Source organism: Xenopus laevis, chromosome 9_10S (genome assembly GCF_017654675.1).
Source record: "Xenopus laevis strain J_2021 chromosome 9_10S, Xenopus_laevis_v10.1, whole genome shotgun sequence".
In the NCBI taxonomy this organism is placed as follows: Eukaryota; Metazoa; Chordata; class Amphibia; order Anura; family Pipidae; genus Xenopus; species Xenopus laevis.
The window spans coordinates 100018508-100306865 of record NC_054388.1 but is presented as its reverse complement, the minus strand read 5'-3'; the positions used below and the strand labels follow the sequence as shown (position 1 = coordinate 100306865).

Genomic DNA, 288358 nt, shown 5'->3' with positions numbered 1-288358 from the left:
ATGAAATAAGCCAAATGTTTAGAAGCAGGAGGGCCCACTGACACCTGGGCCCACCGGGAGTTTTCCTGGTATCCCGGTGGGCCAGTCCGACACTGAATCCTGGAATTAGCCTGTTACTCCAACACACTGCCACTATAATCACATTATCCTGAGCCCATATGGTTGCAGATAGACATAAGAGGATGAGGTTAATAATCCCTATACATTAGGGCAGGGGCACACAAAGCTACTGGGGGAGATTAGTCACCTAGCGACAAATTGCTTCTTCGGCAACTAATCTCCCCGAACTGCCTTCCGGCTGACTAGAATCTAAATCGCCGGCGGGATGGCACTCGGTTCACTTCTGCTTTCCGTAGTCGCCCGAAGTTTCCAGGCAACCTTGCGCGACGTCATAAAATGAATCGCTCCGAGCACCATCCTGCTGGCGATTTAGATTCTAACCGGCGGGGAGGCAGTTTAATATATTTTTTAAATGTAAAAAAAAAAAAATCGCCCAGCCTCTTCCACGCCTTTCTGTAGGAAATCCATTGAAACAGCTAGAGGGGTAGGGGGCCGGCTGGTTAGCGGAAGTGAGATCATACGTGGCGCGTAGAGGGGGCGTGTTTAGGGACGATGCCTAGTCCTGCTCACAGCACAATCCTGTCCTGTTCATTCTACTGCTTCTCAACATAAGGCAAAGGAATAACCCATTAAAAGGGGCATTTTGTACAGTTTTTAAATGATTTGCCTCTTTCTTCTTCTCTTTCCAGTTATCTAATGGGATGGAGGTCACTGACCCCATCTAGAAAACAAATGCTCTGTAAGGCTACAAATGTATCATTATTGCTACTTTTTAATACTCATCTTTCTATTTCAGCCTCTCCTATTCATATTCCAGTCTCTTATTCAGATCAGTGTGTGGTTGCTAGGGGAATTTGTACGCTAGCAACCAGATTGCTGAAATTGCAACAGGCTATACCATACCTCCCAACTGTGTTTTTCGCGGGACAGTCACGATTTTGACGGCTCAGCCCGCAGTCCTGGGTTTGTTACTAAAATGTCCCAGTGATCTCCTGCACTGAACAGCCAGAAAAAGATACAAAGTTTTTAACTTGATTGGCTTTTGGCAGAGCACCCAGAAAAGATCCTTTAAGATAAACAATTTAAAATAAGCAGGTCTCTTGGGAGAACTTAGACTCACAGTTCAAAGGGCAATTCACCTTCATTAGCAAAACTTTAATGACACATGTCATATACCGGCAGATACTGCTCTTAAGAGGATTAATATCAGGCAAATATCTCCATTACTTGCAGACAGAGCCACGAATCTAAAAGACTGGTGACGTTGGTTAAAAACTGCGTGCGCGCTCCCGCTGCTTCCCGCGGGCTCGCTCCCCGCCCTTTCTCTCCGCTCTCACCATGATCTGTCTGGTGCTCACCATCTTCGCGCACATCTTCCCGTCAGGTGGGATAATCCATTGTGGCCGTGGGGGGGGAGCTGATCGATAGCACCGTCCGGGGAACCCCCCCCCCCATATACTTGGGAAAGCCTTGGCTGTTATAGTGTGACACGTGGGAGGCTGAATGGAAACAAAGCGATCGCTCTTTAGTCCCTGCTGGTTATTGCAGCGGAGGTGGAACTACAGTTCCCAGAATGCCCTGCCAGCAGTAGGTTGAAGATCGCTGTCATGGAGATGGAGTAGACAAGGGGTACATCAGTGTATTTTGTATTTAGAATGGAATAAATGGAACATCATGGCTCCAGATAGGACATTGCAATTATAGGAATGTAACCTAGTGATGAGCATCAGTCTGTTTTACTTTACTGGGTAATGGGTTGAACTATTTACACTTGTAGTTGTTCTGCCACTCTCCTGTTGCCATTTAAACAGGTTGCTACGGGTAGATTAACCTAGCAACCGGTAATGTTTTATTTTAACTCCCTCTCGGGATATGTTCATGGAAACGCATGCCCTTGGGGTCAATCTGTATAGTGTCAGAGGCTTGGCTGGAAACGTTGCACTGCATTCATTAAAATTGCAAGGGCTTGCCCTGCTTAACTAAACTCCTGTGTGCCGGTGATCCTTCTATGTACCTTGACTGGGTGGCTGCCGATTCCCCCATCACTGAGCACCAGGAAACTCTGCTGGGGTATGTGAGGTGTGCGTTTTTTTCCAATTTGGCTCAGAGGCTTGGCTGTGCCAACACAATGAATAATCAGAATATCTATTGGGCACTGGCCAGGCCTGGACTGGCAAACTGTGGGTTCTGGCCAGAGGGGCTGCCATAAGATGCCAGTCACTATTCAGTGGGCTGGTGAGGTGCTGATTGGGCCTCTGTGTATTGGAATGCCAGGGCTTATTTTGACTCCCAGTCTGGACCTGGCACTAGCCGTGCTCTGCTGCTTGGCCACACTGTAAAAGACAAATACAATGGCCAACTGGGCAGCATCAATCTCATGAACCCCCTGTGATCAGCACCAGTCTCCCCCTAGTGGTTGGGGTCTCAGCCTGCAGGCAAATTATGGTGAAACTTGGGAAGCATTATTACAATATTAATACACAAGAGCCATGAATATCTTGTAAATTATATCCTTATAAACGGTGAGTTCTGATGTTATCAGTTATAAATGGTGACTAGTGATGTCATCAGTTATAAACGGTGACTAGTGATCACATGTCACATGACTCACTAAAACTTGTGTTTTATAATAAATAAAGTACCCCTTGTTGGGAAATATGAGGATTTTAGAAGTAAACTCAGCTTTCGGCCTCTTGGTTTTATATGGTCATTGAACTCCTCGGTGACTTATAATATCCTTATATTTTACAACAGGGAGTACTTTATTCACTATATACCCTGGAGCCCCAGTTTAGCGGCCAGTTATGGGGACATTTGGGCTGAACCTTTATATGCTGCCCTGGAAGTCTTTAGAAGTGAATCTGAGTAGGAGTAAATATAACCTTGTTATAGACTGAGGGGGCTCAGACCAAATGTTAGACCTTAGGTAGAGGGGGATTAAAGCATAAAAAAAAAAGTCTAAAAAAACCATCTAGGAGGCCATATCAATAGCCAGAGCAATGTAGGCATAATGGAGCGCCATCTATTGGTTACTATAGGGCATTGCAGCTAAAAGTATCTCCATTATTTGATGCAATTTCCTTGCTTGTTCTTTCTGCAGCCTGGACTGGAATCAATGAGCGCACTTTCCTGGCAATCAAACCTGATGGCTACCAACGGCGACTGGTGGGCGAGATCATCCGCCGCTTTGAGAAAAAGGGATTCTGTCTTGTGGCCTTGAAGATAATGCAGGTGATCTTGTAGCAAAAAGCTTTTCTTCTTGTGATTGACAGAAATGTAGAACCCCAACATAAATTATGCCTCATTATGCTTTATTATGCCTTATGAACAAGTTACCGGGGGCAATAAAAAAAAGACACATATTGTAACTTTAAAAGCTGAATTTCGTTTTTTTTTTAAACCATAAATTTTAGCTCTTCTAGTGCAATCGAATACAATTGCGCTCTCTGCACCAGCGATGTTGCCCCCCCCCCGTTCCTCTCTGGCATAGGATCGGTAAGAGCTGGGGGTGTCATGAATGGCTCCTGCAATAGAAACGGTGCTGGTTGTACTGACCTGGATTATAGGGTCAGACTGGGGGGCCCGTGGCCCACCGGGACTGCTGTCCAGGGACCCCTGGCCCCCTATTGTGATGCGCCGGCTCAACAAGGGAGCCGCTCAGTGCGCATGCGAAACAGCGTCGCTCAGGCGGCAATGCGCAGCCCTGGAAAAATTTGTGTTTTTTTTCAAATCTGAATATCTGGAGAGGGGTTCTGGCCCGGCGGGGGACCATGAGGGTCGGAGCCCACTGTGTTTTTTCCCGGTGTCCAGCCGGGCCAGTCCAACACTGGTCAATGGAGTAACTATAGAGGAAGCAGACCCCGCAATTGTAGGGGAACAGGGGGGCCCAGACTGTGCAATGTGCTTTCTCCATAGCTAATGAAAAAACCCTCCTCCCCAGCCTCTCTCTCTTACCTGCAGCGTGGAAGGAGGGCACAAGTGGGCCGGAGGATGGGGATCGGAGTGCACGGGGCCCCTCTGAAGATTTTTTTGCAGGGGGGCCCTGACCACTCTATTTACACCAGGGGTCCCCAACCGCCGGGCCGCTAACTTAACTGAACTGGGCAGACGCGCCGAATGTGACGCAGCACGCCTGAATTTAACACGCAATTGACGCCCCCCCGGGCCTTGCAAAAAATGTGGCCTTTACACTGATCCCTGGGGCAAAAAAGGTTGGGGACCACTGATTTCCGCCACTGGTCAGTGTCCTAACTAGGAACAACCATGTAGTTGTGCACCACACACACACCTGTCCTTACCTTTCACACAAAATAGTTACGTGGGGTTTAACCCTCTTAGTGCCACACAGCATCGATTTTATGGCATGAAAACACTCCAGCGTTATAACGATCTGTGTTTCTGGATGCAGGCCTCGGAGAAACTGCTCAGGCAGCATTACATTGCTCTGCAGGACAAGCCCTTCTATGACCGGCTCGTAAAGTACATGGGTTCTGGCCCAGTGGTTGCCATGGTAAGCATCACCAGGTTTCGTTATTACTTTACTATACACTCCTTTCACTTCTGTAGTCTCACATTTTGCTACTGTCCCCTTGTGCACTCTATCCCCTATATGTAATAAAAGGCACTACGTTTTCCCAGGAGCAATAACTCGTAGCAACCAATAGGATGTTTGCTTTAAAACAGGTGACCAGTAAACGCTACCTGCTGATTGGTTGCAATGGGTTACTGCACCTGGGCAAACTTAGTGCCTTATATTACATAACCCCCCTATGTATGTAGGTATGTACTCCTCGATGACTATAATATAACAATAGGGGGTACTTTATTCAATATATATATATATATATATATATATATATATATATATATATCAGTCCATCAAGTGCCAGGGTGCACAGTCAAAAATTCCATATATTAAAAATGATGATCCCTGGACCAGCACTATTTATATTACACACACACACACACCCATTTCTTGCTATTAGATATTGCCCTGCCTCTCTAACTGTTTCCTCGTCTTTTATAGGTGTGGCAGGGCTTAGATGTGGTGAAGACTGCACGTCTCATGATTGGAGAGACAAACCCAGCTCACTCTTTACCAGGCACAATCCGAGGAGATTTCTGCATTGATGTTGGCAGGTGAGTTCACTGAGTTAGGTGCCTGTTCGGGTCTTTCTCTAATTTGGATCTTCATACCTTAAAGGAAAACTATACCCCCAAAATGAACACTTAAGCAACAGATAGTTTATATCATATTAAGTGGCATATTAAAGAATCTTACCAAACTGGAATATATATTTAAGTAAATATTGCCCTTTTACATCTCTTGCCTTGAACCACCATTTCGTGATGGTCTGTGTGCTGTCTCAGAGATCACCTGACCAGATATACTGCAGCTCTAACTGTAACAGGAAGATGTGTGGAAGCAAAAGACACAACTCTGTCTGTTAATTGGCTCATGTGACCTAACATATATGGTTTGTTGGTATGTTTGTGAGTACAGTGAATCCTACGATCCCAGGGGACGGCCCTTATTTTTTAAAATGGCAATTTTCTATTTATGATTACCCAATGGCACATACTACTAGAAAAGTATATTATTATGAAAATGGTTTATTTACATGAAGCAGGATTTTACATATAAGCTGTTTTATGCAATATCTTTTTATAGAGACCTACATTGTTTGGGGGGTATAGTTTTCCTTTAAGTCTACTAGAAAACCATGTGAACATTAAATAAACTCAATAGGCTGGTTTTTGCTTCCATTAATATTATGGGGCACATTTACTCAGTTCGAGTGAAGGAATAGAATAAAAAAAACTTCGAATTTCGAATGTTTTTTTTTTTGGCTACTTTGACCATCAACTGGGACTTCGAATCGAGCGATTCGAACTAAAAATCATTCGATAGTCGAAGTACTGTCTCTTTAAAAAATACTTCAACCCCCTACTTCGCCATCTAAAACCTACCGAACCTCAATGTTAGCCTATGGGGAAGGTCCCCATAGGCTTTGCAAGCTTTTTTTGGTCGAAGAAAAATTGTTCGATCGATGGATTAAAATCCTTAGAATCGACCGATTAGATTCGGTAAATCCTTCGACTTCGATATTCGAAGTCGAAGGATTTACCTTCGGCAGTCGAATATCGAGGGTTAATTAACCCTCGATATTCGACCATATGTAAATATGCCCCTATGTGTATTAGTTAGGATCAAGTACAAGGTACTGTTTTATTATTACAGAGAAAAAGGAAATCATTTATAAATATTTGGATAAAATGGAGTCTATGGGAGACAGCCTTACTGTAATTCTGGATAATGGAATTTCCAGGTAACGGATCCAATACCTGTAGTAGCCTAATTTAGCCTAATTTACTAATACATTTAAATATGGTGCCATCTCTCATCTCTTTGCTGCCATGTAGTAATTATCTGTATTAATTACTAATCAGCCTTATATTGTGCCATTTCTATTCTATGTGTACTGTATATTGTGAGTGGGTCCCTAAGCTCAGTAAGTGACAGCAGCACAGAGCATGTGCAGTGAATCAGCAGAAAAGAAGATGGGGAGCTACTGGGGCATCTTTGGAGACACAGATCTTTACTGCTAAAGGGCTGTGGTTGTCTTGGGCTGATACAGAAGCTCAAAACATAATGTACAACATTTCTAGCTACTTCGTTAGTTACGCTTTAATTCTCCTTTAAGCGCCAGCCAACACCACTGTGCTACTCTTCTCTGCTTTTTCGGATTCAGTACATCCCTCTTTATGTTCCAACATGCTCATGGTGTTCCCTTTGTTTATCCTGTAGGAATGTTATACACGGCAGTGACTCGAGGGAGAGCGCCCAGCGAGAGATCGCTCTTTGGTTTCAGCCCGATGAGCTTGTTTGCTGGCAGGACAGTGCTGAGAGATGGATATATGAATAATTAGCCTTATATATGAATAATTAGCCGGCCTACAATGTTCTAATGCAGTGACTTGGGGCATTAAGGCTGTGCCTGGCTAGCACTACATGCTGCACTTGGGAGCATTAAGGGACTTCTACAGGAGATTGACATCCAGGAATTTGTCCAGCAGAGTAGTGTTAGTGGAGAATGCGGTTTTACTCTGCCTCTCGCACTACAGCAAATAGGCACTTTCACAGATTTTACATGCACTAACTCTTTCTTTTCTAAAATTGAGTTTTTTCACTTTTTCTGCTTGAATATAGAATTTTTTTTTAAATAAAAGCAAAAAAAGGGCCTCTTGTTTCTTGAGTAAAGTAAGAGGAGGTTATACAAACCTGGTGTGATGCGGGGAAGCTACTAAACTATTACTTGTAAAATATAAAGGGCATATTTATCCATTTTTGTTAGCCAGGCACATATCCTTACAATGTTCCTCTGGTATTAGGGTACGTTGACCCAATTTAAAGATAACTGGGACATATGAACGGATTTGTTTCCTGCAATGACAAAGGGCACAATAACCCACTTTTACGATTAATCCAGCTCTGAAATATTGTGATATTGCGTAGTTTTAAATTCAATTCAGAGTAGATCATTGGTTCAGATTACATAATATTGTGAGCATAATAGGGGGGAATTTGTCTTTTCTTTGCTTCCTTTTTCTGTTATTTCTCTGTTTAATCTACAAAATTCACAAACGAGTTGGAGACACAGATCTTTACTGCTAACGGGCTGTGGTTGCCTGGGGCTGGTACTGAAGGTAAGGGGGGCCTGGTCACACCGCACTTTCTTGATTAGCTGGGCCCCCGGCTTTCTCAGAGCTGCTGACTTCCCCTTATTGGTCACTGAGTTTAAGTCCCGGGTGAGCTGCTCAGGGATTGGATAGCTGAGGTTTGAACTTCTCCTCCAGCTCATCTAATCACCGTGCAGCGTTACCAGGACTTGAAATTCTGTGACCAATAAGGGAAGAAGATGCAGCCACCTGTGCTCCCCTCCTCCCTTCTGAAGTTGGCAGCTCACTGACAGCAGGTGGGCCACACTAATGAAGTAAGTGTAACATGGCAGGGCCCCCCTAAAGTTAACTCTTTGTGGTCCCTGTTGTGTGGTGGGGCCCTGGGCACCATTTTTTTTTTAAAACTTCTCGGGGGGGGGGGGCAGGTTTTTTTACATGGACATTTAAGGGGGGCCCTGTCCACCAATTTTCTTATAATGTGGGGGGGGGGCTGGCCACAAATTTTTTTTAAATGGGGGGGGCCCTGACCAGCAATATTTTTTATTAACATGTGGGAACCATAGCCACCAATGTTTTTTTTTTTTGTTAATGTGTGGTGGGGGGTGGACCTGTGGGGTGGGGAGGGCAGGCTTGTGGTGGGTGCAGGCCAGGGGGCCCAGGAAATTTTTTCGTATGGGGCCCTGCGATTTCTGATGGTGGCCCTGATTAGTGGATTCGGTGCATCCCTAGAAATCAACATGCTGAAATAAGTAGGCCAAAAACCACTCTTATGTGGGCAATAGCCTCCTCTTCTGTTCTCGTAAGGAACTCGGCTGATTTTGATGCGAAAATACAAAATGTTGCGTTTCTTCACCGATTACGACAGAGCCGACAACATTTCTTTGTGGGAAAAGAATGGAGGCTACTGCCAGTGTAGGAGCTGATTTTTGGCCTGTGCAGGTTGATTTCAGCCCCTTTGTGGCACTAGACAACCCCTTTCTTTATAAACAGGTACATTTGTTTAGAACTCCCTATCTACTTTTGGACAAACAAACCCCTCCTTTTTGTAAGAAGCCGCGCTTGTTATTAGGGGCTTCTTAGTGGACTGGTAATTCCTTTTATCACCTGTTTTCAGGATCAGGAAGTGCTAAGTAAAACTGGCTTCATATTCTTCTTTAGTACCAGATAAAAGAGAAACCATAGTTACACAATAATAGGCAAACTATATGTTCAGCACAAGCCCTATTTATTTATTGAGCTCATATTGAAAAGGGGTGTATATTCTCTCTTCATGCAGGAGTGTAAATGTAACAGTTATGGATTATGGCAGGGGTCTTCAGTTTGAGAAAACAAGTGTTACATCTTGGATATGAAACCTGCTGATAAACTATGCCTCCCAGCATCTGAGTCCAAGAGATACTGAGAATTACAGTTCATGTGTTCAAAGACACACACAGACACATGGGTCCGTTTCTTTGCAAGTTATAATTTAATTTCCAAAGGGCACAGTGCTAACATTCACTAAACTTGTCCTAATGATCTCTCACCCCCCAGCTAATTAGTAAAGCTGGCCATAGATGTTGAGATTTTTAAAAGATCAGATCCTCATCGTGAGACCAAGATTTTCTTGGAACGATCGTACGAATTTACCATTAACTAAAAAGACCAATTTGCCAGGAAAACAAAGGGGAGCTGCCTGCTTGGCCCTGCAAACATAGATAGATTGCACTGGGAACGACAAAGATTTTTTGACCTGGCCGATCAATTTCCTGACAGATGTCGGCCGAAAAATCGTAAGATGTACGATCGTTCGAATCCCACTAACCACACGATAATTTCGAAGGATTGGTCGGACTTCCTTAAAATCGGTCGTTCGGCAAGAAGAATAGTAGCGTCTATGGGGAGCTTAAGACCAGAGAAAAGACTTATCAGTGGGAACTGAAAAGAATTTTGTGAAGCATTCTTAAAGGGAAATTATCATAAAAATTTAATAAGCTCGTGGTACACAAAAAGAACAATAGTATTACAATCGTTCACACTAAGGGGGAAATTTGCTAAAGGGCGAAGTGGCTAAAGCTGGTGTAATTTCGGCAAGGAGATAGACTCTGGTACAACTTTGCACTCTTATGCCATGGGAATTTTCAGTCTGGCGAAAGAGCGTTACTAGGCAAATTCACGCAAAGTTTTTGATTTTACTGACCGTTACCTCTATCACCAGGTTTGCCTTCGCCACCTCAGACCAGGCGAAAGTGCAATAGAGTAGATAGGAGTTCCTCAAAAAAAAGTTGAAATGTTTCTAAGTCCCAAAAAACGCTGGCGTTTTTTCCTATTTAAAGGGTGATAGACTGAAAAAGATCATAATTTTTTTTGGGGGTATCCTCCTTCCCCCCCTACATTTGATAACATATGGCACCTAAACTATACTGTGGGCACATGTGTAGGGCATTATAACAACTCTATATAATTTTATTAAGTTCCCTGTCCTTGTGTAGTGTAATGTATTTGCTGCAGCATATACGGCCATTGTACTTTAACTGCACGCTGTATGCTAATTAGCCAACGCTATCGTAACTTCGAACTGCTGAGCGTAATTTCGCCAGCGTTCGGTACCCTGTGCGCAACTTCGGATCTTCGTGAATCCGTTGTAGTATTCAGATCGGGTCGGGGCAGGCAGAGAATAAACGTAGTCAGGCAGTCAAGGGTCAAACCAGGAAGTCAATCAGAAGGTTTAAGCATAATTGAAGTCAGTAATCAGGCAAGGGTCAGGATTGTCCAGGCAAATTTATTATTATTGAATTTACCCCTAAGTATTATTGGGAAAGAAAGGAGAAGGCTCTAGACATGCATAATGCATATTATATGAAAAAATATATTGCTCCATAGTAGACATGTACTTCCTTCTCCATACTTTTAAATGTTTGTAATAAATAAACTGTACATCAATATGACATGTATGCACAGAGGTTAACCAAAGTGAACTGTAAAAATACTGTACTTCTAACTTCATGCCTGAGATATGTATTATTGTCTGTTCATCAATATAAAAAAAGATGTTTTTAAAAAAAATGTAATCAGCTTCATCCTACTGAAGTAAGAAACCTTCTATATACAATCAATTAAAAATTCTGTACTGTTTCTGTTGTCTTCACTCTCCCCCTCTCAGCATCTGTTTCTCATTATTCTCTCTCTTCATGCAGGAGTTGGTTGTGAGATTTCCATTAACAGTTCATTAGAGCTTGCTCAAATAACTGACTCCAGCACAATGAAAATCTAACTAAATAACTGACTCCAGCACAAATTCTGCATGCAGAGAGACATGATGTCTGGTGACTTTAATAGAGTGAGCTCTAATACATCTTCTAGGCAAAAGGAGCCCCCTATAAGATATATTGGATCTAACTGTCAATGAATATCTGACACCCAACTCCTGCATGAAGAGAGACATATTCTGAGAGAGGGATAATGAAAATTAACTGGATTATTTGAGAAAAGGTCAGAATTTTTAACTAATTATATTTAGAAAATGTCTTATTTCAGTATGACAAAGCTTATATTATATTATTTTCACAATATTTCCTCTTTTATAAACGTCAGCAGCACCATCTAATGCAGAGCCAGACCAGGCTGGTTATGCGCATCCACAAACTGCCTCTCGTGCGCATGTGTGAAATGCTGCTCATGGCGCGCATGTGTGAATCAACTTGCTCGCATGCGCAAATGCATGGGCAAACTAAACAGACAGTCAAAGAGAGGGGACCGGAAATGGGGTAGACGACAGAGGAGGTACATGGCTGCCGCCCCCCAGCTTTTGCACCCTAGGTATGTGCCTACTCTGCCTACCCCTAGTTTCGGTCCTGATCTAATGGTCTGAACAGATTCCGCATTTCTACCGATTTCTACCGATATCAATGCAGACTACCCAGTGTCGGGCCAAGTCGGCCAGGCGCCCAAGGCAACCCGACCTACTACATCACCCCCCTTCAGTAGTGTGCGCATGCACAGGCGCGCGCGCACAAGGGCGATCAAGCGCACAAGCCGATCGTGCGCACGTCTAGGAAGAGTGTGTGTCTGTGCGCGCCTAGGAAGATGGCGATTGCTGCTACAGGTGGGGAAAGAAGCGGCCGAACTAGGGGCAAGGCGCATAAGAGGTACGATGCCTGGCGCCCCTCCACATTTGCGCCCTAGGTACGTGCCTCTTCTGCCTACCCCTAGTTCCGGCCCTGAGACTACATATAAAGATATAGGCAATATGGCAGCTCCCTTGGACTTTTATTAATGCAACCAGTGGTTGAACTACTGGGAGTGCCGGGATGAGATCGCACCAGGGCCCAGCGAATGCTTTTGCAGACGGGAATCCGGCGCCAACATTTCTTTCAGGGATGGGGGGCTCCGCCTGCACCCAAACCCCGAGTTCTCTAGTTACATTACTGAATGCAACTACAGTTCTGGGCACACAATAAGCAGTAACCCATAGACAATTGCTGGCAAATTTTCTGTAACTATTTTAAGACAAATCATCAAAGTATGAAATGACATTCAAACCTCAAAGGCGCTTTGTTAAACTTGACAAAGGAGCCTGTGAGGCCTGAAATACTTTATGTATCTGTTCCCCAATCAACAAATAATTAACTGTCTAGATACGGAAAAAACAGCAGAGAAACATCCGTTTTATTTTTCTCTTTTGCTCTGTGCCTCACTGGGGAAGGGAAAAACCACACAGTTATAGATGTTTCCTATTCAGGTCTCATATTATTTTCTAGCTATGAATAAATAATTATTATTTTATTAAACCCCTGGCCACCAATGTATTGTTTTAATACTATATAGGCCCCTGGCCACTAATGTTTTATGGGGTGCTTCTGGCTTAGGCTATATGGATTAGTCCAGTCACATGACAGGAGAAAACAAATATATTATTATTTTCTATGCTTTTTTTCACTCTGCTTTTTCCATTGAAGCAGAGAATAGAAAAGTAGCCAGAACACTGAACAAGATTTGATTTAAATACCCTTTTATACAAACATAAGGACATATTGAAGCTTTGCTTCCCAAAACAAATTATTAGATGCCTTATTATTCTTCATTTTATTGATGTCATCTTCCAAAGCCTGAGGGTAGAGACACACGCAAAGATTCGGGGAGATTAAGTCGCCCGGCAACAAATCGCCTCTTCTTCGGGCGACTAATCTACGCGAACTGTCTTCCCGCCAGCTAGAATCTAAATTGCCAGCAGGATGGCACTCGGAGTGATTCGTTTTCCGAAGTTTCTTCGTGAGGCAACTTCGAGCGACATCGGAAAATTAAGTGATCCGAGTGCCATCCCGACGGCAATTTAGATTCTAGCTGGCGGGAAGGCAGTTCAGGTAGATGAGTCATATGAAGGTCAACATAGGGTGGTTCAGCTTTAATTTAACTTTTAGTATGTTATAGAGAATAGCTAATTCTAAGCATCTTTTCAATTGGCCTTAATTTTTTTATTTTTTATAGTTTTTGAATGATTTGCCTTGTTCTTCTGACTCTTTCCAGCTTTCAAATGGGGGTCACTGACCCCATCTATTAAATATATGCTCTGTAAGGCTACAAATGTATTGGTTTTGCTACTTTTTATTACTCATCTTTCTATTTAGACCTCTCTTATTTATATTCCAGTATCGTATTAAAATCATTGCATGTTTGCTAGGATAATTTGGAACCTAGCAACCAGATTGCTGAAAATGCGAACTGGAGAGCTGCTGAATAAAAAGCTAAATAACTCAAAAACCACAAATAATAAAAAATGAAACCCAATTGCAAATGATCTCAGAATAGCTCTTTCTGCATCACACTAAAAGTTAATTTAAGGGCGAACCACCCCTTTAAGCTAACAAACACTCATTTTACTAGAACTTTTGTCCCATAACTATCTAGTACATAATGTTGATACTATTGTCTGTCTGTCTGTCTGTCTATTGTACAGTGCTGCTGAATAAATTGTACTTTATAAATGCTGGCTAATACTACTAATAATTCATCAATGTGTTAAATATTTTATAAATAAATGCATATGAAAGTCAATAAAAAAACTATTTGTAGACCATTAAATATTAGAATAGGTTATTCTGCACAGATTAATCTGAACATTTATATAAATATGGGCAGCCATTTTTGCTCCCATGAGTAAACTCTTTGCAAAGTCTCTCTACACGCTACATTTCTATGAACCATAGGCAAATGCCTGAAAGTCTTTTTACCAAGCCATAACTCGTGAGCAAATTCTCAGGTATTGAACTAATTAAGCAAAGTCCTTGAAGTCATAAACAGTCTTTCTAAATCCATATGGGCTCAGTGTAATATACTCTTCTTGGACTTTCACATAGCAGGTCTCACTCTCAGGAAGCCACTTTGTCATTGGTGTTGTATTTCATGATAAGGGAAATAAGCACTGACATAATAGGGTAAACAAAGGAAAGGGAGTAGCTTTCTAAAAATGTGTCTGACACTTCTGTATATGTCTTGTATTACAACAGTGCTTTAATATAAAGTTTGAATTTAAGGCAGGGTCAGAGTGGCCTGCAAGAGTACCACAGGGGCCTCCGTTTTGGATAAATCCCATCAACCCTTTCTTATTTCTGCCTTTAAGCCTATATAAACGCTATACATTTTGCCACTGTCTTCATTTGACACTGTCATCTAGTTGCTGCGGATGTCAGGTTCTCTGATTGGCCAAGTCCAACATTGATTAAAGGAGAACTAAAGCCTAACTAAAGAAGTAGGTTAGAAATGTTGAACATTATGTTTTGTGCTTCTCTACCAGCCCAAGGCAACCACAGCCCTTTAGCAGTAATGATCTGTGTCTCCAAAGATGCCCCAGTAGCTCCCCATCTTCTTTTCTGCTGATTCACTGCACATGCTCTGTGCTGCTGTCACTTACTGAGCTTAGGGACCCACTCACAATATACAGTACACATAGAATAGAAATGTCACAATATAAGGCTGATTAGTAATTAATACAGATAATTACTACATGGCAGCACAGAAACCAGTGCAATTAGCATCAGAATTTAATAATCAGCCCTGTAGCATCAGCTACAAACCACATTTTCTGCTGGATAATTAGTGACGACCCCTAAGCTTAGCTTCTCAACAGCCAATCAGAGCCCACTGAGCATGTGAGTGTCACAGACACTTTCCAAGATGGTGACCCCCTGGATCATTGCTGTCATTGACAAGCTGAAACTTTAGGCTGGTGCAATAAGTTCAGTATATACAATATGGCATTTTTAGCCATATCCATTTTTAGGGTTTATTTCTCCTTTAAAGGTTTGGGGTAACATCATACTACTGTTTTGACTGCTGCTGTCATCCAGTGCAAAAAAGTGATGGATAAGGCACCCGTACTAGGACCAATCTGGACATAAGCTCTGTCCATTATTCTGTAGTGAGTGGCTTACAAGAGGAGTGATGAATTGTGGTTCCCAATGGCCTATAAGTGAATGGCGTAGTTGTTGCTCCTAGAAATAAAAACTGCTTACCAACATTCCAAACTGTATTGGCAGTATAGCTACTCCTGTTCTGCCTCTCTCAAGCCCTTGACACCCCTGGAATGGCCCATATTTCCTAGACAAACCTTGGCTATATCCAACCTCTTGGTCTTCACACATATTCAAGCCATATTTTCCCAAACTGCTTCACTGTACAGACAGAGAAGAGACAAGCCATATGTTATTTATAGTTATATGTTATTGGTCATCTGACAGATCAATGAAGAAACTGCAAACACAGAATCTATGGTGCTGGCAGTCAGATATTTGGCAGTCATCACCATAAAACATATACGTAAAAGATGAGCGCAGATGATTAAACATTATTAGACAAGTCCTGTAAGCTCTTCCTCTGCATCTGCATCTGTTTTTGTAATATATACAGGTATGGGACCTGTTATCCAGAATGCTCTGGGATTTTCCAGATAACCGATCTTTCCGTAATTTGGATCTTCATACCTTAAGTCTACTAGAAAATCATGTCAATATTAAATAAGCCCAATAGGCTGGTTTTAACTCCAGTAAGGATTAATTATATCTTAGTTTGGATCAAGTACAAGGTATTGCTTTATTATTACAGAGAAAAAAGAAATCCTTTTTAGAAATGTGGATTATTTGATTATAATACACAAAAGCCATGAATATCTTGTAAATTATATCCTTATAAACGGTGAGTAGTGATGTCATCAGTTATAAAAGGTGAGTTCTGATGTCATTTCTGTCACATGACTCACTGAAATTTGTGTATTATAATAAATAAAGTACCCCCAGTTGTAAAATATGAGGATATTAGAAGTTACCTCGGAGTTCCATGACCTGTATAAAAACACTCGGCCTTCGGCCTCGTGTATATATATGGTCATGAAACTCCTCGGTGAGTTATAATATCCTTATATTTTACAAGAGGGGCTACTTTATTCACTATATAATGGAGTCTATGGGAGACTGCCATCCCATAATTTGTAGTTTTCTAGATTACGGGTTTCCGGATAACGGAAAGATTCGATTATGTTTTTTTTTTTTGCAAACAGGTCCACTGATGAGTGTTACAAGGCTTATATGTATTGTATTTTATGTTGTGAATATATTGATCCTCTGATGGCTCCTCAAGTTTCACAAATAGAAAACTCAAGGTCACGCTCCTCCACCCTCAGGAATAGAATGAATGCAGTCAAGCAAGGGTGATACAAGCCGGGAGAAAAGGATCTTGTGACCCCTGAATCTTGGCTCAGCAGAGTATTTATTAATTTTTTTGGGGATGTTTAAAGGACAAAGCTGTGTGTGTTTATGAATGTAAACAGAAGGCTTCACATGCTGCACAAGCCCCTCTAAACACGAGAACACGTACACACAGGCTCTTCCCATCAGTAAACACCTTCCTCTTTCCCAGCATAATGTGTTCAGAGGATTTCCTGTTCTAATCAAGGGTGCCTGCCCTACTAAGATACAGGGCACCGGCAAAAAATGGGTTGTCTCATGAGGAACAGACATGGAGAAGGATGGCTGGATGATCGCCAACAAGCGCTAGTGAAGAAACCAAGAGAAATTAACAGTAGACTGATTACAAGATAAAATCTATAGGATAGAAAGGAAGTTATAAAGAGAATAAGGAGGAGAATGGAAGTACAGTATATAGAATGAACAGAATAAACTAAACACAGAAAATGGAAGTGCAAGTGAGATGTTAGAGGAACTGAAATGATTATTAATGAAACTGTATTTTGTGCTTAATTCTAGATGGCCACTCACAGACACACAGCAGCAATAAAACAGTTTTATCAGCGGTGCCTGCACTGTGTAGTATACAGTAGATTCCCCTATGCAGGGTCAAAATGGAAAGGGCTCTGGGCAAAGCTGTCCTGGATCTGCCCCCCACCCCAACTCCCAGCGTGGTACAGGACCAGACTCTCTCACCCATGAGTTTAGGGTGTTATTTATCAAAGTCTGAATTAATCTCAATATTTTCTGCTACAAACTCCGATCATATCTGCTCAGGTTTTTTGAGCTTATTTATTATTACATTTTTGCAAAAATTTGCTTTGCGGGAATAAATCAGATTTTCATCATTTTTTTTGGATTTTTTTGAATTTTTTATACAATTTTTTTGCCTTTTCACCCGAAAAGTCAGATTTTTGCCCGAAAATTTCTGGGTACTGCACAAAACCAAGCGGACATCAAAAAATGATTGGTACTTCTCCCATTGACTTATAGGCAACCTCGACAGGTCTGAGATGCCAGATTTTCAGATTCTGACTATTCCATCCTTGGGGTTTAAAAAGTCAGATTTTATTTTAAAAAATCCCAAATTTTCGAAATCACTGAATTTTAAATATATAGTGAATAAAGTACCCCCTCTTGTAAGATATAAGGATATTATAAATTACCGAGGAGTTTCATGACCATATAAAAACACGAGGCCGAAGGCTTTTTATACAGGTCATGGAACTCCGAGGTAACTTCTAATATCCTCATATTTTGCAACAGGGGGTACTTTATTTATTATAATACACACGTTTCAGTGAGTCATGTGACTGAAATGACATCAGAACTCACCGTTTATAACTGATGACATCAGAACTCACCGTTTATAAGGATATAATTTACAAGATATTCATGGCTTTTGTGTATTATAGACAAATATAGACCTGCAGAGCATTGCTCCTTCAATTAATACTCTACAGTTCTTAAGCATTGCTCCTTCAATTAATACTCTACAGTTCTTAATCAGGCCTTTCCATTGCAGGGCTTTGCAGAGAGGATAAGGTGTGTTCCACAGACCTTCCTCTGTACAGTCACCACATTGGCTGCTGCTGTAAAAAGACAGACCTTGATAACTCTTTTCCTGCCATCAGTATGACGCAGTCAGAAGGTGGGGACCATCTCTGCTGGAGTGAGCGACATGCCATTCGGGGGAGTGAGAAATGCAAAACTGAACCTTTGCACGTTATAATTTTATTCTCAGTTTATAATGAGAAAAATATTAAAGGGCAAAACTGTTCTAAAAGTAACCTTTGATTCATTTCATTTTGCCAAACTGCCAGTTTCTTGCATAGAAAGGGTACTAGCATAGATTTTGTCAGACTTGGTCTGTTTTCAATCCAATAGGATAGCAGGACCTCCCAAAACAGAGCTACAGGATCCAATACATGCCCACATGTATTGTACAGGAAGGTCATCTCCCATAGAATGCATGGCAATCAAATAATTCAAAATTTAAAATATATTTCCTTTTTCTCTGTAAAAATACCTTGTGCTTGATCGTAGCTAAGATAGATTAAACTCCTGCACAGAACTTACCTTGTACCATTACGTCTTCATAAGATCTTCCCATCTTGTGATCCATACTGCTTCAGAGGTTGCCAAGAAAATGGTTCAATGCTTCATGTATGGTGGAATTGCAGTATAGTCTCGAAATTCTGGGACCAACAGAGTCTACAATCCGGCCCATAGGTTGTCACAACATATCCTCACAGCCGCAAGACTGATCATCGCATGCAACTGGAAAAAGGCTACTATTCCTTTATCTATGTTGAAAGCAAAAATAGCAGCTAATGAGAGAATGACATATATGTTACAAAATGATATGGAAGCTTATGATAAGATCTGGTTGCCTTGGCTGGCTTACGAAAATGATCCCTTGCTTTTCTCAGCACTGCATGTATAACTAGTCAACATTGTTGGTAGGTGAAATGACTACTCTTAATCCTGAAACTAGCTACACTACATGTATATACCTGTTTTAGTACTTTTGTTCTCCTTTAAGGCTACAAATTAAGGGGCAGATTTACTAAGCTCGAGTGAATGGTTTGAATTGCAAAAAATTCTAATTTCGAAGTAGATTTTTGGGTACTTCGACCATCGAATAGGCTATATTCGACCATTCCACTTCGATTCAAACGATTCAAACTAAAAATTGTTCGACTATTCGATAATCGAAGTACTGCCTCTTTAACAAAAGCTTCGACTTCATACTTTGCCAAATTAAAGCTACAGAAGTGCAATGTTAGCCTATGGGGACCTTCCAGAGCACTTTTCTAAGTTTTTTTTGGGTCGAATAGAAATCCTTCGAACCGCTAAAAATCGTTTGAATTGTTCGATTCAAACGATTTAATCATTCGGTCGAACAGTTTATATTCGATCGTTCGATTGATTGAATACGGTAAAAATCCCTCGACTTCGATATTCAAAGTCGAGGGATTTCAATTCGAGGGTCGAATTTCGAAGTTTTTTTAACTTAGAAATTCGACCCTTAGTAAATCTGCCCCTTATTGCTATTGCTAATTTTTATTACTCATCTTCCTATTCAGGCCTCTCCTGTTCATATTCTAGTCTCTTATTCAAATCAGTTCATGGTTGCCAGGGTAATTTAAATCCTAGCAACCAGATTGTTGAAAACTGGAAAACTGCTGAATAAAAAATGAAAACCATTTGCAAAGTGTCTCAGAAAATCACTTTCTACATCATACTACAAAAAAGATGTCTGAAGTAGGGCTTCTTCTTTTAGATTGTAAGCTCTTTTGGACAGGACACTCTTCAGTTACTGATTGTGTTTAAGCTCTATGATCAATGTATATACCCAGAGCCGGGCCAGGCTGGTCAGGTGCCCTAGGCAACCTGGGTCAGTAACGACACTCGCTCGCATACACTAAACAAAGAGCGCATGCGTGGAAGCGCTAATCAACGGAAAACCGTGGGGGGAGAGGGGACCGGACATGTGGTAGGCGACAAAGGAGGTACGTGCCTTGCGCCCCCCAGCTTTGTGCCCTAGGCACACATACATTCATTCATTAATAATCATTTCAGTTCCCCTAACATCTCACTTGCACTTGCACGAATCCTTCATGAAAGATTTGGCTGAATACCAAACCGAATCGAATCATAATTTGCATAAGCTTTGGTAGGAATGCACCGAATCCAGGATTCGGTTCGGACTCAGTCAAGATTCTGCCTTTTTCAGCAGGATTCAAATTCAAGCAAATCCTTCTGCCAGGCCGAATCCTTGATGAAAGATTTGGCCGAATAGCAAACCGAATCTGAATCCTAATTTGCATATGCTTTGGTATTAGGGATGCACCGAATCCAGGATTCGGTTCAGACTCGGCCAAGATTCTACCTTTTTCAGCAGGATTCAAATCCAGCCAAATCCTTCTGCCCGGCCGAACCTGAAAAATTAGGGGTGGGAAGGGGAAAACATGTTTTACTTCCTTGTTTTGTGACAAAAGTCACGCGATTTCCCTCCCCACCCTAATTTGCATATGCAAATTAGAATTTGTATTGGGTTCGGCCGAATCCGAATCCTGCTGAAAAAAGGCCAAATCCTGGCCGAAACCCGAACCGAATCCTGGATTCAGTGCATCTCTAATACCAAAACATGGAGGCCCTGCTAAAGCTATAAACCTAATTAGATCCCATGGGTTCATACTTTACAGTCTTGGAGATGATAAATATAAAGGACCTACAATCGGCAGGTCAAGTATTCATATATACAATATATTTCCCTTCATAGTTCAAATATTTGGCTCAGAACCCTGAGAACTTCCTTTCTGTTATTGTGAGTCTTTGCGTGTGAATCTAAAACTGTTTGCTTGGAGTATTATGATTCATGAAATCCAAGGTCTACCAGGATCTCTCTAAATAGCCTTTTTATTAATGTGTATTATTATTAGCATTAGTATTTTTACAGTGTGACATACATATTCCACAGTGAACATATTCCGCAGCACTGTAAAATAAACTGGTTTCTACAAAGAACATATAGAATTGAACAGTAAGCGATATAAAAGGTGAAGAGGGCCCTTTGCAGAAGAGCTTACATTTTGTCCCTCTGCAAGAACTCAGAATGTCCCATATAAAAAAGTAGGTTCTGCAGCTTTGGCACTATGGGATTTTATGGAGAGCTTCTGCAGCAGCTTATGGTATAGGGTAAATGAAAAAAAAGTGTTAGGCCACAGAGCAGATATATAGTACAGGTATGGGATCCGTTACCCTGAAACCCATTATTCAGAAAGTTCTGAATTACAAAAAGGTTGTCTCCATAGACTCCATTATAATCAAATAATCCAATATTTTTTTTTAAATTATTTCATTTTTCTCTGTAATAATAAATCAGTAGCTTGTACTTGATCCAAACTAACATATCATTAATCCTTATTGGAAGCAAAACCAGCCTATTGGGTTTAATTAATATTTGCATGATTTTCTAGTAGATTTAAGGTATGAAGATCCAAATTACACTGTTATTATACTGTTCCTTTAAGAGCATCTTAAAGGGGAACTATCGCGAAAATGAAAATACAATATAAGGTTCATCATACTGAAATAAGAAACTTTCTAAATACAGTACAGTCAATTAAATATTCTGTACCGTTTCTGAAATAATCAAGTTTATCTTCACTATTCCTCTCTCAGCATCTGTTTCTCTTCATTCTGTCTTCATGCAGCAGTTGGGTGTCAGATAATCATTGATAGTTAGATCCAATATATTTTATAGGGGGCTCCTTTTGCCTAGAAGATGTATTAGAGCTCACTCTATTAAAATCACCAGACATCATGTCTCTCTACATGCAGAATTTTTGCAAAAGGCAGTTATTTTGTTTGTACTGGAATCAGTTATTTGAGTGAGCTCTAATACATCTGCTAGGAAAGGAAGCCCCCCTATAAGATATATTGGATCTAACTGTCAATGATTATCTGACACCCAATTGCTGCATGAAGAGAGAATGAAGAGAAACAGATGCTGAGAGAGGAATAGTAAATATAAACTTGATTATTTCAGAAACAACGCAGAATATTTAATTGGTTATATTTAGAAAGTTTCTTATTTCAGTATCATGAAGCTTATATTAAATTCTCATTTTCATGATAGTTCCCCTTTAATGAATCTGAATAAGAATCTGAATGTCTGCCCTAAGTTATAACACTATAGTGTACGGCCCCATTCCATTTCTCTATTAGTCAGAATTGGTAAGAATCTTTTGTATATGCTGGTTTTGCAACCACTGAGAAATATGCGGAAGTTTTATAAAAAGAATACAATATTCAGGACTTCAGATAAGATTGCTCCTTTATGTCTGATATCTTGAGACCACTATACTACAAGCCGTAGATGGTCAGCCTAGGACCTTTCTTTGGGGCATATTTACTAATGGGCGAAGTGACTAACGTGTGCGAAAATTCACCAGCTTCGCTAGAGAAGGAGATAGACTCTAGCTTTACTTCGCACCCTAACGCCTGGCGAATTTTCGCTCTGGCGAATGGACATAACTACGCAAATTCACTAAGATGCGGATGTTACTGAACGTTACCTCCTGCGCCAGACTTGCCTTTGCCACCTCAGACCAGGCGAAGTGCAATAGAGTAGATATGAGTTCCTAAAAAAATATTTGAAAATTTTTCTAAGTCCCAAAAAACGCTGGCGTCTTTTCCTTTTTCAGGGTGATAGGCTGAAAAAGAGCGTAAAATGTTTTTGGGGTAACCGGCTTCCCCCCTACATTTCCTAACATATGGCACATATGGGGGAATGTAATAAAAATCGCTAACGGAAAAAATATTCGCAATGCGAAAAGTTATGCCTTTGCGCGAACAAATTTTGCTTTGTGCGAATTTAATATAGCTTTTGCGAGCCTGGAAACTTTTTAGCGACCACTTCCGACAGTGAAAGACCGTTTGCGAATTTTATAGTTTGCGCCAATGCGCAGTCAATGTAATAAAACTTCTTACTGAAAAAGTCGTTACGTTTGCTCTAAAAGATTACGACACCTTCAAGCACTTCTTATGAGTGCGCAATTAAAATTCGCAATGCGCAATTAAAATTCGCAATGCAATAACAGTTTAAGGAACAATGTTACATTACGAGAGGTGGATTTTTAGTCTTATTGGTGCGAATTGTTTTGCTCTTTGCGACTTTTATTACATTCCCCTGATAAACTATACACCGGGCTCATGTGTAGGGCCTTATAAAAACTCTATTTTCTTTTATTAAGGTTTCCCGGGCTTGTGTAGTGCAATGTATTTGCTGCAACAATACGTCCATTCAACTTTAACTTCCCACCGTATGCAAATTAGGCAACGCTAGCACAACTGCACTTCGCTTAGCACAGTAACGCTAGCGCAACTTCGCCAGCATTCGGCGCCCTGGACGCAACTTCGGATTTTAGTGAATTAATGTTGTCCTGGCAAATCTACGCCTGGGGAAGTGTTGTGCTGTGAGCGAATCCGTCCCTGGCGAATTTTCGTAGGTTAGTAAATTTGCTCCTTTGTGTGCATTAAGGAGCAGATTTATCAAGGGTCGAATTGAAAATTCCAAAGTATTTTTGTGTACTTTGATCGAATAGGCCAAAATTCGATTCGAATTTGAAAAAAATTTGACTACTCGAATATCTAAATTTCTCATGTACTTTGACCATTCGCCATCTAAAACCTGCTGAATTGCTGTTTAAGCCTATGGGGGACGACCTAGACCCTATTTGGAGTCATTTGGTAGACTTTGACAGATCAAAGTTTTTTGGGGCAAATCTTTTGATACGATTTTGATCGAATGCTCTAAAACATCGATTCGAACACAGCCTATTCAACCGCAGTTAAAAACTTAGATTTTAAAATATATTTCGATTGGTCTTTTTTTTATTCGAATTTCGAAGTTATAGGAGTTCAAAAAAAACTCCCATTATTTCGAAATTCAACCCTGGATAAATCTGCCCCTAAGCGAAATATGTAATGGAATCTCTTGCTTTTGTCCTGACTTTAGCTGGTGACCCTGACCCTCCTCCTTCAGCTGTGCTTTTATTTTGAGGAGGGATGAATAAGGGCTATGAGTTGGGGGGGAGGGAAAAATGAGGCTGTGAAAGGGGACTTTGCCTTTCAGGAAACGCATCCTGCTTTAAATTTCTGTTTGGAGCTTCTATCTATGCCCCACGTTTGACTGAATAAGGGGGGAGTTAAAAAAAAAAGGGGGTGGGAAATCCAGCAATAGAAAAACATCCATTTCCTCCTTTCTGAGAGACACATAGAGAGGAAACAAATTAACAGAATACCATGCCAAAAATATATATATCCGTGCAGAAAGAAAAAAATGTTTCCTATTTGCTGTTGCCTTCCCAATCGCTTGCACAGACAAGCTGAAGCTACTCAGAAGCCTGCTTTTCATTCTGTACAGTCTGCAGCGGGGTGGCCTCTTCTCTTTGTTCCCCAGTCTGTGCCAATTACAAAGCTTTGCAGGGAGAGTTCTGTTCCATCTGGAAAGTGTAAATACCTTGGTTGCTTTTCTGACCTGCAAAGATACACCGGCTTAGGATTGAAGCTGACTGACAAGAAGCCACATCTGGAACACATCTGTTTCTTTTGGAGAGTGGGAAAGAGAGAGAGAGAGAGAGAGAGAGAGTCCAATTTCAGCTGTTTTCTGGGGGCTCCTAGATTGGAGGGGTCCACACGGGAATGCTGTTGCATCTCCGAGTAGAGGAGGTGGAAGTTGACTTACAGGAGTGTGGATAAAGTTAAAACGATTGCTGGATTCTTACTTTTCCATCGCCCTTTCATGGGACTTCGAAGCCAGCCGACCCAGCTTTTTTACTCCTGGGGGGCTGTTGAGTATCAGAATGAGTGGGGATGTCCTCTAGCCTCTCCTGACCCCGTGCAGTGCGGCAGGGGAGTTCCCATTTGAGGGGCTAAAAGTCCAAAGGAACAGGCATGGGCATGCAAAAATTGGTGGCCGTGGCTGTGGTCGTTGCTTTGGTGTCACTCGTTCTCAACAACGTGGCCGCATTCACACCAAACTGGGTGTACCAAACATTGGAAGAGGGACGCAAGCGCAGTGTGGGGCTGTGGAAGATGTGCTTCACCAGCAAAGATCTACTGGTTGGCAACAATCTCCTGGTTCAAGGGGACGAAAGAGAGTGCCATTCACTTGGCTGGGGGTCAGAGCCATCTGGCTTACAGGAATCTCGCAACACAGTCAAGTGTAAGTATCTACACAGCAGCCTTATACTTCCCTCACTTCTACAATTATTTTGTGGTGACTGTAAACTCGTAGGGACAATAAAGCAAAACAAATCGAATTTATAATTTTTGTTTGTAGTATTCGAAGCTAGAATACTTTCTTCTGAATAAGCAAAGCTACGGCTTCAGATATTTCTCCAAGTTCATTCTTGAGAAATTACCGGTAAGTCAAGAAATACAATACACATAAGACAAGAGGTCGCTGCACTCAACCCATTATCAGTATATTCAAGGGATTGTTCACCTTTGAGTTAACTTTCAGTATGATGTAGAGAGTGATATTCTGAGACAATTTGCAATTGGTTTTCATTTTTTATTATTTGTAGTTTTTGAGTTATTTAGCTTTTTTCAGCAGATCTCCAGTTTGCAACTTCAGCAGTCTGGTTGCTAGGGTCCAAATTACCCAAGCAACCATGCATTGATTTGAATGAGACTGGGATATGAAAAGAAGGGGGTCTGAATAGAAAGATGAGTAATAAAAAGTAGCCATAGCAATACATGTGTAGCCTTACAGACCATTTGTTTTCTAAATGGAGCCAATGAAGCCCATTTGAAAGTTCGAAAGAGTCAGAAGTAAAAAGCAAATAATTCAAAAACTAAAAAGAATAAATAATGAAGACTAATTTAAGAGGCAGATTTATCAAGGGTCGAAGTGAATTAGAAGGAATTTTCGAAGTAAAAAAATTCGAAATTCAAAGTAAATTTTTGGACACTTCGACCATCGAATAGGATACTACGACTTTGAATTCGATTAAAAGTAAAAATAGTTAGAATATTCAACCATTTGATAATCGAAGTACTGGCTCTTTAAAAAAAACTTTGACTTCAATACTTCGCCAAATTAAACCTGCCGAAGTGCTATGTTAGCCTATGGGGACCTTCTACAACCATTTTCGAAGTCTTTACACATCAAAGTAAAATCATTTGATCATGCGCTAAAATCGTTCGAATCGTTCGATTTTACTTTGATCGTTCGATAGCCAAATTCGGTGAAAAATACTTCGACTTCGATATTCGAAGTATTTTAATTCGATGGTCGAATTTCGAAGTATTTTACACTTCGAAATTCGACCCTTGATAAATCTGCCCCTAAAAGTTGTTTACAATTGGCCATTCTATAACTTACTAAAACTTAATTTAAAGGCAAACCTGTTAAGGATATTGAGACATTTTTTCCATTAAGCTACGTTAATATGTCTTGGATTGTTTGTATATTGCGATATATCGAGCCTTTTCGTCCTCGATTTAAATAGAGAGGACGAGTTCCCATTTCTAATAATTGGTTTAACCAGCCATTTAGAGCATGGCTGGCTGAAGATAATAGGAAATGCAGTTCAGCAGCAGTTGTATACCCAAATTATGCTTCTCTGATTTAGTGAGTCCAAACACATATACACAAAACCTTTCATCATTCTAGCTAGGAATAATGTAAATTCCAAATCCTAATCAAGCGTCTCTTCATATTGTAAGTTATGTTTCGCAAGTCTCAATTTGGATTGTATAAACATAAAGTGATGTTCAGACAGAGAATCAGTGATATTATGTCATCTCTAAAATTGTACTTTTAAATGATGGAGAATGTTCCCATTGTTGAAAATATATTGGCACTTGGATTCTCCAATTCCCACACTCGTTATTATCCATTCTTATACGTATACTGATCACTTTCTTAAAGGGGATCTAAATAGAATCACTGCACTTTACTCAATTGTTGCTGATAACATATTATTATCAAGGGTAAAGGTATGCTGGGAGCTGTAGTGCAGCAACATCAGGGTTTTATTCTTAAAGCAGTATTGCTCAATGTAAAATTATCTCAGCTCTCCAGGTCATATGCTGCATTAAAATGCAAAATAGTCTTCCTATGAGAATCCCATCGCGTTATTCTGAATCCATGTTCTTTGTACCAGCATCTGAAGTTGGAAGAATTAAGCACATTTTTCCCACCACTAAACAAGTCTGTCTCTCCCCCCCCCCCCATGTCTGATTACAGTTTAATATAATCAAGCCAAAATTACTCAGGGTATTATTTAGGTGTGACAGCCCTGATTTGTGGATTTGCCCAGAAAGTAGAAAGGAGTATGACTATTGTGAGATTTCAGGTAGCAGGAATCTTGACCATGGCACTTTTGTAGCACAGAATCAACACACAGAGCCTTAGTTCAGTCCAATTCAGCCTGGGCTGCTTTATTTGAAGCCATTCACACAGACAGCATAAACAGAAGGTTTCAGCAGGTTGAAATAAAGCAAATAAAATGTATCACAGTCCAGCACTTACTGATTCAGCTCAGTTTCCTCAGTGTCTGGTGTGCAAAGCAATGGCTCCAGGCTTGTAGTTTTAAACAGGAAAATCTGTAATGATCTCTCTGTGTCACTCTCAGCTTGAGTTCACAGCAGGCTCCTCAGCCCCTCACACACACTGAAATTAGACACCTGATTAATTTATGAGCAGGTAACTAACACCACACCCAGGTCAGTCTGGAGTGGAATGGAAGGCCCGCCCAGATCCTTCCCTCCATTCCAGCCCTGGATACCCTAAAGAAGAATAACAATGCAGTTTCTTAACTGCCATATCCTTCATCCAGGGCCCTTAACCCCTGAACTAACATGCATTTTCCTTTTACCATATCACACTATATACTGTAAAAAGCATTGGAGAAATGTTGGAGTCATTTTTTTAATTCCAATGTATAAGTTATGCTATAACCAAATCCCTCAGAAAGGGAACCCTGAGAATTAACAGAAGCTACAACCCAAGGATTGTAGACCACAACATACACAGAACCACCAAGGTCATTATTATTATACATTATCCACCATGGTGTATTCAATAAGATGAGCAAAGTGTCCAACAGAAGGCATATACTACAGTCATCCCTGGTCTGACCTGTCCTACACTCACTTGATTCATTAAGAATTCTACTACGTCATTATAAATTTTACACAGGGACTAACCAATTAGTTATTTTCTTTTGTTTTCTAACTTAAGGTGGCCATAGATGTAACAATTACGATCTTTCTTAGAAAAGATGTTTCCAAGAAAGATCGTTCGTTTCAATACACACGTGTAGAGCTGAATCGTCGGATATACAGATAGAAACAATCAAATTCTACCTGTATCTGACGATTCAGCACTAACAAACGCACCCAATCGAAATTTTCCGTCCAGCCCGATCGACGAGCCGACCGATATCCAAGTCTTCTGCTGATATCGGTCGGCTCTTTTTCCACCATACACGCACCGAATATTGTATGAATGAATATTTGTACGATATAACCTGTGCGTCTATCTATGGCCACCTATATAGTTGGCTGTTTAAATCTAATTGCTGATTGGTTGCAATGGGCAACAGCTCCAGAAATCTCTCCAGATATTTTTCTCCAATGCTAGTTTTGCCTGCAACATTCTTGCTTTCAAGGTTACAACTCTCAAATGGTTGCCCTTTTTATTGGCCACTGTGACAGTTTGCTGTTTAGACTGAAACACTGGCACTGTATTGCCTACAAGGATGCAGGGGGACTGCTGTGTATAAGTACTCTAAGTACTCTGTACTCATCCTGTTACTCAAATCTACATTACTGATAGAAGAGCTATGGGAATGATGTACTGTATATATTGGGTCAAAGGAGCCTAAAACTCTGTTTAGGTCCATTTCAGCACCAAGTCCCCTTTGTTATGTTTATTAAACTCCATGAATAACTGCAATGCATAAGTAGAATTTTCCCAGCATAAGATGCTGTAATAATCCTTACAACCAAAAAAATATATAGTTGTAGGAGTTGTAAAGGAAAGCCAATATAATGTACTGTACTGTGTAGCCATGGGGGCAGCCATTCAAGCACAGGATACACAGTAGATAACAGATAAGTACTACTATAGTTTATATAAACAAGCTGCTGTATAGCCATGGGGGCAGCCATTCAAGCACAGGATACACAGTAGATAACAGATAAGTACTACTATAGTTTATATAAACAAGCTGCTGTGTAGCCATGGGGGCAGCCATTCAAGCACAGGATACACAGTAGATAACAGATAGGTACTACTATAGTTTATATAAACAAGCTGCTGTGTAGCCATGGGGGCAACCATTCAAGCACAGGATACACAGTAGATAACAGATAAGTACTGAAGAATCCCATTGTATACTACAGAGCTTATCTGTTATCTGCTGTGTATCCTGTGCCTTTTCTCCCTTTTCAGCTTTGAATGGCTGCCCCCATGGCTACACAGCAGCTTGTTTATATAAACTATAGTAGTACTTATCTGTTATCTACTGTGTATCCTGTGATTGAATGGCTGTCCCCATGGCTACACAGCAGCTTGTTTATATAAACTATAGTAGTACTTATCTGTTATCTACTGTGTATCCTGTGCTTGAATGGCTGCCCCCATGGCTACACAGCAATTTGTTTATATAAACTATAGTAAACTATAGTATAGTAGAGTTTCTGAATGCAGCACTCCAGTTTTATCAGTGTGGCACAACAGTACATTATAGTTTCATTACTTTAGGACACTTTAATTTTTTGGTGGTACTGAAACAAACCCTTATTTAAAAAAAACCCTCCCCCCGCTTCCCTCCCCCCCCAGCCTAGCTGCCCCCCCAGGCAAATGCCCCTAACTCTTTATTCACCCCTCTGTGCAGACTCTGATCACTGGTGCCATCTTCTTCTTCTATTCGTTTACCTTCGGAATGGGACCAGCAAAGTGGCGCATGTGCAGTTGGAGCAATTTTCTGTTTCTGCGCATGCAGCGAAACTAGCGAAAATTGGCGCTTCGCCAGTTTGATTCCGAAGATTACCAAACTCTGCTGGACAGAATCTGCATGGAGGGGTAAATAAAGAGTTAGGGGCATTTGCCCAGGGGGGCAGCTAGGCTGGGGGGGAGGGGTCTATGTAGGGTAGAGTTTTTTTCTAATTTTCTTTCTCCTTTAAGGAGAATTTGCATTAGGTCACTAGCAATAAAACATTCACAGTTCATTTTCCTTCCCACTGCTCTACTAATCCAAAGGTCATATACCACGTGTGGAAAAAAGAGTTTTAAACAGTTTTTTTTTTTGTTTTGCAAAAGGCATTTCATACTGGGTGTCCAAAAGAATAGGGATGATCGATGGAACAGAAACAAAAATTTGGCCTTGCACTAATTACTGAACTTTCACTCTGCCCAAGTGCAAACAGTTGTACTGATAAAGGTCCTTAAACAATGGCAGGCAAAACTGTTGATAACCAAGGCCTCAGATGTGGCCCCTGCTGCTCCCCAAATGGGTTACACAATTGTTAAAGGGCATGTCTATGTATCTGGATAAAAGTCCTGCCTGTGGCTGCGATTCCTTTCCATTATATCCATCAGTTACTCACAGCAAGTCCTGGTGTTGAGTTTCAAGACACCACTTTTTCTAAGATGTAAGAATTATTTAAACTTTTTGTAAATGACAAGATGTGAAAAAAAGGGGTTTTTTTTGCATCAAAGCCCCATAGACTTGCATTGCATTAAAATTAGTTCAAGCTGGGCCAGAAACAGGGTTGTGAGCAGTTGTGCAAAACTTAAAGTAAGTCCATTTAAACAACTGGATTTGACTGGGAAAGATGGAGAAAACATTTTCCCAAAATGTCAGCTTTTAATAAGTTTTAATACATGAGCAAAACTGGTAAAAAAATACAAAATGTCAGGGAAAGGTAATTAGACAAACTGAAAATATCAAAAATCCCAATGGGACCTTTGGTAAATCTCACCCCTATTTCTTTAATCCTAGTACAGGTAAGGGATCCGTTATCCAGAAAGCTCAGAATTACGGAAAGGCCATCTCCCTATTTTATCCAAATAATGTACGTTTTTAAAGAAAACGAAGCACCGCGAGTGCCATCACGCTGTCGATTTTTCATTCTAGTCGGCGGAAAGGTAGGGGAAGGAAGTTCGGGGAGATTGACGACCTGAGGAAGAGGAGATTTGTCACTGGGGCGACTAATCTCCCCGAATCTGCCCATGTGCCCTTACCCTAAAGGAGCACCAAACCCTTAATTATAAAAACCCCTACCCCACTACCTAAATAGACCCCCCCCCCCAGCCTAGGTGTAAGCATTGGTAAATGCCCCTAACGCTTTACTTACGTCTCTTTGCAGATTCAGAGCAGCGGAGCTCACGGGAACCATCTTCTTATCTTCGGTCTTCTTCGGGAAGTAAGTGCCGTATGGGCGCATGCGCAGTTGGAGCAGTCTTCGGGCTTTTGACAACTGTGCATCTGCAGAAATTAAAGGAAATTGGCGACCTGAAGATTACTGAAGAGCCAGAAGATGGCCCCCGTGAGCTCCACTATGCTGAATCTGCAAAGAGAGGTAAGTAAAGAGTTAGGGGCATTTACCGAAGGTAAAATTATAATTAAGGGTTTGGTTCTCCTTTAAGGTATGAAGATCCACATTACGGAAAGATCCATTATCTGGAAAACTCCAGGTCCTGAGCATTCTGGATAACAGGTCCCATAACTGTACAGTAAAATGTAAATATGGTGGAAATTAAGTCAGAGAACCTGTGTTATTTGGCTATTTGTATTATTCTACCAAAGAGCAGAAGGTTGGTTCAATCCACTCTGTTCTAAAAAGGAGTATTTACTTCACATCCTACAACAATATAAGCCAAAAATGTTTTACATGGTTAATGCAAAAAAAATCACCTGAATATACAATAAATAAACACAGCAGCTTAATATCTGACTCTACTGCTTCTTCATGGGTCGGGTGTGAGTCCTGGGGGGATTTCAAGCAGAGAATTCTTACAGGAGAATAAAAAGGGAATCTTTAAAGCAGGACCAGACAAATCCTAGGAGCAAAGTAACTTCCAAGAGCTGCCCCCTGGTTAATAACATATGGGGAGATGGCACATGGGGAGATTAGTCGCCTGTAAATCTGCTCTACTGCAAATGCTTTCCCACTGGCAATATTGGTCCATTGCAGCATTAACAGTCAATTCTCTTGACATAAGTCAGTTGAGTGTGGAATTACCAGCAGCACAAGGCAGGTGCTCATTCCAGGGTTCCCTTGAGTCCATTGTGCCCTATACTTTGCATATGCATGCAATTCATTTGAGCTGGCTCAAAAGGTGCACTAGCATTTTGGGGCCAAAATCTGCCACGTGACAGATGGAATGCAATTTAAGTGAATGTCAGGAGGAAGTGCAGTCAGTGGCATCTCTCTGTTAGCAGAAACATGACAGTGGAGGATTTGCCACCTTTGACTTTAGCCTAAGGAATCATTCATGTTGTAAACTCTGAACTGAAGTCTTTCAACACTTGCTTTTATGGGACAATTAGAAGCTGTTACTTAAAAAAAACCATGTGAAAACATGCTTGGAGTTTGCCAAAAGGCATATATATATATATATATATATATATATATATATATATATATATATATATATATATATATATATATATATATATATATATATATATATATACTCTCTCTCTAGAGAGAGAGAGAGAGAGAGAGAGAGAGAGAGAGAGAGAGTACTGCACACTTCAAAAAACGCTGTTTATACAGTAAAGTATTGTGGTGTCAGCTCCTCTAGCTGTCTAGATGATAATGCTCTCCTATATCTATTGCACTGTAGCTTCTATTGCTACTTCATATGTCTTAAATTACCCCTTGATATAGCTTATTTGGTCCAGTAGCTATGCTACCTCATCTGTTTCAAGGGGTAGGCCCAAAACTCTATAGCATAATGGGCAATACCTTCCTGCACTAGGTAAATGTTGCAAAATAACTTTAAGATGCTGTAATGCTCCTTGCTTTGTTATTAATAGCATACTGAGATCCTAATTTGCATTGCTGGCCACAAACCTTTGCATGTATGTTTGCCTATGGCCTATAACACCAAGGGGGTTATTTACTAAACTCTGAATGCAAAAAATTTGTGATTTTTTTAATTTAAAAATCATGGATTTTCGGAATTTATTAAACCCTGAGGATGGAACAGTCCGAATCTGAAAATCCGGCATCTCAGACTTGTCGACGTTGCATATAAGTCAATGGGAGAATTCCCAATGATTTTTTGATGTGCGCTGGGTTTCGTGCAATACCCCAAAGTTTTCAAGCAAAAAGCATAAGAAATCTGAGATTACGGGTGAAAATTCAGGAAAAATTGTGAAAATCAGATGAAAAATCCGAAAAAAATCTGATTTTTTCCCGCAAAGCAAATTTTCGGGAAAATGTAATAATAAATAAGCGTTAAAAACCAGAGCGGATTTGATTGGAGTTTGAAGCAGAACATATTGAGATAAATTCGGACTTTGATAAATAACCCCCCAAGTCCTGCATGGATGCCAATATGATATACTGACATGCAATGCCTATACCACTAAAACCCAATATAGGCTGCCCATCTTAGAGCATAAGTTAAAGTGATATTGACTTAAAAAAACTACTTTTTAAAACATGAATGAAAATATTACCTATAGTTCATGTTGATCATTTTTTGCCGAGAGGTCTGTTTTTGTAAGTAATTGTAAGTTGAAGTTCCTAAACCTGACTGTTTTACCAACCTGTCTGTCCCATCTCAGCCTGTCAGTCAAAGTTTGGGCCTGTCCCAACCTAATTAGGGTTGCCACCTGGCCGGTATTTTACTGGCCTGGCCAGGAAAAATGATGGTTGATCCCAATGATATTAATAGGAAAAAAAGATAAATATATAGGAAGGACTCCTGCTGCACAAATATGGCAGCCTCCTCATGGAGGAACACCGAGAGTCAAAAAGGTAATGTAAAAGCTTTGAGCAAATACTTTATGGCAAAATTATAACTAGCAAACAAAGCCAGTAGTATGATAGATGTAAAAATGGTTTAATTTCTGGTGTTGGTATCTCTTTAAAGTCATATTAGGCAACTCTGCCCCCTAACTGACCAAGGCCTATGTCATTTTGTGCTACTTGCAATCATAAGACATATTGAAAAAATAGATTTTTCAGGATACATGTTCAGAAATGCAAGGAGATCCAGACAACACCATTCACAAGTGTCATGGCTGACTGTCAGTTTGTTCTATTGGGAACAGTTTGTCATCCTTAGATGACTTCAACACCATTAGTATGATATGTGTTTTAGTTTGCCTACTTTTGTTTTCTAAGCTGTCCTGGTTTACAGTAACTATGTCAGCACCAACATTTTATCATCCACCCCAAAATAAGCTCTTCTGCACTCATCCATAGAGAGGGTAACTAGGAACTAGAAGAGAATAATTGCTAGACTATCTGTGTCCTTATAAAGGCTGCAACTTTCTTGTTGATTCCAAGAACATGTAGCCAAAATTGTACTGAAGCAAAGAAAGTTATAGCTTTTACTGGATTTTACAAAAATTTTTATTGGTCCCCTGAAAAATGTAAAATGGGGGTTCTACTGTATATACAAAGCTGCTGCCAAGCTGCATGTTTGGGTTAAATATACCAGCAAATAAAGAAAAGGGAATATTTTCTAAATAACACAGGCAAAAGGGAATATTCTCTAAATAACACAGGCTTGTGACCGGGGACATAACTACAGACTGTGCGGTTGGAGGGGGGCCCAGGAGGTACAGGGGCCCCATAAAGCCCTAATTCATATATCATTTCAATAAATATTGGTAAAACTGGTCAACCTCGAGACATTTTGGGGGCTTGAAAAATAATTTGCTGTGGGGACTACTATCTAGTTATACCAGTGCAAGTGACATCACTCTTTATGCAAATGCCATGCCAGTGTAGCTGACTTTCCAAGTTAGAAGTGCGAGTTGGCTATGACTATAGTGTTATTTGTATGCGTGTTAGTGCACTGTATGAGATGGCTTGCAGTATTTAACTGGTATGCAATATTATGTAATTTCTATTTCTGCTTTCCTTTCCAGTGCAATTTGACATGATGAGGGCCTGTAACTTGATTGCCACCGTTGCCCTAACTGCTGGTCAACTCATCTTCCTGATGGGACTCGTTGAGCTGCCCATAGTTTCTCAGGATTCCGAGTGGTGGGAAGAAGCAATAGCTGCTGTATTCCAGCTGGCTAGTAAGTGTGGCTAACAGTAAAGCAGAATATTATCATATTGCTACAATGACATCAGTGACCATTGTTTGAAAGGGAAGTGATTACAGCTGAACTCTACTGAAAACTGTCAGTGCCTTCAAATTTGAATACTCTGTGTTAACACTCATAAAACTATAAATGTGAAGGCTCTCAGAGTAGACAATGATTGGGCCTGTCCCAACCTAATTAGATTTGCCTCCTGGCTGGTATTTTACCGGCCTGGCTGGGAAAAATGATGGTTGATCCCAATGATATTAATAGGAAAAAAAGATAAATATATAGGACGGCCGGTATTTTTTTCCAGAAAAAGTGGCAACCCTAAACCTAATCCATCACCTAACACAGTAATCTCCAGCTAGTGGCTTGCAGTGGCCTCAAAGCAGGAGCGTATTTTTCAATTCGAGGTTTAGAGGCAACTTTGGTTGTATGAAAAAAAACAGTTGTATTTCCAAACAGAACCTCATTAGGCTGCCTGTCTTTATACAGCCAATCACAGCCCTTATATGGCACTCCAAGGACTTTTCCATGCTTGTGTTGCTCTCCGACTCTTTTTACATTTGAATGTGGCTCACTAGTAAAAAAAAAAAAAAGTTGGCAACCCCTGATCTAACATAACAGACTCACCAACCCTAAGGCTTGGATCCTAGTGCTACTGTACTGTCTGCATTGTCCATAGTTCAGGTCTCAGCCCACAGCAATGATTCTCAACCTGCAACGATCCAACTATCCTCAACATATTAAGGGGCAGATTTATCAAAGGTCGAAGTGAAAATTCTAATTTAAAAAAAATTCTAATTTCAAGCTAATTTTTGAGTACTTCGACTAGGGAATAGTCCAAGTTTAATTCGAATTGGAAAAAAATTTGAAAATTCGAAATTTATTATGTACTGTCTCTTTAAAAATCCGACTTCGAACCATTCACCATCTAAAACCTGCCAAATTGCTGTTTTACTTTGAAAAGTCAAAGTTTTTTTGGGGGGGAAAAACTTAGAGTGGTACGATTTGAATGAGCGATTACTCCGATTGGTACAATTTATATTTGATCGAAAACGGACCTATTCGGCTAAAAAAAACCCCATTAATTTAATGTCGGTTGGTCTTTTTGAATTCGAATTTCGAAGTTTTTCAAATTTGATATTCGACCCTTTATGAATCTGCCCCTAACTATTGGAAGATTAACAGCAGATGGAGACTTGCAGGTTGAAGATCACAGCCCTATATATGTGTGATGCACAAAATATATGATATACACATAGATAAGCTGTTAAAAAACATAACCTTACTTAAAGGGGTGGTTCACCCTTAAGTTAACTTATGGGTGTAGATTTATCAAGGGTCGAAGTGAAAATTCAAATTTTTAAGCTCTTTTTAAGTGGAATTCGACTAGGGAATAGTTTAAATTCGATTCGACTTTTTAAAAAAATTCAAATACTATTTTATAAACTTATTATGTACTGGCCCTTTATGAATTCAAATTCGACTATTCGCCACCTTTAACCTGCTGAATTGCTGTTTAAGCCTATAGGGGGCGTCCTAGGGATCATTTCGGAGTTGTATGCAGCCTTCCTAAAAATCAGAAAATTCAGAAAAAAACTCGAATTGAAGCTGATTCAAATTCAATTTGAGTTTGTGGGTCGCTCCCATTCACCCGAGTTTGAAAAATTCTAATCTTTTGATAAATTTCGAAATGGTTGTATTTTGTTAGAATTTTGAGTTCATGGGAGTTTATGGGAGTTTTTACACACTCCAATGAACTCTGAATTCGACCCTTTATAAATCTGCCCTTAGTATGTTATAGTATGGCCAATTCTAAGCAACTTTTGAATTGGTCTTCACTATTTATTTTCATTAGCTTTTGAATTATTTGCCTTTTTCTTTTCACTTTTTTCACCTTACAAATGGGGGTCACTGACCCCATCTCAAAAAACAAAAGCTCTGTAAAGCTACAATTATACTGTTATTGCTACTTTTTATTACTCATGTTTCTATTCATCCTCTCCGATTCGTACTCCAGTCTCTTATTCAAATCAATGCATGGTTGCTAGGGTTATTCGGACCCTAGCAACCACATTGCTGAAATTGCAAACTGGAGAGCTGCTTAATTAAAAAACCAAATAACTCAAAAACCACAATTAAAAATTGACGCGGGCGTTGAAATTGGCACTCATTAAAATTATTTTGATGCCCATTGACTTCAATGCGCTTCGCAAATTTTTTGGCGTTTCGCAGGAAATTCGCAAATTTTACGGCAAAGCCGTAATTATCTACTCCCGAGCCAGGGCAGTGAGTTGATAATTCATCGGTGAAAGATGAACATATTGCTTCCATTCACACATTTTTTCCCCTTAGAGGAAAACTATACCTCAAAAATGAACACTTAAGCAACAGATAGTTAATATCATATTAAGTGGCATATGAAAGAATCTTACCGAACTGGAATATACATTTAAGTAAATATTGCCCTTTTACATCTCTTGCCTTGAACCACCATTTTGTGACCTGACCAGAAGTACTTACTAAGCTCTGAATACCCGTAATTCCCCGAAATCTGAAAAATTTGTGTTTTTTTTATAAAATCGGACTTTTAAAAAAATCAGGAATTTTTCGGACTTTATTAAACCCCGAGGGCTAAAAAGCCCGTATATAAAACCACGGCATCTCAAACCTGTAGAGGTTGCATAAAAGTCAATGGAACAATCCCATTGATTTTTGGTTGTGTCGGGCAATTTCACAATGTTTTCAGAGCTTTCGGAGGAAAACTCATGAAAAAATCGTGAAATTCTGAGCTTTTCCCGCAAAGGTAATTTTCGAGAAAATGTAATAATAAATAAGCGTGGAAAACCCGATTCGGACCTTGATAAATAACCCCGTAACTGTAACAGGAAGGAGTGTGGAAGCAAAAGCACAACTCCGCCTGTTAATTGGCTCATGTGACCTAACATGTTTGGTTTGTTTGTGTGCACCGTGAATCGTATGATCCCAGGGGGCAACACACACACACACACAGTAGTAACAGGCATTTCCTCGTCCTGTGTGGGGACATCCTGGCGCCCTCCAGTCTCTGTCCCTGGGCCTGACTACACAGAAGACTGCAGCACAAAAAGAGGAAACTAGGGGCAGACTAAATTTAGGCGCATATGTTGCTGTGTGCCAGGGAGAGACAAAATAACAACACAGAGAATTTCCTTCCTATGCAAAACAGATAGATATGAATACAGTGGCCAAACAGTGGCATAAGACAGTAATGTCGATTTAATACATTATAACAATTGTTGGATTCAATTTGCTGCATCTTAAAAAACTTTGTGAGATGCAGCAAGCTGACCCTGGCCTTTAAGTACAGTATCCAGAATGCTCGGGATCTGGGGCTTTCCGGATAAGGGATCTTTCCATAATTTGGATCTTCATACCTTAAAGGGGAACTGTTGCAAACATGAAAAATTAATCTAAGTTCAGAAGATTATTCTAGAATAATCAAGTTGATCTTCACTATTCCTCTCTCAGCATCTGTTTCTCTTCATTCAGGAGTTGGGTGTCAGATAATTATTGACAGTTAAGGTGGCCATACACAGGAAGATCCACTCGTTTAGCGATGTCACCAAACGAGCAGATCTCTCCCCAATATGCCCACATTGAGGTGGGCGATATCGGGCTGATCCGATCCTGGGCCTTAGGCCACAACGATCGGATCAGAATAGAGGCAATATGGCCGGTCGGATAGAGGGACCACGTCAACAAACAGGTGCGGCAAAGATCCAACGGGATTTTTTACCCTGCCTGATCCAGATCTGGCCGACTTTTGACCAGATATCTATTGGGGACGCCCGTCGGATGGCCCCACACAAGGGCCAATAAACTGCCGATCGGCCTGCCAGCAGTTTTTATTGGCCCGTGTATGGGAGGCCTTTAGATCCAATATATCCTTTTACCTAGAAGATATATTAAAGCTCACTCTATTAAAATCACCAGACAACATGTCTCTCTACATGCAGGATTTGTGCAAAAGGCAGTTATTTTGTTAGATTTTGTTTGCACTGGAATCAGTTATTTGACTGAGCTCTAATACATCTGCTAGGAAAGGGAGCCCCTTCTCTAAGATATATTGGATCTACCTGTCAATGACTATATGACACCCAACTGGTGCAAGAAGATCGAATGAAGAGAAACAGATGCTGAGAGAGGGATAGTGAAGATAAAATTGATTATTTCAGAAATTATTCAGAATATTAAATTTATTGTATTTAGAAAGTTTATTTTTTTCAGCATGATAAAGCTTATATTACATTTTCATTTTTGCGATAGTTCCCCATTAAGTCTACTAGAAAATCATGTAAACATTAAATAAACCCAATGGGCTGGTTTTGCCTGCAATAAGGATTAATTATATCGTAGTTTGGATCAAGTACAAGCTACTGTTTTATTTTTCCAGAGAAAAAGGAAAACATTTGGATTATTTCGATAAAATGAAGTCTATGGGAGACTGCATTTATGTAATCTGGAGCTTTCTGGATAGCGGAATTCCGGATAATGGATCCCATACCTGTAACATTTAAGCATGTTGGGCATAATTCAATTAAATGTCTGTGGCTAACGAGCTGCTTTGAGGTGCATGCCTTTTCCAGAAATCTCAACCCAAATGACCTTAAGAGTAGGCTTTAAGAGCTTTCTAGAATAGTGTTTCCTAACCTTTGTAGAATGGGACCCAAATGAAATCAGCTATTCGCTGTCATAATCCAACAGCTGGTAATGAAGTAACTGAATTAGAGAAAGAAATGGTGCTGTAGTAATGGGGTTGTTCACCTTTAAATTAACATTTAGTATGATGCAATATTGTTGATATTCTGAGACAATCTGCAATTGGTCTCCTTTTTTTTTGGTTTTCAGTTATTTCCAGCTCTCCAGATTGGTATTGCATCAGCTATCTGGCTGCTAGGGTCTTATTTACCCTAGCAACCTGGCAGTGGTGTTAATGAGAAATATTAATAGGAAGACAAGTAATTAAAAATTAGTAACAATTTTGGCCTCATAAAGAAATAGTTTTTTGGCTGCTTGGTTCAGCAATCCCCATCTGAATGCTGGAAAGGGTCAAAAGACAACTTCAAAAACTATATTAAAAAAATAAAGACCAACTGCAAAGTTGCTAGGAACAGGACATTCTATTACATACTAAAAGTTAACCTAAAGGGGTTGTTTGCTTTTAAATGAACTTTTAGTATGATGTAGAAAGTAATATTTTAAGACACTTTGCAACTGGTTTTCTTTTTTTTTTATTATTACTAAAAGTTAATTTAAAGGTGAACCATCCCTTTAATTATTCAGTGGATTCACCAAAGTGTTACAATACTAATCTGTGTGTGCCTTGAACCATAGAAAATCTATGCACAGATTTTTTGTGTGTGTTTTAAAGTGCTATAATGATTTCTACAAGGTGCTATCTCCAAAATAAAATTATAATTATTATTATAATTAAATTATAATATTCCATCTAAAACCTGTAGAAATCATGTTGATGTCAATGGCAGATGTTTTTAACGTTTAGGATTCTTGATAGGTTTAGGGCTGCTTGCGTTGGTTTTCTTTTGATAATCCAATAAATTCGACTTCTTGCGGTGACAATTCGATAAAGTTGAGTTTTCGGAGCGACAATCTGAAAAAGTCTCACAATTCAAATTGATGCTCGATTTTGACGCACCGATTTTTTTCAAGAAGTTTTATTGGTAAATTAAGGGGATTCAGGTTTGGGAGTTTGGTCGAACTTTTTTTTTTTTAATAAAGTGAGAAATAGTTGAGTTTTAGTAAATAACCCCGTTGAGGTATGAACTGTTGTATGTCATTAACTATCATCAAAGCCCATGTGCATTTATGCCAGCAACAACATGGCTAAAAGACTAACCAATGACTGCTTGTTGGCTAAGTAGGTCACACAGGAGTCTAATGAACTGGCAAGCCCACACACTCAAAGGCCAATTGGGTATGCGCCATATGTTGTGACAATGAAAAGAGATCAATGTGTAACATAAGTTGTTTCTGATTATTTAACAGGTTTTGTACTTGTCATCGGACTGGTGACCTTTTATCGCATTGGACCCTACACCCACTTATCCTGGTCCTGCTATCTGGACATTGTTGCCTGCCTTTTGGCTACCTTGGCAGCTGCTATCCTCATCTGGAACATTCTCCATCGCCGAGAAGACTGCATGGCTCCACGTGTCATTGTCATCAGTCGATCCCTAACTGCCCGCTTTCGTAGAGGCCTTGACAATGACTATGTGGAGTCGCCGTGCTGATGGTGGCACATACGCAAATAAGTATTGCTTTGCCACATAAACAGCAAGGAAAAATAAAGAAAGTGTCCATGGGACAAGGAGACAGATCGCATGACCATAATTATTAAATGCACATATATGTATTAAGCCATTCGTTATTGTGCACAAGTAAATATTTCACTTAAGTCTTCAGGCTGATGGAAAGTGATGGGAAGTTTGTACTAAGAGCTGACTTGAGGGACTCAAGCTGCCTCTGTCTGCCAATACAAGAATAGTAGGCGAAGATATAAATTACTGAATGTTATGAAATGATGGAACATCTCTGCACCTTCCCAGTTCATATTTGGTACCAGCAGAACGGCTGTGAATCACGGTCCTTATGTGATAATCTGGCCTTATGGGAACACTTGTCAATGAAGAGGAGCTGCATGGTATCAGCAAGGACAAAGTTACCGGCTCGATTTGATGTCCTTCCAGCACTTCATACAGGGAGCTTGTTTTCAAGGCTACAAATTTAGCTCCTTTTTACAAAATGCCTTATAGCTAGGCAATAATAAGTAGGTAGCATGATCTTGAAAAATATAGAACCCACTGTTTCTAAGCAGCCTGATTCAATAAGAGATTATTCAGGTAAATGAATGATGAGAGGTGACACATGGCACTAAATATGTTTAGCTATGTCACTTAGATTTCATGCGAGGAAACACTCACATACCCTCCACCAATCATCTATTGTACATGAAATACTTAATAAAATAATTTTTTTTTGTATTATTTATCACCTGGTTTTGGAAAGTGTAAATGAATAAATAAGTAAAATGTATATCAAACCTATTGAATCTATGCGCTACTTTATTATACTATGTAAGAGCATAAGCCTAAATTGGAAAGCAAATTAGGCCTGACCACTATGGAAGCAGCGGGGTTGCAAAGTTTACATTGCAATAAAATAAAAAGTACATTATCTTGCTGATAGCCAAAACACAGGTGAATTCGTAAGAATACAATTTGGTTGTTTAGACCAAAGTGATAGTATAAACCAATAACATTGCATTCTATCTAGAATAATGTGATTGTTAAGCCTAGGAACAGGGCTGAGATGTATTCAACTGTCCAGGCCATTCTACACCATGAATACATAGCTCTTCAGGGTTTCCAAAGTGATCTACATAATGGTACGGCTGAATTGCAAAGGGTCATACCAGTACAACATCAAATGTTTTTACATTAATTTACAGAACTGGACAAATGTCAGTTACTGGTACAGGCTAATAATATAAATGAAGCAAGAGTCACTGCACTCTTCTGGAAAAGTGGGGGGAGTAATGAAAGTAAAGCACATGCTAATATATTTAAGAAATATAGACTATATGCACTGAAGGACTATAGCAACTGGATGCATAATATGGCAAAAATGCTATTTGCCACTTTTTCTCATCAAACATTTGGGGGCAGATTTATTAAGGTTTAAATAGTAAATTCAAATTCGAATTTTGGAGTTGGATTTTTGGTCAAAACTCACAAATTCAAGTTTGGAATAATACAAACTCTAATTTAAATTCAAATTCGAGATTTATCATACCTGGACCCTGGGAACAACTCTAATTCGACTATTTGCCACCTACCGAGTTCATGTAGCAGTCAATTGAAGAGGTAAAATGACCCATTTGACGATGTTAATAGCCTTCCTGAGAAAAAATTAGTTTCGAGTTTAGTCGAATTCGATTTGTGTTTCGGGTCGCTAATATTCATTCTAGTTTTAGATGTTCTGTTTTTTTCTTAAATAAGATAATATTTGAGTTATGAGGTAATTCGAGTTCATTTGACGTTAAAAAAAAACTCTATGGGAGTTATTTACTGAACTCGGAATGCAAAAATCACGAAAAATTCATGATTTTTTTTAATAAAAGCGGACTTTTAAAGAAAAAAAATCTATTTTTTGTCCCTTTTTTTATTTCCAAAATATTGGGAGGTATGCATAGTGAATATTTATAAGTATGGACTTGCTGGACCTGTCTCATTTAAGTTATTATATATTATATGTGGACATGAAAAGAAAACTGGGTTGCAATTTATATGGTACATCTGTATAAATCAAGCTTCCGTCCAAAAGTGACTGGATATGCTTTATCTGTTTCTGCATGGCCACATTCCCCATAGTCTTATACAAGTGCTTCCCAAAGCAAACTGCTGACAGAGTGCATATTAATGAAGTGAGGAAGAATATTAAGGAAAGGTTTGCTCGCTTTGAAGAAGGATATATACAAAATTGCCTATTTCTAATTGCTATTATAATATTAAAATTGGTTTCCAGTAACGTAACTAGAGGGGGGCGGGCCCTATTGCTGGACGCGCAGCCGGGCCCCCCGATCCCCTCCGTACGCGATTTTCGGCCCGGATTTCAGTGGCGTGCGAGCTGCCGGGGGGCCCTGAGGGGGTGCGGTCCCTGGCCTTCTCGCACCCCCTGCTCCCCCGGTAGTTCCGCCACTGTTGGTTTCTCAAAAGTACTATTATATGTTATTAAAATTACTTTTAGATAAGATAAAATGCTTCATGTAGTTGACTGAAGGGAAGGAAAGTCTCTATAAAAATGTAGGTAAGCATGCATACAGAGCTACAGTGTTGGACTGGGACACCAGGGGCTCATCCAAAAACCTTAGACCAGGGGCCCACACTCAGTACTATTATTCTTTTATTCTCTTAGTCTCTATTCTTTACATAATATAATCTTTTATTCCATCTATTTAGCCTCTTTGTTCTCAAAGAAATGGCCATGACACCTGGGCCCACTGGGAGTTTTCCTGGTAGCCCGGTGGGCCAGTCCGACACTGCAGTGTTACAAATGCTAAAAATATATTTTTTACTGACAGTTTATGCTGCGATCAAATATCACCCAGGGGTTAAATCTCTGTGCTTAGATCAATAAAAGCAGCAGCACTCGGTATTATTTGTAAAAAGTGAAAAATTGTACTTAAAGTTTCGGGCTACTATGGCCCTTTGTCAAAACAGGTAAAATGGGGAAAGAGATAGGAAGATAGTAGAGCTTACCAGTGCCGGGCCTCGCCAGCCAGGTGCCCTAGGCAACCTGGCCGGCAGCTGCATGTAGATGCGCGTACGCACCAGCGCCAAAAGACGCGCATGCGCACTACCGCAAGTAGACGTGCGTGTGCACCAAGGTGGATAAACGTGCATGGGCACCAACGTCGATAGATGACTGTGCACACCAGCGCAGATAGATGCACATGAAGACCAGCGCAAATGGAAGTGCTCACAGTCGGCAAAAGAGCAGAAAGGGGACAGGACTAGTAAGAGGAGGCAGAGAAGGTATGTGTCTGGCGCCCCCCAGCTTTACGCCCCCGGCACGTGCCTACTCGGCCTACCCCTAGTTCCGGCCCTGGAGCTAACTAAGCCTTTGTGAGTCATACGTATTTATAAGGATTGAGCATTCAACCCAGTGTCCCATATTGCGTTGAACTTGGCTGGGCATCCTCTTGACAAGTAAACCAACTTATGTGCATTGGGCATTGAATGTTGAGGAGGGCCAGGCTCTCGTTAATGTACTTTAAAACAACAGACCAAAATTGTTTGATGACTGGGCATTCCCAGAAAACATGAAAGAAAGTGCCTACCGCAAGATTACATTTAGGACATGTATCTGATACTTTGGGGTACAGTTTAGCCAGCCTGTACGGCAATGATCCGCAACCAGTAGCTCGTAAGTAACATGTTACTCTCCAACCCCTTGAAATTTGCTCCCAGTGGCCTCAAAGCATGAGCTTATTTTTGAATTTCTGGCTTGGAGTCAAGTTTTGGTTACATAAAAACCATGTGTACTGCGAAACAGAGCCTCAATTTAGGTTGACAATCCACATAGGGGCTACCAAATGGCCAATCACAGCCCTTATTTGGCACCCCAAGAACATTTTTCATGCTAGTGTTGCTCCCCAACTCCTTTTACTTCTGAATGTTGCTCACAGATTTAAAAGGTTGGGGATCCTTGCTGTACGGTGTTAGGTAGGCCTGGTTGATGAATTTAATTTGAATGAACCTGTCCCTAACTGACATTGTAATATTTGGGACTTGCTTTAAGGCATCTACCCACATTTCCTTCTCAAGTTGGACCGTATCTTTAAATTTTCATGCACAGCTTGTATATGTACACTTGATAAAGGGTAGCTTTCTGCAATAAATTTGCTTCTTGTGCTCCACCATCTAAATCTTCAGATACACTGTTTGTGTGAAGCGTGGCTCTAATAATTAAGGATCGTCACAAAGACGTGCTATGTGCTGAGAACATATTTGATTGGATTCTGATAAGACTAGTATCTATCAATGTTGTTTTCCTTTTTTGTAATTTGACCACTTCCCCTCATCCTTTGGTGGTTGATCCTGCCCATATATGCTGTTATCAGAAGGAATTTAAACTAGGTGCAGGACATAAGTAAGGGGACTTTTGGTCAGGGTGAGCAACAGGGAAATGATGGTTGGTCTTGGGTTTAAAAGGTTTGGACCCACTCATATCTTTCTTAACCCAGGACGGTGGATGGCATCATTTTGGGAAGATACACTAGAAAACAGGCTGCTGGCTTGAGATAACGAGCTCCAAGACTAGGTATGGGCATCTTAAGGCAGACGGAAATATTTGCTAGGTTATGTTATATCGAATACAGAAGGAAGATAGGAAAGTTTCCTATAAGGTATCTATTGTTGAAAACAAGTTGGAAAATGCTGCTTTACATAAATAATAGGAGTGTCAAGTTTGTTTTGGCCTGGTCACTTTACTAAACACAGCCTAAATCCAAGTCTACCCCAATATTGCAATGGAAGGTTGGGCAGAATTTGAATACTTACAACTGGCTGATAGAAACAACCCCTCCAGAAAAATTACTGATATACTGTAGAAAAAAAGAAAGAAAACAGAAACATCATGTAAAACAAAAGAATACTTAAAGGGATTGTGGAAATTAAAACAACTGGGCGAAAATCAGCACATTTTTATTCTCTAAACCTCACTGCTGTTCCTAGAGCAGGGGACCACATAGGCTTGATGAACACATGAACTAAATCCTACAATATGGGGATCCTATAATGGACCTCTGTCATACTATTAAGAGGTACTGCAATCAGTCTTTCTGTGTTTTTGCCCAACTCTATTTCTACATACATTGTAGGCTATGTTTTAGGCTATGTGCATAGATGTATTCATTGCGTGTCCTTCTACAAGTCCATAAAGTGCTACGAGTACTGAATCCAACATAAATGTCACGATACACTGCACACTACATTGACATTTAATGGAAAGTAACGATGTTAATTATTTTATATTATGGCTAAATGTACAACAGTCTATGTTTTCCACAGTTTGCTGAGTCCTCTAATGTCAAAATGTCTGTTGATGCTTGACAACACAGCTTAGAGGGAACACTGCATACAAGGCAAAGATTGCATGGCCCTAAAGCTGGCCATAGACGCAAAGATAGTTTTTCGTACCATCGAAATCAGATCAATTGGACAGGTTAGAAGATTTCTGTCCGCCAACGATAATTTCTCTGCATGTATTGCCTATCTGAAGATATGAGTAGGTGACTGTCACTACTATTTGTCAGACATAACTTTCGTACAATTTCTGTCATGGCCAATATATCTGATTTGTTCTTTTACTACTGTTCTTAATCGGAATAGTTAGTGGCAGGACGGAAGAAAGTGACGTATGATTGTTCGTCGGATATGAAATCTGCCCGATTTAATTCCTAAAATACACCACGGCAATATGGAGCAAGGTAAAAAAAAAAAAAGTTCAATTACTGCCTGCTTTAGAAGGAGTGGAAAATGGTCTATAAAAGATCCAGACTATCATGGTTTCTTCTTAATCTAAAGATTCATGTATGTCTGATATATTTATAGATTTAAAGAAGTTAAGATACATAAGACCAAATTGAAAATGATTGAAATGACCTTAATTAGAAATGGGTGCTATTCTTGCCCTCTAAGCTTATGTTTTCCTCTAATAACAATTTGTAATTTGTTTAAATCACACACTATCATTTTAGATCTTACATGTCTGAGTCATGGTTGGATATAGAGTCCCCTTGTTCTGCTTGACCACTCCAAAGATTGAAAAAAGGTCACAGTGTCCAGTTTAGCATCATAGAAGTACATGAAATCCAAGTTTCTGTCAGACTGAAGGTAGAATATTATTATATATAAAGCACCAACATATTCCACAGTTCTTTACAATAAATAAGTTTATTAACTGAATATACAGATTTACATACAAAGCAACCAATAACCCACCCAAAAGATAAATAGCTAAGAAATAGGATTGCTAACAGTTTAAAGTTGAAGGTCACTTAAAGAGGAACAAAACTTAAAATTTAATATAAGCTTCATGATACTGAAATAGGAAACTTTGTAAATACAACCATTAAAATATTCTGCATTGTTTCTGAAATAATCACGTTTATCGTCACTGTCACTCTCTCATCATCAGTTTCTCTTCATTCTCTCTTCATGTAGCAGTTGGGTGTCAGAATCATTGACAGTTAGATCCAATATATCTTATAGGGGGGACTTCCTTTCCTAGCAGATGTTTTAGAGCTCACTCAAATAACTGATACCTTCCTGTACAAACAAAATCTAACAAAATTCTGCATGTAGAGAGGAAGGTTTTATGGTGATTTTAATAGAGTGAGCTCTAATACATCTTCTAGGCAAAAGGAGCCCCCCTATAAGATATATTGGATCTTACTGTCAATGAATATCTGACACCCAACTCCTGCATGAAGAGAGAATGAAGAGAAACAGATGCTGAGAGAGGAATAGTGAAGATAAACTTGATTATTTCAGAAACGGTACAGAATTTTTAATTGATTTTATTTAGAAAGTTTCTTATTTCAGTGTGCTGAAGCTTATATTAAATATGGTGTAATATTGTGTTTATTAAGTGGTGTTTCACTTAATTAAAAAGTGTTTTTTTTCCACTTTATATCTTTCTCTTCTAGCCTCTTTTCTTTAGCTTTGCTATTGTTAATTGTTACTGATACAATTTTGAAGACCCTATCAGCCATATTCAGGAATAGTGAAACTTGCTTTTAGTACCTCCTAGTGGTTAAATAGAAAAACACAGTAGGAAATGTAAAAGACCTGGACTAAAATGAAAAGTCAAGTTGTGGGGAAGTTCTTGTGCACATTAAGGTGGATAAAAAAAATTATGAGATTATAAGACACCGCATATAGAACATTTGTGGTGTGGTAGAGTGACCAAAACAATGTGTTTTCCCTTTAAGATCTCCATAGTGGGAGAGGTAGGCACCAAGATGGGTGTTAATAGACGGAGAATGTGTTCTCTGTTTAAAGGCTTTGGTGGCCAGGTTCTGGAAGCTGGAGTATTCTGGAAACAACAGGCAAGCCAGGTACTCCAATCCAGAAGTCCAGCTCACAGATTGGCGCTCACCTTCCACAGGAAGGCTGTCCTGTGGAAAGGTATTTAGTTCTAGTGAGGCTGTTAGGGAGGTCTCTCAGAGCAGGACTCAGAGCAGGAAGGACACCTGCCTGTGTGAGGAACTCCCAGAGGGGCTGGGAGTGCCATTTGCTACTGCAAGGTGCAGAGAGAGGAGACCAAGTGACAGAGGGTCTGTCTGTCTGACTGAGGAAAGCCAGAAGGCTGAGCAATCCCCCAGGAGATTCGTGAGTACAGGGGTGACCCCTACTTATGTGTTTGCTTACTGGTAGTCCGCAAGGGGCCCAGTTTAGTAAGGGAACTCTTCATGTGTAAAGGTAGCGCCCAGTGGGCAGGATTTATTTTTATTATTTGTTTTGTATCCTGAAATGGTCACCCCTGTATGTAAATAAACTGCCTTAAAGAGAAGAAAGTGTCTGTCGTGGATCCCGCAGCTTTCAGTGGATATATAATGTGTATGGAAATGTTATTTCTTCATGGGTTAAAAAGAAAGAAAGAAAGAAAGAAAGAGAAAGAAAGAAAGAAAGAAAGAAAGAAAGAAATGGCTCTTTGCGCAATCTAAGAACTGCTCACAAGTCTTACATAAAAATAAAAGGGATTAAATCCCTGTTTGTAGATTTGCATATCTCTTAGTTTTCAGACACAAGTCCCTTACCCTATTAGCAAGGATGCTGACTTTGCTGTCATTGACATTTCACTTCACAGACACAATATTCCCCATTCCAGGAACCATCTGAGAATGGTTTTTGCAGTTGATGTGGACTTTGGCTTCCCTGTTAAGAGGGGAAACAAATCACAAATAAATGACATTGTTGTGTTTATTTCCTAATACATCTGATTTGTTGTTTGTCATTTTCTGGATCAGTGCTGCCTCCAACTTCCTCCAGCTGATAACAATATGCTTTAGAATAGACAGATTTATCTTTGTGAGAGGTCAAAGATCTTAAAATGAGCAGTTTCAGTTGCAACTGCTAGTAAGTGTCCACAAACCACATTGATTCCCCTCTGCTTCTGAAAAAAGGCAGCAACTGCTTCACAGTGCCCTAAAATATAATGTAAGTGGTTTGCAAACTGAAAACTAAAATATAATTAGTTTCACCAAGCTATACATTAACAGTAAAAAAAAACAACAGTGACAGGTTTCAGATGTTAAACTTTTTAAATTATATATTTAGTGCCTACAACACTAAAAACCATAGCTTCTGGCAGCTTACATGACCCTGTCAGCACAAGTTTGCTTGGACCCTATCTGTTTCAGGTGAGGCCGCAAGTTAACCCAGCCTTTGGTCAGGCTTAGACATAATTCTCAGTCTGTGTAAAGTTTGCGTATTTTCTCATGTATGCACGGAGAGGTTCTAAGGGGTGTACTTTCTCTATAGGCTTGGGACTAGGGCACAGCCTCATGGGGGGTCTCAGATGCCTCTATAAAAAGCCTCCAAACACTTGCTGTGAAATGTGGTGGCGGCACTGAAGGGGAACTGCTGATGTGATTGGTGTGCTTACAAGATGAAAGGGTAAGGGGGTGAAACACAAGGTGTGGGGAGTGAGTATGATCAGATGATCAGAAATAAACATGGTGGGAGATGTAGCATATGGTATTGTATTTGGTAGCTAAATAGAATGAGGGTAGGCTTCTCTAAATAAGTGTGTTTTAAAGGAGAACGAAAGCTACCTTGCCACCACTTTATCTCTGAATAGTCCTCCTGTATGTAGTGCAGATCGCATGGTTTTTAATGCATCTGATTGTTAGTTTAACTCGATATATAAGTCTTCAACTTCCAGCACCTTTTGGAGAACGCCGCGGCCATCTTTGTAAGTATGCACTGTTTGCTTCTTTCATTACACACTAATGCGCATGCGTGAAAAATTGCCTCCCCAGACACCAGACGGGTGTCATTGCATACATTACACAAACCTGATGTGCAGAGAAAGATCACGATCTGTCTTCACAGTAATCAGGATTCTATCAAGAATAAATTACACAGACAAATGTAGCATCCTCGTACCAACGGGACACTTACATTCCTATTGGCTGGGGGGCGGGCTAACTGGGGCCAGGAATGACTTGCATGTAAATATGTCTAGGGCACGTCACGAAAGAAGGGCGGAGAGCTTCAGATTTGTAACATGCTCAGAGTGATAAAAAGTATTGTACTGAGTCTCTATGCTGCCCGAGGCAGCGGGGTGGGCACAATATGATATTTTGCCTATGTCATCCAACCCCCAGACTGGCTTTGCAGGGAGGCAGGATTGACGCTGTGCAGTGAGTACTAAGTCAGGATGCCTTTATTAGCAAACGCACTCAGTATTAACCTTTCGTTGTCCTTTAAGAGATCTTTTGAAAATAGAAAGGTTGGGAAAAAGTCAGACAGATTGTGGGAGAGAATTCCAGAGGAGGGCTACAGCCCTTGCAGTGTCTTGAATGGGAGCATGTGAGGAAGTAATGAGAGAAGAGTTGAAGAGCAGGTCAGTAGAGGAGCGTAGTAAGTGGTTGGGTGAGTATCTAGAGATGAGTTCAGAAAAGTAGGGTGTAGGGTGCGGCAGAGTTATGAAGTTCTTTGAATGTCAGGGTCATTAGTTGCTGAGGTGTATAAGCCTGGTGGCAGTTCTCATTATGGACTGGAGGGGCGACAATCTCTGCCGGGGAAAGCCGATTAATTACAATACAGTTACAATAGTCTAGATGCAATATGATGAGAGAGTGAATAAGAATTTTGGTGGCATCTAGGGTGATAAATGATCGTATCTTGGATATGTTCCTTCGTTAAAAATGTGACATGTCTCATGGCTTTCAAGTAAAGGTTACAAGGGAACATTACACTGTTTTTCCTGACAGCTGCGCTATAATTAAGGTTGGTATAATAAAAGCCAGAATGTATGATACTATCCCTGGGTCTGATATATAGAGGCTGCTGTGGGGTGCAGTGGTACTTTGGGGGTAGTGTAATAAAGATGTACATATACTCTATTGTAAATAAGAGACGTCAGCAAAGCTAAACTTATTTCTATTCATTTTTTATTAGCTAATTTGGTATATGGATAGAATGCATAACCAGCTTTTATCAGGTGATCACACCACACTAAAGATGCCACCCAGCCACTAAAATACCAGCAGGAGATGATGTGACCTGATTAGCGCAGCTGCACCCCAATCTGGCCTTTGACATCACTACTATACAACCTTGACATCACTACCCAATAAATGTAACCAGAAAACATGGGAACCCTATACTAAAAATAAAATCTTTTTGTCACACAGTTATGCTGATACCTTTAGGGTCGGACTTGTGGCCAGGTCTACTGTCTCGGGGCCCCCCGTCTCTAAAGTCCGGGCACTGGAACTGCTGGTTTTTATGATGCATGTGCTCAGGTGAGTTTTCTTAGGCAGTACCAACTCAGACAAAAGGAGGGTTGATCAGTGGTCATTCTGTGGCCCCTTATTTTCCTAATAATTCACTCTTTGCCAGTGCAAGTTTAGGAGACACCATATCCATGTCAAGGTAAATCCTAGTACCGGTAATCGGCTGCATTGCCTTACATTGTATCAAAAGTCTGAGCCATCAGGACAGATAATAGAAAGGGACAGACACTGCTTTCAATAGCAATACATATAGAAATAACTTAAAAACAATAGAAAATTGTAATGAATGTATATTGCAAAGTTGCTTAGAATTGTGATTTCTTTTATAAGGCATTATCATTATTTTGGGTTGACATTCCCTTTAAAGGGCGAATCAGTGCCGGGCCAGCCCAGGCAGGCGCCTGAGGCAGGAAAAACGTGCATGTATGTGCGGAATAACGCGTGCATGAGAAACCATGCGCACATGCGCAAAACTCCCACATGAAAAAAAATGTGGCCCAAAAAGGAGGACGGCACACGCCAGGCAGAGCGGCAATCGGGGACCGGACTAGGGGGTGGGAGAGGCAGAGAAGGTGCATGCCTGGTGCCCCTTTGGCTTTGCACCCTAGGCATGTGCCTACTCTGCCTACACCAAGTTCCAGCCCTGGGGGGGATTAGTAGATGTTATTAACAGGTCTGGACTGGCAGTCTGTGAATTCTGACAAATGCTGGACTGGCTGCTGTAAGATGCCAAGTCACTATTGAAATGCCAAGAATATTTTTAATCCCAGATCGGACCTGACCATGAATGTTACTGTAAAGAGATGACAGACTATGAGGGGGAATATGGAGCAAGTGAATGGACTTGCAGCAGAAGTGGAGTGGTGGGTTGGTAGAAGGTGGTAAAGAATTCTAAGGCCTGTTCACCTCACAATAATTGCGTTTTTTAGCTTTTTATTCAGCAGCTCTCCAGTTTGCAATTTCAACAATCTAGTTGCTAGGATCCAAATCACCCTAGCAACCATGCACTGATTTGAATTAGAGACTGGAATATGAATAGGAGATGCCTGAATAAAAAGATGAGTAATAAAAAGTAGCAATAACAATACATTTGTAACCTTACAGTTTTTAGATGGGGTCGGTGACCAGTCACCTTTTCTATTTGAAAGCTGGAAAGAGTCAGAAGTAGGCAAACCATTCAAAAACTTTAAAAAATAAATAATGAAGACCAAAGGAAAAGATGCTTAGAATTGGCCATTCTATAACATTCTAACACACAGGGGGTCGTTAGGGTAGAAGCTGGCCTGCTGCTGAGCCAATGGAAGCTTTGAATAGTAATAACAGGTAGAGGTTTGAGGTTGGTCAATCTCACACCACAGGAAATGCGCCTCTGATCCATAGTAACGAGGAACCAATGAAGGGCGCTTTACTTCCGGCATTCCCCTGTGTCAGCGTCTCAGCCAATAATACGGAAGAAAAAAGGACCGCCCTAACCAAAACCTGCGCCTCTTTCCCTATTTGAAAAACGTTCTGCAATTGGCTATTCCCGCCGACCAATGAAATAACTCAGACAGCCCCGTTCGGCACCTTCTTCCGACGCCCACTATACCCATAAGTCCCAGCGCCGCTCTTGCGCTGTGCTATGTTATTGGCCCTTTCTTTTGGTGCCCCGCCCCTGTCTGGCAGTCAGGCTAATCGGAGGCTTTGTTTGGGTTCTGGGGGGTGTGGCTTGTTTTTGGCAGGCTGGCTTGGCGCGGGTCGTTGTCAGATGTGGTCCTGGGTTGGAAGGTGGACGGTCTGTGCTGGGCTGACACGGAACTTATGCTCAGGCCTTGCGGCTGCCTTTGCTTCTTCTCGCTGTATCGCCATTCTTCTTTTGGATTCGCCTTTCTGTGTAGCGCTTTTTCCTGGCCCACAGGCCTAGGGTCCTTCAGTCGGGGTGTCCCGTTAGTCCCCTTGCCGGGAGTGGAGCAAGAGTTGCACTGGGTCCGCCCAGCTGTCTTCATCACCCTTCATGTACCAGGTAAGCTCTTAGAACGGTATGTGTATAGTACCACTACCATCGGCTCTGTGGCTGTGCCGGAACTACAACTCCCACAATCCCCTGCCAATGTATTTACTTATAGGATGCCGTATATGCCGGCAGCTGCAGTTTCTAAGGCCGCCTGTCTCTATCAGTGTGTGATGAGGTTGGACACTGCGGAATGAATGAATGAAGACTGTGCCAAGTGGGACAAGAGACATGGAGGGGGAGAGTTTCTTTATTGGGGGAAGTGATGCAGTCATGTGACTTTAGTGACAAGTTGTTACTGGAGGAATACATAGGGGCTTGGGGTGTCACTTGATAGTTCTTTGTTTATTAGAGGAATTGAGAGGGGTCTACATCATTACTAGTGTTGCCATTGGAGTAACATAGGATCATGTATACCCCCCCCATTGCATATGATCAACCCCTGACACCCAACTGCGCCCTGATCCTCCAATCCTAATACAGTATAACCTTATTCGTGGCATCTGGAACCTGCTCCCTGGCACCCAGTCCCAATAGAATCCTATTCATAGCACTTACCTGCTCCCAGTCCCAATAGAATCCTATTCATAACACTTACCTGCTCCCAGTCCCAACAGAATCCTATTCATAGCACTTACCTGCTCCCTGGCACCCCAGTCCCAATAATCATATTCATAACACTTAGCTTCTCCCCGACACCCAGTCCCAATAGAATCCTATTCACAGCACTTACCTGCTCCCTGACACCCCAGTCCCAATAGAATCCTATTCATAGCACTTACCTGCTCCCTGACACCCAGTCCCAATATAATCCTATTCTAACCACTTACCTGCTCCCTGACACCCAGTCCCAATAGGATCATATTAATGACACTTAAGAAGGACCAGTGCCCCATTACAGCAGTTCAATGGGAAGCAAACATGGCTGCTGAGATGATCTTTATGCCCTTCCCTAGTACCCCCAGTTGTGAATAAGAGTTGTGAATAAGTAGCTTTGTAGAAGAGGAAACAGGTGCCTGTGAATAGGGTGATGGGTGTCAACAGCTGCCAACTGACTGTTTGGTCTTTCTGGTTCAGGGAACACCAACCTGTCACTCTACTTCTATTATTATTATTGTTACATTAAAAATAGTCTTGGCACTTTCAGAGAATTTTGGGAGTTCTAGTTCTACATCAGCTATAACCTAAATATGTGGTCAGCTGATCCCCAAATAGTGTTCTCTCTCTTTTATTTGCCATAGGCCGAGGTGCCCGTGCTAGTTGGCATGTTGGAGGGTGAGTGCATGGGAGACAGTGATCATGCCATTTTGCTCCTCACCCTTCCTTGTTACACAATCATGGCTCTCCTCTTTGCCATCACCCTCCCAGACGCGACCTGGTTGATTTCTACTCTGATTAAAAGGAAAGTCATTACTGTGTGCCCACTGGATATTGGAGTGGGTCTAGGATGAGCTGCTCATGTGCCTTGGTTGCCTCTGTCCAGTTGCTTGTGTTTATTTCTTGCTGCCACTTGTGACTGTCAGTTCTGGATTTTGCTTGTGGTCTCATTCATCTAAGCTTTGACTCTCCATCAGATGTATGTATGTATGTTTGTGTGTGTGTATATATATATATATATATATATATATATATATATATATATATATATATATATATATATATATATATATATATATATATATATATATATATATATATATATATATATATATATATATAATAAAGAACAGAGTGTATGGGCCGCACACCCTGAAGTCAAAACCTGGGTGCTCATGCGTGAATAGTTCATAGAAGGTGAAGTATAAAGTGATGGCATTTGAAGGATTTGTATATCAAAAATGGTATATAAATCCAGCAAGTGCTATCACTTTATAATATATAAAGTAAAGAATAACCAGCAACACCAAGATATGTTGTGAAGTGCTCAAAAAGCTGTATTAAAAATTACCACAAGCCAACGGGACGTTTCGGTCCACACAGGGACCTTTCTCGGTTGGGAACTGGCACTCACCTTTCCTTAATACCAATAGACGGATGCTAACCAAAAAGCCATATATCATCTGAAAGATGAAAGCACTCATGGCAAAAGTTCAATTCAAGCAAATGCTTTACTATATCACAGCAAAATCAATGCGTTTTGATCCATCCTGGCGATGGTCCCTAGCAGATCGAAACGCGCCGACGTCCGATTTTGCTGTGATGTAGTGAAGAATTAGCTTGAATTGAACTTTTGCCATGAGTGCTTTCATCTTTCTTATGTTATATATATATATATATATTGCAACGCACTCCCAAAAGGGAAAATGGCATCCACTGGAGCACTTATGGAACATATTTATATTTTGTCAATGTTTTGGTCCTGCTAAGAAGGATGTCTTGAGAAAGGTTCTCTCAGCAGGACTGAAACATTCACAACAATTCATTTTTTAATTCACTCATTCATAAGTGGTGTGAGTGCTGGAGTTTTCATGTGGAGATATATATGTATACAGTATATAGATGTGCAGTGTGCCCATGTGGAGATAGATATATAGATATAAATGTGCCCATGTGCATCCATTTTGTGGGAGCTGCTCCTGACTCCATTATGACTCTAAATAACTGAATTTCTTATGAAATCACTTCAGAGACTGGTATTAACCTCTCCACTAACTGGTCCCCAAGGGGCCACAGGGTTTATTTGGGGGGTGTTGTGGCAACAAGGTGGGGAAAAGGGGCAAATTTGGGTTTTGGTGTCGCTGCAAGGCTGATGACGTAGCAAAGCAAAGTTCAGCTCCCAACACAAAACCCCACAGAGATGACCCTGTTTGGCAGCGCCCTGTTTGAAATGACAAAGTCGCACGCACATTCGGAGCAGTTGCTCTGAAAGCTGGGAATCTCCTCTTTCTTTTGCGCCGGGTTTGCGGTCTGTGCGACCCTGCGCTGCTGAGTTATCGGGGTGCGAATGCGGGGACCCCCGCGCGCCTGGCTGCAGAAAATGCATTTGGTGTGAGGCTCCTGTTCAGCCTGAGCCAGAGACACGCACAGGAGACGAAGGCGCAGAGCTGAGCTGCTCCCTCCTCCGATATTATGAGGGATCCCGGGCAGAGCAGGGCTTGGAGAAACCCGGCTCCATGGTGAGAAGGAAGAAGAGCCCTCAGGGGTGCGAGGGAAACCGAAATGGGTACGAATCTGCTGCCCCAAAGCACTTTTATAAGGCGGGAGAGCGAAAAGAGCGAGGCGGTTGCTGCTGCCTGATAATCATGTCGGGGATTTCTTGCTCAGCAAAAGCAACAACAAAACCAGCTCCGATCTCCCGCTTTCCTTCTCCTCAAAAACCCCTTCTGGGCATCGGCCTCTTGTCCCGGGACCCCTAGGCTTTTTTGCCCTGGCAGGAGCCCGACCCTAAGAAGTTGGGACGATGATTTAACCCGGGTTTTTTAGTCGGGACAGTAGGGAAGGATTTGTCACTAACAATGGCGGCCATGTTGTTCAGGATCTCTCTCAGTGGCTCTCTCTAACTTCTTATTCTCCTTTTATTTGTGCCAGGGCAGGGGCATTTTCTGCCATTTTAGCCCCCTGGTGCCCTTCCCCCAGCCCCCCTTGTTCATTTGCAGCCCCTCTGATTTTCTTCTTGCTTTTATATTCCTGCAGGATGACAGTAAAGCTGAAGAGTGGAGAGGAAAGGTTAAAGAAGCCAAACAAGAGAGCACCAGAGGCTGAAGAGGAGGAAGAGGCAGCAGGAGAAGGGGAAGAAGAGAAAAGCATAAAAGAGGGTAATATACCCCTTCCCGACGCCCCCAGCCAAGACCCCGAACAGGTTTTGACCCCAAGTGAACCCTCTAAACTCCAGCAAGACCAACGCCATTTTCTGAGGTCCAGCGTCAGGCCTCACACCAAGAGGCTCAGGAAGGATTCCTGCAGCGATGGAGCCTCCACCAGCGCCAAAACTAAAGGTACAATCCAATCACCCAACCACCTTATCCCTATGGAATCTTGGCCACATGGCTAAATAAAGCATATTTAGTGGGAAAGTGATAGTGCATTACTATTATAGGTCCAGTCATTGGGTGTATTCTTGCATACAAGCTGTTTTTTTCTATTTCATTCCCCATCTGTAGTGGTTTAATGCGCAGTCTGTCATGCTCTTAATCTCTGAGAGAGAGAGAGAGATGTGTGTATTGTTTATATTTTTTCGTCACATGATTAGAGCCCAACCTTCTAAGAGAGCATCCCCTAGAAAACAAGGATTGATGATTTGTGGAAAATATAGTTCTATAAGAGTAAATTATGGGGCAGATTTATTAAAGGTCAAATTGAAAATTCGAAAAAAACCTCTCAAATTCGATTTGGGAATTATCCAATCTCTAATCGAATTTTAAGATTTATCAAACCCTGGCCCTTTAAAAATTCGAATTAGACTATTCGCCGCCTAAAACCTTCCAAATTTGAACACACTACCAGCCTTCCTGACATCGATTCGAGTTTTCAGATCGGTAATATTTGTTTAGAATTTTAGATATTCAATTTTTTTATGAAATAACCCCCCAATCGAATTTCAAATATTTTCAAATTATTAAAGTTAAAAATAATGCACATGAATTTGAAATTTGACCTTTGATAAATGTGCCTCTATATGTAGAGTACAGGCAGGTCATCTCTTATCTGGAAACACATTATCTAGAGAGCTCCGAATCATAGGAAGACCGTCTCCCATAGAGTCTATTTTAAGAAAGTATTTCTGTTTTTATTAGTACCTTGTGTTTGATGGTAACTAATCCATATTGATGGCAACACAATCCTATTGGGTTTTATATAATTATGCAATTATTCTTTAGAAGCCTTACAGTATATTAATCCAGATTATGAAAACCAGATCTCAAGCATTCCATATAGTAGATCCCATACCTGTTTATATGCACACACGGAAGCTGCCATTTTATTGCCTTGACACGCTCAAGACAGCGCCATCTAGTTTTAAAGGCCAGATTGCAGCATTCAATAAATGTATAAATGCAGATCTGTTAATAACATACTATACTTTACTGCCTCTTTAGGAGAAATGAATGTGACCTGTCATATCTATCAGAAAGTTGTACTTAATCCCCTTTTTATTATTATCATTAATAATAATAATAATAATAATAATAATAATAATATCATTTTGTTTCTACAGTCAGACAAGTTATCCAAATGGATAACATTATTCTTGTCCCCTATTGCCATAATTTGACTTATATTGTTAGTTCTGACCAAGTTCACAATGTGTGCGTATACATTTAAAATAAAATAAAATAGGTACAACAGTTTTTGATAAATTATATTTAATATTTGAGACACAATTTAAAAAAGAGAACAGAATAATCTTCTTAAAATGGAGCCTATGGGAGATGGCTTTCCTGTAATTTATAGCTTTCTGGATAAGGGATCCCGTACCTGTATTAAAGTAATTTGATAGGAAATTGTGTGTAGGTTTAAAATAACGAATATAATTTTAAAAAATAATACTTTGTCACATTTTAGCTTTATACACACACACACTTATTTATGCCCATTTGGTTGGATGGTGTGTGTGTGTTTTTATAGGGTCTGCGGGGCCATAGAATGTCTGCCTTTTGCTTTGGTTGTTTAGAACACATTTTAGGCCGCCAACTGAAATGATATTTCATGAGTAGTAGCTTTCATCTAAAATATATATATGCATTTCCTTTTTTTTTTTTTTTTTATTTGGAGGGATGTGAACCCCCAGATATTGTTTTTCTAATGAAAATGTATATATAAAAAACTGTTTTATATATGTTTGATATAACTGTTGCTAGAAGCAGTATCTATCTGGCTCTTATTCTCTGTAGAGGTGTTTTTGACTTTTTAAAATGAAAGCTAGCTGATAGCAAACCTATGAAGAAGCATGCAAGGCACTGTTGGTCTTTGCTGGAGGAGAGTTTAATTTTGCTACTTTGGGGCAGATTTACTAAAGGGTGAAGTGGCCGTCACTAGTGAAAATTTGTCAGAAATCCCATCCGCAGGGACATTGCCGATTTACTAACAAGCCTAGAGGACAATTCACTAGTGAAATAAACTGTCGCTAGCGCAGTCTCACGCCCTATCACCAAGTGAATTTACCGCTCAGACGAACAATCGTTACTCCGCAAATTCACTAAAGTGCGAATTTTAAAGAACATTACCCCCTTCTCCATAGTTTCTTCGACCACCTTGTACCTGGCGAACTGATAAGATAAAGCTACATCCTCCTCAATCTTATGTCAGTGACATCATATCCTGTATGCCGAAAAGTCATAAAAAAAAAAGACAAAACGCTGGCGTTTTTTTCAGATTTTAAAGGGGGATAATTTTTAAAAGTTGTAACTGTTAAATATATTTTTTTTTATCATTTTTTTTTAACCATTTGAAACTCATTCCACATTTGTTTTAGGGTCTTGTCTAGGACAATAGAGGATTTGTTTTCTATTTATTTTGAACATTTGTAATAATAAGTGGCCACTTCAAGCATTTGCACCAATATCACTAATAAAGACATGTATATGACCTATATATATATATATATATATATATATATATATATATATACACGTATATATATGCAATATTCAAATTGACCTAAGCGCAAGTGTGTTAACAAAGTTTCGATAGGAAGAAAGTAACGCTAGCAAAAGTTCACTTTGAAATGCTCACGCCAACAAATTTTCGCTGGTTAAAACTTCGACAGCGTTTGTCTTCTGAGAAGTTTGGGGAATGAATATAAGCATTATTATTTATGAGCTGGTTTTGTGTTGCTCGCAGCGCAATCAATCCCCCACATACCTGCTCATTTCAGCAGCGCTCAAAACCTTCACGGCCTTCTGCTTGGCCCACCTGCCTCTTCCGCTAGTCCCTCTTACCTACCAATGAAAAACAAGTAGGCAGTCAAGCAACCATGGTAGTGACCAGAGCTTTATAATGAGGCGCACGCACATCGAGCAGGCATCTGTAAACAAGAATGCCTACTCGTTTTTCATTGGTAGGCGGGACGGCCATGGGCTGTGAAGCTTTTGCTTCCAATAAGGGTTAAATATATTAATTAGTTTGGCTCAAGTACAAGGTACTGATTTATTATTACAGAGAAAAAGAAATTTATTTTTAAAAAATTTGGATTGTTTGGATAAAGTGGGGTCTATGGGAGGCGACCTTTCTGTAATTTGGAGCTTGTACTTGATCTCAACTAATATATAATTAATCCTTGTTGGAAGCAAAACCAGCCAATTGGGTTTATTTAATGTTTACATGATTTTCTAGTAGACTTAAAGTATGAAAATCCAAATTACGGAAAGATCTGTTATCTGAAAACCCCCAGGTCCCGAGCATTCTGGATAACAGGTCCCATACCTGTACTTGCCTGGATCCTCGTCTAATATCTAGCTTCATTATACAGCTACAATCCCATGCACTGCAGATACTCCCACATAGTGCGCAGCTGGGCAACGTGTGGAATTCTCTTGGCTTATGTAATACACTAGACTTGTTTGTACAGGTATGCAGGGTAGCCATCAGGGGGGGACAGGGGGGAGAGTTGTAGGGGGCCCCGAGGGTAAGGGGGGCCCGGCCACGCCACACTTACTTGATTAGCCGTACCCCCATCTTTCTGAGAGCTGCTGACTTCGGGAAGGCATGGACGTTTAAGGGGCCACCAATTTTCCTATAATGTGGGGGGGGGGCCTGGCCACCAATTTTCCTATAATGTGGGTGGGGGGGGCGCCCACCAATTTTTGTTTCTCATGTGGGGTAGAAGCCACATATTTTTTATGGGGGGCCCTGGCCACAAATGTTTTTTTATGGGGGGGCCCTGACCACCAATATCTTTTTATTTTTATTAACATGTGGGAACCCTAGCCACCAATATTTTTTTGTTTTTTTACTGTGTGGTGGGGGCGGACCTGTGGGGTGGGGAAGGCGGACCTGTAGGTGGGGCTCGCGGTGGGCGCAGCCCAGGAAATTTTGTCGTATGGGGCCCTGTGATTTGTGATGTCGGTCCTGCAGGTATGGGACCTATTATACAGAATTTTCGGGACCTGGGGATAACAGATCTTTCTGTAATTTCGGTCTCCATGCCTTAAGTGTACTAGAAATTTATTTAAACATGAAATAAACCCAATAGGCTGGTTTTGCTTCCAACAATGATTAATTATATCTTAGTTGGGATCAAGTACAAGCTACTGTTTTATTATTACACAGAAAAAGGAAATCCTTTTTAAACATTTGGATTATTTGGATAAAATGGAGTCTATGGGAGACAGCCATTCCATAATTCGGAGCTTTCTGGATATCGAGTTTCCAGATAAGGGATCCCATACCTGTAGTATTCTATTTATGAAGATTCACATCATATCATAATGTATATATCATTTGATGATCTAACCCCCCCCCATGACAGTTTTTTTTCACCTTTTAGTGAAAATTTGCATGTTTATTTGGAGCTTGATACTGCTGGTCTGATCATGAGTTTCTACACTATTATTATTATTATTATTATGATGTACCAACATATTCTGCAGTATTGTACGATAAATGGGTTTATAAAAAGAACATACAGAATGACATAATTAGCGACCAGTAACTAATACAAAAGGTGAAGAGGACCCTAGCAAAAAGAGCTTACGATCTAAACTTTAGAACAGCTCCCCTAGTGTGTTTGTTTTGGTTAATTTCACCTTTATCCAGTATTGTTTTACATAAATGCTGTCAGAGCCCTATTGTTTGACATGAGCTTAAAGGGGAACATTTTTTTTTTTTTTTTTGGCAGAGAATAAGAAATTGCCATTCTAAGTAACTTTTCAATATAAATGAATATTTTCAGTGGATTTAATATGTTAGGTGTAAATGAGTGCTATGGAAATATCTGTTTATATTCTCTGGATTCCTGGCTCTAAATCTTGAAACAATGTAGCAGAAGCAGCAGACTGTTATATTGTTTCAAGAATCCAACACAGACTTGTGATAAGTGACATCTCCCACAGTACAGATTGAATTCCATCAGATTGAATCCCTCTGCTCCGATCCAGCTGTTAAAACTTGTAGTGTGAATGATACCTACGTAACCTATACTGTGGAATAGAGTCCTGTTCTAGTCCAGTCGGGCAGACACGTGCCGGACCCACAGACCCGAACCCCCGAATCCTCTACAAAAGATTCGGCCGAAGAACTGTTTCCAAATTTGCATATGCAAATTAGGGGTGGGAAGGGGAAACATTTTTTACTTCCTTGTTTTGTAACAAAAAGTCATGAGATTTCCCTCCCCGCCCCTAATTTAGATTTGGTTCGGCCGGGCAGAAGGATTTGGCAGAATCCGAACCCTGCTGAAAAAGGCAGAATCACGAACAAATTTCTGGATTCGGTGCATCCCTAGTGCTTACCAACCCGATTCCCCACGAAAACCAGAAATGACGTCACTTTTTAACTGGCCATGACGTCCCTTTTTAAACCGCCCGTGGCGTCCCTTTTAAACCACCCCTGGCATACCTTTTTAAACCGGCCGTGGCGCCACTTTTGAACGGGATGTGGTATCGCGCGGTAGAGTCCTGCACAGAACCAATTTGTCAAACCCGGACCCGCATTCTTACTCGCTTGGACCCGCTACCGGACCCACAAGTACCTTATTCACAACCCGATCCGAGACCCTCTGACCATCAAGAAACAGGAAGTGCTGTCGTAAACCGGAAGTGACGTCATCAGAAGTAGGCGTAATCAGAAAAGAGGAGTAAAACTCGCTATTGAGAAGACCCGCGGCCCGACCTGCAAACCCACAGAACCGCCAACCCACGTCTATACCCGCAACCCGCAGGTTACCCGCTTTTTTGCAGGTACCCGACCCGCTGCAGGACTCTATTGCACAGGACCCTATTCTGCTAGGTAAGAAAAGAAATCTTACCACAAACTCAGGAGAGGGTAAGAGGGACCAGTCCTACAACATAGCCAGGTACCCAGATGGGTTACCAGCACAATCAGGCACTCAGAAATTTCTGCCCAAAACCCAACCACCTTGCTGGTATTCAGCGGGTACCCAACCCAATGCAGGACTCTACTGTGGAGTTGACCTGTCATACAAATGAGCAGCCTCTGGTTCCCTATTGTAAAGAAGTGCAGACCTGCAGAGATTGCTGTTGCTTTTTGTGTTTCTCAAAGAAAAAAGGGGAAGAAAATGTTAATATTTCTTACTAATTATCAGGTGCACACGTGTTTAAAGGGGACCCGTCACCCAAAAAAAATTATTCAAAATCCTATTTTATCAGATTAGTCAAGCAAAATGAACTTTTATTACACTATAAAAATTATTTGGATCTTGTTTCCTTCAGTCTGGGAATTCATAATTATAACAAGCAGGCAGCAGCCATTTTGTGGACACTGTTATTAAGACAAGCCTTACATCATCTCAGAATCTTGTTTGTGCACCAGAATGGGGGACCTGATGTCCATCCCCATACCCTGGCTACACAATTAAATGGTAAAAAGAACGGGGCGAATATATGGAGAGCAGTGACATCTAAGAAGTACTGAATGGAAAGTGAAAGTAATTGTCTGCCCCGCCTCTATGCCACGGGCATAGAGGAGGGGCAGATAATATTTGATTGACAGCTGAGATGTTTAAATGAGCTTACAACAGCTATGAATGCTTACCGTAAATAAAAAATAGAAATTGGATTTCATGTTTAATTTGAAAAGTACTTTTATTATACAGATTTTTGTGTCTGGGTGACAGGTCCACTTTAAATCATTTTTCTTTTTTTATTGTACCATACTTTAGGCAGTCATAAGGCTTGTGTCTGTTTACTTTGATAAAACCAGCATATTTTTTAAGGGGAATTTTGGCTGCAATAGAAGAAAAAAAAAGGCACTTTATGATACAGGTATGGGATCAGTTATCGAGAAACCCATTATCCAGAAAGCTCCGAATTACGGAAAGGCCATCTCCCATAGACTCCGGTATAATCCAAGTTTTTAAAAATGATTTCCTTTTTCTCTGTAATAATAGAACAGTAGCTTGTACTTGATCCCAGCTAAGATATAATTAATCCTTATTGGAGGCAGAACCAGCCTATTGGGTTTCTTTACTGTTTACATGATTATTTAGTAGACTTAAGGTATGAAGATCCAAATTATAGAAAGATCAGTTATCTGGAAAACCCCAGGTCCCGAGAATTATGGAAGACCGGTCCCATGCCTGTATACTTAGTGGACCTGTCACCCAGCTGTCAATCAAATACTGCCTGCCCCTCCATTACTTTCACTTTCCATTCAGCACTTCCTAGATGTCACTGCTCTCCCCACATTCCCCCTTTCTTTTTACCATTTAATTGTGTAGCCAGTGCATGGGGATGGACATCAGGTCCCCCATTCTGGTGCACAAATAAGATTCGGAGATGATGCAAGGCTTGTCTTATTAACAGTATCCACAATATGGCTCCTGTCTGCAGACAATATTTGATTGACAGCTGAGATTTTTAAATGAGCTTACAACAGCTATGAATGCTTTAATAAAAAGTAGAATTTGGATTTTATGTTTAATTTGAAAAGGACTTTTATTAAACAGATTTTTGTGTCTGGGTGACAGGTCCACTTAAAGGAGAACTAAACCCACCCAATAATAAAACCCACTACCATAAATAGTCCCTGCTCCCCCTCCCCCTGAAAGTGCCTCTAATTCATTACTCATGTATACGTGTGGCGGATCTCATGGACGCCATCTTCTGGCTCTTCGGTATTCTTCGGGTCCTCCTTCCTTTGGCAATTTCCGTCACTTTAGGCGCATGCACAGTTGCTATGAACAGGTAGACTGCTCCAGCTGCACATGCGCTGATACATCATTCACTTCCCAACAATACAGAAGAGCCGGAAGGTACAGTTGTGTGCGGGTCCATTTTTTGAAACCGACTATACCCGCAACCCAAACCTGCAATTTGACCTGCATAAACTTGTGACCTGGGGGACAAGCAAAACTGGAATTGACTTCACATTTGCCTGGATGTGACGTCACTCTGGTACAGAATCTTCCCAAAAAAATTAAAAATTGAGAGAACCACAACGGCAGGATCAAACCCTTTGTTGGGTTCCCAGCTTGGTTACCCGTGGACTGCCCATACGGCCAAGGAATCGTGGACTTTTTGCCGGAAACCCAACCACTTTGCAGGTATTCCACAGGTACCCGATCCCATGCAGGTTTAATTTATGGTGTCAATGTTGGTCATTTATCAACACTGGGCAAATTTGCCCATGGGTAGTAACCCATAGTAACCAATCAAATTGCTGCATTCATTGATCTACTTGCAGCTGGCTTTAAAAAGCTAATCACTGATTGGGGCTCATTTGTCAACACTGGGCAAATTTGCCCATAGGCAGTTACCTATAGCAACCAATCAGTGATTAGTTTTTTGAAGCCAGCTGCAAGTAGAACATTGAAAGCAGCAATTTGATTGGTTCTAATATTTTATAGCCTTGCTTTTCACAATTGCTGTTTTCTTAGTTAGAAGTGCTGCCATGAACCTCCAGTGGAAACTGCATTTGCTTACACGGTGGATTTTGGCTTTTTCACAAAACCCCAGTCATGCTGATTGGGTGCCATTGCTGAAACCGCATGAATGTCTGTGAAGCATATGCTTTAAGTCTAGCCATAATGGACTATACTGTTGTTTTGGGGTTAGTCTGCAAATGAGGTGGCATGGTACCAGTTGGCTTGGCGGTCGTGAATCTGATAGTCTGATGATGAAGAGGACGATGTTGCTCTTTGTGAGAGCGCAGAGAGTTGCATGTACAGGCTAAAAATACTTGCTGATTTCATTCTGCAGTCCCACTGCTATTCCACCTCTGTATATTTAATAGCACTCCAGGGAACGCTCCTCCTAAGATCTCCATGTTAAAGGGGAAGTTGACCTTTACGTTAACTTTTGGTATGTTCGAGAATGAACATTTATAAATCACTTTTTAGTTGGTCTTTATTGTTTTTTTTTTTTAGTTTTTAAATTATTTGGCTTCTTCTTTTGACTCTTTGTAGCTTGCAAATGGGGGTCACTACGGATGCACCGAATCCAGGATTTGGTTCGGGATTTAGCCAGGATTTGGCCTTTTTCAGCAGGATTCAGCCGAATCCTTCTGCCTGGCTGAACTGAATCGGGGAGGAAAATTGAGTGACTTTTTGTCACAAAACAAGAAAGTAAAAAATGTTTTCCCCTTCCCACCCCATATGCAAATTAGGATTCGATTCAGTATTCAGCCGAAACTTTTGCGAAGGATTCGGGGGTTCAGCCGAATCCAAAATAGTGGATTCGGTGCATCCCTAAAAAAAAAAAAATTCTATGTAAGGCTACAAATGTATTGTTATTGTCACTTTTTATTACTCATCTTTCTATTCAGGCCTCTCCTATTTATATCCCAGTCTCTTGTTCAAATCAGTGCATGGTTGCTAGGGTAATTCGGACCTTAGCAACTGGATTGATGAAATTGCAAATTGAAGAGCTGCTGAATAAAATTAAGCTAAATAACTAAAAAAATCACAAATAATAAAAAATGAAAACAAAAGGCAAATTGTCTCAGAATATCACTTTGTACATTATACTAAAAGTTGTTAACTCAAAAGTGAACAACCTCTAAACATACAGTTATGGGACCTGTTATCCAGAATGCTCGGGACCTGGGGTTTTTTGGATAATGGATATTTCCGTAATTTGGATCTTCATACCTTAAGTCTACTAGAAAATCATGTCATCATTAAATAAAACAAATAGGCTGGTTTTGCATCCAATAAGAATTAATTATATCTTAGTTTGAATTACAGAGAAAAAGGAAATCATGTTTAAAAATGTGGATTATTTCATTATAAAGGAGTCTATGGGAGAAGGCCATTCCGTAATTCTGAGCTTTCTGGATAAAGAGTTTCCAGATAACTGTATATAGTTATATTTATGTGTATAGCCACTAGTAACATCCATTACGATCAGTAAGGTGATATATATGTGTATGGGTATCTGACCTGTTATCCAGAATGCTCAGGACCTGGGGCTTTCCAGATAATGGATCATTCCGTGATTTGGATCTTCATACATTAAGTCTACTAGAAAGTCATGTAAATATTTAATAAACCCTATAGGCTGGTTTTGCTTCCAATAAGGATTTATTATATCTTCGTTTGGATCAAGTACAAGCTACTGTTTTATTATTGCAGAGAAAAGGGAAATATTTTTTTAAAATTTGGGTTATTTGGATAAAATGGAGTCTATGGAAGATGGACTTTCCGTAATTCTGAGCTTTCTGGATAACGGGTTTCCGGATAAAGGATCATATACCTGTATTAAGAATTTAGGGGCATATCAGCGATAAAGAAAAAGCTTTGATAATTTGAGGGTATTTTCATGCATTCCAGTAGACCCGATGAAGGATTCCACAATGTGGCTTTGCGAGCCTAAAATAAATAATAATAATAATAACAAAAAAAATTTTTTATGCATAAGCCCGACTGAATAAACGTTTTCAAAACCGGTAAAACTGCGGTATTATTTCCCTTTAAACAAAAGAGACTTCCTGCTGCTTTATAAAAAGACAAACTTGGCACAATTCATTTCAACAGAAAGGCAGCTTTTATCTCTGCAGTTATGAGAAATTCTTTGTTTATAAAACATCATTTGCTTTTGTGTTTTAAGGGCTGGACAGCTCCACCCCATCTTCCCCTAGCTGCTCTACAGGACTGGCACCCAATGCCCCTAAAACATCCAGCCGAAACCTTGCACCCTCGGGCGGTGATAAGGAAGAGGGCAGCAAGAAGAAAGTGAGACGACAGTGGGAGTCTTGGAGCACGGAGGATAAAAACACTTTCTTTGAGGCACTTTATGAAGTAAGTAGGATTCTGTGGTGCTAGTGTTGCTACACAAAGCTCTAATCATTTATTGTTTATGTTTGTAGTTATGAATAATCCCAGATAGTAGGTAGGAGCGGATGCACATCCACAAAGTGTTCAGCCTGGTGCTAAGTAATGGAGGATTTTGCAGCCTCCCTTGTATCGTAGGAAGCAAATTTACCGGCACTCGATATTTGTTGCAGGGAAACCCTTGCTTTATTGTTTGTGCCGAAGTGCATCTTTTCGGGGCCACGCCCCTTTATCAAGCATACGAAACCTGTGGTACAAACTATATATATATATATATATATATATATATATATATATATATATATATATATATATATATATATATATATATATATATATATATATATATATATATATATATAGGGTTATAGAGTGATGGCACTCACAGGATATTTTTGAAAAAAAACAAATGAAGGTAAAAAAGAAAAAGGTTTATTAATCCAACGTTTCAGTCCCACACAAGGACCTTTTTCAAGGACCTTTTTTTTACCTTCATTTGTTTTTTTTCAAAAATATCCTGTGAGTGCCATCACTCTATAACCCTCTATGAACTTCTGATGCATGTGCACCCAGGTTTCGTCCATTTTGTCAGGGTGTGCGACCCTCACATGCTGCTTTTTATATATATCTATATATATCTATCTATATCTATATCTATATCTATCTATCTATCTATCTATCTATCTATCTATATATATATATATATATATATATATATATATATATATATAAAATCGAAGAAGAGGATCAGCACTCAGGACTTAGAAAAATCAAATACAAATTTATTTAAGAACTATGGACTTAGTTCTTAATTAAATTAAATAAATTTGTATTTGATTTTTCTAAGTCCTGTGAGTGCTGATCCTCTTCTTCAATTTGTATTATTTAATTTGCTGATCGTGCACCCAGGCGATTTATCACCTTTTATCATGAGTGCTGGCATCCCCTCGAAAGAGTATCTATTTATAAATTATTCTTTTTAGGGAATATCTCAATCTCACTGTGAAAAATCCATATCTTTATATATAAAATACTAATTGCCTCCTCAAAACCATAAACGTGCTCACCCTTTAAAACTGGTGACCTGCATAGAAAAGCCGCACTCACCAAAGTAGACAAGTGGCCCAGTTGCATCGCCCAAACCCATAGCTGTGGGTGATTTGCATTCAAAACCGAAAATTGCTGGCAAGCACTCCGAAGTTCTCTCATAGGGTAAAATCATTAAAGTTTATTTCAGCAGATTAAAAACATTGCAGTCCTGACGCGTTTCGTATCAAAGTAGTCATAGGCTTGGATACGAAACTCGTCAGGACTGCAGTGTTTTTAATCTGCTGAAATAAACTTTAATGATTTTACCCTACGTGTGGACTTCGGAGTGCTTGCCAGTTATTTACTGTGATACAGGCAGTATAATCAACCCACCCCCAAAAAAAGGTGCAGTCCATGAAAAAAAGTAATAAAAGTCCTAGGAAAAGTTGGAAAAAAAAAAGGAAAAAAGAAGAAACAAAACAAAAAAAGTCCAAATGTAAGTCCGTGAAAAAAAATAACATAAGCCACTAAATGGGGGCTTATTGAAACAAAGAAACAAGGCATAACCTGGCAACTAATGTATCAGCGCAGAAACATAATATTGATACAAAGTAAGTAACTCACCCTGCAAATACAAGAAAGGGGAAAGAGGTTTTTTTTTTACCTATCCCTGGAAAGTTATCTCTGCTTGTTACTTTTTTTGTTTTGTTTATTCTTTTTTTTCAATGTTTTTTTCTTTTCCTAGGACTTTTATTACTTTTTTTTCATGTACTGCACCGTAACACTAATAATAATTTTTTGGAATAACCTTTTTTTTGGGGGGTGGGTTGATTATACTGCCTGTATCACTGTACATTGAGCTGTTGCTTTTACAATTGTAAATGTAAATTCTGTAATTGATTACCCTATATATCTATATACCTGGTTTGTACCACGCGTTCCGTATGCTTGATAAAGGGGCGTGGCCCCAAAACGTTGCACTTCCACCAAAACAATAAAGCAAGGGTTTCCCTGCAAACAAATGTCTTGAGTGCCGGTAAATGTTCTTCCTACAGCTTTACTGCTGAGGCCATGCTAAAGTTGGCATTTTAGTTTGTAAACCCTATTGTACTCTGTAATCCTTGTCTGTTATCCACCATTTATTCCCTGTTTGCTATAACTGCAGTAAAGCACTGTGTATCTTGACAGCGCTATATAAATAAATGATGATGATGATGATTTGCTTCAAAGTCTATACTGCACAAAAAATTATATAATTTAAAGGGATTGTGTCGAGATTTTTATAGTTTCGTTTTTATTTCTAAGTTACAGTTTACACTGCTAATAATTCACTCTACCATGTAAAATGTAATTACTAACAAGTATATTTTTTTTAGTTGTAATATTGGTGTGTAGGCGCCATCACAGGTCATTTTGCCTGGTCATGTGCTTTCAGAAAGAGCCAGTGCTGCACTATGAAACTGCTTTCTGGCAGGCTGTTGTTTTTCCTACTCACTGTAACTGAAGGAGTCTCAGTGGGACATGGATTTTTACTATTGAGTGCTGTTCTTGTATGTACCAGGGAGCTGCTATCTGATGCATTTGAAAAAAAAAAAAACATGTTTTCCCTTGACAGTATCCCTTTAATGTTCACTGCTCTTGAATTAGTTATGGCTTGGGCTTCATTAGTAATGGTGCAAGTGCTGACCAGCTGTACCTGCTTGTTGTCTCAGCATGGCAAGGACTTTGAAGCCATTCAGAACAACATTGCCCTCAAATACAAGAAGAAAGCCAAACCAGTCATCATGGTAAAGAATAAGGAGCAGGTTCGGCACTTCTACTACAGGACCTGGCACAAGATCTCCAAATATATAGACTTCAACAATGGTGAGATACAACTTCTCTTGGGGTTTGGGGCAGTTCTGTGTCCAGATTTATTGGGTTAGTCTGGAAATTACTAGCATGTGGCTGCCTTTAGTAACTATTGCCATCTCAGCAGATAATAGCGGCTTAGAGAAGCAAGTGACAGCTAATAATGTGGGGTTGGATTGAAGGTAAACTTGGAGTGCCAGGAAAACATTTACAATGAATCCGTGAGATTGGATGCCTGAGAACTTTCAGTGTAGATGGTCACACTGACTGGCAAGTGTTGCTGGAAAATTACAGGCTGCTATCTTCAGGGGCACCCACTGGCACCCATGTTTAATTTACTGTGATATGTACCTTTTACTCCAGACTGAGCAAATTATTGCCCTCCAGATGTAGGAGCTTTAACATTCTGTCTAACGGTAGCCATACATTCATACAGAGATCTGCTCGTTTGGGAGGTCACCAAACCCCAACTTGAGGGCAATATCTGGCTGATCCAATCGTGGGCACTAGGGCCCAACGATCGGATCACAACAAGGAGAATACGGGCGGTTGAATCGAGGACAAATGGAATTTTTAAACATGCCTGTTCAACATCTGCCCGACTTTCCAATTTTTTTTTATCAATCTGGGAACCTCGTCAGAGGACCCAATAAACTGCCGACTTAATCTGTCGGCAGCCTAAATCGTCACATATATGTAGACCGTTACTTGCTGGATTCTGCATCTCTGTGATTTTTCCCTTTCATTGCAGCCATTTGTTTTCTCTCATTGTATACCTTCACTCAAGTTTTGTTTCCCAGAAGGCATTGTTTCATTCCAGCCTCACTGCCCCTCCCCCTTCCAGTATTATGGTAATTTTTCTTTATACAGTTGTGTGTTAACTCTCATGTTTTGTGCACAGTGTTCTCTCGTGGCCTGAAGAAGTCCTCACAGGAACTGTATGGGCTGATCTGTTACGGGGAGCTCCGTAAGAAAATTGGAGGCTGTAAGTTATTTATTTGTTGTCTCACACTGTATAGGGGTTGTCCCTTATATTCTTGATGAACCAGTCTGAAGTGTCTGTACATTCTGTGTCATGTACTCATTAAAAGAGAAGGAAAGCTACTAAATCAGTTTATTGCTAATAGATTAGCCACAATAGTACAAGCTTTAAGAATATATTTATTCTGTAGAATGCTTTACCATACCTGAGTAAACAGCTCTAGAAGCTCTCTCTGGTTGTTTAGGATAGCAGCTGCCATATTAGCTTGGTGTAACATCACTTCCTGCCTTAGTCTCTCCCTGCTCACTCATAGCTCTGGGTTCAGATTACAGCGGGGAGGAGGGAGGGTGAGAGAGGGGCAAACTGAGCATGCTCAAGCCCTAGCCCTGGAGGTTTAAGCTGAAAACATGAAGTCTGATACAGAGGCCCATGTGTACACAATACAAGGGAACAAATGTGGTGTTTCTTTTGACAGAGGACTCAGAGAATCATTACTTTGAGGGTTTACTCGTGTATTTATATAGACCTTTCTGATAAAGCTTACTTAGTTTTTCCCTTTCCTTCTCCTTTAAAATTAATTCCGTAGGCTCACCACTTGTATACAAAATGATAGTTAATGATTTTATATTAATGGAATATAGCATTAGTGTTTGAGTGTTAAATAATATAGCATTAGATGAAACATATAAGAGTTATTAGACAGTGTAAAGAATTTGACCATCTTCTTAGCAGCCTTTTCTCATACTGGATAATGTATTTAACCTGGAGAGTCTTGTACAGGTATGGGATCCGTTATGCGGAAACCCGTTATCCAGAAAGCTCCGAATTACAAAAATGCGGTCTCCCATAGACTCTCTATTATAATAAAATATTTCACATTTTTAAAAAAGATTTCCTTTTTCTCTGTAATAATAAAACAGTAGCTTGTACTTGATCCCAACTAAGATATAATTAATCCTTATTGGAAGCAAAACCAGCCTATTGGGTTTATTTAATGTTTACATGATTTTCTACTAGACTTAAGGTATGAAGATCCAGATTATGGAAAGATCAGTTATCCAGAAAACCCCAGGTCCTGTACATATCTGTGCTAGTTCAAATCAAGGTAAAATGCCTGATAATCTGCCACTCACCAGGCCATAGACCCAACAAGCAGTGAAATAAAGCAAAGAACTGTGGGCATTTTACAGAATTTGGGCAGTAAGGGCTTGTAAATGAGTTAACGTCATCAAAAATAAATATTGCTTTTTCAGTATTGCTTTACATCTCTCTCACACCCAATAATTACCACCAGACGGATGCCCTGAGAAATTCTCTGACAAAATGTGCTTTGTTATAGAACATTTCTGAATCATGTGTCTTCCTTTGCTTCACAGGTATGGATGATAAGAATGCAACAAAGTTGAATGAACTAATACAGTTAGGGTAAGTTAATTAAGCCCTTCTCATAAACTGATTTATTTTTGTCAAATTAACTTACGCGACTAACAGCCATGTCCTGCTCTGTGAGTCGCCAAGCACTTTTGCTGGATATTATGGAGAATTTGCTAGTGCCATTGAGAAGATCCTTAAAATATGCTTAGATTATTGTTCCATGGCCAAAAAGGGCAGCTGACTGTTTTTTATCGACTTTCCCTTGGGTATAATCACTGAGTTACTTCCCCTTGAAATTTATTGAGCTAAAAGTCCAAGTCTGATCTGCGTAGTGGCAATGGTAAGACCTGTCCCTACCCAGAAGCACTGTATGTTACTGTACCCTACATTTAGGATATTCAATTGGTTAGGTGTACCCTTATATTAGCTGGAGCACAGTAACTCTCTCAGTGTCACAAGATAACCAGGTTTCTCTAGGACAGCTGCAGGGGTTTGTTTTGAACCCAGTTGGGACCAGGACGCATAAAATATATAAATCTGTAATTACAGTGGATTACAGGTGCTCTCTAGTCTAGAGTAGAATATAACCCCAGATTGTGTTGCTCACACCCACAGAGTAACCACAGTAAGGTACAAAGGAAGGAATCTGAGGATCAAGGCCCCAATGTGTAGAGCACTGAAGAAACTCTGTGACCCCGATGGAAAAACAGGTATTTTGAGTTGATTCTTTACAACATTCTGTCAGTTTGGCCTATAATATCTAGATCATCTTAAACTTATTATCTAGCTAAAAGCTACCAGCATTCCTTTCAAGTTACAGTAATATTTCATAGGGATGCGCCGAATCCAGGATTTGGTTCGGTATTCGGACATGATTCTGCCATTTGCAGCAGGATTGGAGTCGGCCGAATCCTTGGGCCTGGCCAAACCGAATCCAATTCCTTAAAATCATGTGACTTTTCTTCAACAAAACAAGGAAGTAAAAATATACGTCTTTCTCTCCCCCTCACTGATTAGCATATGCAAATTAGGGTTCGGATTCAGTTCGGTATTCGGGTGAATCTTTCACTAAGGATTCCAAAATAGTGGATTCTGTGCATCCCTAATATTTGATATTCTTATTAACAGGTGGAGACCAAGTAGTTTGCAAGAAGGATAAAAGAGACAAAATGTGGAGCTAAAGCTCCTAAACACTTCAGGCATTGGCAATGCAGATTATTGTTTTTTTCTGTTTAGAATAAAACCTGTTTCTGTATCTGAAACAAATAGGATAAACCTAGGATTGATATTCTATGAGTATTGCCTCTTCCTGCTAGGTTTAAGTGATGAAGAAGACCAGAAACCTGTTCGACTGCCTCTTAAAGTTCCGGTAGAACTTCAGCCTCGGAACAACCAAGCCTGGGCTCGAGTGCAGAGCCTGGCACAGAATCCGCGTCTCAGGTTGGAGAATTGACAGACCCGTGCTTTTCTTTTTCTTATGTTCTATTTTTGACTCTCTTTAAAGGGATACTGTCATGGGAAAACATGGGGATAGACATATTGTCAGTTTCCCAGCTGCCCCCAGTCATGTGACTTGTGCCTGCACTTTAGGATGGAACTACTTTCTGGCAGGCTGTTATTTCTCCTACTTTATGTAACTGAATGTCTCAGTGGGACCTGGATTTTACTATTGAGTGCTGTTCTTAGATCTACCAGGCAGCGGTTATCTTGTGTTAGGGAGCTGCTATCTCGTTACCTTCCCATTGTTTTGTTGTTAGGCTGCTGGGGAGGGGGTTGATATCACTCCAATTTGCAGTACAGCAGTAAAGAGTGATGGAAGTTTGGTGATGGGGCAGCTGGTAAACTGACAATATGTCCAGCCCCATTTCAGATTTCAAAAATTGAATATAAAAAAAATCTGTTTGCTCTTTTGAGAAATTGATTTCAGTGCAGAATTCTGCTGGGGCAGCACTATCAACTGATGTGTTTTGAAAAAAAAAAAACATGTTTTTCTATGTCAGTATCCTTTTAAGGCTCTAATGCTTTCTTTGCCACTGATTTTATCCGGCTGTGCTTTGTTTCTTCTCCATCCCTTTTTTACTTCTCCTCTCTCCTCAGGATGATTGTAGAACTGCACAGAAAGGTCTCCAGCCTCATAGAGTTCCTCAAGCAGAAGTGGGCCCTTAAAGAGGTCCAGATTGTATCCTTTCTCACGTCATTCTAGTGGTCCTAACGTAATTGTTATGTGCTATGCTGCAGAATAGATGCAGCAGAGTCACTGTCCAGTCCAGCATGTTTTGAAAAGCTGGTACAGGTATCTCTACTCAACCTGTTTGTACAAAAGCCCAGCTATCATGCCGTTACTAGTTTAATTACCGAAAATCCCCAGATCCGAGCTGTCCATTACAAATGATTGTTACATTTACAGAGTTCAGGGAATGGGGGAGTTTCAATAACCAGGGAAATGCTGTGAGATTTAAATGAGAAGTAAACTTTTAAAATAATGAATGTAGAATTGATGAGGGGGGGGGGGATGCTATTCTAAGCAAGTAGTCAAGGAAGTTGTCCGGAGAAAGAGGCTGCTGTGATGTTCTTCTGCTTAGGGAGAAAATTAGAAACTTTTCTCAAATCTTTCCTAAGCAGAAGAACAACAGAGCAGCCTCTTTCTCCCGACAACTTCCTTGACTACTTGGTGGTCAGACTGGTGGGAAAATGACCAGCAGGTGGTGCTGTTGTAACATAATTCATTCATATTAACAGTACATGTATCCTATCTTGGAATAAAAACAAAATAAGCAATGAATGTACATTACAAAATTTCTTAAAACAGCCCCCTCATCAGTTTTACATTCACTTATTTTAAAGGTTTACTAGTCCTTAAATATTAACATTTTCCTGATATTGTTATTCTATTACTCTATACACTTCATAAATGCAATAGCAAATGCTATTCGAATATAAATCAAAGCAGAAAAAGCAGGCACTATGTACTTGTATGTATGTAGGTTTTATTTAAAGGGTAACTCCACCCAAATAATAAAAAATACATTGATACTGAAAGAAAATATTCTAAGCAGTTTTTCTTTTGACATTTAAGGGGTTCCAACACTTTTTTTCAGTTCAGTTGGTTTCAGATTGTTCCCCCGCACTAAAGACTTTTTCCAATTACTTTCTATTTGTGACCCGTTGTCTAATATTGAAGTGTAAAGTATCATTCTAAAGCAGCTCTGGGGAGAAAATGTTTTAAAGGCAAAGTCTGAGGATGGTGTGCTTCATATCCTATTATTCAAGATAAGGAATTTGGCTTACTTTGAGGCAGCTTGGGAGTGGATGCACCCTGAAACAGTAAGTGGTGTGCAGAAGAAAAAATGTTTTTTGTTTTTTGGTCCCATTATGAGCTACATCCATACAAAAATTGCATTCTGTTCCATGGAAAATATTACTTAAAGGAGTTGTTCGCCTTCCAAACACTTTTTTCAGTTGTTTTAGATTGTTTTAGAATTGTTTTAGATTGTTTTAGAATTAAAGACTTTTTTCAATTACTTGCCATTATTTATTTTTTAATGTTTTTCCAAAATCTAAGTTTAAAGTTAAATGTTCGTGTCTCTGGTGTTTGAGTCTGGCAGCTCAGTAATTCAGGTGCAGATTCTAAACTGTTACAATTTTGCGACACAGTTAATAAATTTCTCAGCAGCATCTCTGGAGTATTAGCAACTATTGTATCAATTCTAACAGCTGCCTGTAATGAAACCCAGAGATTCTGCTCAGCAGGGACAAAGATAAGAAATGTATCAACTATATGTATCAGTTTAGAACAGTTTTCAGGGTCGGCGACCCTCCTCCCAGAGCTGCTTCAGAAGGTGAAAAAAGACACTTGACACTTCAATATTAGAAAAATGGTGACACATAGAAAATAGAAAGTGATCAGAAAAAGTCATTATTTCTGGTGATCTATCTGAAAACAACAGTTGTTTGAAGGTGAATCACCCCTTTAAATGTTGATTTATGAGAAAATGTATATTGCTATATTTAACAAACAACTATTTCTTGAATGTAAAGAATGAAACAAGAGGGTGATTTAGACAATCTGTTTGTTGACAGTGTCTTGAGATCTGCTGATCGCCAGCTAAAGGTCTACTGGCAAATCCTCATCTACCTTTTGGGCACCCCTACGGTAAACTGTTCTAAATGGATACATTTAGTTGATACATTTCTTATCTTTGTCCCTGCTGAGCAGAATCTCTGGGTTTCATTACAGGCAGCTGTTAGAACTGATGCAATAGTTACTAATACTCCAGAGATGCTGCTGAGAAATGTATTAACTAAATGTTGTAACCGTTCAGAAACTTCACCTGAATTACTGAGCTGCCAGACTGAAATACCAGAGACAGGGACATTGAACTTTAAACTTAGATTTTGGAAAAACTGGAAAAAATAAGAAATGGAAAGTAACTGAAAAAAAGTGAACAACTCTTTTAGAAACTTGTAATCATTTAAAAGATATTTATCAAAATAATTTAGTATAGGCCTGTCCCAACTACGTGTCATTGAAACATGTGTGTTGTTGTCATCCCTCCTCAAGCCAACACTCAAACTCCCACAATGCCTTGCATTATTTTTAGTTAATGAGAATTCAACCTTTTTCCAAAAAAAAAAACACTCATCCCCCTCCGCATAGCTGTCCCCGGGGAAATGCTCCTAACTTTATACTTACCTCTCGGCGCAGATTCAGGCATCGGAGTACCACTCAGCCATCTTCCGGGTCTTCGGTTAGTGGAGGAGGGGGAGACCGCAAAGCAGCACATGCGCAGTTGGAACTTTTTGCCTGTTTGCGACGACTGCGAATGCGCTGAAATGGACAGAAATCAAATGGACAGAAATTGCCAAAATGCCGGAAGAAGACACGAAGACCCGGAAGATGGCTGCGTGGAACTCCGATGCCTGAATCTGCGCTGAGGGGTAAGTATAAAGTTAGGGGCATTTCCTTGGGGGGCAGCTATTCTGGAGGGGGAGGAGGGAGGGGTGGTCTACATGGGATAGAGTCCTGCAGCGGATCGGGTACCCGCAGGTTATCCATAAAAACCTGCGGTACCCTGCAGGTTGCAGGTATAGACGCGGGTCAGCAGTTCTGCAGGTTTGCAGGTTGGGCCGCGGGTCTTCTCAATATCGATTTTTACTCTTTTTTTCCCTGATCACGCCTACTTCCGATGATGTCACTTCCGGTTTACAATGACAGCACTTCCGGATTCTTGATGGTCAACGGGTCTGGGTTGCGAATAAGGTACTTGCGAGTCGGGTAGGGGGTTGAAGCGGGTAAAAATGCGGGTATGGGTTCCAAAAAAATGGACCCACGCAGGATTTTAACATGGGGGTGTGTGGTAGGATTTTTTTTTTTTTTTTAAACGGTTGAATTCTCTTTTAACAGCAGTGACAAACAAGAATGACAAAGAATCCATTTGTGCTGTTCATTGATGATTCTCTGTCGTGTACATCATATTGAGTATGTTTAGATCACTTGAGACTGTTTGCTTTCCTTGACTGCTCAACTCTTAGCGTAAAACTCTGGAGGATCATCATCTTAAAGAGCTGGGACCCCCGGAGTCAGAAGATGAATTGTTCCTCTTTCCAGTAGAAGCAGCACAATTATCTTCCTTGCCTGGTGTGGCCAGAGTAGTTCACTCCAAGGCCAACTGCACAGTTCATTGGCAAGAGACAACAAAGTGCAAACAGAGTATTAAAGACACTCATTTGCTGCCTCCTGCTCAGATTCTGGGCATCCAAACTGGGCAGGGGACGGCCAGGGTGCAGTTAAAGTGTCTGAAAGGAGGGACAGGTGCTAATAAGGGCAGCAAAATAAATGGTGGGGCAGATGCTCAGCCTGATAGGACGCAAGTAACAGAGGATGGCTCTTTAGAGAATGCAGTGTCTACAGGTGTTTCCCTTAGTCCAAAGAATCCTGATGAGTCTCCTCCAGAGCACGTGGACTCTCCTGCAGATGCACCTTATGAAGAATTGGCCAGTAGGCAACCTGATGTAGAGGAGCTATCACTGCTTGATCCCTTACCCCGTTACCTAAAGTCCTGCCAGGACCTCATTATACCAGAGGAAAACGAATGCACAGACATCTCTCCTACATCTCCCGAAACTCTCCATTCAAGCACTATGGAGGTTTCCCCGAGCCAGCAACACATAGAATTACAGACTACAGCTGGTGGCCCACCCGATAATTGCACTACAGAAACGTCCGGCACAGATTCTCAGGAGAAGGAGCCCTCCCAAGACGGTGCTAATCAACTTATTGAGCAGCTACGCCAGGTGGGCTGGAACCAACGGACTTCTGAAAATCTGACACTAGCCGAGGTCTACCTCATGCTGGGCAAGCCAGGCAAATTACAGCTAGAGTATGAATGGTTGGCACCCTCCAGTGCAGATGGTTCAGCCCACACCAAGTGCCACAAGCAGAGACTTCTAAACTGCCTTCTACGCCTCATCTCAACAGAAGCTAACCACAAAGCCGTAAGTAAAATCCTGAAATAAATGTCAGTTCTTATGTAGATGTAGAAACCTTGCTACCAATTTAAAGGAGAACTAAACTGAACTTTCAGCTTGTCAGTAGCAGCAATGGTCCAGGATCTCAAACTTGTCACAGGGGGTCAGTATCTTGGAAAGTGTCTGTGACACTCACATGCTCAGTGGGCTCTGAGCAGCTGTTGAGAAGCTAAGCTTAGGGCTCGTCACTAATTATCCAGCAGAAAATGAGGTTTGTCTGTAATATAAGCTGATGCTACAGGGCCAATTATTAAATTCTGATGCTAATTGCACTGGTTTCTGTGCTGCCATGTAGTAATTATCTGTATTAATTACTAATCAGCCTTATATTGTGACATTTCTATTCTATGTGTACTGTATATTGTGAGTGGGTCCCTAAGCTCAGTAAGTGACAGCAGCACAGAGCATGTGCAGTGAATCAGCAGAAAAGAAGATCGGGAGCTACTGGGGCATCTTTGGAGACACAGATCTTTACTGCTAAAGGGATGTGGTTGCCTTGGGCTGGTACAGAAGCCCAAAACATAATGTACAACATTTCTAGCCTACTTTATTAGTTAAGGTTTAGTTGTACTTTAAAGATTACAGTAGAAACTCTCATTTTTGCTGTTTTCAGGGGGCCAGGAAAAAATAGTGTAAAATCCGGGAGAATATTAAATCAGGGCAATGTGTTAAAGCATATTCAAAGGCTAAATGCAGAGGAGTTCTACTTCGTACAATTGACTGTGTTAATTACACAGGATAAGTATTGCAGCATTTATGTTACACTATTGGGGGAATTTGCAAGGTCTCTCTGACAGTCAAACGCACAGACTGATTTTAGGTGCAGACTAATTGGACTTCACTATTTACAGACAGAACCATGGCAGCACCTCAAATAAATGAAAGGGATGATTCCCTTTTAGTTTGTTATAGAATGGCTAACTATAAGCAACTTTTCAATTGGCCTTCTTTTTAATAATTTTTTAAATATATGCCTTCTTCTTCTGACTCTTTCCAGCTTTCAAAAGAGGGTCACTGACCCCATTTGAAAACAAATGCTCTGTAAGGCTACAAATGTATTGTTATTGCTACTTTTATTACTCATTTTTTTCATGTTCTCCTCTATTCATATTCAAGTCTCTTGTTCCAATTAATGCATAGTTGCTGGGGTAATTAGGCTGTTTGTAGTGTTAAAGATCATTATGTTTTGGTTTGTATCCAAGTCCTTGCAGACTCCAGAAACCACTTCAGTTGCCACTTCTCCTATGAAACTTCCAGCCCAAGATCAGACGTCGACACCTTCAGGGAAGGTCATCACACTGTTGTCCAGAAATCCCAGTTGCTTACAGTCACAACCCACACCCCAGATCCATCCTCACTTCCCCACTACATCGAGCACCCCAGGTGAATGCAGGCATTTGCTGTCCATAATCTGTTTCCCAGTGCTATGGAATGATAAATCACTGTTCTGTTCTGGAGTCAATTAAAGAAAGTTCAAAGCTGGGAAAATTCTGTAGTCCAGGGTAGAGTCCTGTAGCGGGTCGGGTAATAATGCGGAATAAGAGGAGGCTTTTCAGGTGCGGGTATAGCCACAGGTCGGGTTGCAGGTATCATCTAAATTTCTTATCTTATGTAATATTGTCTATATTTTACTCCTTTTAACGTTTTACAAAACTTGTTTCTGTCCCACCCACTTTTGGTGACGTCACTTCCGATTTGCAGCACCATCACTTCCTGTTTGGTGGTTGGCGGGTTGCGGGTCGGGTTGCCACCCAGCCGGTATAACACCTGCCAAGGCCGGGGCTGGTATTACAAATTTACCGGCAATGTAGTTGCCAGTAATTTGTAATACCCTTAAAAAAAGCCTTTGGCCCGTCCCCAATTCGATCAGAACTTACTTTTTTTTTTCAGCCTTCTGGCCATCGTGCAATGTTTCCCCACCCCCTTTTGCATCCTGGTATGTGGTTCCACCCCTTTTGTCACAGACCACCCCCTTTTGCATCACGGACTGCCCCCTTTTGTTCCCGCCCCCTCACCGGCCGGTAAACTTTTTCAGGAAAAAAGTTTAGTTGCGGATAAGGCAGTTGCAGGCCCGGGTTGGGTAGCAGATCAAAGTGGGTAAATATGCGGGGTTGCGGTTTGGGTTCAGGTCTTAGAAATTGGTTCCGCGCAGGACTCTAGTCCAGGGTTCATCTAGTAGTTTGAGGAAACAATAACATGAATTCTTATTCTACACATTAGCTTGCTTGGGGAATCCACAATTCAGAATGGTGTTAGAGCTTAGGGCTGTGTCTGAACTCTTAACACCCCTATATTATAGAATAGTGGCTGTTCAGAGCATTCAAATACATTCTGACATATTGATCTACTCTGATAAATATATCAACTGAGTTGCTTGGAATCCTACAGGATTTTCCAGTGTGAATTTTTATCTATCCGCTCTAGTAAGTGCCATAAGCCTTACGGTATAGCCGTTTGATTCCTTATAAGATATAAGTAAACTTTTAAAATAAGTGAATGTAAATTAATGTGCTAATTTAAGAAATTTTGTAATGTTCATTCATTTCTTATTTTGTTTTTATTCCAAGATATTAAAGGATACATGTACTGTTAATGTGAATGAATTTTGTTACAACAGCGCCACCTGCTGGTCGGTTTCTGACCAGTCTGACACCAAGTAGTCAAGGAAGTTGTCAGGAGAAAGAAAGAGGCTGCTTGGATGTTCTTCTGTTTAGGAAAGATGTGAGAAAGGTTTCTAATTTTTTTCCTAAGCAGAAGAACATCAGAGCAGCCTCTTTCTTTCTCCTGACAACTTCCTTGACTACTTGGTGGTCAGACTGGTGGGAAACTGACCAGCATTTGGCGCTGTTGTAACAAAATCCATTCATATTAACATATATATCTTGGGGAAAAAAAGAAAATAAATAATGATTGTAAATGACAAAAGTGCTTAACATAGCCCCCTCATCAGTTTTACATTCACTTTTTTAAAGGTTTACTTCTCATTTATATACATCACTGCTCACTTCTAGTATTTATAACTAAGGTTCTTAATAGGTTTCCGGAACCTGCCACGTCCATTGTTAGTTGGTAATCCCTTGAGGTCTGTGACCAGCACCACAGATGGAGGAGTGTTTGCAGTGCCCACCATGAGGCCACCCAACAGCCGCCATTCAAAAGTTTCTCCTGGCAAAGAATCCGGCAGTCCAGTCCGTCATTCGTTGGATGCTATCAGTGTGAGTTCCTCTAGCAGAGTTCTACTTGATTGTTTGTCATAACTTGTCGCTCTTCATGCTGAGTTCTGGATCCGATTTTGATTGATAGGAAGGTCTAATACGTCTTTTAGGGGGGCTCCCTTTCTTAGCAGGATAACTCAAATAACCAACTCCAGCACAAACAAAATGTAACAAAATAACAGACTCTGGCAAACACCCTGCATGCAGAGAAACAGTATTTCCATCAGAGCTGGTTATTTTTAAAGAGTGAGCACCTGGGTTAAGGGTGCAACCCCCCCCTACAAATTATATATTAGACCTAGCTGTCAATCAAAAAAACTACCACTTACTGCATGAAGACAGAATGAAGAGAGACAGGTTGCTCAGAGGGGGAGAGTGAAGAGTAACTTGATTTTATAAACGGTACAGAATATTTAATTGATTATATTTAGAAAGTTTCTTAATTCAGCAAGATGAAGCTTATATTACATTTTCATTTTTCGAGATAGATCCCCTTTAAGCCTGTTCCAACCTTGTACAAAAATCTATTTCCGTTTTCCTTGGGTTAATAACTCAAAAGATATCTTGTGTGTATCTTTTTAAACAATAGGAACGAGGAAAACAGGTACCGGCACACAGGTGCGATTCAAGTAGGGGACTTAACCTTCGTCAGGGAGTTGCCCCCGAAACGTTGTGTCGACTTAATAAACACGTAAGGGTTAAGTCCCCTACTTGAATCGCACCTGTGTGCCGGTACCTGTTTTCCTCGTTCCTGTCGTATTGCGGAAGTGCCGACTTCCTAGGGTCCGAGCACCGGGTCTATTACTTCATAGGGCTCGGGTGTGCACGTGAGTGTGTTTGCATATCTTTTTAAACAATACCTTCTTCTAGTGTATTTCTCACAGCTGTAGCCATTGAATTCTTGATGCCACTTAAAGTGATCAGTGCTTAATGAAGGTGTATTTTCGATTCACTTGTAGGCTTAATGAAGGTGTGGCAGCCATTGTTTTTATGTGGCGATTTTTTTAGGAAGATCTGTCCTGGAAGATAATGCCCGGCTGCAAATTATTTGTTTATTAAAAGAAATATAATTTATGTTTTAAAGTTGCCACCTGACTTCTTCCACCTGTCCACGTATTACCATTTAAAAGGCAATCTCTTAACCATCTAAATGTCCTTTCAGCCTGAATTCTTTTTGCCGAAGTCTAAGAAGCCAAGAAGCAGACACCCAAGGAAACCCTTAGTTGTCCAGGTAAGGTCAGATCAGAATAAGAAATGAGGAAAACTGTATATTTTAGGGGCCTTACACGTGGGTGTTTTAGTTTTCATTCCTCTAGTGACCTTAGATGTGTTCTATAGCATGGGAATCCATGAGTTTATTAACAGCATTAAAGGGATACTGTCATGGGAAAACATGTTTTTTTTTCAAAATGCATCAGTTAATAGTGCCGCTCCAGCAGAATTCTACACTGAAATAAATTTTTCAAAAGAGCAAATAGATTTTGTTATATTCAATTTTGAAATCTGACATGGGGCTAGACATATTGTCAATTTCCCAGCTGCCTCAAGTCATGTGACTTTAAAAGGTCATATATAAAAGCTTATATAAGGTCGAGATCAGGCCTTGTGACTAGATGCATTAAAAAACTTCCACAGTACTAGTCCCTTTTGTGCAAATTTGGATACACTAAATGTACAAAGTGTCGCAGTCTAAAGTACATATAATCTTTCAGCCCTTGTAGTTAGTATATCTCAATCATTTCTGTTTTTTCCAAAAATGTAGATGTTCTAACATCAAACAGTTTATAAATTTGAAACACCTTAGTATGTTCCAACATTTTGATAAAATGCCCTAAACTAAAGGCTGGATTAAATAAGAACGGTGTGAGTGTTCCTTTTTTGTATTAGCCTATTTGTTTTTTGATTCCATAATTTATAGGTGAATTGTATCGTTTTTGGTAAATTACTCGTATCCCATTTTGTTTCTTTGCCCCAAAATAATGTGCAAGGGTGTGTCGGAGCAGAGACACACCCTAGCAATTTCCGCCCATTTTGTAAAGTCCTCTTTTTGTGTTAAATAGATTATATGGAGCATATCAGTCTCCATATAATATTTATGGAGGCCTGGGAATCCCAAACCTCCCTGTGATTGGCTGGTTTGTAATATTTCTCCTTTCACTCTATGGCGTTTCCGTCCCCAAATGAATCTCATTCACTTTGAAAATTGTCTGGTTTCCCTACGTGGAATGGGAATAGGTAATGTTTCGAAGAAATACAATATCTTGGGTAGCACATTCATTTTTATAGCAGCCATCCTGCCAAACCATGAGAGATTGTATTTCTGCCAAGTGCTTAAGTCAGTGTGTAATTTCCTCCATAATGGGGCAAAATTGGTTTTATACATGGTTTCATATTTAGTTGTTAGATGTGTCCCCAAGTATTTTATGTTTTCTTTTCGACCAATTGTAGTTAAAGTTTAGTTTTAGTAATTTTAGTTGATGATCTGTCCTATGTACTGAGAGAGTTTCTGTTTTTGTCTTGTTAATTTTGTACCCTGATAGTTGTCCAAATTTATCTATGGTTTGGTGGAGATTTGGTTAGGGATGTTAGTGGTTTCGTGATTGTTATAAGGACATTGTCTGCATATAAGCAAATTTTATATTCCATCTTGCTTATTTTAATTCCTGCTATATTTGGGTTATTGCTTATATGGGCTGCTAATGGGTCAGTGCTAAGGACAAATAAAAGTGGGGACAAGGGGCACCCCTGTCGCGTCCTGTTACTTATGTTCAATGGTTGGGAGAGTAGCCCTGCAGTCTTAAGAATAGCTGTCGTTTGGGAATATAGTGATCCTAGTGCTCTCATGAAAGAACCATGAAAGCCTATGGTTTCTAGAGTAGCAAACATAAAGCCCCAGTCCAGACAGTCAAATGCCTTCTCTGCGTTTAAACTTAGCAATATGGCCTCTTCTGACGTTCTATTTAGGTTATCAACCAAGTCAATAATTCGCCTGTTGTCTCCCGCTTGTCTATTCTTAATAAACCCTACCTGGTCTGTGTGGATCAAGCGCGGCAGGATTCGATTCAACCTATTTGCTAGGATCTTGGTGAAAATTTAGGAGGGATATAGGGCGATAATTCACACAAGATGTATGATCTTTCCCTTCCTTTGGAAGTACAGTGATATATGATTTTAATGTCTCCCTATGAATGGGAGTCCCTTGTAGATAGTTATTGAAGAGGCATTGCGTAGTTGGCAGGAGTTCACTTAAAAATACTTTATAATATTTATATGTCTGGCTGTCTGGTCCTGGGTCTTTTAAAAGCATAGCTTTTTAATAGTGCTTGTACCCACAGCACCAGGCTGAACTGCCAAATGCTGCTTCCTGCTGCCTCCTTTCCCAGGTTGTGCAGTAGGGATGTGTGGGTCGGGTAAAATCTAACCCTAACCTGCCCTCCCTCACCCTGCGCCTGACTTCCGGGTTCCTTTTATAGACCCGCGCCCGACCCACCCCGGTGAGACGTCACGAAAGGGGCGGGGTGAAAAAAGTTGGAAGCCGGCAGTGCAAGGTGGCACGCAGGGAGAGCAGGAAGAAGAGCTCAACCCAGATGCGCCCGCCACCCGCAAATGGAGGTGCAGGGTCGGCCTGAACCCGCCTGACCCGTGGGTAAACCCACAGGTCCCGCGGGTATCGGCCGGCACACACATCACTACTGTGCAGGGGAGCTGGCAGCACTCAGCACTGTAGGATAGGAAGCAATCGGCAGCTAGGCTGACCTGATAGGGAACTGAAGCATGTCTTTGCTTGTGTGACTACAGGGCTGTGATTGGCTGACCCTACTGTGCTTCTGGCAGGGACTGTTAGGACACGCCCACCCCTCATTTGAAACACCAAAGGGACCAGAGAACACCTAACGGGAGCTCCACTAAAGTGTCTATTTTTAAAGTGTCAATATTCATTCACAACCAAAAGTAAAACCAGCACCATATAGTATTCATTATTGCCTACAAAATTTGTTTTTTTTTTTTATTTATCCTATATGTCAGGAATCTTTAGATCATTGGTTGATTTGCATTGCTTTCTTAAATTACAGAGGACTCTCCTACCAAGACCTTCTGGTAGCTCCTCCCAACATGTGTGCTCCTTCTCTATCCTTTCCAACTCCTCGGTGGCAGGTAATTCTCTTAATTTTCTTTAATTATTAAACCCAAGTTTCTCTTGTTTAAAGACGTATGTAATTATAGTAGACGCAAGAGCAAAACGTATTGTAAAAAATGTTATATCTTGATATATATCAAATATTATTATGTTATATCTTGTTGCATCAGAGTTGGTTACATTAATTTATACATGGGAAGGCACATTTATTAAAGTTTTTTTAAACTTTATTAAATTTGAATAGACTCGAAATTCGACTGGGGGGTTATTTATAAAATTCTGACAATTTTCACCGACTTGAAAAACTCAAATCAAATTCAACTAAACTCCATTCAAGTTTTTTCTCCGAAAAAGAACTCGAATGTCAGGAAAGCTACTAACATGTCCAAATTGGTCCCTGGACCTCTCCCATTGACTTATACATTAGTTCGGCAGGTTTTAGGTGGCGAATAGTCGAATTCAAGTTCTTGAAGGGCCAGAGTATGATAAATCTCAGAAATTTAAATTAAAACTCGAATCAAGTTTGGAATAATTCACAATTCGAATTTAAGAGTTTTGACCATAAATTTTTTTTTTGAAAATTCTTATTTTAAATTCGAACCTTAATAAATATGCCCCTTATAGTGTTACTATTGGATGAGGACAGTTTACCTGGCCCTGATTTCCACCAGGGACGCCATACCTTGTTAAATTAATGTGGAATACTTTTAGATTTATAAGTAAATGTGATCAGAGAAATTCAGAGGTCACTAATTTTATCCACGAGTCCCATCCAGTGCTTTATTGCACATTCCTTGGTATAAAACAATAAAACACAAAACCAAAGTCTTGCACGCATAGTGGTCACTAAATGGTCTACTATTCCCAGAAAACCCACGGGGGGGGGGCAAGTACTTGTGGGAAGTCAAGTCAAATTGGTGCATTAGGTAAAATACATTCCAGCCTTAAGAGTGCAAAGCAGTACTGTAGTAAAGGTATGGGACCTGTTATCCAGAATGCTCTGGACCAGGGGTTTTCCGGATAAGGGATCTTTCCATAATTAGCATCTTCATTCCTTAAAGTGATGTAAAGGCAAAAAAATAAAATCACATTTTAACTTTCTTTAATGAACAAGAAACCTATCTCCAATATACTTTAATTAAAAAATGTGTATCGTTTTTATAAGAAACCTGACTGAATGCAGTGAAATTTCCCCTTCATTTTACTTGCTCTGACAGCTGCAGGTAGGAAACGGTCCCTAACTGCTCTGCAAGGAAACCATCATACTTTCAAGTGACTTTACTTCCCAGAACTGGAGCAGCTTTGTTTGTTTCCCTGTAACAACTTTGTAGATTTGTATCCACAGACCCAGTGCAGTCTGTATATTGTTATTATCAATCAGTCTTGCTGCATCAGCTTCTATGGCAGATATTATTTGACTTGTGCTGTTTTAATAATTTATGATGATCCCAACTGAAGCCCAGACCACACTGAGCATGTGCGTAGTCTTGGTCTTGCAAAGATGTATAACAAAGTTACAAGATGACAGCCCCCTGTGGCCAACTTTGAAAGCATAAATCATTTGTTTAATTGGGCTTCTGGTGCAGTAAGTTCATGTTTATGTTTAGTATACAAAATACAGCATTTCTAACATTATTCTATTTTAGACTTTAAGTCTACTAGAAAATCATATATTAAACAAACCGGATAATCTGGTTTTGCTTCCAATAAGGATTAATTATATGTTATAAATAAACCTAAAAGAAGGGGTGTGCGCCCATCGTGTAAAATTATATCAGCACCTTTATTCAAATGGAGATATATTTCCCTTACAATTTAACAGAGTATGATCACTCATTAGAAAAGTCTTGTTAAATATGTTCCCAACGCGTTTCACTGTGTCGCTGATTTTCTCGAGGTTGGCTTTGCTCGTAATAAAAACTCTAGAGACTGGACTAATTTTTTGTTTTCTTTTCAGGTAGAGGCTCTTTCCGCCCCATCCACTCATCCCTTGGCAGTACATCTGTATCACATATTGTCCCCAAAGGTTTGCCCACCCCCAACCCTTTGTCTAGTGAGTATCTTCAATACAACAACAATATTGGGTCCTTCGATAAGACGCACTGTCACAAACGTGTATTTGTATGTAAGAGTTGTTGCTGTTGTTTTTTAACACTTATGTATATTGCAAAAGTCATGTGGGAATCAATGGCTCCAGAATAAATGCTCACTTGCACTAGGTCATGAGTTGTGCATCAATGTGTGTGTAAATGGCCCTGGGAAAAAAAAATTATTAGGGGCATATTTATCAAGGGTCGAATATCAAATTGAAAAAACTTCGAATTAGAATTCAAAAAGACCAACCGAAATTAAGTTGAAGTTTTTTTTTTGGGTCGAATAAGTCCCTTTTTCAATAAAATGTTATATTTTCAATAAAATAGGTCCATATTCGGCCGAATTCGAATCAAAGGAATTTCGCATTCTACCGAATTTGAATCGAAGTTTTTCAAAGTCCACCAAGTTGGTTCTAGGAGGTCCCCCATAGGCTAAAACAGCAATTTGGCATGTTTTGGATGGCAAAAGGTCGAAGTCAAAATTTTTTTTTTTTTTTTTAAATTCAAATCGAATTTGGACTATTCCCTAGTTGAAGTACACAGAAAATAGCTCGAAATTCGAATTTTTTTCAATCGAAAATTCACCTCGACCTTTGATAAATCTGCCTCTTAATTTGATTATCAATTGCAAATGTATAAATCTGCTCCCTTTGTAAAAGCAAAGGCTCCCATGAGGGGGCTAACAGGGCTTTCGGGCCGCTCTGCATAGCAGTTACTATATAAGCTATTTAAAGGGGTGGTTCACCTTTAAGTTAGCTTTTAGGGGGTTATTTATCAGAGTCCGAATTTATCTCAATATTTTCTGCTACAAATTCTCATCAAATCCGCTCAGGTTTTTAATGCTTAGTTCTTTATTACATTTTCCCGAAAATATGCTTTGCGGGAAAAGAAAATCAGATTCTCGTGATTTTTTTTCGACTTTTCCATCTATTTTCACGATTTTTTCTGAATTTTCACCAGAAAACTTTGGGGTATTGCACGAAACCCAGCGACATTCAAAAAATCATCGGGACTTCTCCCATTGACTTATTTGCAACCTTGACAGCTCTGATATGCTGCATTTTCAGATTCGGACTTCGTGATTTTTGCATTCAGAGTTTAGTAAATAACCCCCTTAGTATGTTATAGCATGGCAAATTCTAAGCAACTTTTCAATTGATCTTCATTATTTCTTTTCTGTAGTTTTTTTAAATTATTTGCATATTGCATATAAAAACAAATGCTCTGTAAGGCTACAAATGTATTGTTATTGCTACTTTTTATTACCTATCTTTCTATTCAGGCCTCTCCTATTCATATTCCAGTCTCTTATTCATACCAATGTATGGTTGCTAGGGGAATTTGGACCTGCTGAAATTGAAAACTGGAGAGCTGCTGAATAAAAATCTAAATAACTCAACAACCACAAATAATAAAACATGAAACCCAATTGCAAATTGTCTCAGAATATCACTTTCTATATTATAGTTGACTCAAAGGTGAACCACCCCTTTAATTTCTGTAATGAGGTGGTGGTAGATAGTGATCAGATATCATCTTATTCAAAACACAACTTGCTGCCAAAAGTTAGTAAGGGTCAATTATGAGCACCAAGTTGTTGTGTGTGTGTGTGTGTGTGTGTTTTTTCAGATCATTCCAACAAAATTGCTACTGTTACTGGCTTTAGAATGAGTGATGTTTTTCCTTGTAGGTGCCATTGATCTGGCGGCTAAGTCTGCAGGTATTATACCAGGTGGCAGCGTTGAGACAGATCGTTTGTCAGGAATAAGCCCTCTGCCAGCCGATGGGATAACTGGGATATCTCAGCCTGCCGCTAGCCAAGGAACCAGTACAGAATCCATACCATCTGTGACAGGATCTACTGAGGTTTGAACTATGTTTTATCTTCACCTACCCAATCTCTAGATTTTTGTGGTACTGTTGGGCCAACAGTTGGATTATAATGTGGGCCTTATGGAGACCCGTTGGGACAGGACTGTATTTATACCCCAAGGGAATTTTTGAGCCTGTCTGATATCTGGCAGAAAGTCGGGTAAACTGTCGGTAGGACCTTATACATGGGCCAATAAGCTGCCATCTTGATCAGGATCTGTTTTTTTAAAACAGTAGAACCCCGAATTTACGTCTTTCAAGGGACTGTGAAAAAAAAAACGTAAAATCCGGGAAAATGTAAAATAAGGGAAAGATGTTAAGGATACAGAAATGTGTAGGAGTCTTTTTTTTATTTTGAAACAGCGTTAGTAGCTTAGTTATTTAACATGCTTCAGCAACAAAGTAAAGCTATTTCACCATCTTTGTGACTTTCTCCCGTTCCTTCCTTTTCCAGTCTTGTGCGCTGGTCCCTTTCTCTGCCTTACCGTACTGCTTGTTTTCCCACCTTCTCTTACACAGCAGCCACTACACTGTCTTTTCCTGGTCCCTTCAGCCTGCCTCTCCAGATGGCTTTCAGCTCTTTCCCCCTCTTTCTCCAGAACACTAGCCGTTTCTGTATCTACTCACAATATTGTGCCCCCGGGTCTCTGTATCCTAATTGCTTTATTGCAGTAGAAAGCAAAATCTGCAGCATGGGTTGTCATGTACTGCCAGTGTTGTAGATTTTACATTTTCTTTTCTGATCTTGTGTTGTCTGATAGCGTGCAGCCCAGAAGGATCCAACCGGCAGGCTGCGGAAAATGGATAAAGGGCTAATGGCACTAACCTAATGGGACTTTGCTCCCCCCCAGCCAGTCTTCAGATATTGGGCATAGGATTGTGTTTCTGTGGCATCTAACTAGGGATGCACCGAATCCAGGATTCGGTTCAGGATTCAGCCTTTTCCAGCAGGATTCGGATTAGGCCGAATCCTTCTGTCCGGCCGAACCGAATTTGCATATGCAAATTAGGGACGGGGAGGGAAATTGCGTGACTTTTTGTCAGAAAACAAAGAAGTAAAAAATGTTTTCCCCTTCCCACCCCTAATTTGCATATGCAAATTAGGGTTCGGTTCGGTATTCGGCCAAATCCAAAAAAGTGGATTCGGTGCATCCCTACATCTAACTATGTTTAAAGTATCTTGATTTCTTCACATTTTATTTTTTTTTGTGTGTCCCTAGGACCCTATTCCATTTATGGCTCTTTCCGCAGCACCTGTGCAGGAGCCAAGCGAGTCGTTCCAGGTATAAAAAGCTTTCATACCTCTCTTGGAAGAATAAATAATGTGAAATAACACTTCTATTTTTGGTCTATGCAGAGTGCTGCCATGCTCACTAACTGTTGTTAAGGTTTCTGTAAAAGAATCATCATCCTTAAAGTAAAAAAAAAAAATTGCATCAATTCCCCCTCCAAAGGCTCACAGTAATCAAACCCCTTCCTCGTCTTGTTGTATTGTAAAGTGCTGGATTCTGTGGTAGATTCTGCTTTCCATAGTGTCAATGTGTGCACCACACACCGAGGGACTTCAAGTCCCAGGAGCTAGAGTCCTGCAGCGGGTTGGGTACCGCGTGTTACCTGCAAAAACCTGCGGGCTGCTGGTAGAAGTTCCGGGTTTTTACTCCTTTTTTCTGATCACGTCAACTTCCGATGAAGTAATTTCCGTTTTACAATGACAGCACTTCCTGATACTTGATGGTCAGCGGGTCCGGGTTACAGATAAGGTACTTGCGGGTCCAAGAATGCGAGTTGCAGATTGCAGGTTGTGGGTACGGGTCAGGTACGGGTTGCAAAAAATGGACCCGCGCAGGACTCTACCAGGAGCCATCACTTCACAATATAAACCTAAAGCTGGTCATAAACTGTGGTCCCCAATAGTGATGTTCAGGCCGAGAAAACCCACACCCACATTTCCCCCGCCAGTGACATCACAAAAGGGGCAGGAGTATGCCTATAAAACCGGAAGCCCACAGTGCATTGTAAGGTCGTGGGAGAGCAGGCAAAAGAGCTCAATCCGGACCCACCTGTGACTTGAAAACCTGCCTGACCTGCAGGTTTTGGGCGGCCAGCACATAACTAGTCCTTAACCAGTGGCTCGCAATGTTGCTCCCTCACTAACAAATGCCTGAAATCATCCCCTGTTGCAGTTGTATTATCAACACAAACTCTCTGTTTCAGCCATCAGCTGTCCTGTCCCTGCCTGAGCTTTCCCAGAATCCCCAGCAGAATGGCCCATCAAATTGTACCCCTAGCAGCGCTGGTAGCTGCCTTTCCCCTCCTAATGTATCTGCTTTGCTGGACATCTCTCTTCCTGGACCACCAGATGACGTCCTGTCACACGGAGGAACTTCCACACATATCAGTGACTCAATCATTGAAATAGCCATTAGCTCTGGGCAGTTTGGTGAGTTTCTTATAAATTGTTAAAAATAAATTGTTTTCATTTTTGTTTGTGATTGAAAGTGTTCCTTAAAGGAGAAGGAAAGGCTAAAACTCAGTAAGTTTTATCAGAAAGGTCTATAAATAAAGCAGTCAACCCTCAAAGTAATGCTGTTCTGAGTCCTCTGTCAAAACACCAAATTTGTTTCCTTCTGTTGTGTACACATGGGCTTCTGTATCGGACTTCCTGTTTTCAGCTTAAACCTCCAGGGCTAGGGCTTGAGTATGCTCAGTTTGCTCCTCTCTCCCTCCCTCCTCCCCTCCCTGCTGTAATCTGAGCCCAGAGCTTTGAGTGAGCAGGGAGAGACTCAGGCAGGAAGTGGTCACACCAAGCTAATATGGCAGCTGCTATCCTAAACAGAGACAGTGCCTAGAGCTGTTTACTCAGGTATGGAAAAGTATTCTACAGAATAAATATAGTGTTATAGCTTGCACTATTGTGGCTAATCTATTGGCAATAAACTGCCTTGGTAGCTTTGCTTCTCCTTTAATGCCTTAAAATCTGTATATATATTAGGCATTAATAACAAAGTTATTGTACGGAGGTCACAAATTTAATTTGGAAGTTCTTGAAGAGGTTGTTCACCTTCCAAACACTTTTTCAGTTCAGTTGTTTTCAGATTGTTCACTAGAAATAATGTGTTTCAATTGATTTCTGTTTTATTTTTACAAAATTAAAATCTAAAGTTGAATGATCTCTTGTGTTTCAGTCTGGCAGCTCAGTGATCCAGGTGTAGATTCTGAACTGTTACAATTTGCTACATTTAGTTGATACAATTAGTTGATAACATTTCTCAGCAGCATCTGTGGAATATTCACAACTATTGTATCAATTAGAACACCTGCCTTTAATGAAACTCAGGGATTCTGCTCAAGAAATGAAACCACTAAATGTCGGGTCAGGAGCGGAAGCAAGTTTGGACACGCCGGCATCCAAATCGGTGCACCTCTTTTTTTTTGTGTGCTGGGCTTGGTGGCCCAGTGCAGGAGTGTCCGCTGCCCACTTCTGGGCCACGAGCCGGGACCCCTGATTTAGAACAATGACCCCCCTCCAGCGCTGCTTTAAGGGCGCTTACACACGGTCGTTTTTACCTGCGCTCCCCTGAGTTGCACTTTCTTCCGTATATGCACATTAGGGGTGGGGAGAGAAATCATTGGACTTTTTGTCACAAAACAAGGAAGGAAAGAATTTTCCCCTTCCCACTCAATTTGCATATGCAAATTTGGTATTTGGCCGAATCTTTCACGAAGGATTCAGGGGCTCGGCCGAATCCAAAATAGTGGATACATCTAGTCAGGCTATTATTGTAACCAGATACTTAAATAGCATATTAAATAAATTGCAGCTTCAAGGAATAAAAAAAAAAAATATAAAGAGGTGGTAGAGGAGAGAAACACTATCGCTTAATCAACCATTTTGTTTTTGCAGGAGAAGCAGTGCCACTGTCACCAGCCAAGCTGAATGATAACTCGAAGAGTCTTCCATCCCCAAACTCCAGTCCCCAACAGAACTGGATTGCCTCCCCCAGCCATGACCCACAGTGGTACCCCAATGATTCCACAGACTCCTCGCTCAGCAGTTTATTTTGTAAGTGTAACAACTGTATTCTACACTGCACTGACTGGGTATTGCACTACTGGCTACATTTGGGGGCAGATTTATTAAAGGGGTGGTTCACATTAATGGTAACTTATTATGTTTTAGAACAGCCAATTCTAAGCAAGTATTCAATTGGTTTTCATTATTTATTTTTTATAGTTGTTTGCCTTTTTCTTCTTACAAATGGCGTCTCTGACTCCCTTCTAAAAAACAAATTCTCTGTAAAACTACATATTCTTACTTTTTATTACAGATCCTTCTATTTAGCTCCTCCCTTATTCATATTCGTCTCTTATTCAAATCAATGCATGGTTGCTAAGGTAATTTGGACCGTAGTTACCAGATTTGTAAGATGCAAATTGAAGAGCTGCTGAATAAAAGGACTCAAAAACCTTCAATAGTAAAAAATGAAAACCAATTGCAAATTGTCTCAGAACATCACTCCACCTCATACTTAAAGTTATCTCAAAGGTGAACAACCCCTTTAAGGGTCGAACAGTAAATTAGAATTTTTTTGGTGTCAATATTCACACATTAGAAGGTGAGATTTATCACACCATGGAAACACTCCTAACTTGAATATTCGGCACCTAAAACCTGCCGAGTTCATGTACAAGTCAATGGCAGAGGTCCGTTGAGCTATTTGGAGATGTTAATAGCCTTCCTGACATTCAAGTTTTTTTTTTTCGGAGAAAAACTCAAATCGTACTATTCGAATTTTCAGGTCAGAACTAGGGATGTACCGAATCCACTATTTTGGATTCAGCTGAACACCGAACCAAATCCAAATCCTAATTTGCCTAAGCAAGGGGGAAACATTGTTTAATTGCTTGTTTTGTAATAAAAAGTCACACAATTTCCCTCCCCACATCTAATTTGCATATGATTCAGTTCGGCTGGGCAGAAGGATTCAGCCAAATCCAAATCCTGCTGAAAAAGGCCGAATCCTGCTGAAAAAGGCCGAATCCTGCTGAAAAAGGCCGAATCCTGGATTCGGTGCATCCCTAGTCAGAACGATAGAATATTAGACATTCACATTTTTTCTTAAATAACCTCCCAGTCGAATTGTGAGTATATTAGTATTTATTCGAGTAAAAAAAAAAACAAATTCACATGAATTCAAAAACGGACCTTTGGCTTAATGTTATTAGTCTAATATTAGCTTTATTTCACAGCCAGTTTCATTTCTCCGGAGAAGGGGCGTAAGACGGTGCCTGCAGCCCCAGGTAGTACCAGTGGCACCTCTCTACTAGGCCCAAGCCTGCTGGATGGGAGCTCACGGGACTCGTTTGTTTCTCGTTCTCTGGATGTTACTGAGGTTAGTATTTTACCAGTGGATGAATAAGCACAGTACTGTAATGAGGGGTATAACCAATGTTCCCTCTAATTCCTTCTTGGCTATGTGCGCACATTTTAAACTAGTATGAGCAGGCCAGAATAAATGTAAAATTTTAAGGTGTTATGTAATAAAAGGCACAAAGTTTGCCCAGGAGCAGTAACCCACAGCAACCAATCAGAAAGTAGAATTTACTGGTCACCTGTTTAAAAGCAAAGATCCTATTGGATGCTATGGGTTACTGCTCCCGGGCAAACTTAGTGTCTTTTATTGCATATGGGGGTTAGTGTTTTTACACATTTCTTTGTGCGAACCACAATTTGTTGTGTCTCAAAATTTATGCACACGCACACAGCTTAGAGGGAACACTGGATATAACTACAACTACCCAAGCATTAGTCACATAATCCTGTGGCCTTATATGTGTGGTCACACGGTAAAGCTATTTTGTGTAATCATATCCAAATATGTAGATCCAACCTTGTTTTGTAATACAGGTATGGGATCCGTTATCCGGAAACTCATTACCCAGAAAACTCTGAATTAGGACATCGCCCATAGACTCCATTATAATCAAATAATTCAAATTTTGAAAATGATTTCCTTTTTCTCTGTATCAATAAAAACAGTAGCTTGTACTTTATCCAAACTAAGATATAATTAATCCTTATTGAAAGCAAAACCAGCCTATTGGGTTTGTTTAAAGGGCATGTAAAGAAAAAAAAAATAAAATCCCATTTTTACTTTCTTTAATGAAAAAGAAACCTATCTTCAATATACTTCAATTAAAAAATGTGTACCGTTTTAATAAGAAACCTGACTGTATGCAGTGAAATTCTCCTTTCATCTACTGCTGTGGATAGGAATTGTCAGACGGTCCCTAACTGCTCTGCAGGGAAACAATCATATTTATGAACAGCAGGGGGAGCCCCCACCTTACTTCCCCAGCCATGCAGAACTCAAGCAGCTTTGTTTGTTTCCCTGTAGAGCAGTCGATGACTGTAGAGATTTGTATTGGATTTTATTTTTGCCTTTACATCCCCTTTACCGTTTCCAACTCCAGCTGTAGGGGCAGAGATCATGGAGCCAGATTTAAACAGATAAACTGGGATTCTATTTGTAAGATTATTTCTCTATTGTCAGCTTGGGGGACACAGGAGACAGTGGGGTATATGCCACTAGGAGGCAGGACACAACTAGAAACAAAGAACTGACTCCTCCTCCTGGCTATACCCCCAGCAGTAGGCAGAGCCTCAATCAGTTTTTAGTCCTAAGGAGGTAGGACTCCTTTCTCTTCACAACTTCAAGATTTTTTGACACTGGAGAGTCATAGTCACCTACACTGAGTAGAGTGCCTTCCCTGATTTCTCCCAACGTCCCAACGTGGGACTCTTACAGTGGGCGGGCCAGGGGCATAAGAGACTGCGGCACTACGCCACCTAAGGCCTATTTTGCGCCTTTTCCCTCATCGCGCCAAACATCACGCAGGGGAAGCGGGTGATGTCACCGGAACTTCCAGAAAGCCCGCAACGCTAGACTCGCGCCATCCAAGTGCGCAAGCATCGCAGGTACAGACAGTGGGGTTTTTCTTCCCTGAGCCTTCCAGATCTGTCGCATAGGGTGCAGGACCTCTAGACGCTCTGGTAGTGGCTCCCCTCTTCTCGCCCTCCAGCAGGTCAGGCTACTAAAAAAATAAAATATATAGGGAGGGGCACAAACAGCCTATATTTTGCCTTGCTTCATATTAAGGAGAGGCACATATTCCTACACCATGTCCGAAGGATACAGTGAGGCTCCCCTTCCTGCAAAGGGAGCACACTCTTCCTTTGTTAAATACCTAGCATGTGCCAAATGCCGCAAAAGGCTACCAACTGCTACCAACTGGCAACAAGGAACCTATATGTTCCAGATGCAAACCTCCCGCTCAGGTTTATGAATCCCCAGCCTCTGCTCACCTCCAGGTGGACCAGAGGCGATGCACCCCCCACCCAGGCAGGCCCTTCTCCTTCCGGATCTCAAGCTGTTCCGGATTGGACCACACACCTAGCGACTGGAATCCCTAAGCTTGCCCTTTCCCTGGATAAGCTACTCTCTAGGCTAGACAACCCATGACATAGGGTCCCAAAACGTAAGGCCCCCATTCCCTCAGATGAAGAAAGCAGAAGCAACTCTCCCAATCTGTCCCTCCCTCCACCCGAATCAGAGGAGGGACCCTACATTTCAGAGGGCGAATTGTCCCTGGCTTCAGATTTGCAGGATGATGATCTCGCAACTGTCCAAAAACACAGCCTTACCAGTCCCACTTTCAAGGACCACATGGATAAAAAGCTAGAGGGCCTGCTCAGATATCTATTCTCAGCCTCAGGGACTTCCCTCTGTCCAGTGCTGGGTTAGCAGGGCCATCCAAGTTTGGTCTGATTCTCTCCTTCAGGCAATTTCAGCAGGGACCCCACGCCATGAACTTTCTCAATGGGCATCTCAATAAAGGAGGCAAACTATTACATTTGCGAAGCCTCACTAGATGCGGCACAAGTGATCGGAAGAACTTCTGCTCTGTTTGTCGCGGTGCGAAGATCCCTCTGGATGAAACTGTGGACAGCCGACCTCTCACCCAAGAAGTCTCTCACCTCTCTTCCATTTAAGGGAAAGCTTCTTTTCAGCCCTGACCTGGACAAGATCATCAGCCAGGCCACAGGGGGAAAAAGCACATTGCTTCCGCAGCCAAAAGCCCGCCCCTCCTTTTGTAGGGGAAAGTTTTTTCGTCCCTCACATAACAAGAGCATCAGGTCGTCCCCTCCAAGGCATACTCCCTCAGCTAGAGGATGTTTCTGGAGCAAGCCCAGACCCACCTGGCAGAATTGAAAACCCTTCTGTAGACCTGCAGACAAGTCCACCTCGGCGTGACGGGGTGCACCCGTCAGACCAGGTACCCTTAGGAGGAAGACTCCAACACTTGCGGACGCCTTGCTCGCTATCACCCAGGACGCCTGGATTCACGAAGTCAGGAACCAAACAAACAGAGGGCTTTTCGACATGTGATCTCCACTCTTCTCCTAACAGAAGTGATCACACCAGTTTCCCCAGGGGAATGCTTCAAGTGCTATTATTCCAACATTTTTGTCGCGCCCAATACTAGACCTAAAAGGGCTCAACAAGTTCATCCGTCCAAGACATTTCAAGATGGAGTCACTCAGATCCCTCATTGTAGCGATGAGCAAGGGTGAATACATATCGTCCTTAGACATCAAGGACGCCTATCTGCGTGTTCCCATTTTCCCTCCCCATCGGAAATACTTACGCTTTGCCTTCCAAAACCAGCACTACCAATTCTCTGCCCTTCCCTTTGGCTTGACCTCTGCCCCACGGGTGTTCACAAAAATCATGGCAGCAGTCACAGCAGCGATCAGAAATGAGGGGTTCTCCATAACCCCCTACCTTGACGATCTGCTTATCAAAGCACCCTCCCTTGTGGCAGCCGAGCTCCAGCAACTCGGTTGGTGCATCAACCTAGAAAAGTCATCACTGATTCCCAGTCAATCCATGATCTTCCTTGGAATGCAGCTTAACCCAGAAGGTCTCATTGCCTCAGTAAAAGGTACAAGGGCTTCAGTCTCTAAACACGTTACTGGAAAGACCAACCCATTAGGCCAAGCACTGCATGAAAGTACTGGGGGTCATGGTGTTGACTATAGAAGCCGTACCATTTGCTCAACATCACCTCAAAGAGTTGCAGTAGAACACACTCTCCTCCTGGAAAAGAAAATCCCTTCTACAACAGATTCGTCTATCATGCAAGACTCAAGCATCTCTGCACTGGTGGTCGCAGACTCACCTTACGAAAGCCTCTCTGAGAACCCAAGTGGCGTCTCCTGACAACGGATGCAAGTCTCTTTGGTTGGGGAGCAGTCCTAGAGGGACGGTCAGCTCAGGGCAGGTGGTCACAGGAGGAAAGTTGCCAACCCATAAACCTGCTAGAGATTCGTGCCATTCATTTGGGCCTGCTTCATTGGCAGCAAGACCTAGTGGGTCAGGTTGTAAAGGTACAGTCGGACAATGCCATAGCAGTGGCCTACATCAATCATCAGGGCGGCACAAAAAGCAGAGGGGCCCTAAACGAAGCCAGCCTCATTCTTCATTGGGCAGAAAAACATCAAGCCTAACTATCAGCCATCTACATTCCGGGCCTCCAAAACTGGGAGGCCGACTTCCTCAGCCACCAGACATTAGACTCAGGCGAGTGGTCACTCAACGAGGAGATCTTCTACGAAGTGACGCAACTGTGGGGGATGCCAGAGGTGGACCTCATGGCAACAAGAAAGAACTGAAAGGTGCAGACCTTTTTCGCTTGATATCGAGACCCGCTAGCCGCAGACGCTCTCACAGCTCCTTGGAACTTCGGTCCAAGCCTAAGTCTTCCCTCCTCTTCCTCTGATACCTCGAACAATCAGGAAGTTACAGAGGGAGCACACCACATTAATCCTGATAGCGCCCAAGTGGCCTCGTCGCACCTGGTTCTCCCATCTCCTAAACCGCTCATTAGCAGAGCCCTGAACACTACCTCCTCATCCAGATCTTCTGCTACAAGAACCCATACGTCATCCCAATCCAGCAAGCCTAAACTTGACTGCGTGGCTCTTGAGATCAAAATTCTGAAGAAAAAGGGAAGGGGTTCTTGGACGCAGTGGTACACACCATGCGGGCGGCAAGAAAACTCGTCTCTGAAAAGACCTACCACAGGGTATGGGCCACCTACTATGACTGGTGTCACCGACACAAGGAAGATTTTCAGGCACTGTCAATTCCTAACCTGTTAGCCTTCCTCCAAGAGGGCCTGAACAAGGTCTCTCACTTGGATCCTTAAAATCACAGATTTCAACTCTTTCATTACTCTTCAAAAAGAGATTGGCCTTGCTACCTGATGTAAAGACCTTCATTCAAGGGGTAGCCCACGAAGCTCCTCCCTTCCGGGCGGCCATGCCCACATGGGACTTAACACTAGTGCTCTCCAAAGAGCACCTTTTGAACCAATGGCCTCAGTCCCTCTTCAGTGGGTTACTTGGAAGACAGTTTTCATAATTGCAATCGCGTCAGCTAGGCGCGTCTCAGAACTATCGGTCCTATCGTGCAAGTCACCCTCCCTCATCTTCCACCATAACAGAGCGATCCTACGCACCGGGCCGTCCTTTCTTCCAAAGGTTGTCTCAGCTTTTAACCTCAATCAAGAGATCACCATTCCAACATTCTGCCCATCACCTTCCAATCCAAAGGAGGTGGCACTTCACGCCTTGGACTCAGTCAGAGCCCTCAAGTTCTACTCACACAGAGTCCAAGACATCGGCAAGACAGAAGCACTTTTTGTCCTCTCCTCAGGACCAAAACAGGGCACGCCTGCTACAAAATCCTCCATATCAAGATGGATAAAGCAAGCTATCCAAAAAGCATACATAGCCCAGGGTCAGACTCCACCTGACTAAAGGCCCATTCCACCAGGGGGATGAGCACATCCTGGGCCTTCAGAAACCAAGTCTCTGCAGATCAGCTCTGCAAAGCAGCTACATGGACCTCTATCCACTCCTTCACAAAATGTTACCATACCATCTGACTCACGCTTCGGCAGGAAGGTCCTTCAAGCAGCAGTGGTTACTTCCACATAGGGCCTATCATTCCCGCTCTGAGGATAGGGGACAGCTTTGGGACCTCCCCACTGTCTCCTGTGTCCCCCAAGCCGACAATGGAGAAAAGGAGATTTTGTATACTCACCGTTAAATCCCTTTCTCTTCAGTCGCTTGGGGGACACAGGGCTTTCCTCCCCGGATGGAGGCCCTCTCTTTATCCTTCTGACATGTTCTTCTGGCACTAGCCAGTGAGTTATTATTCAGTTATTCGGTTGTTATTATCTTTGGTACAAACTGATTGAGGCTCTGCCTACTGCTGGGGGTATAGCCAGAGGAGGAGAAGCCAGTTCTTTATTTCTAGTTGTGTCCTGCCTCCTAGTGGCATAGGCTATACCCCACTGTCTCCTGTGTCCCCCAAGCGACTGAAAAGAAAGCAATTTAATGGTGAGTACACAAAATCTCCTTTTTGCTGCAGTCACTGGTTCTGCAGAGTTGGAGAAAGTTAGTATTAAACAATACAAAAACTATAAAATCCACATCAGATTACATGACAACACAGGACCCAGTGCAGTCTGTATATTCTGATTATTAATCAGTCTTGTGTATCGGCTTCTGTCAGATATTATTTGACTTGTGCTGTTTTGATAATTTATGATGATCCCTAAGCAGCCCAGACCACACTGAGCATGTGCACAGTCTTGGTCTTGCAAAGATGTTTAACAACGTTACAAGATGGTGACCCCCTGTGGCCAACTTTGAAAGCATAAATCATTTGTTTGATTAGGCTTGTGGTGCAGTAAGTGCATGTTTATGTTTAGTATACAAAATACAGTATTTCTAGCCTTATTCTATATTAGACTTTACTTCCCCTTCAATGTTAACATGTTTTTCTAGTAGACTTAAGATATGAAGATCCAAATTACGGAAAGATCTGTTATCCAGAAAACCCCATGTCCCGAGCATTTTGTATAACCGGTCCCATAGCTGTACCTAAGAACGTTTATTTTAGTCTTGCATTGGGGTGTCAAAAATGTGTCTTTGTTCTTTCCTGCTTATAGGTTGTTGACTCTCAGCTGGCCTGTCTGATGAATGAGAATAGCATTGATTACATTTGCCGTTTCAATGACCTGGCCCAGGAGTTGTCAGCGACAGACCCTGCTAGAAGAGAAGTCCCCTTTGAATCTGGAGCCCCAGGAAGTGGGCAGCCCATTCGGGACCTGTCCTAAAGCAGGCTTACTCTTTATATTGTCTTTTCATGTCCATTACAGTTGCAGCAGGAAAACTGAAAATGGACCAAACCCTGTGAAATAAAGTTCTCTGTTATATGTCATTTCACATAACTGGGTTACTCGCATGCCCTGTTGTCTAACTTCATTCCTATCCTTCCCTATGTTTTAGGGATGCACCGAATCCACTATTTTGGATTCGGCCGAATCCTTTGCAAAAGATTCCGTCGAAAACCGAACCGAATCCTAATTTGCATATGAAAATTAGGGGTGGTAAGGGGGAAAACATTTTTTACTTCATTGTTTTGTGACAAAAAGTCACGCGATTTCCCTCCCCATCCCTAATTTGCATATGCAAATTATGATTTGGTTTGGCCGGGCAGAAGGATTTGGCCGAATCCTGCTGAAAATGGTTTAATCCTAAACTGAATCCTGGATTCAGTGCATCCCTGCTATGTTTATATATGATAGAATCTCATAAATAAACGAGTTGGCAGGAAATACATAAATAGGAGATGTATACATAGATGTATACCTACGGCATACTGAAAGGATTAATTATAAGGGCAGTCAGTATAGGTTCAAATATCTCAATCCATAAACATCTGTAGTGATTGAATATCCCTTAAAGGGTTGGTTCACCTTTAAGGTAACTTTTAGTATGTTATAGATTATATATTCTATAAATTCTAAGCAACTTTTCGATTGGTCTTCATTATTTATTTTTTATGGTTTTAGAATTATTTGCCTTTTTTCTTCTGACTCTTTGCAGCTTTCAAATGGGCGTCGCTGACCCCCTTCTAAATGCTCTGTAAGGCTACACATTTATTGTTATTGCTACTTTTTATTACTCACCTTTCTATTCAGACCTCTCGTATTCATATTCCAGTCTCGTATTCAAATGACTGCATGGTTGCTAGGGTAATTGGGACCATAGCTACCAGACTGCTTAAAATGCAAATTGAAGAGCTGCTGAATAAAAAGCTAAATAACTCAAAAATCTTAAATAATAAGAAATGAAAACCAATTGCAAATTGTATCACTCTCTACATCATACTAAAAGTTATCTCAAGGGTGAACAACCTGTTTAACTCCAAGAACAAGCCTGGATTTATGGTAATTGTGCTGTTAAGAGTGATCTAACGCTGTTCCCTTGATTAGAGATTGATGCATTCTGCAGTGTAACATAAACAGTCTGGGCTGCAAACATCTACACTTGCCAGTTTCTGGTCGATCCTGCGACCTAATGTTCTGCAAAACCTGGACAGACTAGTTATCCCTGACTTTGTGTTGACCATAAGAGCTTGGGTTGGCACTTTTCTGCTTCTGTGACAGCTTTTACTCTGTCATCTGTGATGGCAGTTTCAGTTGTACAGAGACTTTTAAAGGAGAATTCAACCTGTAATAAAAAAAAAAAACCTCCCTCCTACCCTGGGTAGACCCCCCTCCCTCCCAGCCTACCTGCCCCCCAGGCAAATGCCCCTAATTTTTTACTCACCCCTCCGTGTAGATTCTAGCCTTGGAGTTCGTGGCAGCCATCTTCTTCTTCTCCTGTAATTTTTGTGTCCTGACGGCATTTTTCGGCGCATGCGCAGTTGGAGTAAATTTCCGGTCTTGAACAACTGCGCATGTGCCGAAAGTCACAAAAATTTCTCGGAAACTTACTCCAACTGCGCATGCGCCGATACCTCCGAAAAAGACCGAAGTAAGAAGATGGCTGCCGTGAACTCCGAGCCCAGAATCTGCATGGAGAATCTGCCGGGGGGGGGGGGGGGCAGGTAGGCTGGAGGGAGGGGGGTCTACCCAGGGTAGGGGGGGGGGTTTAAGGGTTAAATTCTCCTTTAAAAATTCGCACAGTATTCAGCCTTTTTCAGCAAGATCCGGCCGAATCATTGTGTCTGGTCGAACCGAATCCGGATTTGCATATGCAAATTTGGGGTGGGGAGAGAAATCACGCGAATTTTCGTCACAAAACAAGGAAGTGGGCAGGCACCGAATCCACTATTTGGGATTCGGCGGAATCCTTGGTGAAAGATTCAGCCGAATATCGAACCGAATCCTAATTTGCATATACAAATTAGGGGCAGGAAAGGGAAAAAGTGCAAAAAATTCTTATTTTGTGACTAAAAAGTCACATGATTTCCCTACCCACCCGTAATTTACATATGCGGATTTGGTTCGGTCAGGCAGAAGGATTTGGCCGAATCCCGGATTCGGTGCATCCCTACAAGGAAGTAAAACATTTTCCCCCCTTCCTGCCCCTAATTTGCATATATAAATCAGGGTTCTGAATCTTCCACAAAGGATTCAGCCGAATCCCAAATAGTGGATTCGGTGCATCCCTAATTGTGAGTGCTTGACAGAAATGTGACATTAATTAGGACAGAAGAACATTGGTGTGGTATTGATAAGAAACGGTTTCTCCATCCTGATTATTTGCTGTTCTCTCTCTATGAACATTTTGCAGCCCCTTAATTGTGCGCATTACATACTGTATATACACCCAACAGAATGGGGCTCATTTATCAACACTGGGCAAATTTGCCCATGGGCAGTTACCCATAGCAACCAATCAGTGATTAGCTTTTTAAAGCCAGGTGCAAATAGTTGCCATGGGTAACTGCCCACAGAAATTTGCCCAGTGTTAATAAATGAGCCCCTGTGTGTGTTAGTATTTATACGCATACAAGCCTGCGTTCTCATCTGTGTTGTAAATAGACCTGTATGCAGGTGTGTAAATGTATTATTAACAAATGTGCATATTTCTACATTTTTTTGCATGCATATTACACTTTGGTGCTGCTTTAAAAAGTCGGCTATTCGGAAGTTCTACAACGTGAGCAATGCATTATACTGCAGTGAAAATAAGCCATATTCCGTGCGATTTAATCCTGTGTTAAGATGCAAAATATGCAATTTTTTTTATTGTGTTACATGAAAATAGGACATATGTTGGCACTCCCATAAGGAACTTTTTATATTAATAGTTGCTGGATTGTTACAAACACAGTTTATTGGAAGGTGGGATGAAAGGGAATAGCATACGAGTGTTTGACAAGCATACGGAAGAATAGGTTACGTTTGCCTGTTACTTAAAGGGGTTGTTCACCTTCAAACAACTAGTTGTTATCAGATAGATCACCAGAAATAACGACTTTTTCCAATGACTTTGTATTTTCTATGTGTCACGGTTTTTCTAATATTGAAGTATAAAGTGTCATTTCTCTCCTTCTTGAAGCAGCTCTGGGAGGGGGGGTCGCCGATACTGTAAACTGTTCTAAATTGATACATTTAGTTGATACATTTCTTATCTTTGTCCCTGCTGAGCAGAATCTCTGGGTTTCATTACAGGCAGCTGTTAAGAATTGATACAATTGTTGCTAATACTCCACAGATGCTGCTGAGAAATGTATCAACTAAATGTTGCAAAATTGTAACAGTTTAGAGTCTGCACCTGAATTACTGAGCTGCCAGACTCAAACACCAGAGACACGAACATTCAACTTTAAACTTAGATTTTGGAAAAAACTTAAAAAATAAATAATGGAAAGTAATTGGAAAAAGTCATTATTTCTAGGGAACAATCTAAAAACAACTAAGTTGAAAAAAGTGTTTGGAAGGTGAACAACCCCTTTAAAGGAGAATTCAACCCGTAGTTTAAACCCCCCCCCCCCCGTAATTTTTACTCACCCCTCCGTGCAGATTCTGGCCTCGGAGTTCACGGCAGCCATCTTCTTCGTGTATTGACAGCATTTTCGGCACATGTGCAGTTGGAGTAAATTTCCCGAACAACTGCGCATGTGACGAAAGTCACGGAAATTTCCAAAAATGTTTTCGCCTCATCCGCAGTTCGGGACTGGAAATTTACACCAACTGCGCATTCGCAGAACCTTCCGAAAAAGACAGAAGAAAGAAGATGGCTGCCGTGAACTCCGTAGGCTAGAATCTGCACGGAGGGGCGAGTAAAAAATTAGGGGCATTTGCCCGGGGGGGGGGGGGGGGAGTTAGGCTTTGGGGAGAAGGGAGGGGGGTATACCCAGGGTAGGGAGGAGGTTTTTTTTTTTTTTATTACGGGTTGAATTCTCCTTTAAAGGACCAGTAACAAAAACAGTTTTAAAAAAAAAAATTTTAACGAAAAAAAACCACCAAGACAGTTTTAACTTTAAATTTGCAAAGCTTTTATTAAGAAATGACTTACCGATTCTCTGCATGCGCTCCTCTTTAGAAACGGCGACAGGGTGAAGATCCATCGTGCGGCGCTCGATTTCTCCTCCCTGGCTATCTCCTATAGAAGACAGGGAAGAGAAATTGATTGCCGCACAATGGATCGTCGCCATGTTGCCGTTTCTGAAGAGGAGCGCATGCAGAGAATCGGTAAGTAATTAATTAATATAAGCTTTGAGAATTAAAAGTTAAAACTGTCTTGGTGTATTTTTTTCGTTAAAAAGAAACACTTTTTTTTTATATGTTACTGGTCCTTTAAGGTACACTAGTATCCATAAGTAAGAGAGGGAGTTATTTTAACATTCTTGTGTAACTGATTGAATGGCTTCATCCTACGTTTTTCTAGTTGGTATGAGCCAGGGAGTTCATGAAATGCATTTGGCTGGCATAAGAAAAATATATTGTCAACACCTACTACAAGCATACAATTATTTTATGTTGAAGTGGAAAAAAAAAAGAGGAATTTAATACATTTTTGTATTTCTTTGTACTATAAAAATATATATATATATATTAATATCTGTATAGTGTCTGTATAAAGTGTTGCGGTCACCCATTGGCTACTACATGGGTTAAAGAATACTTGTTTTGTAACATACTGTAAATGTAAGTTATTTATTATCTCATGCCTTTGAATTGTGGGCTCTTTTTATTTCCTTGTTTTCTGTGTGGAGGTTATTTAATAAAATTTGGATGCTGTTTAACTCTTTGCTAGTGTGGATCTGATTGAGCTTTGGATCCAGGGCAGGGCATAAAGATTCCAGAGACATTTTCCACTTGCACCAAGAAAATCTGAAGGTTAAGCTTTTTCCCCACCTCTGTTTATCCATTAATAGAGAACTGTTGTGAAAATGAAAATTTAATATGTGTCATAATGAAATAAGGAACTTTGTAAATACAATCCGTTAAATATTCTGCATCATTTCTGTATTAATCAAGTTTATGTTCACCATCCATCTGTTTCTCTTCATTCTTTCTTCATGCAGCCGTTGGGTGTCGGATATTCATTGACAGATCCAATATATCTTATAGGGGAAGCTTTCTTTTCTAACAGATGTATTAGAGCTCAGTCAACTGATTCCAGTACTAACAAAATCTAATTAAATAACTGCCTTTTGCACAAATCCTGCATGTAGAGAGACATGATGACACCCATTTATTGTATAGCGCAGTGAAATATGTTGGTGCTTTATAAATACATGTTAAAGGTGTTGTTCGCCTTTCAGCTAATTTTTAGTATGATGTACAGAGTGATATTCTGAGGCAATTTGCAATTGGTTTTCATGTTTTATTATTTGTCGTTTTTGTGTTATTTAGCTTTCTATGCAGCGGCTTTCCAGTTTGCAGTTTCAGCAATGTGGTTTCTAGGGTCCAAATTACCCTAGCAACCTCTCAGAAACTGTTTCTCAAAACACAAGAAATGACGATAGCGGCCAAACAGGTACATATTAATATAATTGTCTTTATTATGAAACATCTGTTTTTAGCTGCCAAACCTGCACAGTAATGAATCGGAGAATAATGATTTACATGAATTATAGACTCTTACAATTAGTGCAAAAGTCCCTGGTGCCAGACCCCATGTATAGCCTCTGTCCCAGAAGAAGTTGTCCCTTTATTTGATTCCACCTGCTGCTAATATCCCTGGCATTATTGGGAAAGTGTGGGCTCCCTCATCCCAACTACTCCTACTGTTCTTATCTGGCTGTGAGTGGGATTGCCACAAGATTAGCAACTGCAAATAGGAGACTAGGGGATGCATAATATTGCTATCATATGTACACTGCTTTCTTCTGAAGGGCAAATAGTAAGAGGGCAAGACACAAAGAATACCGATACAGTGGATGGCTTTTATTTTTTTAAATTGCATTCCTGGCCTGTTCCCAGTAATATATGAACAGTCCAGCTCATTGCATTGTAATATACAGTAAGTCTGTTTGGTGCCATATCTATCTATGACTCCATTTTATTCAAATTATCCACATTTTTAAAAATGATTTCCTTTTCTCTGTAATAATAAAACAGTACCTTGTACACGGTCCAATGTAACATATGGTTTATCCTTACTGGAAACAAAACCAGCCTATTTGGTTTATTTAATGTTTACATGATTTTCTAGTAGACTTAAAGGGGTTGTTCACCTTCCAACACTTTTTTTCAGTTCAGTTGATTTCAGATAGATCACCATAAATAAAGACTTTCTCCAGTGACTTTCTATTTTCTGTGTGTGACCATTTTTCTAATATTGAAGTGTAAATTTCATTTTTCACCTTCTAAAACAGCTCTGGGGGGGTCGCTGACCCTGTAAACTGTTCTAAATTGATACATTCAGTTGATACATTTCTTATCTTTGTCCCTGCTGAGCAGAATCCCTGGGTTTCATCAAAAGCAGCTTTTAGAATTGATACAATAGTTGCTAATACTGAGATGCTGCTGAAAATGCTAAATGCTGCAAAATGTAACAGTTTAGAGTCTGCACCTGAATTACTGAGCTGCCAGACGCAAACACCAGAGACATTCAACTTTAAACTTAGATTTTGAAAACATGGTAAAAAATAAATAATGGAAAGTAATCGATAAAAATCTTTATTTCTGGGGAACAATCTGAAAACAACTGAACTGAGAAAAAAGTTTGGAAGGTGAACAACCCCTTTAAGGTATGAAGATCTACAACAAGCCATATATATATATCACAAAAAAGTACCACACTCATCTGGGAACTAGTGCAAATAAGCAATTTCTTTTTCAAGAAAAATGTCTTTTTCAAGAAATCACTTATTTGCACTAGTTCCCGACTGAGTGCTACCTTTTTTTTAGTTAAAGAAACATTAACACCAAAAAATGAAAGTGTTTTAAAGGAGAATTCAACAGTAAAGTAAAAAAAACAAAAAACCCTAACCCCTCTACACTACATAGACCTCCTCCCCCCAGCCTAAGTGTTACCTCGAGCAAATGCCCCTAACTCTTTACTTACCCCTCGTGGAGATTCTGTCCAGTGGAGTTCACGGCAGCCATCTTCTTCTCTTCGGTAATCTTCGGGAAGTAAGTGCCCTATCGGCGCATGAGCAGTTGGAACATTTTCTGTTTTGCGACAACTGCAAATGTGTGAAACTCATAGAAATCGTCAATGTCATTGCAAAAATTACCGAAGAAGATGGCTGCCATGAACTCCGCTGACAGAATCTGCACCGAGGGGTAAGTAAAGGGCATGTGCCTAGGGGAGGAGGGTCTATGTAGGGTAGGGTTTTTTTTTACTTTACGGTTGAAGTCTCCTTTAAAGGAATTACAATTTAGTGTAGTGTTGCCATGAACTAGTACAACTGGTGTGTTTGCATCAGAAACACTACTATAGTTTATATAAACAAGCTGCTGTGTAGCCATGGGGGCAGCCATTCAAGCACAGGATACACAGTAGATAACAGATAAGTACTACTATAGTTTATATAAACAAGCTGCTGTGTAGCCATGGGGGCAGCCATTCAAGCACAGGATACACAGTAGATAACAGATAAGTACTACTATAGTTTATATAAACAAGCTGCTGTGTAGCCACGGGGGCAGCCATTCAAGCACAGGATACACAGTAGATAACAGATAAGTACTACTATAGTTTATATAAACAAGCTGCTGTGTAGCCATGGGGGCAGCCATTCAAGCACAGGATACACAGAAGATAACAGATAAGTACTACTATAGTTTATATAAACAAGCTGCTGTGTAGCCATGGGGGCAGTCATTCAAGCACAGGATACACAGTAGATAACGGATACATTCCGAAGAATCCCATTGTATACTACAGAGTTTATCTGTTATCTGCTGTGTATCCTATGACTTTTCTCCTCTTTCAGCTTTGAATGGCTGCCCCCATGTCTACACAGCAGCTTTTTGATATAAACTATAGTAGTCTTTCTGAGGCAAACACACCAGTTGTACCAGTTCAGGGCAACACTACATTATAACTGTCATTCCTTTAAAAAACTAATTTTTTGGTGTTCTAGTTTCTTTAAAGGAGACATATAGGATAAATGAAAAAAAACAAACTAATTTTGCAGGCAATTATAAGTAATATATGGTGTTGCTTTTACATGGTGCTAAAAATTATTATCTTTAAAAATCGCCTCTTTATTGGAGCTCCCTATAGATGTTCTGTTTCAAATGAGGGGTGGGCATTTCCTAATGGTCCCTGCCAGAAGCACAGTAGGAGGGGGACAGCCAATCACAGCCCTGCAGTCACACAAGTACAAACAGGCTTCAGTTCCCTATCAGGTCCTGCTAGCTGCTGATTGGTTCCTGTCCTACAGTGCAGTGAGCTGAGAGCCGCTGGCTCCCCTGCACAGCCTGGGAATTCAGGGAGCAGGAAGTGGTTTTTGCATAAATATCCAATAAATCAGCCTGAAACACTACTTTTTAAGCACAATTCTTCTATATCTAAATAAGTATAACGCACTGGTACTAGGGGTGGGGTTATTGCATCACTAAAGGCCCCCATACACGGGCCGATAAAAGCTGCAGACAGTCGGCAGCTTATTGGTCCGTGCGTGGGCCAATCCGATGGGCGTCCCGATCGATATGTGGACGAAAGTGGGCCTATCGATGTCGCCAAATGAGCGGATCTCCCTGTGTATGGCCACCTTTAGAGCCAACTAACTGGCCACAGTGGTGGCAAACCCGATCTCTCATCTCTATTCTGCCTGATGAGTAAGCCCAATCTTTTAATCAGATATGGGATCTATTATATATTATACAGAAATCGGTTATCCAGAAAGCTCACCTCACTTGATCATTTATTAGCGTTCGGTTTTCACAAGGCTAAAAACCAGAACAGAAACTGGAGACCCGAACCTTTGAAAAACCAAACTGTTCGGGTGAAAACCGAACAACCCTATTTCTTTAATATTTACCCAGCACCCCGGGTACAGTTGAGGTATATAGTAAAGGGCAGTGCTCCTGTTTGTCCCACATATATTTATAGTACAGAAGTCAGGCTCTTGAGCAATCAAATTGGTTTTTTTTAAATACTTTTTCTATATTAAATGTTAACCAATCAGTGATTAGCTTTTTGAAGCCAGCTGCAAGGAGAACAATGAACGCAGCAATGTGATTGGTTGCCATGGGCAAATCCGCCCAGTGTTGATAAATGACCCCTGCTGGGTCTTGCACTATATATAAAATAATGAGAATAAAGGGAAAGCCCACTCAGGGGATATTCAGAGAATCTTTACTCCATTAAGTGACACAGATATGGAGGCGTTTCAATCCTTTGAGGGGGAACAGGAAGTGATCGTATACAACTTATATGTCCAACACACCTCAGAAGTAAAGTATAGACTCCTAATAGTGAGCTGAGGTAATATGAACACATCCCTGCGCTACATTGCGCGCTTACCGATAATATTACGGTAAAAACGAAGCTCATCATGAGAAATCACCTGACCTGCGCCTGCCATACACTTTAGCAATACTGCCTCACGCGCTGCTCATTCACTGGCAGCGTTCGAAGTCTCCCGCCCACCGAGGCACTCACTTCCTATTGAGGTCCGGCCCTTTCCGCTCCTCCTCGCTGTGCTGTGTAGCAGAAGGATAGACGCTGTCAGGGGTGACCCTAACGCAGTAGCGCAGCATGGCTAAAAAGAAGAAGCTGGGTTTAATCGCCGAGATGGCCAGGAAGATTCGGGCCTACAGGGAATTAAAGGACCGGCCTCGGGACTCCCAGAAGTATGCCCTGGACTATCAGGTTAGTAATACATCCTATCTGGCTCTTCAGCTTCATATTCTCTTTAATACATTCAGTGCCAGTCAGGATGTCTCCTTCTTAGCAACTTTTCAATTGGTCTTCAATTATGCGCCTCATTCTTCTGACTCTTTCCAGCTTTCAAGAGGTGGGGGGGGGGAGGTCACTGACCCCCATCTAAAAACAAAGTCACTGTAAGGCAGCACATTTATTCTTATGTCTACCTTTTAGTGTTCATCTTTCTGTTAAGGTCCTATATTATTCATCTTCCAGTCTGTTATTCCTATTAATGACTGGTTGCTAGGGTCATTTTGCACCCTAGCAACCAAGTCACTGAAATATAGAACGGGAGAGCTGCTGAATAATAAAAAAAAAATGAAAACCAATTGCAAATTGTCAACGAATATTACTGTCTGCATCATAGTAAATGTTAAGTCAAAGGTGAACTACCCCTTTAAAAGTGAACTGTGTCAATCGAACTTTATGGCAACAAGAATTTGGCACAGGTTGGGGGTATTGGAACATTATGATTTTGTGCTGTCTGACCATCAAAAACCACGAATAATAAAAAATTAAAACCAACTGCAAATTGTCTCAGAATATCACTCTTTACATTATACTCAGGGCAGCCATCACAAATCATAGGGCCCTGTTCAACAAAATTTTCTGGCCCCCCCAAGCCCCACCCCAGATGCCACCCACACCACAGTAAAACAGTACTAAAAACAGTAAAAAGACACACAAGTTATAAAAAGCCATTGTAGTCAGGGCCCCCCTACAAGTTAAAAAAAACATTGATAGCCTGGGCCCCCTTATAAGTAAAAAAAACACTGCCAGGTCCCCCTAATAGTAAAAAAAAATAATTAGCGGCCAGGGTCTCCCATAAAAGTAAAAAAAGACCATTGGTGGCCAGGGTGTAAAAATAAATAAATAAAGACCATTGGTATTCAGTGGAATTTACCTTTAAAAGTCTTCTTCATTCTCCTCTTCGGGTCTATTTGCCAACTTTTGGCAGCATTCGGCTCCAATCAGCAGCTTTTTGAAACTTCGGGGACTCAAGGGGGTCCCAGTAAATTCAGGAGGTGCATCGTGGTTGGGCCCCCTTATAGCACTGGGCCCCTTATGGTTGTGCCCCCCTGATGGTGGCCCTGATCATATTAAAAGTTAATTTAAAGGTGAACAATACCTTTTAATGTACTGTATCATACCCTGGAACAGTGATCCCCAACCAGTGGCTTGTGAGCAACATGTTTATTTTTCAATTCCAGTCTTGGAGGCAATTTTTAAGTACATAAAAACCAGATGTACTGCCAAACAGAGCCTCTTGTAGGCTGCCAGTCCTCATAGGGGCTACCAAATAGCAATAGCTTATTGGGCAGGAACTTTTTGCATGCTTGTGTTGCTCCCAAACTCTCTACAATTGAATGTAGCTCACGGGTAAAATTGGTTGAGAACCCCTGGCCTAGATATAAACTGTATGCAATGATATGTACTGCTTCTTCAGAACACAAGGTATAAGAGCAGTCTTCTCTCTCTCTCTCTCTTATTATGATTTCCTTTTTTTCCGTACTAATAAAACAGAACCTTTTACTTGCTCCCAACTAAGATATAATTAATCCTAGCAAACCAGCCTATTAGGTTTATTTAATATTTACATGATTTTCTAGTAGGCTTAAGGTATGAAGATCCAAATTACAGAAAGATCCATTATCCAGACAAACCCAGGTCCCAAGCATTCTGGATAACAGGTCCCATACCTTTATCTTGTCATTTAAATCCTTATCCACATAAATGGGGCTTCGTAATATCCTCAGCCCTCAGCCTCATGCTTTTATATGGTGATGTATAATATCCTTTTATTTTACAATATGTGTTCACTATAGATACATATATAATATTTGTACACCTACAGCACTGATTTTGTGCATACACATAAATCACTGATTCATAAAAACATACTAGAAGTAAGCTGTAGTCAGTGATGCTGTTAGGGTCAGGCCACACGGCGTCTTGGGGAGATTTGGTCGCCTGGCGACTAATCACCCTCGTTTTTGCAGCGACCAATCTCCCCAAACGCCTTCCCTGACTCTGCGCCGGCTAAAATGAAAAAACGCTGGCGTTAATCACACGCGGCGGTTCGTTTTCCGAAGTTAAGGAAAGTTCGGGCGACTTCGGAAAACGAATCACCAGCGTTTTTTGGGTTTTTTTTTTTTTTTCATTTTAGCCGGCGCAGAGTCAGGGAAGGCGTTTGGGGAGATTGCTCGCCGCAAAACGAGGCGATTAGTCGCCAGGCGACCAAATCTCCCTAAAACGCCCTGTGTGGACTTACCCCAAGTGTCCAGACATGGTTAGATGGTGTCCGTACCCCACTCAATCTTTTTAAGTTTCTAACTTTTTTTAAATTATTTTAGAACATGACTCGACCCCTCACTGGCAAACGTTTACCAGTCCTCGCATGGGAGGACGTGAGAAACGAGAACCGTCTATTCACACTGCTTACTGGTCTGCGTTCCTTTGGCATCAGTAGAATGGTGACTAGGAAGTCTTGGCTGGAACTTTACGATGAACCGTGTTACTGGACAATTACAAAGGTCAAAGTGGATTATACAGCTGAGGTGAGAAAATGCATAATTTTGGATGGCCATGAATGTACATGTTGTTCCAAAAAATGCAATTTACAGACACTCAGAGCCTTGGGGTTCCATTGGTGTTTTGACCAACCACATGAGCTCAATGGAGTATCTTGCTGAGTATTTATTGGCACTGTATACAAACTGTTATATGTACAGTCTTACAGTAGGGGGCAGATAAGTGTCTCCAGCCCAGTGAATGTTATCTGACACCACTGCTGCATGGTTCAGATTATGACTGACTGTCTGTTTGTAGCTTTTCCCAATGTTGCTGCTTTGGGCGTATTGCCACGTCTAATTTCATAAACAGGATAGATATTGTTTAGATTTGAACGCCAGGCCTTACGGTCTTTATCCACTAGGAATTAGGTTTGCATCCTTTCAGGACAGGAAAGTGATTAATAATGATCAGATGACTTTATACCTTATCCTGTTAAAGGAAAACTATACCCCCCAAACAATGTAGGTCTCTATAAAAAGATATTGCATAAAACAGCTCATATGTAAAATCCTGCTTCATGTAAATAAACCATTTTCATAATAATATACTTTTTAGTAGTATGTGCCATTGGGTAATCATAAATAGAAAATTGCCATTTTAAAAAATAAGGGCCACCCCCTGGGATCATATGATTCACGGTGCACACAAACAAACCAAACATATTAGATCACATGAGCCAAATAACAGACAGAGTTCTGTCTTTTGCTTTCACACTTCTTCCTGGTACAGTTAGAGCTGCAGTATTTCTGGTCAGGTGATCTCTGAGGCAGCACACAGACCATCACTAAATGGTGGTTCAAGGCAAGAGATGTAAAAGGGCAATATTTACTTAAAAATATATATACCAGTTTAGCAAGAGTCTTTAATATGCCATTTAATTTGATATAAATTATCTGTTGCTTAAGTATTAATTTTGGGGGTATAGTTTTCCTTTAAAGCAGGGACATACTAAAACATTGGCCAAAAACAAATCCTGCAGATTCACTGTTAACTAATTATAAAGAAGGCATGCCGTTTTTGATTTATTTTTTTTGCTGCTGCTGTAAACCATTGCAAAGTGCTTTTGAATTCAGGCATTTTTAATTATAACCGGTAGTTCTTTCTCACAAGGTAATGGTGGCCATAGACACACAGATCCGATCGTACGAATCGAGGATTCGTACGATTTTCGGATCGTGTGTGGAGTGTGCCGACATCTTTCGCCCGGTGGAGATCGGTCGATCGGTGAGGTTTGATTTTGACCCGACCGATCCCGCCGGAGCTCATGGCACATCGTAATCTGATCGTTCGGCCATATGGCCGAACAATCAGATTACCCCCGATATAGCCATGCCTGTTAATGGCATATCGGGGAAAGATCCGCTCGTTTGGCGATGTTGCCAACTTTGCATCTATGGCCACCTTAAGGATGAGGATCAGTACAGGTATGGGATCCGTTATTTGGAAACCCGTTATCCAGAAAGCTCCAGATAAGTCACATTTTTAAAAATGTTTTCCTTTTTCTATGTAATAATAAAACAGTAGCTTGTTTTTGATCCAAACGAAGATATAATCAATCCTTACTGGAAGTAAAACCAGCCTATTGGGTTTAGTTAATGTTTACATGATTTTCAAGTAGACTTAAGTTTATGGCGATGCAAATTACGGAGATCCGTTATCCGGAAAACCCCAGGTACCGAGTATTCTGGATAACAGGTCCCATGCCTGTATTATAAATATTTTGGTACAGAGCCAACAAGTCTATAGATAATAGTTATAGGTTACCCTGTGACCCTTCACATGCTATTCAACTGCAACCCCCTACAGGATTTAGCATCGCGTTTTTGTGAATTAGAGTTAACATTAAACGGATGGCTGCAGCTTTCTCTTCTAATGCTGTTTTTCATTTGTGATCTCTCCATAACTAACCATATAATATATGATAAAGACATTGCCTAAAAACGAATCATTCCCTGGAGGAGCCACTGGAAATGATCTTGCTTGTTAGACTAGTCTCATTTGCACTAGGGTCCATTAACCCTGATTACTGACATACCAGTCTTGTTTTTATTGTATTTTAGAACATGGATCATGGAAAGGCTTGGGGCTACTTAACATTCAGAGGTAAGTGTGAATGTGTGCTGTTTATCTAGGAGAATCAACCACACAATCATTGTGTTTTCTCTTTTATATAACATACATGCTCTGGATTACTGAATAAACCTGCATTTTACCCACAGGAATAACCATTTCATGATGTTCAGACATTTGGATTTGGTTCGGCATTTTCATTTAGAAAAAAGCGATTAAGCCGCTCCAAACTCACCCCCTGCGTGGTGTTCTTAGTGTAGCTCCATTTTTGTACTCCGGGTGCTCTGCCATCAGCATTCCCATTGAAATAGTATTTGTTAAAGTATTAAGTATTGGAAAAGCATCACTACTGTTAAAAGAAAAGGTGGTTTATTCCAACAGGTCACTGACCAACATCACCTGACGTGTTTCGGGAATAACTCCCTTAATCATAGGCGTATGATTAAGGGAGTTACTCTGCTTTTCCAATTTTTTTGAACAAATATAATCATTTAGAGGCAAAGTATTCTTTACCACCAGGAAGAATATAATTCTGTACACATTTATTAGCAGCTGTCCCCTAATCCAGTCTAATCAAGTGACACATGTTTATGGGAATATGCAGAAACTTCCTCTGTATTCTACAATTATTCTACAATTTCTCTTTTATTGTCTTCTTTTATAGGCAAGCCTGAAAATGAAGTAAAAGAAATCCCTAAAGTCATGTACCATGACTGGCGCCTTGTGCCACGACATGAAGAGGAGAACTTCAAGCGCTTCACCCCAGTGCCAGATCCAGAACCAGTCAGATATGTGCCATACCCACCTCTTATGCGGGCCATGATCCTTGCGCAGATGCAGAAAGAAGGAAAACCACTGACTGAACCCATGTTAGATCTCAAAAGGACAAGCTTCTTCCCCAAGGACTACTTTGAGAAAGAGAGAGAAGCCAGAGAAGGGACAGCTGTCTGAAAAGGACTTCATGGAGATCTTTAACCACTGGGTACCACGGTTGACAGGCTCTCATTTGAACATCATATGGAAGAAAATCAGCAGAAATCGGTGTACAATGGTGTTTTAATTCTAGTGGAACTGGCAAGAGGTTTGTAGAGGAATACGATTACTCCATTTTGTTTTTTTGCAGAGTACTCTTTAAAAGCGTCATTTTGCAATAAATTAACCATAAAGAAATAACAGGCACGTAAAGGAATAGTAATGGGTGTAAGATGAAAGTCACTATAAAATAAACATATATTGTTTTCTACAAAGAGCATATTTTTGACTGGCTGGAACAATTTATGATTGGTAGCTGCAGTGTCTGATGCTTGGCACTAGGGGGAGCCCCTGACCTGCTAAAATGCTCTCCCTACTAGTTCACCTTGACCCACTAATATTGTTGCAATATTCTTGTTAAGCATATTCTAATTTGGTTTCTTTTAATTGGGTCACTGCTGTTGTCGGTCTTTTGCATGCTGTTATATAAACTTTTAGTAAATGTACCATTTTCAAGTGGGCTTGTCAAAACTTAGGCAATAGCATATGGTGTGTTTATTCACCCATTTTAAATCTCGGCAGGCAACAAAATGCCCCAAAATACCTTTGCATAGCACCACATGCCAGTTGAATTATGTAATCTTATGAAAGTGTAGAGGAGAGCATTTTTGCACAATTAATCGACACAACGATTCCAGTAATCTGCTTTGCAATGGTTCATTTGACCGTTTTGTCGCACCTGGGGAAGTGCAATTACCCCGTGGGTGACAAAGCACCCGGTGTGCCATTGCCCTATAGCTCTGTCTGATTTATTTTGTTCAGTGGTACATATAAGTTCAATTGATATGTAAATCACCAATTCCTCTTATTTAAAATAATTCCCAAATTCTTAAAACATACAAGGATTGTTTATTCAATTTATAATTAAAAAGGAGAGAAAGAAACCTTGTTTGAGAATGTTTGGTCTTACTTGTTCGCCACCACCCACTTAACAAAAATTTTTAATACTACTTGGAAGAAAATCTCTTTAAGACCCGTTAATTAATTTCAACTATCAGTTTATCACTTCTTGATGATTTTTTTTGTATTCAATCAGAAAACACACCATTAATTCTGTGTATCAATTAATTGCTGAAGCTCTAAATAAATAAATTAATTCAAGTGATTATTTGTAAAGTGCAGGTGCTTTTCCATTAATTATGAACTTAAATGATAAAAACTAAAAATAGATGAATTTAAGTGATTACTTATAAAGTGCAAGTGCTTTCTGATTGCCTATTTTACTCCAAATCCCATTTCAATTCATTATATATATATATATATATATATATATATATATATATATATATATATATATACACACAAATACAAGAGTCCTCTGCACTCAACCCATTATCAATATATTTAAGACAGAGACATTTTGTGCATACTGCTACTGAAAAATGCCTTACCCTTTAAACAAAACAGGGATTGTTTGTCCATATATTGCAATATATTTAAGCTGGCCAACTACGTCAAAGTCATCCCATATCTGGCCAGTCCTATGCTCAATTTTCATCTGATTCATTAAGAATTCTATGGTTTCATTATACATTTTATAAAAGGGACGAATACGTTTTACCTGCAACTTACTTGCTGCTTTCGAAAGTAAAACTCCCAAACTTGGCTGCCCTTTTATTAGACACCAGTGGGATCACCTGACTATAGTTGGAGGGGGTGGGAGCTACAACATATATATATATATATATATATATATATATATATATATATATATATATATATATATATATATATATATATATATAAAACATTAATTAGTAAAATGACCAGTGCTAATAAGTAAATAAAAAAGGTCTATTGATTTCTGTCTCTCAAGTTGCTCCTTGGTTAAAAACCAGGAAAATGAAAATGGATAGTTGGTGGAGTTACTCCCATAGAATCTAACTCCATTTGATTCTAGTCCTTGGGAGTACCACAAAGTGGGAGAAGGCAGGAACATTTCAGGAAAAGTATCAGGCTCATGTGTTTTAGGGGAGGCGTGGGGGGGGAACAAGCTACTTGGGCTGCTGATGCTCTCTAATAATAGCACCACATGTTCAAATATGGAGTCTAAAACCAGCTGTACGTGCCCCACTTAGGTTATGTCGATTTGGACCATATTGCCCATCCATGTGGGCATCCAGCAGTCTTATATGGTGCAGGTCCAGACTGGCAGTCTGTGGTTCTGGCAAATGCCAGAGTGGCTTCTGTAAGATGCCATAGACAGTCATTATTTATTGAGCTTGTGGGAGTCTGTTGATCCTTTGATTAAGTAATGAATGGAAAGGGGTAAAAAATTCAATTAGCCAAGATGCCCAGTGCAGTGTGTATAGAGCAGCCACATTATCAGAGTATACCACACCTGAGTTACCAACTTCTTTAAAGATGTGCTTATTTGGCGAACTTAGCATATCTACCTTTGTATGGCGGGGGCAGTGGGACACTGACTGATACGCAGTTCCAATTTATTTTTCTGATCAATGACTTCTTCACAAAATAATTTTGTTGTAGGGCTTATTAACATCTAGTTATGATTCAGTCAAAAAGTCAGTGATCACAAAAACAAGCAGCATTAACATGTTCTGCCCCCATTCTAAACCCTTTGGACCCGCTGACCATCAAGAATCAGGAAGTGCTGTCAAACCGGAAGTGACATCATTGGACGTAGGCGTGATCAGAAAAAAAAGAAGTAAAACAGGTAGTACGGTCATTGTAAACCGGAAGTGACATCATCAGAAGTAGACGTGCTCAGAAAAAAGGAGTAGAAATCGCTATTGAGAAGACCCGTGGCCCGACCTGCAAACTCGCAGAACCGCCAACCCGTGTCTATACCCGTACCCAGAACTTCTACCTGCAACCCGCTGGCTACAGCAGGTTTTTGCGGGTGCCCGACCCGCTGCAGGACTCTAACAGGAGGCTCAGTTAGGCGGTACACCTGGTTTTTATGCAACCGAAATTTGGCTCCAAGCCTGGAATTCAGAAATAAGCACCTGCTTTGAGGCCACTGGGAGCAACATCCAAGGGGTTGGTGAGCAACATGGTGCTTGAGAGCCACTGGCTGGTGAACATATAGAGACTGGGGGCAACTGCCAGTGACACAACAGGAGATTAGTAGCTTGCAGACATTTAACCTGAGCGGATTTGGAGAAGCCGCACACCTCACAAAACCTGGCACATTCTTTTTCCTGGTGCCCAGTGACAGAGGAATCGGCCACCTCACTGGCACACAGGAGTTGCAATAGCAGGGCAAGCCCTTGTGGTTAATTAGTGGACTGGTGCAACGCTTCACCACTGCACTAATAAACCGCAAGGGCTGCCCTGCTATTGCAACTCCTGTGTGCCAGTGAATTTCTTCAGACATGTACCCTGCCCTATGGTGGGCAACAAATCTCCTAAAAAATGCTTTCCTATCAACAGTAATATAAATCACTGGTGGGGAAGCATGTGTCTCTTGGAGCTTCTCAACTCGTTGACAAAGTTGCTTGCCACTTCCAATGTGTATGTTTCCCTGACCATTTTCATTATTAATTCATTACTACCAATGGGAAGGAAATTAGGGATGTAGCTCAGATTTATCATGTCAGGGCCCTTAGAGGGGTGGCTCACCTTTAATTAACTTTTATTATGTTATAGAACGCCCAATTCTGGGCTGGATCTTCATTATTTATTCTTTTATTTAAATTTTCTTTTTTTTAAATTAATTACCGTTTCTTCTGACTCTATACAACTTTCAAATGGGGGTCGTCGACCCCCTCTAAAAAAAAAACAAATGCTCTGTAAGGTTATAAATATATTATTGCTACTTTTTATTACTCCTATTTCTATTCAGGCCTCTCCAGGTGAATAGAACATTAAATAACTGAATATGTCTTTCTATTCAGACCCTCTGCTATTCATATTCCAGTCCCTTATTCAAATCAGTGCATGGTTGCTAGGGTCATTTGGACCCTAGCAACCAGATTGCAAACCTTGTTAATTAAGAAAAAAACAATTGCAAATTATCTCAGAATATCGCTCTCTACATCATACTAACAGATTAATATATAGAGGCCCAAAGAGAGCCAATAAATGGTGTTTCTGCCCGTGGCATTATTTGCTGCAATTTACAGGCTGCTAATGAGAGTCTGCATTCTCCATCGTTACAGCCCTGGTTATAGCTGTATATTCCCCTCTCAGTGGGACAGGACCAAGGACTAGCACAGAGTACAATTATCTAATTGCGCGTCCTGCAGAGAATTCCAGACTCTTCTATTGTATCGCCTTGGGCGGAACTTTACACTCACCCAATCGTGATGTCATGAATTAAAATCCATTAAAGGGCAGGTATGAGCAGCAGTCTGACCAATAAGCGTAAAGCACCTCTCTGTGTTTGTTCGTTTGCACCGCCTTTTGGGCAACACCAGCGAATACCGCGGCGGGTTTGAATGATTGACAAGCCGATGTGCCGCTTTATCCAATCATGCGCTGGAAGGGTGTTGAGTTTAGCTACTGTACCTAATCATGTATGAACCCGCGCTGGCAAGGGATTTCCTGCAGTCTGTTGGTGGTGCGGTGTCTGTGCCAGAAGACGGGTTATTCTGTGACGGAGCGAGACGAACATGACTTCCACTCACAGTTTCCAGGGGCTGGATTCCGAGGCTAAGCCGAGCTCGAGGTGAGGCTTCTCGTCATGAGCGTATAGAGAGGGTCGTGCTGCTGGGCACACAGGGTGAGGGCGGAAAGCTGCGGGCGGAACAGTGTGCACAGACTGGGGACCTGTGGAGTGATACGAGCAAGCACTGGCAGCCTTGGCAATATAAACCTGCCGATTTACTTCCTACAACTCTCACTGGCAGTTCCTGCGTTATCCATGAACCCACGGACGGAACTATAGAGGAAGTAGTCCCTGAGGCTGACCCGTAGATATAGAGAGAGATATAGAGAGAGATATTGCCTTGTGCCTAATGGATTGGAGGGATTTGCAGTGGGGTCCAGTTGAGCAAATAGGGCCTGCAATTTCAATTACCCAGAGGCCCAATCAGCCCCTCACCAGCCCAATAAATAGTGTCTATGGCACATATAGGGTGTCACCTTTTCTGGAAAAAAAATACCGGCCTTCATATATATTTTATCTTTTTTCTCTATTAATAATATTGGGATCAACCATAATTTTCACTGGGCAGGCCACTAAAATACCCCAACCCTAAACAACCCTAAATTGGCATTGTACAGTAGCCCCTTTGTCATTTACCTGGGCCCTCAGATTGCCAGTGTGGGGCTTACCCGCGGGTTCAGGCCGACTCCTGCAGAAAATCATCGGGTTGTGGGCGGGTCCAGGTCAAGCTCTTCTCCCTGCGACCTACCACTTCTGGCGCTGATATTCATAGACTTGCGCCCGCCCCCAGGCCCGGATTTGTGGAAATGCCACCTAGGCCCGGGTTCCTCATTGGTTCGAAAAAACTGGGGATGCGCTGGAGATACAATCATTTTTTTAAATTTCCTGTGAACCAATCCCCATTGGTCCAGTCCAGATAATGAAAATGTGCACGAATAAAGGGGAGGGGACGGGGGCGATGAACGGCAATGGGCTTAGGGGCGCCCACTATGTAAATCTGGCCCTGCCCACCCCTTTTGTGACATCACTGCAGGGTGGGTGAGGCTCAAGTCTATAAATTAAGGGGCAGCAGGCCGGGACGGGTTTGGATTGGGAGAGGTCGGTGCTGGTCGAGCAATTCTCGACCCGCACATCATTACCGGCCAGTGGCGTAACTAGATGCTACGGGGCCCCATTTATTGATAAGTTGGCCTAGTCTACCAAGACAGGGCCCCTACACTACTGAGACCCCCTGCAGTCGTACCGTCTGCATCTTCTGTAGTTACACCCTTGCCAGGGGCGTAACTACAGAGGAAGCAGACCCTGCAGCTGTAGGGTGGCCCTGGAGGTATAGGGGCCCCATGAGACCCTAATTCATATACAATTTCAATAAATATTGGTAAAAATGGTCAACCTCTATAAATGAAATATAATTTGCTGTGGGACCCAGTAATATCTAGTTACACCACTGTCCCTGGCATTCCAAGTACAGAAAAGCCCAAACTGCCCCCCCCACCAGCCCACTACATAGTGACTGTCTATGGCATCTTACAGCAGCCCCTCTGGCATTTGCCAGAACCAGGACAGGGTTAAATGGATAAAACATAGGGGACAGGTCCAACCAGTAGACTGCCAGCTGGTCCTGAACTTGTTGAGAGTGGGTTAATCTTCATGGTGTAGGACAACAATATTCTGTGCTTTGCAAGAAAGCGCTTCACTGGATACACATGGTGTAATAGAGATGAATCCCTAAGGGCAATGGCACACCAGGAGAGTAATCCCAAGAGATAAATCTCAGATTCTGCTGGCGATTATTCTCCTGTAATCTCCAGTTAGGACAGAGACACATCGTCAGATAATCTCCCCGAACTGCCTCCCCTGCCTTCCCACTGGCTAGAATGGAAATCGCTGGCGGGATGGCAATCGGAGCGTTTTGTTTTCCGAAGTTTCCTCGTGAGGCAATTTCGTAAAATGAAGCACTCAGAGTGCCATCCTGCTGGGGATTTCCATTCTAGTCAGCGGGGAGGCAGTTCGAGGAGATTAGTCGCCCCCAAAGAAGAGGAAATTTGTCGCCAGGCGGCTAATCTCCCCGAATCTGACCCTATGTGTCTGTCCTTAAAGCTTTCCCTTAGACAATAATGTTAATTGCTGGTGGTAAAACCCATGTGTCTATTCAGTCTCCCAAAATCTCATGAAGTTTCTCTTGTAGCAACTTCAAGCGATTTTGGGAGACTGAAGCGACACATGGGTTTTACCACCAGCGATTTACATTATTGTCTATGGGAAAGCTTTTACTTGAGATTACAGATTAGTTGCTGGCAGAAGCAGAGATTAATCACTAGCGATTAATCTCCTGATGTGCCATAGCCCTAGGGTAAAGGCACACCTGGCAATTCGGGGAGATTAAGTCGCCTGGTGACTAATAGCCTTGACTAATCTCCCTGAGCGGCTTCCCCCGTCTTGAGCCGGCTGGTTTTGGGCTAGGGAAGAGATGACATGTATCCTGGACCCAGGGCCCCCTAGCAAGGGGATAAGTAGATAAAACACACGGGACATATCTAGTAGACCACCAGCTGCTGCTGAATCCTGTTGGGATTTGGTTGAGTTTCATGGATTAGATCATGAACAATCTGTGCTCTGCAGGTGGAATACCTGTTATCCATATAATTATCCCAACCTAACTTTCCTCCCCCTAAAATTAAAATGATGTTAAAGAAAGAATTCTGTGGCTCCCTTGAGCCGAATGGAGGGCCATGAAATTGCTGTGGGCAATGAACAGTGCTCAGTGTCAATAATCCAGTGTCAACATAGATGCCCAGGTGACCTGTGATGTAACACATGTTGTTGCTTTGTTTGATTTATTTATTTATTTATTGTTCTGCTTTATTGTATTCCCTGTTCATTTCACTACCCTTTTCCCTGGGATTGAAGAGGTGACAATGTGGTGCCCAGACCTGCTGTTGATTTTGTATTGTGCTGGGGAAATGTGCCCAGCCCATGCTTTGTTCTGCATTGCTCGCTTTTCACAGCCCCGTAATACAAGGAATTCAAACATTTAGCCGGGCTAACGTGACTGTAGCCTAAAGGATACCGTTGTTCATGTTGCTTCAGATTCTACTGCTGGAATGAGGGAAGTAAGGCGTGTAACAGGCAGTCGTGTAACAGGCAGTCGGCAGAATGATGCAGCCGAGCTGATTTTGTGGCATAGATTCTGTACCAGCGTGGAGTGGCCACACCTAAATCTGAGACACTTTGTGAAGGTAATTTAGAAGCAAACTGCCTCCCTTATAATTTAGTGTTCTGTAATTAGGAGGCTGTTCATAAAAGCAACAGAGCCTGTTCCATAAATACGTGGAGGCTGAACTGCTGAATGTGTTTGCTTTGTGACACTCGTGCAGACAATGCTTTTTTTTTCCCCCTTTCTTAACACGCGTTCCTGTTTCCTGAGCTTGGTATGTCTGAACGTGTGCTGAAGTGTATGAGAGTTACAGTTTCTCTTTGCAGGTGGTGGTTTTGGCTTAAAAAAAACACAAAACAGTACCTGACAACATTTAACTTGGGTACATTCTTACTTAACCGAACCCATCATAACCACAGACAAATACTTTGTTTTTTTAAATCTTTCTGTTTTTGTGTCTACAGAGCAGGTGCTATGCTTTTTCTTTGGTTTATGGGCGCAGTACTAGAGAATCGCTGATAGTTCATGTAGTAGCAAAAACTGACAGTTGATGAATAGGGATGGGTGAATTTGATCCATTTCTCCAAAACGCGCAAAATGTCGCCGACACCGATTATAGTCTATGGGTGTCAAAAAAATTTTTTTGTTGCTCGGCAAAATTATTTTGACGCACAACGCCATACAAGTCTATGAGCGTCATTTTTGCGGCAAAACAAGGCGAAAAAATTCGCCCATCCCTATTAATGAAGGATCATTTTCACCTGCCCAGTAGCAAAAACTAACAGATACTAAAGGATCTTTTTCACCTGCCTAGTAGCAAAAACTGACAGTTACTAAAGGATCATTTTCACCTGCCTAGTAGCAGCAATTAACCATTACTAAAGGATCAGCTCCCCAATACAGGCATAATCATTAGTAAAGGGGTGGTTCACCTTTAAATGAACTTTTAGTATGTTATAAATTGGCAAATTCTAAGTAACTTTCCAATTTATGTTCATTTTTTTAATAGTTTAATTATTTGCATCCTTCTGGCTCTTTCCAGGTTTCTGGTGGAGGGTCACTGACCCCCATCTAAAATAACTATTTTGCAAGCCTACACATTATTGTTATTGCTCCTTTTTATTACTCTTTTATTTCTTTCTATTCAGACCCTCTCCTATTCATATACCAGTCCCTTATTCATATCTGTGCATGGTTGCTAGGGTAATTTGGACGTTAGCAACCAGATTGCCTACATTTTTAAATGCACAGCTGCTGAATAAAAAGCTAAATAATCAAAAAAAAAACAATGAAAGCCAATTGCAAATTGTCTCAGAATATCACTCTCTACATCATAGTAAACATTAAAGGAGACATAGGATAGATTAAAAAACCCTAATTTTGTAGGTAATTATAAGTAATATATGGTGTTGCTTTTACATGGTGCTAAAATTTAAAATTATCTTTAAAAATAGCCCCTTTATTGGAGCTCCCTATAGATGTTCTGTTTCAAATGAGGGGTGGGCTTGTCCTAACAGTCCCTGCCAGAAGCACAGTAGGAGGGGGACAGCCAATCACAGCCCTGCAGTCACACAAGCATAGACAGGCTTCAGTTCCCTATCAGGTCCTGCTAGCTGCTGATTGGTTCCTGTCCTACAGTGCCGGCGGCTCCCCTGCACAGCCTGGGAATTCAGGGAGCAGGAAGTGGAAGAGAAGCGAGGGATTATTAGGGTTTTTATTAGGTAACTTTTATTATGTTATAGAACATAATTCTAAGTAACTTTTCAATTGGTTTTAATTATTTATTTTTTATTTTTTTTATAAAATAGGCATCGCTGACTCCCTTCTAAAAAAACAAATGCTCTGTAAGGCTACAAATGTATTGTTATTGTTACTTTTTATTACGGATCCTTCTATTCAGGCCTCTCCTATTCATATTCCAGTCTCTTATTCAAATCAATGCATGGTTGCTAGGGTAATTTGGACCCTAGCAACCAGACTGCTAAAATGTCAATTTGGAGAGCTGCTGAATAAAAAACAAAATAACTCAAAAACCACAAATAATAAAAATTAAAACTAATTGCAAATTGTCTCAGAATATCACTCTCCCTTTAAGTTAACATTTCAAAGCAACTTTTCAATTGGTCTTCATTATTTATTTTGTATAGTTTTTTAATTATTTGCCTACTTCTGACTCTTTCTAGCTTTCAAATATGGGTCCCTGACCCCCATCTGAAAACAAATGCTCTGTAAGGCTACACATGTATTGTTATTGTTACTTTTTATTACTCCTCTTTCTATTCAGGCCTCTCCTATTTATATTCCAGTCTCGTATTCAGATCAATTCATGGTTGCTAGGGTAATTCGGTCCCTAGCAATCAGATTGCTGAAACTGCAAACTGGGGAGCGGATGAATAAATAACTCAAAAATCACAAATGATCAAAAATGAAAACCGATTGCAAATTGTCTCAGAATATCACTCTCTACATCATACTTAAAGTCAACTCAAAGGTGAACAACCCGTTTAAGAAGAATTTGACATTAGGGAAGATGACGTTAATGAATCGTTGTACATTTGTTTGTGTATTTTGGATCAGTCATCTTGATCCTGGAGGCTGCAGCTCTGATCCGTGTGCAATAAACCGTTTTTTTTTTTCCTGATTTCGCTGACAAATGCGGGGCTTTAAAATGCCAGGTTCTGTAGTGGCCCTGAATGACCCAGTCTAACTTGGCTCTATATACACAAAATAACACACAGGGCATTTCTGTTTGGGTGCTCAGTTAAACCATCTGGCACAATGCATGTCTCTGAAATTGAACACTTTTTTGCCTTTTTTTCTTCTTGGCACATTAATGCGCCTAAGAATATATCTTCTAACGTTTTAAACACGAGAAGCAGGAGAACTAGTGATCCTTAATGATGTTTAATGGCGGTCTTATCCTCCAGGATGCGTGGGGATTGGAGACAGTCCCTGAGGGTTGCTAAAAGGAGTACAAATGGAAGGCAAAATCCACAGTATACATGAATATTCTATGAACATAGGACAGAAGAAGGGCTATAGTGCACAGCAGGAAGGATGCAAGGAAATGGCCTGAACCTTTGTACACTGTATCCAGTGTCTGGATAGAATATTACAATACAAAATTGTAAACAGACGTTGCCATCCTCTTCAGCCAATTAGTCTGCCAATATATGTGCTCAGTTATGAGTCGGGAGGACCCCTGTAAGTTGCTGACTTGATCAGGAGGGGCTCAGTTTACACGTTAATGACTATGGTTGCCAATGTGACCCTATAAAGGGTATGAGGATCAGCTGCTTGTCTATACATTTTCGGGCAAGTTTGAAAACCCAGTTGAAAGGTCTGTTACTGGTGCTGGCACACGACAGATCTCTTCTTTGGGCAACTAATTGCTCCGAAATCTCCCTGAAATGCCGGCAAGAATGCGAATCGTCAGCGAGATGGCATGCGTAGCAATTCATTTTCCGAAGTCACCCAAAGTTGTCTCACCAAGAAACTTTGGGCGACTTTGGAAAACCAAAGCTATCCATATGCCATCCCTGCAGTGAATCACATTCTGGCCGACAGGAAGGCATTTCAGGGAGATTAGTCGCCCGAAGAAGATCGACTGATCTCCCTGAATCTGAACGTGTGCCGGCACCCTTACTGGTGCTGGCAGGGGTAAACTTGCTTTTTTGTGTTCCTAATGTGCTGTTATCTGGATGAAGGAATAGTTTGCTTGAGCTCCCCCATGTTTTGTAGCATCTTATGGCTGACACATTTCACGCTCTGTGGGTTTTGCTGGAACTATTCTTTATACAAAATCTTATGCCTGGGGGGAGATTGTAGCTAAGTACAGCGGGGCTGAAATACTGTCCCCTTGGGGGGATTAAACTAAGGAACCCTAAAAAAATATAAACGTAAAATTGACTGATAATCTGAGTAAAAATATATATTTATATTCAACTTTTTCCTCCCTGTCTCTGATTGTTAAGTGAAAGCTTTTATTATCAACGACCAGAAAGGGATAAACAAATACATTTAAAATTAGACTTCCAGATAACTTCCAGCCATACAGGTATGGGATCTGTTATCCAGAATGCTTGGGACCCTGGAGTGTTCTGTATAACAGATATTTCTGTAAATTGGATCACTATAGCGTAAGTCTGCTAAGAATTCATTTTAACATTAAACTCAGTAGGATTGTTACTGACTCCAATATAGCCATGCAGCTTAGTTAGGATCAATTATAAGCTTCTGTTTATTACTATAGATGGGCGAATTTGACCTGTTTCGTTTCGCCAAAAATTTGCCGCCGAGGAAATGTCGCTGACGCCCATTAAAGTCTAAAAAAATTGTCGCATCTTTTTTTTTTTTTGACGCACAACGCCATACAAGTCTATGGGCGTCATTTTTGCAGCGAAAAAATTCGCCCATCCCTATTTATTACAGAGAAATCCTTTTTTAAAAATAAATGTCATTATTAAAATGGAGCCTATGGGAGATGGATGGCCTTCCTTTAATACTTTTTATATAACTGGTTTCCAGATAACAGATCTCATAACTGTATAATGTACTGGGATGTTGCTTAAAACCGTAAATCCCTTAAATATGATTCTGAAAATGTGTACAAATCCAGGCGGCTAATGTTAAGTGGTGTGTGTCTCTCAAGGTAGTGTTTCCAACAGTATTTTCTTTCAGGCTGATACAGGTATGGGACCTGTTATCCAGAATGCTCGGGACCTGGGGCTTTCCGGATAATGGATCTTTCTGTAATTGGGTCTTTATACCTTAACTCTACTAGAAAATCATGTAAACATTAAATAAACCCAATAGGCTGATTTTGCCTCCAATAAGGATTATTTATATCTTAGTTGGGATCAAGTACAACCGACGGTTTTATTATTACAGAGAAAAAGGAAATCATTTTTAAACATTTGGATTAAATAGAGTCTATGGGAGATGGCCTTTCCGTAATTCGGTGCTTCCTGGATAACGGGTTTGCGGATAACTGATCCCATACCTGAACATTTAACCTCCGTAGAAATGTAAGCCTTGAAACTCTGGACATTCTCTATCTCTAGGCTTTTTCAAGATTGAGTCTGTCTGTTCAAGGGTATTTTTGGGACTGTGCGCTGCAGCTTATCCTCTTAGTATGGTTTAAAAGGACTTGAAAAGGTAAATTAAAGGGCCACTGTATCCCCATGAATCTGTTTTTGGAAGTGGCAAGAACAGAATACATATAACATGAAAGAAACATAAATATAAGGTTAGGTGGGGCAGTTTATCACTTGTTTTCTCTCTCTCTCTCTCTCTCTCTCTCTCTCTCTGGCAACTCTGGCATTTCATTTAGTGATGCTGTTCAAATTTCCATGTAGTGGAGACGTTATCAGCATGTTCAGGGGCTGCATTATTATAACATGATGAAGTCAAAGGAATATGTGAACAGGCAGGGGACCATAAATAAATGCCTCTATTCTCCGGTTAGGCCAGCACTGATATATTCTGCTTAGAATATTTTCTAATTAAGTTTAGACTTGAATATATATATAAAAAAAAAAAAGATATATATATATATATATATATACACAGTGGTGTGAAAAACTATTTGCCCCCTTCCTGATTTCTTATTCTTTTGCATGTTTGTCACACTTAAATGTTTCTGCTCATCAAAAACCGTTAACTATTAGTCAAAGATAACATAATTGAACACAAAATGCAGTTTTTAAATGAAGGTTTACGTTATTAAGGGAGAAAAAAAACTCCAAATCTACATGGGCCTGTGTGAAAAAGTGATTGCCCCCCTTGTTAAAAAATAACTTAACTGTGGTTTATCACACCTGAGTTCAATTTCAAAGGTTATAAAGCCATTTCTAAAGCTTTGGGACTCCAGCGAACCACAGTGAGAGCCATTATCCACAAATGGCAAAAACATGGAACAGTGGTGAACCTTCCCAGGAGTGGCCGGCCGACCAAAATTACCCCAAGAGCGCAGAGACAACTCATCCGAGAGGCCACAAAAGACCCCAGGACAACATCTAAAGAACTGCAGGCCTCACTTGCCTCAATTAAGGTCAGTGTTCACGACTCCACCATAAGAAAGAGACTGGGCAAAAACGGCCTGCATAGCAGATTTCCAAGGCGCAAACCACTTTTAAGCAAAAAGAACATTAAGGCTCGTCTCAATTTTGCTAAAAAACATCTCAATGATTGCCAAGACTTTTGGGAAAATACCTTGTGGACCGACGAGACAAAAGTTGAACTTTTTGGAAGGTGCGCGTCCCGTTACATCTGGCGTAAAAGTAACACAGCATTTCAAAAAAGAACATCATACCAACAGTAAAATATGGTGGTGGTAGTGTGATGGTCTGGGGTTGTTTTGCTGCTTCAGGACCTGGAAGACTTGCTGTGATAGATGGAACCATGAATTCTACTGTCTACCAAAAAATCCTGAAGGAGAATGTCCGGCCATCTGTTCGTCAACTCAAGCTGAAGCGATCTTGGGTGCTGCAGCAGGACAATGACCCAAAACACACCAGCAAATCCACCTCTGAATGGCTGAAGAAAAACAAAATGAAGACTTTGGAGTGGCCTAGTCAAAGTCCTGACCTGAATCCTATTGAGATGTTGTGGCATGACCTTAAAAAGGCGGTTCATGCTAGAAAACCCTCAAATAAAGCTGAATTACAACAATTCTGCAAAGATGAGTGGGCCAAAATTCCTCCAGAGCGCTGTAAAAGACTCGTTGCAAGTTATCGCAAACGCTTGATTGCAGTTATTGCTGCTAAGGGTGGCCCAACCAGTTATTAGGTTCAGGGGGCAATTACTTTTTCACACAGGTTTGGATTTCTTTTCTCCCTAAATAATAAAAACCCATTTAAAACACTCATTTAAAAACTGCATTTTGTGTTTACTTGTGTTATCTTTGACTAATAGTTAAATGTGTTTGATGATCAGAAACATTTTGTGTGACAAACATGCAAAAGAATAAGAAATCAGGAATGGGGCAAATAGTTTTTCACACCACTGTGTGTGTGTGTGTGTGTGTGTGTGTGTGTGTATATATATATATATATATATATATATATATATATATATATATATATATATATATATATATATATATATATATATATATATATATATATATATATATAGACAAATACAAGATTCCTCTGCACTCAACCCATTATCAATATATTTAAGACAGAGACATTTTGTGCATACTGCTACTGAAAAATGCCTTACCCTTTAAACAAAACAGGGATTGTTTGTCCATATATTGCAATATATTTAAGCTGGCCAACTACGTCAAAGTCATCCCATATCTGGCCAGTCCTACGCTCAATTTTCATTTGATTCATTAAGAATTCTATGGTTTCATTATACATTTTATAAAAGGGACGAATGCGTTTTACCTGCAACTTACTAGCTGCTTTCAAAGTAAAACTCCCAAACTTGGCTGCCCTTTTATTAGACACCAGTGGGATCACCTGACTATAGTTGGAGGGGGTGGGAGCTACAACATGGAGCTGGTCACTGCTCTTGTAGAACTATAACAAACAAGGGAAAGTTGTGCTCACCACTAGTTTTTAAAAATCATTAGGCGGGGGTGCAATGAGGGTGTGACCACAAAATACTTATAGACAAATACAAGAGTCCTCTGCACTCAACCGATTATCAATATATATATATAGCACTGACATGCTACTATGGGACTCTTCTATTTTTACCTCCCATTGACATGAAAATGCTTTCACACAGCAAGACAAGTGTCATGTATATCTGACAGCAGTATAAGGTGACTGGTGCAACATTTAAACAGGGGCCATAAAGGTTTCCTCATGGACAGCAGTAACTGAATACAGAGATTGAGGGGGCGATTTGTCAGATTTCCTTTGTATGGCAGACAATGCAAAACTGTTGTAAACTTTATTGTTCTTTAAAAGGTCCAGGGCCTTTCTTTCTCAAAGAAAGGCCCTGGACAGGGTCGAAAAGTTAGTCCTATGCTGTGTTATTTTCAATTAAACCTTTTTCATATTTTTAAGCCCTTTTTATTAGGGTAAGGCCAGACGAGGAGATTCGGGGAGATTTTGTTGCCTGGCGACTTATCGCCACGTCTTTTGCGCGACTATCTCCCCGAACTGCCTCAGCGTCTTTTCCCCATAGGCTACAGCGCAAAATCGCCTGCGCTAATGCAAACGCGGCGATGCGTTTTCAATACGCAACCTTGGGTGACTATTGAAAACGCATTGTGCATTAGCGCAGACGATTTTGCGCTGTAGCCTATGGGGAAAAGACGCTGAGGCAGTTCTGGGAGATAGTCGCGCAAAAGACGTGGCGATGAGTCGCCAGGCGACAAAATCTCCCCGAATCTCCTCGTCTGGCCTTACCCTTGGGCTTAAAAGATCTTCTTCTTTTTGTTTTTTTTTCATACACCTGCCAGGAGCATGTCCTTCTAAGACTGACTTGACATGAATCTTGGTGACTAGAATTTATCAGCTCTCATGAGTTTACTCCTTTTTTATGCAAGGTCTTTACCTCTTGTGATGTTTGGTATTCTGTATGTATGTTAAGCGTATACACCTATTTATTGTACTTCACTGTGGCATATGTTACTGTTTTAAAAATACAGTTGTGTTCAGAATAATAGCCGTCATCACTAACCTGATCAATTTTTGGTAGAAATTCTAATTCCACATGTCAAATAATTTACTAGTAGGTGTAGTAGAGTTCTAGAAACCAAACAGACATGACATGCTGCTGATTCTGTCATTCAATCGTTAATTGAGGCTTGTTGCTAATAATAGCAGTGTTCCAAATAGCAGCTTGTTCCAATTAAATTCAATTATTGACATCATTCATTCTGTGAAATAACAGGTGTCAATTACGACCCTTATTCAAGGAAGGAATAAATGTTGTGCTGCTGGTTATAGTGTATTTCTCTCTGAAAATCTAAGAAAACTGGCTCATTCCAGATATTGTTCAGAAGATTAAGAAGTTGATTGGAGAGAGGGAAACTTATGAAGAAGTGCATTAAATCATAGGCTGCTTTAAAATGGCAACCAAAACCTGAAAGACGCGGAGGAAAATGACCATTGGAATGGACAGAAGAATAACCAAAATGGCCAAGACTCAGCCAATGATCAGCTCCAGGAAGATCAAAGAAAGTCTAACGTTACCTGTGATACTGTTAAAATTAGAAGACGCTAAGATATCAGCAAGAAGCCCCCTCAAAGTCCCATTGTTGGGGAGCTTACAATTTGCCAAAGAACACATTGGCCTAAAGAGAACTGACACAACATTTTGTGGACTGATGAAAGCAAGATTGTTCTTTTTGGGTCTAGAGGCCACAGACAGTTTGTCAGAGGAGCCCCAAACACTGAATTCCAGTCACAGTACAGAGTGAAGCCAGTGAAGCTGGAGGCACAAGCATCATGATATGGGGATGTTTCTCATACTATGGTGTTGGGCCTATTTATCTCATACGAGGGATCATGGATCACTTTCATTAAATCAAAATACATGAAGAGGTCATGTTGCCTTATGCCGAAGAAGAAATGTCCTTAAAATGGGGGTTAAAACAAGACAACGACCCTAAACACACCAGTAAATGAGCAACATCTTGGTTCCAGACCAACAAGATTGACATTATGGAGTGGCCCAATCCCCTGGACCTTAATCCAATAGAAAACTTGTGGGGTGACATCAAAAATGGTGTTTATGAGGCAAAAGCAAGAAATGCAGAAGAATTGTGGAATGTAACAGGTTGTTGGAAGTTGGTGGACTCCATGTAACACAGATGTGCAGCAGTTCTCAGAAACACTCATTATACAACTAAATATTAGTTCAGTCATTCAAAGGAAAGCAAAGTCTTGAAACATGTTTCAGTTCATACAGTGAATGAGTTTATAAAGAAGAATACAAACACTGCTATTTTTTGGAAGAGCCTAATATTCTCTTTTCTTCACTTTCTGTAAAGGAATAACACAAATTTGACCAATTCTCATTCATGTTTTGATTTGAAATAGAATGTGTAGTGTTCTCAATGCAAATAATGATGCTTTGCATGTATGGAAATAAAAAGCTATTATAAGGGTTTTGAGCTTTATTCACTTTTTTAATCTCACTGCTGTTACTCTGAACACAACTGCGTGTGTTTATAATAATAATAATAATAATGGCTTTGCATGGAATGGGCCCATCCCTGCCAGTAGTACCCAGATATAGACAAATCTACTGAGCAAAGATTCAGACTGGGTAATAGAGCTCCGTGCTGCTTCTGAACACTAGCTCATTAGAGTAAAATAATGTTTGACTGCTCACAGGAGCTGAAGATATTCTGGATAATTGACACTGACCGATAAACAACAGGTAGTAACACTGCAACAGTGGCAAAATTCTAATAAATCTCATAGCCCAACATAAGCCTAAAAGGTTTGCATAGTGTACTGGGAAGGCTAATGTGCATTGTAATGTGATTACCTAATCCACACAGCTGCCAGCTCCATCACATTGTTTTGCCAAAAATGTTTTATTACCAAAGACATTATGTTGGCATCACTATTGAGATGTCTTCTGCCACATTTCCATTAGCATGAATTTAATGCCTGCCTTTGCTTTCTTCACAGAGTATTAAAACCCCCAGGAGGTGGATCAAGCTGTATTTTTGGTGGCTCAGAAGAAACCTCTGCTCCCAGCAAGCAGCACAAGATGGCTTCCAACATATTTGGGTCGCAAGCTGAACCTGAGACTGCATCTAAGAGAGCTAATCCTCCAGGTGAGTTATAGAGAGACTGCCCTTTTAATCTGTGCCCTCTGCTAAAGTGTTCTGTTCCAAGCCTTTTTGGTGGTTACTACATCTGTGTGTTAAATGTATTCCCTTAAGCAACCCACATATGGGCCGATTAAGTGGCAGCAGCTTATCGGGCAGTGTATGGGGCCCTTGACAGGTTTCCCCGATCGATATCTGGTTGAAATTGGTCCACATGTCGATCGGGCAGGTTTAAAAATCCCGTCTGAACAAGGGCCACTTCCGTTTGTAGATGTGGCCCTCAATACTACCGCCCGTATTCTTCTCCTAATGATCCAATCATTGGGCCCTAGGCATACCAATCTCCTCTATTGCTCTGCCTATGTGTGCGTGATCTATCTGTGAACCTGGTGGGGGTTTATTAACATTTGAAAATACAGTTCTTGCTCGTTTTACAGCGTACCTGGCGGCTGTCTCCACAATGATTCTTTTTCTTGCTTATCTTTCTTGTCAGGCCTTTATTTATATCATCAATATGACCGTAGTCTTTAAATATTTGTAGAAGGCAATATTTAACCGACATTAATGGGTAACTAGGGACTAAACTGAAACCTATGTATTCTCTTGTGTGTTTACTTAGCTTGTGTGTGTAATCAGTACGGTATCTTCACTTGGCTTTGCCTTTGTGCTAACTGCCTGTTGCCTGCCTGTCTCTATACAAGGTATAGTTGCTCCTCCTGCACTGTCAATATTTTTGTCTGTAGCTATTTCATCTAAAAGAGGATTTCTGGCCATCCTGGGCCCAAGCCGATTTATATTAATAGAAACACTGCGTCACAGGCAGTGTTTTATAGTGTGTGTGTACATTTCAGCTAAGCTACAGACACATTGTAATATTAATACTAGTGATCACTGTCTTCTTCAGTGGCACTGCATCCAAGATGGTGGCGCTCATGTGTGGTCAACTGGGGCGCCGGCGCATAGTGTGAAATTTGAACTTAAAAGGTCATCTTGCCTGTGACTAGACCATGTCTCCTGTTTAACCCTTTGGCTACCACGACCTGGACTTCTGCTCCTGGGCTTTTTCTCTGGTCCGGACTATTCCCGCTGGGAGCAGATAGGCCCCCTGACAATGCCCAACCAGTGGCTCATGAGTAACATGTTTCTGTCCAACCTCTTGGATGTTGCTACCAATGGCCTCAAAGCAGGTGCTTATTTTTGAACTCCAGGCTTGGAGGCAAGTTTTGGTTGTATAAAAACCAGATATACTGCCAAACAGACCTTCTTTTAGACTGCCTGTTCGCATTGGGGCTACCAAATAGCCAATCACAGCCCTTATTTGGCACGCACAGGAACTTTTTTCATGCTTGTGTTGCTCCCCAACGGTTCTCACGAATAAAAAAGGTTGACCCCTGAGTAATAATAATAGGACTTGAGACCAGGTACCCACAGAATATCCTCATATTGTTGAGATTTCAGGTTGGAAGTCCACCCATGACGATCAAGCATTTTTCCCCTTTACCCTGAGCAACGTCACTTCCAGTTTTGTGGTTCCCTGGGGGAGAAGGCAAGTAAATACATTACAGTTCTGGATAGAGGGCTTAGCGGGGTAGCCAGTCAATGTAAGTATTTACTACTTCCTTAAAGTGACCTGTCACCCAGACACAAAAATCTGTATAATAAAAGTCCTTTTCAATTTTAACATAAAATCCAATTTCTATATTTTATTAAAGCATTCAGAGCTGTTGTAAACTCTTTTAAAAATCTCAGCTGTCAATCAAATATTGTCTGCCCCTCCTCTTTGCCTTAGACTTATTACTTTCACTTTCCATTCAGTACTTCTTAGATGTCACTTCTCTCCCCACATTCCCCCCGTTCTCTTCATCGTTTAATTGTGTAGCCAGGACATGGGGATGGACATCAGGTCCCCCATTCTGGTGCACAAACAAGATTCTGAGATGATACAAGACTTGTCTTAATAACAGTGTGCACAAAATGGCTGCTGCCTGCTTGCTATAATTATGAATTCCCAGACTGAAGGAAACAAGATTCAAATAATTTATATAGTGTAATTTAAGTTAATTTTGCTTGACTAATGTGATAAAATAGGATTTGGCTGACTGGTCCCCTTTAAGGTAGCCGTGTTGGCCGTCATTTGCTGTACAAACCCCTAGTTTTAAATCAAATTTCTGGCCAACGCAGCTCCAGCGGGGTGACTCCTGGCAGGCTATACCCATGTAATAATGTGTGAGTTAGACGTTTGCTGTGAGGTCTAGTTGCTTTTCACATGCCACTGCTCTTGCTATAAATCTTCTTGGCCTTAATGTACACACTGCATAGTTTATGGCTGACATCAGATCTGGAATGCAAACAAGCAAATAGGCCACAATCTCCCACAGATGTGCCTTGAAGGGGCCTGTGTTTCATAACGTCGGGTGAGAGGTTATTACGTTTATGGACCATATGTTAAGATTTTGTTGCCAGTCTATAAACCTGGAATTGTAACTAGGGAAATCATTGAAAGAGGGACTCTTCTCTTCTTTATGGGGGGGGAACTAGGTTTTCCCCAAGCATTGATATCTCTTCGGCAGACATTTTTCTAATGTCTTTGACTCCAGTTTTTTGATAAGCTTAAGCCCCCCTTAGCTCATAATAATAACAATAGATCACCCTCGTACCACAAAGACCGAGTTCATCATGATTTTATCTGAAACTGTTAAAAATGCTGGAGGTTAAGATGTGAGCTTTTGTGCCATTGACCCTTAGCATAAGATCATTCCCATTTTATGTGTGCCATGTTCAATTAGGAATTCATCACCTTAGTCAAAATTGCACACTGATCGTTTCGCTCAGGGGTCACCAACCTTTTTTGACCCGGGGACCAAAAAAGAGCCAAATTTTTTTTCCAAGGACCGGTGGGGGTCGTAGGGGTAGGCGTCCAATTTGGGTGCGCCGGCATCCAGTTCGGAGCGCCGGGCCCCCAATTTGGGTGCGATGCGTTTATTGTTTGGCGGCCCAGTTCAGGACTGTCCGCGGCCCATCGGTTGTGGACCCCTGGTTTAGCTCGTATGATGATGCATAACTGCAGTTTAAGGGAAAGAATTTATTGGCACTCCAATTACGGGATGCTTATCCCAAATTCCCTTTAACAGTCATTGCATCCGCTTGGGGATTGTTGTTTTAAAAGTTCCACAGTAAGATGTAATCCTATACGTTTTATGCGGTTAAGTTTAAGGGCAGAGACAGACGACAAATCGCCTCTTCGGACAACTAATCTCCCCAAACTGCCTCCCCACTGGCTAGACTCTAAACCGCCAGCTGATGGCACTCTGATCATTTAATTTTCCGAAGTTGCATCACGAGGAAACTTCAGGTGACTTTGGAAAACGAAGTGCTCCGAGTGGCATCCTGCAGCTGATTTAGATTCAAGCCGGCCAGAAGGCAGTTCGGGGAGATTAGTCGCCCAAAGAAGAGTCGATTTGTCACCGGGCAACTGATCTCCCCGAATCTTCTCGTCTGTCTCTGCCCTAAAGGCATTTAATCCCATGATAATGAACGCTTTCAACCGCATTCCCCATTTAATTTCGCAGTATCCTTGCTTTTTATTCACAATCCAAGAATGCAAAGTAGCACCTACCTACAAACTTCCCACTTACAGGCCCTTAGGATAATTTTGTAGACTTGCATATCTATACAACCGTTGTATGCCCAATATCAGTCACTTGGGTACACTGCTGTGCAGTTTTAGTTTTCAGGCAGTGCCGTGTGTGTAGCATGACAAATCCAAATACCTTTTCTTGGCAGAAAGCATTACACTGACTTTAATACACTGTTAAGCTGTACATGCTTAGTTATTGCCTTATACCAATGAGGTATTGCATCAAGACTTTCTTAAAGGAGAAATCAACGTGTGGGGAAAATACCTCCACCCCAGGTAGCCCTCCCTCCTCCCCCCCAAGATAACTACCCCCCCCCCCCCCGGAAATACTCCATACTTACCCCTCGGCGCAGATTCTTCCGGCTCCTCAGTAATCTGACTGAGAGATCGTCAATTTCCGTGTAATTCCGCACATGCGCAGTTGTCGCAAGTCTGCAAACTGCTTCAACTGCGCATGTGCAGAAATACCTATCGCCCAGTCAGCTTACAGAGGAGCCGGAAGATGGACGCTTCGCTGGAAGAATCTGCGCCGAGGGGAAAGTATGGAGTATGAGGAATTTCCCCAGGGGGGGGGTTAGTTAGCCTGGGGGGAGGAGGAAGGGAGGGCTACCTGAGGTGGGGGGTATAATCAAGTTTATGTTCACTATTCCTCTCTCATCTGTTTCTCTTCATTCTCTCTTCATGCATAAGTTGGGTGTCAGATAATCATTGACGGTTAGATCTAATATATATTCTAGGGGGGCTCATTTTGCCTAGAAGATGTATTAGAGCTCATTCTATTAAAATCACCAGACATCCTGTCTCTCTACATGCAGAATTTGTGCAAAAGGCAGTTATTTTGTTTGTACTGGAATCAGTTATTTGAGTGAGCTCTAATACATCTGCTAGGAAAGCCAGCCTCCCCCCTATAAGATATATTGGCTCTAACTGTCAATGAATATCTGACACCCAACTGCTGCATGAAGACAGAATGAAGGGAAACAGATGCTGAGAGAGTATTAGTGAACATAAACTTGAACGATGCAGAATTTTTAATGTATAGTATTTAGAAAGTTTCTTATTTCAGTATGATGAAGCTTATATTAAATTTTCACTTTTACGATCGTTCCCCCTTTAAGATTATCTGGTTTACCTAAAGGCCAAGTAGGCAGTTTGGGACGGAATTTGTATGTCGGCTGTGTACCTCAATATGTGCATTGTGGATCATACTGTCATTTTTATTGACTTTATACTGTACCAATTTATACAGTTTTTTTACAACACAGGTTTGGGTGACACCATTGAATTGCTACAACACCAGCCTTATTGACTGATCTATCCTTTCTCTGTGCTGCACCCTGTGAGTCCCTGTTTGGAAATATATATAAATATAAAAAAATTTCCTTTGTAGGTGGAAAGCCCAGCGGTATATTCCAGGAACCAAGTCCTGTGCAAGCAGCACCTCGAGCGAATCTTCCAGGAGGAAAGGGCAGTGGTATCTTTGGGAATGGAAAACTTCCAACGAGCCCTAAAGCCCATCCCAACAAACCCAAGGTACCGATCTGAGACCTGGAAAACATCACCACCATCTTGGCACAAGCATTTAAACACTGCATAGGCTATACACTACTGGGATTACCTTAAAGGGGTACTATCATGAAAACAAAAATGTAACATAAGCTTAGAACAGTTAGTTCTAATACATCATGGATTGGATTTGCCTAGTTAATGTCTGTTCAGAAACTTGAATTAGAGAACTACAGGAAGCGATGCACACGTTTAGGTTAGTTATAGTTCTTTATTGGCAAGTTAGTTAAAAAAAAAAAAAAAAACACATAAGGAATGACCACTGATAACTGCAGAATGATATATAAATTGAAATGCATGGATACTGTTATGATAATCTGTATGACACTCATGTATGGAAACTATACTTCATTAAATTTGGTGAAAAAAAACAATATAGAGTGTCGAGAGGGGAATAGTGAAGGGTCATTTTATTTCTTTTCAGAAACCACAAAGAACTTTCTATACCGAAAGCTTTTTATTTCCATGAGATAAAGCTTATGTTCATATCTTTGGAGATCGTTCTGCCTTAAAAGACTTCTGCAATTTGCTTTATTATTGCAGCATATGAGGATAATTACCCATCACTTGAGAATACCTGCAGCCCTGGCACATCTTTAATAGGCAGAAGGTTTTTACGGTTATAAACCGGCCCTGCCATGAATGCGTTGCACTTTAGCTTGTGCTTTCAAAGTGAATACTTTCACGCTGTGGTATTCTAAATTGTAAGCCGTAAACATACAGTATAATGTTGGCTGGCTTTTAGTATGTTATAGAATGGCTAATTCTAAGCAACTTTTCAATTGGTCTTCATTTTTTTTTATAGTTGAGGGTCAATAGCCCTTAAAGCTCTGTAAGGCTACAAATGTATTGTTATTCCTACTTTTTATTACTCCTTTTACTCAGGCCCTCTCTTATTTATATTCCAGTCTCTTATTTATATCAGTGCATTGTTGCTAGAGTAAATTGGACCCTAGCAACTAGACTGCTGAAACTGAAAACCAGAGTGCTGCTAAATAACTCAAAAACCACAAATACGAAAATATGAAAAACAATTGCAAATTGTCTCAGAATGTCACTCTCTACATAAATGGTAATTCAAAGGGGAGCAAGTGATAAAAGGATATTATATTTATGGAAATATCTTTATTGTTGTTGCATCTTCCAGAACTTGGATTGTTACCCCTGTTCTGTTTCTACCAGTGCTTTGTAACTAGCAGTTTATATATAGACTTAAAAGTAGGGATGCAGCGAATCCCGCATTTGGGCAGGATTCGGATTCGGTCGAATCCTTCTGCCCAGCCGAACCAAATCCTAATTTGCATATGCAAATTAGGGTTCGGTATTCATCTGAATCTTTCACAAAGGATTCGGGGGTTCGGATGAATTGAAAATAGTGGATTCGGTGCATCCCTACTTAAAAGGTTGAACTGGATGGACTTTTTTTTTTTTTTTTTCAACCTAACTTCCTATGTGTGGCTGTGTGTTAGTTAAGGAATTAAACATATTCTGTTATTTTGTATCTCCTAGGATAACATCAATATATTTGAAACTGCACCTCCAAAGGACAGCACTCCAGGTACGTGCCAGAATAAGCAGGACAATGACTGAGACCATGATCCCAGAGTGCAGTATTTTCAAATCCGTAAATATAGAACGGGATGGGAATACAGTTTTTTTTTTTGTTTTTTTTGTCCAAACCAGAAATCTCCAAATAATGAGGGCACCATCATAGTCACAGACTGTAAATCCCTGCTGTAAACACGCATGTAGTGAGGTTGTTGGGCTGGTATGGATAATGCAATGTGTCAGTCCCAATGAACTGAACGCCTCATACAAAGACAGAACTTGAACAGAGGCATCTGTTTCCAGTTATTCCCACGCTTAAACCATGGAACGGAGGAATGTTGCAAATTGGACGATGCCTGAGTGCAGACACACATATGGTTCACGTAACACGATTTCTATCCTCTCAGTAGTTCTTCTGCTCCAAGGCTGGAAATGTTATGTCAATCATAAGATTTGTGTTCTCTTCTGTGACTATACACACAATAATATTAATGACGTTCCTAGAATTTACCCAAATCGTGTTATATATTCTGAAGGGGAGATGCATTTATTTGTTGTGGGTCCATTATTTTTTCAGCTTCAGAACCCAAATACCGTATATCTCTCTGAAATCCATAAAAATTGTGGCATTTCATTGCTGCATCTTCACGCCCATATTTGTGGCCTAGGGAGGCAAGCTGTTGGGCAGTAGGTATTCCCAGTACTCTGATAGCGCAACTGTTGCAAAAAAAAAAAACAAATCTCTTGCTGCCTAGTCTCTAGTGCAGTTCCCATGTTTGTGATACAGAGGGAAGGTTTCCTGTGTATCTTCTTGCATAACTACCCATTTGCTGGAATCTGCTCTGCAAAGAATATTAAGCTTTTAACCTGCAGACTTCGCGGCATCCATCTTCCGGGTCCTCTGTGAGCTGACTGGGAGATCGGTATGTCGGCGCATGAGCAGTTGGAGCAATTTGCCAGTTTTCGACAACTGCACATGCTCCGAAATGGACGGAGATTGGCGATCTCCCAGTCAGCTTACCGAGGACCCCGAAGATGGATGCCGTGAAGTCCGCTGCCAGAATCTGCGAATAGGGGTAAGAATAAATTATGGGGCATTTCACCGGGGGGGGGGCAGTTAGCCTAGGGGGAGGGAGGGGGGGGTCTATGTGGGGTGGGGGTACAGGTTTTTTTCTACAGGGTTTCCTACTCCTTTAAAGGGATTCTGTCATGATTTTATGATGTGGTTTTTATTTCTAAATTACACATTTTACACTGCAAATAATTCACTCTACTATGTAAAATTTCATTCCTGACCCAACAAGTGAATTTTTTTTGTTGTTGTTGTAATATTGGTGTGTAGGCTCCATCTCAAGTTATTTTGCCTGGTCATGTGCTTTCAGAAAGAGCCAGCACTTTAGGATGGAACTGCTTTCTGTTTTTTCTCCTACTCAATGTAACTGAATGTGTCTCAGTGGGACCTGGATTTTACTATTGAGTGCTGTTCTTAGATCTACCAGGCAGCTGTTATCTTGTGTTAGGGAGCGGTTATCCGAATCCACTATTTGGGATTTGGCCGAATCCTTGGTGAAAGATTTGGCCAAATACCGAACTAAATCTGAATCTTAACTTGCATATGCAAATTAGGGGCAGGATAGGAAAAAGTGTAAAAAAAAAGCCTTCCTTTGTGCCGAATAATCACGCAATTGCCCTACCTGCCCCTAATTAACAAATGCAAATTAGGCTTCGCCCGAATCCTGCTGAAAAAAGCAGAATCCTGGCCGAAACCCAAACTGAATCCTGGAATCGGTGAATCCCTAGTTATCTGGTTACATTCCCATTGTTCTGTTGTTAGGCTGCGGGGGGTGGAAAGGGAGGGGGTGATATCACTCCAACTTGCAGTACAGCAGTAAAGAGTGATTGAAGTTTATCAGAGCACAAGTCACATGACTGGGAGCAGCTGGGAAACTGACAATATTTGTAGTCAGATTTCAAAATGAAATATAAAAAAAAAATCTAGAGAAATGGTTTGCAGTGCAGATAGTAAGCACACGTGTCCAGTTGATAGTATGTATGTATTGTTAAAAGCAAGAGATGCAATGCTTAATATGCTCTTTCTCATTGCCTTGCAGTGAAAGCTCAAGCCTCACCTGCCAAACCTCAGGAAGTTGCCAAGGAGCAGAAAGTTGTGGTTCCGGATCCAGCTCTTGCCGCACATGAGCCCCACTTGGGTCCTCTGCCCAGGTCGCATAACAGAGTGCTGAATCCCCCCGGGGGCAAGTCCAGCGTCACCTTTTATTAACACCTCAGCTTAAAGACACTGTGTCTCAGCGCATGTAGATGACTGACTGGCCTGTCGTGTGTTCTGTGTGCAGGCCTCTCTCTCATCTATGGTGATTATTGTTATCACTCGCAGCTAAATTTAAACTGCATTTACAAAAGAAAACCGCTACAATGCAGTTCAGATTGGAAGCGAAACTGGATTCTTTCAGAACTTTCATTTTCCTCTTGTACAAAGTGGGTAAAAATGATGCTGTCCGTGTATGGTTATCATTCAAGAAATGTAGCTGTTTAATTCTGGTTATAATTCAAAGTCATATGGTTGTAATGCTGGTCCTCTTAGTAGTGTGTGTTGGGGGAGTGGGAAGGGAAATCACATGACCTTTCGTCACAAAAGAAGAAAGTAAAAAAAAATATTTCCCCACTTTTTCCTGCCATATGCAAATTAGGATTCGGTTCGGCATTCAGCCGAATATTTCACTAAGAAATCGGCCGAATCCAAAATAGTGGATTCAGTGCATCCCTACTTTCTTCTCCAGATTGTGGTTGCATATCCTAAGCGGCGTTCCTGTCCTCAGTGCTTTACTTTAGATGGCCCCTAATGAATGTAGGGGGGGTCACGCCTTTGTTTGGCTAAAAGAAATGGAATGTAACGGTTTAAACAAGGGGTAAGAGGCATTTCCTGTTGAAATTGTGTTGAAATAGAAATCCTGGCAGACTAGCTGAAATGAGACATTACGTCCCAGATAACCAAAACCCCAGTAGAGTGTGTTGCCTTGGTTTCCCAGTAAGGGGAGAGGCAATGTGATGAGGGAGATCTGTTCCGAATTGTAAATGTCAATTTCAAAGACTGTATTTTAGTAAATAGTTTGGTATTTGCCAAAAACTGAAGTCTTTCTTTAGAGTGCAAGAAGCCTTCATTATTTACATCCGTGTCCACTCAGCTGATCTTTTGAAAGTTGGTCAGTTAAGGCCACCATACACAGACGGACCATACCGTACTCCACTTGTTATTTTTCGTATATATGTTGAGATTGTGGCCCATCGTATCTTGTGTGATGATGATGATGATGATGCTGCATGGCTGGAATTTTCAGCTACATCTAGAGAAGCATTTAGCTTAGCCTTAGGATAAATAGTTCCGGTGAAGCGGTTTGGCAATGTTACGCTTGGGTCTGGTGCAGCACTTCAGCATGTGGTGGGACAAGCTGTTACAGAATTGTCTTAGATAATGTCCCACCTGCCTTTAGGGCGGAGACACACACTCAGATTTGGGGAGATTAATCACCCAACGACAAATCTCCTCTTCTTCGGGGCAACTAATCTCCACGAACTGTCTTCCCGCCGGCAAGAATGTAAATCGCCGGCGGGATGGCACGTGGAGTGATTCTTTTCCCAAGTCGCCCGAAGTTGCCTCACAAGGAAACTTCGGGCGACTTTGAAAAACGAAGCGATCCAAGTGCCATCGTGCTGGCGATTTACATTATAGCCGGCGGGAAGGCAGTTCGGGAGATTAGTTGCCCCGGAGAAGAAGAGATTTGTCGCCGAGTGACTAATCTCCCCAAATCTGAGCATGTGTCTCTGCCCTTAGGGCACCAGATATTAGGGTGGTGATTTTTAAGGGGGTTCATGGACTTGATGTATAGTTCTTAGTTTGTGATCTAATTCTGGTTACCTAATGAATGGTTACATATTACTTTGATTAAGACTTTATCTATGGAATGGTTTCATTTAAGGGGACTCCCTGTACTTTAATCAGCCTTTTGTTAATAAATCCAGTTGTATCCAGGGGTGAGCCCTGTCCATCTCTTGTGCCGCACCCCTTACTTAGGTGCTAAGCTTTGATGAAGGCAATGGCAGACAATTGGGGATTTCAAGCGAGTCAAAGTTCCCTACTTGCCACCAGAAAGGACACAGTGATTCCCATTGACCTTGAATAGAGGGAGATTTTGAACAGTCGCTTTATCCTGTTATTCTTTTCACATTGGTGGGTTTGCACTATACAGCCCGTGCCCCTTTATCATGACCATTGGCTGATGGAAAAAATGGGGAAATGGATATCTGTTACACACATTGAAGAACATATTGTACTATAATGAAGGAAAGTTGATAAGGGGAGGTAAATCCTTTCTAAACTGAATGTAAATCTCAACTGCTGTTCTGTAACATTAACACCAAAAAATTAAAGTGCTTTAAAGTAATGAAAATATAATGTACTGATGCCTTGCTCTGGTACAACTCGTGTATTTGCTCCAGAAACACTACTATAGTTTATATAAACAAGCTGCTATGTAGCCATGGGGGCAGCCATTCAAGCACAGGATACACAGTAGATAACAGATAAATTCTAAAGAATCCCATTGTATACTACAGAGCTTATCTGTTATCTGCTGTGTATCCTGTGCTTTTTCTCCTTTTTCAGCTTTTTCAGTATCCTGTGCTTGAATGGCTGCCCCCATGGCTACACAGCAGCTTGTTGATATAAACTATAGTAGTACTTATCTGTTATCTACTGTGTATCCTGTGCTTGAATGGCTGCCCCCATGGCTACACAGCAGCTTGTTTATATAAACTATAGTAGTACTTATCTGTTATCTACTGTGTATCCTGTGCTTCAATGGCTGCCCCCATGGCTACACAGCAGCTTGTTTATATAAACTATAGTAGTACTTATCTGTTATCTACTGTGTATCCTGTGCTTCAATGGCTGCCCCCATGGCTACACAGCAGCTTGTTTATATAAACTATAGTAGTATTTATCTGTTATCTACTGTGTATCCTGTGCTTCAATGGCTGCCCCCATGGCTACACAGCAGCTTGTTTATATAAACTATAGTAGTGTTTCTGGAGCAAATACACCAGTTGTACATTATATTTTCATTACTTTAAATGAGAAGGAAAGTCATCTAGCACTTGTTAGGCACCCTCAAAGTGAATATTGATTTACCTGAAACCCTGGTCCGGTTCTCCTATCAGCAGAAAACTGCACAGGCCCGGGGTTATACCAGCGAGTAGCACGGAGCGATCTTCTTCTGACTTCTTCTTTCTTCAAATTTCCCGGGGCAGACACATGCGCAGTTGAATAAAAAAGCTGACTTTTTAGTTAAAGTTCTGCTTTTCACGCTAATGCACATGCGCAGCCTAATATTTGGCACCCCCAAGTGCTAAATGACTTTCCTTCTCCTTTAAAACTCTTTCAAATTTTGGTGTTACTGTTTCTTTAAGATTTGTCTTTGTATTGTGTTTCTCCCAGAAACTTTAACCCATTTACTTTTATGACACCCCTTTGCCAGAAATGCAGAATCCGTAGCTTCGACACTATGGTACTTTTATGCTGATGCCCTAGAGCAGGGGTCCCCCAACCTTTTTAACCCGTGATCCACATTCAAATGTAAAACGAGTTGGGGAGCAACACAAGCATAAAAAGTCCCTTGGGGTGCCAAATAAGGGATGTGATTGGCTATTTGGTAGCCTCTATGTCAACTAGCAGCCTACAGGAGGCTCTACTTGGGACTATAATTAGTTTTTATGCAAAAACTTGCTATCAAGGTTGGAATTCAAAAATAAGCACCTGCTTTGAGGACCCCGAGAGCAACATCCAAGGGGTTGGAGAGCAACATGTTACTCATGAGCTACTGGTTGGGGATCACTGCCCTAGAGTCTAAATTCTACAGGGATAAATAAAGCTCAAGTACCTGCTCCTGCCACGTGAATGTGTTTGTAGCATAAAGGCCCTTTATTTGGAATCCCTGGGTGTTCCAGATTATAGATCTGTATAATAATAATTAGGCATGGCTTTCACAATACCCTGGGAAGTTGCATTTCTAGAAGGGAAACACTGACCTGGGGTAGAAATGAACTAGAATCACTCTGGTTACCCAACAACTACCCCCAGTGATTCTACCTTTTCTTTTTTTTGCATGGGGTATTAAAGGAACAGTAACATCAAAACATTAAATTGTTTTAAAGTAATACAAATATAATACAGTGTTGCCCTGCACTGGTAAAACTGCTGTGTTTGCTTCAGAAACTCTACTATAGTTTATATAAACAAGCTGCTGTGTAGCAATGGGGGCAGCCATTCATATGAGAAAAGGCTCAGGTTACACAGCAGATAAGCTCTGTAGAACATAATGGTGTTATCTGTTATCCACTATTTAACCTGTGACATATAGCCTTTTTTTCATTTTCTGCCAGTTTGTTTATATAAAATATAGCAAACACACCAGTTTTACCAGTGCAGGACAACGCTACATTATATTTCCATAACTTCAAAGCACTTTAATTTTTTCATGTTACTGTTCCTTTAAGGGGCAGATTATCAAGGGTCGAATTGAAAATTCTAATTTTTTAAAAAAAAATTATGGTCAAAACGGTCATTCGATTAGGGAGTTATTCAAATTCGATTTTTAAAAAAAAAAATCTAATTTGATTTTCAAGACTATAATACTCTGGCCCTTTAAGAACTCGAATTTGACTATTCGCCACCTAAAACCTGCCGAATTGCTGTTTAAGTTTGAATCTAATTAGATTCGAGTTTTTGGGTCAATTTAATCCATCGATTTTAGAAAAAAAATTTTTAAATAGATTTTGATTGTTTTAATTTAGGGGAGTTTTTAAAAACTCACATGAATTTGAAATTCGACCTTTGATAAATTTTACACTAAGGGTCAGGGCACATGCTCAGATTTGGGGAGATGTCGACTGCGGGGCGACTAATCTCCCTGAACTGCCTCCCGCCGGCTAGAATGTAAATCGCTGGTGGGATGGCACACGGAACACTTTGTTTCCCGAAGTTCCTTTGTGAGGCGACTTTGGAAAACGAAACGCCACATGTGCCTTCCCCCAGGCGATTTTCATTTTAGCAGGGGGGAGATTGTTGCCCCAAAGAAGAGGAGATTTGTCGCTGGGGTGACTAATCTCCCGGAATCTGCTAGTGTGGCCTGACCTGTATTAAAGGGTTGGTTCACCTTTAAGTTAACGTCTTGTACGTTCTAGAAGGGTTAATTCTAAGCAACTGTTCAATTGGCCTTCATTTTCTGTTTCGTATAGTTTTTGAATTATTTGCCTTCTTCTGACTCTTTCCAGCTTCACTGACCCCCATCTAAAAAAAATAAATGCTCTGTATGGCTATAAATGTATTGTTGTCGCTACTTATTATTTATTACTCCTTTTTTTATTCAGGCCTATTCATATTATAGTCTCTAATTCAAATCAATGCATGGTTGCTAGGTACATTTAGATCCTAGCAACCATATAGATTGCTGGAAGTGCAAACTGGAGAGCTGCTGAAGAAAGAGCTAAATAACTCCAAAACCATAAATAAAAACTGAAAACCAATTGCATATTGTCTTAAAATGTCGCTCTCTACATCATGCTAAGTAAAGTTACTTTAGTTGAAGTTAATTTAAAGATGAACCAACCCTTTAAACCATTTGCATGTGTGTCAGTGTGCCCACAGCAGTAGTACATCGCCTTCCCAAACTGATAAATCACACTCCGCCTATGATTTATGAGCCCCTGCATCTGACATGCCCTAATAAATGGAAAATCCATTTTCAGAATACAGTGCAGAAGATCACTTTTGGGACAGAAGTGAATGGGGGTGGGGCAGGGGGATTAATACTCTTCTGATATACCAAAAAAAAACCTACATGTGTTTTACAGACTCATCCCCTTGGCTTCACTGAGCTGGAGGCAAAAGTTTTTTTCCCCCCCAATCATCCAATGTACCATTTCCCTTCTGTAGCAGCTCTTGTTGTCCCTCCAGCGTTTACTAAACGGATGCATTTTTACTATTATCGCACTGCATAATAAACAATGTATTTTGGTTAATCATCACGGCTGGTGGGTATTTATTGAGCAAGTAGAGAATTAGGTTTTTTCACCTTTATTCACTATTGTATTGCATGCTGAGCCGCGTGCTTAGGCCTTCACCCAACAATAAGGGGCAGATTTATCAAGGCTCGAATTATAAATGTGATTTTTTTTTTTTTTTAATGGTCCAATTCGACTAGGGAGTTATGCAAATTCTATTTTTAAAAAAAAAATGTATTTGATTTTTAAGATTTATCATATTGAATTTGACTATTCGCCACCTAAAACTGTTCGAATTGCTGTTGAAGTCAATGGGAGACGTCCAGGGATCAATTAGGAGTTGTTTGCAGCTTTCCTGGCATTTGAGTTTTTAAAATTCAAATTGAATTTAATTTGAGTTTTCAGGGCCAATTCCATTCATCTAAGTTTGAAAAATTTGAGTTCATTCAATTTCAACTGGTCGAATTTTGGTGCCTCTAATTGCTCTAGATTTGGGGCCACCCTAGGCTCTGGACCTAAGAGCCAGATCCACCTTCAAGTTTAGATATTAAAGTCAATGGGCAGCATCTGGGAACATTGAAAAAAGTACAATTCTTCCATAGACTCCATTTAATCCAAATAACCCAAATTTAAAAAAAAAAAAAAAAAAAAGTTCTCTGTAGTAATAAAACAGTACAGTATCTTAGATCCAAACTAAGATATAATTAATCCTTATTAGAAGCAAAACCAGCCTATTGTGGGTTTTTCATGTTTACATGATTTTCTAGTAGATGTAAGGTATGAAGATCTAAATTACGGAAAGATCCCAGGTCCAGAGCATTCTGTATAACAGGTCCCATACCTGTACAGATGTCTTCAGAGTAATAGCGGTGTGTTTTTAAAAAAAATGAATAAAGCTCAAATTCCTTATACTAGCTTTTATTTCCATAGACACAAATACATTGGGAACTCTGCACATTCTATTCCAAATCAAAACATGGAGAAAATTCATCAAATTTGTGTTATTGCTTTACAGAAAGGGAATATTAGGTTGTTCCAAAAAATAGCAGTGTCTGTATTCTTCTTTATAAACTCATTCACTGTATGAACTGAAACATGTTTCAAGATGTTACTTTCCTTTGAATCAGTGAATATTTAGTTGTATAATCAGTGTCTCTGAGAACTGCTGCACATCTGTGTTACATGGAGTCCACCAACTTCCAACAACCTGTTACATTCCACAATTCTTCTGCATTTCTTGCTTTTGCCTCATAAACACTATTTTTGATTGGATTAAGCTCCGGGGATTGGGCTGGTCACTCCATAATGTCAATCTTGTTGTTCTGAAACCAAGATGTTGCTCATTTACAGGCGTGTTAGGGGTCGTTGTCTTGTTGAAACACTCATTTCCCTGAAAACAAATAATAGGAAAACCTGTCCAACTCCACATGGAGTGGGCATTTGGGCTCTTACACACGGGTGGATTTTCCTGCGCTCCCCTGCGTTGCACTTTCTTCCGTTTAGCCGCAGGGGAGCGCAGGAGTAGATGCACTCAGTTATTCTGAAGGGGGCTGAACTCACACAGACGCATGTAAGTGACAAATGCAGGTGGGACGCAGCTTGTTGCATTTCACCTGCGTTCAGAGCATACATGCGTCTGTGTGAGTACAGCCCCCTTCAGAATAATTGACTGTGTCTACTCCTACGGCTAAACGGAAGAAAGTGGAGCGCAGGAAAAACCACCCGTGTGTATTCAGCAATACCATACCTTCCCTCAGTTTACAAAATCTGAAAAACGTTTGGCCAGAAGACTGGCAGCAGCATCCAAGAAAACTATTCTACACCAATGGGTAACCATAGCCCATAGAACAAAATGCAGGAACATTTTTTTTAACACATGGCTCCCGTAGATAGCCTCTGTCCCACACGCACTTACGATTTATACATTTTACATACATTTTAATGCACTACATGGTATGACACAGACATCTTAAAATAACACCCACTTCTCCTGGAAACATCTGAATATATACAACACTTACGTCTGGAATGTGGACAATGAGACCTCTCACCCCCCAGGAGTCACCATTATTGGCAGCTCATCTGCACTGATATTCCACTTCTCTGTAAGGCTTTTTCATTAGAATTGGATTGAGCTTTGCGTTGTTAATGGTGCTGATCATTTTTTAATTTCTTATTTTATGAATAAAAACATTGTATTTAAAAAAAGAAAAAAAAACACCCATTTAAAGGGCATTTCCTCTTTGGCATAAGGCAACATGACCTCTTCATGTATTTGATGTATTGAAACTGATCCATGATCCCTGGTATGAGATAAATAGGCCCAACACCATAGTATGAGAAACATCCCCATATCATGATGCTTGTGCCTCCAGCTTCACTGGCTTCACTCTGTACTGTGACTTGAATTCAGTGTTTGGGGCTCGTCTGACAAACTGTCTGTGGCCCCTAGACCCAAAAAGAACAATCTTGCTTTCATCAGTCCACAAAATGTTGCACCATTTCTCTTTAGGCCAATGTGTTCTTTGGCAAATTGTAAGCTCTTCAGCACGTCTTTTTTTCAACAATGGGACTTTGCTGGGGCTTCTTGCCGATAGTTTGGCTTCACATTGGCGTCTTCTAATTGTAACAGTATCACAGGTAACTTTATACCTTCTTTGATCTTCCTGGAGCTGATCATTGGCCGGGTCTTTGCCATTTTGGCTGTTCTATCCATTCCAATAGTAGTTTTTGGTTTTCTTCCACGTCTTTCAGGTTTGGTTGCCATGTGAAAGCATTTGAGATCATTTTAGCCGAGCAACTTATCATTTTCTGCACTTCTTTATAGGTTTCTCCCTCTCAATCAACGGTTTAATGGGAACGAGCCGTTTTACTCAGATTTCAGAGAGAAATACACTATAACCAGCAGCACAACATTTATTCCTTCCTTGAATAAGGTCCGGAATTGATACCTGTTATTTCACAGAATGAATGACGTCACTAATTGAACTCCACACTGCTATTATTTGGAACAAGCCTCAATGAATAATTCAATGGCACAGAATCAGCAGTATTCATGTCATGACTGTTGGGTCTGTTGGTGTTGGTTTTCTATTAGGTTAGAACCCACTGGCGATTTTAAGTCCGATACCATCCGTTCCCACGTGCTGAGTCACAAGTCAGGCGTCATGTTTTCATTAATTACAATGAAACATATTGTGCCTTAGGGTGGTGGCGCACAGGGAGATTAGTCATCAAGCGACAAATCTTGTCTACTGTGGGCGACTAATCTCCCCAAATGCCTTCCCACCGGCAAGAATGTGAATCGCCGGAGGGGTGGCATATGTTTTCTGAAGTCGCCCGAACTTTCCTCGTGACCAAGGTCAGAAGCAATGTCTGTGAACGACAAATGATATCTGAAGGTTTGTAGTTAGTCAGCTGAATGTTCGATGACTTTGGGCTGCAACAATTTGAGTTTAAATCCCCATCCCTGGTTGAAGGCGGCTTATAGAGAGAATATTAAAACCACGTTCAACCAGGGATGGGGGTTTAGACTTTTTTGCAGCCCAAAGTTAACAAACATTCAACTTACTAACTACAAACCTTCAGATATCATGGGAATTGTAGTTCAGACATTTGTGTGTAATTTCCACTTTGGTCAGTAGGTGGCAGCAACACCCAAAGCTGCCCACAGACTGGACTCTACCTGGGCAGTTTCTAGCATGTGGCCTTGACTTCAGATCTGTATAGCAGGTGCTTCCCTGGCCCTGGGAGTGCAACGGACAAAAAAACTTTGTGGCCCTAGAAAAATTTTCTTCTCCTAAGAAATTTGTGATAAAAACAACTTTCAAGAACGTGAAGCTCAATATAGTAAGGCAGGGAAGAAATGGTCTGAGTTTACTGAAGTAACCATGATCCCCAGGTATAATATATAACATATAAATAAATTAGATGAATAAAATAAGAGGCGCACACATGATAACCAACTACAGCACACAGGGGTTCATGGGAGCACAGCATAACTCTGTATGGAATGGCAGGAGACAAACAGTAATCCAACATACTAGGGTTTAGGGGGGCACATCCGGCCTTGGTATAGTGAGACAGAAGGCACATGATGATTCAGCCTGGTATATTAGGGGTTACTGCAGGGTTCATTAGGATATGGGAAAACATAAACAGCACATTAGGGCATAAAGGGCAGTGGTGTAACTTGATATTACTGGGGCATAGAGCAAATTGTTTTTCAGGCCCCCAAAATGTCTAGAGGTTGACCCGTTTTACCAATATTTATTGAAATTGTATATGAATTATGACCTCATGGGGCTCCTGGGCCCGCCTGCAGCTGCAGGGTCTGCTTCCGCTGTAGTTACTCCCCTGAAAAAGGGGGTGCACTAGGTCTCAGTATGGCAGGAGCCAAAAGATATCCCAGCACAGAATAGCAGGGACCTTATACATTGTTGATTTATTGTTTGGACATGTCTGTGACACACAGCAAAACCCTGATCAGTTTAGATCCCAACATCAAACTCTCAGAACACTGGGACACAGTTGAAAAGAGGGGTTATTGCTGGAGAACTAGCATGTATGGAGGGTCCAATAAAGCAGTGGGCCCCAAGCTGTGAAACAGATATTTTTACCAGCGGAACTAGGCAGAAGACCACACTGGGGACAATGGAAACAATCAGGGTTGGACTGGACATTGGGGGCCCACCGAGTTACAAACCTTCGGGGGGGCCTCTTGTGAATTTTTTTTGTTTTGCGGAGCCAGTCTGGGCCAGGGTTTACCGGAGTTTTTCCCGCCAGCCCAGTCCGACCCTGGGAACATTGCCTAATGGCTCTTGTGGAAACCCAACTTGAAAGTCAGTTTGAGTGACACATGAATTATTGAAGGTCTAGGCCAGGCGTCTCCAACCTTTTTCACCCTTGAGCCACATTCAAATGTAAAAAGAGTTGGGGAGCAACACAAGCATGAAGGGTTGGGGATCACTGGTCTATACCAACGGGGAACATAGAAGAGAGGAATAAATAATGATAAATAACACAGTGTAGTATTTTAGAATCCAATTTCAATATGTATGCTCTAAAATGCCAGTAATATTGTGATCATCATCATCATCATTGTGATAGCTTATAACTCCACCTAGTGTTCAAAAAGTGACTAGTGCTTATAATAAATACACATGGGTGCAAAAAGAATCCTAGTGGGAGTAAAGGTGGCCATAGATGTAGAGATCCGCTCATTTGGCAATGTCGCGAGACAGCGGATCTCTCCCCGATATTCCTCATTGAAGTGGGCGATATCGGTTGATACGATTGTGGGTCCTAGGGCCAAATGATCGGATCATAATGCATCTTATACGGGCGGTCGGATCACGAGACCCCATACACGCACAGATGCGGCCGCGATCCAACGGGATTTTTTACCCTGCCCGATCGAGTTCTGCCCGACTTTTGGCCAGATATCGATCAGGAAAGCCCATCGGACGGCACCACACACGGGCCAATAAGCTGCAGACTCGGTCTGTCGGCAGCTTTTATCTGCCCTTGTATGGGGGCCTTTAGAATGTTGCACCTCGGTGTTACTGCGCTCAAGCACCTTAGACCACGACTGCTTGGACCGATGGAAGAGAGGTAGGACAGAGTGGTATCACCCATCCTGGGAGTTATAAGTGCCATGTACCTTCACTTCTTACAAAGTGCAGTGCAAAGGATTCTATGATATGTCCTTCTGCTTTTATCTGGGATCATCACTGTGGTTAGAAAGATTTGAATGTGTCACGTCACGATATTTGTTAAATGCATTTCTGCCTGTTGTATACAAAGCTAGAGCTACAGGGAAATCTGCAGGGGGCTGGGTCCGGCTTGAAGAGGTGAAACAAGGAATCTTAATGCTAAGGCGCTATGCACTTTATAACAAGTTATGTAACTCATCTTAAAAGCAGCCTTCCTTGTGCAGCTGGAGCTTAAAGGAGAAGGAAAGCCCCAGGGTGCAAAACCCCTCCCCCCCTCCCGTGTATTGCCCCCCCTCCCTCCTCCCCCCTGGCCTACCCCTCCCGCTGGGCAAATGCCCCTAACTTGTTACTCACCCCTCTGCGCAGGTCCTGTCCACGGAGTTCACAGTCGCCATCTTCTCCCACGCGCGTCTTCTTCCTGCTCTGACCGGCGTCTTCTGGCACATGCGCAGTAGGAACAGGTACCGGTACAGCTCTATTGCGCATGCGCCGAATGTCACGAAGTGAAATCGGAAAACTTCGTGACATTCGGCGCATGCGCAATAGAGCTGTACCGGTACCTGTTCCTACTGCGCATGCGCCAGAAGGCGCCGGTCAGAGCAGGAAGAAGACGCGCGTGGGAGAAGATGGCGACTGTGAACTCCGTGGACAGGACCTGCGCAGAGGGGTGAGTAACAAGTTAGGGGCATTTGCCCAGCGGGAGGGGTAGGCCAGGGGGGAGGAGGGAGGGGGGGCAATACACGGGAGGGGGGGAGGGGTTTTGCGCCCTGGGGCTTTCCTTCTCCTTTAAGGGCATGGACACACATGCGGTTTTTATAAAGCCAACCGCTGCATAAATACGCTAACCTAGTGTGCCATTGCCTAAGCTTAAAAAGCTTAAAACCACCTGGAGTATTTACGCGGCTTTTTTAAAAGCCGCGCTGTAAAACCGCATGTGTGTTCACAGCCTAAAGCAGGGATCCCCAACCTTTAGAACCCGTGAGCAACATTCAGAAGTAAAAGGAGAAAGGGAGCAACACTAGCATGAAAACTGTTCCTGGGATGCCAAATAAGGACTGTGATTGGCCATCTAGCAGCTCCTATGTGGATTGTCAACATACATTGAGACTCTGTTTGGCAGTACATCTGGTTTTTATACAACCAAAACTTGCCTCCAAGCCTGAAATTCACTGGGAGCAACATCCAAGGGGTTGGAGAGCAACATGTTGCTCACGAGCTACTGGTTGGGGATCACTGGCCTAAAGAATTAAAGCCTTAAAAGAACATGTCTGGATATGTTGTCTTTTTCTTACTATATTTACTTTACAAGTACAGAAAAGGTTTAGAAGGCCTATAACAGGTCTTAAAAGTTATCCATAGCAGCTCCCCATCTTCTGATCTTGTTGCCATTTTTTGAGTGTCAGTGGCACTGCACATGCTCAGTGTGCTCTGGGCCTCTGTTGAATAGCTTGTAATGTAGGGTATCCAAAAATCCAGAACTAACACCAAGGCCCGGTCACAGCTCACGCTTCCGCCTATATCAGCCTCCTTTTGTTTTCTGGAGGTGACCTCCACTACTCGGATGCTGTCAGGTTTTATAGTGAGGGGAGAGTTCTGGGCAGGTAAGGGAATCGTACATGTACTGGAAGGACGGGGAACACGAAGTGTAGTCGAGGGACAGGCCGAAATCAATACCAGGCGGCCAGGGTCCCAGATAAAAGTTTTTTTTAAAAACATTGGTGGTCAGGGCCCCCTATAAGTAAAAAAAAAAAAAACAATGGTTGTCAGGACCCCCCTATACGTTAAAAAAAAACATCACTGGTGGCCAGGGCCCACCCATAAAAGTTTTTTTTTTTTTTTTTTTTAAATTGTTGGTCATGGCTCCCCCTTACAAGTTAAAAAGAAACATTGGTGTTCAGGGGCATCATAATTTTTTTTTTTTTTTTTTAAATTGGCGGGCAGGGGCCTATAGAGTATTAAAATAACACATTGGTAGCCAGGAGGTTACTAAAATTTACAAAAAAACACATTGGTGTTCAGTGAAACTTACCTTAGGCTCCTTTCGTGGCTTTGGGGTCTTTTTGTGGCTTCAAGTCTTTTAGCAGCTTCGGGTCTTTTCGCGGCTTCAGGATTTCGGATCTTCAACAGTTCGGGACTTCGGCACATGACTTTGTCGCTGTCAAGGGGGGGCCTGACTAATTTGAAAAGAGTCCCCTTTAGCCCGGTACCCCCTGTACCTAGGGTTGCCACCTGGCCGGTAATATAGGCAAAGGGGGCAACCCCTACCTGTGCCCCCCTGATGGTGGCCCTGCACACATGTCTACAAGTTGGCGCATATGTGAAGCTTACATTGCAAATTGTTAACACTTTGTAGGGTTCAGATTCTGTACAGTTAGGCTCTTAGAATTGTCCAAGTCCAATTCATGCTGGAAAAGGCTTAGATTTGACCAAATCCTGGATCTGGTGCAACTAGGGTTGCCACCTTTTCTGGCAAAAATACCAGCCTTCCTATATATTTATCTTTTTTTCCCTATTAATAACATTGGGATCGACCATCATTTTTACCGGCCAGGCCGGTACCAGGTGGCAACCCTAGGTGCATCCCTACAACATTTCTGATAAGAGTTGATTCAGTTGGGTTATGTAGTAAAGGTGCATAAACACTGTCTGAACTGCCAGATATAATCATCAATGTATTCCGATTCCACTGACTGAAAGAAATCCCTAATACGCTGATTAACCATTTCCCAACATCCCTCAGATTCAGTGTCTTATTACGGTTGCCACCTGGCCAGCATTTGACAGGCCCAGCCAGTAAATGACCAGCTAGGGCCGGCACTGATTATTACAAAGTTACTGACAATGCAGCTGTGGTAAATCTGCAATACCTGTGTACTTCTCTCCCTTTCCTCTGCGGGTCTAGTTATTTCACTGCAGAGCTGACATTGTCCCATCTCCCCGCCAATCTGCACATTTCCCTGCCTACTATGTTGCCCCAGCCAGGCCAAGAATTACATTTTGGGCACCCCTAGGCTCACTGTCATTTCGTTGCCCCATCCCCTCCCCTTTATTTGTGCAAATGTGTAAATTTTCATTGTCGGGTCTGGAGCACTGGGGTTAGTTGCACGGGTAATGTAAAAAACAATGGTATCTCCTGTGCATCCCCAGTGCTTCTGAACTAATGCAGATGTGATTGGGCAGTATGCCCCCCCCAAAAAAAAAAAAAATCCTGCCATCCTAGACCCGGGCCTTTGTGGCTTTTCCACTAATTAAAGCCTGACCCCAGTCACCATTTCCCACCCAACCCAGTAATTTTAACAACCCCATATCATAACCCCATGTGATGTCATGGGCAGCACCCCAACCTGAAGGCCAGTATCAGTGTAAAAAAAAGTGGGAACCCTAGTTGTAATTCAGCCCCTCCCTCACTTTTTATTAAAGGGGTTGTTCACCTTTAAATAAAATATGACATATGATATTGTGAGATAATTTGCGTTAGGTTTTCGTGTTTTATTATTTGTGGTTTTTGAGTTATTTACATTTTTATTCAGCATCTCTCCAGTTTGTAATCTGATTGCTAGGGTCCAAAATACCCCAGTAACCATGCACTGATTTGAATAAGACACTGGACTATGAATAGAAAGATGAGTAATAAAAAGTAACAATAACAATACATGTGTAGCCTTACAGAGTATTTGTTTTTAGATGGGGTCAGTGACTCCCGTTTAAAAGCTGGAAAGAGTCAGAAGAAGAAGGCAAATAATTTAAAAAAAAAACTATAAAAATAAATAGTGAAGACCAATTGAAAGGTTGCTTAGAATTGGCCATTCTATAACATACTACAAGTTAACTTTAAGGTGAACCAACAAGTGTTGGATTTTGGAACTTTACATGCCTCTGCTTTCTAATGTGGGTGGTGCACAGATGGAAAGCACGACTTCAAGTCCCAGAATCTCAGGGAGGGGTTGAATGACACCATGAGCTTAATGGGGGGGGGGGGTTCATGGTTCCCTTCCAATATGAGAAATCAGTTATGTCTGTATGAAAATCATAAATGCATTTATAAGTAGGATCAGTAGGGGATCAGCGGTGTAACTAGAGAGCGCAGGGCCCCCCTGCAAAAAGAATCTTCAGAGGGACCCAGCGCACTCCGATCCCCATCTTCCCTCCAACTTCCCGCCTCTTCAGACTCCCCACCCGGATTCCGGAATCCCCGTGTCTCTGATTCTCCCACTCAGGTAATAGAGGGGCTGGTGAAGGATGGGTTTTTTTTGTTAACTATAGAGGAAGCAGACCCAGCAGTCCAGGCCCACGTCTGCTTCAGAAACACTACTATAGTTTATATAAATAAGCTGCTGTGTAGCCATGGGGGGCAGCCATTCAGGCTGGAAGAAAAGGCACAGGTTAAATAGCAGATAACAGATAAGACACCATTGTATTGGACAGACTTATCTGATATCTGCTATGTATCCTGTGCCTTTTTTCCAGCCTGAATGGCTGCCCCCATGGCTACACAGCAGCTTATTAAACAAACGATAGAAGCCTTTCTGAAGCAAACACAAAGCTTTTACCAGTGCAGGGTAACAGTATATTATATATTAAAGGAGAACTAAACTCTAAAAATAAATAGGGCTAAAAATCACATATTTTACGTATATACAGAACTTATTGCAAGAGCCTAAAGTTTCAGCTTGTCAATAGCAGCAATGATCCAGGACTTCAAACTTGTCACAGGGGGTCACCATCTTGGAAAGTGTCTGTGACACTCACATGCTCAGTGGGCTCTGAGCAGCTGTTGAGAAGCTAAGCTTAGGGCTCGTCACTAATTATCCAGCAGAAAATGAGGTTCCCCTGTAATATAAGCTGATGCTACAGGTTTGCTGATTATTAAATTCTGATGCTAATTGCACTGGTTTCTGTGCTGCCATGTAGTCATTATCTGTATTAATTACTAATCAGCCTTATATTGTGACATTTCTATTCTATGTGTACTGTATATTGTGAGTGGGTCCCTAAGTTCAGTAAGTGACAGCAGCACAGAGCATGTGCAGTGAATCAGCAGAAAAGAAGATGGGGAGCTACTGGGGCATCTTTGGAGACACAGATCTTTACTGCTAAATGGCTGTGGTTGCCTTGGGCTGGTACAGAAGCACAAAACATCATGTACATAATTTCTAGCTACTTCTTTAGTTCAACTTTCCTTGTCCTTTAAGTACTTTAAACCACTTTAATATTTTGGTGTTACTGTTCCTTTAAGCAGAGCTGCTTTGAGGATGGTTCGTCTTTACGTGGTCTTTATATGGTTAAGGATGGTTTCTTGCCAAGAATATGTCATAGAAATACATATGGTATGTCTATTTGGGAATCTATGCAGCTTTGTACCTACAGTATTGATTTGATTGGTGTTTCTTAGGTGGAAGGCTTTGTTATAAAGGTTCTTTTTAGGCAGCAGATGCCCTATAATGATGACTATTGTGTGCAGGTCTAATGTTTCCTTTTCTAAAGGCTTACATCTCTATCCTCCATGTTTTGTACTGAGCTTACATATATAACATATGGTGCTCCCAGCACCCAGAACAATGAGGTTTACATCAGCCACCTGTTTGATACCACCAGGATCTCCCCCTACAACTGATCTTATTGGCTGCATTCAAGCTGGAAGGACAAAGGCTTGATATCATTGCCTTATGCTGATATGTATATTTTCACAAACCTGTTTCTTCTATCCTATATAATAAAGTTGAAGTGTCTCTGCGTCCAGTCCCTGTGTCAGTGGGATTGCGCTACTGCGCATGTGCCCCACGGACCGTCTCTGACGAATTCGTCCAGTCCCTGTGTCCGTCTGTTTTTATAAATGTTTGACTACATATGTTCTAGCGCCCGTTAATTAAACGGGCTTAATGTCTAATATTTAATAAAGGTCATGTATTGACCGTCATGCATGGGTTGCACCCAAAAAAAACACCAATGGAAACATTTAATAATAGGTGCAGTATTTGCTTTGGTTCTACCAATCGATATACACTAATTAGTAGCCTATTTAGTTGTTTTTTTGATTTTTTGTTTGTATGCAAACATCTGATTGTCTGCTTTGATGAACTAGTGCAAACTTTCTGTTCGTTATTATGTTAACTCCAAAGTCTCAAGATCGTAAATAGACACAGATCCATACCTCCCAACTGTCCCGTTTTCTGTGGGAAAGTCCTAATTTTGACAAACAAGGTAAAGTTGTGCTCACCACTAATTTTTAAAACCATTAGGCGGGGTTGCAATGAGGCTGTGACCACAAAATACATATAGACAAATACAAGAGTCCTCTGCACTCAACCCATTATCAATATATTTAAGACAGAGACATTTTGTGCATACTGCTACTGAAAAATGCCTTCCCCTTTAAACAAAACAGGGATTGTTTGTCCATATATTGCAATGTATTTAAGATGGCCAACTACGTCACAGTCATCCCATATCTGGCCAGTCCTATACTCAATTTTCATCTGAATTATTAAGAATTCTATTGCTTCATTATACATTTTACAAAGGGACTAAGTTTTACCTCCAATTTACTTGCTGCTTTCAAAATAAAACTCCCAAACATGGCTGCCTTTTTATTAGACACCAGTGGGATCACCTGACTATAGTTGGGAAGGGTGGGAGCTACAACATGGAGCTGGTCACTGCTCCTGTATAAACTATAACAAACAAGGGAAAGTTGTGCTCACGACTATATTTTAAAATCATTAGGCGGGGGTGCAATGAGTAAAATGTATAATGAAGCAATAGAATTCTTAATGAATCGGATGAAAATTAAGCGAAGAACTGGCCAGATATGGGATGACTTTGACGTAGTTGGCCAGCTTAAATATATTGCAATATATGGACAAACAATCCCTGTTTTGTTTAAAGGGTAAGGCATTTTTCAGTAGCAGTATGCACAAAATGTCGCTGTCTTAAATATATTGATAATGGGTTGAGTGCAGAGGACTCTTGTAAAAGTCCTAATTTTGACCACTTAGCCCTCAGTCCCTCAGATTCTTATTAAAATGTTTCTATTTGATCTCCTGACGACAGAAAAAGAGATACAAAGTTTCTGAAACGTAATTAAATAAGAGCCAAAAATAATCAGCATCTGCACATAGATATATCAGTAACAATTTAAAATAGGCAAAGGTACAATTGTAACTATTTATAAGCAGGTCTCTTGGGAGGGCAATTTCACCTTCATTAGCAAAACTCTTATAACACCTACAAATCCCAGAAATGTGTTAAAATTTTCATAACCTGACAAATTTTGTAAAAAGGGACATGGTAATTAGGGGGTGTGGCCATAAAACAGGTGTGGTCCAAAAGTTTACTGTGATACGCGTGGCAGATCTTTTTGTCCCTCTTTCCATTTTATGGCCTATGAGTATGAGCTAGTTTAGCTGTAGTATGAAACCATAGGCCAATTTGGCTTGCCAGCAGGACACTGGAGAAACACCTGGAGGCCTCAGGCCTTATTGGCCCTGAACACCCCAGAGCATGCTGAAGGCCTCAGCCTTCAGTTAAAGGTAGGGATGCACCGAATCCAGGATTCGGTTCCGGATTCGGCCAGGATTCTGCCTTTTTCAGCAGGATTCGGATTCGAATGCCAATGGTCTTTTTTTTTGTTTTTTGTTTATTAAAGGGGTTGGTCACCTTTAAATTTACTTTTAGTATGATTTAGAGAGTGATATTCTGAGACAATTTGCAATTGGTTATCATTTTTAATTATTTGTGGGTTTTGATTTATTTAGCTTTTTATTCAGCAGCTCTCCAGTTTGCAATTTCAGCAGTCTGGTCGCCAGGGTGGGTCCAACTGACCCATTCACTGATTTGAATAAGAGACTAAAATTTGAATAGGAGAGGCCTGAATAGAAAGAGAAGTAATTAAAAGTAGTTATAAAAAATAAATGTGTAGCTTTACAGAGCATTTGTATTTAGATGGGGTCAATGACCCCCCATTTGAAAGCTGGAAAGAGTCAGAAGAAGGAGGCAAATAATTAAAAAACTGCAAATAATGAAGACCAATTGAAAAGTTGCATAGAATTGGAAATTTTGTAACATACTAAAAATTAATCTAAAGGTGAACCTCCCCTTTAATTTAAACCCATGGCCACCATGGAGGGGGCTGGCCAGCAATGTTTTTTTTTTTACTTTTATGGGGGCCCTGACCAACAATTTTTTAACCTTGTAGGGCCCTGGCCACAAATATATTTTTTTTAACTTATAGGGGGGACCCTGGCCACCAGTGTTGTTTTTTTTTAACTTGTAGGGGGGGCCGTATTGTTTTTTTTAAATTTGTATAGGCCCCGGCGAGTAATGTTTTCTGAGTGGTGGGTGGGTGCAGCACAGGGAGCCCAAAAACCTCTGTTGTACAGGGTCCCATTATTTCTGATGTTGGCCCTGTATATGACATGGATTCTACTGGGGTTGGCTCAGATTTTTTTGCATTAAAAATACATATTGATGTCCAGTAAAAAAGAAAATCGCCTTATGTGTAAGATGTAATAGAACAGGATGAGAAATAGAATGATCAGTGAGAGAATGACTCATTTCATGGATGACTCATATTATATCTACAACAAAACACGATCAATGTGGACCCCTATATAAAAAAACTCTATTTAACAGTAACGTAACTAGGCCGGGTGCAGGCCGTGCAGTAGGGCCCCCCTCCGGAAAGGATTTTCTAGGCGGCTACGAAGTGCGCAAATCTCTGGCGGGAACCCAGGGAGTGTGGACCCTGGTACAATTGCCCCCCCCCACTCCCCCAGTAGTTGGGTATTTAACAAGTTGGCTTTCTGTATGCCATAACTAAACATATTCTGCAACTGCTTAGGGAGCCAGGGATAATGTGAGACCATCTGTCAGAAGCTAAAGCTCACTGGTGACGTGGGGCAGAAACTATAATCACTGGTGACGTGGGGCAGAAACTATAATCACTGGTGACGTGGGGCAGAAACTATAATCACTGGTGACGTGGGGCAGAAACTATAATCACTGGTGACGTGGGGCAGAAACTATAATCACTGGTGACGTGGGGCAGAAACTATAATCACTGGTGACGTGGGGCAGAAACTATAATCACTGGTGACGTGGGGCAGAAACTATAATCACTGGTGACGTGGGGCAGAAACTATAATCACTGGTGACGTGGGGCAGCGACTATAATCACTGGTGACGTGGGGCAGAAACTATAATCACTGGTGACGTGGGGCAGAAACTATAATCACTGGTGACGTGGGGCAGAAACTATAATCACTGGTGACGTGGGGCAGAAACTATAATCACTGGTGACGTGGGGCAGAAACTATAATCACTGGTGACGTGGGGCAGAAACTATAATCACTGGTGACATGGGGCAGAAACTATAATCACTGGTGACGTGGGGCAGAAACTATAATCACTGGTGACGTGGGGCAGAAACTATAATCACTGGTGACGTGGGGCAGAAACTATAATCACTGGTGACGTGGGGCAGAAACTATAATCACTGGTGACGTGGGGCAGCGACTATAATCACTTGTTACGTGGGGCAGAAACTATAATCACTGGTGACGTGGGGCAGAAACTATAATCACTGGTGACGTGGGGCAGAAACTATAATCACTGGTGACGTGGGGCAGAAACTATAATCACTGGTGACATGGGGCAGAAACTATAATCACTGGTGACGTGGGGCAGAAACTATAATCACTGGTGACGTGGGGCAGAAACTATAATCACTGGTGACGTGGGGCAGAAACTATAATCACTGGTGACGTGGGGCAGCGACTATAATCACTGGTGACGGGGAGAAACTATAATCACTGGTGACGTGGGGCAGCAACTATAATCACTGGTGACGTGGGGCAGCGACTATAATTCCTGGTGATGTGGGGCAGCGACTATAATCCCTGGTGATGTGGGGCAGCGACTATAATCACTGGTGACGTGGGGCAGCGACTATAATCCCTGGTGACGGGCAGCGACTATAATCACTGGTGACGTGGGGCAGTGACTATAATCACTGGTGACGTGGGCCAGCGACTATAATCCCTGGTGAAGTGGGGCAGGACTATAATCACTGGTGACGTGGGACAGAGACTATAATCACTGGTGACGTGGGGCAGCGACTATAATCACTGGTGACGTGGGCCAGCGACTATAATCCCTGGTGAAGTGGGGCAGGACTATAATCACTGGTGACGTGGGGGTTGGTGCCTAAAGGTTGCCATAGACTTTAAAGATATGATCGTTCCTGCGTCCATTGGTCGTTTTCAATACAGACAGAATTCTTTCTCTATCTGACCATTCAGCACTAACAGTGGCTGATGTTTACATTTTCAGACCTGCCAAGTCTTCTGCCCATATAAGTCGGCTTGTCTCCCACCATCTGTTTCTTACAATATTATGGGGGTTATTTACTAAACTCCGAATGCAAAAAAGTCCTATTTTATAATAAAAAAAAAATCAAAATTTTTTATTATAAAATAGGACTTTAAAAAAAAAAATCATACATTTTTCGTAATTTATTAAACCCAGAGGATGGAAAAGTCCAAATCTGAGGCCGCATATAAGTCAATGGGAGAAGACCCAATGATTTTTTGATGTGTGTTGGATTTCGTGCAATACCCCAAAGTTTTTTGGCAAAAATCTGAGTTTTCAGGCGAAAAATCCAAAGAAATCATGACAATTCGATGAAAAATCCGAAAAAATCTTGAAAACCTCATTGGTTTTTTTCCCCGCAAAGCAAATTTTCAGGAAAATGTAATAATAAATAAGCATTAAAAACCTGAGCTGATTTGATCGGAGTTTGTAGCAGAAAATATTGAAATAAATTCAGACTTTGATAAATAACCCCTATGTGTGTGTCTATGGGCGCTTTTACATCCCCCAGTGATTCTACCTTTCCTTCTTTTTAAAATAAGCACAATCTCCAACCTGAAATATAATAACTGCCTTTTTAGGTAATCTGGCGCTACTTGTGAAGCTGATCACTGATACAAAGCATTATTATTGTTTATTATTATTGATGCGCAAATTTGTCTAGTTTCGCCGAAAAATTTGTGAATTTCCCGCGACATTCACAAAACGGCCAAAAAATTTGCGAAACGCATTGAAGTCAAAGGGCGTCAAAATTCTTTTTATTTTTTATACATGCGCCTATTTTCTCCAAGTGCATTAAAGTCAACGGGCGTCCGAATAATTCTGATGTGGGCCCAAATTTTTTTGACGCAGCGAATTTTCGAGAATTTATTCACCGGCTACGAAACACGGAAATTCACTGCGAATTCGCCCTTGGCAAATTTATTCGCTCATTACTATTTATTACTATTGTTTATAACCTATAGAAGCAGAAGAATGAAGAACCAAATGTTTTCAAAAATAGTCAGGATTCAAGTCCTTTAATAACGTTAGCTGGTTTTGCAGCAGTTTGAGTACTATTTACCTTTTAAATTCCTCCTATGCTCTTGTCTAACATTCTAACACAAGATAATTTAGGAAGTGATAAGAAAACACAGAGGGTAGTTTTATCAAAGGCCAAATTCTATCTCCTGTTCAAACTTTTTACATTTTTTTCATATATGTAAAAGTGCTCTACATCCTGAGCAGTTTGCACCTCTTGAATTCTTCACAGTGCAAGTTTGTAGGAAAATTAAACTATGCATTTCTATGAGAGAATGCTAGAGGCAAGAGTATCAAATGCTTGGCTTTCACTTGGTGTTAAACTACAGTTAATGGATTTTGATGCCTTAGGAAAAACCCAAGATTTAACAAATTATGCAAATCTCTGCTGTCCTTGTTGAGCCTCTACTGTGTTCAGTGTTGGTGGAAGCATAACTACTTGTGGCTGTTGATTGAATACATTCTGGGTACCTAGTAATCTCCTCCAGACAAAGAGACAAATACCACCATAATCCTATTAATTGGGTCGCTACCTTTGATAGGTGGATGTTGCAGACGGGTGGGCTGGGACGATGCTTAAGGGCAGGAATGGGGTTGTGACTCATCAGACCGTGATTGGTCTAATTTTATAACAATCAGGGCAGAGTCCTGTCTAGGGTTGATACCTGTTCGGTTTTAACCAGAACAGTTCGGTTTGACCCAAACAGTTCGGTTTTTCTGAGGCCTGTTGCAAATCAATGAAAATAAGAAATGTTTTTTCTAAATTAGCATTGTTGTATTCCAGAGCTTTCTGGATATCTGATTTCTATATAATAGATCCCATACCTGTAATTATAAAGGACTGGGCTTACTCATCAGGCAAAAAAATATAGATAATAAGATAGGGTTGTCACCCATGTAGTTTTGATTTGGAAAGCTCAGATTTTCAAAAAGCTGTCCATTCAAAACTTTCTGCCCAATTTTAAACATTGAGAAAACGGGACATAAATACAGTCAGTTGCTGTGAAAGTGGAGCAATTACCCCATCTGGCATCAAAACTCCACCGACATCATTATGCCTACCTCTGATGTCATCTTTCACACCCCAACTTTACCGCCCCACCTAGGGTTGCCACCTGTCCGGTTTTGACCCAGACTGCCGGGTAATTTGAAGGGCTGCCCAGGTCAAAATTGCCTGCCCGGTTTTCCAAATTAGATAAACCAGGCAGCATTCCCTATGATTAACATGACGATCAGCCAATCACCGATTGCCGCATCATTGCCCTGCCCCCAACATCACAAGCTGTCTCCATGGCCTGGCCCCACCCCCTGTGTGTCCACGCCTACCCCCTCCGCCCCTGCCTAGTCTCCACCGGGCTAAAAGGTGGCAACCCTACTAAGGTTGCCACCTGTTCGGTTTTGACCCAAACAGTTCGGTTTTTGTAAGGCCTGTTCGGGTCTCAACTTTCTGTTCAATTTTCAGCCTTATGAAACCCGAACAATAATCTGGCCAATACATGAAAAGCATTTAAATACTAAGATACCTCAACATGGCTTAGTTACTGTCAAAATTAGCATTGTTGTATTTCAGAGCTTTCTGGTAGGGATGCACTGAATCCGCTATTTTGGATTCGGCCGAACTTCCCTGAAAGATTTGGCCGAATACCGAACCAAATCCGAATTTGCATATGCAAATTAGGGGTGGGAAGGTGAAAAAATGTTTACTTCCTTGTTTTGTGCCAAAAAGTCACACGATTTCCCTCCCTGCCCCTAATTTGCATGGATTCGATTCGGCCGAATCCTGGATTCGGTGCATCCCTACTTTCTGGATAACTTATTTCTGTATAATAGATCTCACACCTGTAATTAAAGGATTGGGTTTAATCATCAAGCAAAATACAGCTAGAGATAGGGTTGCCACCGGTGTGGTTTTGGACTGGTCATCAACACTTTACAACACTGAGAATACTGGATAGAAATCCAGCCAGTTACATCTAAGTGATGCAATGACCTTGTCCTGGTGTCATAACTCTACCAACATCATTGTGCTCATCTCTGATGTAGGGTTGCCACCTTTACTAAAAAATATTGCAGGGCAGTGGGGGGCGGGCACCAAAAGGGGGCGGTCCATGACGCAAAAGGGGTTGGAGCTACGTGGTGTGCCGCAGAAAGGGGCGGAGCAACATCGCAGAGATGTCCACAGCGCTGGAAAAAAGGTAAGTTCTGTGCGAATTGGGGGCAGGCCAGGGGCTTTTTTTAAAGGGTATTACAAATTACAACTGCATTGTCTGTAAATTTGTAATACCGGCCCCGGCCTTGGCAGGTGTGGCAACTCTACTCTGATGTCATCACGTCTGTTCCTACATCACTGCCCCACCCCCAATGTTATCTGCCCCGCCCCCCGCGTTAAGGTTTAGCCATCAGCAAAGATGGCAACCCTAATGGCAGCCTTTGTTCTGAGGTGACGTTTTTTCGGATTCTGACTTTTTGCAGCCTCGGAGTGTAATAAATCTTTTAAAATTCGAGTTATTTTTCTACTAAAAATGTGGATTTTATCATTCAGACTTTAATAAACAACCACCTTAATCTTCCATTCAAGCCACACTGGCTACAATTTAGAAGACTCTCCATGAGCCTAAGACGCATCATATAAACGCAACAACCTAAACACAAAGAGTATAAACTAACACCCCCCTCCATGTTGCTAACCTTTCCTTTCCACGCTCACGTGATAGAACGGCAAGCTCGGATCATGTGACCTCCCCCGGAAGCAGCTGCGAGCTGTTGTTCTTCGGCTCTCTGGTGACGTCATCGGTTGTCTGACTCCCTGCGAGACACATCCTGCTGCTGCAGAAGAGCAGCAGCACCAAAGAGACAGCTGAATGTAAACCCGAGAGACACACACTGAGCTGGGAACATTTAGCACCTGCACCAAAAGAGAAGAGGCTGTGGCACCTGCTGACAGGAATACTGTATTGGGAGACAGCAGCACATCGAGACAGTAAGGGGAGAGATCACTAGTGACACTGTTGTGCAGAATAAACAAAGTCCATTTTATTTGCTACCTAGATATATATTTATTATAGCAAGAAACCTAATGAATTCTGGCGGAAAGGTGGATTGATTCATCTTTAAGTAACAGAGACAAGGTTCCAGTTCCCTGGGGACCAACAGAATTAGACATGTGAAAAAGAAGAACCCCCTCATCTGCCTACAAAACAAAAGACAAAGAGCTTGGAGCATCTGCCGGGAGACTGCAGTATTGACTCTGCCACGTCCTGTAGAAGCAGCAGGATCTGCAGAGTGAGAGAGATCATATGTGAGAGCCAGCATCACCGAAGGAATGAAATCCTCCATACATTAATTCCGACTTATAGTCTCCACGGAAAGGGGAAACGTGTACAGTGTATCATAAAGGCAGCGGGAGGAACGCTGGAACGGGTCCAAATGGGAGGATCTGCACTGAAGGAAACCTCAAATCCATGATCTCATAACCTCAGTGCGGCCACCGACGTTCAATTGAAGCAGGTAATGTCTCGAGCAATAGCTGAAATAAATACGATCACAGAGAAGAAGCTTCCTTAGGATTGATTCAGTCTGGAAAAAAAAAAGCTTCTTAACCAAAATAAAATAAATCATTTTTTTCCCCAAGGAAAGACAACCCCAAAACAACAATTATTAAATAGAGAAGAAACAGGTTTGTGAAAATATACATATAGGTTCATAAGGTTTCATATAGGTTTGGGAAAGAGGAATTTACAGAGTGAAAATATATATATATATATATATATATATATATATATATATATATATATATATTGTCAGACTGGACCACCGGGATACCAGGAAAACTCCTGATGGGCCCAGGTGTCCGTGGGCCCTCCTGCTTCTAAACATTTGGCCTATTTTATGGCCTTTCCCTATTTCTATGAGAACAAAGAGGCTAACTAGATGAAATAATAGCTTAATAGCATGTAAAGAAAAGAGAATAGAAGAATATAGGTTGAGTGAGGAAGAAGAATAGTACTGAGAGTGGGACCCTGGTCTAAGATTTTTTGCTGGGCCCTTGCTGTCCCAGTCTGACACTGTATATATTTATATCTATAGGAAATAGTTTTTCTAGGGGCAATGATTGTACATTTGTAAAGGTGAGCACTTGTAAAATCAGGCCTAATTTTGTAGGAGAAAGATGCACACAGGCCTGATGAGAAGTAATCACTTGCCGAGCTTGCACAACCTTATAATCTTTACTTTATGGCACTAAAAGGCCTTTGACCGCTGACCAATTGTTTTCGGAAGTGGTTGTTTGAACATATGTTTTTTTTCTCTATGCTGTTAATTTATTATGGCCATACAGATATAACGGGTCATTTACAGTGCTAGTTTTGTTTACAGCCAGTGCTCTGCACTTAACTACAATTTCCCCTAGTTTGAGTCAGGGTCTCTGCCATGTTTGAAGTGGCAAAGCAGGGGTGCTTCACCAATGAGGCGAGTTGAGGCTGTCGCCTCAGGCAGCAGCGCCCCACTAGGTACCAGGGGCAGCAAAAATGCTGCTCCTAGTACTTTAAGAGCGAATTTCCGGGGGAGGGGTGGGCAGCAGCAACTGTTGTTGCCTCAGGCGGCGGAGGGGCCAGGATCGCCCCTGTGGCAAAGAACACCCTTTCAGATATATAACATTTTATAGTGTACCCCAATGTGTGTCTGCTGGAAGATGTGACCTACAGGTCTGTTAAAGGCAAACTATACCCCCCAAACAATGTAGGTCTCTATAAAAAGATATTGCATAAAACAGCTCATATGTAAAACCCTGCTTCATGTAAATAAACCATTTTCCTAAAAATATACTTTTCTAGTAGTATGTGCCATTGGGTAATCATAAATAGAAAATTGCCATTTTAAAAAATAAGGGCCGCCCCCTGGGATCGTAGGATTCACTGTACTCACAAACATACCAACAAACCATACATTTTAGGTCACATGAGCCAATTAACAGACACACGTGCTTCCACACGTCTTCCTGTTACAGTTAGAGCTGTAGTATTTCTGGTCAGGTGATCTCTGAGGCAGCACGCAGACCATCACAAAATTGTGGCTCAAGGCAAGAGATGTAAAAGGGCAATATTTACTTAAATATATATTTCAGTTTGGTAAGATTCTTTACTATGCCACTTAATATAATATGAACTATCTGTTGCTTAAGTGTTCATTTTGGGGGTATAGTTTTCCTTTAAGAACGAATTCCATCCCCTTCAATTTGTGCCCCAAACCTATACTTGCTCCTCTGTATTTGCACGGTATGAGGCAATAGTATTCTAGACATGAACAATGAAGGGAGAAGAAGTTTCCTACTTTCTTGGTAAATATGGTGGCTTGGCTTCTGATTGGTGCATTGGTGTTTTTCTTAAAATGTCTAGTTACATCACTTATGGGTTTTACTGTCATACAGATGCTTGAGATGATTATTATGGGCAGCTAATATCCAAGAGCTTACAATTATGTCATAGCTGTAATGATGGCTTAGGCATGTGGGTGTTATAGGTCAAATACACTGTGTACACTACACAAGCTAAATAATATTATAATTATATTTAATTCTATCTATAGGCAGGCTTGCACCAATTATACCCCATTGAAGGGCCATAGTTGCTGCCAAGGCCTCTGGCTGGGGTACATTTAGAGGCACTTTTATCAAGGGTCGAATTTCGAATTCATGTGAGTAGTTAAACACGAATTTAAACAACACAAAAATTCTAATCGAATTCGATTTGAATTGTATCAAACTCGATTCGAAAAAAACTCGAATCTCAGGAAGGCTGCAAACATCTCCAAATTGATCCCTTTACCTCTCCCATCGACTTAAACAGTAATTCGGCAGGTTTTAGGTTGCGAATAGTTCGAATTCTTAAAGGGCCAGAGTATGATAAATGTCGAAAATCTAATTTGAATTTTTTTTAAAAAACTTGAATCGAAATGCGGATAACTCCCTGGTTAAATTTGACAGTTTTGACCATAAAAAAAATGTGAAAATTTGAATTAGAATTTTAAATTTTACCCTTGATAAATCTGCCCTTAATGTCCTGCAACTTCACACTGTCTTTCAAATCATGGCATGCAGCAATCAACATAATAACATTTTCTTTGTACCTGAGGCTGTGTTACGTTGAGTAGAATGAAAGTGTTGGGGGGGATGTATTTCAGTTTATAAATGAGTTCTAATGGCTGTGTCACAGATCATCTCACTGAAACAATAAGGCCTACAGTGCAGTAATCTAATTTGAACTTAGATGAATTGAAAATGGCAGGGCAAGCTGTTCCCACCTGACATCATCAGCATCTGCTAGTGCCACTGCATTCCCTTCATTTGTATAGGAAATTATGTTTTCCTAGAAAGGGAATTATGACTGGCACTGTGGAGGTCAAAACACATGTTAGACCATAGATCTAAAGGTCCCTAAGACCGATTCGGCAGTTTATCTGCCTGTGTGTGGGGGCTTCCGACGGTTCTCCCTGATCAATATAAGGCCGAAGATCGGCCAGATATTATTTGGGCAAGTTTGATTTTACCTGTGATCGAGGACCACATCGGCTAGTTGATACGGTCCTACGAACTGTCGGTGCCCATTTCCTTCGTTATAATCCTATCGTTTTGCCCTAGAGCCTGTTTGGGTTAACCGATATCACCCTGCCGTTAGTGGGCACATCGGGTTAAGATCTGCTTGTTTGACCTTAAGACTATGAGCACACAGGCTGTTGGCATACGGTTGCCACCTCACCCCTTTAACAACAAACACATATGGAATCCACAGCCTGCATGGCTTAATAGCAATTTATTTAGATGCATGATGCACATAAATCAGTTCAGTCTGCAGCTGGACTGGGAGTCAAAATAGGCCCTGGCGTTCCAAGTACTCAGAGGCCCAAATAGTCCTCCACCAGCCCACTAAATTGTGACTTTATATGGGACCTTAGAGCAGCCCCTGTGGCATTTGATAGAACCCACAGATTGCCAGTCCGGGCCTGGCAGCATGCATCTAAATTAATTGCTAATTAGCCATGCAGGCTGTGGATTCCATATGTGTTCGGTTTTAAATGGGTGAGGTGGCAACGCTACTTGTGTGTGACTGCACAAATGGCTGATCTGATTCAAAGAGAGGGTCTGACCAGAAAGGATAAATAATTGCAAATTATAAAAATGAATACTCAGTTGTGTTCCATTTTCTGGGGAGTGGGGTCATTAATTCTAAACACCATACAGTATGGCACATTAATCTGTAAGGAACATAAGGGTGAAAATTGAATATGTATTAATATACTTAACGTAAACATAATTTCAAGCAACTTTGCAATATACATCAATTAAAAAATATGCAGACTTTTCATGATTTTTAATGGTTTCTGACAGTTCCCTAAGCCTAGCCCCCTGCGCTCCTGCTGATCTGTCTGAATACTTTGCTGAGCTGGCTGACTACTGTGTATCAACAGCCATCTGTCCTCAGCCTGCGTCCTCCAAACCCCACAATTCCCTGCACACGTGATTTCAATAAGGAAAGGAACATCACAGTGCAATGCATTGTGGGTTATGTAGTTCCTCCATGCTGTCTGTAAGCTGTGGAGAAGTTATTACAATTTGTAACATCAGTGTTTAGTCCCTCCTTCCCCGCCAGGATTTCAAATGATGCAGAAAGAGAAGAACCGTTAACCAGCTGGATGTCAGCATAGAAAATGGCATTTATTCATACTTTTTGAAGAAATAGATAACTGTGATGGGTATATTAGGGGTTCCTGTGTTATGTGGACCTCTTTATCAAATTTTGGTTTGGAAGCCGAAGTTCCCCTTTAAATATGTCCTAGTGTGGGAAAGAAGAGGAGGTGAAATGTATTAAATAATTATCAAGAGTAAATGTGTCTAAAAAAATGTTTTGTAATTGGAATTCCCCTTTAATACCAGGTTTGGGGAGGGAGAATGCAGAGCCAAAGGCACAATTGCAACAGTGCATGCGTTTGTTATTGGGCTTATATGTGACATTTTGGAACACCATTCTAAAGGGTCACATGGTTTAGTGGCAAATAAATGGAATCATCCTGCATTTAATTTATCCGGTAGAAGCTTATGATTTCCTGCCTAGGTCCAAATGAAGCATGTGTGAAGGTTTTTGCAACTAAAAGGGGTGGTTCACCTTTACAATAATTTTTAGTATGTTATACAACGGCCAGGTCTAAGCAACTTTTCTATTGGTCTTCATATTTTCTTTTTTTTTTTTATATATATATATATAGTTTTTGAGTTTCCAGCTTTCAAATGGGGGTGACGGGCCCCATCTACAAAACGAATGCTCTGTAAGGCTACAAATGTATTGTTACTGCTATTTTTTATTACTCATCTTTTATTCAGGCCTCTCCTTTTCATATTCCAGTCTCTTATTCAAATCAATTCATGGTTGCTAGTGGAATTTGGACCCTAGAAACCAGAATGCTGAAATTGCAAACTGGAGAACTGCTGAATAAAAAGCTAAATAACTCAAAAAACACAAATAATAAAAAATTAAAACCAGTTGCAAATTGCTGCAGAATATCACTCTCTGTATGATTCTTTTAACAGCCTGGAAAAAAACAGCTTTTCTTCACTTAGGGCTGCATCAAAGTGTAAACATGATAACCCATATTGCAACATCCTCTGTGGAACAAAAAACAAGTTGCATTCTTTTTTTAAACAATCGCTGCCGTCAATGTCTCTTAAAAGGTTCAACTCACGCCACAGACAAGGCACACTGGGAGATCTGAATGCCGTGTTTTAAAGAAAAACTATACCCCCAAAATGAACACTTAAGCAACAGATAGTTTATATCAAATTAAGTGGCATATACAATAATCTTACAAAACTGGTATATGTATTTAAGTAAATATTGTCCTTTCACATCTTTTCCCTTGAGCCACCATTTCGTGATGGTCTGTGTGCTGCCTCAGAGATCACCTGACCAGAAATACTGCAGCTCTAACTGTAACAGGAAGAAGTGTTGAAGCAAAAGACAGAACTCTGACAGAACTACATGAGCTAAATAATATTAACATTATATTTAATTGGCTCATGTGACCTAACATGTATGGTTTGTTTGTTTTTTTTTGTGTGCACAGTGAATCGTACGATCCCAGGGGGCGGCCCTCTTTAAAATGCCAATTTTCTATTTATGATTACCCTATGGTACATGCTACTGAAAATGTTTAATTTACATGAAGCAGGGTTTTACATATGAGCTGTTTTATATATGCTATGGCAGGTCCCCATAGGCTAACATAGCACTTCGGCAGGTTTAAGTTGGCAAAGTATTGAAGTAGAAGTTTTTTTAAAGAGAAAGTACTTCGATTATCGAATAGTCAAACGATTTTTACTTCGAATCTAAGTAAATTCAAAGTCGTAGTATCCTATTCGATGGTCGTAGTATCCAAAAAATTACTTTGAATTTTGATTTTTTTTTTACTTCGAAAATTCCCTCGAATTCACTTCGACCTTTGATAAATCTGCCCCAAAGTGAATGGGGGTGTTTGAAAGGGCTTTGGAGTTGCATTTTTAGGCATCTCCCAGTGAAGCTTATCCCTAAGACTGCTCCTGTGTCTGAAAAACATTTTTCTTTGGTATTTACAGTTTCCAATATCACAGTCCATTAATACTGCTTTGTTAATGATACCATGAATAAAATATGAAACAACAGAGGCAGGTCATTTTGTATTAATGGGGATCTAAACCACACTCAAAAAAAATATACATTCATTCAGTGGCGGAACTACCGGGGGAGCAGGGGGTGCAATTGGCCTCCCCTCAGGCCCCCCCGGCAGCTCGTGCACTGCCGATTTTCGGCCGATTTCTGGTCGAATAATCTGGTGGGGCGGGGGCCCGGTGGCATGTCCCGCAGCAGGGCTCGCCCCCTCCAGTTACATTACTGCATTCGTTTTCTGTTTCTTTTTGTTTTTTTTAGATATAAGCAGTTAGTAAAGCTCCTTACTATAGAATATTTTTCTGGTCAGCACATGGCATAGCTTATTGTTTAAAGTGAAGTGCACCATTGTGCTTTATGCAGCTGCCAAACTGTCGAAGAATTACGGTATAAATGGTTATAATTAACCAACAGTTATTTTACGTATGATCTTTTAATGAGTGACGCTTTGTGCCTAGTGCTGCATCTGGCGTTAGTAAGTGAGCTCTGCTGCCGCATACTTTGGAATAGCCCATCAGTCAGATGTATTGTCAAGCCAGTGAACAGCTGCTGGGTCTGCTGTGGCTATTGCTACACCCATGGGCAGGAAAAGGGACACTGCCCATTGCAAACCATGTGGTCAACATCAAATAGTTTATTGATATGGGTCAAATCCTAACTCCCCTTCTAATATTGGCATAAGGCAGGTGTTAGTGCTCATGGAAGCAGCCGGCACATGTATGTATATATTTATACCTTACCTGGGTTATAGTAACTGCTTCCGGGTAGCATTGAGTAATGATTAATAGCAAATGAAATGCTTTGTAAATAAACATCAGGGTGTAGTCGAGTGAAATTCCATGCAAGGGCCAGAGCTTGAGGAAGAATAGAAAATCAGGTCTCAGAAAGCAGTTCTACTGACAATTGAAAAAACAAACAAACTCTTGATTGACAGCTGTATTGGGATTTCATGGGGTAAAAGAAAAGTAAGGCAGAAAAATAATTACTATAGTTTGGTGTACATATGCAATATAGCGTTTTAACCTGGATATGGGAAGGGTTAAATAAATCTGGTTGGCAGGACTGGCAACAATAGAAATACAGGTATGGGACCTGTTATCCAGAATGCTTAGGACCTGGGGTTTTCCGGATAACGGATCTTTCCGTAATTTGGATCTTCATACCTTAAAGGGATACTGTCATGGGAAAAAAACATTTTTTCAAAATGAATCAGTTAATAGTGCTGCTCCAGCAGAATTCTGCACTGAAATCCATTTTCACAAGAGCAAACAGATTTTTTTATATTCAATTTTGAAATCTGACATGGGGCTAGACATATTGTCAATTTCCCAGCTGTCATGTGACTTGTGCTCTGATAAACTTCAATCACTCTTTACTGCTGTACTGCAAGTTGGAGTGATTTCACCCCCTTCCTTTTCCCCCCCAGCAGCCAAACAAAAGAACAATGGGAAGGTAACCAGATAACAGCTCATGTCTCACTGAGACACATTCAGTTACATTGAGAAGAAAAAACAGCAGCCTGCCAGAAAGCAGTTCTCTCCTAAAGTGCAGGCACAAGTCACATGACCAGGGGCAGCTGGGAAATTGACAAAATGTCTAGCCCCATGTCAGATTTCAAAATTGAATATAAAAAAATCTGTTTGATCTTTTGAGAAATGGATTTCAGTGCAGAATTCTGCTGGAGTAGCACTATTAACTGATTCATTTTGAAAAAAACATGTTTTCCGATGACAGGATCCCTTTAAGTCTACTAGAAACGCATTTAAACATTGATTAAACCCCATTGGCTGGTTTTGCTCCCGATAAGGATTAAGTATTATTATTATACAGTTTTTCATAGTCACAATTTTAACAGTAGTATTTTCACATCTGATTGTGCAAGTTAACATTGGCTAACGGTAGATGTATTGGACTCCTGTTTAGTACCAGTTTCATCATTTAAGTAACAAAATACATTTGCATGGTGGGGGTTAATCCCCAATAGACTATTTATAACATTTCACTGTAATATGACATTATTCTGTTCATCTTGTTTGGCTTTTTCACTGTAATGCAATAAAAAAAATTATTTGATTATAATCAGTCTATGGGAGACGGCCTTTCCGTAAGCCGATGGCCTTTTCAGAGCTTTCTGGATAACGGGTTTCCGGATAACAGATCCTATACCATGACGGGGTAGTCATAGGTTTAATCTAGCCAGAGATCTGTTACAATGATAGAGACGTATATATTTTTTATTTCCTTTGGAGCAGGGACTGATGTCTATGATGCATACTATATCAGTTCTATATAATTATCTATAATAATAATAATAATGCCATGAAGATGTACAACTACAACTTCTAACTCTCTCAACTTCAAAAGAGCTGAAGTGCAATGGATTTGCCCTCACTAAACATTCCTTCCTCGTTGGACACCTTCCTATAGAATGTTCTACTGTAAGCAGGTGGGCTTGTTGATTCATTGCAAATTAGCCAATCATGATGTAAAGCCTCTGGAGTAATACCTGGAGTGGCTGTGGTTGATAGCAGACCGTCCTATCAAAATGTACAGGTGGGTATTGTTTGGAGGTTCAGCTGTAGTACTTTCCTGGAATGATTGAGAGAAGGTTAGGCAATCTGCTTTTGGATTGGGCATGATTTAGAGACTGGGATATAGAGTTGATAGGTCAGTGTATGTGCAAGAGACGTAGAAGAAGCTGCTGTGCCGGAGGTGAGTCCTGGATGACTAAGTTATGTTTCCCTGCAGGATATTTGCATTAGAAATGTTTGCTAAAGCTCTGCAGAACATTTCAGCTATAAACAGAGACATCAATATAATGTGTTTATGGGTGAGAGTTGCCATGCTGCTTTTTCTATTTCAACAGTTAATCAGGTGTTACTATGTAAGCAACTCAAGTCTGTTTGAGTAGGGAACATTTTGTATTCTGATTTATCTCTATAATAATAATAATATACTTCCAGCTCATTAATTCAGGGAGGCACCATTCTTATCCCATTTCCAAAACATCAATGGTTTTTCCATAGCTCGAAGTAGAATTTGGAGCTTTTTTTCATTACAGCCTATGGAAAGAAGTGGGACTGACAGCTTAGTAGCATCAGCACAGGTAACATGAACAGTGGGTTAATAGTATAATTACAGCTGATTATACATGGATGCACCATTTCTAAAACAGCAATGGTTTTTCCATAGTTCAAAGTAGAATTTGCAGCTTTTTTCATTACAGCCAATGGAAAGGAGTGACTGCCAGCAATTTACTGACAGTTTAGTAGCATCAGCACAAGTAACCTGAACAGTGGGTTAATAGTATACTTCCAGCTGATTAATACATGGCTGCACCATTTCCAAAACATCAATAGTTTTTCCATAGTTCGAAGTATAATTTGGGCTCTTTTCATTAAAGTTTATGGAAAGGTACATGACGCTGTTTAATATGCTGTTTTCAATAAAACTTATCTTGAGCAAAAAAAAAAAAAAAAGTTTATGGAAAGGAGTGAAACTGCCAGCTATTTACTGACAGTTTAGTAGCATCACCTATCTATCTATCTATCTATCTATCTATCTATCTATCTATCTATCTATCTATCATCTATCCATCTATCTATCTATCTATCTATCTATCTATCTATCTATCTATCATCTATCTATATCAAATATAATTATTTTTTTTTAAAAAAAAAGGCAAACCTGGGTGGGGGGGATCTATGTGTATAATACTCTACTGTGTAATTAACGTAAATAAATGTATATTGGAAAACTGTATAGAATGTCCCTTTCTGTAGAGTATTGGGTCCGCAGTGTGTCCCTCCTTACATTTCTTAGCAGAACTTGAAAGCCCCTTAAGTGGCAGCACCTTGCACTGTGGCACGCAGACGTTGCGACATTTCTGATCTGCGTTACCATCCCCCCCCCACAAAAGTGCCCCCACCCACCCTACAAGGTAAACCTCTAGGACACTTAAAGGAGAGACAAGTGCTGACTCAATGTGTGCAGAAATCAAGGACCTCCAGGTAAAGACGAACTTCTGTGCCATTAGAGGATGAAGCAATCTTGGGTTTGGGGGATGAATGAGAGACCTGTTATTGTTACAGCAGCTAAAGAACATTTCACACACAAAGTGGGATCCTTAGGGGGAATGTACAACCCTGACTTAACGCGTTTCGCAAGTGTGGATAGGGTTTTATTCATTCTTCTTCTGTTGAGCATCCCTTGAAACGTAGCTCCTGTGCGGCTACCTGGCACCTTGTCTAGGGTAAGTGATTGAAAGAACACTATGCTATTATTGTTAGACTGAGGGACACTTCTTTCGTTTTTTCCCTCTTGGGTGAAAAAAAAATTGCTTCTCTTTTTTGTTATTTCTGGAGGAAGTTGTTAACCTTTACCTTATAGAATGGCCAATCCTAAGCAACATTTCAATCGTTCACCATTATTTTTATTTTATAGTTTTTGAGTTATTTGCCTATTTCTTCTGACTCTTTCCAACTTTCAAATGAGGGGTCACTGACCAAATACTCTGTAATGCTACAATATATATATACACTATATATATATATATATATATATATATATATATATATATATATATATATATATATATATATATATATATATATATATATATATATATATACACACACACTATATATATATATACACACTATATATATATATATATAAATGCTATAATATATATCAAGGTCTGAAAATTTTCGGTCAAATATTCCGACCAAATCCGCACAGATTTTTTCCCCTTATTCTTCAATACATTTTTCCGAAAATTTCCTGTGTGGGGAAAGAACACGGTAAAATCGTGAAAAAATACAAATCGTATAATTTTTCCGATTTGATTTTTTTTGGATTATTGCCCGAAAACCACAAAATATTCCAGCACAGATCAGGATATCTTCAGGGCTTCTCTCATTGACTTCTACATGAATTCGCAGGCAGTGGCGGAACTACTGGGGGAGCAGGGGGTGCGAGCGCCCCAGGGCCCCCCGGCAGCTCGCGTGCCTCTGAAATGCGGGCTAAAAATCAAATACGGACGGGGCTGCGTGTTCCACACCAGGGCCTGCCCCCCTCTAGTTACGTTACTGTTCGCAGGTCTGAGTTGGAGTACTATGTTATTCTGACTTTTAACACACTTGGGCTTTTATAAATTTAAAAAAAAAACAATTTATACTGAAAATCGGGAGTTTATAGTAAATAAAAAGATTTGACTTCAGTAAACAACCCCGTAAATGTTATTGCTGATCTGATTTTTATTACTCTTGTTAATATTCATGGCCTCTCCTCCTATTCATAAACCAGTCCAATATTCAGATCAATGCATAGTTGCTAGGGTAATTTGGACCCTAAGCAACCAAGCTGCTGAAATTGCAAGCTGTTGAGCAAAAAGCTTAAAAACTCAAAAACCACAAATAATACAAAATTATAACCGATTGCAAATTGTCTGTGCATCATGCTAAACGTTAACTAACACAAAGGTGAACAACCCATTATTGGTGTATGTTTTTAAGTCTCTCAAAATACACAGAAAAAAGTTTTTTAGCTGGAATGGGTGAAAAATGGCAGTTTAATTTGCATTGAAATTGCATTGAAACAGATATAATAAAAACCCAGACCAATCTTGAGTAAATATGTATAGTATGGTAAATGTGTATAACATAGTAAAGCAAGCTGGAGCCAGTTACACCTTTATTTACAATCCATTGTGCAGCCGTTGTTGATGTCCTTGTAGTTCAGCTGCACATTGGATTGTAAACAATAGTGCCCTGAGCCAGACCCCTGTAAAGTGGAAGACAGGGGTGCAAAGTAAAGTTTGCTTTCTACTACCTAAATGTCATATGTTTATGTCCATGTTAATGTGTTTGAAAAGGTTGGTGCATGTATTCTCTGTAGTGTATCTCATAAAAGTGCTCTTCCAGACGAGAAAAGAAGCTGACAATCTCTTTCTTTTAAATAATGTTTCATCTTCGCTGTTGCCCAGAAAGGATTTCATAGCACCAATGTAAATGCAGAAATGCTTTTGTGTTTATTGACTGGTCTCAGCTGGGCAGAAGCCTTTGGGGGGGAAAGTCAAGCGTCAGACTCGAGCAGGCTGGTGTTAATGATGGCTGCCCGGCTGTGTCTTCTTTCCTCCACCCAAATCAGACAGATACATAATAGTTAAATCAGACAGAGACATAATAGATAACTATGTAGGAATGTGTAAAACGAGTATAGTATAAAAACTGTGAGATATTTCCTGGAGCAGAAAGTTTGTAGTGCCTGGATTATTTTTATTTAAAAAGAAAGGTGAAATGATTTGATCTTGGTTTTCTCCTTGCCCTTTCTCCTAGAGCAGGGATCCCCAACCTTTTTACATTCCAATGTTAAAAAAAATTGGAGAGCAACACAAGCATGAAAAAGGTTCCTGGGAATGACAATTATGGGCTGTGATTGACTGACTATTGGTGGACACTATGTGGACTGGCAGCCTACAGGAGACTTTGTTTGACAGTACACATAGTTTTTATACAACCAAACTTGGAATTCAAAAATAAGCACCTGCTTTAAGGCCATTGGGAGCAACATCCAAGGGGTTGATGAGCAACATGTTGCTCATGAGCCATTGGTTGGGGCTCATTGTCCTAGAGTAATCATCAGACTGAAAATAATTAGACATAGTGAGTTTTGGATAATAAGTACTCTTCTTCTCGGGCTTATCTGTTAGGAGTTAGTTGCACACGTTGTTTAACCGGGAGAGACCGTGTGACTATGTGATGCTACACATGACTACATGACAAAATCATTTGCCATGTGTAAGCACACCCTGATGTCTGATGGACTCTACACACCGAAGCCCAGTGGCCCTTCTTCTGAGAGGAGAAGTTATACTCATATCCACTTATACAGAGTCGGCAGTGTCGGACTGGGCCACCTGTATACCAGGAAAAGTCCTGGTGGGCCCCATGCTGCTAAACATTTGGTCTATTTCATAGTCATTCCTTATTTTTATGAGAACAAAGAGGCTAAATAGTTGGAAAAAAGAGTATAGTATGTAAAGAATAGAGACTATGAGAATAAAGGTTGAGTGAGGAGAAGAAGATAAATAGTAAGAGTGGGCCCCTGGTCTAAGATTAATTGGTGGGCCCATGGTCAAAGGTTTTTGGGTGGGCCCCTGGTGTCCCAGTCTGACACTGAGGGGCAGATTCACTAAGGGTCGAATTTCGAAGTTAAAAATACTTCGAAATTCGACCCTCGAATTGAAATCCTTCGACTTCGAATATCGAAGTCGAAGGATTTAGCGCTAAACGTTCGATCGAATGATCGAAGGATTTTTCGTTCGATCGAACGATTAAATCCTTCGAATCGAACGATTCGAAGGATTTTAATCAAACGATCGAATGAATATCCTTCAATCAAAAAAAGTTTAGCAAACCTATGGGGACCTTCCCCATAGGCTAACATTGACTTCGGTAGGTTTTATCTGCCGAAGTAGGGGGTCGAAGTTTTTTTTAAAGGGAAAGTACTTCGACTATCGAATGGTCGAATAGTCGAACGATTTTTACTTCGAATCGTTCGAATTGTTCAATTTCGATCGAATTCGAACAAATTTAACCAATTCGATGGTCGAAGTACCCAAAAAATACTTCGAAATTCGAAGTTTTTTTCATTCGAATCCTTCACTCGAAGTTAGTGAATCTGCCCCTGAGTGTCGGACTGCAGGGTCCAATGCCCACTGGGGCTGCCACCTTAGGGACCCCCTCCACGAACCTCAAGCCACATACCCCCCTGCCCTAATTTACTTATTTTCCTTTCTTGTGGCCACTATCAGGGCCAGGGAGGAAGTTAGTGTGCATTTCCCAGGGTTTCATCTGAGGAGTGGGTCTGGTTTGGTTGGTCCCAAAAGGGCTGGGTTTTTTCTTGCCTGTCTACATGAAGGAGGGTGGCAGTGCTGCTATTCTCATGGATATCTCTAAGGTTCCATGCATATGAATATTCTGCCCCCCAACTAGTGTTGGACTGGCCCACTTGGATACCAGGAAAACTCCTGGTGGGCCCTCCTGCTCCTAAACATTTGGCCTATTTCATGGCCATTACTTATTTCTATGAGAACAAAAAGGCTAAATAGATGGAATAATAGATTATAGTATGTAAAGAAAGAGACTATGAGAATAGAGGTTGAGTGAGGAGAGGAAGAAAATAGTACTGAGAGTGGGCCCCTGGTCTAAGGTTTTTTGGTGGGTCCCTCCCTGGTCTAAGGTTTTTTGGTGGGTCCCTCCCTGGTCTAAGGTTTTTTGGTGGGCCCTTGGTGTCCCAGTCCGACACTGCCCCCAACACACACACTTTATATTAGACATAGGAGTATTTTGCCCCTCTCTATTCTTCTATCAAAAGCATCTGATCATCTACTTGTAGGACATGTGCGTATTTGGTCCTTTATGAACAGTTGTACACGTGTATATCCAAAGGGTAAGAACTGGAAAATGGAGAAAAGGATTGGTGTCCTGTTCTCACCAACATCAGTATGTGAGAAAGCCAGTTGGAAACATCACTGCAATTTTTTGGAGTATTCATTCACTGAAACTGAATAGGTTGCAATGATACAGGGCTGTCCTGACTTATACTAGACTACCCTCACTGATACTGGACTGCAGTGATACAGGGGCTTCTCTGACTGATACTGGGCTACCCTGACTGATGCTGGACTGCAGTGATACAGGGGCTTCTCTGACTGATACTGGGCTACCCTGACTGATACTGGGCTACACTGATATTGGGCTGCCCTGTTAATATACTGTATTTATTTCAGCTTTTGCCTTTATCTATTGCAGCTGTTCCAGTTTCTGGGTTCCTCTAGCAAGATGGCGGTGTTTAGACAACTGGGGCTTCTTCTATGGAAGAATTACATCCTGCAGGTAAAAAGTTATGGCGATGTGGGGCTATGGGTATGTGTGGCCATTAGTGACCATGCAAATAAAGTGATGCTGGTATGTGGTGTATAAATATTATTGATAGAGGGATGCACGGACTTGACAGTAGAGGGAATTTTGAGGTGGGTGCATGGACCTCTTCTGTCTCTTTTTCAGGTGTGGGCACTGCTAAATGCATTGTTCCTCTAAGGCTTTGGGTCCCCAGATGTTGCACAACTACCATCATTTTCAACATTGGATCAATCAAGGCTTGCTAGAACTTGTAGTTCTGCAATAGGTGGGGACCCAAGGTAAAGAAAGAAAGAGCTAAGGCTGTGGTCATCCTACGCTTCCATTTGATCACAATGAGAATTTCTAGAGGCAGAAGTATAACAATTATGGGTTCAATATACATGTCTATGTGCTTCCAGCAATGGTCCGCTTCTTGCAGCAAGCCACTGTGTGAACAATTAGAAGCTAAAGCAACCCAGAATGAATCTAGCCACAGTAATACACTCACATGTCTTCAGCCGCATGAGACCCATTAGCATGAATCTAATCATAATGAAGACAAATAAGCTAGAACAGCAAGAGCAACAAAGCTGTCGGCTTCAGTCAGTTTGGGGTTTAAGTTAACCCCATCTTTATGTAAAAGTGGAGGGGTGCCGGGCCCCTCTGATTTTTTTGCAGGGGGGCCCGGGGCACTCTAGTTACGCCGCTGCTCCTTGAAATTGGAATCAGATTCAGCAATGGTAACTGATCAGCCTCTGTGCCATCTGTTCACGTTCAACACTTTTTCATCCCCAATGTGAAACCCATTTGTAGTTAACGTCAGTAAACTTGTATTTCCTCACTTTCTAAGAAGGCACCCAGCTCTCTTTTGAAACTATCTAATGTATCAGTCAGTACAAAACTTCTACAATGGGGGTTGCCAACCTTTTATAGGTGTGAGCCACATTTAAATGTAAATCGAGTTAGGGTGAAGACACACAGAACTACTAGTAGCAGTTACTTGTCACGGCTGCTAAATAGACAATACTAATAATTGGCTTTGCTATGACACTGCAGGTGTTTAAAAGAACAGTAACAAGAAAAAATTAAAGTATTTAAACAAATTTATTGTTGTGCTGCATTGTAAAACCGGTGTGTTTGCTTCAGAATTATACTATATTTTATATAAACAAGCTGCTGTGTGGCCATGGGGGCAGCCATTCAATGGCAAAACAGGAGAAAAGGCACAGGATACACAGCAGATAACAGATAAACTCTGTAGTGTACAATGGGATTCTTCAGAACTTATCTGTTATTTACTGTATGTCTTGTGTTTGAATGGCTGCCCCCATGTTATACAGCAGCTTGATAATACAAAATCTAGTTATGTTTCTGAAGCAAACACACCAGTTGTATCAGTGCCGGGCAACATTACATGATTACATTGATGTTACTGTTCCTTTGAGCAGAGGCAGTTGTAAGTATTGTCTATGGCAGGGTATTTTTTGGCATTTTGTAGCCACAATAAGTAGCTGCTACTAGTAGAGCCGTGTGTCTTCACCCTTAGGGAGCAACACAAGCATGAAAAAAGTTCCTGGGGTGCCAAATAAGGGCTGTGGTTGGTTATTTGCCATCCCCTATTTGGACTGGCAGCCTACAGGAGGCTCTGTTTGGCAGTACACCTGGTTATAAAATAAGCCCCTGCTTTGAGGCCACTGGGAGCCACATCCAAGGGGTTGGTGAGCACAAGGTTGCTCACAAGCCACTGATTGGGGATTACCATTCTAGAGGGATCTACAAGTGAATAAAGCATCAGGGAGTTCAACCAATCCAAATTAGGGCAATGTTTCCTCATAACTGAGAACCGTTACCAGCTTAGTTGCCCTTCATTGTATTTTATTTCATTAATATCACTTTTGAACAATGGAGGCCAAAACTGCATATTGTAGATTGGGCATACAATGGTTAGTATGGGGGCAGAATAACTTTTTGCTCCTGAGGAATCTGTACCCCTTTTAATAAATAAAAGCCTCGTGACCCCTCCAGCTGCTCACTGGCATATAAGAAATAAAGTTGGTATACAAAGAGTTCTATGTCCATGCTTGTGCATATACAGCTTGTTGGTCTCCAGTGAGATAACTCTGCCCTACAGTACAAGCACTCCTTCTGTCCCATCCAGTGAATTGGCCTCCCCTATGGGGTCCAGCCCTAGCATTTGGGAATAACTAAGCTAGGGGTATAAAATGCCAGTCTTGCAAGACCACCATCTGGAAGGTAGACAGTGATGTAGAACAAATGAGTGTTATGTTATATAGGTAAGAATTAAAATATCTGGTAGGAATAGATAGAGTTGATGCATAATTTAGAAAATAATGTTGTTTTCATCTTCCTTTGTGCCACAGAAGCGACAAATCCTCGTGACTGTGATTGAGCTGGCCTTGCCCCTTCTGTTTTCTGCCATCTTAATTGCACTTCGGCACAGAGTCCAGTCTGTTACGTACCCCAATGCCACCCTGTACAAAGACGTGTCTTTCCCATACCTACCGTTTATCCCAGGCCCAAGACCTTGGGAGCTGGCGTTTGTGCCTTCTCATAGCAAAGCTGCCCAGGAAATTGTCACAGAGGTAGGGCAGAGCCTTTCCCTCTATAGTGTTGGTAAGTAATGTCCAGCTTAATGCCACAAATGTTTATGGGCAGCTTTTCTTTCATAAGAACATGTAATCGATAAATTTTTTTCTTTTAACTGTTCAGCTCGGGGATTTCCCACAGAAGAGGATTTTGAAGACTACATCCGGCACAATAACCATTCAAGCAAAATCCTGGCAGCCGTGGTCTTTGAACATCATTTTAACGACAGTGAGGACCCCTTGCCGCTGCAGGTAAACCACTTAGACTTTGCATTAAAGGAGAAGGAAAGGCTTTATCAGAAAGGTCTATATAAATACATGAGTAAACCCTCAAAGTAATGCTGCTCTGGGTCCTCTGTCAAAAGAAACACAGCATTTCTTTCCTTCTATTGTGTACACATGGGCTTCTGTATCAGACTTCCTGTTTTCAGCTTAAACCTCCAAGTCTAGGGCTTGAGCATGCTCAGTTTGCTCCTCCCTCCTCCCCTCCTTGCTGTTATCTGGCCCAGAGCTATGAGTGAGCAGGGAGAGGCTCAGGCAGGAAGTGATGTCACACCAAGCTAATATGAGAGCTGCTATCCTAAACAAACAGAGACAGTGTCAAGAGCTGTTTACTCAGGTATGGTAAAGTATTCTACAGAATAATTATAGTTTTATAGCTTGCAATATTGTGGCTAATCTGTTGGCAATAAAATGCTTCGGTAGCTTTCCTTCTCCTTTAATGGCTTTTATCATGAGCTCCATGAGATGCCAGCAGGTGCAGCATTGGTTTGACATATCTGCTATCCACTAACACTTTTTGGTTTATTCTTATTACTGACACAGGTCCGTTACAGGCTGCGGTTCAAATACAGCCCACGAAATGCCCCCATGAGCGAACGGACGGGGCTGAACCCCAATGTGGACAGAAACTGGCACACCCGATATCTATACCCGCTTTTCCAGATGCCTGGGCCACGTGAGGCAGGAGACAAGACTGGAGGCACACCAGGTGCTTTTTTACTAAAAGTTGTGATCAGCTCTAATACCTGTACATACAGGATCACTTTAGGCATATAATGCAGTCAAGCGTGCAGCAGTACAGTCCCCACAATACCACTTGATATTGATATTGCACTAAAGGGATTCTGTCGTGATTTCTATGATGTTGTTTTTATTTCTAAATTACACTGTTTACACTGCAAATAATTCACTCTACAATATAAAATTTCATTCCTAAACCAGCAAGTGTATTTTTTTTAGTTGTAATATTGGTGTGTAGGTGCATCTCAGGTCATTTTGCTTGATCCTGTGTTTTCAGAAAGAGCCAGCACTTTAAGATGGAACTGCTTTCTGGCAGGCTGTTGTTTCTCCTACTCAATGTAACTGAATGTGTCATAGTGGGACCTGGATTTTACTATTGAGTGCTGTTCTTATATCTACCAGACAGCTGTTATCTTGTGCCAAGGAGCTGATATCTGGTTACTTTCCCATTGTTCTGTTGTTAGGCTGCTGGGGGTGAAAGGGAGGGGGTGATATCACTCCAACTTGCAGTAAAGAAGCACAAGTCACGTGACTTGGGGCAGCTGGGAAACTGACAATATCTCTTGTCCCATGTCAGATTTCAAAATTGAAAATAAAAAATATGTTTGCTCTTTTGAGAAACGGATTGCAGTGCAGAATTCTGCTGGAGCAGCACTATTAACTGATGTGTTTAAAAAAAAATATTTTTTTTCCCATGGCAGTATCCCTTTAATGTGTACTATGGCTCAGACGTTGCTACTTTTGCTTTGATACATGAAGATACAATTAACAGTGGGAAATTAAACCATCTCCTGGTAGAAGAGCAAAGGGCTAATTTGCTGATGCCTGTAGGTGTTGTTATTGTATATATATCTAATTAGCTTGCTGTTTTTGTATTCAGGGTACCAGCGGGAGGGCTTCCTGGCCATGCAGCATGCAGTCGATCGTGCCATTATGTGGTATCATGCTAACGAGAGTGGCCGCTCGCTATTGGACAGCATTGATGTGGCCATACGTCGCTTCCCCTATCCGCCCTATGTTAATGACCTCTTCATCCTGGCTATCCAGAACCAACTTCCATTGCTTCTGATGCTCAGCTTCACCTACACCTCATTAAGCATTGTGCGTGCACTGGTACTGGAGAAGGAGAGAAAATTAAAGGTACAGAATGCTGTACGGGGGAAAGCCCATTAGTGGTCACTGCTTTTGCTAGAAGCAGTTGGTTACACCAGACACATTTGACATTATTATCATCAGTTGTACAGGTATGGGATCCGTTATCCAGAAACCCGTTATTCAAAATGCTCCGAATTACGGAAAGGCTGTCTCACCAGCCTTTTGGGTTTATTTAATGTTTACATGATTTTCTAGTAGACTTAAAGGAGAAACAAACCCGTAACATAAAAAACCTCTACCCCCCTACCCTATGTAGAACCCCCTCCCTCCTCCCTCCAAGCCTCGGTGGTACCCGGGGCAAATGCCCCTAATTTTTTACTTACCCTTCGGTGCAGATTCTGTCCCCTGCAGTTCACGGCAGCCATCTTCTTTTCTTCGTTAAACTTCGGAAGCAGACCTTCGTTTTTGGCGCATGCGCAATTGGAGTAATTTTCCATGCGCTGAAAGTCACCAAAATTTCTGATAAATTTTCGGGACTTTCGGCGCATGCGCATTTGTTCAGGACCAGAAAATTACTCCAACTGCGCATGCACTGAAAACGGAGGTATGCTTCCGAAGTAAAGAAGATGGCTGCCGTGAACTGCGGGGGCAGAATTTGAGGGGTAAGTAGAAAGTTAGGGGAATTTGGCCCGGGTACCACCTAAGCTGGGGGGTAGAAGAATCGAGGGGGGTCTACAAAGGGTAGGGGGGAAGGGTTTTTTTATGTTACGGGTTTGTTTCTCCTTTAAGCTATGAAGATACAAATTACAGAAAGATCCATTATCTGGAAAGCCTCAGGTCCGAGCATTCTGAATAATAGGTCCCATACCTGTAGATGCATTGCACTAACTGTTTGTCAATTTGGCTTGGTTGCGGATGCTTGACCAGGAGCAGTTATGCAGTTGGGCTGAATGTGATATTCACTATCAATATCGATTTTGTTGCTTATTCTATGCGATTATTCCCTTGTCATTTGTTATGTACTTCTTTCCTTTTCTATCACTTCCTGTATTCATTGTGTTATGTACTATTTGTTGTGTTTATAAATGTAATGATTTCTGATTCTGAACAAGCTGAGAGAGTTGTACGTATGTTTCTGACATGCCTATTTCTCACACACAGGAGTACATGCGGGTCATGGGGCTCAGTACCTGGCTTCACTCCACTGCCTGGTTCATCCATTTCTTCCTCCTACTCTTGGTGTCTGCCTTCTTTGTCACTTTGCTGCTGTGTATCCAGGTTTGTATCAATAGTTGTCCTTGATGGTGTTAACTATTTCAAACAGACATATACAAGAGGTCATCTGCACTTAAAAAGAGAACTAAACCCTAAAAATGAACGTGGCTAAAAATGCCATATTTTATATACTGAACTTATTGCATCAGCCTAAAGTTTCAGCTTGTCAATAGCAGCAATGATCCAGGACTTCAAACTTGTCACAGGGGGTCACCATCTTGGAAAGTGTCTGTGACACTCACATGCTCAGTGGGCTGATTATTAAATTCTGATGCTAATTGCACTGGTTTCTGTGCTGCCATGTAGTAATTATCTGTATTAATTACTAATCAGCCTTATATTGTGACATTTCTATTCTATGTGTACTGTATATTGTGAGTGGGTCCCTAAGCTCAGTAAGTGACAGCAGCACAGAGCATGTGCAGTGAATCAGCAGAAAAGAAGATGGGGAGCTACTGGGGCATCTTTGGAGACACAGATCTTTACTGCTAAAGGGCTGTGGTTGCCTTGGGCTGGTACAGAAGCACAAAACATAATGTACAATATTTCTAGCTACTGCTTTAGTTAGGCTTTAGTTCTCCTTTAACCCATTATCATTATATTTAGGACATTGAGACATATTAAGCTACTTAAAAATGCCTTCCCCTTTAAACAAAACAGGGATTGTTTGTCCATATATTGCAATATATTTAAGCTGGCCAACTACGTCACAGTCATCCCATATCTGGCCAGTCCTACACTCAACTTTCATCTGATTCACTAAAAATTCTATTGCTTCATTATACATTTTACACAGGGACTACGTTTTACCTGCAACTTACTTGCTGCTTTCAAGGTTTAAAACTCCCAAACATGATTGCCCTTTTATTGGCCAACACAGGGATCACCTGACTATAGCTGGAAAGGGTATGAGCTACAACATGGAGCTGGTCACTACCTATAACAAACAAGGGAAAGTTGTGCTCACTATACTCATGCAGAGAGTTTTCCTACAATTAAGCCTGCTTCATTTGTATATAGGTATAGTGTATAACATTATATAGACAATACATATGAAGGCTTACGTATTAATGGAGCCTGCAGGCATTTGCTTCAGCGTACAGTACACTTAGAATTTGTTCCTGTGCAGAGCAGCTTCGCCCTTGTGCCAGTTGTGACTTTAGTGCAGCATCCAGTGCAGTACAGTAATTAAATAGATAGACAAAGGCTGGAGTGATTAGATTTCTAACATAATAGCCAGAACACTACTTCCTGCTTTTCAGCTCTCTTGGTTTCCACGGATTGGTTACCAGGCAGTAACCAATCAGTGACTTGAGGGAGGCACATGGGTCATAACTGTTGCTTTTGAATCTGAGCTGAATGCTGAGGATCAATTGCAAACTCATTGAACAGTTATGTCCCATGTGACCCCCCCTTAAAGTTACTAACTAACTCAGAGTTAGAGAGCTGCAAAACAGGAAGTAGTGTTCTGACTATTATGTTAGACCTCCAGTCACTTCAGCCTTTATAGATTACATTTTTGGCTAACTAACTATATTAGAAACGTTTTTTTATTTTGCACAGCCTGTCTATTTACCCAGTTTTTATTTTTACACTGAACTGTTCCTTTAACGCCTACAATCCGTTTTCAGTTTTGAAACCCTGTGCTGCACAACTAGTGTAGCCACATCCTTATACAAGTAACAAGTGTTCCCCATCTTGTCTTTGTAAATATGTGACGATCCCAGGTCTTGTGATTTCTTTATGCAAGTGACCTAGCACAGTGATTAATTTAATTAGTGAGAGCGCATCCGTGGTACAAATGAGATATACAATCACAAGACATTGCGCAGCATAAAATCCTCGTTTGTTTTTGGGATAACAGGGCATGTTAAATGGTTGACGTAATGAAGGCAGCTGTTAATAATTTATTCTCTAAAAGCTTTTCTCCTTATAAAGTTGCCATAAAGTTGGTTGAGATAAAAGGAACAAAATGGTGCAGATTTTGCGCACACTATAATGTTTATACGCATAGGTAAAAAATCCTAAACTTTGTACAGACAAACATGTTACTTGCTGAGCTGCTATAAGGAACAATATAAATATGTGCTTCTGAATATTCTATGTCAGCAGTATTTTGCAGAAAATTCCCCTTTTGACCAGAGGAAAGCTATTCTGTAGTAATCACTTCTCTTATTGCTTATATCTCTCATTTTGAGTGGACTGATTGCAGAAACCTCACTGTAGCCATAGGAAACGTTTTATCTTCATCCTGAAAATGGATCAATACTGCAAATGCTGTGTGTTTCCTTAGAGGACTGGTGTGGTTTAGAAAGAGCATTTGCCTTTTCTCATGCATTGAGATATATATCATCGAAGAGGCCCTTCTTGCCAGTATTTTTCATTTGTGTTCATTAATACACAGTCATATGATTAAGGGCAAAGTAATCACTTATTATGGGATAAGGTTTGGAGACTCAACAGAGTAATACCACTACTGACAGCTGGAATGCAGTGAGGTTTTGCTTTTTTTTGCCTAGAAAGTCAGTAACAGAGGCTATAACGTCCCTAATAGACAGGCAGTGCTCACAGGGATGCTAGTAATTGATCTTCTGTGATTTACCACTGTATTTTGCCTTTATAGGAACAGTTCAGTGTAAAAATAAAAACTGGGTAAATAGATAGGCTGTGCAAAATAAAAAATGTATCTAATATAGTTAATTAGCCAAAAATATAATGTATAAAGGCTGGAGTGACTGGATGTGTAACATAATAGTGTAACATAATAGTGAAAACACGACTTCCTTCTTTTCAGCTCTCTAACTCTGAGTAAAGGTGCCATACACATATCGCCAAATAAGCGGATCTCTCCCCGATATGCCCACCTTGAGGTGGGCGATATCGACCTGATCCGATCATGGGCCCAATGATCGGATCATAACAAAGGGTAAACGGGCAGTCAGATCTCGTGACCGCATCAACGAACAGATACGCCCATTATCCGACGGGATTTTTAATCCTGTCCGATCTACATCTGGCCGACTTTCGGTCAGATATCGATCGGGAAAGCCCGTCGGAGGGCCCCATACACGGGCCAATAAGCTGTCAACTCGGTCTGTCTGCAGCTTTTATCGGCCCATGTATGGCCACTTTTAGTCAGCAACTTGAAGGGGGTCACATGGGACATAACTGTTCAGTAGTTTGCAATTGCGAAAAGCAACAGATATGACCCATGCGCCCCTCCCCCTTCAAGTCTCTGATTGGTTACTGCCTGGTAACCAATCAGTGGAAACCAAGAGAGCAGGAAGTAGTGTTCTGGCTATTATGTTAGACATCCAGTCACTCCAGCCTTTATACATTACATTTTTGGCTAACTAACTATATTAGAAACACTTTTTATTTTGCACCGCCTATCAATTTTTTATTTTTACACTGAACAATTCCTTTAAGAGAACATACTCTGTTCATACAAAGTCCTTCAAGTACACTCTGTCTGTCTATGATTGTGTCAACACAGTGCAAGATGCATTATCTATACCCAGCATTCTGTACCCGTCTAACCAGAACTCCTGCATGTTAGGCGCTAGTCCGCATTGCAAGGACACAGTCGTCGTGTAGACTTTATTGGATCACACACAGTGGAATCTTGTAGTGCGGTGGATGTGCTGAACACCAGCATTATGTATGTCCGCTTCAGCTTGAACACTCTGCTTGTAGTTCCACTCTGTTTAATATTTTTTTTTCCATTCAGTCCAGAATGCATCTGATATCATGGGGAATTAAAATTGAAGCACCAGTGTTGGTGATTAAATTTCCCACGATACCAGGGTTCACACCACATTCCAATTTTCATACACCTCCTTGAAGATGTTGCACTCACAGGGCTTACGATGATAAAAGTTAATTTATTATAAATCACACAACGTTTCGGCTGTTGCCCTAGCCTTTGAGAAAGGCTGGAGTAACTGCCGAAATGTTATTGTGCAATTTATAATGAATGAACTTTTATCAATATAAGCCCTGTGAGTGTAACTTCTTCAAGGAGGTGTATATATAGATATTTATCAAGATAGGAAGGTAGGAATCTTATCATATAGGTATACTTATCATGTTAAACTTTTAACTGTCATTTCCTGGCCAGCAGTGCAGTACGGTGCCCTGTTTGATGTTTGATTACACTTATTTCACACAGGTCAGCAGTGAAGGTGCGGTCCTAACCAGGAGTGACCCCTCATTAGTGTTTGTCTATATCTTGTCGTTCTCAGTCTCCACCATCAGCTTTAGCTTCATGATCAGCAGTTTCTTCTCTAGAGGTAACCTTTATCTGTCTTCATTAAGTCTAACTCATGCTAAATATATTTTCCTTGCGATATCTCATGTAGGCAAATTGTCTTTATTTTACAGCAAACATGGCAGCCGCAGCAGGAGGCTTTCTGTATTTCCTTTCCTACATTCCATATTTTTTCATCTCCCCATGGTATGATGAGTTGAATCATGGTGCAAAAGTGTCATCGTGTCTTCTCTCTAATGTGGGCATGGCAATGGGGGCTCAACTCATCGGGATGTTTGAAGGCAAAGGTAAGCATTTAAAGGGATACTGTCATGGGAAAAATTTTTTTTTCAAAATGAATCAGTTAATAGTGCTGCTCCAGCAGAATTCTGCACTGAAATCAATTTCTCAAAAGAGCAAACAGATTTTTTTATATTTAATTTTGAAATCTGACATGGGGCTAGACATATTGTCAATTTCCCAGCTGCCCCAAGTCATGTGACTTGTGATCTGATAAACTTCAATCACTCTTTACTGCTGTACTGCAAGTTGGAGTGATGTCACCCCCCTCCCTTTTCCCACCAGCAGCCAAACAAAAGAACAATGGGAAGGTAACCAGATAACAGCTCCCTAACACAAGATAACAGCTGCCTGGTAGATCTAAGAACAGCACTCAATAGTAAAAACCCATGTCCCACTGAGACACATTCAGTTACATTGAGAAGGAAAAACAGCAGCCTGCCAGAAAGCATTTCTCTCCTAAAGTGCAGGCACAAGTCACATGACCAGGGGCAGCTGGGAAATTGACAAAATGTCTATCCCCATGTCAGATTTCAAAATTAAATATAAAAAAAACTGTTTGCTCTTTTGAGAAATGGATTTCAGTGCAGAATTCTGCTGGAGCAGCACTATTAACTGATTCATTTTGAAATTTTTTTTTTCCCATGACAGTATCCCTTTAATGACCCTGTAAAACTAGCAGTGATTAACGTAGTAACATAGTAAGTTAAGTTGAAAAAAGACATATCCATCAAGTTCAACCTTTTTAGTCCATATATAACCTGCCTAACTGATTATAGATAAGATTCTTGTTTTGTGCATAAGGTGAATGTATTTGTCTAGTTACTTACAGATGGCTTTTCCCCATATATTTGTTGTTTTTCTTTACTCATAAAGTTGATGCTGAAAATGCTCTCTTTGTTGTCCTTTCAGGTACAGGAGCTCAGTGGTCCAATCTCTTTACGCCAGTCAGTGTGGATGATAATTTCACATTGGGTCAGGTCTTACAGATGCTGCTGTTGGATTCTGTTTTCTATTTCCTGGTTGGGTGGTACGTGGAGTCTATCATGCCTGGAGATTATGGCGTACCCCAGCCTTGGTACTTCTGCTTCTTGGTGAGACACACTTCCAAGGCTTATTGTATCTGTTTATAAACGACAAACATGTCAGACGGCAATTCTGTACAGTTTAAAAATGCTCTTTTTTTCAGAACTGTACCATGGATTGGGTTTCTTTTGCTTATACTAAAATGGTGGCATTGCCAGGTATTCTAGCTCATTGGTATGACCCATAGGCCATTGCTGTGCAATTCACTATGACTGAGCAGTTATGACTGTTTATGAAGCCTTAAAGGGGTGGTTTACCATGTTTTTCAGTTGGTTTTCATTCTTTATTTTTTTTTAATCTTTTTTGGCTATTTCTTTTGACTCTTTCTAACCTTTTTTAGGCATGAGCTTTCAAGCCAGGAATTCAAAAATTAGCACCTGCTTTGAGACCAGTGGGAACAACATGTTGTTCATGAGCCAATGGATGGGGATCACTGGTTTAGAACATGTTGGCTAGATTTACACACAAATTAATAATTTTGAAGACGTAATCGTTTTTTAAAAAGAATGTTTATCCAACTAGAAATCAGGCATTTTTCTTCCGTTTTTCATTTCGTCCCCCCCTACTTTGGCCGTGTTTGTGTTCTGAGTGTATGTTTTTAAACTCTGTGCAGCCTTCCTACTGGTGTGGAAAACCGCGGCTAGTGGAGGGTCTAGAAAAGGAGGATGACGAGGATCCAGAAAAGGCGCTGAAAGGAGAATATTTAGAGGAAGAGCCTTCCGATTTGGTACCAGGAATACGCATCAAGCACTTGACTAAGGTGAGTATTTTGCAAAGTTTCTACAGGGAATACCCTGTTACATGATACTTTTGGATCTGTCTGATACTTGTTTGGGTGACACAACTGTATGTGTGGTTTTCTATGAAGCCATTTAAAATGTTTCAGTCCTTATTTAGCTGGTCAGTGTCAAACAAAGTGGAAGGAGGTACCTGTAGTGAATAGATCCTCATCTCCTTGACTTTTGTTGTTCTTTTTTTCCCAGGTGTACCGTGTGAGCGGTAAGAAGCGGATAGCTGTGCGAGATGTCACTCTTAATATGTATGAAGGGCAAGTCACAGTGTTATTGGGACACAATGGTGCAGGAAAGAGCACCACGCTTTCCATGTTGACAGGTAATGATTAGATTCTTCTGTTTGTTTGTTTATTTTTTTTTTTTTAATCTGATAATGCCTTGTGTTACTTAGCCTATGGTATCAGTGTGGCCCAGTGTCTGCCTTGCAGCAAATATTACCTCACTGGCTCAGAAATAAATACCTGTTTACAATAATACATAGATTTCTTGCATTAACACCCTGTGAAACAGTCTTAATTATGCATGGTCCTAGTGTTGCACATGCCTTCCATGCTGAATCTCCTTCTTTTTCTCTAGGACTCTGTCCCCCTTCATCAGGTGAATGCTATATTGGAGGCTATGAGATTTCCCGAGACACAGCTCTGATCCGTCGCAGCCTGGGATTGTGCCCCCAACATGATGTCCTGTTCCAAGGTCTTACTGTTGAGGAGCACCTCTATTTTTATGCAGGGGTGAGGGATATTGATATTGATGATTCAGGTCCAGACAACATAAACATTCAAAAAAACAATATCTTGATGTTTTTGTAGTTCTTAAATGGTGATTTTTATGGTCACTAGCTCATAGTTGCCCTTTCAAAGTATCCTGATTTTCCTTCCTTGGTATTATCAGTTAAAGGGATGTCCACGCTGGAGCTGCTTAGAAGAGGTGGAGAAGATTCTCCAAATCCTGCGCCTGGAGGAGAAGCGCAATGCACTTAGTACTCAGCTCTCTGGGGGGACGTGTCGTAAACTGTCCATTGGCATTGCTCTAATTGGAGGATCCAAGGTCAGAAAACTGAAGGGTTTTTGCAATATTAAAGTTATGGCAGCATGTTAATGGTTATGGTATTCCAACTGCATATTATTATTATTAATAACTCGTATTTGTAGAGTGCCAACTTATTGCAATTAAATGTGCCTTTACAAAGAAATCACATGAATTACATAGATATAACATTCAGAGTTACATTCATACCAATCAGTACCGGTATAAAAGGTGAGGAAAGCCCTGTGCAAAAGAGCTTACACTCTTAAGGGAAAGGGAATGAAACACAGGGTGCGGGAGTGGGCAAAATAAATAAGCAGATGAGAGATATGGCATATGGTATTGCTTCGATAGCTAAACAAAATGGAGGTAGGCTTCTCTAAATAAGTGTGTTTTAAGAGATCTTTTGAAAGCAGAACGGTTGGGAGAAAGTTGGGCAGACTGCGGGAGAGAATTCCAGAGGATGGTGCATAATGAGCAATAAACTATGACCACTAGGTACTGTCGTTTTATAGGTCATTGTTAATGCAGCCAAATAACATGGACATTTTACCTTTACAGGTTGTGATGTTGGACGAGCCCACCTCGGGAATGGACCCAGCTTCCCGCAGGGACACGTGGGAGCTCTTGCGGCAGCACAAACACGATCGCACTCTGCTGCTCACCACCCACTTCATGGATGAGGCAGATATTTTAGGAGACCGGATTGCCATATTGGCTGAGGGCCAGCTCCAGTGCTGTGGGTCCCCACTATTCTTGAAAAGCAAATATGGTAAGGGGGAAAGTTAATAACGTGAGCACAAAATACTGCTACACCTTAGAAGTGAGCAAGTAAACACATGACAGACAATCGCCAATGCATTTACACTATTAGTGTGCCTACCATGCCCTTTGGACTCCTTGGAAACTTAGCAGTCATTATTCTGTTCTATCTCTAAGCCTACATAACATATAGGTAATGGGCCCCACAATGATACTACATAATAAAAATTAGGGATGCACTGAATCCAGGATTCGGTTAAGGATTCGGCAAGAATTCGGCCTTTTTCAGTAAGATTCTGCTGAATCCTTCTGCCTGGCTGAACCGAACCCATAACAAGGGGCGGGGAGGGAAATCACATGACTTTTTGTCACAAAACAAGGAAGTAAAAAATGTTTCCCCTTCCCCCCTATTTTGCATATGCAAATTAGGATTCAGTATTCGTCCGAATCTATCGCGAGGGATTTGAGGGTTAGGCCGAATCCAAAATAGTGCATTCCTAATAAAAATATAATACTGGCACATAATGGATGTAAAACATTCCTATGGCCAATGCCAGCTAATATTATAGTAAAGATATGCCAGAATATAAACACTGTTTTACTTCTTGGCCCTTTCGTGTGTGACCTACTCGATTTGCAGGTGCCGGGTACCACATGGTCATGGTGAAGGAGCCGCACTGCCAGGTGGAAGACATTACCGATCTTATTACCAGCTATGTGCCCAATGCCACCCTGGAGAGCAATGCTGGAGCAGAACTGTCCTACATTCTTCCCAAGGAGAGTACCCATAGGTAAATGGCAAGAATCACACAGCACATTAGTCATTAGTCAGCTGATTTTAGTAATCAGATGCTGTAGATATAAGGAAGTCCCCTAGGAAAGGAAGCTGACCGTTGCAAAATCCAACTTCCTTTCCTAGGAAATTACATGCACAGATGGATCTGTAACATTTCTATGCTGACTGTGCTTAACATTTTTTATTTATTTAATTTTGCAACTTTTTTCCTGGGTTGTATCAGTGGGTTTATTGATATATAGATTCTATCTTGCCTTGTCTTTTCTCCCCAAAGGTTTGAACCTCTCTTCTCGGAGCTGGAACTCCGTCGTGAAGAACTGGGGATAGCCAGCTATGGGGCTTCTGTTACCACGATGGAAGAAGTATTCCTACGGTATGCACTGTCGTTTCATACTGTTGTCTACCACACAAAATGCTTTGCTAGAGTGTCATATATTTGTTGTTGCCGCTAACAGTGTTGGGAAGCTTGTAGACACCAGCTTGGACATTCAGGCTATCCAACTGCCTCCTCTTCAGTACCAGCATGAGAGACGCGCAAATGACTGGGGAGCCGAAGAATCCTGTTCTATGAGTGACTGCACAGAGGACAGCGGGACCCTCATCACTGAGGATTGCTCTAACATCAAGCTTAATGGGAAGGTGAGAGGCAAGGCAAAGGGAAAGAAGATGTTATGGTGGCACCATGTCACCAAGGGGACAATAGAAGGTTCCAATTTGAAGTGAACTTTAAGTCTTCTCCTATTCTGAGGATTGTAGGTACAGGGGTACACAGTGCCCTGAAGAAGCTGATTGAAAAGAATACCAAGCAGCATGTTTAACAGCCTTGTTTAAAGGCATTCTGTCATGATTTTTATGATGTAGTTTTTATTTCTAAATTAGACTGATAATAATTCACTCTACAATATAAAATGTCATTCCTGTACCAGCAAGTGTATTGGTTTAGTTGTAATATTGGTGTGTAGGTGCATCTCAGGTCATTTTGCCTGGTCATGTGCTTTCAGAAAGAGCCAGCACTTTACTATGGAACTGCTTTCTGGCAGGCTGTTGTTTCTCCTACTCAATGTAACTGCATTTGTCGCAGTGGGACCTGGATTTTGCTATTGAGTGTTGTTCTTAGATCTACCAGGGATCTGTTATCACTCCAACTTGCAGTAAAGCAGTAAAGAGTGACTGAAGTTTATCAGAGCACAAGTCACATGACTGGGGGCAGCTGGGAAACTTAAAATATGTCTAGCCCCATGTCAGATTTTAAAATGAAATATAACAAAATCTGTTTGCTCTTTTGAGAAATGGATTTCAGTGCAGAATTCTGCTGGAGCAGCACTATTAACTGATGCGTTTTTTTTTTTGTTTTTTTTTTCCCATGACAGTATCTCTTTAAGGCAATATTGTTGAATACCTTCATGTTAATATGTATAGTATTCTGACCATTTTCTCTCAGTAATGTTTCTTCTCATCCTGCATTTCTTGTGTCCTTTTTTTCCAGTGCACACTTTGGTGCCAGCAGTTTTATGCCCTGTTTGTGAAGAGAGCTGCTTATAGTTGGCGAAACTGGAAGATGGTGGTGGGTCAATTTCTGGTTCCACTTGTCTTCACTTCGTTAGCATTAGTTGTGGGCAAGACGTTCCCTGGTCCCCAGGACTCGCCACCATTGGACCTAAGCCTTGCGCCCTATGGGCATACAATGGTGCCATATTCTCTTCCTCCTAATGCCTCTGCCTTGCTTCAGAGCCTGGCTGATAACTTCAGAGATCAGTTTTCTGGACAGCAGACAGAGCCGTTGGAGGTGCTAGGTGAGTGCTGAGCATTTGTTGTGGGAATATAGGCATGACATGCTGAATCCTGCTACTGAAATACAAAGCAGCATGGGTTTATGGCATTTGTGTTGCTGTAAAACGTTCTGATACTGTCCACAGTGTATTCAAATTTCTGAAGGTATGGCATGACTTATTGAACCAGTGAAGGTCCAGGAGCACCTCAAATAACCAGCAAGTTCTGTTTCTTTAGACAATCTCGACAACTACCTGCTGACTAAAGCTTCAGAAGAAGGAGCACTGTTTGCAGAACATTGTCTTTGTGCTGCCGACATCCAGAACCATGGCTCTAGGGTTAAGGTGACGGCTCGCTTCAATAACCAGGCTTTCCATGCAGTCGCTTCGGCGCTTGTCCTGGTCGATAATGCTCTCTTCAAGTTGATCGCTGGGCCAGAGGCTTCCATTTCTGTAACCAACTATCCTCAACCACGAAACACCACAGAGACTGCCCAAGATCAGCTAATAGAGTAAGGAAATGTAAAGGCATTTCAAAGGTTAAGATTTACATAGTGGCAGCCAGTTGCCTTGTTGTCTGAGGCTTTCCTATCAATTTTAACAGGCAGTCCATAACAAACTGTTAATGGTTTGCTTTCCCAATTGACTCACTGGATTTATAAAGTTGGCTTATTTCTAAATCTCTTGTAGGAGGGTTGGGTTTATAATGAAAATATGTTGAAAGGTGAATAACCCCTTTAGGGTATTGGCACACAGGAAGATATGCCTCCCATGTTTTTTTTGACACGGCTGCAGACGACAAATCTCCCCAAAAATGCCACTCCATTGACGGTAATTGAAATTTCTGGCAGTATGTCCAATATATTGCTAAATTGCCCGAATTTGCTTTCGAAGGAAACTTTGTGTGATTTAGACATACCACCAGTGATTTCAGTTATCCACAATGGAGAGGCATTTTCGTGTGCCACTACCCTAAAGGGTTTGTTCACCTTCCAACACTTTTTACAGTTCAGTTGGTTTCAGATTGTTCGCCATAAACAAAGAATTTTTCCAATTACTTTCTATTTTCTAGTTGCAACTGTTTTTCTGTTATTGAAGTTTAAAGGAATTGTTCAGTATAAAAATAAAAACTGGGTAAATAGATAGGCTGTGCATAATAAAACATGTTTCCAATATAGTTAGTTAGCCAAAAATGTAATGTATAAAGGCTGGAGTGACTGGATGTGTAACATAATAGCCAGAACACTACTTCCTTGTTTGCAGCTCTCTTGGTTTTCACCGATTGGTTACCAGGCAGTAACCAATCAGGGACTTGAATGGGAGCCACATGGGTCATATCTGTTGCTTTTGAATCTGAGCTGAATGCTGAGGATCAATTACAAACTCACTGAACAGTTATGTCCCATGTGGCCCCCTTTCAAGTCGCTGACTAATTCAGAGTTAGAGAGCTGAAATACATTACATTTTTGGCTAACTCTATATTAGAAACATTTTTTATTTTGCTGTCTATTTACCCAGTTTTTAATTTCTAGTCTTTCTGAAGCAGCTCTGGGAGGGGGGGGTCGCCGACTCTGTAATCTGTTCTAAATCAATACACTATGTTGATGCATTTGTTATCTTTGTCCCTGCTGAGCAGAATTCCTTAGATGAATTAAAGGCAGCTGTTAGAATTGATACAATAGGAATGTATCAATTAAATCTAACAAACTGCAACAATTGCTAGAATTAAATGTAGCACATGGATCACTGAGCTGCCAGACTGAAACTCCAGAGACAGGAACATTAAACTACAATTTTGGAAAATGGTAAAAAAAAAATTGAAAATGGAAAGTAACTGAAAAAAGTCTTTATTTCTGGTGAACAACCTGAAAACAATTGAACTGAAAGAAGCGTTTGGCAGGTGAACAACCCCTTAAATTAAGCTTATAGGTCATAAGAAAGCAGTGAGTTTAAATGCACTCAGTGGCTAAGTTTGGGCTATTTCTATACATCACTGAAAAGAACTGTGGGTAAGGGGTAGTCCAGTTGGTCGGGTTTTGTGGTAATGCTTTGTGTTTTATTGCAGGGGACAGGCTGGCTTTGCCATAGCCATTAACCTGCTATATGGGATGGCATCTCTTGCGAGTACGTTCTCTCTTTTGTTGGTTGGAGAGAGAGCAGTGAAGTCCAAGCACGTCCAGTTTGTCAGTGGAGCCTCAGCTCTAAGCTATTGGCTGTCAGCGCTGACCTGGGACTTGCTCAACTTTATGATTCCTTGCATCTTCATGCTGGTGAGTTGTAGCTTATTCTACTGATTTAAGTTGGCCATAGACGCAAAGATCCGATTGATCGAATCCTCAAACGATCAGACTTCCCCATCTCCGACCTGCCACTAACCTTCAGTTTAAATAAAGCAGTAAAAGAACAGATCAGCCGATGTTCTGCAATTGTACGAAAGTTACGTCCGACAAAGCTGGTGACAGTCTCCCACTGAAAATCGTCAGATCAGCAATACACGCAGCGAAATTATCGGCAGCCGACAGAAATCTTTTAACCTGTCCGATCGACCAAACGTCCGATCTCCATGAGAAGAAAAATGTCGGTACTCTCCACACACGGTCCGAAAATCGTACGAATCGAGGATTCGTACGATCGGATCTTTGCGTCTATGGTCAGCTTTACTCTTATTTAATTTTCTTAACTCCCAAGTTCCATCTTGTTCTCATGCTTTTCCTGGTCCTATGACCCTTCTCTGGTCTTATTTTGGCTACTACTTTATGTTGTGACCATCTTATTCCCCCTTCATAGGCAGTGTTCCAGGCATTTGATGTGCGCGCTTACACGGAAGAGCATCACCTTGTGGATGTGATGCTGATGTTGCTCCTGTATGGCTGGGCCGTGATCCCCCTAATGTATTTATTCAGTTTTCTGTTCACCTCAACTGCCACTGCCTACACCAGGCTCACCATCTTCAACATCTTGTCTGGCACTGCCACCTTCCTCTCTGTTACCATCATGAGCATTCCAGGTGAGAATATTTGTGACGTTTTTCTTTATTCCCAGAGCAAGCTATGTGCTCTAATATTTCGTCCTTTTAATCTGTTCTCTAATGTGCATTTGTCTGTCTCAGCCCTTGAGCTGGTGGATCTGTCTCACATCCTTGATGGGGTCTTCCTGGTACTGCCAAATTATTGCTTGGGACGATCGTTCAGCGACTTCTACCAGAATTATCACTTATTAAAGTTCTGCCGTTCATCTCCCCTTTCTGTTTTCATCTGTCAAGAATTCAGTGAGTAACAGAAGGCTGTGAAATCAGTGACTCTTCATGAATATACAGTTTGATGAAGCTATGTTTGAAGTGACCAGTGATAAAATAAGTTTTTATTTTTTTCCCAGATATCACCTATCAGGACAACTACTTCTCGTGGTCTTCACCAGGGGTGGGCCGGTATTTGACCTCGATGGCTGTTCAGGGCTTAGCTTTCCTCTACCTTCTCTTTGTAATCGAAAGCCAGATATTCTGCAGTTTGTACAATCTGTGCCGGACCTACAAAGAACACCGCTGGGTATGGAAGCTGGATCAGAGTACTGGGGGGGGGGGGTGAACGAGTGGTGGTGGACCAATAAAATGTTTAGCCTCATTTTTGGCATTTCAAACTGCACCCACACATACTGTATATCCTCCACTTTCATTTTGCCTTGTACCATTGGCTGTCTCTCATGCAAACTTTCATGCCATCGTAAGTAGTTCTTGTTTTCCGCTCTTGCTTTACCCAGGCTTCACTGCCAGAGTCCCCTGTTTCTCCCCCAGAGGATCGAGATGTGGCAGATGAGAGAAAAAAAATTCTGGAATCACCCTTGGAGCAGCTGTCAGCACTTAGCAGCCCTCTAGTCATCCGTGAGCTTAGCAAGGTGAGCAGACATTTTAATGTTAATTGTACCCTCTGAAATTCACTGAATATTGATTTATTTATTAAGAGAAAAGGTATAGTTCCCTAAAGTCACCGTGATCAATTGCTGTGATAGAGGGTTTTTAAAAGTCGCGATGTCAAATCACCATGTGTGTCTTCGCCCTAAGGCTGAGTAGCTCAATTGCAAGTGCATGAGTTTTGCTTTCATTTGTCTTCAAAAACTGATCGCTGATTGTTGGGTATTGGCAGCTGCACTTTAAAGGGCTTGTTCACCTTTAAAGGGAAAACATTTTTTTTTCAAAATGAATCAGTTAATAGTGCAGAATTCTGCTCTGAAATCCATTTCTCAAAAGAGCAAACGGATTTTTTTTATATTCAATTTTGAAATCTGACATGGGGCTAGACATACTGTCAATTTCCCAGCTGCCTCCAGTCATGTGACTTGTGCTCTGATAAACTTCAATCACTCTTTACTGCTGTACTGCAAGTTGGAGTGATATCACCCCCCTCCCTTTTCCCCCCCAGCAGCCAAACAAAAGAACAATGGGAAGGTAACCAGATAACAGCTCCCTAACACAAGATAACAGCTGCCTGATAGATCTAAGAACAACACTCAATAGTAAAAACCCATGTCCCACTGAGACACATTCAGTTACATTGAGAAGGAAAAACAGCAGCCTGCCAGAAAGCATTTCTCTCCTAAAGTGCAGGCACAAGTCACATGACCAGGGGCAGCTGGGAAATTGACAAAATGTCTAGCCCCATGTCAGATTTCAAAATTGAATATAAAAAAATCTGTTTGCTCTTTTGAGAAATGGATTTCAGTGCAGAATTCTGCTGGAGTAGCACTATTAACTGATGCGTTTTGAAAAAAACATGTTTTCCGATGACAGGATCTCTTTAAGTTAACTTATGTGGAGAGTGATATTTTGAGGCAATTTGTAATAGTTTTTAATTTTTTTTTATTATTTGTTGTTTTTGAATTATTTCGCCTTTTGTTCAGCAGCTCTCCGGGTTATATCGGGTGGTTAAACCTAGAGCAAAATAAAGCACAATGATTAAGTTGGAAAGAGCAGCGTTGGTATCCATGACTTTGTTTTTATATGTAACAGGTGTACGGGCGCCGTGCCTTGGTCCTAGCAGTAGACCATATATCATTAGCAGTTGGACGAGGCGAGTGTTTTGGTCTACTGGGGTTCAATGGAGCTGGCAAGACTACCACATTCCGCATGCTAACGGGAGATGAAACTGTCAGCTCTGGAGACGCTTACATTGATGGGTACAGCATCCTACGCAGCATCAAGAAGGTAATGCAAAGCATCTGAGTCTACTTGCTCCAGAGAGAGTGCTGTGTGTATTGGCTCTGTAAAGATGTGCATGAATTTGTCCTGCATGGTTTTCTAAACTCATTTACTCATATCCCAAGGTTCAGCAGCGAATCGGGTACTGCCCACAGTTTGACCCTCTGCTGGACCACATGACGGGGCGTGAGACACTCTGCATGTATGCTCGTTTGCGGGGGGTGCCTGAGGGATACATTAACAGCTGCGTGGAGAACATGTTGCGTGGATTGCTCCTCGAAGCCCATGCCAACAAGCTGGTTCGGACTTACAGGTAAACTAGAACTAACCTGTCTTGTCATGAGTGATGATACATGGAATGAAAAGGACTTCTTCTTCACAAGCAGGACTTGTGTTTAAAGGAACAGTAACATCAAAAAATAAAAGTGTTTTAAAGTTATGAAAATATAATGCAGTGTTGCCTTACACTGATAAACTGCTGTGTTTGCTTCAGAAACACTGCTATAGTTTATATAAATAAGCTGCTGTGTAGCAATGGGGGCAGCCATTCAAAGGAGAAAAGGCTCAGGTTACACAGCAGATAGAAAATAAGTTCTGTCTGTCTAATGGTGTTATCTGTTATCCATTAGTTAACCTGTGCCATATAGCCATTTTTTAATTTCCGCCATTACTCCACAGCAGCTTGTGTATATGAACTATAGTAGTGTTTCTAAAGCATACAGATCCTTTTTACCAGTGCAGGGAACAGTACATGATATTTTCATTACTTTAAAACACATTTTTTTGGTGTTACTGTTCCTTTAATTCACATCCCAAGTTGTGTCTTCCTTTACCTTCTTCTTCATTCCCTATTTAGCGATTATTTCTTTCCCACGTCTCCGAAATGTACTTTATGAATCTTCTCTCTTCCTTTTCTCTTTCCTTTTCTTTCTTCCTCTTCACTTCAGCGGAGGAAATAAGAGGAAACTAAGTGCTGGTATCGCTCTGATTGGAGGGCCATCCGTGATCTTCATGGACGAGCCATCTACTGGAATGGATCCAGTTGCACGTAGACTGTTGTGGGATGCAGTGACAAGAACACGGGAGAGTGGAAAGGCTGTGGTCATTACATCTCACAGGTAAGGCAGGGAGGAGGGCAAACGAAGGCACGATGGAGCCCTCAGAAATGGTAGAATGTAATAAATTTTGTTTTGCAAAGCATATTAAGAATGAATAAGTACAGGTACAGAATCTGTTACAGGTATGGGACCTTTTATCCAGAATGCTCGGGATCTAGGCTTTCCAGATAACAGATCTTTCTGTAAATTCGATCTTCATACCTTAAGTCTACTAAAATATCATGCAAACATTAAATAAACCCAATAGGCTGGTCTTAGCTTCCAATAAAGATTAATTATATCTTAGTGATCATGAACAAGCTGCTGTTTTATTATTACAAAGAAAAAGGAAATCAAGTTGGATTATTTGGATAAAGTGGAGTCTATTTCGTAATTCAGAGCTTTCTGGGTAAATGGTTTCCAGATAACAGATCCCATACCTGTATATGGAATGGTTGAGACCTGCAGTTTCCATAATTTGGAGACGTAAAGTGATATGGAGCAAAGTTATCCTGTGATAGTAATCCTTAGTAACTTTATGTTAACTATTCTAACTTCTGTTAATTGTTGATTTACTGCACTGGGGAGAACCAGCCCCATTTTACTTTGCAACAGTTACAAAAACAAAGGGGTTAATGTGTCACTTGCTCACATCTCTCTGCTTTTCTCTTGCTCCAATCAGCATGGAGGAATGCGAAGCTCTATGCACACGTCTCGCCATCATGGTGAATGGACAACTAAAGTGCCTCGGAAGTCCCCAGCACCTAAAGAACAAATTTGGGAGTGGCTACACGTTGCTGGCAAAGACCGCCAGAGGGGCAGAGGAACTGATGGCTTTTAAGGATTTCATTGAAACAGTTTTCCCAGGTCAGTTTGGATAAAGCATATATTTTTTAAAGATTATCTTTATTGATTTTTAATAGGATAGCATGAAGAAAGAGAGAAGAGGAGGAGGAGATATGGAGTGGGCATTCCATTATGCAATAAACAGTACCTTATAGTACATAACTTGATAGGCAACCTTCATATTAACTAAGTTATAGGGCTGCAGTGCCAGTTTGTGGATCAGCAAGCCACCTGTCCCATATTTTCTTGAACTTGTCCAGGCAGCCTCGTGTTGCATATGTTAGTTTGTGGCTCTGAAGGATATCATTAATAATTTTCATCCAGAATGCTAGGGTAGGAGGTTCCGAGGCGTTCCATGTGAGCAAGATGGCTTTCATTGCATAGTGTAGGAGCTGCTGTAGACACAACCTGTCGCTAGAGGGTAGAGAAGTCCCTCAAGATTAGGGGTCCCCAACCTTTTTTACCCATGAGCCACATTCAAATGTAAAAAGAGTTGGGGAGCAACACAAGCATGAAAAGTCCCTTGGGGTCCAAATAAGGGCTGTGATTGGCTATTTGGTAGCCCCTATGTGGACTGGCAGCCTACATGAGACTCTACTTGGCACTATACTTTTATGCAATTAAAACTTGCTTCCAAGTCCGGAATTCAAAAATAAGCACCTGCCACTGAGAGGCCACATTGAGGCCACTGAGAGCAACATATAGGGGGTTGGTGAGTAACATGTTGCTCATGAGCTACTGGTTGGGGATCACTGCTCTCGATATCCCAGTAGGCAAAATGCAGGTGTCCGAATAATTGGGATTCCTAAAGAGGTGTTAATAAAAATATGAATTGCAGTCCAGTATTGCTGAATTTTAGGGCACTCCCAAAATACATGCATAAAAGTACCACTATCTGAATTACATTTGAAGTCGGGTTGATGCAGCATATTTAATAGTAAATTCTAGGGATGCACCCAATCCACTATTCTGGATTCGACCGAACCCCCGAATCCTTTGCAAAGATTTGGCCGAATACTGAAATAGAATCCTAATTTGCATATGCAAATTAGGGGTGGGAAGGGGAAAACATTTTTTACTTCCTTGTCACGTGATTTCCCTGCCCACCCCTAATTTACATATGCAAATTAGGATTTGGTTCGGCCTGGCAGAAGGATTTGGCCTGTTTGGCCCCGAATCCTTTGCAAAGATTTGGCCGAATACTGAAATAGAATCCTAATTTGCATATGCAAATTAGGGGTGGGAAGGGGAAAACATTTTTTACTTCCTTGTCACGTGATTTCCCTGCCCACCCCTAATTTACATATGCAAATTAGGATTTGGTTCGGCCTGGCAGAAGGATTTGGCCTGTTTGGATCTGTAATCCTGGCCAATTCCAAACTAAATTCGGTGCATCCCTAGTAAATTCAAAAAATACCTTAGGTATCATAACATTGTGTATGGAGAATATGAATCATTCCTAGAATAGGAGGAGGAGAAGTATAAATAATGAATTAGAATGCTTCGCAATAAACATGCACATGGCAATTTTACATGCATCTTCTGTCTCCCCTGCAGGCAGTGTGCTGAAGCACGAGCACCAGGGTATGGTGCATTACCATATAACCAGCCAAGAGTTGAGTTGGGCACAGGTAAGAGAAGAGATTTTGTGTTGTGCAATGTTGAGAAAATGGCCCTTTTTATTAGGAAATACAGTTGCTCAAAGGGGAATGATAATAGGTGATGCATTAAGTGCTCAGAAAAACGCTGCAAAATGAACAAAAGTTAAAGGAATTGTTCAGTATAAAAATAAAAACTGGGTAAATAGATAGGCTGTGCATAATAAAACATGTTTCTAATATAGTTAGTTAGCCAAAAATGTAATGTATAAAGGTTGGAGTGACTGGATGTGTAACATAATAGCCAGAACACTACTTCCTGCTTTTCAGCTCTCTAACGCTGAGTAAATCAGGGACGATAAGGGGGGCTACATTGACGTGGGTAAAGCTTAGCTTTCTAACTCTTTTTTTTTTCCAGGTGTTTGGGACTTTAGAAAAGGCCAAGGAGAAGTTTGATCTGGAGGATTATTGTGTCAGTCAGATCTCACTGGAACAAGTCTTTCTGAGCTTCAGTCACTTCCAGCAGTCGCCAGTGGGTGGCGTAGTATAAAGGGATCTGCTGTTGTGAGCCAAGCACAGCACAGGCTGCTCCGTCCAAGCTCCATGATGGATAAAAGAACTCATCTGGGTTAATACTGTTTGCCTAATTGGAATAGAGAGAGCACTGACATTGTATCTGTCCAAAACCTACATGTGCAGTTAGGCCCCTTCTGTGTGTCCATCCAGAATATCCCCTTCTGCATGTCTGTCCGGTGCCGTCTCTAGCCCTTTGGCTCTTGTGCTCAGAGCGATTGGTTTAATGTTGTACCTCCAATGTGTCCGTCCAGACCTTACCTGTCTGTGTTCTATTTATTTTGTCCCTCCGGGACCATTTGTTCTCATTCCCTTCATGGCACCAGCAGGCGTATCCGCAGGACAACCTGTCTCTTTATTAACAGTGAGGGCCCTCTGCTCAGCTTTTTGATGGTCATGACTACCTCTCTGGCCCATTCCAGTAACCGCATTTGGGACTGTCTCAGAACAGAACTTTCTTACTTGGACTGGATCTTTGTCTGGTGCTGTGGGAGCCGGAGATTGGCCTGTAAGTAGGATCATGTGACATTTCCCTCCTGTTTGCTTTCTTTTTATACCACGTCCATAAACCATGTGACATGCACTCTCTTTCATTCGACTGCTACAGCAGTGACTTTTGTGACCCTTAATTACTGGCGTCCATCCTTATGCCCCTGAGAGTTCTTGATTCATTAATTCCTAATCACAAGGCTGGAAACATGCCTACAGATCATTTGATTTTTGAAAAAAAAAAAAATAATAATTACAAGAGAGATTTTAAGATAGTCTCTTTTGGCAAAGAAGGAGTTAAAATTAAGAAGGGACTTGGTAGAACACTAAAAAAAAATGTAAATTGAACGATTGCTTTCATTCAGCACTGCTGATCTGATATCACAGGTGGCTCAACTCCCCGCGGTGCCTTACTGCTTCACCAGGTCGCCCCAGAAGAAGGTGCTGGGAGTGTTACAGCTGCATTCAGGGAGTGGAAACAACATTTTACCCTTTTGCTACCAAAGGAGCCTACTGTTACTGCCAGTGCAATGCAAATGTTCCGTGGTGCACATCCAATATAATGAGTGAGAATGCTTTAGGCCAGGGATCCCCAACCTTTTTCACCCATGAGCAACATTCAGATGTAAAAAGAGTTGGGGAGCAACACTAGCATGAAAAATGTTCCTGGGTGGTTCCAAATAAGGGTTGTCATTGGCTATTTGGTAGCCCCTATGTGGACTGGAGACTCTGTTTGGCAGTACAACTGGTTTTTATACAACTGGAATTCCAAACCTGGAATTCAGAAATAAGCTCCTGCTTTGAGGCCACTGGGAGCAACATCCAAGGGGTTGGGGAGAAACATGTTGCTCACGAGCTACTGGTTGGGGATCACTGTTTAGGCTCTAGGCTTGTTGTGGCACATAGTAATGCTCTGGGTAAGGCCTCTGTGCTTTTGTCAGCACAACCCTTTTAGAGAGAGTGAGAGAGAGAGAGAGAGAGAGAGGTCTTCTACAAGGTCCCTTCTGTATTTGTCCTGTGAACACAACACTGACTGCTCCAAGCAGGAACTTGATTGTATAAACCTAATAAAAATTATTTATGCTGCTTTTTTGACAACTGTCTGCCTGTGGTTTATTCTGGGATACCTTGGTGTAGTGGGGACTGAAAGGGTGGCATTCTTACAAAAATTACAGTAAAGGGAGCCTCCCATTCTATGATTATTGTAAGAATGCCACCTCTTCAGTGTCTCTTGAATAGGGTTGCCACATTTTCTGGAAAAAAATACCGGCCTTCCTATATTCTTGCCGCTTTTTCCGATTAATAACATTGGCATCAAGCATCATTTTTACCGGCCAGGCCTGTAAAATACCGGCCATGTTGCAACCCTACTCTTGAACCAGGGACGTTAGTAATGGCAGATACAGAAGACAGGTGATAAGTAGTTGAAATAAAGGAGGCGACAAATATATGAAAACTGCTAAATCAAACATTCTGACATTGTTCCAAGAATATCTCGTGCATGGAAGAATAGCTCATCCCAAATCTTGCTCTAATTGATTGTCTTCAATTGTCTGCTCTTCAAGAAGGGCTTTTACAGCCAAGGCTGTGTCCCCCTCTTGCCCTTCAGTTTGCCAACCACTGCCTTAAAGGACAAGGAATGCTCAATTTAACAGATTAACCACAATAGTGCAAGATATAACTCTATAAGATGTTTAGTTTAGTGAAGCAGTATTCAGTTGTATTAAATGAAATCAAATGTGAAAAACTGTCTGTGCAAAAATGTGTAATTTTTCTAATTTCAATGAATGTGACTGCTCAATACTAATTACTGGCAACACCAAATTGGTTGGATTAGATCATTAAGCCTTGAACTTCATAGGCAGGTGTGTCCAATCATGAGAAAAGGTATTTAAGGTGACCAATTGCAAATTGTGCTTCTGTTTGACTCTCCTCTGAAGAGTGACAGCATGGGATCCTCAAAGCAACTCTCATAAGATCTGAAAACAAAGATTGTTCAGTATCATGGTTTAGGGGAAGGCTACAAAAAGCTCAGAGGTTTAAACTGTCAGTTTCAACTGTAAGGAATGTAACCAGGAAATGGAAGGCCACAGGCACAGTTGCTGTAAAACGCAGGTCTGGCAGGTGAAGAAAAATACAGGAGCGGCTTATGCGGAGGATTGTGAGAATGTTACAGACAACCCAAAGGTCACCTCCAAAGACCTGCAAGAACATCTTACTGCAGATGGTGTATCTGTACACCGTTCTACAATTCAGCGCAATCTGCACAAAGAACATCAGTATGGCAGGGTGATGAGAAAGAAGCCCTTTCTGCACTCACACCAAAAACAGAGTCAAAAGCTCATTTAGACAAGCCATAGTCATTTTGGAACAAAGTGCTTTGGACTGATGAGACAAAAATTTAGTTATTTGGTCATAACAAAAAGCGTTTTGCATGGTGGAAGAAGAACACCACATTCCAAGAAAAACACCTGCTACCTACTGTCAAATTTGGTGGAGGTCCCATCATGCTGTGGGGCTGTGTGGCTAGTTCAGGGACTGGGTCCCTTGTTAAAGTCGAGGGTCGGATGAATTCAACCCAATATCAACAAATTCTTCAGGATAATGTTCAAGCATCAGTCACAAAGTTGAAGTTACGCAGGGGTTGGATATTCCAACAAGACAATGACCCTAAACACACTTGGAAATCTACAAAGGCATTTATGCAGAGGAGAAGTATAATATTCTGGAATGGCTGTCACAATCCCCTGACTTAATATCATGGAAAATCTATGGGATGATTTGAAGCAGACTGTCCTTGCTCGGTAGCCATCAAATTTAACTGAACTGGAGAGATTTTGTATGGACTAATGGTCAAAAATTCCGCCATCCTGAATCCAGACTCCAGAATCCAGACACTCATCAAAGGCTATAGGAGGCGTCTAGAGGCTGTTACATTTGCAAAAGGAGCTCAACTAAGTATTATTGTAATATCTCTGTTGGGTGCCCAAATTTATGCACCTGTCTAATTTTGTTTTGATTCATATTGTATATTTTCTGTTAATCCAATAAACGTTATGTCACTGCTGAAATACTACGGTTTCCATAAGGCATGTTAGATATTAAAGGGAAGTTGCTACTTTGAAAGCTCAGCCAATGATAAACAAAACTCCAAAGAATCAAGAGGGGTTCCCAAACTTTTTCATATGACTGTAGGGTTTCCCTGGGTTCCCCCTCAGAAATGACATATTAGCCAATGACAGCACATGACGCCCCCACCCAGTGTCATGCACCTCGCTTCCTTTATCCCAGCAGACTAAATACTGACAGATATGTTACATGACTCTCAAGGTGCCCTTATATACATTTGGCTGATTTAATACTGCCTAACCATGGATGCACTTATATATAGAGCCCTGTCATGCAATGTGTTTTTGCTGCCTGCTCGTCCAGGACAGAAAACCTGCATTTGTTTGTTTACCCCCCAACTCTCCTTCCTGATGGCATAACTCAAGTTATTGCAGACTGTGAGGCAAAAACCAACTTTATTTAGAAAAATAGACATTTCCCACTCTGTACAGAACCTCCCATAAAAAAGGGGGGATGGAAGGAGTTTTCCTGGACTTAATTTGAATCTTAATTTCTTCTTCTCAAGCCAGAAAACTACCTGACATGGGGGAACATCGGGTTGGCTGCGGCACACACTGAGCTAGAGATATGGGTCTCTGCATCTTGGGAGTAGGAGAGAGCAGTGTCACATGTGGGTGCATTAGTTCTGGTACCAATCAATGCAACCATGCATCACTGCTGCTTAGTGCTCTGGAGTCCATTGCATAAAGACAGGGTATTCTGCTGCTAATGGGTCAAAATCCAGGACTAAGTTCCTGTTTGTGGGAAGCACCATATTTTATTTGGGCTTCCGTGATGGTAACCAGTACCAAGTCATGCTGTGCAATGTCACTCAACCAATAGTAATCCAGGCTCCTGAGACTGAAATTGTCGCTGTAGATTCAATGCCCTTGTATATACAGACCGGAGGAGAATCCTCAGCAGCACCAGGAGAGGGGTAAATGTCACTTAGTGCCTTCTTCTTCTTCTTCTGAGCACAGCTTAGTCTTCCCGCTAGGGGGAGAAAAAGTGCAACAAGTCTGTGAACAATGACACAATCACCCTATAGAGGAGAGACGAGCTTTTGCGTATCCCACTACAGGGAGAGAAATGGCTGTCAAGCGCAGTTCTCAATGTTGGCTAAGAAGCGCTCTGCCCACCACTCGTCCAGATCTATAGGAACGAAGTCTGCAGAGAAGAGACAAAAAAGAAAAAACAGTGAGTGAAGATTTTATTTAAACTAAGCAGTTGCATATTTTCAATATTTCAATATTTTCACATTGTTTTGGCCCTCTATTCGTGGCTGGTTGAATTTTATTCTACCCTTGACTTTATGTTAGGGTTATCATTTTGCCCAATTAAAATAAGACACAGATTTAAAGGAGAAGGAAAGCTACCAAGTTTTTTGCCAATAGATTAGCCACACTAGTGCACGATAGAATGCCATTTTTATTCTGTAGAATGCTTTTCCATACCTGAGTAAACAGCTCTAAACACGGTATGTTTGTTTAGGATAGCAGCTGCCATATTAGCTTGCTGTGACATCACTTCCTGCCTGAGTTTATCCTTGCTCACTCTTATCTCTGGGCTCAGATTACAGCAGGGAAGGGTGGAGGGAGGTGGAGAGGGAGAGAGGAGCAAACTGAGCATGCTCAAGCCCTTGCCCTGAAGTCTGATACAGAAGCCCATGTGTACACAATAGAAGGAAAGAAATGCAGTGTGTTGCCAGAGCCAAAAGCTGGCAGAATAAGGTCATGGGTGGGGAGAGCAGAAGAAGAGTTCAACCCAAATCTGCCTGCGACCCGCAAAATGTATGTGGAAGTCGGCTCAAACCTGCCTGACCCGAGGACATCACTAATGTACAATGAAAGCCGACCTAGTCCTGTATTCAGGGTGTATAGTCTTGGTGGGAATCAGAGCAGTAGAAGCTGTAACAGGATAGTAAATCTGCCTACCACTATGCAACGCAACATTTCAGGCAATAATATGTGGCTGCGTTTCAGGAGTCTGACATAACCCTGAAGAAAGGTGGCCCGAGTAACTTTTTATGTCACCTTTAAAACCACAAGCTGCATGCCTAATTAGCTGTCAGTAGTGATGGGCGAATTTGCGCCGTTTCGCCGAAAAATTCGCAAAATGGAGCGAATTTTCGTCAGCTAATTTTTTGGATAAATTCGCCCATCACTAGCCGTCAGTTTGTAACGATGCAGAATATGCAACCAAGCAGTACATGCCCAGTATTATGCGGAAACCCCTAGCTCCAGGCACATTCATGGCACAAACCTAGAAACCCCACTTATTTAAAACATCTCCCTTTTGTTCAACAAGATTATTCAGCTCTGGCATTTTAAAACCATGAGCTTATTTTGGACACACAGAACCGGGTGACGTTTGTACTTGATCTGTAATTCCCCAACGTCCCAGTTTATGATGGTTAATGAGTAGGTTTAGCAAATCTTACTTTTAAGGTGGGTGTCAGGGCTCTGATCTTGATATTGCTGGGGGGTGCATCCGTTCTGCTGTGGCTCCTCCATCTGATGTTTTACTTCTTGCCAAGCTGAGAGAGCAGCAGCAGGGGAGGGAAAACAAGACATTGGGGGATTTAAAGGAACAGTTTAGTATAAACATAAAAACTGGGTAAATAGATAGGCTGTGCACATGTTTCTAATATAGTTAGTTAGCCAAAATGTAATGTATAAAGGCTGGAGTGACTGGATGTCTAACATAATAGCCAGAACACTACTTCCTGCTTTTCAGCTCTCTAACTCTGAGTTAGTCAGTGACTTTAGGGGGGGCCACATGGTACATACAGTGTATCTGTTCAGTGAGTTTGTAATTGATCCTCAGCATTCAGCTCTGGTCCCGATTATAAAAAATTTCATGAATAAAAGTGGGGGGGGGGGCACGGGCGACCAACGGCAGTGGGCCTAGGGGCGCCCGCTATGTAAATCCGGCCCTGTTTATCAGTTCTCATCAGCCAGTCCAAAACCAAACAGAAGTCAGCTGAAAGAGGAGCCCGCACTCCGCCCTAGGGATACTATAGAATAAACCACTATTTTTCTGCTCACCTTGATATATGAATCCGACGTTCTCTTCGTGTGCCAGTGTGTACACTTCTCTTTCTAGTTCAGGGCCTGGCGCCTGGCTCCTCTTACCATTTACACGGTTAAATACGAGTTTTGGAGGGGCACTGCTGGGGTCAGAAAGGTGAATCAATTGAAACTACAAAAGGGCTTGCAAAATTGTATATGTACATGCAAATCCAGGCAATTTAAAAAATTTCTTCCTAAAAACACCCCATTGCTGAATGGGAGCTGCTTGATCACTTGCCTTGTCTGATATATACAACAACAACAACAACAAGCATGCCATGCTAATATGGTGAATGAAGTAGCAACTGAACAGTTGCAGTTATAGTCCCTTGACTGGACAAAACCTACGGTTTACTGCACTGCTGCAACAATCAGGACTGGATTTGAATCAAAATAGGCCCTCGAATTTCAAGTACACAGACGCTTAAACAGGCCTCCACAGGCCCAATAAATTGTGATTGTCGATGGCATTTTACAGTAGCCTCTCTGGCAATTGCCAGAACTCACAGATTGTCAGTCCGGGTCTGACAACTAGTAAACGTTACTGCACTGCTGCCAGGGCCGGATTTCTTCCCCGCCCGCCCCTAGGCCGCGCGTCCGACCAGGCGGCCGCGCGGTTCCAGCGCCCGCCTTCCCAGCGCGCCGGTGAAAAAACGCCGGCGCAGCTGGTGTCGTTGAATGGGACACGAACGTCCCCATAATGCGGCTGGGCGGCATGCCGCCCCTATTTTTTGCCGCCCTAGGCCCGGGCCTATGCGGCCTTGCCGCAAATCCGGGCCTGACTGCTGCCATAAGTATTGAATACTGCACCGCTGCAATGTAGACTGTTAGGGGAAAATTTACTTATGGTTGAATATCGAGGGTTAATTAACCCTTGATATTCGACTGCCGAATTGAAATCCTTCGACTTTGAATATCGAAGTCGAAGGATTTAGCGATATTCCTATGATCGAACAATTGGAAGGATTTTAATCCATCGATTGAAGGATTTTCCTTCCATCAGAAAATTGTTAGGAAGCCTATGGGGACCTTCCCCATAGGCTAACATTGGCCTCGGTAGGTTTTAGGCGGCGAACTAGGGGGTCGAAGTATTTTTTAAAGAGACAGTACTTCGACTATCGAATGGTCGAATAGTCAAACGATTTTTCGTTCGAATCGTTCGAAGGTTAAAGTAGCCATAAAAACCATTCGAAATTCGAAGTTTTTTTCCTCTATTTCTTCACAAGTAAATGGGCCCCCTAGTAAAGAATCCCTGTATTTTACAAAGGAAATATAATCTGGTTACCTACGAGCCATCCCAGTATTATAGATTTGTGTAAACAAACCCCCACTAGAGTTTTGACCAGGCCATGAAATTCCAGGCCCCTTCCCCTACTTTCTCCAAGCAGGACACTCCTGGGATTCAAGGCTAGAACGTTCCACTCTTTACAACTCAAGTAACACTGACTGTCAATAAGAAGTGACAGCAATTTTTGTCAGAACTCTGCAGAAAAAATTAGCCAGACCTAGCGGCAGTTGCCTTGGCCAAGAAGCTGGTGGCCACAGCCAACTCAACCGTTCTTTATGTCCACTTTACAGGTGGTGGGGCTAGGGTTGTCACCTTTTCTAAAAAAAATACTGGCCTTTCTATATATTTATCTTTTTTCCCTATTAATAACATTGGGATCAACCATCATTTTTACCGGTCAGGTGTGTAAGTTACCAGCCAGGAGGCAACCCTAGGTGGGGCCCAGGCAGTCCTAGATTCTATGGACACAGGGAGTGGAACAATCTGGGCGTGTTAAGGGCTACAGACTCCTGTTTGAGAGCTGGAAAGAACTATAAAAGAAGGAACTATAAAAAGACAACTATGACACCAGGTTAAAAAGTTTGCCATTCTATAACATATTAAAAGTTATCTCCAAGTGAACCATTAAATAAAAATTCAATTCAATAAAAAAAAACAGACTTTTTGCATATGCTTTCACTCAGATCTAGTTGTCTTTGCCCTCAGTGACAAGTCAAGACAGACCAGTGTGTGGCGCAGAGACTGTAATGGAGCCACTTGTTCCACTGGCTGTGAAGTGAAACCTCTCAAAACACGAGGTCAAAGTTTAATCCCTATGAAACAGTGAGGCAGAGGGGGCGGGGCCTTCTCAAGGACACACACAAGGACACAAACAGAGCCTGACCATCTCAGGGAAGCAGCCATGTCATCACCTCATTCCATGTCACATCCCAAGCATTGCTACCAACTGTCCCGTTTTTAGAAGGACAGCCCCTCTTTGGACAGCTCAACCCCCAGTCCCTCGTTTGTACTGGAAAGTCCCGTTTTTCTCTGCACTGAACAGGCAGAAAAAGAAACAATGTTTCTAACTTAATTGGCTTTTGGCAGAGAGCCCAGAACAGCCACAGCAGAAGATAAGATACTTTAGTAACAATTTAGAGATTGTAACATTATAAGATAACAGGTCTCTTGTGAGAAGTTAGATTTACAGCTTAAAGGGCAATTCACCTTCATTCATAACTGAAAAAAAACCACAGAAATATATTCAAACTTTTATAACCTGCCAAACGTTGTAAAATGAACATGGTAATTAGGGGGTGTGGCCACAAAAATGGGCGTGGTCAACAAATTTGTCACCGCGCTAAGCAAAACAACTTTTTTGTCCCTCTTTTTAGGAGGGAGGTATGATCCCAAGTCTCTGTGTGTGGCATAGGCCTTAGGTACATCAGTGACAGGCACTGGGCACACACCCAAGAGTGATGCACACGTTGCAATGTACCATGCACTGTCCCGAATTTGGGGGAAATTCTCCTCCTCTCACAGAAATGAAATGGGGTTGTCCAGCGCCTGAACTAGGGGTAGGCAGAAGAGGTACATGCTTAGGGTGCAGTGCTTGCTGTGTCTGCATCCGACAGTCGTGTCGCATCGGTTCAGCGCTGTGACTTCATCCGACATTTCTATCTATTACTTTATTTCTGTCGCATGCGACTTGTCGCAGGCGTTTTGCCGCAGCACGTCGGATCACGCCGAAAACGTCCATGTAGTCCTACCCTTGGGCCACAAAGTAAAGTAATACATAGCCTTATGCGTTTCTTGCCTTTAGGCACTTAATCATAGGCTAAACCAAACAGATTGTTATACTACAGAGCTTATCTGTTATCTGCTGTGTAACCTGAGCCTTTTCTCCTTTGAATGGCTGCCCCCATTGCTACACAGCAGCTTGTTTATATAAACTAAGTAGTACTTATCTGTTATCTACTGTGTATCCTGTGCTTGAATGGCTGTCCCCATGGCTACACAGCAGCTTGTTTATATAAACTATAGTAGTACATATCTGTTATCTACTGTGTATCCTGTGCTTGAATGACTGCCCCCATGGCTACACAGCAGCTTGTTTATATAAACTATAGTAGTACTTATCTGTTATCTACTGTGTATCCTGTGCTTGAATGACTGCCCCCATGGCTACACAGCAGCTTGTTTGTATAAACTATAGTAGTACTTATCTGTTATCTACTGTGTATCCTGTGCTTGAGTGGCTGCCCCCATGGCTACACAGCAGCTTGTTTATATAAACTATAGTAGTACTTATCTGTTATCTACTGTGTATCCTGTGCTTGAATGGCTGCCCCATGGCTACACAGCAGCTTGTTTATATAAACTATAGTAGTACTTATCTGTTATCTACTGTGTATCCTGTGCTTGAGTGGCTGCCCCCATGGCTACACAGCAGCTTGTTTATATAAACTATAGTTGTATTTCTATAGAAAACACACCAGTGCAGCACAACACTACATTGTATTTTCATTACTTCATACCACTTCCATTTTTTTTGTATTACTGTTCCTTTAACGGCAATTCTACAGAATAGGGCTCTTTAGCCCTTGCTGAACTACAACTCCCGTAATGCCACACACAGTCCTCCAGGGCTGTTTGGGGGGTTGGAGATAGCTACAGGCAGGGCTGGACTGAGAGTCAAAACAGGCCCTGGCATTTCAGGTACACAGAGGCCCAATCAGCCCACACAGAGGCCCAAACAGACCCCACCAGCCCATTAAACACTGATTTTCTATGGGACCTTATAGCAGCCCCTCTGGCATTTGCCAGAACCCACAGATTGCCAGTCTGGGCCTGGCTACAGGCTCTTGCTATATGTAGAAGAAACCTTAAAGGGTGGTTCACCTTTAAGTTAATTTTTAGTATGTTATAGAATGGCCAATTCTAAGCAACTTTTCAATTGGCCTTTATTATTTATTTTTTATCGTTTTATAATTATTTGCCTTCTTGTTCTGATTCTTTCCAGCTTTCAAATGGGGGTCGCTGACCCCATCTAAAAAAACAAATGCTCTAAGGCTACACATTTATTGTTATTGCTACTTTTTTATTCCTCCTCTTTCTGTTCAGGCCTCTCCTATTCATGTCCCAGTCTCTTATTCAAATCAATACATGGTTGCTAGGGGAATTTGAACCCTAGCAACCAGACTGCTGAAATTGCAAACTAGAGAGCTGCTGAATAAAAAAAAACACAAATAATAAAAACCAATTGCAAATTGTCTCAGAATATCACTCTCTACATTATACTAACAGTTAACCCCGGTTGTGGCTCAGCTACGGCGCCAACTGAAAAAAAAAAAGACGTAAGACCTAAAGCACATGCTGACAGTAAGGAGTTAAAGAGCACCGCGTCACACCCACTAGCTCGCCACGCCCACAAACACACCTCCCTTCCCAGCCGGTCATGTGACAATGACAGCGGGCACACGTGGTCTCCTCTGCACAAGGTCACTAAGAAGCAGTTTTACCACAAGGGGAAAAGGAGGGGTGGCAGCTGTATCTCGTAAGATCGCGCGGACAATTGCAATGAAGACGTTGCTGACCTTGGGAGGGAGTCCTGACCGTTGGGTGTATTGGGGACGAGAATCTGCTGCTTGTTCTTCACTTCCTGCAGTTTGCTGTCAATCTGCTGCTTGGGGCCTGGAAAGGACACACACACACATCCGGGTTATAGTCAGATCACACAGTTGTGCCACGGACATGTTAGTTATACAATGTACGAATGAATCCCCAGCCCCAAACCTCTCCCTTCAATAAGGAGCTGCAGCAGGACTACAATCCCCAGCATTCCTATCCCCTGAGCCTAGTACTGATGCATGCTGGGGATTGTAGTTCAGAAATAGTAGTACAGTACTCCGTACAATATGAAGGTTCAGGTCAGTACCGCTTATAGATAAATAGAATGACAGACACGTTTCTGGGCCTTCCATTGGTTCGATCTCCCCTTTGCCTGACATTAACCCTTCCATGGGAATTAGAAAGGCAGATGTTTAGTAGAGTAACTAGATGTTACTGGGCCCCACAGCAAAATAATTTGTGGGGCCCCCAAACTCTCCAGAGGTTGTCCTGTTTTACCAATATATACTGTATTAAAATGACTCATTAATTAGGGCACATATACCTCCTGGGCCCCCCTACAGCCGCAGGGTCTGCTTCCTCTATAGTTCCGCCCCTGCCGATGTCTATTTGCAAGCAGAAAGCGATCATCTAAACGGATACACTTCCAGATGTCAACTCCCTGCAGCTCTTCATAGGACACAGGGGATGCTGGGAATTGTAGTTTGCCAGCATGCTATAAGGTTATGCCACATGCAGCTGTACCTGAAGGATTATTCTAACAGATGATGGTTTTGCCATTGAGCATCAGGATTAGGAATGGCTGGTGAAGCACCTACCTGTTCTCCTCTGGGTCGTTAGCTTGCTGGGCCCTCGGGTTATGGTGTACATGGCAGCAGTGTGGTGACTGGGGCACAGGCAGGATCAGATGCCCCTTACAACACGGGGATCAGGAGACTGGCAGTGATGTTTGACTGGATCAGCTGGCTCTTTAAGAAGGCATGTGTTGCGGGACACGCCCCCTAATCTCTTAAAGAGACAGTAACACTTCTCCAATGTGTTGTGCAATGCTGCTCAGGCAGCAAGGTCTGTCGAGTGAGTCTGCACTTCTAGTTGCAAGTGGCCACTGTTGGTGAGTGAGGAACGGCAGTTCATGTGCTGTCTCTGCTTCAACCTGGCAACCTGCTGTGTACTGTAGTCTGGTCTGAGCCTGCGCAACTATAACCCAACTGTAGGCTGTTCTAGGGAGAGCTTGAATGTCCCTGCCTCCGTTTATATTTATTAAATCATGTTGTTTATACAAACAATACGGTGGATGTGACAATATTTTGCTGTGTGCTATACAAAAGAAGGGTGCAGTGACACTGGCAGAACAGGTGACTTTTCAGGCTCCCAGGGCTGGAACTAGGGGAATGCGGAACAGTCACATGACTTGGGTGCTACTGGGAGGTTCAACTGGAAGGACAGCAAGTGAGGGGATTGAGTAACAGGGTGGGACAGAGAAAGCACACGGTGCAGGGGTTACTCAAGAGGGGATTTGAGCGGGTGTGGGGGGCCACTTAGTATTGATTTTGGAACAAATTCTGCTGGGCCCATCAGAGTGATGGTGTCTTATTGGACATGATGGTCCAGTTCATGCACTGCAGTGATGCTAGGGTTTGTGAAGTGGATGGACTGGTTTTGGGTGGATTATGGGGATGGGGTTGGGACGGGTGTAATGGGGCATGGCTGGGGTGGTTTTGGGGTGTTTTTTTGGGGTAAACATTTGTTTAAATTGGAATCCTCTAATATCTACAACACTGGAGGTGCAGATGGGCTTATAACCCTGATTACCTGGAGGGTCTTTATAAATGGCATGAGGCCTCCAGAGGTGCCAACTTCCTAATTCAGTTACCTGAATGATCAGCTGCTGAAAAATATGGGTGTGGCCTATTTGCTTTTGGGTTTTGGTCGATTAGGAGGGCACCTTTCACATCACTGAATGTTCAAGCTTTTCCATCTTGGGGAACCCCTGGTTCAGGGTCGGACTGGGCTGGGGGGACACCGGGAAAAAAAATCTGGTGGGTCGGAAGGGGCTTTGCATCTGAGGAGGGGTCTGATCAGGCCCGGATTTGCGGCAAGGCCGCATAGGCCCGGGCCTAGGGCGGCAAAAAAATAGGGGCGGCACGCCGCCCAGCCGCACTATGGGGACGCGTGCGTCCCCATTCAATTACAGCAGCTGCGCCGGCGGAAAAAACGCCGGCGCGCTGGGAAGGGGAGGTGGGCGCTAGGACCACGCGGCCGCCTGGTCGGACTGCGCGGCCTAGGGGCGCCGCACATTGAAATCCAGCGCTGGGTCTGATGCTGCCTGACTACAGTACCCCCTGACCTCCCCTGTATGTGGCACTGGGTATATACCATAAAAACATAGTGTATGAGAGTTGATAAGAGACATTGGAGCAGCCAGTGTTGTAGTGCAACTGTAAGTGTTGCATCAGAGAGCCCTGTGTCACACATTCCAGGTTCAGCTACAAACACTGGAGTAATGTAACAAATGTAACCATGACAGTACTGGAATAAACAGTGGCATAACTAAAACTTCTGAATGTCGACCTGTTTTAACTATATATATATATATATATAAATATACAAACACACAGTTTTGTTTCATAGCAGTTTGTTTATAAAAGTGAATAAAGCTCAAATTCCTTATAATAGCTTTTATTTCCATACACACAAATGCATTGGGGAAACTGCACATGCTTTTCCGAATCAAAACATGAAGACAATTGTATCAAATTTGTGTTATTCCTTTAAAGGAAGTGAAGAAAAGGGAATATTAGACAGTTCCAAAAATAGCAGTGTTTGTATTCTTCTTTATAAACTCATTTACTGTATAAACTGAAACATGTTTCAAGATGTTACTTTCCTTTGAATCAGTGAATATTTAGTTGTATAATCAGTGTCTCTGAGAACTGCTGCACATCTGTGTTACATGGAGTCCACCAACTTCCAACAACCTGTTACATTCCACAATTCTTCTGCATTTCTTGCTTTTGCCTCACAAACACCATTTTTGATGTCACCCCACAAGTTTTCTATTGGATTAAGGTCACTCTATAACATCAATCTTGTTGTTCAAGGGCATTTTCTCTTCGGCATAAGGCAACATGACCTCTTCCAGCATTTTGATGTATTGAAACTGATCCATGATCCCTGGTATGGGATAAATAGACCCAACACCATAGTTGAGTATTATTACTCAACTACACCAACTACAGGCATGGGATCCATTATTCAGAAACCCTTTATCCAGGAAGCTCCAAATTACCGAAAGGCTGTCTCCAAATAGACTCCATTTTTATCCAAATAATCCAGATTTTTAAAGGTGATTTCCTTTTTCTCTGTAATAATAAAACTGTAGCTTGTACGTGTATATTAAGATATAATTAATCCTTATTGGAAGGGGAACCAGCCTACTGGGTTTAATGATTTTTTAGTAGACTTGGCATGAAGATCCAAATTATGGAAAGATCAGTTATCTGGAAAGCCCCAGGTTCCAAGCATTCTGGATAACAGGTCCCATACCTGTAGTAAAATATTTACCATGTAGAAATACCAAAAACAGTGATTGATCGGCTTAATGATGTCAGACTGCTATTGTTCTGAACTCAACTGTATATATTGCTATTAGCTAGGGCCTGAAATCTTCTGGGTCATCTGATTCCTCCCCTAAAACCCAAAAGATGTATGACCCCTTTACTATTTGTGTTCCTTCCAACAATATGTCCAGGCTGAATATAGTGTTAAATATAGTGTTAAATGCGCTGGTAAGGGGACAAGTGGCCCTGAATATGTTGGAAGTCAAGCTCAAAACAGACATCAGAGTGGCAATCTGAGATCTGTATGTGAGTTCAGAGAGAAACGAGTCACTGTGAATAAAGAGCATGTAAATTGGACTTAGCAAACTGACCCTAACGTTGGCTCTTTAGCTCCCTCTGCTGGAAGCCCAGGGGTGCTCTGCCAATGAGGCGAGTTGAGGCACTCGCCTCAGGCGGCAGCACCCCCCTGGTTACCAGGGGCAGCAAAAATGCCGCTCCTGGTAACTAAGAGCCGTATTTCCGGTTCCGGTTTGCAACTGCGCGCTCTGCATTAGCGATGTGGACCCTACCCAGTGCCGGTCTGGAAAAGTGAGTACCGTGGGGAAGGGGGGGGGGCGGCAAAACAAAGCCCGCCTCAGGCGGCGAAATGCGCAGGATCGGCCCTTTGGAAGCCACAGGGTCCTGTCAGGTTAAAGAGCAGTGATCCCCAACCAGTGGCTTGCAATCAACATGATACTCACCAACGGTTTGGAAGTTGCTCTCGGTGGCCTCAGAATGGTATTTATCTTTGAATTCCAACCTTAGAGGCAAGTTTTGGTTGTATAAAAACCAGGTGTACTGCCAAACAGAGCCTCATGTAAGCTGCCAGTCCACATAGGGGCTACCAAATATCCAATCACAGCCCTTATTTGGCACCCCAGGGACTTTTTTCATGTTTTTGTTGCTCCCCAGCTCACGGGTAAAAAAAAAATAAAAATAAAGGTTGGGGACCTCTGGTGTAGAGAGTGATATTCTGAGACAATTGGCTTTAATTTTTTTTTTTTTTTAAATGACTTAGCTTTTTACTGCATTTTGCAGTTTCAGCAATCCAGTTGCTAGGGTCCAAATTACCCTAGCAACCATGCACTGATTTGGATAAGAGACTGGAATATAAATAGGAGAGGGACTGAATAAAAAAAGATGAGCAATAACAATACATTTGTAGTAGTGATGTGCAGGCCAGCCCGATACCCACGGGACCTGTAGGTTTACCTGCTGGTCAGTCGGGTTTGGGCCGACCTCGCACCCCTATTTGAGGGTCGTGCTGCTTTCCACTGCCGGCTTCCGACTTTCTTTTTTATAGACGTGTGCCTGCTTGCCCTGCCCCTTTTGTGACATCATCGGAGGGGCGGGTCTATAAATGGAAGCTGGAAGTCGGGCGGGCGCGGGTGGAGGGAGGACGTGTTCAGGTCGGGCACATCACTAATTTGTAGTCTTACAGAACATTTGTTTTTTTAGAACAAAGGCAAGAAAGAGTCAAAAGAAAGCAAATAATTAAAAGAAACTATAAAAAAAAGTAGTGAAAGCTAATTAAAAAGTGGCTTAGAATTAGCCATTCTGTAACATACTGAAAGTTAAAGGGATACTGTCATGGGAAATTTTTTTTTTTTTTCAAAACGCATCAGTTAATAGTGCTGCTCCAGCAGAATTCTGCACTGAAATCCATTTCTCAAAAGAGCAAACAGATTTTTTTTATATTCAATTTTGAAATCTGACATGGGGTTAGACATTTTGTCAATTTCCCAGCTGCCTCTGGTCATGTGACTTGTGCCTGCACTTTAGGAGAGAAATGCTTTCTGGCAGGCTGCTGTTTTTCCTTCTCAATGTAACTGAATGTGTCTCAGTGGGACATGGGTTTTTACTATTGAGTGTTGTTCTTAGATCTACCAGGCAGCTGTTATCTTGTGTTAGGGAGCTGTTATCTGGTTACCTTCCCATTGTTCTTTTGTTTGGCTGCTGGGGGGGGGAGGCAAGGGGGGTGATATCACTCTAACTTGCAGTACAGCAGTAAAGAGTGATTGAAGTTTATCAGAGCACAAGTCACATGACTTGGGGCAGCTGGGAAAATGACAATATGTCTAGCCTCATGTCAGATTTCAAAATTGAATATAAAAAAATCTGTTTGCCATTTTGAGAAATGGATTTCAGTGCAGAATTCTGCTGGAGCAGCACTATTAACGGATTCATTTTGAAAAAATGTTTTTTCCCCACGACAGTATCCCTTTAAAGTTTAAGGTTCCTGTCTGTGGCGTTTCAGTCTGGCAGCTCAGTAATTCAGGTGCAGATTCTGAACGGTTACAATTTTGCAACATTTAGTTGTTACATTTCTCAGCAGCATCTCTGGAGTATTAGCGACAATTGTATCAATTCTAAGGGCAAGGCCAGACGTGTCGTTTTTGAGGTGTTTTTAAAAATGAACAGCCAGGCGTAAATACACATAAACTGCACTACCACTGAAACCAATGGAAAACGCACTATGGCAATTCACACAGGGCGTTTGCAAGCTTAAATCCGCCACAGGATGGCAGTATTGGCGTTTTTTAGCAGAAACGCCAATATGTCAAGAAACTACCAAATTTCAATGCTGGGGAAAAATTTGGTTCAGCTTTAGAGCCTGAAAACTGTTGTATCCCTGTGTCTATATTTACACAACTTTTACACAGTAACAGGGGCAGATTACTTACATACCTCCCAACTGTCCTGTTTTTAGAGGGACAGTCCCTCTTTTGACAGCTCAACCCGCAGTCCCTTGTTTGTACTGGGCGTGGTCAAACAAAATTGCTGCACTGCGCACAGCAAATCTTTTGTCCCTCTTTTTATTTCCTAAATGTTGGGAGGTATGCTTTCTACACACATGCCCATAAGCACTAACGGGGTTTGTGTTTTCTTTAAAGATTTTGCCAGTTTTACACTGCTAATACCCTGCTTTTGGCAGAGCAGCTCAGGGCAGGGAGCCTATTTGGATGGAACAGTTTTCTCCCTGCTTGTCAGCTTTATAGCTAAAGGTGCAGACAAGGAGAGGGAACTGAGTAATGTTCAGAAGCTTATTGCCTGAATCAGATATTTATCCCAGTACCAGGGCGCTCTGCCAGAACCAAGGGATTAGGGATTTAAAAATGAAATATTGATGACTTATTTAGTAATTAAATTACTTATAAATTACTTCTAGCAAGGGTGTGACAAAGGTAAAAAAAAGAACCGTTGGACTGTTCCTCCCACAGTCACATGACCAATTTGACTTTGATATTGTGAAAGCTGCACCTTTGTCCTAATGAGCATTACCCTGTGTTGCAGGTGGATAAACCCGCCAACAATAAATGTTTGATCTTCCGGAAGAAGTGACCCCTGGCCTGCTGTGGCTCATAGTGCCAAAGTGAATACCATTCATGTTAGTGACTGTAAGGCCCAGAACTTATAAATCATTTATGTATGGAAACTGTGTGTGTAAGAGAGAAATGTATATGGAGGGATATACCTGATAGCAACTGGGTCTCATTTTTTGTGTTTTATGCATAAGAAACTGAAAGGGCAGTCTTTTAATGAATGCTATAACACTGAACTTTTGTAGAGCTTGTAAGGTGACTTAAAATGCTGTTGTACCGAAATGTAGTGTATGATGATGTAAATGTGAAAAAATTGGTCTAGGTAATGTTGGTGTGAAATGTTTAAGGGGTGTAGTTACAGGGTTGTCCACTAGGTGGCAGTAAGGTCCCATTGGTTATAGAAGAAGTTATATAATGGAGTTATGCAAGGTGTAATTTCTGTTCTAGCCACTAGAGGGAAATAGTGAGATAGGGTGGATTGTCATCCCGGTAAAAGAAGATTGTTTGTTACCTGAAGAGGCCCGGGAATTTTGGGTTCTGCCAGGGGAAGCTGCACCCCGGGAATTCCGCGCTATCTCTAAAGTCCAGCGGAAGATCAATGCAGAGGTGCATAAGCGGTGGGGATTCTTTATGCCGTACGCCCCAAGATGGGTGGAAGCCCAATTACAGGAGTGGGTTGATCTGGATATTTTACAGTATCTACAGCTGGATAGTAAAAGCTTACAACAACCCGATAGCGCTGCCAGACAACAAGCACAGGATCAAGTTAAGGGCTGTTGACCCGGTGGTGGATGGGTCGCACCGTGCTGCAGCATCAGGGCCGGAACTAGGGGTAGGCAGAGTAGGCACCTGCCTAGGGCGCAAAGCTGAGGGGGCGCCAGGCACGTACCTCCTCTGGCTCCTACCCCCTAGTCCGGTCCCCTCTCTCCTGTCTGGACTGTCTGCGTCTGTTCGCTCACGTCGATTGGCGCATGCGCACTGGTGTCAGTCCGTGCATGAGCGCCAGCAGTAATTTGCGCAAGCGCGCCAGCAGTGATTCGCGCTTGCACGCCAGCAGTGATTCGCGCATGTGCACCAGCGTCTGTGCGGGCCAGCGTCTATTTGCCCATGCGTGCCCCCCTTCGCGCAACAGCTGGCCAGGTTGCCTAGGGCGCATGCCCGCCCTGGCCCGGCTCTGTGCACCATCACGTGTGAAGTGTGTGCAAGAGAGCTCCGGAGCGTTGCCTGAGCACTGATGTGGTGGCTTTTGATGGAATCAAGGTAGTGAAGCCGCATGGGTGTTATCAGTAATCTTTTGCAGTTAATAATGTTGGATTCGGTTAATACTGGATGCCTATTTTAAGGCGGTGCAACTGTAAGTTTACCCTGTAAAGTGTTGTGACTTCTTTCAGCCAAGAGTTGAACTGTTTTGCACTATTGTCAAGGAAGGGACATACCCTCGTGATGCCGGGACTCCTATGTGTTCTCCGAGGAGGTTATCCAAGCAAAACACTGTTTATTAGAAGAAGTATTTTCTACGTTTCTTCATGGATGAAACGGTTGTTGTTCGGGACTTTTATTTCTATTCCGAGAAGTCATATGTTATTTATATACATATTTTTTCTAAAATTGCATTGGTGTTTTTCTTACACTAGATTCTGACCTTATGCAAAATAATAAGGCTCATGTTAATATACAAAAGTTTTAGCATTTAAATATTGTGTCTTGCCTTTTTCTTTGTATGTGTGTGATGTTTGCTTGGTTTGGGCGTTTCAGTAAAAGTACGCACGAGGACGTGCTTGACATAACTGGGCGCGAATGTAAGGTGACTGAAAATGCTGTTGTACCGAAATGTAGTGTATGATGATGTAAATGTGAAAAAATTGGTATATGTAATGTTGGTGTGAAAAATTGAAATGTTTAAGGGGTGTAATTACAGGGTTGTCCACTAGGTGGCAGTAAGGTCCCATTGGTTATAGAAGAAGTTATATAATGGAGTTATGCAAGGTGTAATTTCTGTTCTAGCCACTAGAGGGAAATAGTGAGATAGGGTGAAAAGTATAAAAGGGATGGTTTTATCCAGGGTGTGGTCAATTAGAGTTGGAAAGTTAGACAGGTAAATTGTAAATGGGGCACTAGGTGCCATAGCCAGTGAGGGCAAGTTAGAAAGGGTAGCTGCAGACTGCCTGGCCCGTAGGCGGTGCAAGAAAAGGCTGAGTTCACAAGCCTGATGTCTGTGGGGACTTTCTGAATACCTGCACATCTGTAAAACAACACTCTGATCTTATATTGGTAAGCTGATGTTTTTGAGAAAAAAGATCTTCAATAAAATCTTTACAGTTTTTTATACATTTGGTGTAGTGTGCCCTTTAATGCCCGGAGGGCCCCCTACAAGCTGACTCGATTAGTACAAATAATAGTATTCGACCTGTATCTGATGATTCAGTTCTAACAGCGGCTGATTTTCGGGTGCCTTCAAAGGCAATATCCAAGTCTTCTGCTGATTGCATTGAGGGTACATCTCCAGCTCTGTAATAGAGGGAAAACAGCTTAATGGGATTCATGCAGCAGTGAATTCTGATTTAGCAATACAGCTGCGCCCGTGAGCTCAGGGCCGGATTTACATAGTGGGCACCCTAGGCCCACTACCGTTCATTGCCCCTTTCCCCTCCAGGGGGACAGGAGCAATGGGGATTGGCGCAAGGGACATTTAAAAAATGATTGTATCTCCAGCGCATCCTCAGTGTTTTTGAACCAATATGGGTGTGGTTGGGCAGCATGCCACCCCCCTAAAATCCTGCTGCCCTAGGCCCGGGCCTAGGTGGCCTTTTCACAAATCCGGGCCTGCGTGAGCTCATGTCACATGTAGTGCCTCTCCTGTGACTTCTGCCACACTTCCCATTAACTCCAATATAAGTAAGTGCTGTTGTGCCTAAAAACACTCAGTAGACTGGTGAAAGGCATTTCTCCTCTGGCAAATAAAAACAAGGTTAATGCCACACTAGGCTATTTCTCCAGCTGCGTAGAAACACAGGCAGAGCAACAGCAGAATGTTATAGTTATACCGGAGCAGTGACCAGCTCCAGGTTGTATCTCCCACCCTTTCCAGCTTTAGTCAGGTGATCCCAGTGTTGGCCAATAAAAGGGCAGCCATGTTTTAACCTTGAAAGCAGCTAGTAAGTTGCGGGTAAAACTTAGTCCCTGTAATGAAGCAATAGAATTTTTAACGAATCAGAGGAAAGTTGAGCATAGGACTGGCACTGACATAGTAAATATATTGCAATATATGGACAAACAATCCCTGTTTTGTTTAAAGGGTAAGGCATTTTTTAGTAGCAGTATGCACAAAATGTCTCAATATCCTACGTGTTTATTTAGGGCTCTTACACACGGGCGGTTTTACCTGCGCTCCCCTGCGTTGCACTTTCTTCCAGGGAGCGCAGGAGTAGACGCACTCAATTTTTATGAAGGGGACTGTACTCACACAGACGCATGTTATCGCCAAACGCAGATGGGACGCAGCATGCACCTGCATTCGGCGCCTACATGCGTCTGTGTCAGTACAGCCCCCTTGACAATAATTGACTGCGTTTACTACTGCGCTCCCCTGTGGCTGAACGGAATAAAGAGCAACGCAAGGGAGCTGAGAAGTGCTCTCCTGATTCTTTAATTTGTTGCCGGATGTTGGGATAGCGGTGTACCCAAGTGAGGATTTGATGCATTTTTGACAAACTGAAAGGGCAGTGCGGAAAACGTCTTTTGCTTATTCTGCAAAACCGCCCGTGTGTAAGAGCCCTTAGTATATTGAAATGGGTTGGCTGCAGAGGACTTCCTGTATTTGTATCTAGTATTTGTCTAAGCAGCAGAATGTGACATTAGCCTAAGAACTCCAGATTTAAAAATACAAACCCTTTTTCCTAAATATTTTATCTCGTTTATTTATTTATTTTTTAAGAAATGTTATTGTTTTTAATTTATACAAAATTATTGCTCCCCCCCATGCTGGTCTTTACATCAGCAATATAGCAAACAGAATGTACAGAAATCTCAAGTCGCATATCATGGTTGAAATGATGGTTTAAAACAAAGAAAGTCATATAATATTCAGTATTTTATAGCTATGTTTAGTCCTGATACAGCACGCTGGAAAATACTTGGTATTTTGTAAATAATGATAATCTTTTTTTTGTTGGGGAAGCTTGCCACCCTGTGGTCAGTGTTAGTAAAGGCAAACAGTATGGAAGCAACTGTTACAAAACAGACAGGAAATGAACTCCTTGCAAAAAAAAATAAAATAATATATATATATATTCAGACTCTAGAACCACTCAAGGGCACTGAAGTTTTAATAAAGAATAAGAGAGAAAAGAAGGAAGAAAAGGTTTCTTTTCTCTCTTACACTTACATATTACTGACACTTGAACGGGATACATCGCCTGAAATCATCTTGCCTTTCTACAGCCAAGCTTTTCTTAAAGGAGAACTAAAACCTAAAAATGAATGTGCCTAAAAATGGCATATTGTATATAGTGAACTTATTGCACCAGCCTAAAGTTTGAGCTTGTCAATAGGAGCAATGATCCAGGACTTCACACTTGTCACAGGGGGTCACCATCTTGGAAAGTGTCTGTGACACTCACATGCTCAGTGGGCTCTGATTGGCTGTTGAGAAGCTAAGCTTAGGGGTCGTCACTAATTATCCAGCAGAAAATGAGCTTCCCCTGTAATATAAGCTGATGCTACAGGTTTGCTGATTATTTAATTCTGATGCTAATTGCACTGGTTTCTGTGCTGCCATGTAGTAATTATCTGTATTAATGACTAATCAGCCTTATATTGGGACATTTCTATTCTATGTGTACTGTATATTGTGAGTGGGTCCCTAAGCTCAGTAAGTGACAGCAGCACAGAGCATGTGCAGTGAATCAGCAGAAAAGAAGATGGGGAGCTACTGGGGCATCTTTGGAGACACAGATCTTTACTGCTAAAGGGCTGTGGTTGCCTTGGGCTGGTACAGAAGCACAACACATAGGGGCAGATTTATCAAAGGTTGAGGTGAATTTTCTAATGAAAAAAATTCAAATTTTGAGCTATTTATTGTGTAATTCGATGAGGGAATAGTCCAAATTCGATTCGAATTTGAAAACATATCAAAAAAATTTACTGTCTCTTTAAAAATTCGACTTCGACCATCTAATGTGGGACCTCCTAGAGGTGGGACCTCTTGGAGTCAATTGGTGGACTTTGAAAAATTAAAGTTTTTTTGAAACAATCGAATGCACTATTGAATAGCTTATTCGATCGATTTGACGTTTCCCCCCAAAAAAAGCGGCTAGCGGCTATTCCTTCGATTCTAATTCGGCAGAATTCGGAGCTATCCGACCAAAAAAAAAAAACTTTGACTTAATTTCCGTTGGTCTTTTTGAATTCGAATTTTGAAGTCTTTTCAATATGAAATTCGACCCTTGATAAATATGCCCCTTACGACATAGGGAATAGTCCGATTACGATTTTGAATTTGAAAAAAAAATCGAAAATTCAAAATTTATCATGTACTGGCTCTTTAAAAAATCGACTTCGACCATTCGCCATCTAAAACCTGCCGAATTGCTGTTTTAGCCTATAGGGGACCTCCTAGAACCTATTTGGAGTCAATTGGTGAAAAATGTAAGTTTTTTGGGGGAATCGAATTCGATCGGATGCGCTATTCCTTTGATTTGAACGATTTGAATTTGGCTGAATTCAGCCTATTTGATCGAAAACAGACCTATTCGACCAAAAAAAAACAAACTTTGACTCAATTTCGGTTGATCTTTTTGAATTCGAATTTCAAAGTTTTTTCAATTCGAAATTCGACCCTTGATAAATATGCCCCTTAATGTACAACATTTCTAGCCCACTTCTTTAGTTAGGCTTTAGTTCTCCTTTAAAACAGAAAGTGGGAAACTGGCTCGGAGGAATCCAGCAGAGTTATGAACCATGCCAGCATCTTCTGGGTGAGCATTTTATATAATTAACTGGCCTAAATTGGTGACTACTAAGTTTCCATACATTTCATCTGGCATCATAATTGGAGCGGAAGGTCCGTTACCAAGCTTTTCCCACAGAATTTCAGGATGGGGGCGTCCACTAGATTGACACTGAAGCCCCACAGTGCCACCAATGGGCAACGATTGGGAGACTGGTGTATGATACAATGCAGGTGGCACAGGCAATTAAATTGGGGTCGCAGCCTGTGTAGGCAGGGGGTGGTCATTGCAGGTGCTGGACTTGTGACAGGCCAGGATGATACAAACTTACAGGGCACCTACACCAAGGTGATGCCCCTGGCACAAGCCTCTGCATCCATATAACATTTGTCATAATAGGCGAGTCCAGGGCCGCCATCAGGGTGGCACAGGGGGGACAGTTGTCCCGGGCCCCGCAGGTATTTTTGTATAAGGGGGGCCCAGCCATGCTTCACTTAGTTTATTAGCCGGGCCCACCTGCTGTCAGCGTGATGAAATCTTCAGCATACCTCCCAACATTTTGGAAATAAAAAGAGGGACAAAAAAGTTGGTGCTCGTAGCTCGTGGATTTTTGGCCACGGCCATTTATGTGGCCAAACCCACTAATTACCATGTTATTTTTACAAAACTTGGCAGTTAATGAAAGTTTGAAAATTTTTCTGTGTGTTGCGCATGCGCACCGAGCGGCTTCCTTGCTCGTCCCCGGCGCGTCACAGTGGGAGGACGGGTGGCCGGAGGGGGGCCTCGGCAACAGTCCCGGTGGGCCCCGGTCCCCCCAGTCCGACCCTGATATAATCTATATACTAATAATATATATATTGTTGTCAGACGCTAGGAGCGAGCAGCCTAGGGGCACTCCCAAAATTAAGGGGCCGATTCACTAACTTCGAGTGAAGGATTCAAAGTAAAAAAACTTCAAATTTCGAAGTTTTTTTTGGGCTACTTCGACCATCGAATGGGCTACTTTGACCTTCGACTACGACTACGAATCGAAGGATTCCAAGTAAAAATCGTTCGACTATTCGACCATTCGATAGTCGAAGTACTGTCTCTTTAAAAAAAACTTTGACCCCCTAGTTCGGCATCTAAAAGCTACCGAAGTCAATGTTAGCCTATGGGGAAGGTCCCCATAGGCTTGGCTAACTTTTTTTGATCGAAGGATATTCCTTCGATCGTTGGATTTAAATCCTTCTAATTGTTCGATTCGAAGGATTTAATTGTTCGATCGAAGGAATAATCCTTCGATCGTACTATCTGCGCTAAATCCTTCGACTTCGATATTCGAAGTCGAAGGATTTTAGTTCCTAGTCAAATATTGAGGGTTAATTAACCCTCGATATTCGACCCATAGTGAATTGGCCCCTAAGTCTAAGTTTTTTTTGGCGTCGAATAGGTAATTTTTCGATTGAATAGGTCCGAATTTGAATCGTACGAATCGAAGGAATAGCGCAATCCATCGAATTCGATACATAGTTTTCCCCCCAAAAAACTTTGATTTTTCAAAGTCCACCAATTGACTGCAAATAAGTTCTAGGAGGTCCCCACAATTCTAACCTTGATAAATCTGCCTCATGGGGGCAAATTTACCAAAGGTCGAGTTGAATTTTCAAATGAAAAAAATTCGTATTTCGAGCAATTGTTTGTGTACTTCGATTTGAAAGAAAATTGTAAAATCTAAATTTATCTTGTGCTGTCTCTAAAAATTCAACTTCGACCATTCGCCATCTAAAGCCTGCCAAATTGCTGTTTTAGCTTACGGGGGAACTTCTACAATCCATTTGGAGTCAATTGGTGGACTTTGAACAATCAAAGGTTTTTTTTGGAAAAATTTTGAATCTAATTTGATCGAATGCGATATTCCTTCGATTCGAATTCGGCCGATTACGGGCCTATTCGATAGAAAATGGACCTAGATAGAAAACGGACCTAAATTCTGCCCTTAGGGGCAGATTTATCCAAGGGCCTAAGTGAAAATTGGATTTTCGAGCTATTTTTTGTGTACTTGTACTAGGGAATAGTTCAAATTCGATTTTGAAAAAAATTTGAATGTACTGTCTCTTTAAAAATTCGACGTCGACCATTGGCCACCTAAAACCTGCAAATTGCTGTTTTAGCCTTTGGGGGACCTCCTAGAACCTATTTGGAGTCAGTTGTGGACTTTGAAAGATTGGAATTTTTTTGGGGGGGAAAACTTCAATTCGTACGATTCGGTCAAAAAAACTTTGATTTAATTTGGTAATGTTGGTCTTTTTGAATTGGAATTTTAACATTTTTCAAATTCGAAATTCAACCCTTGATAAATCTGCCTTTAGATGGCCGAATTCTTAAAGAGACAGTACGGGGCAGATTTATCAAGGGTCGAATTTCGAAGTGATAAATATTTGGAAATTCGACCATCGAATGGCTTTACTTCGGCTTCGAATATCGAAGTCGAAGTTTTTTTCACCGAACTTGACCGTTTTGCGGTCAAAGTAAAATCATTCGATCGAACGATGAAATCCTTCGAATCGCATCGATCGAAGGATTTTTCTTCGACTTCAAAAAACTTAGAAAAGTGCTCTAAAAGGTCCCCATAGGCTAACATAGCACTTCGGCAGGTTTAATTTGGCAAAGTATTGAAGTCGAAGTTTTTTTTAAAGAGACAGTACTTCCATTATCGAATGGTTGAATATTCGAACTATTTTACTTCTAATCAAATTCAAAGTCGTAGTATCCTATTCGATGGTCTTAGTATCCAAAAAATTACTTTGAATTTGGCATTTTTTTACTTTGAAAATTCCCTCGACTTCACTTCGACCCTTGATAAATCAGCCGCTACATGATAAATGTCAAAATTCGAATTTTCGCTATTGCCTAGTCGAATTACACAAAAATAGCTCGAAATTTGAATTTTCACTTCGACCTTTGATAAATCTGCCCCTATTAACCCCGTCACTCCCAAACAATGACACTAATAAGGTTCCTGTAGTTAGTCGCTAGCTAACCTACTTCTAATAAGGCAGAAACGTATCCACGCCAGCTATTGTGCCACGCCCACGCGCTCCGACGCGTGACGTCATCTCCAAGGCGACCAGAGTCGCTTTATTGTTTCAAGATGGCTGCGCCACGTCATAACGAGCGCGACGGTTTATCCGATCTGAGGAGGGACAGGCAACGAAAGAGCGGCAAAATGTAAGGGGAGCTCCGTAATCTCTTTCCATCCTACAGCGCGGCTCTATGTACGATCTGAATGGTGACGGGACGGTAGTGAGGAGGGGTGGGAGGGTCTTTTCTCGGATGTATTGATTCGGGGGAGAGCAGGGCGGCGTTTGGTATTGGCTCCGAGCGCAGTACCGAGGATTACGGAGTGTTTAGGCCTTGGCTGCACCTGTATCGCTGGCTCTGCACCGTCCTGGGGAGTAAGGTGTATTATTTATTGAGCACACGGTGTCTTGTCTGCAAAGGGTCGGCCGATTTCTTCTCTATGGCTAATGATTTCTTTCTGATCGTGCAGTGGTTCCGTGTTTATATGAGGGTCAACAAACAAAAATGGCTGCCTCTGTGTAACTGACCCCCTATGGGGAAGGCTGGCTTGGAATTCCCTATGTGCCTATATGTTGTTGCCGGTTATTGGATCCTTTCCATTCATTCCTATGTGCTGCCGCCCCATAGCTTTCCTTGTGTTACACTGTTATTAGTGATTTGTATACTAAGTGCCTTGAAGTCTGATCTTGTCTCCAGAAATGATTCTGTATTTATATAACACAGACATAACCCCCTAGTGCTTTACAGACACATTCAGCTAAAGAACTACATTTAAACTCTTTAGTGTCCTGCCTGGAATTGAACCCCAGTGCTGCCATGTTGTACAAACATGTGTTCTATGCCATACTCATTAAAGGGGTTGTTGACCTTTCAGTTATCTTGTATTAGGATGTAGAGAGTGATATTCTGAGACCATTTGCAATTGGTTTTCAGTTTTGGAGTTATTTAGCAGCTCTCCCGTTTGCAATCTCATCAATCTTGTTGCTAGGGTCCAAATTCCCCTAGCAACCATGCCTCAATCTGAATAACAGGCTGGGATATGAATGGGAGAAATCTGAATAGAAAGATAAGTAATAAAAAGCAGCAATACGAATACATTTGTAGCCTTAAGGCCCCCATGCAAGGGCCGATAAAAGCTGCAGACACAGTCGGGTGTGTGGGGCCATCCGACGGGCTTCCCTGATCAATATCCGACTGAGAGTCGATCGGCAGGCTAAAAAAAAATCCTGTTGCGTCTGTATGTGTATGTGGTCCCCCGATAGGACCGCCCATATCTGGCCCACGATCAGATCAGCCCGATATCACCCACTTCAATGTGGTCAGGGGATCTCTACATCTATGGCCACCTTTACAGACTTTGTTTATTTAGATGGGGTCAGTGACCCTCCCCATCTGAAAGCTAGAAAGTATCCGAGGAAGAAGGCAAATCAAAAACTGTAATATAAAAAAAAAATTGCTGTTTCGATTAGCCATATGCATAATATATATAGCATACTAAAATGTAAATACACAGGGGAAGGGGTATTAAAGTTATACAAAGTGTTTGTGTGTCTATATCAATGTATATGTCTGTCCGTCTATATCGATGTATATGTCTATCTGTGTGTATGTGTATCTATCTAACTATTTATCACTCGGGAAGGACCACACTTCAAATGTGTTCAACTTGTTCTTTTATTTTACATGCTGTTCCTTTATAAAGATCCCAAGAGGGGCTAGAACATCGGATAAAACATGTAAAATAAAAGCACAAGTTAAACACATTTGGAGTGCTGGTCCTTCCTGTGATTATATGAATACTTGACTGTGCACCCACTGGAGAAGCAAGTAAAGGGCCCCATATCCACTGAAATATAGAACAGGTGGTACTTGCGTTATAAAAAGCAGTGATTTGTTATAACAGACTGTGAACAGTCCGACCCAACGCATTTCAGGAACAACTCCCTTAATGATGAGCCTGTGATAAAGGGAGTTCCCGAAACGCGTTAGGCCAAACTATTCACAGTCTGTTATAACAAATCACTGCATTTTATAACGGAAGTACCGCCTGTTCTATATTTCAGTGGATGTGGTCACAGTTGGGACACTTGAGGCTGAGCACCTGGTGAGTTGGTGTATTTTATAGATAGGCGCTACACTGAGGGTGGGTCTTTTCTATCTATAAAAGTCCACATACATGAGCACATATAAGTTGCTGACAGATTGTCGCCCTCCATCAGACTTCCCCGATCAATATCTGCCCGAAAGTCAGGCAGATGTTGATCGGGAAGGTTTAAAATTCCCATCGGATTGAGGACTGCATCGGTTCGTTGATGAGTTCCTTGATCTGACCGTGCCCCTGTTCTGCTCGTTGTAATCGGATCATTGGGCGCTAGGGCCACATCAAGGGAGAGATCCGCTCATTTCACACCTCACCAAATGAGCCGATCTCTATCTATGATCAGCTTTAGATGGTTGAAACAATGTTATTATGTAATTACAGACAAGATGCTACAACTATACTTTCGCTTTTTCTAGCGTCGGGTGCACGCTGCTTTTCCACTGCCAAAGGAACCAATTATTCATAGAAAAATTCATGCTGCAGCACTCCGAAATGGGCAATATCTAATTTTATTTGTGCCAAAGACTAGGCTATGCCTATATATAAAGATTTTCACCATTTCGGAGTGCTGCAGCGTGAATTTCAGCGTGTGTGGCCATACACGGGAAGATTTAAGATGGCCATAGACGCAAAGATTTGATTGTACGAGTCTTGGTTTCGTACAATTTTCGGACCATGTGTGGAATGTCCCGACATTTTTCGTGCCATGGCGATCGGATAGGTTAGAAAATTTCTGTCGGCTACTAATAATATCTCTGCATGTATTGCCTATCTGACGATATCAGTGGGACATTGTCTGATCTGTTTGTTTACTACTTTATTTTATCTGAATGGCAGGTTGGGAGATTGCACTGCACAATCATTTGTCCAATATTGAAGGTATTTCAACAAGTCGGTGGCCATACACGTGCAGATAGAGCTGCCGATATCAGTCGTTTGGACCAATTTGACAGCTTATCTGTCCATGTATGGGGGCTTCCGACGGGTCTTCCCGATCGATATCTGGCCACGATATCGATCGGGAAGGTTTGATTTTTAACCGACCGACCCATCGGAGCCCCTTGGCGCATCGTAATTCGATCATTCGGCCATACGGCCAAACGTTCGAATTACCCCCCGATATAGCCATGCCGTTAGTGGCATATCGGGGAAAGATCCACTCGTTTGGCGATGTCGCCAAACAAGCGGATCTTTGAGTCTATGGCCAGCTTAAGCTGCGATTCTAGTCCTTTAGGCTGAGTATGGGGCCCTCCCACAGGCCTCCCAATCATTATCTGGCTACAAATTGGGCATATCTCAATCAAGGCAGGCTTGGTTTTTTCTGTCAAGGTGGCCATACACTGGCAGATATTGTTTCTTCAGACTGATTTGGCAGACTATCTGCAGTGTATCGGGGCTTCCAACGGGTCTCCCCAATGGATATCTGGCCAGGATATAGATCGGGGAGGTTTTATTTTTTTTAGCGATCAAGGACCACATCCGCTAGTTGATGCAATCCTCTTCCCAATATCGCCCTGCTGTTGGTGGCCATATCAGGGAAAGATCCACTCATTTGGGGACCTCGCCAAATGAGCCGATCTTAAGCTGGCCATAGACTCAAAGATCCACTCGTTTGGCGACATCGCCAAATGAGCGGATCTTTCCCCGATATGCCACTAACGGCATGGCTATATCGAGGGTAATTCGAATGTTCGGCCGTATGGTCGAACGATCGAATTACGATACGCCAAGGGGCTCTGACTGGTCAGTCGGGTAAAAATCAAACCTTCCTGACCGATGTTGTGGCCAGATATCGATCGGGAAGACCCGTCGGAAGCCCCCATACACGGGTAGAAAAGCTGTCAAATTGGTCTAAATGACCGATATCGGCAGCTTTATCTGCCCGTGTATGGCCACCTTTATCATGTATGGCCTTCAGATCGAGGAACGCATTGGCTCATTGATGTGGTCCTCACTTCGACTTTTCATACCCCCTTTTATGTAATAAGTTTGTTTGGCCCTACAGCCAAATAATCACATTAACACAATATCACCCAGCCAAGGTGGGCCTGTCAGGGGAAAGATTCACTTGTTTGGCAAGGTTACCAAATGAGTGTATGGCCACCTTAAGAATCTTGTTTGTGCAAGGACTGGATTGGCTTGTTGGTGCTGTCCACTCCCAACATCCTTCATAGGCACCTATTATGATCCAAGGGCCAAACAATCAGATCAGCCCAATATGGCCCAGCACATAGGGGTCATATCAGGCAAAGATTGGTGACCTTTCTAAACAAGAGGATTATCAGGTGTTTGGCCGCCTTAAACCTCCATCTGATTCAGTGCAGAGCTGCTTTGTGCTTACTAGCTGCAGTTTGTTGCTTTGTACAGTTCCTTTTGTTACATGCCATAAAAGCTCTGGTTGAATACTTATATAATACTTCTACTTCTATGCCACTTCTCACAGCCAGCAGCCCTGAACCACTGATATTCAAGCCCCATAAACATACATTTTCCAGCATGGCTACCCTGCTTTTCATTTAGTTTATTTACTCTTAAGGACATGTATAATGGAATGGGTGAGTAGGGTGCTCAATGCTCAAGCAAAGAGTGGAGAGCGATACATTTTAGTCATTAGTCTGAAAGTGCTTAAATCTGCAAGATGAATAGATATTGCTCTTCAAACACAATTGTTACACTGTTATGTACACATATGTATGTATTTTACACTTTATTCAGTGGCATATGTTACCATTATATTTTTTAAAGACCTGCATCTGAGAGCAGATAGTGGTCCTATGAGTGCAGGTTTGGTCTGGGTTTAAACAATTGGAGCTGCTCAGGGCTCTACATGAAGTGTGGTCTGAGTGTTTTGGCCAAGATCAGCTTGATTGGGACGAGCATTTGGGTTTACAAACCAAGCAAAAATCTGCTGCTTTGAGTTGCAGACAAAAAGATCTTTGCCATTTTGGCCATGCAGGTGGCTTATCTGTATGGTTGACTTTGGGCTGTATGGGTGTTTTCATTGTGTGTACAAACTGAATGGAGTATTGTTAAAGGAGATGTCCAGTGATCAGTTATTATAGCCAGGAATTTTTGATAATGCGACTAAGCCACCATACACACCTCAACTTGTATGCTGGTCATCGCCCAACAAAAAAAGTATCATCAAATATGTTTGTACAGTGTTCCTAACTTTGTCATCCTCTACTTGTCTCAGGGCTCCTTCACCCAGCAAGAGGAAGGAACGCTCAGAAGACAGGGCAAAAGAAAGAGGCAAAGAGAAAGCTCCAGGGAAAGAAGCGACAGATAAAGATCGCGGGCGAGATAAAGCAAAGAAGAGGCGCAGCGGCTCTAGTGGCAGTAGCAGCAGCAGGTATGTGACAGAGGTGTTATCCTAACGTACTCTTAAAGGGGAAAAATGAGAATGTAATATAAGCTTCATCATACTGAAATAAGAAACTTTCTAAATACAATCAATTTTTTATTCTGCATCGTTTCTGAAATAATAGTTTATTGTCACTTCCTCTCTCAGCATCTGCTTCTCTTCATTCTGTCATCATGCAGCAGTTGGGTCTCAGATATTCATTGACAGTTAGATCCAATATATATTAAGGGGGGGGGCTCATTTTGCCTAGAAGTTATTAGAGCTCACTGTATTAAATTCACCAAAAATCCTGTATCTCTACATGCAGAATTTGTGCGAAAGGCAGTTATTTTTGTTAGATTTTGTTAGTACAGGTATGGGACCTGTTATCCAGAATGGTCGGGACCTGGGGCTTTGCGAATAACGGATCTTTCCATAATTTGGATCTTCATACTTTTAAGTCTACTAGAAAATCATGTAGACATTAAATAAACTCAATAGGTTGGTTTTGCCTCCAATAAGGATTAATTATATCTCAGTTGGGATCAAGTACAAGCTACTGTTTTATTAATACAGAGAAAAAGGAAATCTATTTAAAAATTTAGATTATTTCATTATAATTGAGTCTATGGGAGACAGCCTTTCCGTAATTTGGAGCTTTCTGGATAATGGGTTTTCGGATAATGGATCCCATACCTGTACTGGAATCAGTTATTTGAGTGAGCTGTAATACATCTACTACGAAAGGATGCCCCCCCCCCATAATATATATTGGCTCTAACTGTCATTGAATATCTGAAAGAATGAATAGAAACAGATGCTGAGAGAGGAATAGTGAAGATAAACTTGATTATTTCAGAAACAATGCAGAATATCTTATTGGTTGTATTTGTTTCCTATTTCAGTATGATAAAGCTCAAATTAAATTTTCATGTTTGCAATAGTTCCCCTTTAAATCCACAGTGTGTGGCAGATGTGTGTGTACTTAGATTAAAACCAGCTACCCTAGTAATACCTTATATTAAACATAGGCAGGCTCAAAGCAATTTTAAAGCTGCAGTTGATGTTTCTCACAGACTAATCATGATTTTGTCCCCAGCCATTCCCGCTCTAGTTCATCCTCCAGCTCCTCGTCGGGTTCCAGTTCCGGATCTAGCTCTGGTTCCAGTTCATCAGCTTCCAGCCGTTCAGGAAGTTCCAGTTCCTCTCGCAGCTCTAGTTCCAGCAGCTCCTCTGGTTCTCCAAGTCCATCTCGCCGCCGCCATGATAACAGGAGGCGCTCTCGTTCCAAGTGAGTCTCTGTTCATAGGCGTTCTTTATAATGATGGATAATGTCTAGCCCTGCACACAGTACTTCTGAGTGTCTCTGCCACCTAAGCAGTGGTAAATAGATGCAAGCGATGGGACTTTATTATCTTATTTATGGTTTTTTTTTTTTTTTAATTTTTATCTTTCAATATTTATTTCTTTAAGATCCAAACAGCCAAAACGTGACGAAAAAGAGAGAAAACGGAGGAGCCCAAGTCCTCGACCCACAAAAGTTCACATAGGGAGGCTGACAAGGAATGTAACTAAGGTTGGTCTGGCTTATTCTAACCTTGTTTTGCTTCTCCGTTTTTGCATTTTCCAAAGCATGGTTCTTGTGCAGAATAAAAAAAAAAACCCATCTAGAAAGCTTTAACGTCTTCTAAATACTTGGTGTTGTTAAAGGAGAACTAAACCCTTGACCACTTCCACTGCTCCAAGCTCCCTGCCTGCAGTATTTATTCTTTTTAGATGTCTTTCTTCTGCTGCCCTGCTATGAATTTGCAGAGTTGCACAGCGGAGTTCAAAGGGGCCACCTTCTCTCTGTTTCACCCTCTTCTGTGGATCGACCACACGGAACTTGGAGGAGCATGCACAGCTAAATCTATGTCCTGAATCCACTTCTACTGGGCATGCTCCCAAAACTCTGCAAACTTATAGCAGGTCAGCAGAAGGGAAACCTCTAAAATGAATAAATACTGCGAGCTTGGAGCGCGGGAGGTGAAGCAAGCAGTGGAGGAGGTCCAGGGTTTAGTTCTCCTTTAAATACAGTTTGGGCTGACATTGGTGTTTGAGATGTGCAAAGGATTGTTATTATAGAAATTATGGCATGGATGATCGAGGCAGCAAGATCCCACTGCCTTCCATGTAAACTACCTGATTTTTTTTTTCCCCCCTTTTTCTGTGGAGGGTCTTTGTGAGAAAATTAATTCTGAAATGTAGTTCAATATCATATAGTATTTCGATTTATTCTTAAATGTTACTTTTTCTAGCTGTTTGAATAAACTGAAATCTTTGTGCCTTCCTCTGCTCCCCCCCCCCTCCCAGGACCATATTCTAGAGATCTTCTCCACATATGGCAAAATAAAGATGATAGATATGCCTGTTGATCGCTACCACCCACACCTGTCCAAGGGCTATGCCTATGTTGAGTTCGAAGCTCCTGAAGAAGCTGAGAAAGCCTTAAAACACATGGACGGAGGTAAGAGGGGTTTCCCTAGATATGGTATTAATATATTAGGGATGCACTGAATTCAGGATTTGGTTCGGGATTTGGCCTGGGTTCGGCCTTTTTCAGCAGGATTTGGATTCGGCCGAACCAAAACTGAATTTACATATCCAAATTAGGGGTGCGGGGGGAAATCGCAGGACTTTGTCACAAATCGAGGAAGTAAAAAGTGTTCCCCTTACCACCCCTAGTTTGCATATTGCAAGTTAGGATTCAGTTCGGTATTCGGCTGAATCTTTCGCAAAGGATTCAGGGGTTCAGCCGAATCCAAAATAGTGGATTCAGTGCATCCCTTTAATATATACCGTATATACTCGCGTATAAGCAGAGTTTTTCAGCACCCAAAATGTGCTGAAAAACTCGACCTCGGCTTATACGCGGGTCAGCTAAATCCCTGCACATACCGTAGCCAATCCCTCCACACACCTCCCTCTCCCATAGCGCATCAGGACTGTCTGTGACTGACTGTCACGATCGCCGCCCGGAGCGGCGCCGCCGCTACCCACGTGGCGGCCATGGGCGCCGCCATTTTGGGAGCGACGCCGGCAGGGAAGGACGCGCCGCCCGGAGCTCCTGGACCTGCTCCGGGCGGCGATCGTGACAGTCGGTATTGTACCTTTTTTCTTTTACCTACCCAGCACATGCATGAGTAGCCGAGCTCAAATGCTTATTAAAAGAATAATCTATTTTTAAATTTCGTCTGTTCAGTGCCCGGACCAGATATTCAAAACCTCATATTTTCAGGGCAGCAGCCCCTGAACTTTAAGTTCTCTACAACAGTCCAAATGTCTGGTTGTTCTACCCTGGGAGCACGTGACAGCCGGAGTTCCTAAACGGACTGGGTTAGGCGTAGCCATATCACTGGAAGATAAGTCATTTGGGAAGAAAAATGAATATTATCTCCTGAGGATGGCAGAACAGTAATTTCACAGCGGTGTCAGAATCCACATTTTGAAATCTGACATGGGGCCCCTAGGCTTATACACGAGTCAATAAATTTTTCCAGTTTTCTTAGGTAAATTAGGTACCTCGGCTTATACACGGGTCAGCTTATACACGAGTATATACGGTACATCTATCTTGTTTGTTGAGGTTTTATGTATTTGGATTTGGACTATGGCATACAGGGTGTTTTGATTACGAATAGGTGGAGATCACTCTAGGCACTTACCCCCAACCGGAGTGTGGGCTTTATAGGTCCAGACCTTTGGTCAAGGAAAATATTTTCCGCCAACGGGTGCCCTTTAAAGCAATACTGACGCTAAAAAACTCATCTTCAAAATATTAATGTTTATTAAAAGTTACCTATAGGTCACGTTGATCGTTTTTCACTGATAGGGCTGCTTTTTTGTAAGTAAGTGTTACTTGAAGTTCTTAAACCTGACTTTTGCCAACCTGACTGTCCCTTCTCAACCTCAATGCTAACCGACTACTTCTGCACAAATATGGCAGCCCCCTTATTATGGAACAATGGGCATCAGATAGGTAATGTGAAAAACATCAGGCAAATACTTTTATGGCAAAAATATAAAAACAGCAAGGGAAGACAATGTTATGGTAGATGTAAAAAAGGTCTAATTTCTGGGGTCCCTTTAAGACTTGCTAAATAGCTCAGGCTAGTGCCAAATAAAATGTTCTATTTGCAATTGTCCCTGGTTCGTTGCATTTGCTTCCAGTCAAGGCGTATGTAGAAGTGACTGTTACCTCCTAATTTCCCTCTAAATAGCTTTGAATTAATCTACCTTACAATAAAAAAAATCTGCCTGCCAATGGTTTTTCCTTTCTTCTATCCTCTCAGGACAGATTGACGGTCAAGAGATCACCGCTTCAGCTGTTCTGACGCCGTGGCCTATGCGGCCAATGCCCAGAAGGTTCAGCCCCCCACGACGGATGTTGCCGCCTCCCCCAATGTGGCGGCGCTCTCCACCTCGTATGAGGAGAAGGTAAATAATTGCTTCTTCACGGCCGTTTGCATAAAGTCCTCTATTTGTGTGTAGTGTAAATAGTTGTAACGAATTCCTCCTCCCTCTGCAGGTCTCGTTCACCTCGGAGACGCTCCCCAGTAAGACGCCGTTCACGGTCACCTGCTCGTCGCCGCCATCGCAGCCGTTCCAGTTCAAACTCATCGCGATGAACCTGACGTCCCTTTGTGCACCTTCCCTCCCACATGCATCGAATTCTCATACCATTGATCCTTCTCGGCACAGTTGGCCGAGAGGTTTTTTTTTTTTATTTTTTAGAAACTGTTTCTTGAAGATTTCAGCCTAAGGCGTAAAAAAAAAAAAAAAAAAAAAGAGGGTAACAAGTTGAAGTAGGCATTGGCTGCCAGGGGACCTCCCAGAATTCCACTGTTTTTAGCATGCTAGCAGCCAAGAACATCTAGAGGCGTGAAATGCGTTATCTCTAGCGTGGAACTGAACCTATTTGGCTGCTCGTCTCAATTGGTTTGTTTTAAAGCAGAGTATTAGGATCAGCAATAAATACTGTCTAGCCTCATAGTCTACCTGATCATCATGCAGATTTAATCTGTTGGCTGCAACTCTGATGGTTCCAGAATTCATCGGTGTTTCCTTGTAATAAGAGAGACATGATTTTTTTTTCTTTCCACTACCTTTGAAGTCTAATGGCAAAGTGGATTGGGGTATTTTTACCAGTTACATTTGTTTTGGAGTTTTATGTGAATAGGAACCCACTTGTCCCAAGTCGCTGCCTAATGTGATTCTGTGGATTTTCCACACTCGTATTTCCATAACCAGCAATGTACAGGAAGTAGGGATGCACCGAATCCACTATTTTAGATTCAGCTGAATCCTTTGGGAGAGATTCTGCCGAATCCTAATTTGCATATGCAAATTAGGAGTGGGAAGGGGAAAACATTTTGTGACAGTCAGTCGTCCCCCATAATTTGCATATGCAAATTGGGATTTGGTTAGGCCAGGCAGAAGGATTCGGCCGAATCCTGGATTCCGTGCATCCCTAATAGGAAGGGAGTGACTAGAGAAGATTCTGTACTGCATTTTTAAATAGGGAGGTCAAAACACCCTGTAAAGCTCATGTGATGTTTGGTTTTTATTTAACAATAAAAAAAAAATCCTAAAAGATACTGGTTTTTCTTTCTTATTTTTTAGAAACGGCTGTTTTTATTCAAGTGACTCCCAAACCTGACCTTGGCTTCATGAATAGTTTCTGTTGTGACTGGTTATGGCCTAATGGCTGATCCTACAACCTTGGCTGCTCTGAGCTAACAAAAAAAAAAATCATATTTTTTTCAGCTGTTGGGGAAACATAGCTCACTGTATATCTGGGAGTTGTAACTTTGCAGATATTGGAGCTTCCTGCATTTGTCATTTACTGTCTAATTGCGGTGGAGTTCAGTGCTCTGTAAACGTTCTTATAAACGGGGGTGGGAAATGTAACTTGTACAGTTGATTTTCTGCTGTTTTTTTTATGTGTGTTTTATAATACCTGTTCCATGTCTGTAGAATAAAATACGGAATAAATGGAAAGATTTTATTTTTGTCTCTCCACCCTTTCCCCTCACTGAATTTTCTTATGTACTTTTTTTTTTTTTATAAATTCTTTATTTACGTGTTTCGCAAAGTATCAAAAGTACAATAGCATGAGAATCCCGCAATCAAAAAATTCAAGAATAAGATAAGATACAGTGCTTGAACATAGGGCATCCCAAGACAAAAATTATCAAAAGACACCAGCAGGTTACATATCACGTAGGCGTACTTTGCGAATAAGAAATTATTAAATGAAGAGAAAAAAAAACCAGAAAAATAAACTATGTTGGGCACATCTACAATCCAGAAGATAGTAGCAAAACGGTGGGTGGAGGAGTAAACACAGAAAGGGTAGAGTGGGAAGCACTATACATTAACTGAGTATCGTGATCCTATATCAGTGACATATCAATTGGATACCAGGGGCCTCAAGGAAGCTATAAGCATACAGTGGCCGTATCAAGAAGTAAGGGTCCGGTATTCTTGCGATTCAGTAAACTGGAGCCAATAGAACCATTTCTGTGTCAAGTTTTCTTGGTATTTCGGATTACTCGTCTATGATTTGTAGTGCTCAAATCGGCAAATTTCGTTTACTTTAAGTGCCCAGTCTTTAAGTGTAGGGATTACTTTCGATTTCCAAAATAAAGGTATCAAGGACTTGGCCACTGTAATTAAAGTTGAAATGAGCGCTGTGCGATATCGTGCTGGAGACATGTCGTTACAATGCAATAAGAAAAATGACACCGAGTCCGGTATTGCCAAATCCGTGAATCTGGGTAAGAACTGTTTTATTTGAGTCCAATACGGTTGTAGATTGGGGCAGTGCCACATAATGTGGCTGAGAGTTCCACTTGATTGACCGCATCTCCAGCAGATGTCAGGAACAGATGGGAATATTTTAGATAGTACACTTGGTACCCTGTACCATTGCGAAAGTAATTTATAATTGTTCTCTTGTAACCTGGCACACAGAGTAGATCTGTAGGAGTTGGTGACAACAGTCCTCCATTCCGAGTCTGTAAAGGTGCATTGCAGTTCTCTTTCCCACTTTCGCTTGAAATCATTCGCTGGTGTAGAGGAGCGACTGAGCAACAGTCTATAAATGATCGCAATAGCATGCGGGGTATGGTCGGTTCTGGTGAACAATTGTTCAAACAAGGTATCCTCGGATCCTGTGGCGTCAGATATCATTTTTCTGTCTAGAAAATGTCGTATTTGATGCAGCCGTAATCTCTCAATCGGTGTAATCTTTTCCGGAGGCAAGATATCCGCTAATGGTTTGATGGATCTACCATTAAGCAATTGAAAAGCCCATAAAGTTTCTGTTTGCGTCCAGTTCTTGAAATGCATGGGCAATAATCCTGGAGGGAAATCCTTATTGTACAATATCGGGGTCAACCGGGAATGCGGATTAAGAAGGCATTTTCTATGTTTCAATGCATCCCAGGTGTTGGTGATTTCATTGATAATTGGATTAGGAAATGTTGTCTTGCAACGGTGAGGTTTGGGTAACCATGTGTAGACTTCCAGCGGGTACTCATATCCATCTTGTGCCACAAGTGGCCATAATTTAAGAGTCTTAGATTTCATTAAGTCCATCATCCGTTGTAAGACCGCGGCTTTGTAATATGCCCAAAAGTCCGGCAAACCTACCCCCCTGCCTCCTTCGGTTGAGTAAGGGAATCAAATTTCTGTCTGGCTTTCTGACGCTGCCAAATAAACTGAGAGATGAGAGAATGTAGTTCTTTGAAAAATGGTCTCGGTATCTGGAATGGGATTGTCTGGAACAGATATAGAAAACGAGGGAGTATATTCATTTTAACAATGCCGATGCGTCCAAACCAGGAGAAGCCCGGTTTGTCCCACTTCTGCAAGTCGGCTTTCACTGTTTTGAGAAGTGGGTAAACATTCAGGAGGATGCCATCTGTAAGTTTAGCCGAAATCTTGAGACCCAGATAGGTGAGATATTTAGGTTCAATCATAAATGTACAGTTATGACTTATATGTTGCAAGTCCTGGTGAGGCAGAGAAATGTTAAGGAGGCTAGATTTCTGTTGATTTATTTTTAGATTGCTCAGAGAGCCATATTCATCTAGTTCGAGCAAGATCTCTGGTAACGCGGTTCTCGGTTGCGTTACAAAAAACAACAAATCGTCTGCATAAGCCGCCGTTTTATGTGAATGATCGCGTATATGCACACCCGGGATATTCGCATTCTGTCTAATGCGCTGTAGGAATGGTTCGAGTGTAATGACAAAGAGGAGGGGAGACAGTGGGAACCCCTGTCGTGTGCCATTTTTAATATCAAACGGGTCAGATAGCATCCCATTAACTCGGATACGTGCCTGTGGACGAGCATATAAACTTTGGACATATTGTTGGAAAACGGCCAATTCCTATCCACTGAAGACATTTGAATATCATATCCCACTTCACCCTGTCGAACGCTTTTTCCGCGTCGGTAGATAATAACGCCAGTGGGATGGCCTTCTTTTTGCAATAATGTATGATGTTGTACACCCGAAGAGTGTTGTCTCTAGCTTCCCTCTTAGGAACGAATCCCACTTGTTCGGGGTGTATGATTCTTGTCAAAAGAGGTTTCAGCCTTTCTGCCAGCACCTTCGCAAACAGTTTAGTATCTACGTTGAGAAGGGATATCGGCCTATAGCTCTTGACATCTAAAGGGTCTTTCCCCTTTTTATGAATCAGTGTAATATTAGCTTGTGTTGCGTCTAAAGGCAGTTTACCCTCATCCATAATCGCATGGATATGTTTCTGGAAAAATGGCAAGAGAGCCTTGGAGAACCTTTTATAGTACAAACTAGTAAATCCGTCTCTTATGTACTTTTTATATTGTATTGTCACCTAGAATTTCCATAGCTTTGGAGGGGTAATTGATCTTATTGTGTTCCGTATAAAGCTGGCCAGAGATGTAAAGATTTTTAAAAGATCTTTTCGTTATCGTTAGACGATCGTTTAAATGTATGATTTGCCCATCAACTAAAAAGACCATTTCAAGCGATGTTGTCTAGTTGAAACCAGGAAAGCTGAGGGTCGCTGCCTGCTTGGCAACTTAGACAATAGATTTCATTGTGACCGATGAAAATTTTCTAACCTGGCTGATCAATTATCTGACCGTTGGGCGAAAAATCGTTGTTCGATTCCGACTAACCTCACGATAATTTGACGGATTGGTTGGATTTTACTAAAATCGGTTATTCATCAAAGAAAAATCTTTGCGTCTATGGCAGGGATCTCCATACTTTTGAACCCATGAGCAACATTCAGAAGTAAAAGGAGTTGAGCAACACAAGAAAAAATGTTCTTGGGGTGCCAAATAAGGGCTTTGGTAGCCCCTATGTGGATTGTCAATCTACATTGAGGCTCTGTTTGTCAGTACACCTGGTTTTTATACAACCAAAACTTGCCTCTGAACCTGGAATTCAAAAAGAAGCCCCTGCTTTGAGGCCACTGGGAGCAACATCTAAAGGGTTGGAGAGCAACATGTTGCTCATGATCTACTGGTTGGAGAGCACTGGTCTATGGGAACCTTAAGGTGGCAGTTTGAATGATGTGCAATTCTTTAGCATGTCCTTCCAGAAAGAAAGCCACCCTATGCAGAAACTTGGGCACAGTATGTCTTGTAAAGCTGGTCCTAAGAGAAAGAAGGAGGCTCTAGGTCAGGTGTCCCCAACCCTTTTATACCCATGAGCCGCATTCAAATGTAAAAAAAAAAGTTGGGGAGTAACAAGCATGAAAAATGTCCCTGGATGATGCTAAATTAGAGCTGTGATTGGCTTTTTGGTAACCCCCTATGAGGACTGGCAGCCTACAGGGGCCTCTGGATGTACGTCTGGATTTTATACAATCAAACTTGCCTCCAAGCCTGTCACTGGTGTAGGTTAATGCTGGTGACACAAAGAGGCTTGAGCTTTGTAGATGGACATTGCAAAGGCAGAATGCACTGGAAAAGGAGAATGTTTGAACTGAAAGACCTATCCATAGGCATCATTGGTATACTGAGCAATTACTACATCTACTTGGGCACAGCCTGACATCATTGTGGCTTCAATAACACAAGGATAAGGTTGTCCTAGTTTTACACACTAAGCCTGTGTTACATGTTCTGTCTTTGCCTAAAATACCCTGCTGTATATTTTTCCAGTACGGGTATCCGGGAGCCGTTATCTGCAAACCCATTATCCAGAAACCTCAGAATTACAGAGAGGTAGTCTCCTATAGACTCCATTATAATCAAATTATAAAATATGTAAAAATGATTTCCTTTTTCTCTGTAATAATAAAACAGTAGCTTGTACTTGATCCCAACTCAGATATAATTAATCCTTATTGGAAGCAAAACCAGCCTATTGGGTTTATTTAATGTTTAAACGATTTTCTCGTAGACTTCAGGTATGAAGATCCAAATTACAGAAAGATCCATTATCAGGAAAACCTCAGCTCCTGCGCATTCTGGATAACGGGTCCCATACCTGTATAATGAAAAGCTGCAGTGTCGTTGGTCACATATGGCCTGTACCAATCAATGCCACGAAAATACACCACGTGACCAAGCTCGGCATCCTTGAAAACCTCTGGTTTGGTTTTATTCTCCGCTAAAATGTGATGAGAAGTGGTTCTCTGATACCTTTTTTTACAATATGCTATGGACTACTTCACCTGTCTGCAGCTGCCCAATCTACAAACTCTTCTCCACCCCCCCCAAAAAAGTAATTGACCTCTTCCCAGATAATGGCAGAGGCACATGGTCAGATTCAGGGAGATTAGTCGCCCGGCAACAAATCTTTTCTTCGGGCCAACTAATCTCCCTGCACTCTGAGCGCTTCGTTTAATGACAACACCCGAAGTTTACTCGTGAGATGACTTCGGAAAACGAAGCGCTCCGAATGCCATCCCGCCGGCAGTTCGGGGAGGTTAGTCGCCCCAAAGAAGAGATTTGTCGCCGGGTGATTATTCTCCCCGAATCTGACCGTGTGTCTCTGGTCCCTGGAATGTAATGTTTCATTTGCTGTTATCATATAGAAGGTCACTGGAGGCAGGGATTGATATTTTGTTACTAAAAAAGAAGTTCATCTCCCACACGAGAGGACAGACCATGTTAGACAATAACATGAAGTTGGGCAATTGCAGCTGGGGATGAAGAACAAAGCTACAAACAGACATATTGTGCATCTATAGATAGAGCTCTGGTGCCTTTATTCTTGGTAAAGTGGGCAGATATAGAACTGCACAGACTGCGAGTTGATTATATAGATGCTTGGCTTGGTATCCTTGTAATCATCTGAGCTTTATGACAATATCCAAAGCTGGCCATAGACGTGCAGATTTACCTGCAATATCGGACAAACGATCGTCCCCATCTCCCGACCTGCCACTAACATTCAGTTTAAATAAAGTCGAAAAGAACAGATCAGCAATGTTCTGCCCCTGACAGCAATCGTAAGATAGTTATGTCCGACCAAAGCTGGTGACAATCTCCCTCGGAAAATCATACGATCGGCAATACACGCAGAGATATTATCAGCAGCCGACAGAAATCTTTTAACTTGTCCGATCGACCAAACGACTGATCTCCGCCGGACAAAAAATGTCAGGACTCTCCACACACGGTCTGAAAATCGTACGCATCGAGGATTCATATGATCGGATCTTTGCGTCTATGGCCAGCTTTAGCCTTTAAAGGGTAGTTCAACTTCATGTTAACTTTTAGTTTGTTATAGAGTTGCTAATTCCAATTTATTTTTTATAGTTTTTGAATTATTTGCCGCCTTCTGACTCTTTACAGCTTTTAAATGGGGGTCACCGACCCCATCTAAAAAAAAAACCATGCTCTGTAAGGCTACACATTTATTCTTATTTTTTTATTACTCATCTTTCTATGCAGGCCTTTCCTATTCATATCCCAGTCTTTAATTCAAATCAATGAATGTTTGCTAGGGTAATTGGGACCCTAGCAACCAGATTGCTGAAAACTGGAGAGCTGCTGAATTAAAAGCCAAATAACTCAAAAACCACAAATAATAAAAAATTAAAACCAATTGCAAAGTGTCTGAACATCGCTCTCTACATCATACTAAAAGTTAAAGGAACAGTAACACCAAAAAATGAAAGATGACAATATAATGTACTGTTGCCCTGCATTGGTACAACTGGTGTATTTGCTTCAGAAACATTACTATTGTTTATATAAATAAGCTACTGTGTAGCCATGGGGACAGCCATTCAAGCACAGGATACACAGTAGATAACAGATAAGTACTACTATTGTTTATATAAATAAGCTACTGTGTAGCCATGGGGGCAGCCATTCAAGCACAGGATACACAGTAGATAACAGATAAGTACTACTATAGTTTATATAAACAAGCTGCTGTGTAGCCATGGGGGCAGCCATTCAAGCACAGGATACACAGTAGATAACAGATAAGTACTACTATAGTTTATATAAACAAGCTGCTGTGTAGCCATGGGGGCAGCCATTCAAGCACAGGATACACAGTAGATAACAGATAAGTACTACTATAGTTTATATAAACAAGCTTCTGTGTGGTCATGGGGGCAGCCATTCAAGCACAGGATACACAGTAGATAACAGATAAGTACTACTATAGTTTATATAAACAAGCTGCTGTGTAGCCATGGGGGCAGCCATTCAAGCACAGGATACACAGTAGATAACAGATAAGTACTACTATAGTTTATATAAACAAGCTGCTGTGTGGTCATGGGGGCAGCCATTCAAGCACAGGATACACAGTAGATAACAGATAAGTACTACTATAGTTTATATAAACAAGCTGCTGTGTAGCCATGGGGGCAGCCATTCAAGCACAGGATACACAGTAAAGAACAGATAAGTTCTGAAGAATCCCATTGTATACTATAGAGCTTATCTGTTATCTGCAGCTTGTTTATATAAACTATAGTAGAGTTTCTCAAGAGAACACACAGCTTTTAACAGTGCAGGGCAACAGTACAGTATATTATACTTTCATTACTTTAAAACACTTGGATTCTTTTGTGTTACTGTGCCTTTATAAGTTGGAGTTTCCCACTAGCAATATGTTGGGACAAACCACTCTTTCCATGTTCTTTATGTACAAAAGTATATTCAACTTTATTTTATTTTCTTAAAATCTGAAATTCCATATAAAAGGTACACAGCAAAAACTGGCTTTTGGAACAGTTGCGATGTACAGGATCAAAGCTGCCTTGTCCCTGTGCGGCACCATTAGAACATTTAGTACTAGGGGGAAATTCTGTAGTTTCCAATGTTGAAAAGTTTGATTTTCACAGTGGATTTTTGCTCCAATATACTTTAATTAAAAAATATGTATAGTTTATATAAGAAACCTGACTGTATGCAGTGAAATTCTCCCTTTATTTTCTGCTGTGGATAGGAATTGTCAGATGGTCCCTAACTGCTCTGCAGGGAAACAATCATACTTATGAACAGCAGGGGGAGCCCCCACCTTACTTTCCAGCCATGCAGAACTCAAGCAGCTTTGTTTGTTTCCCTGTAGAGCAGTCGGCGACTGTGTAGAGATTTGTATTGGATTTTATTTTTGCTATTACATCCCCTTTACTGTTTCCAACTCCAGCTGCAGGGACAAAGATCATGGAGCCAGATTTAAACACATAAACTGGGATTCTATTTGGATGATTAATTTGCTGCAGCCACTGGTTGGAGAAAGCTTGTATAAAACAATACAAAAACTATAAAATCCACATTAAATTACATGACAACACAGGACCCAGTGCAGTCTGCATATTCTGATTATTAATCAGTCTTGCTGTATCGGCTTCTGGCAGATATTATTTGACTTGTGCTGTTTTGATAATTTATGACGATCCCTAAGCAGCCCAGACCACACTGAGCATGTGCACAGTCTTGGTCTTGCAAAGATGTATAACAAAGTTACAAGATAAATCATTGTTTGATTAGGCTTGTGGTGCAGTAAGTTCATGTTTATGTTAAGTATACAAAATACAGTATTTCTAACCTTATTCTCTTTTAGACTTTGCTTCCACTTTAAAATTGTTCCAAGTCAGGCCCTTTAGCATTTTCTTTTAGGATTTAATGACAGGGTCACATTGAACCCATACACAAGCCTATAGTATACTGAATCTAAAGTGACTGGTAGTCATTGGCTTTGCCTGTGTCTAGAAACATCTTTAAGCTTATTTTTACATGTGCATAATCACAGCACCTGCCATAGAACAGGGAGCTTCAGAAGGGTCAGATTTGGATAAACCTGTCATTCTAAAGCTCAAGAACCATCCTCTGCCTTTGGGAAAGCGCCACACACCTAAAGCCAAAACAAAACACTTTTACTTTTGACTTGGATTTTTCCCTGTTGCATTTAATGCACCAAACCATTGAACGATACTCTGCGGGGATTTTCATGTTAATTGAATATTTAAAAGTTAAATGGTCTTCTCTATAAGCAAAATGGAATGAATGGGAATGAACATTTCTGAAGTGCACATGGCACTTCCAAGCTACTGCCATCAAAGGCACCATTAGGCATTGAGACAGTCCCCTATGACACCCCTGCTCTCCAATCTGCACCACTGTTGCCTATAAACTGCATTGAATCTGCATGCCAAGTTGTAGTTTTCAGAGCCCTGATTATAACCTGAATGAATAGTTTCCCTTTGCACTATCGCATTTCGCAACAAAACACAATGCAGCCATTGTCATTTCTAGGGGATTTGATCTCTTGCAGAATCTTCTATTTTCATCTTTTAGCCGCTGCTTGTATCTCTTAGTATTCATATGTGAGTTCTAAGTGGGGATTCATTTCAATGCTGGTGTAATTCTGAGGGCGCCTGGGGGGAAAAAAATAGACTTAGGTTAAGATAAAAAAAATCCAACATAAGACAGTCGAGGAACTCTCAGTTGTTGGGCAGGACACAACATAGACTGTCAAGACAAATCTTACTGACACTTGCCTCCTAAACAGGTACAGCATTCAAACAAAAACTTTCATTCAAAAATAAAATGAAGACAAATACCAAATATTCTTCTTAACACTTAACAGGTCATGCAATTAGTTTGTTTAAAAGTGGAGGTTCACTAACATACCTTTTCCGCAAGAAAAGTATAAGCCCAACTGCTCCAAATAATAGCAGGAGAAAGAGCACAATGAGAAGGGAAATGTGCCATGTCCTGAAGGATACTAAATGAGAAACAAAGACCAGGCTGATTATTAAATGTTGTAGTTGTTATTGACCAGCTTCCCTTCCCGGTGATACAAGAGAACAATATTCTGCGTATGCAGATTTGTCTACAAAGCCCCCCTGACTTGGAAAGTTTCTATTTTCAAGTGAGCTTTGCTGGTTCCCAGACTGGCCTTCAAGAAGGAAACACCCAATCAACAGAAAGAGCAGTTTCTAATCTAGAAGTTTGTTTTTGTGTGTTTTGAACTTGTACTTGCTGTGCATTTCTATAAAAGTCTGTATAAACTCAACTGTTTTATTGTTCGGGGTTCAGGATCTACAGAGCTTGTTTCATACATCTTTTACCTGAAGTGCTCCCCGGTATGTATATTTCTCCCAATAATTCTGGTTGAGAATGTGGGCATCAAAGATATAACCTGTCTAGACTGAACAAGACAGAGGCGGCTGTTTTAAAGGTACAGAAATCCTTGACTGTCCTCCTTTTTCCCTTAGTTCAGTTAAGGACTGGGAGTGCTGTAAAGTAGCCTGACCTGAGGAGATCACTCAGGGTAGTTGTGTTTTGTCCTAGCCAAATTTGTGGGCTATTACAGCCAAACAGGTGGCTCTGTCCTCAAGGCCAGAGTGCCAGAAAGCTGGTTTGAGTGCAGAATCCATCCAAGTCAGAATTGTATTCTCTTTGACCACTAATCTGCCAAGAGTTCTAGTTTCACTGCTTCCAAGTTCAGTACTAACCAAACCAAAGGTACCACATAACCTTAACTGTCAGTTAAATAGCCAGTAGGTTGGACAATGCTTTGTGCTTTTATATGGTCATGGAACTCTCTTGTGACACATAATATACTTATATTTTACAATAGAGTACATTATTCACTATATAAATCTATATATTTAATGAATGTTCTTTACCTCGCATCTTCTCTGGGACTAGACAAGCGGTGAGAGGCTCTAGAGATCTCTCTTGCAACGTGAAGGGCTGGGGATGAGTGAGAAGGTCAGCGTTCCAGCTCTCAATGCAACGCTGGTCACTGCGATAAGTCAGAATATTGCCTGAAATAGACAGCTGCTTCTGGGTGCATGTGAGCTGCAATTCTATGAGGAGAAACATTGGTTCAGAGATGATTAAGAAGTGTTAAATGAAGTAAAAGAAGAGGAAATGATGTAACTGTATTCAGCAAGTGCTAAATTAGCTGTCAGACAATCCCTACAAGGATTTGGTGGGTATTTTACCAGAACTACCATTGAGGGGTTCAGTTAAGGGTGGTTTTGTTGTACATTCAGTAGACAAGTACACACAACTCTATTTGCATTTTCTGTTTCCATGGCCCGACTATGCTCACTCACTTATTAAATAGTGGCATCATGACCCCCAGTAAAAGTGTTTAAGGGTTAGTTCACACGAGATGATTCAGGGAGATTTTGTCGCCTGGCGACTAATCGCCTATCTCCCCGACCTGCCTCAGCATTTTTTCCCATATCCTACAATGAAACGTCACCTGCGCTAATGCACACACAGCGATGTATTTTCTATAGTCGCCCGAAGTTGCCTGTGTGAGACAACTTCCGGAGACTATAGAAAAAGCATCGCCGCGCGTGCATTAGCGCAGGCGACTTTTTATTGTAGCCTATGGGAAAAAAACGCTGAGGCAGTTAGGGGAGATAGTCGCTCAGAAGACGAGGTGATTAGTCGCCTGGCGACAAAATCTCCCCGAATCTCCTCGTGTGAACTAACCCTTAGCGATTCCTTCTTGTATTTTTAGATGGATATTGAATGCATCAAAGACATGCCTACTTAAAAGAGCAATAGAGGTTTGAAGGGAGATTTGCAGAATTCGGCACCCTAATCACCCAGTTGTGCAGGGTCAGTTCCTGTGAATATGGCTCCCAGTAGAGTCTCTGGTAACCCGGCAGGACAGTCCTATGTGGCAGGTTTTGGAGAATTACCCAAGCATCCAGCAGAAAAAGGAAATTTGGTGAGGCTGAGAATGTATTGTCTGAAGGGTATTTTTGTTTTCTGTTTTTTTGTGGCCAATTCTGCAGGCAACATTAATGCCATAGGCGGGTCAGTACCTTGTATGTAGGCTGGAGGAATAAAGCCAGAACAGTGGTGTTCCATGGACAGGCTCAGGGTGGTCTTTAGGCTATTCATTGTCTTCTGCTCTGCTGGCTCCAACTCTGAACAATCTGTAGATAAATCAACATGAGCTGTCACTGGAGATGTGGGTACATGCTGGCACATACTTCTGCTTATATACAGAATCAGCCTTTCTGCCACTGACCTTAGGCCTGAAGGACAAAAAAAAAACCCAGACTTTACAAAGAATGGGGGTGAACTCTAAAACTATCAAGAGGAGTTGCTGTATTTTGATGTATGCAGGTTAACATTACTGACAGTGGGTAATAGACGTGTTAGTGTGGATGACTGGGGGAGTCTGGGTGACTTCCAAAAAAATTGGGTGACCTTGCTATTAAGGGGCAGATTTATCAAGGGTCGAGTTTCGAAGTGGAAAATACTTCGAAATTCGACCATCGAATTGAATACTACGAAATTTGAAGTCGAATTCGTAGGATTTTTTGCATCCTACAATCGTATTCCGATCGTACTTCGAATCGTACGATTTTCCCTCAAATACAAAAAACGTAGAAATATGCTCTGGAAGGTCCCCATAGGCTAACATAGCACTTCGGCAGGTTTAAGTTGGCGAAGTATTGAAGTCAAAGTTTTTTTAAAGAGACAGTACTTTGATTATAGAATGGTCGAATAGTCGAACGATTTTACTTTGAATGGAAGGTCAAAGTCTAAGTCGTAGTAGCCTATTCGATGGTCGAAGTATCCAAAAATTACTTTGAATTTCGAATTTTTAAACTTCGAATATTCCCTCGATTTCACTTCGACCCTTGATAAATCTGCCCCAAAATGAATGGGAGACAGCAGTGGTGGTTTTGGTAACATCTCTGCCCATATGGCAAAGCCCAAGTAGGAATTAATGGGATTAGTGGCACATAGATATGGCCCTTGTTGATGGGCCCACTGTATGATCCGATTGTTGGTTTGTCCCAATAATTATATCAGCCTGATTTGACTAAGTGCATGGGTGGTCAAATTGGGCCAAGAACAAAACACCAGGGGACAGACATAGTGCTAGACAAAATGTGATAAATGCAGCCAGCAATAATTGCAGAATGACCTGACAGAAGGTTGCTCATGTATTTAGTAGGCATTTAGCTCTGGAGCTCCCTTAAACTGCAGTTGTACCTTATGGTATGTGACCCTAGAAACATGGAGAAAGCTTCATTAAAAGAAAATGATCCTTGATGATGCAAGACTTTAGTTGCCAACTTGATAAAATACGGACGTACATGCTAGAAGATATAGTGCAGCAAAATGCGGGTAACCCAAAGTTATTTTGCTCCCTTTAACCAGGCCCGAACTGGCAATCTGTGGGTTCAGGCAAATGCCAGAGGGGCTGATATAAGGTGCTATAGAAAGTCACTATTTAGTGGGCTGGTGGGGGCTGTTTTGGCCTCTGTGTGGGCTGATTGGGCCTCTGTGTACCTGAAATGCCAGGGCCTATTTTAATTTTCAGTCCGGACCTGCCTTTAACAGCTATGTTTATGCCTTTCCCATTATTTACTTAGACTGGAGTCCTTCATGCACAAATCCAGCTGCAAAGAGGCGATGCCGGAGGGACACAGGTTGTCAGTTCCTGGGCTGGGGTGAGGAACAGGAAGCAGCAATGATATGTGGGACCGTTTACCATAAGAACACCGACTGACAGAAAACAACCTACGAGAAAAATATAATAATAATTCAGGAACTCAATCATTAAATAAACAACTAAATACAAAGGCGCGTATTCCATTCAATCAGAATTTACTTTACCCAGACTACCTGTAATTGGAGTCTGTGGTCTGAGAGCACCGGTATAATGCAGCATTTTTGCTAGTGAACCAGACAATATCTATTGAGTGATCGATGAAAGACTAGTGAAAGTTTATTGCAGTGTGTGGCTATTTTATACCCACCTCTGATCCCCATGTAATGTTATCCTGTCTTTGTTCAATTCTCTCAGAGTTTCATCATCTGCACCATCTTTCCACGAGTGCACAACTGCATCCAGAAGGTCCTTTTGGGTCACGCTGCTGCCTACCGGGAAACTCTCCAGGGTGCCCCTATATAGAGCCAAGGCCTGTGTGATGAAAGGGTTGGGGTGAGACAGCTGGAGAAGCTGATCTGTGAGTAGAGAAGAGGTGGGAAAGTCTGTTAGTTACATTCTCACTGTTTGAAATCACAAAATATATTAAGAGCAGTAGCAGTCAACATTTTTCAGCTCAAGCCCCCCTTGAAGGTCCAATCATTGACTGGTGTTCCCTTTGAAGGTCCAAATTTTAGTCAGGGCCCCCTTAGCTCAGTTTATCATATTCATATTCATACATATTTCCCCAAAGCCTTCAAGCTGAGCCTTTAGGTGTATCTAGGAGATCAAATGACCGTTCTCCCCAAATCTCACTATAACTGATTTTCACAACAAGCCCTTTTCTATTTCTATTTTTATATAATCTTGCCCTCAAGGGGGAGCTTGGACTCTACAAAACAAACACCTCCATGATCTCATGTTTTATTATCAGGCAGACCTGGCAGAAAAGTCTGTTTGACAAGGATCCCATTGGGTTGTGGATGTGGTCAGCAGACCAAAGGTTCTCCATGGTCCCTGTTTCAATCTGATTTCTGGCCCACCATCACAGTGAACTGGCCACATAAGCAGATCACTCTGTGTATGATCAGCAGTACCCTGATTTGGCCATTTATACATTGAAAGTAAATCTCAGTGATAAAAACACAACCTACGTACCACTGTATGTGCTATTGGTGCCAATCACGTAGATTCCGCTCATACCCAGCATGCCTTGCAACATAAAACGATCATATACCTTCCCATCCATGCCATACATGACCATAATATGTTCATGCAGTTTGCCTCCCGGTGGCCCTTTTAGCTCAATGAAGTTGTACAGTTCTGGACCATGGGACAAGCCAACCTCATTAATCACAATGGGAACTGGATGGATGGAAGGAACTGGGTGAGACGTCACAGGCACGGTAGAAGTCACAGAGGGAAGGATGGAAGGAACTGGTTTTGGACAGTCATTATCTGCTAGAGGAGTAATCTTGGTGACCTTAAAAAGAGCAGAACAAACATTTATCAAATTTTGTGTCCTTGTTATAATGGTTTCCTAATAATTATATATTTGTATGTGCTGATGGCCTTGTGTTTGGCCCACTATCTGGACAAGTAGATCATGCTTTGTATGAGTGGAGTGCCATTCCCATTAGGTGTAGGAGGGATCTGCACACTGTATCATATAGTATAACAAATGAGCCCCATGTGCAATTTGGCCACATATGTGGGTACCATGCTGTTCATTAAACCTTCAAGGGAAGCAGAAACAAGGCATATCCCCAGTCATTTAAGATCCACAAATGACCTCCCAAGTGACCAGTAATAAACATCATCTAACAAGGTTTTCTTGGTGAACAGGCCAGGGGAAATCTGATTGGAGCTCAATGGTCTGTAATGGGGTGCATAGTAGAGTGAAGCAGTCAGAATGTTTGCTATGTAGGGTCCTGCTGAGAAAGTGCTCAGAAATAGATATCTGCCTAGTTCTCTATACTAAATAAATCCACTTTTCACAGAATTACTCCTTTAAATGACTGTGGTGCACAACCTGGCCTTGCTAAACCTTCTTATCTCAGCAACTCCAATCACTTTTAAGCTCAGTTGTTTGTTAGTCTTGTTTTCCACTGTATTATTGGCTGTTCCAGTTAATAGAGAATAGTGATATCATCTGGTCCACACTTACCTCGAAGCTGGATTGGTCCTTTAAATTTAGTCCGTGGCATCGGCTCAGAGACTCATCTTGAAGAATAAACCTTTCGTTCTCATGGACTGCGTCCTGTCCTGGGGCAAGGACTTTTAATAATCTCTTGGCATCTTCACCCACATTAGACACATAGACAATGGCATCCACCAGTCCCTCAGCCGTAACCTCCATATTCATCTTGTATCCTTTTGTTAGGCGGTAATACAAGGCCACTGCATCTGCTCCATTCTGAATGGTGTTGAAGGGTAACAAGATGTGAGGAACAGGTTTTAACTTACTGCTACCAACCAGGAAGTAGCCATGCGTATTAGTTTGGTTGCCTTTAAGGTCTAGTGCAAGATAAGCCAAGTTGTTCTTCCCATTGTAGAGTACCAGCCAGTAGCCATCCAGACTGACGGAGCCACCCCCTGGGTGATAAAGCTCAATATATTCCATATCTTCAGCTGCACCTGGTGTATTGGGGTTCACCTCACTGATTAACAAGCCTGGGGCCTCTAAAGTAGCACGAACTTCAGTTGTAGGATCTGATTGGAGCAATATCAAAGATAATTAACCTACAGATCTTGTATGTAGTGTCATGTATAATTTCCTTCTTTGGACTATATTATTACATAGTTCTACTTTTCCTCCTACCCTGGGACTGCTGAAGGCATTCAGTAGTCCTCTCTTGTCTTATGGCGTAGACTGTGGAAAGGGTAAGCCACTAGTAAACAAGCAAAGTACCTCTCAAATATGGACTGTGTCCTTACCCAAGCTATGCAAGACCCCCACCCCAACAGGGGATGTAGAAGAACCACACATCTACACATTCAAAATGATAAACAGGAAGGACCAAGATTCAGCAAAAGTTAAGCCTGTTGTTTATTGCAGTAATGTCTCAGAGAGGAAATTGTTAGAGGAGGAAGAGCAAACAAACCACATAACTTTATAATTAAATATATTTGTACAGTATGTGTATGGAAAGATATTTTTTTTTGTTACTGAAATTTAAACCTGGGTTTTGAACAAAGTATAATAAATTGAGGACAAGAGGATTCCTTTTCCTTTTCCTCTTAGCAGCCCTGCCCCCTGATGTCCCTGGCCAACACCCTGTCATCATGAATCCAACCTAAATGCTATAGTTCTACCCCCTCTGTCCACTCGGTGTCTGGAGACTCCACCAATGGAAAATGGCAATCCTATTTTATTTCTATGAAATAGTGTTTTACATGGTGTATTTTTTTCATAGAGAAAAATAGTGAGATTGTTGGGGAGCACCTCCCATCAATAATTGAAAACAACAGATGGTGTGCAGGGTCAAGTAGACAATTGTATATGCAGAGAAAAGAGAAAGAACTGACCCATCTTGCTGCACCCTCCCATCTGTTACATCCGAAGTCTCATATAGAATAGTGATAAAAACATAACCTTTAATAAACACATTGATAAAATTATTTTGACCAGAAATCAGCAATTAAAAACAAGATTTACCGTCTTGACCAGAGGCAATAGGTTGGTTGTAAGTGTGGACGGTTACAATTTGCCTGGGCGGATTATATAGCCTGCATGATGCGGTAAATTAAACAGTAGTCACAGGCATATCGCCGGTGATGGTTGGATGGTTTACAGAACACAATCAAATCCTAAATATCCTCAGGCACAAAACCACCACCAACCCCTTCACCCCCATAAGATCCCCTCCCAGAACGAAAATGAGCAGATCAACACGTAGGGGCCGATTCACTAAGGGTCGAATATCGAGGGTTAATTAACCCTCGATATTCGACTGGGAATTAAAATCCTTCGACTTCGAATATCGAAGTTGAAGGATTTAGCGCAGATAGTACGATCGAACGATCGAAGGATTATTCCTTTGATCGAACGATTAAATCCAACTTTTAATCCAAGGAATATCCTTTGATCAAAAAAAACTTAGGAAAGCCTATGGGGACCTTCCCCATAGGCTAACATTGAGTTCGGTAGGTTTTAGATGGCGAACTAGGGGGTCGAAGTTTTTTTAAAAGAGACAGTACTTCGTTTATCGAATGGTCGACCGATTTTTAGTTCAAATCCTTCGATTTGTCGTAGTCGAAGTCGTAGTCGAAGGTCGAAGTAGCCCAAAAAACACTTAGAAATTCGAAGTTTTTTTACTTCGAATCCTTCAGTCGAAGTTAGTGAATCGGCCCCGTAGTGTCTGTTAAATCACTTGCTGTAGTAATGTTGTGCCACGGGCACTTGTCGGATTCACCGATGCTGCCTATAGATCAATTGCGTAGAAGAATTACCGGCACACAGGAATTCAATTAGAAGGGCAAGCCCTTGCAATTTTATTAATGCAGTGCATTTATAAAATTGCAAGGGCTTGCCCTGCTAATTGAATTCCTGTGTGCCGGTGATTCTTCTATGTACCTTGGTTGGGAGGTTGCCGATTCCCCTACCACCGAGGTGTGCGGTTTCTCCAATTGGCTTGGTATAGATCAATTCCCACAGTCATCTCCTTCACGCACCACATGGATAAGAGTATCAGCGTGTGGTATCCAGGTGTAGTCTGTTAAATGAGATTGTGCTGTAGGCACTTAGATCAATCTAGTTTAACAGACTACACATGAGTATGAACAGTATGAACAGTATGGAATAAAGGTAATTTTCCTTTTTCTTGCTTAGATCCCAGTATTCCTATAAAGTTATAGAAATTTTCATTTTATTTATACAAGTGTATGTAAATCTATTTTGCCTGCTTAACTCTAGTTACCTGTAGCCGGGGGTAATGTTGAAGAGGCAGTAAGTGGAAGACATGATGGTAGCACCGTGACATTTACGTTACCAACAGTAAACGTGACTCCTGAGGTCACAAAATGTTGCTGAAGTTCTTCAAAATCCTCCTTCTGGAGGGTCAGCGAGGTGCTTAGACGAGTGTGAAGCGAGAGGAAAGTAGAGTTGCAGGTCAGGCTTGCATCTGTGTATATAATCAAAGGCCAGTCAGCAATGCACTTTTTCCAAAGGCACAACCCATAATTCCATGAGACACTCTTGATAGTAAATGTAGTATAAGGTATGGCTTATATGTGAGAGATATGATATAAAATGGACAGTTTTATACTGGATAAAACTAATTTCACGTTAGAACTTTCTCACTTCTTAGTTCACTGTTTGCAGAGGAGAAGCTAGTAAAACAAAATTTCCAGTCCACAGATAAACCTTCTTTATAATAAGCTGCTCCTTTTCTCAAAGCATAATAACATTGTTTACATGTAGGACATTATCTTCCTTTAAAGAAGTTACATTTTTCCATAAAATAATGCAATCAGAATTGATATATAATGGCTGTGAGTCTGTATCAGGGGGAGTGGACATCAGTACTGACAGCAGGAATAACAATGCTAGACCTGAATACACAGCTCCCAGCTGTCCAATCCCATAGGCACAGATCACACATTGTAGCTGAGCAGTGACAGGATGGATTCCCTGTATTTGGGTGAGGTTCCTCTTACCTGTGAAGGAGCTGGCGGATAAATTACACTGGCAGAGAGATTGCAGTGACTGAGCCAATGCAGCCAGGAATTCAGGCGCATCTTCCCCCTCCCAAATGGCGCAATCTGCAATGAAACTGTGACAGTTAATAAAAAAGAGCAAAACTGAGTTCTGCTGAAAACAGTATAGCCCAGGAATAGGTGGCAAAACCTGACTAAGCAGGGTTACCCTAAGGAATACTCTGGCCATGCACAAACCTACCCACGATGAGACTAAAATCCACCTCTGATTTGATTGAAATTCATCCCTTTCATGATAGTCTGGGTTTTCCTTACTTATTGAACACTTTACAGGTGTCCTGTCTGTTCCCCCATGATGAGTAGAGCATAGTAACATAATTACATAGTTACATATTTAGATTGGGTTGAAAAAGACCAAAGTCCATCAAGTTCAACCCCTCCAAAAGAAACCCAGCATCCATGCACACACTGACCCCTCCATACACTCACATAAACTCTATAAACTCATACACTAACTATAGATTTTAGTATCTAGAATATTATGCTTGTCCAAGAAATCATCCAAGCCACTCTTATAGTCATTAACTGAATCAGCATCACAACATCACCCGGCAGTGCATTCCACAACCTCACTGTCCTGACTGTGAAGAACCCCCTACGTTGCTTCAAATGAAAGTTCTTTTCTTCTAGTCTAAAGGGGAGGCCTCTGGTACGGTGATCCTCTTTATGGGTAAAAAGGTCCCCTGCTATTTGTCTATAATGTCCTTTAATGTACTTGTAAAGTGTAATCATGTCCCCTCGCAAGCGCCAAACCCCTGAATCCTTCACGAAACATTTGGCCGAATACAGAACCGAATCTGAATCCTAATTTGCTTATGCAAATTAGGGGTGGGAAGGGGATTCAGATTCGGTTCGACTGGCAGAAGGATTCAGCCAAATCCGAATCCTGGTGAAAAAGGCCGAATCCTGGCCGAATCCCGAACCGAATCCTGGATTCGGTGCATCCCTAAAAATTATGTTTTCATCACTTGAGTTTCTGCCTTTTTTTATGCAAGACTGCATTTTATTTCCTTTAGTGGCCACAGAATGACAATGCCTGGAGTCAGACAACTTGTTATCCACAAAAACCCCTAGATCCTTCTCGGTTAAGGAAACTCCCAACACATTGCCATTTAGTGTATAACTTGCATTTATATTATTTTTGACAAAGTGCATAACCTGCATTTATCAACACTAAACCTCTTTTTCCAGTTTCGTGCCCAGTTTTCCAATTTATGAGAAAAAACTTCAATTGTGAGTCCCTCCAAAAACCAGTCAAGGATAGTAAAAAATACAAAGTATTTATTAGGACATAGTAGACAGAGGCCTAACACATTTCGTGCCTGTTGGGGCACTTACTCATATGCCTATGGATATGCACCTATGGACTGGGGTGAACTGTGAGTATATCCTCCCCCTGTAACTAATTTTTGCTTTATTGCAATTCTATTCATTGGGATAGTGCCCATATTAGCTTTTTGGCACCTGCTTTTTCATTTTTGCGATTTTGCCCTTCAGTTTCCAATTTAGTCAAATCACTCTGCAAAGTGGCAGCATCCTGCATGGAACCTATAGTTCTGCACAATTTAGTATCATCTGCAAAAATAGAAACAGTACTTTCAATGCCCACCTCCAGGTCATTAATAAACAAGTTGAAAAGCAAGGGACCTAGTACAGAGCCCTGCGGTACTCCACTAACAACACTGGTCCAATTAGAAAATGTTCCATTTACCACCACTCTTTGTAGTCTATCTTTTAGCCAGTTCTCTATCCAGGTACAAATACTATGTTCCAGGCCAACATTCCTTAATTTAACCAGTAACCTTTTGTGTGGCACTGCATCAAATGCTTTAGCAAAGTCTAAGTACATCACACCCACTGCCATCCCAGAATTGAGGTCCCTGCTCACCTTCTCATAAAAGGAAATTAAATTAGTATGGCAAGATCTATTACACATTAAACCATTCTGGAACAAACTCATAGTATTATGATTTGCTATGAAGTCCAGTATCTTATCCCTTAATACCCCTTTGAAAATATTTCCTACCCCTGATGTCAGACTAACCGGCCTATAGTTTTGAGGCTGAGAATGGGATCACTTTTTGAATAGTGGCACCACATTAGCAATTCGCCAGTCTCTTGGTACCGTACCAGACCTCAATGAAAAATTAAGTAAAGAGGTTTTGCAATCACAGAACTAAGGTCGCTAAGTACCCTGGGATGAATACCATCTGGCCCCGGACCTTTGTTTATCTTAACATTTTCTAGTCTCTTTTGAATTCCTTCATGCGTGAACCATGCAGCATTAGTTGTATTACTAGGATTGTGACTATTAAAAAAGAAATATTCATTAACTAGTTCCTAATTTGTGTAGACAGACAATATTTGCACATGATTCAAATACCTGCCTTGACCTGTGAAGGGTGCCATACACATACCATACAGACCACTGTATAAAGGCAATGTCAGATGATGCATATAAAGTGGTAAAAGGCAGGCCTCCACGCAAAAATGCTTAAGCAAATGTTTTTGCAAATGACATTGCATTTATGGTTTCCTTAAAATAAAGGCGATAGATGCACGATTCTCAATCTTGTGCTTAAGTTATAAATTTACCTGATGTCCTAAAACACAGCCGGACATCACCAGGGAGGCTTTCTGGCCTGCAGTCGTTGGTCTGGCCCGGAGTGCTGTTTGTAAGCAGAAATGCAGAAGGTTTGCCTTCTGACCCATTGCAGCGGCTCGCAGAAATGCTGATATTTCTACCAATGAGAAAATAAAGAAAGGAGGGATCAGCACAAATAAATGATGTCGACATTCTGTCACTATCCTGTATTTCTACGATACAATTTAACTTAAAGGAACAGTAACACCAAAAACTGAATGACAATATAATGTAGTGTTGTGTTGCACTAGTAAAACTGGTGTGTTTGCTTCAGAAACACTACTATAGTTTATATAAACAAACTGTTGTGTAGCCATGGGGGCAGCCATTCAAGCACAGGATACCCAGCAGATAACAGATAAGCTCTGTAGTATACAATGGGATTCTTCAGAACTTATCTGTTATCTGTTGTGTATCCTGAGCCTTTTCTCCTTTTTAAGCTTTGAATGCCTGCCCCCATGGCTACACAGTAACTATTTATCTAAACTATAGTTGTGTCACTGAAGCAAAAACGACAATTTTGGCAGTGCAGAGCAACACTACATTATATTGTCTTTCCTTTAAAACACTGTAATTTGTTGGTGTTACTGTTTCTTTAAAATGATAAAGGCATGTCATTGCCTTACAAACTCCTATCTATGCAGTAGTAAGTCTCCCTAACAGATAGTTCGGTTTTTATTCTAATATATAGTACATGGATACTGGGCACAATAGTAATTCCAAGGTGAGCTGCCACCTGAAGCACCTAACATTAATTTCTTACCCACTCTGCGTGAATATGATGGGATGCCCCGCATTTAGTTCTTGGAGGGACTGAGAAACTGTACCCTCGTTATCAGTATACACCAAGGCATCAATCAGACCGCTGGTAGGGAAGGGAGTCTTGGGTACAATCCGACTACTTTTCCCCAGGTAGAGGGCCACAGCACCCACACCCTTAGTGATTAGGCGCACGGTATCAGGCAGTGTCTGCTGGGCTAAACAGGAAACATACAAAACTGTCAGGGGGGTCCTGCAAGTGTCAGTTCAACAATGGATGGAAATAGCTGATGTACAGTATAGACTGATGATATCTAACAATCGTTATTAAATATATTATTCGTACATTTAGGTCAACCCATCCTCAAGAAGCCAGTGTGATACAGATGGACATACCTACCTTGCCCTACATTACAACTGGATCAGTTTACAGTTGTAAAATCGGACAACCATTACCCCAGTGTTGTTAATAGATGGGGAACAAATAATGCAGCCAGTGGCGTAACTAGGGGCCCACAGCAAGTTATTTTTCAGGCCCCCAAAATGTCAGATGAGAACCTTTGACCCCTTTCCCCCCACTCTGGGTTGGTGGCGGGGCAGGGCCAGTGATATCAACTTACACCACTGTGTTACCCTGCCAACACAATATCATCGTCACTATGCAGTATCCTTGAGAACGGTCACCAGGTGGGACCAAAATGTTGTATTTGATGCTGTTGCACCATGTCAAATAAAGATCAAGTTTCTTCAAGTACCTATATACATATATTTATGTAGGGACCCTGAGATTTGGGGTAAATTACTCAGGCAGTTCCCCTTTAGTAATTAGACACCTAAGGGTCCTTTGGTTAACTTAGGCAGCTATGTCCCTGGCTGGGTCCACATTAGTTCACGAAGTTTGTCCACTAGAGGGAACTGTTTTAAATATAAAAGGGTTTAACACCATATGTGTCCTGGGACTTTGCCTCACTGAGAGGTACTACAGGTCCAGGTCTGCCGGTGAAGTTAGTTAAGTTTGAGTTAGTGATAGTGAATACAGTAATAGTCGCTCTAGGAGTGAGAGTCAGCTCAGGGTAGTTAGTGAGCAGATGTGGCTCCAACGAGGAGAAATAGTGGGGTTAGGACCCCATGGTATTTGAACCACTAGAGCAGGGACTGCAATGGGTGAGTTGAGGACCAGATAGGGTACCAAGACCCAAGACCCCAGGCTGAATACAGCGGGTGAGGACCAAGTCCGGTGCCAAGATACAAGACCCCAGGCTGAGAAATCCATGCCTTAGTGCTCAACCAGAGGGATAGTGCCCAGTGAGAGTGGTAACTATTCTCCAAGTCTATTGTTGCTGTAACTTTGATATACATTGAATATTAGCCCGTCTGCTGTACCTTGTACCCCCTGGAGGGAATATTGCTGTTTGAAGCTATTCTATGATTGCTGTGAACATCAAAGTTCTTGTGAACTACTACCTTGCCACTGTTCTCTGTAAATAAACAAGTTATAGTTTACTGCAAAGAAACTTTCTGGCTGAATATCCTGCTGCATTGATCTACACCAGGTACCGGGAGTTGCAGGGAGTTACACGGGTACACTGGGGGTCCGGGGCACCCTACAGTTTTAGCCTGGTCACACACAGCCTTTATACACAGCAAAAGTATACTCAAGGGTGTGCTACATTTAGATAGTATATTATACTATATGTTATATTTTGTATCTTCCACTTTTGGGTTTACACAACTGTTGGTTGTTACGATCACTGCCCCAAGTAATCAAGCATTTATTTCAAACAAAGTCAAAATGAGCAATGAATAACAAATGGACCAAATGGATCAATTCTTAACCTACATACATATTCTTCGGCACACCACTTACTTTTCCTTTTTTCTCTTTAGGGTGCATTCAACCCCTTGCACCTGAGGAAGGGGTTGACCCCGAAAGCTTGTGCCAACACTGCGGAATAAATGTCCTAAAAGGCAAAATCATATGTTTGATGTGCTTCCTCCCTATGGGAATCTTTGTTCAATTCTTAACCTCCAATCATCTCTGAACTCACTGGATCAGTGTAGGAACAGGGTTTTTTTCCCCAAATCAAACTGAGTGTTTGGCACCAACAATTGCCATTCTTTTCTGGGCATCATGATTAGGGAACCCTGGATTCATCATCACTGCCCAGAAATCAGAGCTTTGGAAACTTGCTGCTACTGATTATTTAGTTACGGAAAAGAAAATGGACTTACCCCGATTTCCATGTTTTTCAACCTCAAGCAAATAAAGCCCATTACGACCCGTCAGACCTCTAATGTCAGTGGAGAAGTAGATCTCGTTGGACTCTCCACTGATAAAGGCCAGTACCAAACCAGAGAGGAGAGTGGATGGGGGTCCCTTGATCTCTATGTAGAGATCCTTTGCAAAGGGAGAGGGCACCTCGTTGATCATGATTTCTGGGAAGCCTTTGCAGAAGTTTGGGTTCCATGGAGACAAGTGTGTCATTTTAAAAGTCCACTGACCATCCAGTTCCAAGCACCGCCCTATGGACTCGTCCGAGGGGTGAAAATTAGCGTCCTCCAGAAATGCCTCCGCTCCAGGGGTGAGAACTTTCTGCAGAACATCGGCCTGATCTGTGCCCTTGGCCTTATGTACCAGGGCATCCACTAAGCCTTCACTGGTCACTCTCATATTCTCCTTGTAGGGCCCCTTCCCCAAATAAAGAGCAATGGCATCAGGCCCATTCTGGATTGTGTTAGAGGGCAGAATAATGGCAGGCTTTGGGCTCACGCCAATGGATCCAATTAAGAAAAATCCCCTTTTGTCTGTGGATTGTCTGTCCAGACTTAACACCTTATATGCCGTGTTGGTTTTACCATTGTAAAAAACCAATGTGTAGTTATTAAGAGAGATGCTTTGCCCGCTGGTGTGATAGAGCTCTAAGAATTCAGCAGTGTCATGCCCGGGGTTATCCGAATTCACCTCACTGATTAGTAGTTGCCCTTCCAGCTTCTGCTCCTTGGTGTTCTTAATCAGGTTCTGAGAGTTCACCATCAGGATCAATGATAGGAGTAGTACTAGCAGCACTCTATCAGCTTCCATGTCTCCAGAAACACTTCTTCTAAGCCCCAACATGCAATCAGTCCTGGATAACTGTACCAAGCAAGAGACATGCTGTGAATTGCACACAATAAAATGCACTTTATTCAGATGTTACTGGGCTACAAATCCAGGCTTTAAAGCATGCTGGGAGCTGTAGTCCAGCAATATCAGACTTGTAATCTTAAAGCAATATTGCTCAACAAACTTTCCCCCAGCTTTCCAAAGTCAGCGGGTGCATTAAAGGGGCTGTTCACCTTCAAACACTTTTTTCAGTTCAGTTGGTTTCAGATTGTTCCCCAGAAATAAAGATTTTTTTTCAATTACTTTCTTTTTTCTATTTGTGAACTGTTTTTCTAATATTGAACTATAAAGTTACATTTTTTTGCCTTTTAAAGCAGCTCTGGGATGGGGGGCGCTGTTCTAAATTGATATAATTTTTATTTTTACTATAAAATCCAAATTTTTAGTGGAAAAAAACTCACATTTTTCAAAATGTATTAAACCCAGAGGATGTTAAAAGTCCAAATAAAAAGGTACTCCAACTCAGACCTGCCGAGTTCATGTAGAAGTCAATGAGAGAAGTCCAGAAAAAATCCTGATCTGCGTTGGGTTTCGTGCAATAATCTAAAGATTTTGTGGTTTTCGGGCAGAAATCTGAAAAAATCTGCTTTTTCGGGCGGAAAATCCAATTTTTTTTCCCGCACAGGAAAAATGTATTGATAAATAAGGGGAAAAAACCCTTGAGGATTTGGTCGGAGAAGTTTTCAGAAAATACTAGATATTTTTGGATTTTGATGAATAACCCCCTATGTTGATACAAATGTAGCAAATGGTAACAGTTCAGATGCTCCTGGATCACTGAGCTGCCAGACTGAGACACCAGATACAGGAAATTTAAATAAAATTTAAAGCTTACGTTTCGGGTAAATGGTACAAAAAAATCAAAGATGGAAAGCAATTGAAAAAAGTCTCTGTTTATGTAGAACAATCTGGAAACAACTGAGCTGAAGTGTTTGGAAATTGAACAACCCCTTTAATTTAAAGGAGAACTATACCCTAAAATTTAATGTGGCTAAAAATTTCATATTTTATATATAGAACTTATTGCACCAGCCTCAAGTTTTAGTTTGTCAATAGCAGCAATGATCCAGGACTTCAGACTTGTCACAGGGGTCACCATCTTGGAAAGTGTCTGTGACACTCACATGCTCAGTGGGCTCTGATTGGCTGTTGAGAAGCTAAGCTTAGGGCTCGTCACTAATTATCCAGCAGAAAATGAGCTTCCCCTGTAATATAAGCTGATGCTACAGGGCTGATTATTAAATTCTGATGCTAATTACACTGGTTTCTGTGCTACCATGTAGTAATTATCTGTATTAATCAGCCTTATATTGTGACATTTCTATTCTATGTGTACTGTATATTGTGAGTGGGTCCCTAAGTTCAGTAAGTGACAGCAGCACAGAGCATGTGCAGTGAATCAGCAGAAAAGAAGATGGGGAGCTACTGGGGCATCTTTGGAGACACAGATCTTTACTGCTAAAGGGCTGTGGTTGCCTTGGGCTGGTACAAAAGCCTAAAACATAATATACAACATTTCTAGCTACTTCTTTAATTAGGCTTTACTTCTCCTTTAATATGCAAAGTGATCCTGCAATGAGAATCCCAGCTGATTTGTGTAAATCTGACTCCATGTTCTTTGTTCCTGCATTTGGAGTTGGAAATTTAAAACACAGTTTCCCAGCACTTTATCCCCATGTCTGATTCCAGTGTAATTTAAAGTCAAAAGGACACAATCACTGTATGTAAGATAAGAGTAAGATGCCTGACTTAGCGCTTGGAATCAGTATTCACATTGGTTAATTCTCTTGCGTCTATAATTCTGTTTTTTGGTCAAGTGATAATGAAAGGACCCATAAAGGGATCCTTTTCCAATCAGGACTATTCTACATAGACTTATTGCTCCAATTACATATATTATTTTCTCTTGAAACTCACCAGCCCTTGAGACACCCCTAGACGCACTCTTCTCCGTAGCTTCAGATTCAGAGACTGCTCCTGTCTCCCCAGGGCTTCGGTGCTATTGAGGAGCCGCTTCCTGACGTAGGCAGATTTATAGGGATTTGAACATCTAATGAAAAACATGTAAAATGAACATTTTGTAGAAGTTACGCCAGCAGAAGAGGCTGAAATGACTCCATTGCGTAGGTGACTCACAGGATATTTGCTAAATTTGCCCAATATGAGCAGGTTACAGACACTTTCCTTTAAAAACCGCGTGAAAGTCAGTAGGAAGGAAGGATTATGAAAGAGGTTTGGTTAAAAGAGCTAATTCTTCATCTGAACTTAACAATTAGGGTTGTCCGCCTGACTTTATAACAATACGTCATTGCTTTTAAGCAACATAGGATTAATCCCAATTCCTGGGACTGAAATGGTTATTATTATTTATAGAATAGGCACATCATCATGACAAGGTCTGAATGAGCAGACAAGTCATTTTAGAGCTAACATTACATTTTTTAAAACCACAAACATTTCAAAGTGGTTCACATGTTACAATATCAATTTTAGTATGTTGTAAAATGGCTAATTCTAAGCAACCCTTCACCTGGTCTTCTTTATGTATAGTGTCTGAATTATTTGCTTTCTTCTTCTGAATCTTTCCAGCTTTCAAATGGGGGTCACTGACCCCATATAAAAAGCAAATGCTCTGTAAGGCTACACATTTATTATTATTTCTTTTTATTACTTATCTTTCTATTCAGACCCTCTCCTGCAATGGCATAGTTAGATATTACTGGGCCCACAGCAAATTATTTTTCAGGCCTCCAAAATGTCTAGAGGTTGACCTGTTTTACCAATATTTATTGAAATTATATATTAATTAGGGCCTCATGGGACCCCTATACCTTCTGGGCCCCCCCCTGCAGCCACAGGGTCTGTTCCTCTATAGTTACGCCCCTGCGTTCATATTCCAGTCTCTTATTCAGATCAGTGCTAGGGTAATTTGAACTAAAATAAATAAAATAGTGGAAAGTTACTTAGAATATGCAAGAAATAATGTTTTTTTTAGTGGAGATGGCAGTTTCAATTGCAGGAACCAGGAGAACATGGGGAGAGAAGATTTATGCTGACCATAGATGTACCAGTAATATTATTTTGTACAGTTAAAGACACATGTATAGCACCCCTAAGCACAACCAATACTCATGGAATATTCCTATAGGTCAAGTACAAAGTCAGGCAGGTTTAAAAATGTCATCTAATGTGATCTTGCTTAGCCTTCGATGGTGTCGACTCACAGACACTGAAATAGGCAGGTGTTGCCAGGAGTGGGAGTGGGAGGTATTTGGAATAGATCCGGATGAATAGATTGGTTTAGGCAATGCCAGAGGAGTTGCTGTAAGTTGCCACAGACCAGTGATCCCCAACCAGTGGTTTGTGAGCAACATGTTGTTCACAACCCCTTGGATGCAGGTCCGGATTTGTGGCTAGGCCACAAAGGGCTGGGCCTAGGGTGGCAGATTATTAGGGGCGGCATGCTGCCCAGCCGCTCTGTGGGGAGCACTGGAGACGAGCAGCTCCCCAGTGCTCAAGGGGTTGACAGACGGGCGCTGGGACTGCACGTCCAGGTGCTAGGATTGCGCGATCTAGGGGCATGCGCCCGCCCAGTAGATCGGCCGCTGCTTGGATGTTGCTACCATTGGCCTCAAAGCAGGTGCTTATTTTGCCATTCCTGGCTTTGAGGCACGTTTTGGTTGCATAAAACCAGGTGCACTGCCAAACAGAGCCTCCTGTAGGCTGCCAGTCCACAAAGAAGTTAGCAAATAGCCAATTACAGCACTTATTTTATGCCACCCAGGAACATTTTTCATGTTTGTGTTGCTCCCCAACTCTTTTTAAATCTGAAAGTTGTTTACAGGTACAAATGTTTGGGGACCACTATTTAGTGGTCTAGTGGGGAGTCGTTTGGGCCTCTGTGTTCCTGAAATGCCAGGGCCTATTTTGATTCTCATTCCAGACCTGCCCCACCATACTCAATTTGCAAGCCCCACTCACTTTCTAGCACAGAACACTGAATTCGCACTATATTATTAGATTATTTAGCATTTTGCTAGCCTTGGAGACAGGGTTGAACTGGGCTGGCGGGACACCTGGAAAATAAAACTCTGAGGGCCCCGGCCCTCGTGAGCCAGCCCAGGTCCACTCCTACCTGCCTGGTGATCTCTCCCTGCCTTGACGATAGAAGAAAATTACAGGTACACACTGGGCCGGAACTAGGGGTAGTTATATAGTTACATAGTTAAATTGGGTTGAAAAAGAAAGTCCATCAAGTTCAACCCCCTCCAAATGAAAACCCAGCATCCATACATACACCCCTCCCTACTTTTAATTAAATTCTATATACCCATACCTATACTAACTATAGAGCTTAGTATCACAATAGCCTTTGATATTATGTCTGTCCAAAAAATCATCCAAGCCATTCTTATAGTCATTAACTGAATCAGCATCACAACATCACCCGGCAGTGCATTCCACAACCTCACTGTCCTGACTGTGAAGAACCCCCTACGTTGCTTCAAATGAAAGTTCTTTTCTTCTAGTCTAAAGGGGAGGCCTCTGGTACGGTGATCCACTTTATGGGTAAAAAGGTCCCCTGCTATTTGTCTATAATGTCCTCTAATGTACTTGTAAAGTGTAATCATGTCCCCTCGCAAGCGCCTTTTTTCCAGAGAAAACAACCCCAACCTTGACAGTCTCCCCTCATAATTTAAGTCTTCCGTCCCTCTAACCAGTTTAGTTGCACTCAGTCTCTGCACTCTCTCCAGCTCATTTATATCCCTCTTAAGGACTGGAGTCCAAAACTGAACTGCATACTCCAGATGAGGCCTTACCAGGGACCTATAAAGAGACATAATTATGTTTTCATCCCTTGAGTTAATGCCCTTTTTATGCCCTTGTTAAAAGAATTTGTTTGACATGAGTTGGAAATGCCAGTTGTGATTGAGGCAGAACTGTATTCATGGGGGCGGGAGAATGTGCAGAGACCTGTGGCAATTCAGCTGATTTTGCAACTGGTGTAAGCTGTTCTCTATAGTTTTGTATGGAGAGATTTCAAATTCTGATGCTCTGGAACAACAGTTTAAGTCCAAAGTGTACAAAACTGCTGCATTCACAAAACGCAGTGAGGCTTTTGTAAATCTGATGCTCTGTGAGCTCCAATAATATAGTTCTGATAACAATAAGACCTGCCCCTGGTAACTACAGTAAAGCCCATGACTAAGTGCCCTGAGTGGGTGCAAAACGCGTAGGGCGGATGGAGATCTTTGCACAAATAAAATTATATTTTTAAACAATTATTTGTGGTCCTGAGGATCCGTCCTTTTTTCTGGTCCCCTGAAAAACATCAAATTGTAGTCCTAATGTATAAGAGCTGTATTCCAATTTTTTTTTAATTGGAAATGTGTTGCTGTTAGTGTAGAGTGTGCACTTGTTCTCTTTACACCAGAAATTCCCCCTCCTCCCCCAGTCCAAGTACTGCAGGTAAGTGCAGCTGGACCCTATAGTCCCAAGTGTAGACTTTCCCCTCTGAACGCTACTGCAGAGATGAAGAAGTTCAGCATGGCCAGGAGTTAAATCACACATATTAGGTGGAAATTCCTATACAAAAATACAAATGTTTTGCAACAAATTCTGCTAGTGAGCACTATGCCATGTCTGGCTTGCTCTGGCTAACACGTATGTACTTAATGAGCAGGTTTAAAAACGAAGTCTAATTTGTATGTTTGTGTCTGAATATGACCACTTTCTACTGGTGCAGGTGACAAAAAATAGTATTATTTCCCCCAACTGGAGTGTGGGTTCTATCAGCCCGTCCTTCTGTGGGGGAAATCATTTTCTGTTACCACGAGAGATAATCAGACAATACTTTTGTGCAGCTTGTCACTTTTATAAACATTTATATATGCAGCTGATGAATCTGTCTTTCCCTGAAGACAAGGAAACATCTGGCACTATATGGAAACCATTTGCTGTTTATCTATACTTTCCCTTTATTTCCCTCACCATTTCTTCACTACACACACTTTCCTCTTGTTGCAGTTGGGCCAAACATTGGATCAGCCCCCTGTAAAGCACATTCACTGACTCTGACTGAAATTAAATGCACCCCCAAAGTATAATCTCACATGTCCATTTAAATCCAAGTTGTAGTACAGGGATCCATTATCAGGAAACTCGTTATCCACAGGGCAATTAGTAATTACTTTGAATGCCACTGCTTCTGGGGCCAGCTCTGCAGATCCATTCCTTGGGGCTACTTCACCATTCACATGACAATATATGGAATTATTGTAAAAAACAAAATGTAGCATTAATATTATTTCTTATTACAGAGATTAAAAAAAGCAAATCAAAGAAATCAATTTTTTTTCTAGATCACCATTGCTGTATTTCAGAAATTTGTGATAACTGATATCTGTATAATAGATACCTTACCTGTAATTAAAGGCGGCGCCGGCCAAGCCGGCTGGGCACCCTAGGCAACCCAGCCAGCCCCCTTGCCCATCTCCTCCACCACATACGCGACCATTCATGTAAATAGATAGGGATGCTCAGGCCCCACTGAGGCTGCTGCTTGTGGCTCCCAAACATCTTAGTCACCCCCCAGCACCGCAACCCCCCTTCCGGGAGCAGCGCTGATAGCAGGTCTGGGCCAGCAGGGCCTACAAGGACCAAAGCACCACCTGTTTTTTTCCGGTGTCCCGCCAGCCCAGTCCGACCCTGGGGATGCTACAGGAAGAGCAGGCACGTTGGCCTGTAAGAGGACTAGGGGGTAGTCCTGTTCCTTGTGCCCCCTTCTGTCTGCCCCTAGTTCCTGCTCTGTTTACAGGATTGGACTTATTATCAGGCAGAATATAAATAGAGATAGCATTGCTGCTGAACTGGATAGCTCAGTATTTCAAAGTGCTGCTTATTCAAAACTTTCTGTCCAGTTTAACACATTGAGAAAACTCATCAGAAATCCAGCCAGTCGTGTCTAAGTGATGCAACAGCCCAGTGCTGGCATCATAACTCCATCGATGTCATTGTGTCTGTCTCTGACATCATCATGCACATCCCAACATCACTGCCCCACCCCCAATGCTATCTGTCCCATCCCCTTTGTTTAGGTTTAGCTGCTGGCAAAGGTGGCAACGCTTAATACAACCCTGATGTTGCCACACCACAACTCCCAGCATACATTAACCCTTTATAATATGTAAAGTAAGCTGGGAGTTGTAGCCTAGCAACAGTTGAACAGCGCAGCAGTACAGGGGGCTTATATAAGAGCAGAGCATACAGCCCTTAAACCCTCCTTTCATGAAAGAAGAAATTTACCCAAACTTTACAAGAAGCAGCTGTGGGTATAAAAATGTGGTGAAGCCAAAGCCTTGCTCACTTACCTGTGCCTCGTGCTATCCGTCCTCTCTCAGCCGAGCACATTGCTTGCAGGTATATTCAGTGCTTGGGATTTATAAATGTAAAACCTCATCCTGTGAGCTCCAGCGCATGTCTGCCCCAATCCCTGCTGCAAATCACTTCCCAGTTCCTTCCTCTCCTCCCTCTCTCACTGTTTTTCCCAGAAATCAGGGATTTACCAAAAAAAAAAAAAGTATGCTCCTTCTCTGTGAAATCTGAGACCTCTTTAATGTACAAGGAGCTCTGAGTCCCTGGATCTTTTTTAGGAGCAGCACCAACTGGGATTAAGGGGGTGGGGGGTGATTAATTCCAGATGCTGCTGGTGCAGATAGGAGATTCAACCTCACAATACCAGATGCACCTTTATAGACTCCCAGCAGAAACACAGACCCAGGGATCCCAAACCAGCCCCCAGTATAAATGCAGCAGATTCAAATAAAATGTGGCACTTTTTGGACTTTTGGAGCAATACATTTCTGGGTGGTGTAATACAATCTAGGGGGGATTCATCATGTCATGCCACATTCGTTTATGACAGAGAATCATTAAATGACAAATTCCCAATAATTCCCTTTTTTATTGAGGCTGCCCTGTGCATAAATGCATTTTTAAAAGTTGGAGTGACGTGATTTTACTGGGTTAACAGCATCGTAATGCTGCCAACATGTTGTTAAAGGAGAAGGAAAGGTTAAAACTAAGTAAGCTTTATCAGAAAGGTCCACCTAAATATACCAGTAAACCCTCAAAGTAATGCTGCTCTGAGTCCTCTGTCAAAAGAAACACCACATTTTTTCCTTCTACTGTGTTCACATGGGCTTCTGTATCAGACTTCCTGTTTTCAGCTTAAACCTCCTTGCTCCAGCCATGAGCATGCTCAGTTTGCTCCTCTTCCCCTCCCCCCTCTCTGCTGTAATCTGAGCCCAGAGCTATAAGGGAGCAGGGAGACTCAGGTAGGAAGTGATGTCACACCAAGCTAATATGGCAGCTGCTATCCTAAACAAACATAGAGCTTCTAGAGCTGCTACACAGGTATGGTAAAGCATTCTGCAGAAAAAATAAAGTGTTATAGCTTGCACTATTGTGGTTAATCTATTGGCAATAAAATGCCTCTGTAGCTTTCCTTCTTTCTGCCTCTAACAAACTTCATATTGTTATCATTGTATTCCAGACTTATTAAGGATTTTATTGCTTCATTATTTGTTTAATGAAGCAATAGAAATCTTAATGAATCAGAAGTTTAGTGCAGGAACTGGCCACACCAGGGATGACTGACGTAGTTGGCCAGCTTAAATATATTGCAACATATGGACAAACAATCAACAAACAATCCCTGTTTTGTTTAAAGGGTCACTTTTAGTAACTTAAGTCACAAAATGTTTCAATGTCCTTAATATATTGATAATGGGTTGAGTGCAGAGGACTTCTTGTATTTTTTTGTCAGTACATGCCAGAAGCAAG

At 41.4% G+C, this 288358-nt stretch overlaps 9 protein-coding genes across 15 annotated transcripts; 7 read left to right on the top strand and 2 right to left on the bottom strand.

The window, feature by feature from the left end:
- Positions 1 to 1385: 1385 nt before the first annotated feature.
- On the top strand, positions 1386 to 7313 carry nme3.S (NME/NM23 nucleoside diphosphate kinase 3 S homeolog). Its single transcript, NM_001097869.1, is given in 5 exon segments — positions 1386 to 1444; positions 3161 to 3291; positions 4469 to 4570; positions 5087 to 5199; positions 6869 to 7313. Coding segments are annotated over 5 exon segments (510 nt in total). The 5' UTR covers positions 1386 to 1398; the 3' UTR covers positions 6987 to 7313.
- A 16625-nt stretch (positions 7314 to 23938) lies between these two features.
- tmem204.S (transmembrane protein 204 S homeolog) lies at positions 23939 to 42312 on the top strand. Its single transcript, XM_018239230.2, has 3 exons — positions 23939 to 25194; positions 35102 to 35257; positions 41318 to 42312. Exons 1-3 carry the CDS (start codon positions 24924 to 24926, stop codon positions 41560 to 41562), a joined length of 672 nt encoding a protein of 223 aa, XP_018094719.1. The 5' UTR covers positions 23939 to 24923; the 3' UTR covers positions 41563 to 42312.
- An 11748-nt stretch (positions 42313 to 54060) lies between these two features.
- On the top strand, positions 54061 to 104694 carry cramp1.S (cramped chromatin regulator homolog 1 S homeolog). Of its 3 annotated transcripts, none has more exons than XM_018239229.2 (21): positions 54061 to 54363; positions 57985 to 58286; positions 69012 to 69202; positions 71977 to 72130; positions 73017 to 73100; positions 74474 to 74522; positions 75087 to 75181; positions 75788 to 75911; positions 76569 to 76650; positions 80004 to 80966; positions 82202 to 82382; positions 84036 to 84214; positions 85377 to 85445; positions 88288 to 88369; positions 90310 to 90405; positions 92136 to 92311; positions 93538 to 93600; positions 94532 to 94757; positions 96222 to 96380; positions 97568 to 97710; positions 104402 to 104694. In XM_018239229.2, exons 2-21 carry the CDS (start codon positions 57986 to 57988, stop codon positions 104567 to 104569), a joined length of 3585 nt encoding a protein of 1194 aa, XP_018094718.1. In that variant the 5' UTR covers positions 54061 to 54363; position 57985; the 3' UTR covers positions 104570 to 104694. The 3 variants fall into 3 exon arrangements, with proteins under 3 accessions (XP_018094718.1, XP_018094717.1, XP_018094716.1); XM_018239228.2 differs by lacking the exon at positions 54061 to 54363 and adding an exon at positions 57073 to 57467; XM_018239227.2 differs by lacking the exon at positions 54061 to 54363 and adding an exon at positions 57076 to 57514.
- A 9665-nt stretch (positions 104695 to 114359) lies between these two features.
- On the top strand, positions 114360 to 121362 carry mrps34.S (mitochondrial ribosomal protein S34 S homeolog; the record flags this gene model as incomplete). Its single annotated transcript, NM_001087302.1, is given in 4 exon segments — positions 114360 to 114527; positions 116936 to 117139; positions 119216 to 119258; positions 119890 to 121362. Coding segments are annotated over 4 exon segments (648 nt in total). The 3' UTR covers positions 120177 to 121362.
- A 3400-nt stretch (positions 121363 to 124762) lies between these two features.
- jpt2.S (Jupiter microtubule associated homolog 2 S homeolog) lies at positions 124763 to 148636 on the top strand. Of its 2 annotated transcripts, none has more exon segments than NM_001094158.1 (5): positions 124763 to 124890; positions 138598 to 138746; positions 143768 to 143910; positions 145453 to 145501; positions 147603 to 148633. In NM_001094158.1, coding segments are annotated over 5 exon segments (567 nt in total). In that variant the 5' UTR covers positions 124763 to 124834; the 3' UTR covers positions 147773 to 148633.
- Positions 148637 to 173401: 24765 nt separating this feature from the next.
- Positions 173402 to 216934, top strand: abca3.S (ATP binding cassette subfamily A member 3 S homeolog). Its single transcript, XM_018239226.2, has 31 exons — positions 173402 to 174176; positions 189175 to 189258; positions 191646 to 191898; positions 191995 to 192122; positions 192696 to 192861; positions 193774 to 194033; positions 195150 to 195266; positions 199435 to 199555; positions 199647 to 199820; positions 200725 to 200906; positions 201512 to 201658; positions 201882 to 202011; positions 202269 to 202423; positions 202584 to 202739; positions 203280 to 203490; positions 204121 to 204271; positions 204551 to 204649; positions 204732 to 204915; positions 205763 to 206069; positions 206284 to 206557; positions 208111 to 208315; positions 208833 to 209052; positions 209155 to 209313; positions 209421 to 209590; positions 209802 to 209936; positions 211048 to 211242; positions 211362 to 211549; positions 212184 to 212354; positions 213016 to 213200; positions 214737 to 214810; positions 215196 to 216934. The coding sequence occupies exons 2-31, from the start codon at positions 189205 to 189207 to the stop codon at positions 215325 to 215327; spliced, it is 5103 nt and encodes a 1700-aa protein (XP_018094715.1). The 5' UTR covers positions 173402 to 174176; positions 189175 to 189204; the 3' UTR covers positions 215328 to 216934.
- A 2410-nt stretch (positions 216935 to 219344) lies between these two features.
- mcrip2.S (MAPK regulated corepressor interacting protein 2 S homeolog) lies at positions 219345 to 227882 on the bottom strand. Of its 2 annotated transcripts, none has more exons than XM_018237173.2 (5): positions 227734 to 227882; positions 226882 to 226978; positions 221995 to 222116; positions 221388 to 221483; positions 219345 to 220114 (listed from the first exon to the last, which is right to left on the bottom strand). In XM_018237173.2, the coding sequence occupies exons 1-5, from the start codon at positions 227783 to 227785 to the stop codon at positions 220044 to 220046; spliced, it is 438 nt and encodes a 145-aa protein (XP_018092662.1). In that variant the 5' UTR covers positions 227786 to 227882; the 3' UTR covers positions 219345 to 220043.
- A 15067-nt stretch (positions 227883 to 242949) lies between these two features.
- rnps1.S (RNA binding protein S1, serine-rich domain S homeolog) lies at positions 242950 to 254331 on the top strand. 2 transcript variants are annotated; one of them, NM_001094910.1, is given in 7 exon segments: positions 242950 to 242995; positions 248146 to 248301; positions 249392 to 249583; positions 249766 to 249868; positions 250645 to 250798; positions 252624 to 252768; positions 252860 to 253117. In NM_001094910.1, coding segments are annotated over 7 exon segments (852 nt in total). In that variant the 5' UTR covers positions 242950 to 242993; the 3' UTR covers positions 252960 to 253117.
- An 8635-nt stretch (positions 254332 to 262966) lies between these two features.
- Positions 262967 to 287625, bottom strand: MGC145260.S (hypothetical protein MGC145260 S homeolog). Of its 2 annotated transcripts, none has more exons than XM_041578394.1 (15): positions 286885 to 287625; positions 281432 to 281564; positions 278584 to 279505; positions 276356 to 276569; positions 275544 to 275689; positions 272889 to 272993; positions 272150 to 272353; positions 269398 to 269942; positions 268389 to 268713; positions 267562 to 267769; positions 267171 to 267322; positions 265606 to 265719; positions 264445 to 264627; positions 263444 to 263537; positions 262967 to 263187 (listed from the first exon to the last, which is right to left on the bottom strand). In XM_041578394.1, the coding sequence occupies exons 3-15, from the start codon at positions 279464 to 279466 to the stop codon at positions 263124 to 263126; spliced, it is 3237 nt and encodes a 1078-aa protein (XP_041434328.1). In that variant the 5' UTR covers positions 279467 to 279505; positions 281432 to 281564; positions 286885 to 287625; the 3' UTR covers positions 262967 to 263123. The 2 variants fall into 2 exon arrangements, with proteins under 2 accessions (XP_041434328.1, XP_018094714.1); XM_018239225.2 differs by having other exon boundaries at positions 278584 to 279484.
- Between the last annotated feature and the right edge of the window lie 733 nt (positions 287626 to 288358).

Excerpts from the sequence above, each read along its gene's own strand:
- tmem204.S (XM_018239230.2), top strand. The coding sequence starts at position 24,924 with ATGGGCATGCAAAAATTGGTGGCCGTGGCTGTGGTCGTTGCTTTGGTG. Across the intron at positions 25,195-35,101 it reads ATCTCGCAACACAGTCAAGT|TGCAATTTGACATGATGAGG; the intron begins GTAAGTATCTAC and ends TTTCCTTTCCAG. Across the intron at positions 35,258-41,317 it reads TGCTGTATTCCAGCTGGCTA|GTTTTGTACTTGTCATCGGA; the intron begins GTAAGTGTGGCT and ends ATTATTTAACAG.
- cramp1.S (XM_018239227.2), top strand. The coding sequence starts at position 57,465 with ATGGTGAGAAGGAAGAAGAGCCCTCAGGGGTGCGAGGGAAACCGAAAT. Across the intron at positions 69,203-71,976 it reads TCTTTGAGGCACTTTATGAA|CATGGCAAGGACTTTGAAGC; the intron begins GTAAGTAGGATT and ends TTGTTGTCTCAG. Across the intron at positions 90,406-92,135 it reads CACCCCCAACCCTTTGTCTA|GTGCCATTGATCTGGCGGCT; the intron begins GTGAGTATCTTC and ends TTTTCCTTGTAG.
- abca3.S (XM_018239226.2), top strand. The coding sequence starts at position 189,205 with ATGGCGGTGTTTAGACAACTGGGGCTTCTTCTATGGAAGAATTACATC. Across the intron at positions 194,034-195,149 it reads AGAAGGAGAGAAAATTAAAG|GAGTACATGCGGGTCATGGG; the intron begins GTACAGAATGCT and ends TCTCACACACAG. Across the intron at positions 199,821-200,724 it reads CGGGATGTTTGAAGGCAAAG|GTACAGGAGCTCAGTGGTCC; the intron begins GTAAGCATTTAA and ends TTGTCCTTTCAG.
- jpt2.S (XM_041577811.1), top strand. Across the intron at positions 138,747-143,767 it reads TAAGAGAGCTAATCCTCCAG|GTGGAAAGCCCAGCGGTATA; the intron begins GTGAGTTATAGA and ends TTTCCTTTGTAG. Across the intron at positions 145,502-147,602 it reads TCCAAAGGACAGCACTCCAG|TGAAAGCTCAAGCCTCACCT; the intron begins GTACGTGCCAGA and ends ATTGCCTTGCAG.
- rnps1.S (XM_018237571.2), top strand. Across the intron at positions 249,584-249,765 it reads AGGAGGCGCTCTCGTTCCAA|ATCCAAACAGCCAAAACGTG; the intron begins GTGAGTCTCTGT and ends TATTTCTTTAAG. Across the intron at positions 252,769-252,859 it reads CCACCTCGTATGAGGAGAAG|GTCTCGTTCACCTCGGAGAC; the intron begins GTAAATAATTGC and ends CTCCCTCTGCAG.
- MGC145260.S (XM_041578394.1), bottom strand. The coding sequence starts at position 279,466 with ATGTTGGGGCTTAGAAGAAGTGTTTCTGGAGACATGGAAGCTGATAGA. Across the intron at positions 275,690-276,355 it reads ATCATATTCACGCAGAGTGG|AAATATCAGCATTTCTGCGA; the intron begins GTAAGAAATTAA and ends TCTCATTGGTAG. Across the intron at positions 267,323-267,561 it reads ACATTACATGGGGATCAGAG|GTTGTTTTCTGTCAGTCGGT; the intron begins GTGGGTATAAAA and ends TTTTTCTCGTAG.
- mcrip2.S (XM_018237173.2), bottom strand. The coding sequence starts at position 227,785 with ATGTACACCATAACCCGAGGGCCCAGCAAGCTAACGACCCAGAGGAGA. Across the intron at positions 226,979-227,733 it reads AACGACCCAGAGGAGAACAG|GCCCCAAGCAGCAGATTGAC; the intron begins GTAGGTGCTTCA and ends TGTCCTTTCCAG. Across the intron at positions 220,115-221,387 it reads CCCTGACACCCACCTTAAAA|ACTTCGTTCCTATAGATCTG; the intron begins GTAAGATTTGCT and ends TCTTCTCTGCAG.